At 39.5% G+C, this 288,358-nt stretch overlaps 4 protein-coding genes and 1 long non-coding RNA gene across 9 annotated transcripts; 1 reads left to right on the top strand and 4 right to left on the bottom strand.

Annotated features, from left to right (window-relative positions):
* Positions 1-68,442: 68,442 nt before the first annotated feature.
* tph2 (tryptophan hydroxylase 2) lies at positions 68,443-176,994 on the bottom strand. Its single transcript, XM_003221149.4, has 11 exons — positions 176,741-176,994; positions 163,084-163,236; positions 160,862-161,045; positions 160,654-160,754; positions 154,742-154,809; positions 140,880-141,076; positions 130,656-130,791; positions 121,130-121,256; positions 72,529-72,624; positions 69,914-70,047; positions 68,443-69,806 (listed from the first exon to the last, which is right to left on the bottom strand). Exons 1-11 carry the CDS (start codon positions 176,843-176,845, stop codon positions 69,632-69,634), a joined length of 1,476 nt encoding a protein of 491 aa, XP_003221197.1. The 5' UTR covers positions 176,846-176,994; the 3' UTR covers positions 68,443-69,631.
* A 4,407-nt stretch (positions 176,995-181,401) lies between these two features.
* Positions 181,402-208,798, bottom strand: tbc1d15 (TBC1 domain family member 15). Its single transcript, XM_003221148.4, has 17 exons — positions 208,646-208,798; positions 204,035-204,133; positions 203,743-203,817; positions 200,842-200,980; positions 198,978-199,188; positions 196,872-196,965; positions 195,624-195,821; positions 195,383-195,511; positions 193,863-193,966; positions 193,457-193,551; positions 191,245-191,361; positions 189,290-189,390; positions 188,935-189,034; positions 188,264-188,361; positions 185,505-185,621; positions 184,680-184,766; positions 181,402-182,826 (listed from the first exon to the last, which is right to left on the bottom strand). Exons 1-17 carry the CDS (start codon positions 208,667-208,669, stop codon positions 182,623-182,625), a joined length of 1,992 nt encoding a protein of 663 aa, XP_003221196.2. The 5' UTR covers positions 208,670-208,798; the 3' UTR covers positions 181,402-182,622.
* On the top strand, positions 208,765-217,000 carry LOC134299535 (uncharacterized). Of its 2 annotated transcripts, none has more exons than XR_010006754.1 (2): positions 208,765-209,246; positions 211,486-217,000. It is a non-coding gene; the product is annotated as an uncharacterized LOC134299535 (long non-coding RNA). The 2 variants fall into 2 exon arrangements; XR_010006753.1 differs by having other exon boundaries at positions 211,463-217,000.
* A 405-nt stretch (positions 217,001-217,405) lies between these two features.
* On the bottom strand, positions 217,406-232,350 carry rab21 (RAB21, member RAS oncogene family). The gene is made up of 7 exons (XM_003221166.4): positions 231,807-232,350; positions 222,640-222,699; positions 222,386-222,493; positions 221,963-222,026; positions 221,041-221,095; positions 220,030-220,118; positions 217,406-219,209 (listed from the first exon to the last, which is right to left on the bottom strand). Exons 1-7 carry the CDS (start codon positions 231,996-231,998, stop codon positions 219,070-219,072), a joined length of 708 nt encoding a protein of 235 aa, XP_003221214.1. The 5' UTR covers positions 231,999-232,350; the 3' UTR covers positions 217,406-219,069.
* A 20,961-nt stretch (positions 232,351-253,311) lies between these two features.
* On the bottom strand, positions 253,312-286,774 carry tmem19 (transmembrane protein 19). Of its 4 annotated transcripts, none has more exons than XM_008110952.3 (7): positions 286,441-286,746; positions 269,007-269,160; positions 267,977-268,090; positions 265,311-265,448; positions 258,375-258,626; positions 256,989-257,198; positions 253,312-255,659 (listed from the first exon to the last, which is right to left on the bottom strand). In XM_008110952.3, exons 1-7 carry the CDS (start codon positions 286,537-286,539, stop codon positions 255,496-255,498), a joined length of 1,131 nt encoding a protein of 376 aa, XP_008109159.1. In that variant the 5' UTR covers positions 286,540-286,746; the 3' UTR covers positions 253,312-255,495. The 4 variants fall into 4 exon arrangements, with proteins under 4 accessions (XP_008109159.1, XP_003221195.1, XP_062838685.1 ...); XM_003221147.4 differs by lacking the exon at positions 286,441-286,746 and adding an exon at positions 276,305-276,440; XM_062982615.1 differs by lacking the exon at positions 286,441-286,746 and adding an exon at positions 272,637-272,659.
* Between the last annotated feature and the right edge of the window lie 1,584 nt (positions 286,775-288,358).

Here is a 288,358-nt window from a genome sequence, read left to right as displayed (position 1 = left end):
AAAATCAGGGAGAAAAGCAAATCTGTGTGGGGTTGTGATGGTAGATTATGTCATAGTCCCTGCTAATAACAACACATTGGAGTGTTAACTCCGTGATCCCTGGTACTACTGGAGGAACAGAAAGGAGGCTCTACTAAGGCCCCACTGCCAATAAATAGTACCAAAAAGGACATAGTTTCCAAACTTGCCATGTTTCATCACCACTGCTGCATTTCATGCTCTTGCATTTCAATCTGCAAGTGAAGGAAATTGCTGCTGCTTTTTCTTTTTCTTCTTCTTTTTTGCCAGCATCAGCTCTCATAATGTACAAAGCCCTTTTAATCAGAAAGTTCAAGAATAAAGCGGCTAAGGCAAACTTATCAAAGCAAAGGCACAGAGGTTTCAATTAATGGCACTTGGCATCATATGAATTGCTCAGTCTCTCAGACACATATTAGAAAGTATCTTCAAAAGAACTAGCCAAGAGTTTCATTTATATAGTTGTGTAATTATAGGCTTCACACTTATCTCCCCAAACCTTATTTCTTTCCCCTTCACAAAAGAAGGTTATAGAGCTTTTATTTTCAGCTATGCAACAGAGTTCATATCTCGAAGCTTATTTTTGACAGAATAAGAACCAGGGCGGACTCAGTAAACACTAGAAAGAAAGTGGTTTTCCAGTTCAACTCTCTTTCCACCACCTTCCCCGCCTTCATTTGGTCACAGTGAAATTACAAGATGTTTTGAATATATTGATTCAGAAGGCAGTAGATTATATAAACTTCTATCTTTCCCACCAGACAAAATAAGCCTCCTGCTGTCTCTTGCAAATGTAAATCTTAAAACATCCCTTTTTATTAAAAAGAAATGATCTTGTTTCAAAGCAAGCAGACACAGGAGCCTAAATTAATCTATGTGAGAGGGAAAAATGCTCCAAGTGGTTAGTCATTTCCCCCAGATGATTGTGGACAATTTGCAGTATACATTAAGTTGTATACATATTTATTGCAGTTGTGTAATTGAACTTTCATGATATTATATGCCAGTACGAGAGATAGGAACAGGTTTTCTGATTTTGTAAGGCCTCCACTAAAGCATAGTATGTTCTAGTGTCAAATCACAAGGAAAGAACGGACGTGTGCAAGTTGGTTTCCATGCAGTGAATAAAACTGCAGAATGTATTTACAAGAGAGAATGAAGGCATGTCTCGTAGGGGCTTTGTGCCCATATTTCCTCAACTAATGAACAAATATTGCAGATTTGTTGTAGGCTGAGGTGCTTCGTGTTTGATGCATCCTGAAGTACTGGAAATAGAAACTACCATTTTAGAAATGATAGATGTTCCCTTCCAAATTCCAATCATATCTGTTCTTAGTTACAGCAATTTCCACTTTAAAATAGAAAGAAGAAGAAGAAGCAGTAGTGGGGTTTCGACACATATCATTTTTAAGACTCAGAATAAAGACTTGGACAAAAGCCAGGCACTTGAATTGTAGAGAGAACCATTCCAAGAATATCTTTTATAGTTATCACCTTTCACATGTCACCAAGATCTATTAAGTCTCTCGAGTACTTTTTACCATCGAAAAAACATTTTTATTATCTGTATTTATCCAGCATTTTAATACTTCTTTCACCTTTTTTCTGCAGTATTACTTAATGTATTCTTTTGCATGAATCCCAACCATTGCAGCACATGGTTCTGAACTATTTTGGCTTAATATCTGTTTCTTCCACTGCTGGCTCAAATCTCTTGGGCTGACATGGAGACCTATAATGGACATGTTTTACACCAGCTAACATTTCATACATGAGGGAAGCCCATACACCCCCTTCTTCTCTTAGAGAAACAGACAGAGTTTTCCTCAGAGCCAAAATGAATCAGCGGGCTGCTTCTCCCTTATTCTTCATGCTGGTCAGCGTGTCAGTAGTTGACATTTTTCTACAGCTAGAAACCTAGTCATAATGTTTTATTAAGATAAAGCACTGTAAGTATGAGGTTAAGGGAACAAATCTTTTTACTATGTTCTCTAGTGTGGTTTACTGCTTTATAAGTCTGCTTATCAGTTAACTTCTGTTCCTATTAAGGAAATAGCTTCTCCCTAAGGACCAAACTGTATGTCTGATGTTAAATGCATGCTTGAAATTCATGTGAATGAATCCTCCATTCCAAAATAACAGATGGGAAATCAGGATTGAGTCCATCTCATGTGGGGATGGAATTTAATCTTTCCCTCCCTTCCATCATGTTTTCAATAAAAATCGCCAAAACTACTCTTAACCTTCCTCCCTTATGAACATATATTTTACAGCCTTTTTCAGAAGACCAGTTATATGTCCCATCACCAAGAGAAAAGGAAAGAAGACAAGCACTCTTCTATGACACCATCTCATTTGTGGACCTTCTTCAACCCATCTTTGCTTGGCTTTGGGCTGGTAATAAACTCCTTTATGAAAATCAGCATGCTGTAATGATTTAGTCTTGGACTATACCTGGGGAGGGTTCTGTTGTTGTGTACTGACTTATGGTGAACCTACCATGGGATTTTCTGGGTCTGAGAGTATCCAAGTTCCCATGGCCAAGTGGGAAATCAATAATCAACCTGGGGTCCACAGATGCTTTTGGCCTTCAACTCCCAGAAATCCTAACAGCTGGAAAACTGGCTGGGTTTTCTGGGAGTTATAGGCCAAAAACATCTGGGGACCCCAGGTTGAGAACTACTTATCTACAGAGTCATAGGACCTTATCTCACATATGTTTTCCCCCATTTTCTCTCCATTTTTGCATGCTGGCAAAGCAGAGTCCACGGAGGCCAGCCCATGACACATTGCCACTACCTGTGGCCACCCATGGGAATCCATCTTCCCAGCATGTGAAAATGGATAAGCTTCACTTCATCAAACTAGAGAAAAAATCTCTGCCTCCTGCAGAATTCTGCGGTTTGTAGTTTAGTGCGGCTGTTAAATATCAAAGCCCAGAATTCTGCAGGAGGCAGAAAACAGATTTTAAGTGGATTTTTTCTCTAGTGTGATGAGGCCTTTAAGAGACTGTTTCCAGGAGTTGAATGTTACCTGACTCCTGACTGAGGGGGGAGCAGGAAGAAGACCGGGAAAGGATGGACTTTGCAGGGGTAAGAAAACGATAATCATTAATGAGGAAGAAGAAACAAGCTAGGAGACCCTGCATCAATTTACTCTTTTTTTTACCCTGCTCCTCTTTGCTCCTTTCCCCTCTACTGAATGAGCACAAGCTAAATTTCCACTTTGAAAACAAGTTGCATCAACTGAAGTAAGCTGAAGACAAAGCTGAAAAGTGGGTGGAGGAGAAGAAACTGGGACATTTTCAAAATAGCTGGGAAAATGGGATGGCAGCAGACAAAATAGGAGTGTCTCTGCCAATCAAGACAGCTGGTAGGCATCCACCATCTTAAGCTCCTTGGAGAAAATGGTATATTATTCTGCCTTCTCCATATTTTCAAACACTATTATGTTTACAGTGTTATACAAGGTTAGAACCAACCACTTTCTTCCTGGACTGTTCCAGACTGAGAACATGAAGCACAGCTACTTTGCAATAGGCACTGCATTGAATGCCTTGGGAGAGAGGAACACACAGCAGTTGCATTATCTTCCTTGAGGGCATTTTGATGACTCCTGTTATCTCAAGCATGGATGTGTGTGGACTCTCAAAATCTTCCTTTCTGACTCACCTAAATTAAGAAATGTCAACTCCTGCAAGAGGACTCTGCCGGTTCCTTGGCATGATAAACATAGGCTTAAAAGAATATGCTGATTTCAGATTCTCTCACTGAGCAATCTTTTTTTTTTTTTTTTTAAATCATTTTGGAACAGCTTCTCATTTTAGCTGCTTGAGCTCTCCCATGGCCTGTTAGATCTACCAGTTTGTTCATTCCTACTTCGAGAATTCAAAACCAAGGGCCTTGACATCCACAATGTGCCAGAAGAAACTTCTTCAGAAGTAAGCCTGAAGATTACTTGGTGGGCTGCCAAAAGATAAGAAAATGGAAAAAAAATAACCAAATCAGTTGCCTCAAAGGGCCTGCTATTTATATATCATAAAATGCAAAGCATATAAAAACAGCATTAGAAGTTGGGTGCCCACAGGATTTTCAGGACTTCCTTTTTCTTGTTTTTTCCTCCTCCAAATCACTTCAGTGTATCTTTTGAGAGTCACCATTAATCATTTTGACATACTTTCTAGGCAATTTGCAGAACATCATCAGGTTTTTTATGATTTAGAAAACAGACACGAACAGTATGAAGACCTCTGCAGCATAATATGATGATTTGTTTATCAGTACCAAAGCAAACCAACCAACCAAAATTTAGAGGGAGGGAGATTGTTTGCCATTGGGTATCATAAAATGCCAAATGAGTTTCAGAGAGACATTAGTTCCTATCACAATTAATAATTTTCTCAATCAGGCTTTTGTGTTTGTGTTTGTCTTTGATAATATCACCGGATGAACCTGACGGTGTGGAAGGAGGGAATGCACAGGGACATGAAACAAAATTCTGGTAAATTTGAGGGGGGAAGAGTACAAATTAATTTCAAGAGCACAGAAGACTGATTCACCTGCTATATTCTGTCTGCACCTTCAGTTCTCATCAACTGTTGTCAATTAGTCCGTAGAATGTAATTACCAAATCAAAGTAGAAGTCTAATATGTCTAAGTTATTAAACTGGGTTGGTTATGCTTGGTGACTTCTTTTTGGTGACAGCTTAAGCTTTCCTTTATTAAATTGATTAACTAATTAAACGATGCTACAGCCATGTCAGATGGTATTTTGCATCTATTTTCTGCCAGTGACGAGATTTTCTTGTACTTTAATTTGATGACACTTGGTTTCCATTGCAATTAAGCACGTGTCAGATTTGCCCTGAGTTTATAGAAATGCCACAACTGTGCAGAAAAACTGGACATTTCTAATTCAAGGTAGGAGCATCAAGATAGGCTCATGTCCTGTAAGTTATGTTCTTTTATATCCTGTGTCACAGGCATAACATTTTATTTATTTATTTATTTATTTATTTACAACATTATTATCCTGCCTTTCTCACCAGTAGGGAATCAAGGCGGATTACAGGGTTGGCAAAATTCAATGCCCCAAAACAGAATTCAATAAAATCAAACAGCAATTGCATCAATTAAATACTTAATAAAAAACATTATACAAAATTTAAAACACATAAATACATCAGATTATTATTATTATTATTATTATTATTATTATTATTATTATTATTATTATTATATTCTTTAAGTTAATCTTGGAGCATGCTTATTTTAGGAAAATCAAAGCATGTTTAAATGACTGTGATAGTCATGATTTTAGTACTGTTCAGAATCAATAATTTATGAACAAAGAACTAGCTGTCCTGCTGAATGGCGTGCAGTTCTTTGTTTCATCTAACACTGATATTTCATTATAAATAACTGGCTATCTTCTCTAGCCACCATCTCCAATAATTGAGAGGTGGGAAAGCCATCTGTCAAGTGTCATGCTTTTCTTCCACATTTTCTCTACGGAAATAGTGTGAGAGTTTATCTTTTCCAGCACCAATCAGAAAAGGCAAAGTGTTCATCAGATAACTGTTTGTTTAAAGGCTCAATTGCTGCGTTAGTGAAGCATGTGCAAAACAATAATCCTTTGCATTTGCAATGGAAAATGCAACATCTCACAGACACAAGTAGCTAAGCAACATCACAGCATGGCCAAGATGGCAAAAGTTATTACCAAAAAGAATATATAAGGTAAAAGATGCTGCAGAAATTTGCTTTGCCTAGGTCTGCTGGGAAGTAAAAGATTCCACCCTCTTATTTCCCCATGTCCCCTGTTGAATTTTTTCACTTTGAACTCAGTTTACAGTAATTGAAATAAGCAGAGAATAAAGGGTGGGGGAAGAAAGAAAAGAGGGCATTTTATTTTTTAATTATTTTATTACATTTGTCACAATTATTTAAAAGTAACAAAAATAATGAAACATAAACTCTAAAAAAATTCCACAATATCCCACCCCATATTTTTTTTCCATTTATTGATACAACAATTCAATTAATAAACTTTTGCCATACAAGTCTTATCTCGATAGATATTATTCCAGAAGTCACTTTATACTTTCTTTAGATGTGTATCTCCCATTTCCCATACCCTCCTGCCCATTTCCCCCCTCCCTCCTTGAACAGCGATTCAAATGATGTCATTGCATCAGTTTAACCATGTGGAAAGCCTGGTTCAAAATGCTATATCTATCATCTCTGTCTGTTTTATTGGTTAGAATATACCATTTCCAATACCAGTCTTGTTTTGTATGACTATTTATATACTTTTTATTTTGATTAATGAAATCATTGATTATATATTCTGAGAGATAAGACCATCTTGCATTGCCTCTCCATCCTCTAGCTATCATAGCCTTTGTTGCGGCTATCATATATTTTAGGATTTCTGCCTCTATAGTGAGAGACATGACTCTGGCTTTATCCCACTTTAATTTTCCCCCCTGTTATTTCTTCTATTACATTTCTAATTTTACTGTAATAGTTCTGAATTTTTCTACAAACCCACCACATGTGGGAGAATGAAACTATTCCCCCACAGTTATGCCAACATTTGTTGGAAGTATTTCCCATTATATGAGCGAATTGAAATGGGGTTCTATACCAATTAGAGATTATTTTTCTTTGGGTTTCTTTTATCCTCATATGTTTAATTTTTTGAATGTTCTCAATCTAAGACCTAATTAAGTTCTTGCTAAAAGTTTTTTTTGTTTCCAGTTCTCTATAAGGGTGATTTTTGTGTTGTAAGATATGGTTATTAATTCTTTGTACAATAACCCAATAATTCCTTTAGCTTTTTCTACTTTCCTTTTAATTATTCTGTCTAGTGAGGTTTGTGCTACCTCTCTTCTTTTCATGGCTTGAGTCTACTGGACAGTCCTAACCATGCTATGCAGTTCCCTTGTCTACCTTTGTCTTTTATGTTGTCACAGTTTGTTATTTCTCCATTGGGTTCTATGAGGTCCCCAATCTTTTTGATACAATTTTCTTTCAGAGCCCTTATTAGGTTCCTGAATGTCTTGTCCTTATTTTCCAAGGTTTTGAATAGGAAAGTTTCATTTATTTATAATTTATTTTGCTATTTTTGCAGCTTAACAACATTGATAAGCAGGGGACAACCTTTAAGTTCTTTAAGTCTTTTTTGTCTATTCTCTCTCCCATACACATTCCCCTTTCCCAACTATTTGCTTCCTTTTCTATTTGTACCCATCTTTTTGACCCTTCCAGTTGAATTCTAATAACTCTGGCTAACTGACTTGCCTCATAGTTTATTCCCAAAGAATATAATTTATTCCCATCCCACAAACACAAAAAAATGAGACTTTTTAAAGCAGGTGACAATGGGATTGATCAAGACTTCTGCTGCAAACCAGGACAAAATGACCAAGACTTAGTTATATCTAAAAGGAAAACCTCCACTCAGCCTTACACAGGGATGTAAGAAGGCCTGTGTAAGGTTTCAAAAATGGCTGAACTATACCTGATATAAATGTATACATGTTTCAGTTCAATCAGAGATTTGGACTTAAACGTCACTATCAGTTTTGTTAGTTCAATAGCAACAATAGTGACCTACCTGGATAAGCAAACAGTGACCACTTAATACAACAGGCCAGTGAATCAGCTCCATGATGGCTAAACAATGCATAGAGCTGATCTGAGTTGCAATGGGCCAAAGCTGCTGAACATAGGCTTGAACAGCATTAACCAATAACAGTTTGCTCCAAATTCTCCCTCAGAATATAAACAGATTGGTCAGGTCTTAGAGACTTTATCCGAAAGGAAGGATATACACTAACAATTGACGTATCTGATGTGTGAGAAATTTTATTATTATTATTAAGATGGCAATAGAAATTATAGATAGACAATAGAAATTATCATGAATTGCAGATCCTCAGGGGCAATGGGAAGTCGTTTTTCTTTTTTCCCCTTTTAATTTTTTATAATAGAAATTATCATGAATTGCAGATCCTCAGAGGCAATGGAAAGTCGTTTTTCTTTTTTCCCCCTTTTAAAATTTTTTTCCTCTTCTCCTCTCTTCCTCTCTTCCAACATCTTTTACTTTCTTGCACCTTCATCTTACTATCCCTGCATGAAATGTTTTCATCGCTTTCACTGTATATGTTACTTAAAACACAATAAAATCATTTTTTAAAAATTCTGTTTACATGGCTTCCCCATGCTTGGGCAACCTGGCAACAGGAGATGGCACTCACTGTCTCCCTACCACCACTATTCTCATCACAGTGGCCGATGGCCGACAAGCATGACATGAGTTGTGCTGGTTGTATTTTGCCTGGAGCGATGCTGGCCAGAGTCACAGAGCAATTGGAGAAGTGGAGAGGAGCAGGTGATTTCTTTTCTCCCCCCCCCCACCTTTGTCAGTTTGGTGCCCAAACTGATGTCACTACAGGCAATGAGAGACTGGCATGGCCCATGTTGTGCCCGTTGGTCACTGTGACAAAGAGTACAGGGGAGGAGCAATAGGTGTACCATCCAACAGCGCTGAACTGATTTGGACTGAGTTGGGTGCTCTTGGATATGGATAGTCAAGCCTCTCTCCCACCTCAGCACTCTTTGGCAGAGAAGGTAAAGCTACAACTCCCAAGATTCTGTAGCATTGAGTTATGATAGTTAAACTGTGTAAAACTCTACATGCACTCTAAGAAGATCTTCATTTAACAATAGCTCTTTGCCAGACCTTACTTGGTACAGCCCATGTGCAAGATCATTGTTTCAGAATATTTCACGGGCAAATCTTTAGTGAAACTTTCAGGTTAGTCTTCTTGTCTAAGAACTGGCATCAGAATGCAGTGGTCATTTTTAGAAAACAAACAAACACAGTGTTTAAAAGATGATGTATATGCTTTAAATAGTATTTTCAGTAATCTTATCGGTGTGTTACACAATGTCCGGTTTGATGCAATACTAAGTATACATTTCTTAGAGGATCAGTCTTTAAGAATGAAAGAAATCCTGAGATGAGAGTAAATCCACTTGGCTTAAGTAGTAATTTTAGTCAAAGGAGAAATTAAGGTCATTTCCTAGAATAAAGAAAATGTACTAAATCTAGATGGAGTGATGGGACATCAGAAGAGCGAGTGATGCAAATAATCAGAATAAATCTAAAAATTCAAGATGCCAGCTGATGCTATATCTCACATGTGCTGTTGGGAGGCATAAAACTGAGACATATGATATGGATTCACCCAGAGATATATGTTGTACTCAGCTATGATATATCTTGTCTGTGGCAGGCTGTTGCAGGCTCAATAATTTGTGTCATCTTCAGAAAGAAGAACATCAGAGATCCACTGGTATGTGTTCATGGAGGATAGATAATCATCCTGGCACTCCTGGTCCCCCCCCCCCCTTGTACCCCTTCCTTCCTCAACTTTGCATTTGTTCCACAAGTTTAGGCACAGATAGTCTATCCATTTCCAGTCACTATAGTTTAAGGAAGGATATTGGCAAGCTGAAAATTATATCAAGGGTGACAACAAAGATGGTAATGGGCTTGGAAACTAGCCCGAGAAGGAACGGTTCAGGGAGCTGTGTATGTTCAGAACTATGTAGATTGGACAGAGAGCATTCTGATAGCCATCTTTACATATCTGAAGAACATTAATGTGAAGGAGGAAGTAATATCCTCCCCACCACCACCCCGGAGGTGGTGGGATCTGAACTGCTAGACTCAAATTACAAGAAAGGAGATTTTGATATGGAAGAACTTCTTGATGGCACAACAGTGAAATGACCCTTGGACCCCCCTCCAACTTTTCATTCCATTATTCCCGTTACATCTAGTTCTAGCTATCATAAAGGTGCCAGAAATGTCAGCTTTAATTTTACAAATTGAGGAGATTATAGCTGTGTACCAATCCAAACCAATACATTTCTACCACATACTTTTTTTAGTAAAACCATTTTGTTTTTGTCTTCTCTTCTTTATATTTCATCTCCAGATTTCCACATAGAGTTGCAGTTTCAAATATTTATCACATTCAGCATAATGATGCCAATTTTACATGTGTGCCATCAGATTATAAAGCATCAGGCCCAGTTTCTTGCTGCCTTTTACTCTCAGTCTATTATGCTTTGCCACATGCTTCTTACATTCTATTAAACTTGGATGTCTTTTCATCCAAAAGAGATTCTGAGTGAGTGAAAAACAAGAATTAATTGAATCCATGCTGTTGCCATCTCATAGCTCAGATGAGAGATGGGCACCTATAGTCATGCTGATGTAAACTAATAGCATAGCTGCAGTAAAGCAAAACAAAGCAGTGGAACACATACGAGCAGATGTCTACAAGAGAAATTATTCCCTGGTTTGTCATTACTGAACTGTCCACTTTCATGATGTCATTAGAGATCACAGGAGGGTTGTAAAAAAAGAAAAGTTGCAACCGGCACATCTGTTTTGGCAGCTTAGCTTCATGGGCAGAGCAGGTGGAAAATACTGTAACCACTGTTTGCACTCCACATGTGACTACAAAGCTTTCCAGAGATTAGAGGAGATAGGGGAAGCCTGAGGCACAATTTTAAAGACTCAATATTTTGTTTTAAACCTGTGTTGAAGAAATGCAGTGACCTTTAATGCTTGCTAATACTTGAATGTTAAAAAACCACTAGCAATTATGCTTTGGGAAGTGTAAAATTCTTTCCTCAACAAGGGTTATGCATATTGTTAACAAATCTAAAAAGGTTATTAACTCAATAGAATCTGTCCAGCATGTAAACTTTATTGCAGAATGCAGTTGTTTATTCCAGATTACCACCTTGCTTGTGCTCAAGAATCACAAATCATTCTTTGAAAGGTTTAGGATTATTTTTTTCAAGATTAGTCATGCTGATAAAAATGTATGAAAAGCATTAACTGGTGCCATAAAAACCTGTTCAATATGTGCACTTTGTTCAGATAATAGTCATTTGCCTAGATGTTTCTGACAACTACGAACTGCCTTTGGGTGATGCAAGCAAGTATTGGGAACCAGAAGCAAATAGTTCATTCTTTCTTTCCCAGTTTCTTTGAGTGTGGAGCTGATATTCACTTTGTCAAATAAATTGTCTTTAGCTTACACCAAGCCTAAAGATGAGAAACATAGGGTGAAATACATACCTAACAAGAATATAAGAGCTTGGACATGCTACACAAACCAGCCACATTTCTCATAACCTCTTTTTTACTGGGTCTTTATGGAAAATCACACTCTTACATGCATAAAAAGGGGAAATGCTGATAGCATCGAAATCTCACTCTTCAGGAAATAGGTCCTGCCATACTATCAGGGGAATCAGAAATGTGGGTTTTCTTTGACTCATTAATCCTCACTAGTATGGCCAGTACTAAAGTATGATGATTTTGGTAAGTCAACTACATCTGGAGGATCAGATTTTCCTGTCCCTATTCCAGGCCATTGTTCGCAAGGACAGCAATAGTTGGGCCACAGGCCTTCTGACTACAATACCTTTAAACTAGTTTTCTACTTCCCAAGTAACATACACTTCAGCTGCTTTTCGCTCCATAGAGGATATAATTGGGTATGTGTCTTTTCAACCATGAAGAAAAAAGCAGCTGGGGAATAGTAATTTGATGGTTAAATTGTTTTATTTATGTGGTCAAGTTAATATTGCTTGACCACATCTATCCCAGTTTTCTCTGTGAAATGTTGGAGAATATGTAATCTGATATGGGATAATAGCATGGTCTCAGAGTCGTCCTTAGGTATTTTAATGTAGTAGGCAAAGGTAATTTTTGCGCCCACCCCCGCGGTGCGGGGGGTGGTGCCGCGCAGCGCGGGGTTCATGGTGAGGCCAGGTTGCGCGGGCCGCATGGCAGCAAGGCCCAGGCCATGCTGGGAAGGTCCAGGCCATGCCAGGAAGGGCCAGGCCGCACCGGGAAGGGCCAGGCCACGTGGGAGGCATGGCCAGGCCACGCGGCCGGGCCATGCTGCATGGCGGCAAGGCCCAGGCAGCCAGGCCAGGGCAGGAAGGGCCAGACTGTGGTAGGAAAGGCAGTCAGGCCGCGGCGGGAAGGGCAGTCAGGCCGTGCGGGCCAGGAGGCATGGCCAGGCTGCATAGGTTGCATGGTGGGGGCAGGCCGTGCTTGTTTTCTGCTGCCCTACACAGAACAATGGCTTCAAACTACAGGAAAGGAGATTCTACCTGAACATCAGGAAGAACTTTCTCACGGTGAGAGCTCTTCGACAGTGGAACTCTCCAACTCTACTATTCTATGATTCTATGATTCTATGACAAGGCCCAGGCCGCGGCGGCAAGGCCCAGGCCATGGCAGGTAGGTCCGTCCTGAAGGTAAACGAGGTGGGGGGTGGCGCCACCCACCCGAGGGCCTCAATGGTGCCCCCAGGATGATGGTGCCACAGGCAAATGCCTAGATTGCCTGGTGGTTGGACTGCCTCTGCATGGTCTAGATCAGTGGTTTTCAACCTGTGGGCCCCCAGGTGTTTTGGCCTACAGCTCCCAGAAATCCCAGCCAGTTTACCAGCTGTTAAGATTTCTGGGAGTTGAAGGCCAAAACATCTGAGGACCCACAGGTTGAGAACCACTGGTCTAGATGAAAAAAAAGCTGTTAATGAGGTCATCTAGCAACTACAGCAGATTGCTCTCGCCTGAATTTTCAGGAAATTGCAACAGTTTGTGGGCATGACATTATCTTCTGGTCACATATGGGAAGCAAGCTGGGCTTAGCAGATTCCTTCTAGTTTCCTTCCCTTCTGATCCACTCTTTAAGCCTATCCTCCTAATGATCTTTCACAATGAAAAAAAGCAGGGAAAGTGGTAGGACTACAGATAACGACATCACTTTCTCATTGTTTAAGTGTTCCAAGTCTCCTGTTCTACTGCAAATCCACATGCTCTTCTTGACATTCTAAGTTGCCTATAACGACTTCTTCAGCTATGAATTCAGTGGGTTGTTTTTAAAAAAGGAAAGAGAGAGAACAGGTGGATACTGACATATGATGAATGTCAGATAACTTGAGATTAAGTCTGGCATTGACTATATCATTAGTAACTCTCTTGTCAGGAAGAAATCATTATCTGTGGGCTGTAACTAGACTGGCCAGTCATGTACTGTCGACAAGACAGTGTATAGATTTGCATAAAATTGGGATGTTCTGATTTGTATGCATAGCTGTGAATTTAGAAATAGGTACTACAACTCAAAGAGCAACACAATCCATGTTAGCACAGAGAAAAAACTGTGGCCTATGAACTTGTGTAGTCTACTATCCAGATGATCACTTGATCTTGTTGCAAATAAGTTTTTATTTTATTTTCAAAAAAGGAACAAAGTAACTCAAATAAACAATAAAAAGGGAAAAATAAGGGAATGATGGGGAACATCAAAGAATATAGTATGTAAGTTATGGAGACATGTTAGTTAAATAGTTCTACACATGAGTCTATTATATAGTCGAAGACGTGTGGGGGGGAAGTATCATTATACATATTCTTTGGTATAGGAAGAAAGTGAAGTAAAAGAAAAAAGTTCTGACTATAATATCTTTTCTAACAAGAATAACGGATTATCCTTAAAGATCTGTGTTGATTTCTTTTATCTTCTTATATTCTTCCTTCTTCTCTTATGGTCTAAATAAAGGATAAGAATTAGATAATTCTTCAGATGTTGTTGAGCTGTATTGCTCACCATTAACTTTGCTGACAATGACCAATGGGAACTGCAGTCCAAATGTCTTGCCCTTATTCTAAGTCCAATAGTTTGTCCTAACTTGCTTCAATCTATTAAATCAATAGAATTTGCACTACTATTCACTGACCATTCAGCAATTGAGTCAGTGGGTCTACTTTACTTGCAGCTATGTGAACATTTATTTTCAATGTGTCAGGGCTTGACAAAAGTGGTAGAGCCAGACTGTTTGGATCAAGTCAGTCTCTCTAAACCTTTCTTGGGTTTGAATTAATGCCTTAATTTCCAACAAATCAATGATGACCTTGCACAAAACTCTCTTTCAGAAGAGAAGCAATAATTAATATATACAATAGATTAAGTAATTAAAAAAATAGAGTGGATTGTTTTATCTTTTAGCTTCTTTTCTGATAGAAAAGTAGCCTATTTTATTTTTAGTAACTCTAAGTCTTCAACTTGGCTTTAAATTAAATTACCAACAAGGAGCGTTGTTTCATCTATGCCACCTGCAGAATATAAGTATAACTGAATCTTGCAATGAGGCTATTTTACTTTTTAATTATACAACTTGTCCTAGTTCATTAGCCATACACTATTGAGGTGTAACAAAGGTAAGTGATTCATTGCTGACACATGGCATTTCATCAGCAGTCATTAATTAGCAAGCGAACACTTGGACATAAATTGGTGAGGAACATCAGGAAATAGAACTTTAATCAGTTCTCTCCCTCTTCCATTCATAGAAGATGTTCTCAGCATCTAATGTCCCAAATGGACTCAATCTTCATCAGAATAATAAAAGACAAAGACCCATACTTTCAGCTGCTGTATATCAGCATAGTGCTATTGATTGTTCTTAAATTAAGCTGATATGTATACTTGAAAAAGAAACAGACTCTATAGAAATAAAGAAAAGAGACAAGCTGAGGTAAGTCTGGAGGAAAGTTAATCTGCCATATAGAATTCAGAGTTAAAAATGGAAAGTCATCATGTCTGACTTTCATTTTTAATTCCAGTTTTCACCTGGCAGACTATCCTTCTTAACTTTTATAAAGAAGGAAAATATGAAGCCATTTGTGGATTTTGAGAATTAATCTTTTTTTTAAAAAAACTTATTAGGTAGAATATATTCCTATATATTATGTAGAAATGAAAAGATTACTATTCTTTCATATAGCTATGTTTGGGCTGGAGAGTAGAAGACAATTTTAAACTTTATTTTCTGTTTATAGGTGAAGTGACCCAGATTAATAGGTGTTTTTTGTTGTATTTAGGTTGTCACTTTATTTAGTAGTATTAAAGTATTAATAGTTAGAAATTAAATAAACAGAACTAAACATCTACTATAAAGGTTTTTTTTTAGAAAGGGAAAGTCATCATGCCCATTATTTAACAAGTTTTCCCAGGTACCGTATATACTCAAGTACAAGCCGACCTGAATATAAGTCGAGGCACCTAATTTTACCACAATAAACTGGGAAAACTTACTGATTCGAGTATAAGATGAGGGTGGGAAATGCAGCAGCTACTGGTAAATTTCAAAAATATAAATATAAATATACCAATAAAATTACATTAATTGAAATATCAGTAGTTAAATGTTTTTGAATATTTACATAAAACTGTAATTTAAGATAATAATAATAATAATAATAATAATAATAATAATAAGACTTTAATAAGTTAAAACAGTCCAACTCTGATTACCTATATACTTGAACATAAGCTGACCCAAATATAAGCTGGCCAGGATTCTCACTAAAGTATAAATTGAGGAGGGCTTTTTCAGCCCTAAAAAGGCTGAAAACTCCGCTTATACTCAAGTATATATGGTACATTTTATCTTGAGCCCAATTTTATGGACTTTATCACACAAGGCTGGCAAACTGGGGTTGCAGCAGGACAACTGGGTTTGTTGCCGATCATTATCACACAATGTTGTGTGCATCCTGCTACCAATTTGCCTTCTCTATCATGATAACTCTCCTTTTGATTTAATGGATAAACCCCACCAACTTCAGTGCAACAAGTCCCTTTTGCTTATGTTCTGAAATGCCATAGGACATGAGTGGACATGATTCTCCTCCTCTTCCCCTCAATATTTCCAAGCAGACGGTTTTCTTATTTGATTTTTGTTCTTTTTAAAAAAAACATGTATGGTCATAATTGTGAAAAAATGTTAAAGACCAAGTGCATGTTGGATCACTTATAGGGCAGGAAAGAAAGGTAATAGAGGCTTTGTGGAAGACAGATTGTGGGAACAAAGATTTCTAGAGAGGTATGGTACTGAATGCTCAAAAACCAATATGTTTCTATTCCCTACATTGACACAATTGTGGAGTGACATCAGGCTTGTGTAATAAAGTCCTATGGACCACAGCTTTAAAATGTTAAAAGATCAAAATGATCATTAAAATTACTTTCCCCTACAAACCCCCCCCCCCCAAAAAAAAAGAATGAAATGAGTGGATGTGAAGGAAACAACAACAGCCAAAACTCAAGAGTCCATCTCTCGAGAACTCCGTACTTTGTTACCCCTTTCTGGTGGAGCTCCATAAAAGTTAAAATGCCTAATCATTTCTGCATATAAGGTGGTATTTCTACTTATTATATTTCAACAAAAAGAGAAGCTCATATAGTTGTAGGGTCTATTTTATTTGATTTCAGGAGGCCCTACATTATGAAAGAAAAGGACCCCTGCCTTAATTGTTCTTTCTGACAGCCCCTTGTTTCTAGGTAATTAATTCAAAAGTTGCCCACAACATTATCATCACTGTTTGCAGCTCCCCAAAGCTATTATCTCCATTTAGATTTCATGCAGACAGCTGTTTATTATTATCACAGTGGGCATCAATTGTGAGTTGCAGCACAGAAAACAAAGATCTAATGGGCAAGGCTGCACCATTTCCTCAAGCACAGAAATGCCTCTCTGGAGCAAAAATGGAAGTTATTGGTGGGGTCAAGCATGGCATCCAGTCAGCCATCCACTTCAGGACATAGTTCAGTTCCCTTGATTTCACTAAAGTCAAATGGCAGGTGTAAGTGCTGATGGAATTAAAGGTTCCTGTGAGGAAGCCTGAATAGCAGCCATTCTGGAGTTCATTGCATGAATTCTAGTACCATTCACAAAAGAGTAAAGAGGTGGAGAGGTGTATTAGAGCAAAGCCGTGGCTTACTGGAATTAAGAAAGAAAATGTAGCTTTGTTTCCTTTTCTTGCAGTGCCTGATGCCTTCATTTTATGCTTGCTTTCCCAGCTTTAAGCCTGATGTAACCTGTAAGTGGCAAGGGTTTAATTCTTCAATACCCAAGATCAATTTCATGCAAAGCCTATCACTGAATTCCCAGAATTAAATGAAACAAGTGTTTTCTCATCCGGCACAGTCCGGGAGGCATAACAAGCATCGATAAGGGAAGAGATCATTAGTTGTACTGCTAAAAAGCATAAGGACTATGATTGGCTCCCTAATTACTCACAAAGAAATAAACACCACTTGAGTCTGTCGACACCATAGCAACTCCATAATTAAAGTAGAATTCAGAATACACTTAAAGCCTGGTTTATACTCTGTGCATTGCAGAAATAGTGTGGCGTATCTCAAAACACCTAAGTTTCAATGTGTGGAATACTTACCCAATTGACTGGTGTGTCTAGATCAGGGATTTTCATAGCCTCAGGACCTGCTGGATCACAACTAATACTAACTAAGCCCCATGAAGCCAAAGTCAAAGGGACTTGGTTTTTTCAAATAAAGAAAGAGAGCTGCATGCTTTCTATGCAGGAATTAAAGAAAGGAGAAAGACAGAAGCAGCAATGCCAAAATAAATGTTGGGTGCATCTACACTGTACAATTCATGCAGTTTGACACTACTTTGACTGCTATGGCTCAATGCCATGGAGTGCTGGGGGTTATAGTTTTAGAATATATTTAGCCTTCTCTGTCAAACTGCAATGCCCAGGATTCCATAGCATTGAGCCATGGCATTTAATTGGCACCAAACTGCATTAATTGTACAGTGTAGATACTCTCATTGCCTGATAGCTGCCATATAGGCTGCTGGCAAAGAGGATAATCTAATCATCTGTTAATGAATGGAAAAGTTACAACCCCAATCCTGATTTATAAGGGATTGGAACAAAGGCAGAAAGATAGAAACATTGAACTTAGACTCTTGAAAGAGAATGAGAAAAGCAAAACTGAACATGTTAGGTGGAAGGCCTCTAGAAAGCTGAAATGGATTCTAAAGTGAATTTGTGCTTTGGAATGAAATGATAACATTGTTTTTTGTTTATCAACATTGAAGACATTGAACATTGAAGTTTCTTAGGCCCAGATAATGCCTCAGGCAGCAATATTGTATATCAATTTGGCTATCTGTGAACCACACTGAACCCAATTAGGTTCACTCCTGAGCAGACATTTATGATGTTGTGCTATGTACAGTATTTTAATGTCTTTAGCCTAACCTCACAGTTTATATGGGATGGAAAATCTTTGGGAATTAGAGAAAGCAAAATCTAGGCACATTTACAATTCTATTTCCAGATTCCAGGAAATCTTCATTTCTAGTGAAAATGTACATCTTGGAGATCTCTAAAGAAGGGATGGGGAGAGGATGGCTGTCAAGAAATTCCCATTATCCCTGACCATCAGCTATGATAGCTGGAGCTGGTGGATGCTAGAGTCAAGCATTATTAGAAGGGACATATACTCCCCAATCAATCATGTAAGAAAATGGCTAGGACATCAGGAAGAGAGACCATTGGCCACCAAACAAATCTGATTGTCAAATTCTTCTGTCTAAAAAGTTTTATACATGAATGATTTCTGAACTTCCCTCAACTGCCATCTGGCTGGGATTACACAGTGTTCCCACAGATATTTATGTTATTTATATCTACTTTAAAAGAATATTTATATACTTTGTTTCATTGGTTCTATTAAACAGGTCGTATTGGGAACAGATTTTCTATAAGCCGCCTACATATTTATTGGCCCTGTCCCAAGAAGCTAGTATCAGTTCCCCCTAGCCTCTTATTTAGTAGCTAGATTTTTATAAGCAATCGTACAATTGTACATGTGCTATAATTCATAGCCCTGTTTGGTCTTTTTTGCTTTGTCTTTTTAAATATTGCATTTTTTTCTCTTACTCAGGAGAAAAGAAAAACTTTCCTTTTGGAAATACCTACTTTTTACTTATTTATGCAGGCGCTATATTTTGATAGACTAATGGGGAGAAACCACATTTTTTCTAACTTTATTTATGGCCTGCTAATTTTTGGCAAATTATAGGTAGTAGTCAACAGTATAATAGTCTAATAAATTCTTCCCACTGGTGTTGCATATTCATTGAAAATATTTGAATAGTGTGATGTACTGGTTTAAGGATTAGACAAGCACTTCAGGTTCAAATATCTGCTCAGCCATAGAAACCCACTGGGTAGCCTTGGGCAAGGCACATACTCTCATAGGAAGGCAATGGCAAACCACCTCTGAATGAATTTACCATACATCAGATTTGAAGATATGTAACAACAGCAATAAGATTTGAGAATTAGAGAACAGAGGTCAATTTTAAGGATATAAATCCTGATCTAATAAATATCTCCACATATATAAAAGACTCTATTTTTTCTGTTTGTCTTTTCTCTTTACTGCAAGCTACCATGAAGCATCACTAATCAGTTTGCATCAAGTTGTAGGATTTCAGAAATGCTTATATGCAAAATTCTTAATGTTGGTTTAGATTCAGAGTTTTCATGATTTGAGGAGACCAATTGAAATCAATGGAAGTTTAAACTATTTTATTGAAAAAGAAATAGATCCACAGTGTCATCTACATCATCGAAACAGATATTAACTTTATGAAGGTTCTCCGGTTGTTTTGCAATAGATTATCAAGGACCTCTCACTTTTTCTTTAACAAACACAGCAAAACTGAAAAAGGGAGGATAGATTTTTGTGAATGGATGCACTGGAACTCAATTCTGGCCCTAAATACAAGTCAAGACACCCCCCTGAGACATCTTATTCCTTAATTTTGAGTCCCTTTTCTAGAACCATTACTTTTACAGGTCTTCAATTGACGGATTTTGAAATTCAAGGAAAAAAAAAACAGAAATCTGCATAGTTCTACCCTAATGAATATTTAAAAACAAGACAAAGTATGAACATAATTAAGAGTAATCAGTGCCTCGACTTCTAAAGACTGGTGTATTTCAATTTTTATTGTTGTTAACTGCCTTCAAGTTGACTTCAGCTTATGGTGACCCAATGAATGAGTGATCTCCTAGGATCCGTATCATCCATAGCCCTGCCCAGATTTTGTAGGCTCAGGGCCATAGCATCCTTGATTGAGTCTATCAATATGGCATGCAGTCTTCCTTTTTTCCTCCTGCCTAAGCAAGCATTATTGTCTTTCCTAGTAAGACCTGTCTTCTCACAATATGTCCAAAGTACAACTGTCTCACCTTAGTTGTCTTGACTTCCAAGCAGGGTTCTAGGATCCACTGAGTTGTCTTTTTAATAGTTCAAGGCAACAGTAGGACTCTTATCCAACACCTCATTTCAAATGGGTTGCTTTTCTTCCTATTAGCTTTCTTCACTGCCCAGCTTTTACAACCACACTGTTGCACTATAAACTTGAGGTCACCTTTTTTCACCCAGGACCACACCAGAGTCCAGTAGTATCTAACTACAGTAGTTTATTTACTATAGCATATACAAAAGGGGGGAAAGGAAATTCCAAAAAGCAGTAGAAAAGGTGCTATAAAATAGCAGTAGTCCATATATACAAAGTTCAATAGTCCATAAGCGCAAGGTACAGGAAATCCAGGAAATCAAAACCATAGGCATAAATACATAAGCATGAAAACAGTAGCATTTCCAAGGCAAAACTCCTATAGGAACATGGGCAAACACAGGAGACAAGATTCATGAGAATGAAAGTTGATCCAGGGACTTGATCCAATGGCAACATTATCTGCTCTGGAGACTCTAAGAAAACATCACTTGATTTAAACTCAGGCCCTACCAAGAAGCCATGAGGTCATCTCTTTGACACCTGGGTCTGGAAGACTTCTCACTGGGTTTCAATGACTGCTCACTGAGTCTTTCTGACCATCTAATTAATCTCTCCTGCACTCCCTCTGATATCACGGGTAAACTTATCTGTTGAAGTCCGATTCCCATAAGAAACAGAATCCCAAACATCCTCTGTAACTATTGGCCCTTCTTTCTGATCTAAGGCCTGCAATTCAGCTTAAGTTTCAGCCTTGTCACACACAGACTCAGTGAAAAAGCCATCACCCCCCTCATCCTCTAAGGTGGATTCCCCAGCATTCTGCTGCTCAACCTCAACGCATACATCGAAATGGAATGGCCCAGACAATCCTAGCTTTAAGACCCAGTGATATATCTTTGGTAGTACCTGAGTACATGCCAGGATTTTTGGAATACAAATTCCAAGTAACTCTTCAGTTCATGCAGGTGGATGTTCCACTGAAGAAGAAAAAATAGCTCAGGCCAATTATGTGATAGCTCCCTGTTGAGAACTGGAAAACACATTGGAAATACTTAGCAGGTGAAAAAAGAAGCAGCAACAAAGAAATAACCAGCTGTTTTCTGTCAACTACTGCTTCACTTGGATCAGCGGTTCTTTCTCACTAACAAATGTAAAGAGACAGCTCACAGGCAGGAAAAAGAGGGATTGTCAGAAAGCAGGGAAGGAGTGAGGAAACCAATAGGAAATCCCCCCTCCTTACTCCAGCTGCTACATAGCAAACAATATTTGGATTTCAAAGAGGAAGCCATGTTAATCTGTTCTTTATAGAAAGGAAAGTGGGGGAGTAGTTTTGCAACACCTTGAAGACTATTTATTCCATCATAAGCTTTTATGGGCTACCAAGCCATTTCTTCAGATGTAGGCTTGCACCTGAAGAAGTGGATTGAGGCCCATAAAAGTTTATACTGAAATAAACTGATTATAGATGCTACAGGAATACCTGTTTCTCTCCCCCCCCCCTTTTTTTTTTTAGCAAGCCTTTACAGAAAAGGGACATGCAAATTCCTCCCATGTTCCTACTTGATCTTATTAATTACAAACACTACAGATGTAAATCACATTTTTTAAAAACAAAAACAAAACTTAATTTTACACATGTAAATAAATGCCATCAAGTTGCTTGACTTATGGCGACCCCATGAGTTTAGCACAAGAGATTCTCAAAGGTATTTTTGACAGTTCCTTCCTCTGAAATATAGCCCACGGTACCTACCATTCACTGCCAGTGTCTCGTCCAACTACTAACCAGGACTGACCCTGCTTACCTTTCAAGATAGCAGGATATAATACCTTTAAGGTTTTTAGATATTCATAGAGTATTTGGTCTAATTGAGTCCTGCACTGGAACATTTTAAAGCTCAGACACAGATGAACCCAAAGTAACATTATATTTATTTTTCCTTACTCTGTTGACAGTGGAGTCTTTAAATAATTATATTATATTAAGTTAAAATTATTTATTTATTTCCAGAATTTATACCCCGCCCTTCTCACCCAGGGGGACTCAGGGCGGCTTACACAGTTGGCAACATTTAATGCCAAGAACATAATAATAAAACAAAAAACAGTACATATAATCAATTAATACTATAAAAATACATCATTAAAATACATTATAAAAATTAAAACATAAGTAAATTAGATCCATTTGTCTAAAAACCTCATGCTTCAGCCTTCAATCGGACCATGTCGACGTTATCATATTACTCGTTAAAAGCTTGTGCACACAGCCATGTTTTCACAGCCTTTCTGAAACCCAAAATATCCCTGAGGAAATATCATTTCATTGAAAGTGAAAGATTTGAAGGTTGAATCCTCTAGATTTACTGAACAGTACTTCAGTTAAAAATGATAGTAATAATTAACTAAAATATTTAAAATAGCTCATTAGTAGAAAGGATTTTTATAATGTTTTGTGCCATTCTTGAGACAGTTTTTATATACTTACAATTGTAAAAGCCCACTTTCATTACTACACAATTCTGAAAATTCATTTGTCATTAAACAAAAAAATTCTTTAGAGAGCCACAAAACAGTTTCAAGAAACCACCAACTAAAATAAAAGAATATATCTTTAAAAGAATTTCTATCTCCCTCCTGTGTGCCGACTCCAGAATTAGTCTTTAAATAATCATTAAAATGTAATTAAGGAGGTGGAATTTTCCTTTACACTCTGAAAAACTGTTTAAGATTTCACCCTGAAGAATAGTCTGGCTTAATTCTCAGTCCAGAAGACCATCTGTTTAAACACAGCAAACCAAGTGGAACGGGAGAGGGAAGGGGATTCAGTTCTCTTTATCCTCTGAATGTGATGGTTTTTCCCCCTCGTTGACATTTCTGGATTCTTAACAAGAAAAGGAAGAACTTAGACTACCCATGAGGAAACATTATTACCTAAAAACTGCAGAAATAGAAAATAGGATTGTGTGTAGCTAATTATTCTAGGGAGAATTAACATGGGTTTGAGCTCTACGACTCTTGACCATGGTTGGATTCCCCATTTGACCCATGACCTTGAGTAAATCTCACACTCTCAGTCCCAGAATACCCTATTCAGGGTCTTCCATGACTGGAAGATGCACAACAGCAACATAAACAAAAACAAATTATTCTAGATCAGATTTTCCCAAGGTGGATCTTCCAAATGTGTTGGATGACAGTCTCCATCACTTTCACCCACCATGGGCTGTGGTGATGGGCACTGGAGTTATAGTTTAACTCATCTGGAGACACCATCATAAGGAAGGATGTTCTAGTTGTTCCTATAATTGAACGTCTGTGCTGTGGCTTCCTGTTGTCTCCCTAACAAAAACAAATCAAGATGTTCTTACTTGTTCTTCTGTCACTTCACAGTGCTATACATCTGACAGGCAGCAGGACAAGCAATTCTCTCCGTGTTTCATTATTACAACTCAGACCAAATTCAGCACCCCGGTTGACAGTCCAGAGATTCAGGCGCTTGTAAACTGCAAGCATTACCTTTTCTGGTGATGATTTACCTTTGGGTGTACCACATTTGCATGGCTTAATGGTATTTGCTCACAACAATTGCTTGATTCAAACTTTGCTAGCAATGTCTATCAAGGTAGACAGATTTTCAAAACATCTATTATTCTGCTATGGCCTTTGGTGCTATTTGCAAAAGCTTTTTGGACTATGTAGACAGGCTATTAAAATGCTGCCTGATATAGGCATGTTCCAATGTGTCAGTGCAGTGAAGAAAGGAAATAATGACAGTGCCCCATCTCTGCTACATCTTGCTTTTATAGCAAGTTTGTGAAAATGCAAACTGGCCGATAGCTGAAGATTTTTCTACTACACATTGAGGTTGCAACAGCTGTTTGCAGTGCTGTGAAGCAAGCAGCTTAGTGAATACATTTAATGTCATGTTTTAATCCAAAATTAATAATTGTCAAAATCTAACATAAGCTTGTGTATGAGGTTTTCATCATGTCCTACTAACTGGTGACCAGCACGATATATACATAAGGCAATTAAGTGTTAGCCTGTCTGCTGTGCTCTGTTGTGCCAAACTTGCCCTATGATCTAGTGGAAAGCTGTTCCATTAGGGGTGTTTGTATAAAGTGACTGCACAAGTCGAAATGGCATTGGAGTGGCTTTTTATAAGGCACATGACACTTTCATAACCATTTTGCTAATATGAAAACTGTCATGTATCTCTTTAACTTCAGCCTGCCCAAACACTTCTTGCTCAGGACAATAGACAAATACAGCCAGCCTCTTATGGTTTCAGCATAAGAAGCACCTGTTGTCCCAAAATGCATTAAGGGTCCTTTTCACACTGCACATTTATAGCACTGAAATTCCACTCTAACTGCCATTTGTCCATCCTATCAAATTGTGGGATTTATAGGAGAGGTAGTTAAAAGTCTGAGCCAAAGAACCTTAACAAACTGAAAGTGGTGGCGCAGCGGGTTAAACCAGTGAGCTGCTGAACTTGCTGACTGAAAAGTTGGTGGACACCAACATTGGAGCGGCGTGAGCTTCCACTGTTAGCCCCAGCTTCTGCCAATCTAGCAGTCTGAAAACATGCAAATGTGAATAGATCAATAAGGTACCGCTCGGACGGGAAGGTGCTTCATACAGTAACGGTGCTCCATACAGTCATGCTGGCCACATGACCTTGGAGGTGTCTACACACAATGCCGGCTCTTCAGCTTAAAAATGGAGATGAGCACCAACTCCTAGAGTCTGACAGGACTAGACTTAATGTCAGGGGGAAACCTTTACTTTTACCTTAGCCCAGAGGTCCTCAAACTTTTTAAGCAGAGGGATGGTCCACAATCCTTCAGACTGTTGTGGGGCTGAATTATTGTTTGAAAAAAATACAAAAAAATTCCTATGAACACTGCATTGTAGTAGTTTGTAGTGCAAAAAAAAAAAAACCCCAACAACAATGAAAGAACAATACAATACTTAAAAATAAGAACAATTTTAACCAACATAATCCTATCAGGATTTAAATGGGAAGTATGGGCCTGCTTCTGGCCAATGAGATAGTCAAATTAATTAGGACTGTTGTTGTTGTGTGCCTTCAAGTCATTTCAGACTTTGGGAAAGCCTAAGTCTAAAACTGAGACCGAGGCCAGGTAAATGACCTTGGAAGACTGCATCCGGCCCACGGGCCTTAGTTTCGAGACCCCTGACTTAGCCATTCAGTTAAATTGGAATCATAACACAATTGTATATTTTGAAGGGTCATAAGTCTACTAAGATACTTACCTATCTGAGCCTACTTGCTGAAAAGCAGAGCTTTGGGAGGTTACATTTTTGGACCCTAAATCCCAAAATGCCCCTGTCAACATGTCTAATTCTGAAAACTATCAACCAAAAACTAACTCCTCCAACCTATGCCTAAAATATGTTTTGGGACTCCACCTTTGTGGTTCAGATGTTTGTATGTTTTTATATTCCATTTGAATAGAAACAGAGATATGTTATTTGCAGGATGGCTTGCTATTATTGTTGTATTCTCTCCAACTTTCTTGATCTGAGACAATCCTCTGTCATCCCACTTTTTCAGCTGCATTTAAAATTTCCTCCCACTTTCTCCCTTTGTCCTTACCTCAATTGCTGAAAAAGTAATTTGCACTCAATGAGTTCAGCAGGAGGCAATCAGTAGAAGGAAATGGAAAGGAGGAGGCAGATTATGGAAATGGCAAGCAGCTGCAACCTCTCTCTCCTAGCTTGTGTGGTCTTTAGTAGTCTTTGCCATCTTCACTATACTCTGATGTTGTTTGGCCACATGGTTCCTGTTTTTCATCTGCAAAATGTTGAAGCCTATGGGCATGTAAGGTCATCACTACAGCTACAAGTTCAGATGTCCCTGTTTTTGAGATCAAGATGGCAGGACCTGAAAGCAAGGCATAACTTTAGTAATTATTTGCAGCCATTCATGTTCAGCCAGCATTAGTTCACATCTAACAGTGCTATCCAACAACATGACCAACTCCCTGGGGAATAAGCTTTATCAAAGCCTCCCTCAACTCTCACATCAGCTGCCAAAATTCATCATAGCTATGGCAGCTATTGAAAATTTCATCCTTCAGGGCTTGAAATATCCAAGCAGCTTCTTCCAGTATTGTGAAATTTCCCTGTTACAGTCTCAGAATGCTTGAGATGCGTCTAAGATGCTGTGAATGATTACTTTTTGACAGTCATCAGTTGCTTCCACTGGAGTCAAGTAGGCAGCCTTTCTCCTAATTTGCAAAAATCCAGTCCTGCATCAGTGAAGTCTTCTTTACATCCTGGCATCTTACATTTGCAGTTCCTCCTAGCAACATTTTTTTATACTTTCACACTTATCCTAAATGAAAAGCATCTGTTGCCTTTGGACATTTTTTTTTTGTTAAACCAATGCTAGGTCCTTGTTATGCTCTGTTTCTGCTCTGAGACCATTTTTGTTGGATCAATGATGTTGTTTAATAAGGAAATGTGTGGTGATTTTAATTTTTGTGTGTGTTATAAGTGTTGTGAATTGAATTGCCTCGAGCAGAATGTCTGGGTAAATCTATAAATGGACTAAATCAGGGGTGGGAATTGTGAATCCCCCAGATGTTGTTAAACTGCAACTACCAATATTATTCACCTTAGGCATTGCTGGTTAGAGCTAATGGAAGTTGCATTGGAAGGGCAGCATGTTTCCTACCTCTGGCCTAAATCTATAGCTAATCCCAACTGGATCTCTAAATCCATAGAACTGCATGGTTAATGCTTCCAGGCTGAGGGCTCTACTTGTTCTCTCTTCTAAACCGATTATCTTTTTAACAAAGTAACTCTTTTAACACTAAAATTTTCTGCGCGATAGTGCAGGTACCCATGGCCATCCTCCCTGGTGGCAATGAAGAATATCTAACCTCAATCTGATTCCCTAAGTGGTCTTCAAGGACCTAAAGGTGGTCGACCTGAACCCTGTTTTGAAGCATCCTGAGGCAATCAACTGATATATAGCTACTGCACTTCACACCCAACTCTTCTCCCAGTCCCTGTAGCCTCCCATATCTGATATGCTGGGGGGAAAAATAGGACCCCTGTTTTTCTCAAATAGCAGGAAAATAGTGTGAGTTATCTAGCTAACCAGTAGCAGCAATATGGAGTGACAGCAGCAGCAACTGCATGTATGGGACTATATTGGAAGGTTTAATGAAATTCAGGAAAAGGAAGCTTAATGCTGCAACTTGTAAACCTTAACCTTTGGTTTTCAGGGTCTGTATTGTACTATTAAGCTTTTACAATTTGGCAGCTAAGTGACAAAAGGGATGTGTTTTCAGTGTCTGCCACTGCTTTAGGATGCAGAATGATCTAGCCTACCTGGATTAAGATACAACGATATTATATCTGTAGAAATGACTATATGTTAAAAGAAGATACTAGTCTGAATTGATGTTATTAGCAAAGCTGGTCCTTCTATTAGGCAAAGTGAGGTAGTTGACTAAAGCAGCAGAACTTTGAGTCTACTAGAAACAAGTCACATCTCTCTGAACTCATTGCCATTACTAAAAGAAGGAGATATCTCCAAGAAATCGTCAGGGACCATCATGCTACTAACCTTCTCCCATGATGTTTCTGTCAATCTGGGGAAGTTGCCAGCTGCTGTGACAACCTAAGACGAGAAAAACAATGGTAGCTGTGCAGTTGATCAAACATCTAGTAGCCCAAAGGAGGGAAAACTGATGCTGGAGCTAGAGAAAGGGCGGAGGCAGTCAAAGAATGGATAGCCTTGGAAGACTTCAACCTTGAAAAACTTCAACAGGAGTCAAGGGCAAAACGATAAAGAAAAGACAGCAATCCACCCAAGAGGCCAATTCCTGGGAATGAATAAGATGTAGGAAGACTGGACTTTTGGAGCTGTGTAATGTTTTGGGACCAATACAATTCTGCGGAATATAATTCTTGATTCTCTTTCAGTGATAAACCATGGGCATTGTGGTCTGCAAGGTTCCACTTCTCGTGAGGGTGAAAGAAGTTATAGTGGCATGGCTTATTCTGCATCCCCTAAGCTAGCATGCTTCCTGCAGATGTAACAGAAGAGGAGAAACAATTCAATTAGACCCTGTACAGGAAATGAAGGGTGAGGATTGTCTTGTCCTTTGTCACAAATAGCAAACTGGCTTGGGTCATTATGATAAACCAGCAAGCTGAACTGTCATTGCCTTGCGACTCACAAAATCTGGGAGGTACAAAGAACCCCCCCCCCCTTCACTGATGCTATTTTAGCAACAGCTATGAAGTATGTTAAGGTATACTGAAAACGGGGTGAGTTTTGCAAGTATCAGCACCAAGGTTGGAGTAAGGAAAAAAAACCTCATTATTGTGGTCATTAAGACCAGTAAGTTTGGGTCACACCCGGTGGGGTATAACTGAGTGTGCTTTGGGATACAAGGTGCTCTCTCCCTTGGGAGTTGGAGAAGCTATGGTCTCTGCATTTATGTGATACATACAAGGACTATATAAGTTTTGGTTACTCTGTAGGTTTTATTTTTAATGAAATGCCACAAGTTTATGTTTTTGACTCTGCTGAATAAATTTATGTTTCCTCTTTCATCTGTGTGAAGCTACTGTGTCTTTGATGCACTATATTCTGCATAAACCTCAACAAAGTTGACCATGTTAATTGCAATTAAAAGTTAAAGTCCTGTTCTTCATGGTGGTATTGTGGGTGTGTCTTCAAGCTATAATTGTTATAGACGGATGATTGGTCATTTTCTTCTTTCATTAAAAGGAGCTGCAATGGCGCAATGGGTTAAACCAGTGGTTCTCAACTTGTGGGTCCCCAGAAGTTTTGCCCTTCAACTCCCAGAAATGCTAACAAGCTAGTAAATTGGCTGGGATTTCTGGAAGTTTTGGCCAAAACACCTGGGGACCCACAGGTTGAGAACCAGTGGGTTAAACCCTTGTGCTGGCTGAACTGCTGACTTGAAGGTTGGTGGTTCGAATCCACAAGAAGGGGTGAGTTTCTGTCTGTCAGGCCTAGCTTCCCATGAGGGGACATGAGGGAAGCTCCCTGCAGGATGGTAACACATCCGGGCATCCCCCTGGGCAACGTCTTTGAAGATGGCCGATTCTCTCACACCAGAAGTGACTTGCCTCAATTCACTTCTGACACAATAAAAGTGTGTGTGTGTGTGTGTGTGTAACTGCCAACCTAGCAGTTCGAAAACATGCAAATGTGAGTAGATCAATAGGTACCGCTCCAGTGGGAAGGTAACGGAGTTCCATGCAGTCATGCCAGCCACATGACCTTGGAGGTGTCTACGGACAATGCCAGCTCTTCAGCTTAGAAATGGAGATGAGCACCAACCCCCAGAGTCGGACACAACTGGACTTAACGTCTCTATGTGTGCATAAAATCTTACCATCAGAGTTGGTAATGCAAGAAGTCTGGTACAGTACTTTTCAATAAGAAGTTGCCAAATGCAGGAAAAGCAGAAATATCCATGGTTAAAGAGAGCAAAGAGAGCATATAAATGTCTTAGCATCATAAACTACTGTTGATCGTGTCTTTCACAAGCAAGCAATAACTAAACAGAGGCCAGAAGGAGCTCAGGAAACACATTTGGAGCGCTCTTGCCCTGGAATTGCAGTTTCAACATTTTCTCTTCTCAATAATTTTCTAATTCCTCCACACTCTTACCAGCTGCTATTTATTTTATCTAAGATCTTCTTTGAATCGTGTTCTTCCTTTTGAATCACTGCCACCCTTCCCTTGACTAGTTCATATAGCCACAAAAGCAAAGTTCTTAAATTGCTTTCTGGTTCACTCAGGAATGATAGACTCTTCAGAAAAGTCCTTCGGTTAATTACTTGTTTTCTATGCAGTACAGAACACACATTTAACAAATCCCTGAGGCATCAAGTAGGAATGTATGAAAAAAATCTGTTGGCATGAAAGAACACCACTTGTGTAGCCAATTTTGCTACATTTCAGGTTGGGGGAGGAAACTATCTGTGATACGCTTTTCACATCCTTGGTTTCTTGTTTCCTTCTAAAGATGGAGCTCACCCCCCCCCCCCCCCGGTTTATCATCTAGTCTCCTACAACCACTATATGGAAAATATGTGCTGTTACATCTGAATGCTGTTTCACAATATATAACCCAAGAATTTCACACCAGCATATCAGTATGGGAATCAGCTTGTTCCCCCGCCCCCTCCAATCCCTATGGACATTCTCAGTATTAAATTGTCATCTGGCAAGGTGAATTCAGCAGGTATAGATAGAGAAGCATGAATAATTAACTACAACTGTGCTTGTTGTTAGTTTCTTTACACCAAATTTTTAGTTTAAAATGTGTGGCTTAACATGTGCATTTAAAGAGGATAAAAGCAGTTAAAAACAGTACATTAGAAAACAATACAACACACTCTTTAAAAACTTCAGTTCTAAAAAGGAATTTCAGAGGAAAAGGGAAGGGGAGATTTTCCCAGCTGACTTGGAGGATGATTGTTATTGTATTTATTTTTCTCTCCACAAGGATACCAAAGAAGTAGCCACTCCTGGCAGCCTAGGAAAAAAGTTTCACAGCCTAAGTTCCAAACAACCTAAACAAAGTTCCTACCCAGGTATCCCTGTTAAGGTAGTGGGGCTCAAAATTCAGGTTCTCATGAGTATCTCAGGGCCAGGCAGGCCCATATGGAAATACAGTCTATCAGATAGCCTGGACCTAAACTGCACTATGTAAGAGTTGATAGGTCATGCTCAGAGGTAGATGCAACCAGTGGACCTGTTGTTGGAGCAGGAGAGATGTTATCAGTCCCAGTTAACACACTCTTGGTACCACTTGAAATAGCGTTCTGAGTACTCTCCAAAGGCATCCATATGCTGCTCTGGCACCACGAGATGTAGAGCCAACTTTAAGAAATGGGGCTACAAAGTGGAGTCCACGACATGTGAATGTGGAGAAGAGCAAACCACAGACCACCTATTACAATGCAGCCTGAGCCCTGCCACATGCACAATGGAGGACCTTCTTATAGCAACACTAGAAGCACTCCAAATGGCCAGCTACTGTTCAAAGGACATTTAGTATAATGCCAAGCTTTTTAAAAACTTTGTGTTTTCAAATACATTACAACTTGTACCCTCGGTTTGCTTCTGACATGATAAATAAATAAAATACTGCATTAGTCCAAATGGATGCAACTAAGGTGCATGTCACTGTGATTTAGATCATGTATCTTCAGAAAAGGGATCTGTTGGATTCTTCTGCCATTCAAAAACTGTTTCTGTAAAGTATGATCCCCAAATCTGTGATTTTAACTAACTTAACAAAAAATGTAACCATACATTCAGCATATGCCCGAGTATCCTTATCCAACCTCATGCTCTTTACACAACCTCATCACAGGATGAATTGTTAGCGTCCTAGGGCACTTCCAGCATCACTTCGTTGCTCATCGCCACCATGGGAGCTTCCCCGTGTTCCACTTGGAACAACCAGGCTACTATGGGGACAAGCTGTGCAGCTATGCTTCCCAACATGTGATGGGAAAGTGTTGCTATCCACCTGTCTGGGCGTGGGGCGCCAGGATTGCCCCGCTGTCCCGCCTATTTACTGTGGAGGTTGGCAGATCAACACGGGGAACTTCATCAATGTGATGAGGTCCATATATGTGTGGAACTACAACCACCATCATTTACAGCTCACAGTCATGATCCAGAACAAATCCACAAATCGTCAAGGGATTTTTTAGACGTGTGGCTTTGTACCACAAAATTATCATTGCTGCACTGATATTCCATTGAGTTCCTTTCTTCCCTTTTCAATTAGAAGTTCAGAGATTATTGCTACTATTCAATAGTGGAATTTAGAAATATAACAAGTTATTTTGGGGAAATATTCTAAGTTTTTATTGCTCTGTATTACTTTAGAGTGAAAATTTACAAAGCTATTTCTATAACTACAAACACAACCTTTATCTTCCTGGAATATCAAATGGATGGTGAAGGATTATTGTCTGGATCTTGGAAGGATGAAGCAATGGAATAGTTTCAACAGCAAAGAGCAGGGCAATGTCCATTCCACCCCAATGTTATGGTTCTTTAGAATGGTAAGCCTATTTCTAGAGAAAGGGAGAATTAATTGCAAAAAATAGACATTTGCATTAACCTTTTGAGCAAATATGCTCTCAGATACTAAGCCAAGGAAAACGCGAATACATTTCTGTCTGGCAAATTGTGTGATCATGGCTCAGTTCTCACTGAAACTGTAAAGCCCTGTCTGGTCTATACCTCTACAAGTTGCACAAACAATTTCTTTCACATAGAGAATGACGCACTGTGAGATATTGCTCGCTTCCAGCCTAACCTTGTCCCTGACATGCTTTATGAGGGGGAAATGTGTAAAAATGTATAGAAGAACAATTGAGACACATACACTATTCGCAGTCTGAAATAGTACAGTACTGAATTCTTAGAGAGAATTTTAACTACCTCAGCAAACTACACCTTCTCTGAGTAGAGTGGCAAAAGGCAAGAGCTTAATTTATTCTGGGAGAACCCAAAAGATGCTTCACCCTTTACCCTCACTACTGCAGCACAACATCTGCCATGAATATCTGAGTAGGAAAATTATGGTGGCTGGGAATGGTTGACCCCCTGGAATGGCACTAACTATCTCGCTGGAATGATCCTCAACTTATGAATCATAAATCATAGCTAAATCCCCAGTTTTTGTTAGGGAATTCTCCCAAAATAGCAGAGCACCCAAAAATACAAACAGGATACTTAACTGAGCGGTCAGCTCACAGCAAGCAGCAATCTGCAAAATAATTTTGAGCTTAGCAGACAAAGATGTAGAGTTCAATCTTTAAAGTTACCAAAAAGGTTTATTTACAAATAAGAACTTCATTCCTTGATAGGAAATAATAGGGTCTAAGCTGCTCTCAAACTTCATAACTTCTAAGTTCCAAAACAAGAGGAAAACCTCCAAACACTCAGTCTCTTCAAACACACAGAGTAGAGAGAGGCCTGAATGTAAAGATGAAAAAGCAGAAGTCTTAAACAATTGTATGCAACTTGAAGAATATCCATTCCACACCACCAATCAGGATGGGAGCAGAAAGAGAGAGCGAGAACAAATAGATGCATTCCAACTGACATTCAGGAGTCATGGGAGAAGGGATTCCCTTAACCTATTCTAAAGCTAACTGTTCCTCATTGAGGACTGCAGACTTGAGCAGTGTGAGGTTGACTTACAACAGTTTTGACCTCAACATTTATGGGGTCGACTTTTACATGGGCATATATGGCATATATAAAATAGGTCAGATGCTTAAAAACTAATTTAGAAGCCCTCTTAACTAGAAAATAATTGTAAACCAGTGGTGTGTCTAGAAACCTCACACAATCCCCCAAGGCCTTTCTATGCTCCTCCTGACATTATCAGACCCCACAACCACCCACCACAAACAAAAAAGTGCTTTTCCTGCCAACCAAATGCAAGTTGCCACTTCTGGGAGAGTCCAAAAGCTGAAATTGACTTTTTAAATCGGTAACAGATTCTCACAGAAAGGAATACTCAAGCTACAGGTTCTTTAAAAAATAGGAGCGGACTTCCACTTACCTTCATTTGCATTTGCTATCTATCTGTCTGTGTGTCTATCTATCTATCAATTTGTCATTAATCTGACATCTATCTTTAGCAGCTTTGGTGCTCACAAAAAGTCTCAAGGGCACCAAAAAAAATCATCTTTAATATGCAACTTAACAGATAGATTGTCCTTAGTTTTGCATTTGGGGATTATGAAAACAGTGTTTGCATGATGTGTGGATCATACCATCCACCACGCACGCTGAGGTATTCTGAGGGCATCTGCTCCAACCAGCCAGAACTGAACTGTCCACCGTCACCCAAAGGACCTTTTAATCGGCTGCCCCACGACTGTGAAATGACCCGCCAGAAGAGCTCTGACAACTAGATCAGCTGTCAGAATTTAAAAACCATCTAAAAACCTATCTCTTCCAGCAGGCCCAGCCAGCCAGTTGAAAGTATGAATTTTAAACTTATGACCTGTGTTTTGGACTCTTTCCTGTGTGATTAATGTGTATTATATATGAATGCTTGATATGTATCTTTTATGGACTTGCATTTTAATATGCATGAAATTTTTATAGTATTTGTGAGTTTTAACTGTGCTGTGACCCGCCTCAAGCCATGGGGAGAGGAGGGTAAGAAATAAAAATTATTATTATTATTTGATACACAACAAGATGGGCACACAGCAAACAAGATTACCATGCTGGCTTTTGTAGTGCATCACAAGTCGGACACTTCCGAAGTGCCTAAGACTATGTGATGTATCAGTGAATGATGTGTGCAGATCCAAGTAGGGTGGCCTTTTGCAGCTGACATATGGTAATTTTGTCAGCGCCGATTGTTTTCAAGTGCTGGCCAAGGTCTTTAGGCACTGCACCCAGTGTGCCGATCATCACTGGGAGCACCTTTACTGGCATATGCCAGAGTCTTTGCAGTTCGATCTTTAGATCCTCATACTGTGCCAGCTTTTCCTCTTGCTTCTTATCAATTCTGTTGTCACCTGAGATTACAACATCAACGATCCACACTTTGTTTTTTAACACAATTGTGAGGTCAGGAGTATTGTGCTCCAAAACTCTGTCAGTCTGAATTCAGAAGTCCCAGAGTAGTTTGACGTGTTCATTTTCTGTAACTTTTTCAAACTTGTGCTCCCACCAGTTCTTTGTCACAGACAGATGGTATTTCTGGCACAAGTCCAATTATTATAATTATTATTATTGCAATTATTATTATAATTATTGAGACACACCTGAATAATTTAAGATATGATTAACAAATACATGGTAAATTTTTCAGAAACATTCTAATTCCAGCAATGACCTCCAAAGTAGTTTGCACCATGTTTAATGGTGGATTGTTCTAGGTCATAATCCTAACCATGTTTATATTTTGAGTAAGTTGCATTGAAACGCATAGAACTTACTGCTTAAATGAGAATGTTTAGAACCTTAGTCCAATAGTAATACAGAAAATGTCTTCATAAGCACGCCTTACTTTTGTTTTTCTTATAAATATGGATCATGACAGTTAAGGATTTGTCTAACAGAAAAATAACCTGATGAACCCATATGCATTGCTACTGCTTCTGGGAGACTGCTCCATCAATCTGTGATATGATGACCAAAAACCAATAATTGATATAAAATGCATGCAGGTCCAGCACAAACAAATAGTGTGGGGTAAATAAATGACCCTTGTGCTTAATAGCTTTGTGGATTTTGCCAATAGAAGTTATTTTATGGGAGGAAATATTTCCCTATCCCAGGGCTATAGACATTTTTATTTATCATGAGCTATCAGAAAAAGTCATACTTGCAGATTAGAGAAGGGTGAAATGTTATAATCTATATTCTCCCTGTACTATAGATACTTTCCTAATGAACCCACCAGACATGAGCAAATGGTCACTTGTGGATCTGCAGAAGTTGGGCAATATTTGATAGTTATGGGAATTTCTTTTGACTTTCATGTACCATGCAGGCTGCACCACCCTTTTCTTCCCCACTATCATCATGATGAAAAACATTCACACACACCTCCACTGCAAATTCCAAAAAACACTTTAAAGTGATACCTTCATGATGTCAATCAAAAGCTTCAAAATACATTATTCAAACTTTCATTGCACACAGGCTTCCAAAGATTGCATAATACACATTGTACCTTTCGGTTGGCCTAACGAACATATAATTACAATGTGTTTTGAGGATTTTGCTATGTTTTGTTGCATGGTCAACAAAGATAGATGTGCAAGGTAAGTAGCACCCTCAGAAGCCCTTCCACACAGCCATATAACCCAGAATATCAAGGCAGATAATCCACAACATCTGCTTTGAACTGGGTTATCTGACTCCATTTAATCCAATTCAATGTGAATCTCATACAGCTGTGTGGAAGGGGTCTCAGAGATGGACGATTAGCCATTTAAATCTAATTTGAGGGCTGGTTTAAGACATAAAGGACGTTCTGTTTAAAACCACAAAGTGATGAGATGTCATTTCCAGTTTCTAAAAATGTTTTTTTTTTCTAGTCTAAAATATGATGGTAGGAGATTACACTTGCAAGGTTTTGGGGGGAATACTTGAGTGGGGTGCTCCTATGTGATGACTTGGAAAAGGGTGAAATAATGCATACTCCCTTGGCAGACAAATGTGATATTAATGTAACATTGAATAACAAAGTTGTGTGATCATTTTTATTACATCAGCCATCCAGCCAAGTCAAAAATGTCTTTCATTTCAAAGACATTTTTCAAAGCTTGCATTGTCATAATATGGATGGCCTAGCAATCATTGTAAGGATATTTGGTATTTATACTAGCTGTATAGCCTTGCATTTTAATTTTCTGGAGGCATCCCATTCTCACTGCTGGATGAGTGGTTGACTGGAATTGGACCTTCAATCCTCTCAAAATGCTAGTGATTCAAACGTTTTGGCTAATGAAAAACTGGAGAAAGAGGCTGAGAAAAAGATTAAATCGGCTGATGTGAATGGTTGCTAACACTAAGGGGGAGAAAGCCTGCTCATATGGTGAGAACGTGAAAAGTTTGGCTGTTGCTAAAAAAATTATATTTTGTGGAACTCTAGCAGACATTTGTCTAAAACAGTTAATTCTCACCGATCAGTGCCCATTCTTCTGAAAAACTATGAGTGAAAGGATGTAATGTTGTAAATGCAAGGATGCCACGCCAAAGCCATCCTCCATCTGTCCATGGGAGCTCAGAGCAGAATGCCTCAATTTGCAGCAAGGTCACAATGTACCAAAGGAGAAAGACCACAAAACAGTGGAAATGGGGAAGGAAGCACCCCTGCCAAAAGAGAAATTTCCTACGAATAGTTGCCACAGGCTGCACACGCTTCAAGGCATATGGTAGTCAATATGGGTTAACTGACTAATGTCAGCTCTGCTTTCTGCTTGATAACCCCATAAGCAATTTTTACAGAACCTTGAGCTGCAATTACCGCAAGGAGATTTGAAAATCAAGCCAGCCTTGTCAATTAAATATCTACGAAAGTGGAAGCTCAATAGCCTCACCATATTTAGAAGCCCAAGGTGAGTGTAATAACTAATGAAATGCCTGTCATTACAAAGGATGGAGGGTGGGCGGAGATGCAGTTTGCTTATTATGTGAATCCCCTGGAAGGAGCTCCGGAAGCAAATGCCAGGTTTTGTTTCTCTAGAAATTCTCTATTTATTTTCCTTACACAGATCATAAAGGGGAAACTACTCGGGGCTATTCATGTCATTCTCACATGCAGAAATGTTTTCTGGGTGAATATGATATTTTCTGCATTTTAAAAAATATTTCTTGCATTTTGGAACTTCATTTGGTAACTATTTCAGAACAAAATAAATTTCATGTAAGAAAACCCCATTTATTTTGTGCATCATATAATATCTTTTATGTAAAAATGTTATTCACAAAGCTCTTAGCATTCTCTGCCCAAGAGTTCTGGTACCTCACCAAACTACAAATCCCAGGATTCCAAAACGGTGTCAATCAATATGCATTAATTTAACAGTACAGGTGCATCCTTAGTCGTGCTGTACTGTGACAGGCAGAACCCAGAAACTGGCAACCAAACAGATATTTCGGGTTTTTTGCAATAATATTTATTCTTCTCTTTAGGATAGGCCTATATCATAGACAATACAGGGTCTAATGGATACACTTTTTCTCTCCCATCCACCATCTTGGAGCCCCGGATGGCATGGTGGGTTAAACCACTGAGCTGCTGAAGTTGCTGACTGCAAGGTCGATGGTTTGAATCCGGGGAGTGGGGTGAGCTCCCACTGTTAGCCCCAGCTTCTGTCAACCTAGCTGTTCAAAAACATGCAAATGTGAGTAGATCAATAGGTACCGCTCCAGCAGAAAGGCAGCAGCGCTCCATGCAGTCATGCCGACCACATGACCTTGGAGGCATCTACAGACAACGCCAGCTCTTTGGCTTAGAAATGGAGATGAGCACCAACCCCCAGAGTCATACACAACTAGACTTAATGTGAACCTTTACCTTTACCACCATCTCATCCTGATGAAGGCAAACCCTTTTGGGATCCAAACATTTTCCGTCTTTCCTTCACTTTCTGCCTCCAAAAGAGAAGAGGAAGGAGAGGAAAGGGCAGGGAGGGGGCTTGGGGAGAACCTCCTCTTCCGGCCTACCCACCACACACTGGCCCACCATGCGGTCCCCCAGTTAGAAAGTTTGCCCATGCCTGGTCTAAAGTGAGAGGTTCATTTAAGCCTCAACAGAATGGTCATGCTAGTCCAGGTAACACATGAATAATCCAAGAATTGCAGGGACAAGGTCTCACTTAGTCTTGAAGCTGTTCCACAAGCAATATTCCAGGTAACTAAAGGCAAAAGAGAATGAGACAAGGAGTCATTAAACACAGCCATTCCAGTGGTTAAGAGTGCCAGGAAACAGGAATACCAAGAGCATAGCCTTTTGAAGTGGCTGAATGGTTTTGCATGAGGCTTCCCAGAAGCAGTTGAAAGATTTATAGGCAGCTGCCTCTGGATGCCACATGCTTGATGCATCATAGTCTTCTGTTACTTAAATTGCAAACTTGAGAGCAGGGACTGTTTTGTTATTGTTTTTCACTTGCAAAGCACCATGTAAAGTGACAGTGCAAATTAAATCAATCAATGTCATATTTAACAGACAGTTCTTCCACAGTTTTTCTTTATCTTTTCACTGGACTTCAAAGGATGGGGATGCCTCTTCATTATCTGTCAAGTCCTTCTTCAGCTGCTTTAGTCACCATCTTCTCAAATTTGGGGAGGTAGTCTTGTGGTACAATTCCAACTCCTCTGCCTTGATTTTCTTAATTCCAGAGGGTGGGTTATGGCAACAGGTTGTGGACAATCATGGAGCCTTCTCTTCTGTTAAGCAAGGCAATCCAAGGTGTGAACAGGATGAGGAAGATCATGGTGGATCTCTAAAGGTGTGTGTTATAGCATCATCATTGGTTCCCCTCAACTACAGCTCAGACACACCTGGACTTGATATTTATGCAGTAGTATTTCTAGGGCGCATCCAGACAGCTCTCAAAATGTGTGAGCTCACGCATTTTTATCTGAGGTGTCCAAATGATGCCTTGGGTAAAAGTGAATTAATTTGGCACAAAGCAGGAAAACCCTGCTTTGTGTCAAATTAATTTGATACGTGGAAAGACCCAGGTCTTTCAGAAGACCCAGTTCATTCCAACTTTGAACCCTGTGTGGATTGGGGCCAGGGATCATGTTGCATGACTTCCAGGCCCAATCCACACAGCTGTCTCAGAATTTCCAAGCTCCTGGAGCCCAGAAATCCAAAGGCAGCCCCACCACCTCACCAAAACCCCTTAAAAAGGCTTAAAAGGTAAACATTATTTAACCAGCTGCCGTTATCTTGCTGCCAGCCCTCTCCTGGCACATAGAAATGGTGTGCCAGGAGAAGGGGTGGAGAAGAGGAAAATCACTCCTCAACCCACTTATCCTGGCATGCCATTTCTACGCACCAGGAGAGGGCTGGAATCAGGGTACTGGTGGCCAGGTAAGTAATTTTTACTTTTTAAGGCTTTTCTGGTGTGTGTGTGTGTTGGGGGAGGGGGGGGGTTGGTGTCTGGATACCCCCCCCCCAGGAAAGCATGGGGTTTTTTTCTGGTGTGGGGACAGAAGTCCAGCCTGATGTTAGTTTTTCCCTTGTGAGGCAGTTCTAGTTGCATACACTTCCTTGATACTTAGCATGAAACTTAGAGGCAGCCAAGACAGTTTAATTGTTGGACAAAGTGAAACTGCTGCTTCAGACAACACTTTCCTTACTATTTCCCTCTGCTAGAGGATAGAGATAACTTGCTCCATACCTCCATATTTACATTGCTGCCTTCAGGTGTGACAAAGGATTTTGAGCACATTATTGGATTAAAGTAAAATTCACCTGCCAGCCCAGCCAGCTTCTGTTGGTAGCATGCAGGGAGGACAAAATCTTGTTTATTGCCTCAGGCTGTAAAATGTCTCAGTCTGTCCCTGATTTACCTAAACATCTTACAGCCATGACCTCATCATGACCAGCAGAATCTATGTTCTGGAGGTGTTTTTAATCTGGAAGTCCTGCCTGCTCCTTTCACCATCTGCACAACTGCAGCCTAGCCATATTACTGGAGCTAATTATGCACTAAATTATGGCTGCATGGGCAACCTCTTGCTACAGCTATACAGGCAGGGCAAGAAACACTCTGTATGCAGTGGAAGTTCCTGAGTCCCAAGGCTTCTCCTTTTCACCCAGCAGTACAAATGCAGTCAAATGATGCCCTGGTACACTGACTGGCCATGAGGATATACTTAGATGTTCCCCGACTACCATTGAGGAGCACTTTTGCATAAGATTCATCAAAGTCAAGATGCTGGCGCAATAGGAGTGCCAGTGTAAGCATTTAAGAGAATTCCAGACATTATCCCATTGTTCCTTACAACAAAACTGGGAGGTAGGCCAGTATATTTATTTTCACAATTATTATTATTATTGTATGAAACAGCAAACAAGATAGATATGCTGGATTTTGTATCACAAAATCACAAGTCGAACACTTCCCAAGTGTCTAAGACTGTGTGATGCGCAGATCCCAGTTAGGTGGCCTTTTGCAGTTGGCAGATCGTGATTTTGCCAATGTATATTGTTTCCAAATGTGCCGATCACTACCGGGACCACCTGTACTGGTTTCTGCCAGAGTCTTTGAAGTTCAATCTTGAGGTCCTGATAGCGGCTGAGTTTTTCCTGTTGTTTTTCATCAATGTGACTGTCACTTGGGATGGCAACATCAATGATCCAAACCTTTTTCTTTTCCACAACTGTGATGTCTGGTGTGTTGTGTTCCAGAACTTTGTCAGTCTGGATTCGGAAGTCCCACAGTATCTTTGCGTGCTCATTTTCCAATACTTTTGCAGGTTTGTGATCCCACCAGTTCTTTACTGCTGAGAGGTGGTACTTGAGGCATAAGTTCCAATGAATCATTTGGGCCACATAGTTGTGCCTCTGTTTGTAGTCTGTCTGTGCGATTTTCTTACAGCAGCTGAGGATATGATCAATGGAACAAAAGGTGATGATCTTGGTTAATTGTAGGCTTGGCTGTCAATAAAGAGGTTTAACAATTGCACATACTCTGAGCCTTTGTTTCTGTGGGCAGCAATCTCTCAGCTTCAAGTGAACCATATAACTAGGCAAGCCATTTTGGACTTATCTAGGCTAATATGAAAAGTCACCTATCTCTGCATATACACAAACAATGGAACTGGTTATCTGATTTGGGAAAAAGCCAGAGGGGTTTGCTCAGTTGTCTTGTTCTCGGGGGATGATCTTTGCCAGGTCATGGAGAGTTGACTGCCTCTGGGCTATGTCTTGATACATTTGCCACAGTTCATATATTTTATATACAATAAGATACAAGTTACACAGAAAGTCAAGAAAAATAGATGCAATTTGTTTAAGGGTTTAAGGGTTAGAAACTATAGAGTTTAGAGGTTTACAACTGCTGGTGGTTTGGTCTCAATCTTCTGATGCTTTGAACTTGCACAAGTCCAGAAAGGGCCTTTTTTTAAAAAAAGAAAAAAGAAAACTCACATATTTATGTCTGAGCTCTTTGTGAACAATAAATCTTCCGAGGGAATCGTGGCTCAATAACAGGATTACAGGGCTAAAAAATATGTATTCCAGCAGCCTCTGGCTGACTCTGACTTGGGTTGGAAGCAAACTTTCAAGGAAATGAAGGGAGAACAGAGTTTTGGGAGAAAGCAGCAGAGATCTGTCAGGGGGGTAACTAATGGCACTAACATCTAGGGGCTGGTGCCAAGGCTATGCAGAATGCCAGGGGCACTAGCAGCAGCTACTGTGGCACAGTCCCCTAGATACTTCTCTATGCTGAAGGTTTAAGGTAATATAACAAGCCTTTAAAAAGATGAGTACAGCCTAGAGACAGATCTGCAAGTATTGGTGAAGCGCCCTGGATAACCAAGAGCCAGAGTGAGATATCAATCATTGTTGTTCAATTGCAACCAAAGGTTGCTCTGGGATTGTTACATAAACTCACTCTGCTGGGAAAGCCCCGAAACAGCCTTGATGTAGTACTTAAATCTGTATAGTTGTGCTGCTGAGCTAGTAACCACAGAAGCCTGGTTAAAATGACCTGAATTACTGCATTTTGAAGGCAGTTCTTCTTACAGGTCACATTACAGATCGCTGCACCATTTTTTTGTTCTCCTGGCCAGTGAAACCTTCTATTTTTTTTAGTCACATGTTAGTGGAATTGCTGGGACTGAGAAGGGCTAGAGCAGAAGTTATTATTATATACATTTATTCAGTTATATCTTGTCCCTCCTTTTATAGGAGCCTTGAGTGATGATGTATCTACAGAAGAAGAAGAAAAAATCTACAGTTGAAAACACAAATGGCAAAAATGGAAAATGAAGAATTCTGAAAATCATAAAGTTGTGAATTACCATGGTCTGACAAAGTATGATTTTAAAATACAAAGAAACAACCAGAAACAAACCCTAAATAACCTAAAAACAATAAAAACTACAATTTTTACAAGAAAGAATTCAGAGCCATCCTTAAATGTTTTGCTCCCCAAAACACAGGATATTAATGTTTAAATGCATGTCTACAGCCAGTCAGGAGACTAGGGTTCAAATCCACACTCGGTCATGGAAACATATTGGATGACCTTGGGCATGTCACAGTCTCTTAGGGCCCATCCAGACAGTACCTTTATCCCAGGAGCTTCCGCAGCAAAATGGAGGGTGGCCAGATGCTGTTCCCTCAAAATGTGGGAGGAAGTGCTACAAATGGCAAAAAACACGAGATTTTCAGGGGCAGGAATATCCCAGTTCTGAGCCAAAAATCCACCTCTTTGAATGTCTATATATCTCTTCAATCGGAAAACATGGGATTTTTTATTTAGGTCTATTCCCGGATTTTAGATGTTTGTTCCTGTTTGATTGTGTAGTGCTGACTTGTATAGAAGTGGTCCTACATCATTAACTTTGTTTGTGTGGCAGAAACTTCATTAAACATGTGGATCACAAAGTTTCTCTGGCCAGGATAAAGTTGTCACCCTGTGGTCAATGTTGTACATCTTTTTCACAATAAGAACAATGAGGAACAGATATTTTAACCCAGGAAACTAAAAAGTGGCCTATTACTGCTGTTGCTCTCCCAGCACCTACTGCCCTATTCTGCACTAACAGTAGAATCGGGACTGAAGATAGCATAAGTACAGACATGGATCTACAGTGAGCACTTGGTATCTGCCGGATTTGGTTTCAGAACTTCCTTTTCATACCAAATTCTGTGGATGCTGGAGTCCCATTATATACAGTGATCACTATATACAGTGTCCCTTATATACAATGGCTGCAGCAGGATTTGATTTTTGGAATTATTTTCAACCTGTGGATGGCTGAATCTATGAATAGATAATCTATGAATAGATAATCTGTGGATTGGGAAGGCCAAATACATATTTCATTTTAAGCAGGCATGGGCAGACTTCAGCCCTCCAGGTGTTTTGGACTTCAATTCCCACAATTCCTAACAACTTGTAGGCTGTTATGAATTGTGGGAGTTCAAGTCCAAACCACCTGGATGGCCGAAGTTTGCCCATGACTGATTTAACGTCATGCATACCTACTTCATTTAAAGGCGAATGGTAGGAAAGACATTTTTCACCTCACCTTGTATAGAAAAGCAGCATGAACTTTTTGGTAAAAACATGGCTTGCCATTCCTGCTACTTTGTAGTGCCCTGGGCAATAGAGCAGCAGTAAGGAACTGCATCTAAAACAACCATTTGTTTCACTGACATCTAAAATAACCAAGGAGAACAAGGAAACATGAACAAGAATATAACAAAGCTAATAACAAAGGAGTAAATTTACTTCCAGGCCAACTAGTATACCATGTGAGCATAAGGAAAGTATTTTTTTTTCTTATTTCTAGCCAGTACCCATAATGCCCCTTAGAGCAGGCCCAAGACAATGGAGGCATTGTGGAGCAAGTTGGAGCAAAGAGTTAAAGCAAGCTCCCATGCTGATCCTAAATTTACCTTGGGCCTCCCATGCTAGCTATTTATGGTGGGTTGGTTTTTGTTTTTAATCAGCTGCCTGAGTCAAAATGATGTAACAAATAGTAGACCTAGGTTAACCCTAAAGCTAACTAAATACTCTTTCAGTATTAGCATTAAACTCCTCCATTGACAGATCTAGTAGGAAGATTAAGACTTTTTATGAGAAGAACATTTCCATAGTAAATATCTGATAAGGAAGCGTATGAAGATCTTCACTTGTTTGTATCAGAGCTAGGAAAGCTCTGACCCTCCAGATGTTGTTGAACTACAATTACCATCAGCTCTATAAAGCCCAGCCAATGGTTTGGCATGATAGGATTACTAATTTATCAACATCTGGAGAGGCCTTCCATCATTAGCTCACATTTTATTGTCTGATTCCTTATAATCTAAGTAATTAAATGCAGTCGATTTTATTCTGTAACAAGATAAGGACTAATATTTGCTCACTAGTGTTTCTCTTGTTTTTCCCCTAGATATCAAGTGTGTACATTCGATACCCTAGCAGATTTGACTACCCATGCTGTTACACTTTCAGACTTGCTCAGTGTTTGTAAGTAGCTCAGATAATCTTCTTCCATTCATCTGTTCATTTCAGAGCCAGACAGTGATTAATCAGACTAGCCATGCAAATATGACCTCTGGGAGGGTGTATATTTTGCTTAAAATCTTTCCTGTCACACTAAGCAGACAAATCCTTCTTGAAATGAGGGGCAGTGTATATCCTGAATCCCCACACACACCCCAAAAATGAGTGAGTCAAATGTTTCCTAAATTCCACCAGCCTGAGAAAAGCAAATTCACTTGCTTAAAGTCTTACAAGTTTAGAGTCTTTACAATCTTGTGAATATTTAAAAGTCTTATGAAGACTTTAAAATGACAGGCAATCCCATCACTTCTCGGTCCCAGAATGTATGGTACGGATTTGTGCCATGCTATACTTGCTTGGATCCTCTGATGCTAGCTTGCTCAAAAAGGTATTTTATTCATTTCTCTTCTCTGATTTGACCGCAATTGTAGTCCTAATTGAGCCGGGCCAGAAAACCATGGGAATTGGATAATATTTTCTATCTGGGTACGCAGAGAACTAAAACATAAGTTCTGTAAAAGCCCACAGACAGGTACATTTTGTAGTCTGCAGTAGTCTCGGTGCTGAATCTCAGCTCAATAAGAGCCCATCTGTGTAAGAAATATGTAAGTTCTAGCATATTGCAGAGTCCTCTGACTCCCTTTCTAAACAAGCAATGCCATCTATGAATCATGTCTCTTTTAGACTATTTTTAGCTATGTTTCCCATTCAGCCAACACTCCACATCCAAGCAGTGGCAGACTGGCCAAGGTATCAACTTACTCAGTGGCAAGTGCCCCTCCCCTTTAAACATTATAGCAGTGGTTCTCAACCTGGCATCCCCAGATGTTTTTGGCCAACAACTCCCAGAAATCCCAGCCAGTTTACCAGCTGTTAGGATTTCTGGGAGTTGATGGCCAAAAACATCTGGGGACCCCAGGTTGAGAATCACTGCATTAGACAATATGTTTAAAATGTAACTTAAAATGTAATAGAAGTTCCAACATTATTACTGTAGGCAACCAAAATGTATATAGTATTACTGTTTTATTAATTAAATTACCATATTTATCCTCCAATATCTATCCTCCAGATTACACCACTATTTTATGACCCTGTTCTTTGTGCTTTTTATTCTTATTCTTTTTCCTTTTCTCACCCCGAGTTTTAACTTAGTGTTCATGTGGCCCGCCCTTGTTTTTATTGTTCTTCTGATTTTGCGTTGTAATTTATATTATCATTTATTGTACTGTTCAATGTGTTATGATTTGTTGCTTTTTTAATATTCTGTCAAATTGTATTGTTCTGGGCATGGCCCCATGTAAGCCGCCCCGAGTCCCCGTTGGGGAGATGGTGGCGGGGTATAAATAAAGATTATTATTATTATTATTATTATTATTATTATTATTATTATTATATTTACTCAAGTATAATGCACCATTGAATGTAAAGTGCACCTCAAATGTGAAGGTGCACATTACTAAAAAATGAATTTCCCATCAAATGTAATGCAATCAGTGGTGCAGGCAAAGTGTACCAGGGGCCAGCCAGCATGAATGAGACCATTATGAAAGCCACACTCCTTGGTCACACTAAGGTTGGCAAACTTGCCAGCCTCATGTGGTTCCCAATTGACCTAATTGATGAGGCCTTCAAACATGAGGGGGAGGTTTTGGAGGCATCATGAATGAGGCTAGTTTGGAACAGTGCCACCTTGGGGTGGGCTGGGCGAGACACCCCGAGGGCTGACTGTGAGGCAGCCTTGGTCCAGAGAAAGGCAGTGAGGACGATGCTTGCTGTTCCTTTGACCAGAGAGGTCTGAAGGCTCTGCAGCTAAGTACCAGGAATGGCTGAGCTGCCAGCCAAGCACTCCTCCTCCTTCTCTGGGTGATACAGAGCCCTGAGGCCACTGCAGGGTCCCTCCAGGCCTATTCATGCAGGTGGGTTTATGTGTGCAATTGTAACACATCATCGAATCGAACACATACCTCAATTTTGGCAATGTAATTTAGCCAAGGTGAGTATTAGACTTGAGTGGGTGGCCCCCCTTTGTCTCCTGACAACCAATAATTTTAGACCCAATCCACCACTGCATCCAAGTAATCACTTCGTGCAATTTATTGCTATATTGCCCCATTGTAAACAAGCTAGGCATTATTATAAAATCAGTAAAGAGCTCAATCTATATTTTGGGATCACTTACAATGTGTCAGGTCGGGAAAGTATTTAAGAATTAATTTCTGAACCTTGGAATAATCCCACTTGTTGGAAAAGTTGGCAATCAAAACTGAAACTGCAGAGGTGATTTTCTGAGGCTGTGCTAAAGTGTGGTGCAATAGAGCCTCTTGGGATAACTGTTCAGTTCCCTTAAAAGCTTTGCACTGTCAACTCGCTTCTGTAATAGGGCCCTGGGCACATATCTGGCAGCCAACCAAGTGACCTCAAACTGAAAGCACTTTGTGACGCCCATTGACAAATTGAGTAAAGAAGGAAAGCATTAACATGTTGTATGGAAATTGAAAAATGGCTCCCTTCACACTCCCACATGTCCCCTTTGGATTGATATTGCCAGGGTCAATGCAGGTCTCTTGGCTTTGCAGCTGAGCCTGAACTGACCCTTTGTTTTTCATATTATTTGTTGAGCTTTATTGTGAAATTCTAGTGTCTATGTCTCTGTGTTTATTGTATTGTTGTATGGTTGTGCGTATATCCTTTTGTAAGGCAGATATCTTTTTTTCAGTTTATTATTTAAAACTAAAGTTATAAGAGTGCAACTCTCCCAATTTCTCTCCCTCCCTTATCTCAAACACCAAGAATATATATGTCTGTTTTTCATCTCCCTTAATGTCCAATCCATCCCTGTTTGCAAAACCAACAGATAGGCAGGTAATTGTACTATTGCACTGTAAAACACGAGGCTGAATATAAAACAGAACTCAGAAATTGAAACCTTGTCAGTTAGAGTGCTAGTGAATCATCATATGAAACAAATTGCTCATTTTTATGGTTTTTTTTTTTTTTTGGGTACAGTCCATTAGCTCCACAGCTAGAAAGAATCGCTCTTTTAACACTTAGCATCTTCCAATATTCATTTAGCATTTCCCTTCCTGCAAACACAGGGACATTTACATTACAGACTTAATGCACTCCTTTTCGACCAGGTTTTCATTTTTAACAGAACACAGGGGCGGGGGAGAGAGTGGGAAAAACACAAGTTGCTTTGTGAAATGGAGCATTATGAGTACAACAGTGTTTACATCATATTGTGAATACAGAATTTTTGCTCTCCTCGAATATTCCCTATTTTCGTTAACAAGGGGAAGCAAGAGAAGAAAAGCATTGCATTACACAAAATTTCATATCCAAGAAGGGGATGGAAAATGTCACCCATTCGGACTCTCCTGGGCTTTAACAGGATGACATGTGAAGGCTGAAAACACACTGACCTTACCACACAAATGGATTGAAATGTCAGCCAGTCCTTTAAAAACAATCCAGTCCGCCAGCTAGGATGAGACCATTTTGTTAGACAAGCTATTCTTATGAAGTTTTTGATACTGTTGGTATTTGTATAGTTTCCAGTGTATATTTGCTGCAAAATCTCTTCCATAATAGATTTATGTTTAACCAAGGTTTATAAAATTACTTGCTTTAAAAAAACTGAGGTTCTTGTTCTTGCAGGCTTTCAAGTTGACTCCTATCCTCAAGTTTTCTTGCCAAGATTTATTCTGAGTAGGTTTACCATTGTTTTCCTTCCAGAATGGGGGACTGTGACTTTGCCAAAGCCAGACAATGGGTTTCTGGAATTCCTTGTGCTCAGGGGGGGGGGGGGGGACAACCAAGTTCAAACCCTGATATCTAAGAATCCTAGGACCATGTCATATGCACTGCTGCAATTGCCATGAATTGCTGCGGATTGCAGTGATCTCAGTGGCATCTGCCCAGGGGGCATGGGGACCTATCACCCCACACCGTCCCAGCTTCCTTCCACCTCATCACATGAATGGTAAATACATCAAAAACATCTGGGCATCCCCTGGGCAACATCCTTGCAGATAGCCAATTCTCTTACACCAGAAGCAACTTGCAGTTTCTCAAGTTGCTCCCGACACACACAAAAAATCACATGGGGGAAGCCTCTTAAAGCTGGCTCAACCCATCTTTCCTTATGGAAAAACGAGGAGCCTCCCATCGTGTACTGCCGGCAAATTTTCAGTGGCGGCAGGGTTTTTGCAGCAGTTCAGCCATGGAGCCGCCCTGAAAGTACTTTTCTGGGGTGTGATGGAAGCCAACAGGCTCCATGGCTAAAATAGAAAAACGCTGTTGTCCTTGAATTTGGGCACATGTGAAGAGGTCCCTACTTCAGCATTCAAACCAACATACCATACTGATTCACAATTCCAGGGTACTTAATACCCTGTTTTCCCTAAAATAAGACATAACCATAAAATAAGCCGTGGCAGGATTTGCACAATATAAGCCATACCCCAAAAATAAGACATAGTGATAGGCATGGCTATGCAGCATACAAGGTCAGCTCCCCCTGTCAGGTCCCGCTCATTCTGTGCATGCTGGAAACTGAGACATAAAAGGAGACATAGAAAGTGAAAGTAAAAGTCTTCTCAGTGAAGTGAGCAGCAAGAGGCTCTGCTTTAGGTATTGTGGGTCCTAAAGGGAAAGAAGTAAAGTTGTGGCTGCCATTTTACTCAGCACTGTGGGTCTCTCTCACCCACCACAAACACCAGTAAAGCTGCTGCTCCCCAGCACTGACCAGCAATAGTCTGTGGGTCACTCTCACCCTACACAAACACCAGGAGATAGGGGGAAAGCTTCAGCAAGCAGTCCGCTACTGAACCCAGAGAGATCATCCCATAAATGCAGATTGTTCTACTATACTTACTAAAAAAATAAGGCATCTGTTTCAAAAAACCTTGCCTTAACAGCAGAGATACTCGACAAATCAGAAGAAGCTGCTGAACATGAAATCAATCAAACCTTCAGGATTAATTCCAATTGTGCATCAAAAACAAACTCCCCAGAGATATTATCATAACCTTGGTGAGAAAAAATGGTTAAGGAAACAATCTGCCAAGCACACCATGAATGCCCCTAAGAAAGGGAAAAAATATTTCTATATCTTAAATAATTTTGAAGCGTGTATTGTGGCATTGCAGGAGACCCACTCTCCAGGAAGGACCACAAGTACTTCATTAATAAGGAACTAGGATTGGAATTTATAGCTTCTGATATAAAAAAAGAAGGGAGTGCCCCTGTTCATAAAAGAAAATTCCCTACCAAAACAGACAAGGATGGTCGCTACCAATTAGTTAAAATAAAAATTGCAAATCAAGAACTTTAATTCATGAATCTTTATGCCCCTATCAGTGCCAGAGGGATTTCCCCAAAAAATGCATAAAGAAATTGCCCCAACTGGGTATACTGACATAGCCCTTCTTGAAGATTTTAACACAGTAGTAAACTACAAACTGAAAGTAAAAACTAACATGGGGGATTACAGCAAAGTGGCGAATTACCATCCAGTTTTTGGAGAATGGCAAAAAATACACTTAAGGATATATGGATGTTTCAAAATCTAAATGATAAGGATTATACATATTATTCTAAATGTCACCAATCCTATTTCAGAACAGACTTGATCTGGGCCTCCAGCAAAATTTACAACTGGATAAAAAAAAAAAACCCCTCTATGATTCACCCAACACTCATTTCAGACCTCGCCCTGATATCTCTGGAAATAAAATTAATACCAAGAAAATTTAGATGGAAACTAAATGAAAATCTATTAAGACAAGAAAATATTGCAGAAAAACGTAAAGACAATATTAGTGAATTTTGAAAAACTAATCTGACTCCAGGAATGTCACTAAGAACTATTTGGACACAATGAAGGTCTATATGAGGGGCATTTTCATCCTAACAAATTGTGAACTGAAAAAGAAGAGACAACATCACATAAATGAAATTCAAGACAAAATTAAAGATAAAGAAAACCAAATTAGATCTCTCCCAGCAAATACTATATTAATGCTAAAGATTTCCTACCAACTTGTCCATTAAGTAGTATATCACTGCAGTTATGTATATACAGATCTTAGTAGCCATAGCCTTGCAGGGGGGCATATAAGTTTGAGAAGGACTGACTGTTCATCTCACCAAGCTGTGTTTGTCATGAGAAGACCCATAAAGAGAAAAGGAAAGCCACATACACTGCCTTAAACTCCTTAAGGAAAGGCAGGATATGAATGTAATAAATAAACAAATAACATTAATGTATAAAGCAGCATCAATATTCATAGCAATTTGCAGCTTTGCAGAACAAACAAACAGAAAAGCATCCTTGCCATCGAGAAGTTTGTAATCTAATATTTGGCAACAAAAGGAATAAAATGGGAAAGGAAATTATCTCAAAAGATCAATGGGGGCAATATATTGGCTGGTATCCTGTTGGTGGCTGTAAACTCATTAATGATTGCATAGTTTAGAACTGAAGTGTTGCACAACATTCAAACTCACAAGAGGGGAGTGCTGTCATAGGTGTGTCCATGGGATCATTGTGGGTGCAGAGTAAGCAATATGCCCATTTCACTAGGGTCACAGTGTGAAATAATATATGATAGTGTGAGGAGGTAATGGTTCCCTACAGAGCCAAGGGCCAGTCCAAACCAAAGAGCAGTGGAAAGTCATGGGTGCCCAGTGCCTGGTGGGGAATATGTATCACCTTTCATGCTGTCCCTTTGTTTTAATCAAATCCTACATTGTGCAATAGGATATGTTATGCTGTGCCTCCTTTTGTGTTGGGATCCCCATTACACTTGTAGCATCTTGTGCAATGCCTCCATTATGCCCCTATTGTGCAAAAAAACATCTTGTGTGGGTCACTATTGCAAATCTTCACAATACTAAAATACGGTTGCATATTGTGAAGGTGATGTAGCTCTATTATCACAAAGTTACACATCACAGCCCATGTTCCCGGATCTTACCATAGTTATAATGATTTGTATATGTGAAATAGATTTTATGGTCAAATACTACTAGCAGAGTTGTTATTGGCCCTCACATCATTTCCAATGCAATAACCACAATGTTCACATCTTCAGCAAGCCATTGAGTAATGCATTGGGTTCTCGCATTCTAAGAAAACACAAAGCTTGTCATCATGTTTAGTGAAAAAAAATTAGCCTTGTCCACCAGATTTGTTCTCCTTACCTAATGGTGTAATGGAGCCAAGACCTTCCCTCATATCAGAGTGACTTGTTGCTGTTGCGCTTAAGTATAGTCCTCCCTTAATAGCTGGAAAGGAGATGGATTTCCCCAGCACCATAGTTGTGAACCAATACCATAGATAATGCAAAATATTTTGAGATCACTTAGACATGGGTAGGCAATAAAGATCCATTAGCTTTATCTGGACCTAGTGGAGAGAAAAATGCATGAATTACTTTGTTTAATAGAAGACAATAGAGATGCCTACAACTTTGAAATCTTCTTAAGGATATGGCTACAATGGCAATTAGGATGAGTAGGTGCAAACTAGTGTTTGCCCACTACACTTCTAGGGATAGACCTTAGACGGCAAATGCTGTATACATTTAACAGCACTCAATGGGTACTTCTGAGTGGAGACGTCATCTGCATTGTCAGAATGAAATGAACAAACATCACCGTGGCATGTGAATCATAAACATTTCAACTGGATTTGAATTAACTTTATTATTTAATATGCTTTAGTCTGTCATGCATTTAATTGTTCTAACTCCCTGCTGTGAAAATGCATTTTTAAACTGACCCAGTTGTTTTATGTCCCCTTTATGCTGCAGTTTTCATGATTTAATTGATTATGAGGTTTACTTTTATCTTAATCTTTTTTTGTTATATTTTTATATTTTTAATGTAGAAACTGCCTTGCTGTTCCAAAGTCAGGGTAGACATTTTCTAACATTAATTAAATGAAACCAGGTAAAATGTTGAAATGTGTCATTTTTTTCTTTGCTACCATACAGTATATCTAGCCTCCTATATGGGACAGTTTATACTTTCGGCAACTAAAGTCTTTAACGCCAAGATAGTTTCCCAGCTGCTGTATGCTTCCAGCATCTGGACTGGTGGTTTAACATCAAAGGGAGGACCATACTTAAGCGCAACTGCAACAAGTCACTCTGATATGAGGGAAGGTCTTTGAGGGCCCTTTTCCAGCTCCCCAGATGTGTACCATCCTTTGTCTTATTATTTGAATCCAGAGAAGCACCCCTCTCAATAAGAACCTGGTGGTGGGCACTTAAATACTGGCTCAAGATCAGAGTTTTTAGTTTAAGATCCAGTTTGATTTATCACTTAGCTCAGGATTAGTACATTAGCAGTTGGTTTAAGATCAGTTCTAAGAAAGCCTCCTCTATCGGCCTTTCCACATCCCACCTAACTCATCTGGGTTTTGTTGTGGTTCTGAAATCAATCAGATACTGTGGGACATTGCCTTTTGTGAGCTGCACTCTCGTTCTTATGTATCCTGCTCCCCTAGTGCCCTGTCCATACATTATGTTGGGCTTTTCCATGCAGCAAATTATCTAAAGAACTTGACAGTGGCCAAGCACAGTTTCCTTTTTTTACAAAGCATGGTGTAATGTGCTCCCATCTGTATGGGAGATTTGCATGTATCCCATATAATGAAAGACTCTGCCCATGCAACAAACAGGAAGTGGAATGCATCTACCACATTCTATTGTCATCCAGTTTTTACACAAATAATCAACCCTTCACTAAGAAACTTACCACCTAGTCCAGTGAAATTTTTACTTGGTGATGACCTCCCCCGCATGACCTTGGCGGTTGCCAAATTTCTTTCTGAGGCAGCCTGAATTAGAAAATTCCCAATTACAGACACAGGCTGAGACTGAGATAGTCTTTTACCTATGTTTTTAACCAACATGTTTTAAAGCAGTTTTTAACTCTTGTAAATTTTACCCATTTGTGTGATGTTAATCTCATTATTCTGCATGCCATGTACATCTATGGTGTAATAAGGGTCTTTGGACCATAATAAAATACTGATTGATTGATAGCCTCCTATATAGGGACAAAAACATTTCTTTGGGGGGGATGACTGAAACTAACTAGAAGCGCAGTTACTTGCCCCCTTTAAGTCCATTCCTCTAGTTCTGTTTCAGTCTGAAACATTTTCTAGCAAGACCAATTTGCCTTATTTAAAAGAAAATGTCCCATTATTTCAGAAAGGGTTTCTCTATTGTAGAGACCAGACTTTGACAAACAAGTTAGGGACCAGATGAAAATCTCCCTTCGTAACCAAAATTAAAGGGCAACGGCTACATTAAAAAACCCATTTCAAGCTCTTTTCAAATTTAATTAATTGACTTTCATAATAAAAGAGACAATAGAATATCTGCTGCCTTTGCAAAGCTGAGCTTTTCATCCGAAGCTCATGCCTGAATTGGTTCCATAGATAATGATCAATCAGATATAATTATCAGAAGGGAATTAATCCTAATTGATTCCCAGGAACAGATTCTGCTGTGCAGGCATATTCAAGGTGTTCTTAGTCTTAGACAGATTTACCAATAATTGGCCTCATTAGCTATTCATTGGAATCAGGGAATGGGGCAGACAAAAGAGCATTCACTAGTTTGCAAATGCTAAGGATGGATAATGCCACTGATTCATCAGCATGGTTCTGGGTCTCTGCTAATTAGCAAGAGTTAATAGAATCAAGCGACCACAAGAATGCCTCTCTAGAAAGAAGTCTGCCAGGCAATTCCACATGGTAAGTAGGAGCAGCATGTTCATTGGAGTTTACTGAAACAGAGGTAGGTGGGAAATAGATTGGGATCTTTACAGGGATCCCAATGTGCTCTGACATTCAATGATGTGAGTGTCAGGACAACACATCCTAAAATCATACTTTATTTATTTTGTGTCAAAAGCATTGCATAATAAATAAGTTTAAAAGTGATAAAATAAAGGAATCACAAACAGCTAAATACTTTTAGACCAAAAGTGGGCAACAGCAATTGCATTGCCCATAGCTTTAAACAACTCCTTCTCCGTGCATGAGGCAGGGCATTGTGGGCAAGCATACATATGAGGAGTTGTTTGTTCGGCTCCACAGTCACACAAGGTGGAGGATTCCTCCAGGCAGTGCCACCTTGCCAGGTTGTCTTTTGATCTGCCCATTCCACTTCTTAGTCTATTTAGGGATTTCCAAGTTGCCCATTCTTGATTTGCCCCTGGAGGAAGACCCTCATGGGGGGCCATCCAGTTGGGATTTCCTGGTTTAGCTTCCCAGAGGGACACCCTTGCTGTTGCTGGGGGAACATCAAGAAGAGTAGTGGTTCTCATGAAGCTCCTCCTTGACTTGAGTCTATTGGGAGGAGGCTGATAGTCATGCAGTGGGTGGCTTTCACAGTGTTCAACCTTATTTCTCTCACCGTTAGCACATCGCACATCGGGGTGGGGGGTGGGGGGTGGGGGGGCAATGCCAGCTAGCTTACTTAAATCATACTTAAAATCTTACTTAAATGAGGCTACTACAGGAAAAAAAGCTTTGTCTGAAAGAGTTTCTATGAGAGCTCCAGTTCTGGTACTAATAAAATAAATTCCAAGTAAAGCAGTAGCAATTCGTTCTTCTCTTCTATGTCTTCTGTCCTGAATCAGTTTTGTGCCTGACTCCAGTTCATGAACTGCAGGGTTAAAGTGAAAAAACAAGCTTTGTCCACATATATGTTTTACATGCAGGACAGAAACTGGGTAATTATTATGCATCTGAGCTGACATCCTAATAGTGACATATACAAGCCTAAATCCAGTTTATGCTTCCATATGCACGGGTTGTGTGGAATGTGGTATTCCCTTCCTCCACTTGAGATGCTCAAAAACCTCTCCTAGGAGCAAACATTGCATTGTGATAGAACAACCATTCCCCCGCTGGTGGAGTGGAAATCAATGAAGCATTTGGTTATGTTGCAATTCAAAATCAATGACATTGTCCTCTGAGACTTCTAAAGGATCCCCAGAAATATACCAGAAAAATATCCTTGGTATGTGTGTGTCTATGAAGAACAGCTCAATGCTCGCTGATCACCTTCCCTCCACTCTTCACCGGCAACAGAATGACCATAGGGACATATGGCAGTGCAACAATTAATCCTAGGAAGGTAACAGGGGAGTCATAGCAGAATTCCTCGTGCAGAACTCTATGCCACGAGTGTTAAGGTCCCTGAGAGCCCCATAGAAACACAGCCAATTTCTGCAAAAGTATATTGTTTTAATAGTACTTGTACACCTTTTAAAGAACAGTGGCTTGACATGTATGCTATAAAGTCTATGAAGGACAAATCAATTGCCATGCATTTGCTTTCATATATTTTCACTATTATTATTGCACCATTTGATCAGTGTGTCTATTTCTTTGTATTTTTGGTTGTCCTAGATTTTAAAAATGTACTAGTCAACCTATTTTTCTGCCATATGTGAAATTGCACATTGGTGAAAAACCACTTTAGACCTGATTTTTTAAATGTTTTGGGTAAACAGAGTTTCTCAGGACTTTTAGTTTACTATCATTAATTTGTTTTTTATTTTTAATTGGTACTAAAATACATATTACCACACCCTTTAAAATGTATTAATTGTGTAACGTCATCATATTAAAAATGCTTTAGTACAAACTAAATAAATGTTACATAAATAGTTTGGGGAGGGGGTCAAAATGGTATGTAATCATAGAAGCACAAACTCAAAGAAGATATTAGATTAACAGGAAATCGGTTGAATTGTGACTAATCCACAGGTCTGAAAATCTGCATAATCTGACTGCATATATATTTAATCTGTGAAGGAGCATTTAAATTTATAGTTCAGTATTTAAACACTGAGGCCTAGCCCAGTTGTTTTGCCACCTGGGAAAAAGAACAAAATGGGTTTGCATTTTCCATTCCACATAAAGAAATCAAACCAACTGACTGTGAATATTATTTCATCACTGAACAAAAGGATAGCAATATTCTCTGGGTTTGGGTGATGTTGGATGATGCAGTGTAGTTTCAAGGTCCCAAGACAAACAATGTAGCAAATACATTCCAGAAAAGGAGAGTGGCTGGAGTTTCAGGAGGAACAATTTAAAGAATGACTTCTGCTGTCCCTTAATATCTGCTGTTTGGAGTAGTCAATTCACTCTGACTAATGGAAGAGTTGTTGGGCCCACACTCAAGTATAAACATGAGAGGTGTTCCTACAAATAGGTCTCAAGTGATTAGTAGCAGACAGGCAAAAGAAAGTATTTTTTCCCACGGCCAGCATGGTTTTATCCCCTGGCAGCTTTCATGTCAAGGGAATGGCAATTCTGCACTGAGTTTTAGTCCAAACTTTAGAAGAGTTATATATGCACAGCAAGTTCAGCATCTTGGCTAGATCCTTCAAAGTTTGCAGATTTGCAGATTCATCACTCCATGGATCTAGAAGCTACTACTAATTTTGGATTGGGTCCTAAGAGAGTCAAGAAAACAATGGTCCATGAAAGCCATTATGGGATATTGGTCTTCCCTCTTTCTTGTTTTCAGTCAATGTTGGCTACCTCAAAAGGTTTCTGAGTACCAGATCCTTGAGTCAATAGAAGGAAGATGGTAGACAATGAAAAAAACTTGCTCCTCATAGACAACATACTGTAGAAAACAGAAGGCTGAACTAGTTCACCTTTTGATCTGATTCAGAATCTTTTCTTCTATTTTTCTCGAGGAAAGCAAGTGCTTTGTAAGCTGATCTCTTCCATTATTTTAGATTTTTTTTTTGAAAAAATGATTACTTTCCTCCTTGTATGACAAGTGAAAAAGCCGAAACGTTTTGTTTGGAGAAGCTGAACTTTTTCCCCCAAGGACAATGGGACTTTAATCAGGAGAAAATTCACAGCCTCACACTCAAGCCAAGTTAAATAAGTTACTTGGACCTTGTGAGGACTCATGGGCCTTGTAGTCCTGTTCCTAGTACTATTGTGACAGACGAAGAGGAAAACATGGGGTTTTCGCCGGTTCAGCAAGAGCCGGAGTCTCTTCACCTGCAGGATGTTGATATTTGCCCTCAAGAATTCAGCCAAACAGGCCTTGGGCAGAACTCCCCACCATTTCCCAGAAAAGTAGCTTATTCCAGAGAAAGGGGAGTCAGAGAGGCCCAACGGAGGAGTTTACGCTTAGCTGCCAAACATCAAGCTGATTAGGTCTGCTTCCCTTGGGAAATTCTAAGGAGTCACACATCTGGACAGAGTTGGGTTTCGTTTCCCGTTCTCTAGGGAAAGAGTTCTGTTGGCGGGAAAACGAGACCCAATATAGGTGTTTAGCGCGAGGGATTCTTTGCGGAGTCAATTGATCAGCTTGAGGAGAGAGATCGTGTGTGGACTTCGTGATCCCAGTTCCTTGCTTCCCGGATCAAGCTTCAAGCCTTGCCCTGTCTCACGGTTTTACCACGGACTCTGTTTCATGCTTCATGTTTGCCTCGTCTTCAGTCACGGATCCAGCCAAGAATCAAGTTTATTTCCAGCCTTGTTGTCAAGCTTCATTGGACTTTAAAGACTCTGTTATTTCCCCACACTATTGCTTGGCAAAGTGTGTGTTTCGGTCAAGTGGATTAAAACTTTGAACTCTAATATCTTATATTGGACAATACATTTCTGGACTATATTTGACCTCATCTGAAAGGTCTGCTTCTGAACTATATTCTTCGCTTGTTTTTATTGATTTTATATATTTCTTTAATAAAGATATTAGATAGAGACTGGCCTCTGTGTAAGGTTATTGGTGCTCTGCAGCCAGGGTCCTGACAGACCTGCAGTTTGTACTTAGACCTCAGAAAGCTGTTCTAGCAATGAAGGGAGTAGAATTGTTCAGCAGTAGCTGCTGGTCCTACAGTTGTCAAGCTTCTACAAGATAAATTTCCCTAATTCAGAAGTCTGAAATACTTTAAAACTCTACACGTGTGGCTGAAGTAGTGACATATTTGCTTTCTGGTGGTTCAAGGTACATAAGCTGTTTCATGCTCAAAAGTATTACAGATTTTGCATATAAAATTACCTTCAGAATATGTGTATACATTGTATATGAAATATAAATGAATTTTGTGTTTACACTTGGGTCCTAACTCTAAAATATCTCATTATATAATGCAAATATAGGTATTCTGAAGTAAAAAAAAAACCTGTAATTTAAACATCTCTGGTTCCAAGTGTTTTGGATCAAGGATACTCAATCTGTGCTAAGCCTCTGTGTAATACACCTGTTCTAGTTTTAAGCCTTCACACCTTTCATAAGGAAGCACTTGCTTCAAATTGTGATGTGTTTGAATCAACTCCACACACACTCATCACTGAAAGGACCCCCACCTCTCTTCTGGTGAGCCCTCTTTAGTTAATGTTATTGCTAGGAGTGAACCAAGCAGCAGCATCTGTCTTACTTAAACCTCCTCTCTTTAAATGTTTTAGTGTTAAAGGAGTTTGAATTTACTGACCACTATAGATGTTAAGGTCTATGTTGTTGTTGCTGCTGCTGTTTTACCTTCAAGTGATTTCTGACTTATGGAAACCCTAAGAAAACCCTATCGTGTAGTTTTCTTGGCAAGGTTTATTCAGAGGAGTTTTTGCCTTTGCTTTCCTATTGATATATAATTTGAGCTTTTCAAGAACCACAGGTTCAGGGTCTTGGCATGCCTAGGCTCCAAAGGATCAAGACAAACATGAGCGGGTTGAAGGCCAAAAGTGGATGTTGGAGAGTCAGCACTCTCAAATCACACATAAGGCAATGGATACAATACAGATACATTTATTACCCATTCAAAGTATAGGCTTTTTCCACTCTAAGCACCGATTGGTGCAAGTTAAGATCTGCATGCTGGTTGGTGGAGGTGCACCATCCAGTGCTGCAGCTGATTGGTTTTTTTGCCTGGCAAGAATTTTAATAAACTGTCATTGCTCAGTTTGAGCTTGTGGAAGTTTCTTGAATCTGCCTTCTTTGGGTGTTGGGAAAAAGAAATGTGGGTAGGATGTATGGTTGATGGGTGTTGATGGGTTTAATCCTGATCTGAAAATGGGCATGGACTACAGAAACAATGGGTGACACAATACCTTGATGGGTTCCCAGGGAGCAACTCCATAGCTTTCTGGCTAGCCAGGGATTAATTCATTTTTAAGTGGATGGGGTTATTGTTGGCCAGGAAGTATGATCAGCTAGGAGTAATGGGATTAGCTCTGTGTTCCACCCAATGAGTATTTATGCTACTGTGTATCTGGAGCAAAGGTCATCTTTGGATGTCAGACAGATTGTGCTTTTGGGGGAAAGGTCATCCATAGACATCAGCCAATGGAAGCCTTCATAGGACCATTCTTGGCTGTAGGTTTTGGGGACTTTAGGGAGTCCTGGGTTTTGATAACACTCTAGCACTGAGAGAATGTGACTGGCCAAAGGTCATCCATCTGAGCAGAGCTTTGAACCTTGTTCTCCAGGATTGTAGCCCAAAATTCAAATCACCACACTATGCTGGCTCTCTAAGAGGCAAGGCAACTATATATTGCTTGCACTGGAAGAATTAAAAATTCTAAAAACAGAAGTTCAACAAACAACCAGTGACTGAAATCCTCTTGGAATCTATGTCAGTGTAATTCCTGATTATGCTGGTAGTGTTGTACTATTTAGATAATTGAGTAAGGAGCTATCATATATCCCTCACACAAACCATTTATTTCATTCATCTACAGCACAATGCCACATGGCCACAGCTCTTCATGCATGACTGGAACAGACATCAGATTGTCCCTGAAATGTACTCTGTCTGTAGGGTTGGAAGCTACAAATACATGCCCACACTCCTTGTCCCTCATAGTCATTGCTTCCACATTCATTCACATAAGGATACGAACATAATTTCATCTCCCACTGGTGCTAAATATAATTTATTGTTACTGGTAGAAGAGTGAGACTGAGCATGTCTAGGCTTAGGAAGTAAAAGGAAACCACAGTAACTTTCCACTTCATCACATTCGTTAAATACTACTGAGCCACTCACTTAAGAAATGGCAACGTACTGTGTTCATCACATGATGTAAGCTTCAAGTGTAGGGTAGAGATATCTTGGGGTTAAAAACGCGTTGCAAAAGGTTATTGTTTCAGATGCTTTCTAAGCTGGTTGGCAAGTGACTTTTCTTGCAAATTATCCAGATAGAGATAGGCAAAATGGTCAATTCTGCCATGTGATGTTATTTGTCATTCTCAGATTTAAATGATACAATTAGACAAGTTGTGGGAGGAGTCAAATGCCCCTTTGAGAAAAAAACACCACCATTGCCTTTTGCTCATGGAGGAGGGAAAATCAGCAGTAGTGTTCCTTTCTGTCTCATGCACTTTCTGGAGACCTTCCTTCCTTCCTTCTTTCTGTGTGTTGTGTGTGCCATGTGTTACTTCCTCTCCTTCTTTCCCTTCTTTCTTCCATCATCCAACACAGGGAAAGAGAGAGGGGGGAGGCAGGGAGAGAGAGAGGAGGAGGATCATGGGAATGGTGGCAAAGGGAGAGCCCCCAAACACCTCCTTCCCTCCTCCATCTAACTAGAACTGAAAGTTCACTTTCCTTTTTATTAAGTATTTCATCTTGTATTTTGTAAGAGTATGTAATTTTTTTGAAATCTGTGTGTTAATGATTTCTTCAAATGAAAGACACCAATTTTAAGCTCTGTCACTGTGTTTGTTAATGCAAGTTGTTGTGTATCCTTCTGTCTCAAAACACCGCTATTCATTTTAAATTTCGCAAGGCTGTAAACATTGCCATCTTTTATGTTCATTACGCTCAGACCATTTACTCTTTGCAAGCAAAGCGTCTTCCTATATCACATACTTGGGAATCATCCATTCTGAGTTACGTAGTTAATAAATGAATCTGAGCCAGAAACCCAATTTCCAGAGCCTAAATCGCTATGGCTCCGTCAAACACCCTAGATAAATGTAACCTATTCCAAAAGTAACAAGAATGCAATTTGATAACTGTCAATAATTCCATTATTATGCCAAATGAGTTTGTCAACAAAAGGGTGGCTAGATGATTGGTCTTAATTTGAAAATAAAAACTTTGAAGAGATATTTGGAACTAAGTAATAAGGACTGGAGTCATCAAGACATAGACTGTCTCTACATTGTAGAGCTAATGCAACCACTGCCACGGCTCGAATCTCTGGAATCATGGGGGGTGTAGTTTGGTGATGCTCTGCACCCTTTAGCAGAGAAGGCTGAAGACTATAAAACTGCAGTTTCCATAATTCCATAGCATCGAGCCATGGCAGTTAAAATGGTGTCAAACTGCATTAATTCAATAGTGTAGATGCACCCATAGTATGATTTTTTTAAGTGAGGAAAAAATAAATAGTCTTGGTGGTGTTTGGTCCTATTGCTGATGGTTGGGAGAGTGGGTGAGGACTGCAAGAAATAACAATTTTACCATTCCTCCTTCTAGTCTTTTCCTGCTTCAATCCACCATATGCTTATGGTGATATGAGATATGGTGAGATATGGTGCTCTTGCCCCAAAGCACTTTATAACCATACCATTGCACTTTAGTTTAAATAGCCCCTCCATGCTATCCCCTCCACCAAATTGGTGGTCCATCTTATTTTATTGTATTGTTACTCATTTTATGCCTTAAATGAGTTTTTATGGATTGATGTATTGTTCTGTATAATGTCATTTTTATTGTGTTTTTACTCTTTGAAATGTTTTAATTGTTGTATTTTGGTTATTGTTTTCGGGCTGTGTCCCGTGTTAGCCGCCCCTAGTCCCTGCCGGGAGATGGTGGAGGGATAGAAAAATAAAATTACTTACTTACTTACTGATTCCTATTATATTGGTAAATACAATTTTAGAACCATGAATTAGCCAAAACAGTAGTTAGTCTTAAAAGCATGGAAATTAGCTATTTAGGTGTAGCCTACTTCTAACAGGCAGCAAATTCCCTTCATAATGGCCTGTTTCAGTGGAAATCTTAGCATCTTTTTAATATGTTGACTTCATTAGTCCTAAACTGTCTATGTGATTTCGGTAGCTGTTTTCTAATCCATATTAAGATTTGCTCCCCAACTATACATGATTAAAATGTGCTGTTTCATTAGATAAAAATATCTGTGGACACTTTTAGAATAGGTTGAAATAAATCCTGACATTATTACTATTGATGCAGATTTCTCTGTACAATGCCTCTAAAGGAGGAGAAGGCATTGTGAAAAGCTCATCTCAGTTGCTCTTAGAATAGAGAAGCAAGCTGCTTCACAATCAAGATTTGTATGCATTTGATTACCTAATGAAGTCAAGTTAGTTCTCTTATTTCTGTTTCAGCAGTTTTAGGTCACTGAAATAAATCCTGATGGCCTGCAATTGGATGGTGATGTGCTGCAAGACACTTGATAGACTCTGAGAGACTTGAGAGACTCACAATTTTTTACAAGGTTTGTAGCTTAATGGAGCCCCGCTGGAAGTAGTTGTATGTTGTGGGATGGCAGCCAGTGATCTCCATGGCAAAACTGAAGAGGAACTTCAGTATGCCACCAAATTTGGCCTATCTGATGAAGTCTTATGAGGTATGTGCCAGGATTTTTTGCAATGCCTCAGATGTGGAGGGGTATGCCTTAAGTGAAAGCTAATGTATAAGGGTACTTTCAGTGCAGACCTCACAACCCACACTGATTACACAATAAACTATACAAACAGGGACACTTTCTTCTACACAGTAAAACCAATGGTTTCTCCAGCTCCATGTTGCTTACACTAACTGATAGTAGGCCCCATCATTTTCAGATTGCAACTTTCCCAATGCTAGTGATGCCAGAGCCACTTGGCTGCATATGAGGTCCAGGAATTTCCATCCAGGAAGAGCATCTTTTCCCAGTATGCTTTGGCATAACTGATATTGCCTGAAGTGCTTGAAGCTGGTTCAGAGTGCAGCCAAGAATTGGTATTTGGTTCATCTCTGGTTCAGCTACTCATAGTATCTTGTATAAGTTGCTCAGGTTGCCAGTGTGTTTCTTTGGCCTAACGAAAGAATTGGTTTCAAGGTTTTTAATCTTAAATTGTTTGGGGTCAAGTTAATTGACAGATTTTCAACAATGGTAGTTTAATTGTACAGGGAGTCCCCGAGTTACAAATATTCAATTTACAAATGGCTCCTAGGACTTCATCACATTGAGCTGGAGAAAATGAGGGAAAGCGGGGAAAAGGATGGAGTTTCACGAGGTTCTGTCTTTAAAGAAGATGAAGAATTTACTCACTCCCATCACACTAAGATCACCTCCTCCAGTTTCTAACTCAACAATCCACTTAATTCTGATCACGTGGACAGGTGATGACTCCTCCCATTTCAAGGATTCCAGTACACTTTTTAAAACAGGCATCCTTTAAGACTCTTCCACTGAAACAGAAGCATCTTTCTTAAGGTCGCACTTTCCCTGGGATCATTTGCACTGAGATTTCCTCCCATTGTCCCTCCAGAATTTTATCTTCTTTAAAAAATCACCTAGATCATAGGAAATGGTTTTAACCTTACCTTTCCTCAAGTGTCTGCATTGGCAATCTGGGGAAATGGGAATTTTGACTCCTCCCACACACACATTGTTATCATTTTATTTACAAGCGGACAACAAAAGTGGGCAACAAGGATTAACATCACATGGGGAAATTGGTCATTTTGCCTGTCTCTGTGTGGAAAATTGAAAAAATAAGTTGATTGCCAACCAGCTTAGGAACTGTAAGAAAAACCAACACTTCAGAAATGGCAAAATACTTCACCCCCACAGCCCCCCACAGTTGCAGCTTGTGTCGTGTGAAGGGCGCCCATGGGTTGCCATTTCTTAAATGTGTAGAAATACTGATTTTATTGTGTGTGATGAAGTCCCTAGTTAAGAATGGGAATGAGATAACAGGAAGTGAGAGAAATCTAGCCCTCAAAAGGAAAATTCACTCATTCAGGGGTGTTAACTCTTCCCGATGCTATACAAAGCTTGTGTATGTGTGTGTGTGTGTGTGTGTGTGTGTGTGTGTGTGTATCTGGAGTTACACTTAAAAATGTACCTGTTCAGACTTACAAATTCAACTTAAGAACAAACCTACAGAACCTATCTTGTTCGTAACTTGGAGACTGCCTGTACTATCTTATCAGCAATGGAGAATGAGTATTTATTTATTTATTTATTTATTTACAGTATTTATATTCCACCCTTCTCACCCCGAAGGGGACTCAGGGCGGATCACATTATACACACATAGGGCAAACATTCAATGCCCATAAACACATCAAACAGAGACCGAGACAAACAGACACAGAGGCAAGTTAACCTTCTCCTGAGGGGATGTTCGATTCTGGCCACAGGGGGGAGCACCTGCTTCATCATCCACTCTGATGGCACTTCCTCATTCCAAGTCGTAAATTAGTTAAACTTGCCTCCCATTTTTATAAGTGGTACCTTATTTCCTACTTGATAGATGCAACTATCTTTCGGGTTGCTAGGTCAGCAACGAGCAGGGGCTATTTTTTATTTTTAATTGACGGGTGCTCACCCCGCCACGGGCTGGCCTCGAACTCATGACCTCATGGTCAGAGTGATTTATTGCAGCTGCTCAACAGCCTGCGCCACAGCCCGGCTCCAGTAAGAGTAGACCTTCTTACTGAACCATGTCTAGGAGCAGACAAAATAATGGGTATAAGGGAGAGTACATTTTCTACAGATGTTCAGTGTCTCTGAAATGTACTACCAACTGAGATCTTTTAAGTCCCAGTCTTGTTTACTTTTCATTATTGTCCTGAGATATGTTTTTCACTTTAAGTTTTCCTTTGATTTTGTATTATTTGAGAGCAATGTCTGTTTTGCTATTGTTCTTGGTTTATATGAATTCTGATGTACATGAATTGTATGTTTTTATTTATTTTGTAAGCTGCTATAAGAAGATTGTATAACCTAAAAGGCAGCCCAAAAATGTTAAATGAAAGAAGAAAGAAATTGGTTGCATTTCAAGTGACCATTAACAGAACAGCTTCTGTACATGATTTGGGCCTTGGCAGTCATCCCAGATGTTATCTTGATGATAATAACATTACCTTTGATTGCCCCAATAATTTTTGAGTCCCTTCTCTCTCTTCCCCCCCCCCCCCCCAGCTTTGTGCTTACATTTAGTGCAGGTTATAAATAGTTATTTTCTCTGCACAAGCATTTCCAGGAAATATCAATGTTCCCTTCTTGGAGATACAAACCACTGGAATATTACTTCTATTAGCATGGCTTGCCCATGCTTCATGAACTAAACCACAAGCACTGTGAGTTCCACCCTCTTTGGGTTAATTGTGAGAAATGAGAATGTTCCCCACTAAATAGAAACATGTTTTTTGCTTGTATGGAAATGAAGTGGCCAATGAACAAACATCAGTTAAAAACAATTAGATCCTGTGTATATATATATATATACACACTGCTGGCTAATGCGGCAAGACATGCAAAATGGCCTCGGAGACTTTGCAAGCAAGGGGAAGTGATGTAGCGGTTTCCACACTAATCTAGTTCTTCTCTGTAGTTGAGCACAGTTTGTGATTAATTTGTCACATTCAATCGCAAATTAAGATCTGACATTTCTGAAAGCTGTTTGTAATCAGAGCTGCCCTCTCTGAAAGAGTGCTTCTCTTTGTTTACAGCTAATCATACACAAACACAGAAAAAGAGAGTGCTATCATCAGTTATCTCTCTGGATTATGCCACGCATTTTAGAAGAGCTGCCAGACAATATGTTACATCTCTGCTGTTTAGCTGGGAGAAACCGTGTCTGATTAAACATCCCAATAAAACATAGCTTCTATTGATAATACTGCAAAATTTATTTTAATCTAACAATCAGGTCACAATGAGACTGATTTGACTAGCAGTAGATTTTTTCAGAATTCAACCTGGATGCACTCAATAGATAGTTAATTGTTTAGTACCTGACAACTCTTCAGGACAATGTATTTTTCAAAGCCCAAATTGACTTGAAGGTAATAACAATGAAGAGATTATATATAAATCCATATTTAATGTATGTATAGATATAGATATGTACAATGTGGATGCAGGAATGTGAACATACATATAACTATCCTTGCAACTGATTTCGAGTGAAGTTCTCATGAGAGGACTCCACATCTGAGGAATTAAACCAGAGGAAAGAGAGGATGTTATCTTAGCCACTTCCTCATTCTGGATGCAACTCTCTGTGTGGCTCCAAAGGACTAAAAAGGGTGAACATGGAAAATACTAGATGAAATGGTACAAAAAGAAAAAAATATTAATATCATTTTCACCTTCCCAGAAGAAGATTTTTTTTTGCCAACAGGATTCCTTCTTTTCAAGGAAGGAACACCTTGAACTAAACTTGAGCATATCTATATATCCATTGCAGATTGTTATGTGCCTTCAAATAACTTCTGACTTATGGTGACTCTATAAGATTCTTATCATAGTTTTCTTGGCAGGATTTGTTTAGAAGGGTTTTGCATTTGGTTCCATCTGTATCTGAGAAGGTATGACTTTCCCATGAACAGCCAATGGATTTCCATGGCTAAGTGAAGATCAGAACTTGGTCTCCAGGAGCCCTAGTCAAATCCTCAGACCACAATACCACACTGGATCCTTCCATTACTCAGGTTTCCCCTGACATTAAGTCCAGTCGTGTTCGACTCTGGGGGTTGGCACTCAACTCCATTTCTAAGACGAACAGCCGGCGTTGTCCGTAGACACCTCCAAGGTCATGTGGCCAGCATGACTGCATGGAACGCCGTTGCCATCCCACTAGTGCGGTACCTATTGATCTACTCACATTTGCATGTTTTCGAACTGCTAGGTTGGCAGAAGCTGGAGCTAACAGTGGTTGCTCAATCCGCTCCCCGGATTTGAACCTGCAACCTTTTGGTCTGGAAGTTCAGCAGCTCAGCGCTTTAATACGCTGCGCCACCAGGGGCTCCTCTGTATCTATATAGACCAAATAAAATGTATTTCAAAGCTCTGTAATAACTCAACCACTTTGAAATGTTTTCCCATTTTGCAGGTTATTGTTTGCATTCCCCAACAATCATTTGATGATAATATAACTTCACCATATTACATAAACTACCATTTAACGGAATCATAAGAAACATCCAGACATTAAAAATGCTGTTGGGGGAGGGATCACTCCCAATAAGCAGAAGCTATCTTCACTTACAAGAAAAATGGAAAAAAAATGGTGCTGTAGTGTTCCTCACAAGTTCTGGTGTAGTTGTAAAGGAGGAAATGTGTCACCCTTATGAAAGAAATGCTTTCTTATGTTTTGTTTTTGAAAAGCTACTTTTCAAGCAAAATAAAACCAATGCCCAGTAAAACTCTTTATATATCATGTTTACGAATGACACCAGAGTAATCTTATACATCAATGTACATCACTTGATTGCTCAACATTTGATGACTCACTGACTCAATTGCAAAGCATTGTAGTTGAGGTGATGCTGTGGTATTTGGCAAGTTCTTTGCATTCAGCTCGAGAATTAATAAGCTTGAATCAAGGAATTAATAAGCATGAATAAGCAGTCTATAAACTTGTGTGAATTGTTGATTGTATCAAAGAGTTGCTGGTTTATCTTCTTAATAGGAAGTTCTACTCTTTCGGAAGAACAAAATGAGAAGGGGTCCTGTTTCAAGCTGTTCCTGGAAATTCAACTATAGCCACATACAGTTTTGTCAACTGTGCAGAGCTAAAGATGAGTGACATGGTTTTACATGATATCCTAAAGATTAGGCCTTCTATATGCATGCTATAACTGTCCTCAAAACTCATCCTGAAATTACATCTGGTTGAGAATATGGCTTCTAATTTATTAATGATGGCAAAAGGGCACATTATATATGTGCAGAAAAGAATGCACAAACTTCCAGTTTGTTACCAGACATAATTTTAAGTTCTGATATGACCATTTGAAGACTAGATTGTATTTCCTGGAATACCTTGTTCTGCATAGATTTCTACAAAATGCTAAAATGATCAGACTTAGCCCTGCAGTAAGTGCTTCCAATACTTGAGGTCAAGTTGGCTGGCACAAAAAACCAGAACCTTGGAGATGATGTGCCAATTTTAAAGTAATCATTCCCATCTCATACTTGTTTAGTTAGTTTGCTGATTGTTTGATTATACTTTTTTGTATTAGTTATGTGTTTGTATTGATACGTGTATGTTTTATTGGTTTTATGAATTATCCTAAGGTCTTTTTGAAAGCAGGTGGCAACATAAAAGTGAATCCAACTGGTTGAGTAGGCTTATTAAATAAATTGTTGAGTTTTGGACCAATACGTAGTAAATCCAATTGATTCAATGGGTCTATGATGGCTCAGATTAGCAATAGGATTTAGGTCAGTATGTTCCATTTGTGAATTTGCATGTTTTTATCGATATATCTGAAGCTAATGTGTTGATAAATGGACAAACTAAACAAGTATGTTGGCCATGCAATAAAGACATAATTGACAGTATGCTAAGAAGGTAAGCACATCTCATCATAATGCTGGGATCATATGCCCAAGTATCTGTTCATTTTGCTTAAAGCATCACACACTGTGTTCAAGTCACTGCGAAGATCCTGGACAACATTTTCGATACTTCTAGTATCTTTCAGAATTTCTATGCTCTGGGTATAGGGATTGAAATACACAGAAAAGGGGCGGTTGATCGATTTTGCAAAGTCCCTGAAAGGAAAAGGGAAAAAAGAAAATTATCATTTTTGCACTCCCAGATAAGAAAAAAAAATGAGATTTGAGGTTGTTGTTTTTAAGGGTCACAGGAAAGAACTTGCCTCATCTTCTCTTTGGCTTCTTCAAAACTTTCTGAGACAAAGTAAGCTTCCTGGAAAGTTGTGATAAGGCATTCTTGCAAGCAGGTTGTCTTTGGATCAAACGTTTTCACATTAGCTTTATCAGACAGAGCATGCTGCAAAATATACCACATTAACTGTTAAATATAGTATGGAAGTTTCAAGTGTTTCTACGCACCCAGCTTCTCTAGCACAGTATGATCTCACACTGCTGTTAGTCTCTCACATTTTATCCAAAGTGCTCTTTCATTACGAATAGGATGAATCAATTGTTATCCAAAAACCTATTTGTCACTCTAAGATCTTCACCAGCCCCAATGATTACATTATTAAAAACCAACCAGACAAATTTCTGCTTATATGCAGAAGAGGCTTAACTCCTCAGACTTGAGGATGAAATTTATCAATGCATATTCCGACCACAATTACTGCTGTAGCTAAAATTACCCGTTTCTCTAAAGGTGTAGCAATAAATAGCCACACCAATATAGGTAAAGTTTCAGTCTCACCAATGTAGCCCACAAACTCTGTGCCATTTGTCTCATCATCAACATCACATAGTGACAATGCATTTCAGTCTAGCAGTAACATATATAACCTTGATGTTGGTAAAAAGAGTTGTCCTTCTACCAAGAATGTTCTAAACATATTCTGATAGGAAAGAACAACAAAAACTAATATACAGGCAGTCCCTGAGTTACAAACATTCAACTTACAAATGACTCATAGTTGTTACAAACGGAGGTGAAACAACAGGAAGTGAGCAAAATCTATTCCTTGGAAGGGAAGTTTCCTCCTAGAAGAGTTATCATGGGGGAAAGGTATCTCCACTGAAGCTTTATCACCAATCCTTGTTTCCACAACAAGCCATTTTTTTCAAAATCCAAGTATCACAGGGACAAAAAGTAAGGTGAAATCTTTTTAACAGGCATACAGGCCATACTACACCCGCCCCCCTCTGCTGTCGCCCGTGTTTTGGACCTTAATGTGATGAGGTCCTAAGTCAGGTGTATGTTCCAAATGGACAGAGTCAACTTATTGTGGAGAGTAAGGACAAGGTCATGGCCTTTACTTTGAGTTAAAGCACTGGAACTGATGTACTTATCTCATTCTGCTCCCAACCCCTTTCCTCAACACATTGCTATCTATTAAACTTGACTGGATCTGGTAAGCCTCCAAAGATTATCCGGGAGCACAGAAATGGACAGTGGTCTTTCAAATAACTTCCTCAAACATTATTTATAGTTTTAAAAATCAAAAACACTCTTTTGTACTGGGCTTGGAAATATACACAAACAATTCAGCTGATATAGAACACAATTCAGTAGTTTATTTTTATGTTATTTATGCATTGGCAATTTTGTATACATTGGTTGCTTTTCTATGCAGATTGTGTTGATGTTTTTAAGCATTTTGGTGCTTCTTTGTATTTGCACTTGCTTCTGTCTTATTGTATTTATTGTTTTAATTTGTATCATAAACTGCTCTGGGATTATATATATTATGAAATACAGTAAATACGGGTATCAAACAAATAAATAAACCAATCTAGAAGGGGCTAGGGAGTTGGTCTAAATTTGCTAGAAGGCACAATCAAATTTCCTTTTTAACATTAATACATTCACATTGAAGTACACAAAGTAAAATTGTCTGCTGTAAAGCTACTGCTACACTTTTCAAATGTGGCCTAGAAGCAGCTACATGTTTAGGAACTGACCTGATATCTTCAGAATGATGAACACCCAGCTAAAGTTGTAAAAATCATGGGGGGGGGGGGGGGTCCCAAATATATCCTACTCAACTCTGTTTATCTTGATTAATTTTCAGCCAATCCAACTTTTTTGTTGGATTTTAGTTTGTAGATGTATATCGGATTGGTACAGACCAGTCTTAACAAATTTGATTTGTGAATTAAAGTAATGCAATCCTACAGATGTTGATTTGAAAGTAAATTACACTAGGCTCACTGGAAGTAAATGAATCAAGGACTGAAACCTGAGAGAATATATTCAGATTTGTATCAGCACACAGAAGTCTTTTATATTTAATAACTATATATGAATCATATCATGAAAACTCTGTGATCAGTCTACCCTAAGGGTCACCATAAGTCAAAAATGACTTGAAGGCAAACAACAGCAAAAAAATAAATAAATACTGTTAACAGCTCAGATTCCAAGACTTGTTGCACTGACTATAATATTCTGATGTTTATGTAAGGTTACTGTCATTAAAAGGGCAAAAATCATGCATAGCTTAGAAATACTGTTTCAAATGAATATTATGCTGTTGTTTAAAACTAGAATTTTTCCTCATTCCAAATAGGCATCTGAATCCAATTCTGACATTCTTTTATTTCACATCTGTCCTCTGACAGGAAAGTATCCCCAAATTTATATGAAAATCTGTATGTATATATGTCTACACATTTATATACTGCCCTTCAGTGGAACAGTTCCCAAAGTAGTTTTTGGAAAGGTAAAATAACAATAACATCTCCATAAAATCACATACGAAATATGACCCCTTCTGCACAAAACAGAGCTCCTGCCCATAAATAATACCGGATTATGCATATTTCTTGCCTACAGTCATACCTTGAGCTCTCCAATGGAAGATAGAAGACCTGCTCCATAAGCTCGTAATTGTCCCTCTTGCTTGCAAAGGCCAAATTCAATGGTAAAAAAATAGCACTGTAAAAACGAGGAGGGAAGGAAATGTATAAATCTTATATGCCTACAAAGGTTCAAAACAACCATATCTTGGGCATTCACTTGTGTACACCCCTGCTTTGGGGGGTAAATAAGTAAATTCAATCAAATAAATCTACAGTGCTTTAAATGAAATTTTCTTAAAGAAAAACAGTAAAACCAAGAATACTGTATTTCCTTCAGTTACTTCATATATTTATATAGGAAAAGCAACCTCTAGAATCCCATGATTCAAAAAAAAAGTATGCATAGTTAAAACAAACACACACATCTATATACTCACAGTTCAACCAACCAACAGAGATGCCACTGATAGCACCTAAAGCAGGAACCTCCTAATACCATATATCAGCCAGTTCAAGCTGTCATTGAGATCATACATAAAGTAAAATGAGGAAGGAATCATTATTAGGAACAATAAAATAGCAGAGCACCTTTGTAGGAGAGTTTGAGTATACATGCTCCTGTCTTTAATGCTTTTACTATACTTTGTAATTTTTATCCTGTACAAGTGTTTCTAGCCACTCGTATGTATTCCCTGTAGGTCCACTCCATCGTTGATACTGACACATTGAATTTATTTACTTGAAGAACGTGTTACAATGGAAAATTGACTACTCTAGGTTTTCCATACCTTCATAACCACCACCTGAGGAAGACTATACAGTCGAAACCAGTCGTGGATGGTGACAAACCTTGGATTTGTTTAAAACATTGGATTTTTTAAAAAAGGATTCACTAGCTTGGATGTTTAGATTTGGACTCACAATTAGTGATTTATACAGTCCTCCATGTGAAACATGAACTCTGGTTGTCATTGGACTCACAAACTCTTAATATAGAGTTCTGCTTTCTATGAATGTATGTGTGTTGGTAACACATTGATTATATTTTGGTTTAGAGACATTTTTTAAAGCATTTAGTATATTTTGAATCTCTATCATCCTTGGCTGTACATTGAATGTTCTATGAAAACAGCATATATAGAAATTACTGTCTCATAGTTTATATTATTGGATTACATTTCCGGTTATAGTGGCCTCTTACCTTTGTAATCCAACTAAAGCTTGCAGCTTCATAGTAATACCTAAGGTCAAACTCTTCCTTTAGTGCGTCAGTATCTTGAAGACATTCGTTATAAAGTTATGTGCACTTGTTCAAGTTGGATTTTAAATGGCCACAATTAATAGGAAGGAACACTTGCAGTTGCTGAACTACTTCCCTATGTCTTGTAAACCTTTTCTGAAGCAAAAAAAAAAAAGTCCAGAAATGACTTAGCCTATAATATTCCATTGGGGTTGGTGAAGTTGCCTGGATGTTGCTTTTACAACTCTGCCTTGAACAGATGCAAGGAATCCTAACTTCTCCACCTATAGACTCCACCGTTTCTCTCGCTTTTTCAAAGATCTCCTGAAATTCTTTCACAAATTATGTGTGCATCTCCCTGGGTTTTTCTGAGAGACTGTTAACATGTTGCACGCTACAGAAAATATCCACATCTATTCTTTATAATGTTTTGTTAAGCTGAAGGAATGATGACAGAAGCTTACTTAGGATGTGTATGGTAACTACAAATTCAGTATTCAGAACAGCTAAAAGAAGGTATCCAGCTTGGGAAGTAGGTTCACTGTTGTAGAGAGATTCTCTTTTAGTTCTTCAAGTGTTCTCAGCACCACCCTGTACAGTTCAACAAAACGTAAAACCGCATCATGTCACACACACACACACCAAAAATTGGAATATCTAAAAATCATAATCTATGACCCACACATTTTATTACATTTTTAGAAACTACATTAAAATACCTTTAATCTGGTACCTAGATATTCAAAGAATACTTGATAGTTTATAAGGAATTAATTTGTGCTTGCTTTAAAAGTTTATACTTTATTATAGCTGTTATATACCTGGAAACATAATACATTGTATTGAAACTAAATTTTTCTTATGGAGTTTAATTTGGGGAGTCCAGTTCTGATGTCAGTTTCAGTGGATTATGTCATCTTCATGTCAAAAATGTTGATTAAAAATGTGTGATGTCAAAACTTGGTTGCTTCCACTATGGTGGCTATAGCTGCTATTTCAATGTAAATTGGCAGAAAGCTAGTTTTCACAATGATTGTGTGAATAAGTTATCAAAATTTGGTTGAGATAGTGCTTGCAGTTCTGGAGGAACTCTAATTTTTGCTTTTCATAGACATAGCATGGGGATGTGGTTGACCAGTTAAAATTCAAGAGTAGACTAGGCTTTTTTAAACCTAAAATTTTTCAGGGAAGTGGTTGAACCTGTAATACCTCCCCCCACAAACCCACCCCCACCCTTGGCTATGTGCTTGTCTGCACAACAGACATTTCCAGTTTTTAGGTGTGACTGTAAAAACTGGACAATGAAGAAAGTTGTGAGGAATAGAATTTTCACCCACAATCTAGAACAATGTTTCTCAACCTGGGGCACCCAGATGTTTTTGGCCTACAACTCCCAAAAATCCTGGCCAGTTTACCACTAATCTAGAACATCATTTCAGAAACCGCCGCCTGTTGAGACTGATAATTTGTTTTCAGGCATTTTTACATTTTGAGGAATTACTGCAGCTATGGAAATAAGCATTTATGTTCACTGTCTACTTGCATTTGAGACCTGGAGACTGGAGAATTCATGAGAAAAGATACTAGAATGTCTTCTAGAAGACCGTATTGAAAGGAAATCCACATATCTGAATTTGCTTTATGTTCAAGGGCAATAAGGTAATTCTCTAATTCAGTGACTTGAATATAGATTAGTTCATTAAACAAATAATAAAAAAGAGAAATCAGAAAACTTGTATAAAGAAAACATAACAATGTACTGTGATTACTACCACTAGGTAGTTCTGAAGCTGCTTTCTTTGCACTTGATTTTAACCATATTCTGTGACTTCTCAAGACAATATTTGAGTTGAAAAAAAGCTTACAGTAGCCAAGCTGAATTTTGGAGTTTTTGTCTTTGAATAGCTGACCTTTGTGACTTATTTGAAATGGCTTTTGATGCTCTCCTCTATTTCAAAAATAATTTGCCATGTGGCCATGACAGCTGCTGCTGGAAGAAAAGAAGTTACACTAATTTCATAACTCCCAGTGGATCTTTCTCTGCCATGGATGGTTTCTGAGGTTATATGATTGTTTGTCTTACTCTGGACATGATAATCCAATGGATTGTGTTCCTGGTTTACTGTGGATTATTAGTGTAAAATGTTTCGTGCTTTCACATTAAGCAGACTATAAACACAGTCAAGGAAATTAATTAACACAAAAGTGCTATGTGGCTCCGTAGCCATTGTATTAATTCCTGTTCTCTCTGGGGTTGGGAGCAGCCAGGGGATACAGTCAAATATTTAGTGGTGTTGCTATGTGTTTCCTCTCTGTGTTAGCTCTGGAACCTGCCTATTTCAGCCAAGGCAATGAGAAGATTTCTGAGTTAAAGCTAGTCTTCTGCCTTCTGAAATGGAGTCCAGTCATCAATTCTACCACCTGTTATGCATTTCAAGGCATTTACATTACAGCTGCATACAGGCCAGGGCTTCATTTCATCTTTTATCTCCAATTTGAGTATGAGTTTAGTTTCTGATTTCATAAACCACATTTGTCCCAATGTTTGGAATGTTATGTTTATTCCCCCACTGCATACCTTGCCCAATATTTTCAGGAACCAAAAGCTAATACCCTTTTCCGGCATTTTGTTTGGTGCTAACAAAAATATTGATCAAATGTGGATATTGTTTTGGTCAAACAGAGATCTTTTCAGTCTTCCCCAAATCAGGGCAAAAGCCATGACTATGATCAGTAACGTAAGCCAGGTTAGCTGAGCTATACAGAGAGATGTTACCTTAACCAACGTACTCTGTGTGCCAGCATCATTCCTTCAGACTCCCTTCTGCTGCCTATCCATGGAGAAGAGAGGGAGAGACGGGAGCAAGAAATAAAAAGGAGGGAAGGAAAGAAGAGAAGGGAAAGAGGGAAAGGTATTACCGTGTTTTCCCGAAAATAAGACAGTGTCTTATATTAATTTTTGCTCCCAAAGATGTGCTAGGTCTTATATTCAGGGGCTGTCTTATTTTTACATGAAGAAGAATTCACATTTATTGTTGAACAAAAAAATGAACATTTATTATATACTGTAGTGTACAGTAGTTGTCATCACAAACCAACATAACCAGACAGACTGTGAATCCTATAAAGAATTTCTTGTTACTACCATTATTTCCATGTACAACTGGTATGTACATTTACCAATCCTGCATGCTCTGGTGTTCTGTTCCTTGGGCATGCTTCCAAACAAATCCTCTACTAGGTCTTATTTTCCAAGGATGTCTTATTTTCAGGGAAACAGGGTAGAGGAGGGAAAGAAAAAGAATGGTGAACGCAGGGGGAAGCAGTCCTTTTGATATCCAGGAAACACTGGATACTCTAGTTGTATGTAATGAGATCTGAGCATCTCTGGATCTTGATATCCGCAGGACATATTGAAACTAAGTTCCAGCAAATATGAATGGTCCACTGTAAATATGTAAAATCACCTATAATGGACAACTGCTGGCCTATAGCAAGTCCTGGCTGGGATTATTTTTCTCTCCCTTCACTAGAAGGGAGCATGCTGAGGGCAGGAAAGCAAAAATCACCTATAATGGAAAACTGCTGGGATTAGTGCACTTAATTGGATTCATTCCATCATCATGTGGGAAGACACATGCAAAAAGTAAACTTCAATATTAAATCATAGCAGGCTATATGCTGTGAGTATATGTGTAGATAAATGAAAACATAAAATGCCAGATGGATTCCAGGTATTTGTATCTAACAGGTTCTAACGTTTATGAATATAATATAGTTAGGAAAACCCTACAAACAAAGAAGGGGGAGAAAGAGGATTATCACAATACATTTGCAACATATGGTGGCTAAGGCTACTAGATACTGCTTAGCTCCAAATGCTTTTGTTGGGGCACAGAATGGAGTATCTCGTCCAATGCTGCCACCTTCAGCTCTGTAGTTTTCAATACATTCACTTTAACCTTTGCAAAATATTCAGTTGGCTACAGCTGTTGATATCCCTGCCTTAAAGAATAATTTGTGCAATAAATCACACTGATTAAGAAAAGATCAGGATTCACATTTTAAATACAATCAGCCCCTCTCCAGACATTGCCTCCCTTAATTTCCTTAACTAACAAACTAATTTTTATTATTTCCTGTTAAGCCTTTTTATGTTTTTAAACTATTCTTAAATTAAATGGGAGTAATTAAAAGCATTTTTCAAACCAATACAATTATTAAAGAAACATTTCTCTTTCTAAGATTCTCTCCTTTCATGACGCCTAGGACAAACTAACAAAAGAAATGAAAAGCAAGTTTCAATTTATAGAAATTTCTAGATACAATGTTCTCTTTGTATACTGTGTGCACAAATGTTTGCTTCTGTTTCATGATTTGCACAAACACAGCTGGTGCAGATGTGCATCACAAGGTTCATATGGCGCCTACTGAACTTGACAAATGCTCATGACTACAACTGTTATATCTGTTCTTGAACGCTTTTGATATCATGCACATGGACACAGACACACACATTATTGAATAGGCAATAGCTTTTTCTAAGCATGTGCATAGCTCCTTGAAATGACAGTTACTCATTTGCAAAGACATCTGGAATTTGGGCCAATGGAAATTGTCCCATTAATATCAGCAGGAATGAAAGGACGCCCTAGAAAGCTACAACCGGCAGGGAGTTTGTTCTACTGGACCATTAAATTGGAGCCTCCTGTGGAACAACATGCAGGGCCAGCAGAACCACAGCCAATAAAAAAAAACAGAGTTTCTAACTTTTCCTCTGCAGTTTTTTTGATTGAGTCAGAAAACATTTGCCAAAAGGCATCTTTATGCTCTCAAATGAATATGGAGGAAGTATGATATGGTAATTTAAAAAATTATAAACAGTAATGGAGGTCCCATGCATGACAATAATCCTTACATCTGGATATCAACATGGGATATTTCATTTCCCAGTTTAGAGGAAACACATGGGTCTTAATTTGGAAGTTAATGGGTTAATGAGCTTGTGTTCTAAATGGTGGATATTTGGATACAAAAACATAACAACTAAGGAAGTAACATATTCTGCCTGAGATATAAACACTTAGTGTGACTGCATATATAAGAATATGAAAAATTTATAATTATTCAAAGCATTGAGGAAAAAATAGCAAGTTATCAGCTTTCATTTCCAGATGTTTCAGGGATTCCTAGTTCTAACACAAAACTGTGGCAATTCCCCCTCATTTTGCAATCTCTTGATTCTTCATATAAACTTCACCAATTTTGCTTTTCCCATTGTATTTATCCACTCCTTCTCACAGAGGTCCTCTCTGTACCAATTCTGATTAGCCAGTGCATAGAAGTATGGAAAGGAAAGGCTAGCAACATTGTTCTTTATGCTGAACAAGGTGGGATGGTTTAATAATGTGACAGTGTGAGCAGGGTTTGGCATGACATTTTAGATACTTGAGACAAAGAAAAAGATGGCAGCAAGCGTCATTCTACATAGAAACTTACTTCAGCTCTGGCTACAGAGCATACCTCATCCATCATGGGTTTTTGTTGTAGGAACAAGTATGGACCTCGTCACATTGATGGTTTCTCCTGCCGCTCACCAGAATTGCTCCACTGCCCCATGGATGCCCCCACTTTCTCCCAGCTTGAGTGGCTTGTGATGAGGTCCTATGTGGCACACATTCCTGTTCTTCATAACTTTCATCCCATCTTTTTCTTCCTTCCTTCCTTCCTTCCTTCCTTCCTTCCTTCCTTCCTTCCTTCCTTCCTTCCCTCCTTCCCTTTCTCCCGTCCTTTTTAACTCCACCTTCCTTTCATACATAATACTTGTACTCCTTCCTTTCTTTCCTTTTTCCCCTTCCCCACTTTCCTTCAGGACTTTCTCCCTTCCTGCTTTCATTCACTCGTCTCTCCCCTCTCTTTATTTTCCCTTTCTTTCACCACCTTTCCTTCCCCCCCCCTCCACCTTCTCATTCCATTTCTGAGTGTGATGTCTCATGGGCCATGTAGTCCCGTTCCTAGTACTATTGTGGCAGACGAAGAGGAAAACTTTGGTTTCCCACCGATTCAGCCAGAATCGGAGCCCCTGCACCTGCAGGATGTTTGCCCTCAAGAAGTCAGCCAAACAAGCCTTGGGCAGAATTCTCCCCTGTTCTCTCGCCGGGATAATTATAATCGAGATAGAGGCGCTAGGGAGGCGACTCGCCGAAGCGCCAGAATCGCTGCCAGACAATTAGCTGATTAAGCCTGTTTCCCTTGGGAAATCTTAAGGAGTCATGCATCTGGACACAGTTTGGGTTTAACTTCTTGTTCCCCAGGGAAAGTGTTCCTTGGCGGGAAAACAAGATCCTATATAGCTGTTTTCCGCAAGGGGATCCTTGCGGAGTCAATTCGTCAGCTTCAGGAGTGAGATCGTGTGTGGACTACGCAACTCCAGTTCCTTGTTTCCAGGACCTTGTTCTTGTTCCAAGCCTGCCTTGTTCCTCGGACCTCGCCACGGACCTTGTTCTCGCTTCTTGCTTCTTGTTGCCTCGAATCAAGTCTTGTTTGCCAAGAATCTAGTTTGTTTCTCAGCCTTGTTGTCAAGCTCCATTGGACCAAAGGACCTTGTCATTTCCCCACACTTTGCTTGGCAAGGTGTGTGTTTCGGTTATTAGATTATAACTTTGGACTCTAATATCACATATTGGACATTGCTTTTCTGGACTATATTTGACCTTTCCTGAAAGGTCTACTTCTGAACTTTATTCTTCACTTGTTTTTATTGACTTTATATATTCCTTTAATAAAGATATTAGATAGATTCTGGCCTCTGCGCATGGTTATTGGTGCTCCGTAGCCTGGGTCTTGACACTGAGTGATCCAGTACGTACTTATTCTTTTTGGAGAGGCCAACCCCAAAGGGGTGGATTTTTTAGTTGAAAACATGACAGTATTTACAGACTTCATCAGACAGGCAGGAGAAAGTGGGGGGAAGCGTTGGGACGAGTACCTGCCTTATCCCGTTACTACCAACAAGATCCATCTTTGGGCCAGCCATCCCATTTCCTTTCTACCATCTTCTTCCCGCTCTCCCCACCCACACATACACACACACTTTCTTGAATCAATTTACCCAACTCCTGAAAATGAAGTTTTCTGTCCCTTTTATCATGTTGGCAAGACAGAGGAAAATTTCCATGTGATGAAGTCCTAAGTTGGGTAGTGAAGGGCATGTGTGCCAAGTTTGATCCAGATCCATCACACCATTTAGGAGCCTGTCTGGATCAAACATACATACATTATACTTTGACTTAAATGTATATAGTAAGACTACAGCATACACAGATTTTGGTATCATAGGGCAGGTAGGTTCCCAGAATAAAACCCCATCATTTTTTGGTCTATATCACAAATTTTAAAGAAATTAGGAATATACTGAAACCATAATCAAGATAAATTATGTAGCATAGTAAAATGTAAAAGTCACATAACAATACAAATCAAAGCAAGCACATTCAGGAGTAATTAAAGTAATCGATAATCTGTGTTGTTCCCGTAAACCTGTCTAGATCTTTCAGTTGTTAATGCAAAGGAAGAAACTGTGTCCACAAATCTATACTGCTTTGCCTATAAAAATGTTGTTTGTTTATTTTGTAGATTAGACCATGAATCAAAATGCTTGGGCAGTTGAGGGGAAAATTGCCTCTGACCTCTTCATGAAATGACCAATCCATGAGATAATGAAGAATTTACGCACAAAATAAACAGGAATATTTGGAGAAGAGGAACATTTATGTGAGAACTTCCTGAGATAGCTGATTATGGTATATTAAAGCCTGTCTTTCTGATAAAACCAAAAGGTTACTTTATATTTAAATTGTAATCTGGCAAACCAACCAACAAACCACTAAACAAAGAAAGCTCTCTCTGTTTTAGTCTGTTTGAATTGGATCTTTGCTATCTTATGGCAATAGTGTGAAATAAAGCTGTATGACAGTCAAAATGATCAGTCAGATGAATTGTTTTCTGTAGCAACTTTCTTCAAATACATTCAGTAATGCCAATATACTCTCAAAGGGACTATCATGCCTAAAAACCTGTGACAATGTCATGCCCACATGCACTTTTTTATAGAGGGGAGATAACATGGCCTTCAAAGTCCATATTGTAATGCCCTTGAGCTAAATACAGTGTTCTCTGACAGCTGAAATTCAACTTCTTTCCCTTCTTTTTTCAGCACTGAGGACTATCTGAAATTCATTTCCAGTTTTTGGGGGGCAGGGTGTGCATGAAGACTGCAGTGGAGGGGAAAATGTCTTCCCCTTCTTGGTTCTAATAGACTCTACAATTTCCTCAACAAAGTCCCTGCATTCGATACTGCCTCTCATTAGATCAACTGAAGGGAGAGGAATATGGATGTCAGCACTGTAGATACATGGATCAGGCAAGATGTTACAATAAGGAAGTGTGGGTGGAAGTAAGACAACCTGACTTAATGTTGAAGTCAGAGTATCCCCTGAAATGGAATTAGAAAGGAGATTTCAGACTGGAGTGGTAGATGGTTATAGGTTTCACTTGGAGTATCTCTTAGGAATGCTTGGGGCCAAAAAAACCAAAAAGCTTAATTCTCTTGTTTTCTGAAAATGCAGATCTACCTTCATTCTGGGTGTATCTGGCTTCTTTATTGTTGGGGAAACAGACAAACTCAACAGATGTCTCAACTGCCCCCCAGCAGTGGATAATGCTGCCTAGTGTCTACTTTAACTTTGATTGACTTTTTGTTTGTTTTTGCCTAGTCTATCTTAAAAATCATTTCCAGAGTTATCAATACACACATACCTTGGAACTTTATTTATTCTTACAATTTGCTTTTTGTGTAGCCTCAAGAGTTTTGCCCTAAAAAATGTTCCATATTTTCTCCAAGATCAATCTGTTATCATCATGGCATTATGCATATGCCTGCCTTTCCCAAAAGTACAACAATACATTTCCAATATTCTTAGTAGTTTAAAGTAATATTACACTCAATCTCGATAGCTGAACGTGGCTAGCAAGAGCATATGTTCAAGACTATAGTCTTTAAGGTTTGTTTTATTTTTATATTGAATGGTATATAGATTATAGCCAGGGTTTTAAAAGTTAATTAACCAGGATATCTGTTGTTTACATTATCATTAAAAGGAAGTAATCCCTATCAAATCCTTCTATGGTGCACACAGTAATGAGTACAAGGTTCTTTATTTATGTTTATTCATTGAATACATGGGGGGACAGTGGGGTTTCCTAGGCTTTGCTATTATGTTTAGCCATATCCCCAGTCAGACATTCATGATACAGTGTGTTCTGCATACATAGAGAAGAGACCCTAATTGAACTGCATCCCACCATGAATGAAGAAAGTCTTCAGGTACCACATCTGCAAAGTTCATTTGAGTATGTTGCAAAATTCCATTAAATCCACATTAGAAATTGTCAAAATTCTATCCTATTGGTGTGGCTCCACTGACTGAATTGTCTTTCATCCAACATAAACTTATAGAACAATGGTTCTCAACCTGTGGGTCCCCAGATGTTTTGGCCTTCAACTCCCAGAAATCCTAATGGCTGGTAAACTGGCTGGGATTTCTGGGAGCTGTAGGCCAAAATACCTGGGGACCCACAGATTGAGAACCACTGTTACAGAAAGATAATAGAGTCAGGGTGATTTGGGTTGAAATACCCATTCTCATATTGCATTCCCATTCTATTTTTCAGATCTTGTTTTAGAAGGGACTGCAACAAGAAGAGGGATTGTTGAAAATTTCCTTTATCCTCATTCTGAAAACAAAAACTCCAACTTGCCCAAAGACCATTCCATCAGTGGAATAATATTATTTGAGTAAAACACTTAAATTGTAACACCTGACACATGTATCCCTCCCTTTCTCTTAGTATTTCATATGAAATTCTAAATAACAGCCATCCATTCACAAGGTGAACTGATAAAAAAAAATTGACAGGACAAAGAGGCCTAATTCCATGCACAAATCATACATTGTTCGCTTTTTTATTTTAGATTCACTGAAAACAGAAACTTGGTTCCTAAATCATAATAATAAACACATAACAAATGGAGCTGTTTTCAGAATACCCTTTCATTCAAGCATTTCGTGAAAATTACTACTTTAAAATGCATTTTGGCTCAGAGTGCAGCTACTCCTTTTATGACTCCCCAAACATGTCTCTTTTTCTCTCTAATAGCACTGTTTTTCTCTCCATTCTCCCTCTACTTTGCACTTAGGGCTTTTGCTAGCACACACTGCTTAGAACAATCTATTTATACACAGAACAGCGGGCAAGTCTTGCACTGCTGCGTTGTCCTTTATAAGCAGAAGCAACAAGGTTTACTTTTCAATATGAGCACAACACACTGGTTTCAAGTAGGGTTTCATAGGAACACATCTGTCTGTCTATTTAGAGCTGTATATATAGTGGCAAATCTGTTCACAGTTCCATAAGGCAAAGTTAAGATGCCTTCAAATGAAATTATAGGCAGATGATTGAAAAGTTAACATAACTGAAATCACAATACTAACAGAACAGAAAGAATGCATACATTTTCTTCTCAAGTGGGTGCATTGTTGTTTTTGTTGTGTGCCTTCAACATGTTTCCGTCTTAAGGTGGCTCTAGGTGAACCTATCATTGGGTTTCCTTGGCAGTGTTTGTTCAGATGAGGCTTGTCTGAGAGTATGACTTGCCCAAGGGCACCCACTGAGTTTCCCTGGACTAGAGGGCAGAAAAGCACTGCTCCCTAGAATAGTTCAGTGCTTAAGCAACTACATCATGCTGTCTCTTGCAAAGATACATTAGTATCCCTCAATGTATTATCCTCCAGATGTGTTCAACTAGAGCAGTGGTTCTCAACCTGTGGGTCCCCAGATGTTTTGGCCTTCAACTCCTAACAGCTGGTAAATTGTCTGGGATTTCTGAGAGTTGTAAGACAAAACACCTGGGGACTCGCAGGTTGAGAACCACTGAACTAGAGGCCCATCAACGAATGTTATCTGGGGATGTGTGGCATTGTAGTGCAATACAACTGGAGAACTCCATATTGGGGAGATCTGGGAGGCACCATCGTTCAATCTAATGTAGCTGTTGTAAGTTTGTTTGCACAAAAAAATGTTCAGACATCTAATTCTGTGGGGTTTGGGTTCACAGCTATCAAACTCAGGTTGGACTGTCAGGACACCCAGGGCCACTCACAGAAGAATGAATAGGAATAGAGCTAAAGCACAACATTTTCTGAAGGAAGAAAGTAACATAGATCACCCTCTAAAGAAGCCCTCCTTCCACATAAAACCACTCTATCTAGAGTCTAAAATCACATAACCACACCACTGATTATCTTTTGTTCCTTGTCAATGAAGCATAATGAAATAATAGACTAGAAAATAGACTGCTAAATGTAATGGAGAATAACTTGATTGGAAAATCACGACAAGTAATGGTGTCATCTATCTTGTTTATTGGACTCCCATGACCTGATGTTAGTTTCTCATGAGACATAAAAATATGAGTTCTCTGCTTAATAAGTTTGCTTAATAATTGGCTGCATCAAAAAATGCAAGTACCAAATAGCTCTTAGAAAACATGATTCCATTGTTATGTTCTTATTGCCTAAGTTGCTAAGTCTAATGTCCTTTGTACTTGGAATACACTTGATTAAATTAATGAAACTTGTTATTACAATTAAAGGCTCATCTAGAAGGGACTAAATTTTCTGGAACCACTGAGTGCTTTTTGTTATTTCTACCTGCATATTCAAGTTATTTCTTGAAATATCTTGATGTTTATTTCATTCTTCCCTTCCTTGGATTTTTCCTCCCACTGATGACATGTCACATCTGCACTCAGGCAATGTTTCAGAAATTGATTTCCATCTATTTCCACTCAGTCTTTTAAAATTATTATTCAGGAGTTATTGTCAACATGTTGAAGTACTTCCAGCAATAGCACACAGCATTAGGATTGTTTTATTTGATACCCTTCCTCTTCACCTCACTTGATCTCTGTTCAATCTGGGTCCTAGAAACAATTACTGTGCTTTGTCGGCATTAACCATGATAGCTGGTTCTGGTATAGCACAAACACACAACCAGAATGAGGTACACTTCATTTTGAAAAACATTAGGTTAATTTAAACCAACCTTTCAGTGGTTCTACCCTAGTAGGACTAATGTTGGAGTTACCCTACTGTTTGTTACACACATAACCACACAGCACCTACTTGGCTCTGTATTATCCAACTATGACTTTTCTTCCATAATATTTGCTTAGAAGAAAGCTTGATTAATTAGAAGTGGTTTTTAAATTTGCTTACATTTAGCTAAAAACAAGCTAAAGATGAATTTTCAAAAACAATGGGCTTTGGAGTAGGGATTCCAGGCCCATCCTCATCATATTGATCTATTAAATGTTCTTTTTTGTGTGTCAGGAGTGACTTGAGAAACTTAAATGCTCTGAAGATATTTAATAGGCATTCAGCCCTAATAAGATGGGCTTCAGGCCATTGGAAAGTGGAATTCCCAAAACCAAACATCTTTCAAGAGTGGATTTCTCCTCGCAGAGAATGGGAATTCCTCCATTTACCACACACTATTAGAGATCAACCTACTCAGCAGGTTCTCCAGACCCTCTTCAACAGGGTCTCCAGACTCAGCAGGGTCTCCAAGCACAGCTCTTTCAGGATTTAGGACGCTACCTTCCACCTCTACTATTCCACCCTACACACCAACATTGGGATCCATCAATTGACTTTATATAGGTTGTGTATCTCTTATCCTAAATGCTTGGGACCAGAGGTGTTTTGAAGTTGTTTTTTCAGCTTTTTCAATATCTGTATTTGCATATACATACATTAAGAGATGTCATAGAGATATGACCTAAGACTAAACATGAAATTGTATTATGTTTCATGTACAGGCAGTCTCCAAGTTACATAATCGGTTCTTTAGGTTTGTTCTTAAGTAGATTTGTTTATAAGTCAGAACAGGTACATTTTTTCAGTGTAACTCCAGCCAAAATATATATTTCTTAGCTTTGGATAGCATAGGAAAGGGTGAACACACCAGTGGTGTTTGTTTTCTGTCTGTGACCCTGTTCAGAAGACTTCACCTCACTTTCTGTGAGAATTGGATTTTGAAAAAATGTGGATTGTTGTGGAAACAAGGATTGGTGACAAAGCTTCAGTGGAGACACTTTTTTACCATGATAAATCTTTCAGGAGCAAATTTTCCTTCTTAGGGAAAGATTTCTCTCACTTCCTGTTGTCTCACCCTGTTTGTAACTATGAGTCATTTGTAAGTCAGATGTTTGTAACTCGGAAACTGCCTGTACACCTTTTTTACAGAACCTGGAGGTAACTTTAATACCATATATTTAATAATGTTGGGAATTAAACAAAATTTGCATCCACTAAACTACCAGAAAGCAAAGGTGTAACTATCTCGGCCACCCATGTATGTATACATTTTTGTATTTTGGAGAATTTCAATTTCTAGAATTCCAGATAAGGGATGCTCAACCTGTATTGACTAGAAACTGAAAGATCACTTTTGTATAGTAGCAAAACTGGAGGTGGGACTGCCATAAAATATTATCACTCTCACTTATCTGTATGCATTTTTATATGCTTTTGAATATCAGGATTAAAAAAAAATAGACTGTAGGAAAGGGGATAACTATATTCTTTCTGCTATGCTTTTTAACAAAACATTCCTTTGGGTAACTAAATAGTCTGTATTACTGCTGCAGCAGCATTGTTTTGTGGTGACTCAGCTAAAGAATAATCCAATGCCCAACACTATTTCTCAGGCAATCACTCCAGTCCTAGTTTTATTAAAAGGAATGGCCAGTGTCTGATTGTAATGGTTGCTGAAACCTTTCTGCATGCAAAAGATTACATAATTTGGAGTCTCACCTCCATTCAGATGCAATAATGAAATAAATTCTATGTTCTTGACAGGATGAGGAGGTTTACAACAGCTTTGCCCATTGTTTAAAGCAGTCTGATATACTTAGTTCTTAAAATGATACAATGGAATCCATGGCTCATTCTGCTAAAGGAAGCTAAATGAATACATGTTCTGAAATATAATACTACACATTCATTTCGAATAAACTATAAATAACTGATTCGTAGGCTGCTGGTATATATATCTGCACTCTAAAAAAAAAATGTTGAATCAGTGCTAGGAAGGTGTGGGATCAAATACTAAATTGGCCAACAACTCACTGGGTGAACTTGAATATGTTACTCTCAACTCATCTACCTCACAGCATTACACTTAGGAGGAGGAGAAACCAAGTGTTTTGAAAGAAAGTTGGGTTACATCTGCAGCAAGATATACATATATGTTGCTGTTGTTATCAGTCTTATTATTAATTTCCCACCTGTCACTATGGACCAAGGCATGGAATAACAACAGATTAAACTGCAAAGATTGGAGATATAACCCTAGTGAGAAAACACATGTGAGTTAAAAGAGCATATAAAACCAATACATATTAAAAACCAATACAAACTCATAATTTAAAAATCATCTGGATAGACTTGCAAGAATGTTCCATAATCTGGGGGTGGTTGAAAAAGTCCTATCTACTCGCAAAATATAGAGATCTCTCTTTCTTTTTTTAAGAGGAACAGTTAGCATTTAATAGAGGAAGAGTTTGTTTAAATGAGTTGTTTACACATAGTGAACAAGTCCGGGTGGGATTTGTTGACTGCTTTCTTGCCGTTTATATATTCAGTATTGCTTGTCACCTACACATCTACATTGAGAAGAAGAGAGGGAACTGCTAATACTATGAGACCAATGGACAACAGCAAGTGGAAGATTGCAGAAATGAAAAATGACTAGCAGAAAGGTTAAACAGCTCCCTCTTCCCTGCTTTACCCAGCATGGACACACCAGTGGCTGCTTTACATTAAAATAACCCCTTGCTGGGCAAAACAATCATAGACCAATGTACTAAGCTCTCCTGGGCAAACGCAGCAGACCACCCCAATGCTGATATTCAGAAGCTTTTGTAAGTCCTGCTTTCAGTCTGTTACCATTTGTTTCTTATCTATGGCAGGTTCAAAAGATTTGAAATTTAATGTTATTAATTTATCCTGGCATCCCAAAGAAAGAACAATATGCCATGAAAACAACTCTCCTTCCAATTGACATTAAAAAGTGTGTCACATTCATTTATATTCAAAGTTCTCTGGAGTAGCTTAAGTGAACATTTGTTCATTTCTCTTTCAAGCTGTTGCTCTAGTTTTGGCTGTCTAAAATAGTTCACACTTTATCTCTAGGGAAGCAGCATCAGCCTTTTGACATCCTTTCCAAGCTTCCCCGAGAAAGGGATCCTCTGAATGCCAAGCAACAAAATATAAGCAGAGTAAACATATATCATCCCTGTCCTCCCACACCCTTCTCCAGTGATGTTGCCTTCCATAAAATCACTGAAACATCATTTCCCTTCACAGTGGATGGGCTAGATTCAGTCAACTGGCATAAGACTTTGCTGTGCTCTATCAGATCTGAGAAATATGAGCTGTCATTATTGTTGAGGGCAACAAAAAATACCCTAAGAAAAAAATCAACGAAAATGAATACATTAAAAAAGCTAGAGCTGTGGTTCACCAATGTCTCCTTTGTAGTTCAATTTGTAGAAGTCATGCATGACTGTCTCTTGAAATACATGTCTGACATAGGAAGAATCACTGTCATTCTGAACATTTTGGACCACAGTTCCCATAATTCTTTACCACTGGTCATCGATGTTCAATGTTTAGAAGTTCAAAATTTCCCCACCCGGGAAGCAAATATAAAAAAATGTCCAAAGAAATAGTGATGTTAGTCTTTTTCAACATTCAAAGGCATCTAAGACTAATAGAGAAGACATTTCTAGCATGAGCTTTCATGAGTGAAGTCAACTTCATCAGGTTCTTGTGGACTCTGCCCACAAAAGCTTATGCTAGAGACTTCTTCTGCCCAGTTAGTCTTAAATATGCTGCTGGATCCTTAATATTTTTTAAACATTATGATGGTAGGGGGTTAGGGTTAGGGTTAGGGTTAGGGGCCGGGCTGTGGCGCAGGCTGTTGAGCAACCAGCTGCAACAAATCACTCTGACCAAGAGGTCATGAGTTCGAGGCCAGCTCGGAGCCCCGTGTTTGTCTTGTCTTTGTTCTATGTTAAGGCATTGAATGTTTGCCTTATATGTGTAATGTGATCCGCCCTGAGTCCCCTTCGGGGTGAGAAGGGCAGAATATAAATACTGTAAATAAATAAAATAAAATAAATAGGGGGTATTGCTGTATTGTAGATAGCTCTCTCCTGTATGTAACAATGGCCATCAACAAAGAGCTATACCCAAGATGTTGATGCATCATGTTTCAACAGCTCTTGTAGGTAACAAGGGAGAACCACTGAACCCTACCCTATACTTATGCAGCATTTAGCCCAAGCCTAATTAATGCACAATGATGAGAGTGTGCTGAAGACATTGCAAAGCTCTAGTTCAAGATATTAATACCATCACTCTTCCTGCAGGAGGAAAAGAGAGAGGGGAATTGTAAACTCCTATAATCAATGCAACCACTTGCTCTTGTTCATGATGACTACTTGGGATTGGACAGTCCGTAATATTCTTTTCAGAGAAATTCCCAAATTAAAACAAAATAATACAATCTGGGTGCTTCCTCCCTTCTCATTTTACAATGTATGCAATGCATTACAGTACTTCATAATGAGCCTCTATACATGTATCTATCCTTTGCATCCAGAATTTAATGAGAAACACATCTCCTTTTCCTTTGATGTTGAATACTTATTACTTTCCTCCTCCCCTACTCCACCAATTAATATTCTACTGCATTGGCATGGTAAGTCCCATCTAAGGCAGACTTATTAAATCAATTGTTGAATGGTGAGTAGACAAATCCCATGGATTCACTGGGGACGTTCTGGTGGAAGGTATAACTGTAGAATTCAGGCTGTTATATTGTAAGCTTTTCACTGTAGAACTCTCTCTTCACAGAGCGTCATAGTCATTGATGGCTCAATGTAAACGCTAATACACTCTAAAGGCTAAGTGGTGTTTGCAAAATGTAAAGGAAAAAGAAAAGACAAACCCTATTCACAACAAATGTTCGCATGTTGAATCAACATATGAGCAGGGCCAGGCACACTAGCTCAGGTCCCTCACATGGATACCATATGTACTCCACCCTCATGCCTGCACATTCAGACATATGCCTACATTGACAAAAATCCTTTTTTAGATAGCAGTGGATACATAAATGAGTTCTTTATATTGGACCCATGATCTCATGAGGTTCTAGACAGCATGAATGAATGCCTTCATGTTGACAATAATACAAAGTCTTCCTCAACGCACAGCAGTGAATGTACTGGCATCAATAATGGGCAACCCAACATGTATGATGTAAAAGTGAAACTACTCAACTTCATAAATGTATTCAACATGCAAACACATGTTGTAAATAGCACTAGATTGCCAGTGTTCACTTTTTCTATTAATATAGTATTACTTTAATGTGAACTTTTTGTATTCCACTGGGACATGATGCCCCATTTTCTGGATATGAGGTCATAGATGGAGAAAAATAGCCCTCCAATTTGTCCTCTGAGCTAGTTCTGCAACTTTGACAGGTCTAGCACAAGAGGATCCCCTTTTGATGGCATTTATTCAGCCTAAAGTTATGTGCTAGTTTTAGTTCAAAAACTAGTTTTATTTCATAACTCTGCTAGGGCTTTTCACTCAAAAGCCCTAGCAGAACCACAATTTCACCTGCATTGTCGAAGATGATGAAGCAAGTTAGGGCTCTTTAACTAGACCGGCTTTGCTCACTAAAGGCATGCCTAGTAACCAGGCATGTAAGAGATGTATTGCTGATACCCTTCAGCCTACTTGACAAAGTTATCCAAGATGCTTGATGGTGAGCTGCTGGAGCTTAACATCTTTGCTTTGGTTGAGTGTGACTTATAGGAAACCTGGCCTCTGCATTGCTTGGCTGCATCTTTCTAGAGGAAAAGTGGGAGATAAGTCTTCAAGTGCTCAGTGGAAATCTATTTTATTTTTTATTTTGAGAAAACTCAACACCTTTCAGTTTTTGTATATATTTCAATGTCCTTCCCCAGAAGCAATATGAAATCAAACCACAGAAAGTTCTGGAGCTGAAAATCTCATTCTGTTTGCTGGCCCGAATATTGTTTCTTTCTGGTCCCACAAAGCGAACAAATTTTCAGCACTCCTTTGCCATAGATTTAAAGTGCAGGAGATAGTACAAGGAACAACCAAGAGAATTTCCCCCCTTTCTTTTTACTTTAAAATCAATAAGAGAAATACATTCGTATCAGAAAAAACACACTGAAATGGGGAAAAGAGGGGGAGAAGTAAATTTAAAGCTCTTATGAGCAAACATCACTTTTACAAATCTATTAGATGGACCAAAAAGCACCAGAGTCTTCAAAGGCAAGGGAAACACATTTCAAAAATATTTAAGATATGTTTTGCTGTGGACACAAAACTCTTCATGGATATTCAGAGTCTGTAATAAATGTGGTATCCGTGAGAAGGAAGAGCTTTGCCACTAGGAAATAAATGTGCTTGGACACAACTAGAGCATTTCAAATGAAACCCAACAAAAAAGTATTTCCAAGAGTATTGAAGGAACTAGCGGAAGTTATTTCAGAACCACTGGCAATCATCTTCGAGAGTTCTTGGAGAACAGGAGAAGTCCCAGCAGATTGGAGGAGGGCGAATGTGGTCCCTATCTTCAAGAAGGGAAAAAAGAACGACCCAAACAATTACCGTCCGGTCAGCCTCACATCAATACCAGGCAAGATTCTGGAAAAGATCATTAAGGAAGTGGTCTGCAAACACTTAGAAACAAATGCGGTCATTGCTAATAGTCAACACGGATTTACCAAAAACAAGTCATGCCAGACTAATCTGATCTCTTTTTTCGATAGAGTTACGAGTTGGGTCGATACAGGGAATGCCGTGGATGTAGCATATCTAGATTTCAGTAAGGCCTTCGACAAAGTCCCCCACGACCTTCTGGCAAACAAACTAGTAAAATGTGGGCTAGACAAAACTACGGTTAGGTGGATCTGTAATTGGCTAAGCGAACGAACCCAAAGGGTGCTCACCAATGCGTCGTCTTCATCATGGAAAGAAGTGACAAGTGGAGTGCCGCAGGGCTCCGTCCTGGGCCCGGTTCTGTTCAACATCTTTATTAACGACTTAGACGAAGGGTTAGAAGGCACGATCATCAAGTTTGCAGATGACACCAAACTCGGAGGGATAGCTAACACTCCAGAAGACAGGAGCAGAATTCAAAACGATCTTGACAGACTAGAGAGATGGGCCGAAACTAACAAAATGAAGTTCAACAGGGACAAATGCAAGATACTTCACTTCGGCAGAAAAAATGGAAATCAAAGATACAGAATGGGGGACGCCTGGCTTGACAGCAGTGTGTGCGAAAAAGATCTTGGAGTCCTCGTGGACAACAAGTTAAACATGAGCCTACAATGTGATGCGGCAGCTAAAAAAGCCAATGTGATTTTGGCCTGCATCAATAGGGGAATAACGTCTAGATCCAGGGAAGTCATGCTCCCCCTCTATTCTGCCTTGGTCAGACCACACCTGGAATACTGTGTCCAGTTTTGGGCACCGCAGATGAAGGGAGATGCTGACAAGCTGGAAAGCGTCCAGAGGAGGGCAACAAAAATGATTAAGGGTCTGGAGAACAAGCCCTATGAGGAGAGGCTTAAAGAGCTGGGCATGTTTAGCCTGCAGAAGAGAAGGCTGAGAGGAGACATGATAGCCATGTACAAATATGTGAGGGGAAGTCATAGGGAGGAGGGAGCAAGCTTATTTTCTGCTGCCCTGCAGACTAGGACACGGAACAATGGCTTCAAACTACAGGAAAGGAGATTCCACCTGAACATCAGGAAGAACTTCCTCACTGTGAGGGCTGTTCGGCAGTGGAACTCTCTCCCCCGGACTGTGGTGGAGGCTCCTTCTTTGGAGGCTTTTAAGCAGAGGCTGGATGGCCATCTGTCGGGGGTGCTTTGAATGCGATTTCCTGCTTCTTAGCGGGGGGTTGGACTAGATGGCCCTTGAGGTCTCTTCCAACTCTACTATTCTATGATTCTATGAAAAAAGAAATGTTAATGTTTTAAATTATCTCTCACACATATATGCATGAACACAAACCATTTCCAAGAATAATGTCTTTTCTTAACCTGCGGGAAAGGGTTCTTGTTGGGGCATTTTTTAAACCTGATCAGAATTGAGTAGGACCATAAGAGTTCAGGTAAAATTGTTTTTCAGAATATTCAGGTTTTCAGGCTCTAATTTCACTAATCCAAATATAGTATTTGTCAGTGATGGCATATAAGCTAAGATAGCAATAGTGTAATTATTTAATACTCAGAAGTAAGCCTCACTTAGTTCAACAGGACTGTCTCCACACTTAAGTTCATATTTTAAGGTCTTTAATTTAGGACCTCATCATGTTGAGGTTCAAAACATGGCGAATCCATGGTACAACAGGGAAACTGTCATCCTGCACCCTGCATCGCCCGTATTGCTGCTTTCCCCATTATATGGGGGAAAGTGTTGCCACCCGGCTTCTCCCCACATTGGCCCTGTTCTAAGTAATGAGAACACAGGAAGCCTTCTGTGTTCTCTAGGCTCCATTATAGGACACTTCTAACATGGAACCAGGATGGAGCTCCACCAATAGTAGCCCTATGTCAGTGGTTCTCAATCTGTGGGTCCCCAGATATTTTGGCCTAGAACTCCCAGAAATCCCAGCCAGTTTACCAGCTGATAGGGTTTCTGGGAGTTGAAGGCCAAAACACCTGGGGACCCACAGGTTGAGAACTACTGCCCTATGTCATTGATGGGCTCCAGCGGCCTCCGTCCTGGAAGCACCCTAGGACAGAGCAAGAAATTAATCCAATTAGGCTCTGAGAGATCATTCTTTCCAGAGTATCAGATACACCACTGACTCATTGTAAAGGTTAATGGTATTTATAGACTGCAGAAAAGGAGGAAATCACAAAAGTGTGCGCAGGACTGCAGCTTAAGTGGATTTTATTGCATCTCAAAGGGAAAAGTCAAATCTCTTAATTTAGAATTCAGAAGTGATACTTTAAGTAAACATGCCAACAATAAGAATACATGAAATAACAGACTTAACAGGATAAGAGAAATAATGCTAAAATCACATAAGATCAGAAGTAGTCTTAAGGTATGTTGTTAATTTTTGCTCTCATTTTATTAAATCTACCTTTCCTCAACCGGTAATTCTTATATTCTTTTTGTTGGAATTCAATATTGGTAGATTAGTCCTCCAACCTTTTGTGTAAAAATAAACAGATAGCTTTAAAATTATTTTTTAACTAGCATTAGTTCTGAAATCATGTCCCCTGCCCCACAATTCAATCCAGAATCTTGATATGGTAATAGCTGATAGCAGATACAATATACAACAGCCATGTCCATGTGGCTGTTCATGAAGTTACACACAAAAGAATCACAGGATCTGCAGCCTGCATCACCTGACACTGGGTCATAAATAGTGAATTCATTAAAAAATTTAGTTGGTCTCATGAGACCTAATTTAGCTGCTAACAAGGAGAAAACACCTTGCCGGTAGTTAGACCTGCCTTTTATGGCCCTGTTTCTGCAAATACATCCACACACAATGTGTCAGCAATATGAACAATAGAGCAACTGTGGTCTTTGAACATTTTAACAATAAACAAGTAAAGGTAGATACTTAGCAAGGCTGATTCCAAGAGCCTGAGCTTTGTAAAAAAAATTACAGGGATTAGTTTTGTGTTTTTTTTTTAATGTAATGGTAAAACCCACCTACAATCTGCTTTAATGGCCTTACTTTTTGTTCAGATTAGCATCTTTTAAAGAGGCCTTGTTTCAGAGAAAAACATTGGGTTCAACTAGATTACTTGTGAATAGAATTTATGAAAGAGAGCATGCAACTGTTATTGATTGTACTTCCTGGCACATACATACATACATACACACACACACACACAGCCAATGGTAGGAGCCCCCAGTGGTGCAGTGGATTAAACCCTTCTGCTGGCAGACTGATGACTTGAAGGTTGAGTTGCTGACCTGAAGGTTGCTGGTTCGAATCCAACCTAGGGAGAGCACAGATGGACTCCCTCTATCAGCTCCAGCTCCATACGGAGACATGAAAGAGGCCTCCCTCAAGGGTGGTAAAAACAAAAACATCCAGCCGTCCCCTGGGCAACGTCCTTCCAGACGGCCAATTCTCTCACACCAGAAATGACTTGCAGTTTCTCGCTCTTGACACGAAATTTAAAAAAACAGCCAATGGTGGATGAAAGAAGATTTGTCAGATGTCATCCACCCATATGCTTCAGTGGGGAGTTTCTATTTGATTGGATCCCTTTTACAAAGAAAAGTAGCCCAGAATTTAGCCTTGTGTTGCTTTGGCCAAAACATGTGTATCATTTGAACAAGATGGAAGATAGCATCAAGGTGGCCATCAGAGAATGGATCAGAGATCGAGGAAAGAAAGATTATTGCAAGACAGAGCTTCAAGTAGTACATACAAATAGCACTATAGATTTGGAAGTATAATGTTTCTGCTAGGTATAGCAAACCTCTCTGCTTGTAAAGTTAATGCATGTAAAGTTAATTATCTTTTGTGAAGTGTCTTTGGAGGGCCTTTTTCTAAAAGGCAGAATTCAAGGTACAAATTCTTTGAAAGGATCACAGTTTTAAGAGTCGTACTCCTGGGATACTTGTTGCTATCACCCCCTTTCTTTCATTGATGACAATATGCAATGCAGGACTGGCATTAGGTTTATGGAGTGTAGCAACTCCAGATAAAGTCAGCTGCTCCCCGCCCTTTCTTGTTGATGTGTGCCTTCAAATTGTATCAGAACTATGGTGGGGGCTGGGCTGTGGCGCAGCTGGTTAGTAGCCATCTGCAATAAATCATTACTGACTGAGAGGTCATGAGTTCGAAGCCCGGTTCGGATTGAGTTCCTGACCATTAAATAGCCATTAAATAGCCCCCGCTCATTGTTTACTTGGGCAACCCAAAAGACAGTTGCATCTGTCAAGTAGGAAATTTAGGGACTGCTTATGCAGGGAGGCTAATTTAACTAATTTTCTCACCATAAAAATGTCCAGCAGCGTGTGTGCCATAAGATGAGGAAGTACTCCATCAAGGACTCAGCGTCACAGTGGATGATGAAGCAGCAGCTCCTCCTGTGGCCAGTTCAAGCATATCTTCATGAAACCAGAAGGAATGTTAAATAGCCTCTGTGTCTCTGTCTGTGTGTGTCGTATGTCTAATGGCATTGAATGTTTGCCATGTATATGTGCATTGTGATCTGATCCGAGTCCCCTTTGGGGTGAGAAGGGCAGAATATAAATACTGTAAATAAATAAATAAATGGTGAACCTATCAAAGGGTATTCTTGACAAAAATTGCACCAATGGGGTTTGCCTTTTTTTTCATCTGTGGCTGACAGTATTATATGCCCAAGGTCACTAAGTGGGTTTTTGTGGCTGGGTGGAGATTCAGACCCTCATCTCCAGAGGCATAATTCAATGCTCAAACAACCATACCATGCTGGCTCTCACCTGACCCCACTTTCATCTGCTAGTGCCAATGCATAGATTACTGATGGCAAGGTCACGGGTGCCCAAGAAAGGGGCACCTACATGCAGGAGGGCCACACAAAAACTGCATGCCTTTCCATCAGCAGAAGCCAATGGAGGAGTAATGTCAAATTAGCTCCTCCAGGCATTAATAGTGGGCTCTAACTTACTTTTGAAGAAAAAAGAACTCTTATATATCAAGGCACAAGTTTGCTCACTGCATGATACATCAAAGGAAAAAAGTCATGGAAGCTGGGAAGAGGAGAGATGGTGGATTTGGATGCTCTTGCTAATTATATTACTAAAATAATCCTCCCCCAAACTGAAGAACATGTAGTCTGATTCAAAGTCTTTTTTTCCGAACAGAATTTAGTTTTGCTAGGGTGTTTTTCAGTGGTGAAGACATATATGAAAAACATGTGCTATAAATATAGATTTGACTGGTGACTCACCATTGCATTACCAGTCAGAAGTCTGTAAATATGTCATACAAGAACTGAACAACTAAAATAAAAGCACATTATATGTATTTTAGCACAAAGCTTACACAGTTCATACTAGCTTCCCTAACTCTTGTCCTATCCAATGGTATCACAATCTAGATGTCATTAATTTTGGGGGAAATTACAGATAAACTTTGAAATGCTTAATAGGTTAGGAGGGTTTGTTAGTGACAATGCTAACTTCAGCACTTGAGCTTCACAGAAGTGCTGCGGAGGCACAACAGAAACTAGGACAGGGTGTTGGATTGGACAGGCTAATGAAGTACTTAAACTCTCAGAAACAAACAAGCAAATCCCCTGCAGGAAAGAATCAGTTCAATATCTAGGTGGGAGGCATTGAATTGAGGTTATAGAGCATCCGTACATTAGGAAAGGATCATGCACAGAAGCTATGGTGAAGTTCAGTTTGAGATGCTAGATATAGTCATGGAATAATCTCAAGAGAAATAACATTTTAGTTCTCTAGCTTTGAGCAATGTTTTCACTGCAAAAAGTCCTACCAGCAATCCAGACAGCTATGATTTTGCATAAATTCCATCAATATTATAGCTTTCATCATGGCCTTGGGTGGTTTTTTCTTCCTTGCAGGTCTTTGCTTCCAGGTCAAATAATATCAAGGACTTCTTAACCTGACCATTCTTTTTTCACCTGCATGTTTTTGAGATGACCCAAATTGAATTACATTCATATCACCCTGGAGAAACCTGGTCTGGTTTCTGCTCAGTACTTAGACAGGAGATCACAAGGGGATATCAGGGATTTCTAGATAGGACTAGGAAAGAGTCCTGCTTTAAATCTTAGAGACCTGCTACTGATCAGTGTTGGACTAGACTAGATGGATCAATGTAAAGTAGGATCCATAATTCTTATGTTTCTTTCCACACCTGTTAAAATGAAAAATGCCTGTTCAGAATAACCATGACCAAAACCCATTCTTATCCTAGAAGCAACGCTTCCATAGATATGACAATGCATTACTGGCTTTGAGAATGTGGGAGTAGAAATGTAAATATGCACATGAGCAGACAAACACCTAGAAATCACTAAAACAGTTATTCTAGTTATTGGTTCATGGACAAAACACACCCAAGATGATCTGCTGACCAAATTGAAAAAAAGATGTTGCCTATCTTTCTAGTCCACATACAGAAGCTAACTGAACTGGCAGCTGCATTTGGCTTCAACACTGGCAAATGAAGCTTTTGAGATGTGTGTGTATAAGAGAGACAGGTCAGTAGTGAGTCAGTGATGCAATTGTTTGAGCATTGGACTATGACTCTGCTGAGCAAGGTTTGAATCCCTGCTCAGCCATGGAAACCCATTGGGTGACCTTGAGCAAATCATATACTCTTTTGGGGGAAAGTAGAGGTAAGTCCTCTCTGAACAAATCTTGACAAGAAAGCTAGCCAATAGGGTGGCTTTAGGGTTGCCATAGAAATGACTTGAAGGTAAACAAATAACACTTATGGGAGTCCTACACTCCAACAATGGGAAACATCTACCTGGAATGTCCATATTAAATGATCAGGAAGCTGCCATAGCTGTTTCCCAGAGGCTACTACCAGGATTGTTGCTTCATTGAGTCTGGTGGTAGACCTGGTTATGATCACCAGATCAAGGGGGGGGGGGGGGGGGAGTCCCACAGACTTCCAATTTCTTCTCAAGATCATTACTATTCATTACATGCAGAAACCAAACTAAAGTTTCAACTCAGCAGCACATTTGGCTTTAATAAGGTATAGTTTGCTGTAAGGAGATCATATATTATGGTAACATAGTTATGCAGTTTTCTACCAGCTTTACACCACACACAGACACACACACACCTTTTTTCTACTTCTAGAACAAAACAATAAATAATACAAGACTGTGTTTTGCATTCATTTATATGTGCATAGTTTCATATTATAATGCTGCTAAATGTAAATGAAAATAATATTTGTTTCAGAGGGAATTGAAGACAACAGCAGAATTCCCATTTGGTTCTACGATGGGAAAGCTGGGTTTATAAAAATTCCATTAAGCTGTTCTGACAAAGAGATCATATCACACAGCCCATTATAAAAATTCAAATATTATATTGCATTATCCTTCCCTGGTGTCCTTTAATGCTAAGATGCTAAAACTTCCACACTGTCTCACCAATTAATTAAGCCCTACCCAAGACATATCGTCAAGCATATTATATCCAATTTTTATTCATTCAGCTACCCAGACAAATAAAAGCACTCAGCGTCATGCAGAGAGAATCAGGTAACTCAAATTTAATTTGACCATTCACAGTGGACAGTGATTAAAACAATCTCCTTTAATATGCAGCAACATGGAATACTAAGAAGGGCCTATTTTGCACTGAGTAGAAAACAGCTGAAAAGAAGCAAATGTGCTTCATTGCTTCCTAGGAGATCTGAATGCTCACAGCTTTATTACTAGAAGGTGAGAGGATGCTGAAGAGGTAAATTATGTCTCTTGTTAGTCCTATCTCTTGTCATGATTTTTCAAGTTTTTGAGTACTAGTATTGGATGTTGGAGAAGGACCACAGCTCAGCAGCAGAACACATGTTTTGCGTACACTAACCACCTCAGCAGACGTGGCTTGGAAAGCATCCTAGGATACTTCCTTGCCAGTCCAACAATGGATGGCCACACTGACCATCCCACAATATTGCTGGACTTCTGGTGAGGCCCCACCCACAAGTAGAATGGAAGCGTCATATAACGCTTCCTTCCCCAACACAGGAGCCTGCCCGTGTTGTGCTGGTTCCAGTGGAGCCAGCACAGATCCTCACCATTCGGGCAACACTTCCCACGTGTGATTGGGGAAACGTCGCTGCGAGGGAGCGGCGTGCAGGATGATAGATTTGCTCCACTGCCTTCTTTTTTTCGGCGAATGTCAAAAGTCTAAAACTCACTTCCTGGCATGACTGGGTAGTATGAAGAAATACCCTGCCTGAAACCCTGGACAGCTGCTAGCAGTCAAAGTAGACACTGTTGAGCTAAATGAAACATTTACCTGGCCAAAAGCTGCCACACAAAATCCTGTTTGTCAATCAATTGTTATCTAGTTGCTGTCCTGTTCTTTAACTCCAAGTAGCAAGAGAGTACACATTCCTAAGGAAATACAATGTCTCCCTTTTCAACCGAATAATTAGATATAGGTTAGAAATCAAAGCCTGCACGTTTTATGCCAGGGATTCTGAAAAAGATTGAGACACATCACATTTCCATGTAAACGCTGTTAAAATTAAAGGTCTCCTGGGATGCTTCCACCTAGTTTAAACAATTCCTGCTTTAAAAGCTACTTTTAGCATTAGGTTGCTTTATAAAGACCTTCCTGCAAACTTTATTAAAGAAAAAGGAAATAGGGTTCTCATGCAAGTGGAAAAAGTTACAGTGATCTTAATTAATAATGGAAAATGAATCCAAAACATGATATAGGTGGGGAATCTGAAAATTATTTTACATATAGGAGGTATCTCAGAATGGCCACTATGCAGTCTTCGGCCACTATGCAGTCTTCGGTTGTTGCTAGATCAGCTACTAGAAAAGGTAGTGTCTCAGCTATAGTTGGGGCACCTTTTATCTGCTATAGCAGCTATGTCCTCTCCTGGTGGTTAGGAGCCTAGACACAAACATCCAGCCTGTTGCAACCTCTAGGACAGATATGCATAATAGGATTCATGCTGAGATCCCTTTGACAACAGTTCACTGGAACTCTCTCCCCAAGAAGATTAGATTAGCTCCTTCACTGCCCATCTTCCATTGGGAACTGAAAACATGGATTTTCCAAAGTGCTTTTCAGTAAAACGGCCACCAGATGTGAAAATTGTACGGTACCTTCTTATTGCTCCCCACTCCATATGTCCTAGCACTTTATTGGAACTTTAGTTCGTCCCCTCCTGCCCTGATTTTACTTATGGACCCTTCAGAGTCCTTGCAGTATTCACTTCTTATTATATGTGTATCGATGCTGAGTTTTAAGGTATTTATTTAATGTGCATATTTTATTGCTGTATTGTGCTAACTACTGGTTTAAATCACTGTTTTTACGATGTTACATTGTTATGATGGGCATTTCCCTGTTGTAAGCTGCCCCGAGTCCCTTCGGGGAGATGGTGGCAGGATACAAGAATAAAATTATTATATTATTATTCATCAATTGTAGGTGTTACAGGGTTCCAGAGCCCACTTTTTAACAAGCCGAGGAAAGATTCTCTACTCAAGTCAAGGGGCTGGTTTTGCCCTTTAAAAAGTAGAGCTGAAAAACATCTGAAGTTTTAAGCTGGGATGAGCGGTGCCCTTCTAATGTTTTTGAAGTACAGTTACCATAGTTCCTCACAATTAACTTACTAACAGGATTGTTGTTGTTATGTGCCTTCAAGTAATTTCTGATTATCATGGGAGTTTCTGGAGTCAAGAGTGTATAAGTTGCCCAAGATCACCCAGTGGGTTTCCGTGGCTGAGTGGGGGATCAAACCCTGGTCTCTAGAGTCATAGTCAACTGTCAAATCACTCCACCCTGCTGGATCTCTAATTTTACCCATTTTTAGCATAAAAGCAAAACAGATGCCCAAATCCTAATTAGATCTAAGAAGACTTGGGTTGTCTTAGAAGTGTCTCCCCAGCAACAGGTAAGCAAAATGATGAGCATTTTCATATGGTGGCTCTGGAACTCCTTTTTCTACTGTAGCCCTATAAGGCTTAAAGAGCTGGGTATATGTAACTCTTATACCTTCTCCCTATCTGTCTGGCTAGAAGTTAGAATGGCAACTATTTAGCTTTGAGGGCAAGTTTATTTATTTACGGTATTTATATTCCGCCCTTCTCACCCTGAAGGGGACTCAGGGCGGATCACATTATATACATATAGGGCAAACATTCAATGCCCATATACACATAGAACCAAGACAGAGGCAAAGGCAATTTAACCTTCTCCTGAGGGGATGTTCGATTCTGGTCACAGGGGGGAGCAGCTGCTTCATCATCCACTGTGATGGCACTTCCTCATTCCAAAGTTGTAAATTAGTTAAATTTGCCTCCCCACTTTATAAGTTGTGTCTTATTTCCTACTTGATAGATGCAACTATCCTTCGGGTTGCTAGGTCAGCAACGAGCAGGGGCTATTTTTTATTTTTTAATTGACGGGTGCTCACCCCGCCACGGGCTGGCCTCGAACTCATGGCCTCATGGTCACAGTGATTTATTGCAGCTGCTCACCAGCCTACGCCACAGCCCGGCCCCAGTTGTCCTTTGCAGAGTTTATTTCAAAACTCAGGTTCCTATTTGAAAGAAAGTAGGATATTCAGGGAAAGTGAGAAATAAGAAAAACTTTTGGGGAAGATATTTTAGAAATGTTTCTCCCTGTATAACTATCCACCATCAGTAATCACGATTGGCGGGCAAGGGCCCGAGTGAATAATGAGTCCCTCACAGCTTCATAATGAAGCCCTAAGCAGCCAATTATTCTGAGGATGGTAACAGAAAGGAGCACGACATTACGTGCAATGGGCCCTCATGTCCCACAATTAGCTTCAAGAGTAAGAATATCAAGAATACATTTTAGAACATTTGGCCCTGGCGATTATTGTGATGGACTCCGCTTCTAGAGCCATGCTGCCTGGTGCTTCTGTGAGCAGGAGCCATAGTATTATAGACTCTTGGATCTGGAAGTGGCTGAGAAAGCCATATCTAATCCAACCTCCAGCCATGCAAGAATATACAACTAAAGCACTCCTGATAGAGTCCCACAATCCAATCTCCATTTAAACATCTCCAAATAAGGGAAGCCCATCAGGTTCAGAGGGCATCTTTTCCCCTGTCAAAAACCTGTTATAGTAAATAAGTTCTTTGCAATGTTTACATGGAATCTCTTTTCCTGTCATTCAGATCCACTGATTTGGGTTCTCCAAAGCAGCAGAAAGCAAGCTTGCTACATTTTCTCCATGGCATCCCACCTCTCAATTATTTCTTTTTTAAAGCTAAACCTACCCAGCTCCCTACATTGCACATCATAAAGCTAGGTTACAAGAGCTTTCATCATCTTCGTTGTCTAAAAAACATTTCCACACAGCTGTATAAAATCCAAATTGAACTGGATTATATGGCAGTGGGAGCTCACATAATCCAGTTCAAAGCAGATATTGTGGATTATTTGCCTTGATATTCTGGGTTATATGGCTGTGTGAAAGGGCAGTGAGTGGTCAATGTTCTCCCACTATAGCCAACATTTACTAGACAATCTAAAGCTGAGATTCCTAGGTAAGCTTTAGAAAGCTGAATCCTTTGATGCTTTTTATTAGTAGGTTGTAGTCAGTCACGGTTGATTTTCTGCAAAAAAAATTTTTTAAAGTGTGTGATTTCATTGTGACAGTAATTCAGTTTGTCAGTTAAACCTGGTTTGCTAAACATTTCACTCAAGAATTATAAGGTAAAGGTTTTCGTGTCCAACTCAAAGCCGAAGAGCCGGCGTTGTCTGTAGACATCTCCAAGGTCATGTGGCCAGCATGATTGCATTGGAACACTGTTACCTTCCCACCGGAGCACTACCTATTGATCTACTCACATTTGCATGTTTTTGAACTGCTAGGTTGGCAGAAGCTGGGGCTAACAGCAGGAGCTCACCCCACTCCCCAGATTTGAACTGCCAACCTTTCAGTCTGCAAGTTCAGCAGCTCAGTGGTTTAATCCGCTGTGCCATTGGGGACTTAGTCAAGAAGTATAGTCTGTTTTTAAAAGGTATGACTTATGCAGTTTTTAAGATTTATGCCCATAGTAATTATACACTTATATCTTGTAAAGGTTATAAACGAATGCATTTCTGGCAATCTGAGGCAAAACAGCAACTATACTTTCATCTAGTCTTTTAAGAAAGCTTATGAGTGAATTCTCATCCCTACTGAATTGTGCTAATCAGGTCAGAATTCCACCCACACAGACTGCATCACTAATTTGATTTTTCCTCTCCATGTAACAATGAAAAACAAGATAACACCTATATTATAATATAGAAAAGCAACTATAGGCACTATGACTTATGTTATTTAACTAATCTCTTGAAGACTACAGAACTTATCAAGCTGTTTCATAAGGATTTTTCTTCCCTCCTCCTCCTCTCCTTTCTCTCTCTCTGATGCCACCCCCTTCCTCCTACTCTGGCAGATCACAGATTCACAGCATGAGCGATTGAACTTCAGCTGAGGACCGTGATTGCCTATTCTGCAATTTCTTAATGATGATGATGTTTCCTCCTGAAAATAGCAGACATAATGAGCATGCAAATGCTTTGTCAGGCTCACATTATTCTCTTATTAACTTGAATATCAAAATCTATTACATTTTTGTGCCAGAAAGTTGACATGCTGGGTAATGCTCATTATATGAGTCCTTCGAAAACATCACCATAAAACATCCAGGATGCGCTTGTTATATACTTCGGAATTTCTCAGTTCTTTTCTTTCTACATCTCTCTGGTTTTAGGATTGGTGAGAAGAGCAAACTGCTGCTACAAGGTTGTTATTTAGTAAGTTTTAATGTAAAGACAAATAATAACACCTAATGCTTTTGGCAGTGTTTTTGGCTCCCTTTAGATGCCTGGGAGACCAGTGCTCACTTCTTCACTCAGCCATTGAAATCCATTGGGTGACCATGAGCAAGTCACACACTCTCAGCCTCAAGGGAAGGCAATGACAAACAAATTCTCTTTTTATAGGATTTGGATGCCATACTATTGTGTTCTGTAGAGCTGGTTGTCCCTTTACAGAACCACCATGGTGTAGTGTTGGACCAGAACTAGAACTCTGAAAGGCCAAGGTTCATATCCATAGTTGGCTATTGTGACACTGGACAAGTTACAAACCCTCATCCTCAGAGAAAGGCAATAGTAAATTTGAACAAATCTTGCCAAGAAAAAGTCTATAGTAAGTTTGGTTAGGGTTAACATTCTTGGAAATGGTTTAGGGCCACACAACAAGAACATAGAATTTCTGTACATGTGTGCTTAAAAATTGATTATTTAATTCTGGATTCATATAATGAAATGAGGTGATAAACGGGAGAAATATACAGCACAATCCTAAAAGGTTAAAGTTTTTCCTCTGACAATTAGTGTAGTCATGTCTAACTCTGGCTGTTGGTGATCATCTCAATTTCTAAGCCGAAGAACCGGCATTGTCCGTAGACACCTCCAAGGTCCTGTGACCAGCTTTACTGCATGGAGTTCAGTTACCTTCCTGACAAAGCAGTACCTATTGATCTACTCACATTTACATGTTTTCAAATAGCTGGGGCTAACAGCAGAAGCTGGGGCTAACAGCGGGAGCTCACCCCACTCTCCTAATTCGAACTGCCAACCTTTTGATCAGCAATTTCAGCAGCTCAGCGATTTAACCTGCTGTGCCACCTGTGCTTGTTCACTCAAAATACATTCCAATGTTCAGTGAAGCATGTTCCCAGGTGTTTGTGCCTAGAAATATTGCCTAAGGAAACTACCACATTTGATTTTTCTAAGTTAGAACATTTGGGGGGGTTGATTAGGAAAAGGAGATGAGCAGCATGTTCCTGAAATAAAATCATTTGAACTCGCTTCATTATCAACAAGAATAGCTCAAGACCCATAGAGCCCTCAGAATGAATGACAGATGGCATTCCATTCCAAAATCAAAGACTTTGTACCAAAGAATGGCCACATTATTTTAGCAGCAGAGGCCAAAAATAGCACAAGTCCATGATCCTGGTAGTAAAAAAAATACAAGAGTAAACAAATAACCATTTGCTGCCCTTTCAGGAATATGAAAAATCAGTTACCTGAGGCTCACTCTGTCTAATTGTAAGACAAACCATACAAACATCCTGTGTTACTAGTCTTCTAGAACTACCATATATACTGGTGTATAAATCACCTTCATGTATAAATCAAGGGCAGCAAATGGGAGTCAGTTCTTCTTTTAGATTCTCCCAGGACAAACTAAGCTTATGCTTTAGATCACTGTACTCAGAGATGGATCCATTAAAAAAAAATAAGAGTTAAGGTATAATACTTACATTGATCCATGGATAAGCTGACCCAGGTTTTTGGGGATCAAATTAATTAAAACTTCTACAGCTATACATGAGTATATACAATATACAGGACTTGTAGGATTATATGAAGTTACCAAAATGAAGCTATTAGAGGGCAAGAAACAACAATGACTCAAAATAGCAATGGCTGAGTATTCATTACATAGTTTATCTGCAAAGTCACAAAGAAAAATGCTTTCCATGTAGGCTGTGCTAGTTACTCCTTCAGACTTTTAAACCCTGCACATTTCAGCTTTCTGTTATCAGACCACATGTTGATTGATTGTAGGTTAGCAGGTGAAATAAAGGACAGAGCTCATACTCCTTAAAAGCAGTGGTTCCCAAACTTTGAATTTCCAGGTGTTTTGGACTTCTGTTTTCAGAAGGTCCAGCCAATTTAACCATCGGGAATTCTGGAAGTTGACGTCAAAATTTGGCAATCACTGCTTTAAAGGAGTCAATGACAGAATGACATTTAGCCTAGCCCTTTATTTCAGTGATGAATGTGTTATTGTTGCTGTGTGTCTTCAAATCATTTCCAACTTATGGTGATCCTAAAGAAACCTATCATGTTTTCTTGGCAAGAATTGTTCAGAAGGAGGTTGTCTTTGCCTTTCTCTGAGGCAGAGAGAATCTGACTTGCCCAAGATCACCCAGCGGGTAATCATGGCAGGATTTGAACCCTGGTCTCCAAAATCCTAGTCTGGAGAGTCATAGAACCATCACATGCAAGATCTCCCTGTTTCCACATACTTCTAAAAAATTATAGATGAAGCAACACTAATTCCATCATACAACACAAGGGGACCTCCGTCTCTCACCCATGCTGCTTCATCTGTGAACTGTCTCTGAAGTGTAGGGTAACTGAGGGAACTGGAGCTGGTTTGAAAGTATCTTCTGAGCTTCCAGTGCACATGGAAACAGGAGAAAGCAGGGGAAAACACTTGGGATGGGATCTGTCAAATTTGCCTGTGTTGATTTGCTTCAGTGATGTGGAGCAATGCGCATTCCTATGGGCAATCTCCTACCGAGCATTCACACTCCATTTCTTTCTCAAAATCTGTCTTAAGAACAAAGTCTCCTGTCTCCTTGAGAGTAAAGGGATTGGGAGGGGAAAGCAAAGGAACCCATGGAGAGAAATGGTGTCTGTCTTAAGAACAATGCCTCCTGTCTCCTCTAAACAGATGGTTGAATCAGGAGGAGCCGATCCTTTATGATGGAAGTAAATTCTCTGTCTTCTTTAAAGATGGAACATGCAAAGAAGATTATTCCACACTCTAATAATAATATTTATTTATTTATACCCCGCTCTATCTCTCCAATGAGACTATTTTTATTTTCCCCACTCCCCCCCAGCTCCGTCTGATGAAGTTCTTAGTCCAATACTCAAACCACTAAACAATTCTGCTGAACATCTAATATTTTCTTATAAGAATAAATATCTCCCTTCTCCCAGTCTTCAACCAAGGGAGTTCCAGAAATTAATTAATTATAAGAAAATAATGAATAATTGCTGAAGATAGGATCCCACTGGTTGCCCTTGGGCAAGTCATATTCTCTCAACATCAGAGGATAGCAAAGGCAAACCTCCCCAGAAAAAAAAAAGCTTGCCAAGACAACTGCATTATAGTTTGGAAATGCCTTGATGATAAGAAAAGTTACAACAACAAACATGGGATCGCATCGCACTTCTGTTTCTCTCTTCTTTAATTGAAATGGTAAAGTGATCGATGTTCTAATGAAAAAAAAAATGTCTCTGTTGTGCATGGGGTATAAGCAAGAAGCCAACAGAGAAAAAAAGAATTCAGGAGACCATTGGACACAGATTACTGAAGCCAATGCCTGTTCCATTGAGTTCTTTCATCTGCTCTTAACCAATTTTAACCCTTGCCTCTTCATGTGGCACGAAAGTATTTAGCAAAAGTGTAAATAGATTATGGAAATGAGATATACATAATGTGTGAATGTGTGTATGATATATTAAAAACAGTTTAATTCTCTAGATTAATCAATGACACTATATTTCAACTGCTAGTTTAGCATTGTAGCTAGATGTCAGGGGTACTTTGTGCTTTTTCTACATAGCAGGAGATCAGACTAGATGGCCCGTGTGATCTCTTCCAACTCTATTATTCTATGGTTCTATGATTCTATGAACTACTGTTTATAATGGGTAGAGGATTCTGAGATTTGTAATCCAAAGATTACAGGCTCGTCCTATGAAAGTAAAATTCTCCACTCTTTCTTGGTGAATATAAGCACGGACTGCAATATGTAACAGATAAAAAGAAAGGCAGACTTGTAATACCTCTATTACCAGGCTAAATATTACAGGCCAATACATACATTTCTGAACACTCAACCTGCTGTGGATTGTTTTCGTTTATTCTGAATATAATCAGTATTTGGTTGATTTAAAAGCCAAGGCCATGGTCATTCTTTGGATTTAAGAAGCATTAGAAATAAGTATTTGTCTGTCAATGTGCTATTAGAGTTTAAAGTATTCCTCGGCAATTGCAGTTTGTAAAATAACAGGCTGGATTGCTAATGTACACTAGGGTAAATGTATTTCCATTTCTCATTTTCAGAATTGTAATGCAGAAAAGTCAGACAAATTGATGCCCATTTCCAACCTTTATCATTTTCACATAGATTCATGCATAACCCTGTTCAGGGCCAAGGTATTATATGCAAGCAAATTGGATTGGCACATGAATCTCCCTTCAAACTTGGCAATTAGATCTCCAAAGTTGCCACACCTAAGGCAGCAAAACTAGTTGCAAGGTGCCAAGACTGGATATATGGACTGATCAAGCCATCCCTCCAACAGAAGGGAACAACTGTGAAATTCAGGAAGAACAACTATAGTTGTTCTCAACCTGTGGGTCCCCAGGAGTTTTGGCCTACAACTCACAGACATCCCAGTCAGTTTAGCAGCTGTTAGGATTTCTGGGAGTTAAAGGCCAAAACATATGGGCATCCACAGGTTGAGAACCACTGAACTAGACGATTGACACATGTGCCATCCACTTTCTGCTGCCTGAGGTGGTTCCTTCACTCACCTGGACGTGCAGCCAGCACTGAGCTCCCTATCTTCTATTTCCATTTCAAACTGTAAATTTTAAAGCAAGAAACACACATTGAAGATCCCTAATTTCAATTTTGTTTCTTTAAAAATATATGAGAGCTAGCATTGTTTAGTGGTTTGAGTGTTGGACTATAACGACCAAGGATGAAATCCTTGCTCAGTCATGGAAACCCATGAGGTGACCTTGGGAAGGTCACAACTCCCAGCCTTAAGAAGAAGGCAATGGCCAGGCCTCACTGTAGAGACCTTGCCAAGATGACCTAATATGGTCCCCATATGTCAGAAATTATTTGAAGATGCACAACAATAACAATGTGTTGTCAAAGGCTTTCATGGCCAGGATCACAGGGTTGTTGTATGTTTTCCAGGCTGTATGGCCATGTTCCAAAAGTATTCTCTCCTGACGTTTCACCCACATCTATGGCAGGCATCCTCAGAGGTTGTGAGGACAACAATAACATCTGGAATTGTGCCGTCCGCCGGACAATAAAAAGCTATAAAACTGAAACGTGCTGTCCTTTATCCGGGCGAACTGCAAATCCCTATAAGCTGTCCTATAGATATTGAACGACTGAGTCTGGATAACTTCAAAAAAGGATGTTTATTCATACAAGGTTGTAAACCTGGCACAGATCTTAAAGTTGCAGAAAATGAAACAAATTTCCATAGGTTTTAGTTGCAGAATTATCCCTGGTTCCAGAAGGCAAAAGTGATTATAAAACCACTATACCCTAATCACGCTGCCTATATTAGAAGGAGAAACTCTTTCCTTCCCTATCTTTACAGCAAAGATTAGTTCTAGAAGCGATGGAATAACTCTGCTCCTCTAACTAGATTTCCTATTCCAGATCAATATAATTCAATACTTATCTAATTTGGATAGGCTTAGATTGGCCTGGTTTTGAGGATGATTTGTCCCAGTTAGCCTTGCACAGCTCCAGCACGTTGGAAGACTATAGCCAGAATGAAGCTCCAAAATGGAAACTAGACCCTGGTAAAAAGGGCGGTCCTAAGATGTTGCATTCTTTGACCAATCACTGCAAAGAAAACTGCAGCCAGCTCTTGCAGATTCCAAGCCATTTTTCCTAGGCTTTTGCAGCCAGAGGCTCAAACAAAATGTAAAGGAGGGAAAACAAACAAACGACCAATAGGTAAGGCAAACCATCGTCCTGGGGGACGGAACACTCCCCGCTAAATTCCCAGGATGTGGGAATTTACCAATCAAAAACATACAAACACCTTTGTATACACAACAATAAAACAGTATAAAACTTACACACTTTGGACAAGCAACACGAGGTCACTAATTGGTCTGTCCAGGACAGACATTTTGTCCTTACTATGAGTCTTTACTTGAACTTTTCTAACCTTACCGTCAGGGCAAGGAAAGGTCTTTAGTATAATGCCCATAGGCCAGGCATAGCGGGGCAAGTCTTTGTCCTTTGGCAACACAAGGTTTCCCACCTTGGCATTGTCCTTTGGGTTTGCCAGAGTCTTCTGGTTGGAAGCTGGCTTAAGTATTCGGCCTTCCACCTCTTCCAGAAGTGGTTGGCTAAGGTCTGCACATGCAAAATTGGTGCCACAGTCCGACCAAATTAACTTAATTGGCCCTCTGAGGGCTATGAACCTTTTCAATGCATTTATGAATGATGAAGTGTCCATTCCCTCTGCAACCTCTATATGGACAGCTCGTACTGACAAACAAGTAAGCAAAACCGCACATCTTTTGTTATTTACAACACCACCCCTGGTTTTCCTAGTGACAACCTCCCAAGGACCAAACACATCGATTCCCACATGGGAAAAGGGGGGGTCTGTCAAAGTCCTGTCCTGAGGTAACTCAGCCATCAGCTGACTCTGAGTCGCCGACATTTGACACACTTAAAAATAACACTGCTGACCAAACTTTTAGCATTTACCACCCACAGGCCTTCATTTCTAAGGGTCGCCTCAGTCAGAGTTCTACCTTGATGATGGATTTTCTCATGGTAATGCCGAACGAGCAGCAATGCAGTGTGACTATTAGGGGGTATGATGATGGGGTTTTTTATGCACGCCTTGAGTTTAGCTTTGGCTAACCTTCCTCCAACTCTCAAAATACCCTCCTTGTCTAAAAATGGGTTTAACTCATTTAGAAGACTTTGATTAGGGATGTTGAGCCCTTGCTCTAGCCTAGCTATTTCCTGCTTGAAAGCAGATCTCTGTACTGACTTGAATATGACGCTCTTAGCCTTTATCATATCCTGGACCTGTAAAGGCTCACTATCTTTGCAAGCTAAACGATGTATAAGCCTAGCAACTGCTCTAAGAAGACTGTGCCACTCCGAAAAACGTTCAAAACGGTGTGGTTCCAGGCAAGATCTTTGGCCCATCTTGATTTCTGTGGTTGATTTGCAGGCTTTCACCTCTGCACTTCGTGAGACTTGAGCATTCATAATGTCCGAAAACCTTTGCTCATCTTTCGAGAGCGCTGTGGCTTCGTCTCTCTCAGAGACTTTGAAGATGGAGGAATACTCTGGAGTTATTGCTTGGCAGTAGACTGAGATGTGACTTAGGCAACTGCGCACAAGTGTAGGACGTCCACCTTTAAGCACCTGTGCTTGATTGGAGTCCAACGACGATGGTGGGTGCATCTTGTTTATGCACACTGGGCCTGTAACTGTCCAGCCTAGTGGTAGCAGCTGAGCAATGGGCGCCCCTGGAGGTCCCTTAACTTGGTCGTTCACATAGAACAAGTTCGGACAGTCCGCACCAAGCAAAAGGGCAATGTCCACATCTGGCTGAAAGGCTGGTATGGCATTCTTTAACCGTCGCAAATGTGGATGAGCCTCCACAACTTCTCTAGTTACAATTTGTTTTTTGTTCCGAGGGATGGAGGAACACTCAATCAGGTCTGGCAACTTGAACTGTCTCTTCTGGTCGCAAGAGGAGACAACAAAGCCAGATGCTATGCGACCCTGCAACTTCTTTTTTCCTGCACATGTAGTCATGGTGTAATCGACCATCTTGGTTTTAAGGTCAAACATGCGGAAGAACTCTGGAGTAGCTAGGGAGGCATCGCTCTGTGAATCTAGGGCCACATAGAGTCTCTTTTTAAGCCAAGGGCTCTTGGATGGATATACATCCGCTAGGCAGATAGGATGACAGACTCTGAACTGGTGCGAGTCAGAGCATAGTTCTGTGCAGGCGACTGCTGAAACCTCCACCTGCATCTCTGGTACGGCTGGCTTGTCGGTGTCTTCGACTGCTGACTTTTCTTTTGGTGAAGCGTTCTCTTTGGGGTGGGAGATGATATTGGAGTTGTGCATTGCGGTGCAATGCTTGAGGCTGTTGCATTTCTCACACTTGATGTTTTCTTTGCAGTTGGATGCAAAGTGTGGAGTTGCTCCACAGCATCTAAAGCAGATTCCCTGCTTTTGAACTAGCTGTTGCCTTTCTTTGTATGTCTTTCTACTAAACTCCCTGCAGTTGGCCAAGCTGTGAGGCTTTTGGTGAATAGGGCAAAGCAACTCTTTTACCTCCGACCTGGGTTCGTCAGTCTTGTGTTGAGTTTCGACTGCCTTTACGCTGACAGGTCTATTGGCCTCTCTAGGTGGTTTCTTGTCCACTTCAGGTGCCTTCTCTGGCTGGGTCCCTTGGTATAAGGTGGGGAGGCCCGTCTGTGGATCATTCCTTTCTCTGGCTGCCCTGGTGATGAACTGGACCAAATGAGAAAATGGAGGGTATGCCTGGGAGTGGGCCTCCTTGTAGTTGAAGACCTCCTGTCCCCAGCGTTCTTGCAAAGTGAAGGGCAGCTTGGTCAAGATCTGCCTCTGGGACAGGTGCTGATCGAGGCACTTCAAACCGGGCAGTTCTGGATTCTCCTTGGCCGACTCTAATTCCGCAAGGAGATCGCTGAGGTCCCACAAGAGTTTGAAGTCTTTGAGTTTTAAAGCTGGGAACCTTTGGAGCTTGTCCATAAGAGATGCTTCAATCTCTGTGCTGGCCCCATACCTCTGCTGCAACCTGGCCCAGGCCTTTTCCAGGGCTTTGTCGTGATCGGCTACGTGGGCTGCGTAGATCTTCTTAACTTGTGAGGATGAGGCTGGGCCCAACCATGCAGCCAGAAGAGTCAGTTCTTCCTCAGGCAATAGCTTTAAGTCTCTGATTGCTCTCTGGAAGGTGGCCTTCCAGAGAAGAAATTCCTCAGGCTTGTCCGAAAACTTTTCGACACCCTTGTCCTTAAGATCTCTTCTGGGGCTTCTGATGATGGAGACAAGCTGGGACTCTGGCGTCGAAGGGAACAATTGAGGAGTTTGCTGTTGTGGAGTGGACTCCCACCGTGTACCTTGCGTCAACCTTTGGCCTCTTGGAGGGATGACATCGACCACTGACGAATCGATGGTTCCCTGTGCAGCTGTCTGTAGGGGCCAACTAGCGCTCGGCCTTGAGGCCCTGATTGACTGACCTAGGGTTTTAGCAGGAGGCACAGGTAGCTCGAGCAAGGGTGAGCTCCCCGCTATGACGCTCTGCTCTGCAGGAAACTCAAAAGTGACTTTGGGGCCCTGCTCTGGGTAAGGAGAGAAGTCTCCCTGTTCCTCATCCGAAAACTGGCTGTACATGCTGCCAAGGTGCGCAAACACTTTGGCAGAAGGGTCCTGTATTGGTAACTGGCTTACATTTTCTTCTGTGAGTGGCTCAATTAGGGCCTTGGCCAAAGTCTCAGCCCTTACCCTTTTGGCTGCGGCATCCATCTTTATTCTAAGCATCTCTATACGAGCCTGTTCTATTTGCATTTCGCTTTGTCTACGGGCCTGTTCCATTTGCATTTCGCTTTGTCTACGGGCCTGTTCTATTTGCAGTCGTTGCTCTTCTTCTTTAAAGGGAAGGGTGAGATCAGCTGCCTTAGCATCAGCCTCCGCCCCCGCTACCTTGCTCTTTAGCTCCAGACGTGCAGCCTCCTTAATGTGCAAGGCAGCTAGGGAAGAGATGGCACTCCCAGCAGCAGAAGACTTGCTAGAGTGGCTGTGTTTAGACGATGCACGCTCCCTTAGTTTAGATACCTGGCTAGAGCGGTTGGACTTAAGACTAAGTGCCACAGCAGGTGATTTTAAAAGATTGGTCTCATGGCTGCATAAGGAAGCTAGGATTGCCCTCACCTTATTTTCTTTCTCATTAGTGTCAGCTAAAACACTCCCTATTTCTAACTCTGAATCCTTGGCGTTAATGCGCTCGAGGACCTGGACTATCTTAGACACTAAACCCCTCCAAAGACCGAAGGCTTCTTCGAGGTCTGTCTGTAATATGGCTGGCACCCTTGTGATACCCAAGCTCTCTATTCTGTCCATTAATGTTACAATTCGCTCCCATGCCGAACCTAACCTCACATGGAGGAGCTCCTTTTCGTCTATTAGATGGGCTAGCATTTTGGCTGAAGGGTGCTTTATCCTTTGGGGCCTTTCATTCCTACTTTCAGCCTCAGAAGGAGGTACGCCATCTGTATCATCTTGAAATTGCATAGACATTATGTATTCTTAATAGCAAGTAAATTTACAACAAAGGCAAATGCAATATACCTGCAAGTAAATTTACAATAAAAGCAAATTCAATATATAATACAATTCACAGCACTTAACCATAGCAATATATATCACTAAGTAACTATACTTTACAAAGATTGTGACCTTTGGCGCCAGACTTTGGTGGGCAAGCTGCAAAATGTCAACTGACAGCAACTTGCCACTTGATACCTCCCTTGCCCGAGTGACGTAAACTGCCAAAATGGCGACTTCGCCAAATTTTCAAGCACCTCGTGCTCTGCGGCTCGAGGCCTGCCGCCGAAGGAGCACCGAGGCTGGCTTTGGAAAGGAGGAGAGAAGAGACGCCTCCTCCCCGCTGTGAAGGGAGGTCACCACCGCAGGTCGATGAAGCAGGTCACCACCGCAGGACGATGAGGGAGGTCACCACCGCAGGACGATGAGGCAGGTCACCACCGCAGGACGATGAGGCAGGTCACCACCGCAGGACGATGAGGCAGGTCACCACCGCAGGACGATAAGGCAGGTCACCACCGCCAGGCGACTGTCCCGGCCGAGTGCTTCTGGACTCACCACCTCCAGGACCTACTGCTGGGTTTTGCACAGCCGTGCAATTGCCGAAACAGCCGCAGGGCTACGCGCACACACGCGAGCTGAAGAGCAGGATACTGCAGAGGCTGAAGGAATGGAGCCCCACTCTCTCACTTGCCTTTCGGCCTGGCAGCAAGCTTTCACTGCAACAGACCAACAAAATCAAAGTCTCTATGGCCGTGCAAGCTAGCTGAAGCGGAAAAACCGCTGATCTACCTCAAAACTGTGCCGTCCGCCGGACAATAAAAAGCTATAAAACTGAAACGTGCTGTCCTTTATCCGGGCGAACTGCAAATCCCTATAAGCTGTCCTATAGATATTGAACGACTGAGTCTGGATAACTTCAAAAAAGGATGTTTATTCATACAAGGTTGTAAACCTGGCACAGATCTTAAAGTTGCAGAAAATGAAACAAATTTCCATAGGTTTTAGTTGCAGAATTATCCCTGGTTCCAGAAGGCAAAAGTGATTATAAAACCACTATACCCTAATCACGCTGCCTATATTAGAAGGAGAAACTCTTTCCTTCCCTATCTTTACAGCAAAGATTAGTTCTAGAAGCGATGGAATAACTCTGCTCCTCTAACTAGATTTCCTATTCCAGATCAATATAATTCAATACTTATCTAATTTGGATAGGCTTAGATTGGCCTGGTTTTGAGGATGATTTGTCCCAGTTAGCCTTGCACAGCTCCAGCACGTTGGAAGACTATAGCCAGAATGAAGCTCCAAAATGGAAACTAGACCCTGGTAAAAAGGGCGGTCCTAAGATGTTGCATTCTTTGACCAATCACTGCAAAGAAAACTGCAGCCAGCTCTTGCAGATTCCAAGCCATTTTTCCTAGGCTTTTGCAGCCAGAGGCTCAAACAAAATGTAAAGGAGGGAAAACAAACAAACGACCAATAGGTAAGGCAAACCATCGTCCTGGGGGACGGAACAGGAATACTGAGCCCAATTGTGGGCATCATTGTTTAAAAAGAATACTAACAAGCTCAAGCATATCCAAAAGGGGACAATCAAGAATATTAACGGTCTGGAAACTAAGTCCAGTGAGATATGGTTTAGTGAGCAAAGGATGCTATTGTTTACCCTTGAGAAGACTGAAATTTAACACAATGCCTGTCTAAATATCTGAAGGGATGGCATTTAGAAAATGGAGCAAATGTGTCTTTTGCTGCTCCAGAGACTAGAAAACAAACCAACAGATTCAAATTGAAAAGGAACAAAATCAGCTAAACATTAGGAAGAACCTTTGATAGCAAGAGCTGTTTCACAGTGAACAGATCACCTTGAGAAGTGGTAAACCTGTCATCCTTGCGGGTTGTGAGAGCCAGTTGGGTGTAGTGGTTTGAGTGTTGCATTTCAACTCTGGAGACCAGAGTTAATCCTCATTTGGCCAGGAACTCGTTTGATGACTTAGGAAAGTCACGCTCTCTCAACCTCAGGGAAAGACTATTGCAAGCCCCCATAGAAAACATCCTGCTAAGAAACCCCCATGGTAGTTTCACCTTGGAGTCACCAGAAATTGGAAATTACTTTAAAACAACAAAACCGAGCTTGTGAATAGGCATCTTTTCAAGAATAAGGTAACTGCGTATTCCTGCATGGCAAGAGTACTCCGTTCTAGATGGCCTCTGTGGCCCCTTCCTACTTTAAGATTCTATAATTCTAAAATGTTTGAAGAAAGATTAATATGAAAGGCTAAGAAAAATATTACCATAAAGCCGATATTTGAGCTTTTAAAAAAGCCCCAGAGTCATTAAAATGGTGATATAACCAAAAGAAAAGCTATTTAACTTTCCCTTAGTGGGTGAAAATGTTCAAAGATTTCCTCAGGTGCACAATTCCAGAGGCACATGTAAGCAAATATAAGCAGATAAAAATAGACAACATTTGCCATAGCATTTGCTTCTTTTATCATTCAGTCAAGGCCAAATCATTTATATTTATAAAAATGAGCTCCATAACTATTTGCAAAACTTCAATTTTCTCCATTTTCATAAGCAATTCACTCCTGTAGTTTTCTGCACACAGGCCAGTATTTTAAAAAAAAAGAAAAGAACAGAAATTGTTTAGCTTTCATTCCCTGGCACTAGATTAAAATGTCACAATAATTGTCACCAAGAAAGAGAGGAGGAGGCTGCCGTTTTTAATACATTAGAGACAGAGGTTGAAAAGCAGCTTCAAAGTAAAAGGAGAAGAAAAAAACTTGAAAGAGTTTAATGTAGCCAATTAGTGCCTGACAGCAATTTCTTTAATTGGAGAGATTTGTAGATAGTGCTGTAAAGAAAGAAGCAGAAAGAGGCTGATACATAAAATGCTGCCTTCTTAATTTCTGGGATAATGGACATTAATTTTTGACCCAAATACCAAGATGAACAAATACAAGAAGGAGGTTAAGCAAACCACCACTACATAAATATAAATTCACAGACTCTGACACTGCACTAAATAATATTGCTGGATATACATACAGTCGTGTGCAATAGATTTCCATCCATTTGTAAACATTTGTTGTCATGCAAAGCCTCATGGGCTGCTGTCCATAGGGCCAGGTATGTTATACACCCACTTAGAGAGGCTCTCCATTGCAAGCACTAAGCATTCTCCACTTCTTCAATGGAAAATTAGTGAGTTCTTACACATGTGAAGCTCTGGGAGTACATCAAAGCTGCTTATAATTGCCAAGGAATCAGCCGAAAGATCTAGGCTGGCATCCTATTAGTGATTTATGCAGGCATAAGTCTAACAGACACCTTTGTAAAAAAAAAAAAAAAAGACAATTGTAAAGGTCAAAGTTATCTTCCATCCTCATGTTATGGCCAACTGCTTTCAGAACTCCTGTTCCTTTAAAATGAAGTCCTGTCCTTCACTTCACCTGGACATCCTACAATCAATCAACATGGTCTGATAACGGGGAGATGAAATGTGCAGTGCCTTTAAAGGTTTCAAAAGCTTGGAGGAGTAGCTAGCACAGCCTACACAGTTAGCATTTCTCTTTGCGACTTTGCAGATAAAATATGTGTTGAATATGCAGAGTCAGTGCTATTTTGCATTACTATTGCTTCTTAACTTCTAACAGCTGTGGGTGAAGGAACTACATTTGATCCTGCAAGTCCTCTTTGAAAAACTTTACTGAATACTCATGTATAACTTTAGAAATATTAGATAAACACATGACCCTCCTCCAAAAAAACTGGGATGACTTATCTATGAGTTAATGTAAGTACTGCATATTAATTCTTATCAATAAAGAAACAACTCCCAGAAATGCTGTTTTACTTGTCGTATACAAACCACATGATCATTTCATGGCTGGTGGAAAGTAGGGGCAGAGTGACAGAGAAGTGTCTGACTATGTTCTTGTAGGTATAAGCACAATAATGACATTATTTTCTGGAACCCTCAGAGGATTTCTGGGAGATCGCAAATCATGCCTTGTTGCTGTGCATTCAGCTATACTACATACTAGCTACTATAAGAACATAATTGGATGTTTCTCTGCTACCCACAAACACACATTGACTGCAAACCAGTAATGGCAATGCAGGGGAAGCAATTGGGTAAAAGATGGAAGAGGAAATGGTTTATAATTCTACTTGGTGAATTTTTACGCAATGCCTTATTTTGTATCACAATATGTCCAAAATTCTACTTGATCATTTTTACATGGCACATATAGTAATTGCATATTGCCACAGTTTTTTTTCTACCTTGTTAGGTGCTTCTCAAAACCCATCTGGAAACTGACACTGTCAGGGCCTCATCACATTGAGGTCTTACTTGCAGGTGATAGTGGGGAAATTCATCATGAATCGCGGTGAATCCGGCATGCAGAACCCATTGCCCCACATCCTGCATTGCCCCTTACTTATCCCATGGAGGGGAAGCTTCCCCTCATTCTTCTTGATGGAACACAGGAAGCCTTATGATGGTTTCACCTCATTTCAGGCACCGAGCCCCACTGGAAGAAGATCTACATTGTGTGATGGGATCTGGCGGGCTCTGTGCCTGAAGTGAGTTGAAACTGTCATAGGATGGGCAATTTTGCCCATGTGATGAGATCATACGTGTTCGTGATCAAAACTTAGAAAAGTTATTTTTTTATTACAACTCACAGAATCCATAGCCAGCCAGCATGATCACTGGGTATGAAGGATTCTAGGGAAGGAAGTCCAAAGAATAACTTTTCTAAAGTCTTTCTAAACTTTCTATGTATAAAAAGATGTATTTCTATCCATAATGGTTAGAAGACAGGCAGGCTTAAAGAGAGAGGGTTATTTCTCATGCATGCTAGTAGCTTTCTATTCCAGGAATACATAAGGGGACACTCATGCAGACACAAACCACTACTCATTTTGGACAGAACTGCCCTGCTTTGATCTCCCACAGTATTGCAATAAATGATGAGATTTGTTCTTACAATTCATGCTACAGTATGCATGGGAGATTTTTTGCCTCTATTTCTACTGATAAAAACAACTCATTCCACTTACAGTGATGTTTGTAAAACCATATTGAGAGAAAGAGTCCAGAATTATTAGTTCACACTGTTCCAAATCTACAGCAAATGCAGATGTTGCTGAACCACAACTCCCAGCATTCCTCACGAACTAGGCTGGTTATGGCTGATGGAAGGTGCAATCCTGAAAAATCTGGAGAGCTACACAGTTCCAATATCTGTCCTAGAGAAGGCTATTTGAAAGATTGCTACTGTACTTTTTTGTAGAAACAGGCTTCTACTATAACCCCACACACTGGGGATAGCATGCATGCACTAGGATAAATCAATCACAGAAAAAATTGATCAGGGATCTGTTTGGTTAGGAGGTATTGGCAGCCTGATGTATACTGAAAAAAGCACTTCCTTTGTAGACATACAACAGATTTTTGAGGCTTAAGAAAAATGCATGCATTGAAATTTAGTGACTCACAGTGGCAAGTTTTTGGACATCTTCGTCAGATGCTCCCAGGGAGGCCAATCCAATCTCTTGGGAAAACTGGGCAAATTTAGGATCGGCAAGCAGAGGCACATGTCCCAGGAGTTCATGGCATGTATCGCTGACATGGAATTAAAATGCAAGGTTAGTACATGTGTACAAAAGGATTACTGGATACAGTGCATGCAAATATCTTCAGAGATCCTGAAATAGTTCAGTTTGCTTTCTTAAAGAACAACAACAAAGCTAATCTGGTTATCATCATGGTTTAAAAGCTTGATAAGAAAAATAAATCTTTGATAAACAACCAGAGAATAGTGAGTGCATGTATGCATATCTATGTATTTTTGATCTTCCCATATAGACACATATATTTAATCTTCTACAAAGTATTATTTTTCATCCAGATGACATAAACTTGGACAGAGACAATCTCAAAAAAGAAGAAAACAATTTCATGAACTCTAAGAACTTGTTGTTCATCATGTAGCCATGGGACTTTCCTCTCCTTTATGATTTTTAACTTCTTTGTCTGATGAAGAAGCCAGAGAAGCTTCAGAAGCTTGCCTGGTGCATTTTGTACATTTGATTGGCTAATAAAACTATCCCTGTTTTGTGGATTTGGTATTTTGCTTTATTCTGCTGCATGGCCAGCACAGCTAACCTTGAATATATTTCCTGAGTGTTTGAAGGCATACATATACTGTATATCCTTAGACCAGGTTCACCTGCAGTTTTTAAAACATCATGATCCCAGTTCCATTCTTGCTAGCCCATCCCCTGTCATCAAAACAGAAGAATTCAAAAGTGAATCCTTGCAATAATTGTATCAACCCATCTACTATTGTTCATTACAGCGCAGGCATGAATGGGAGGAAAATGCTATGCATGAAAGAGATAATAGAGTGGTTATGTAGCAAGCAGGAGTTTCCTGGTTTGCCTTTTCCTGTATTCGTTTTTTTTCTGACAATACAGCAACAGGCATGAAGAGATTATGAAAAGAGCTGAAGCCTTAAAGACTCAGCATCCCTTTTCAGTTCTCAGCTACAACCTTACACTTCATGAAAATGACCTCACTATTATGGATATGGTCAACCCCGTCGCTAGGTGAACATAATCCCAGTTTCCCTGCACTGTAAGTGACAGGTTCATGTTTCAAGATCCACCATGTAACAATATCCCCTTCTGTTCAGGATTAAGAATTCCTTTCAAAAACGTGTAAGAACATTGTTGAGGAACTGGATTACTTCATTTGATTGATTTTTGAACTTGACTTGCTATAGTAACCTTTCTCTTCAATAGCAGCAGAGCAATACTGAAAGCTGACTACTTTGGTGGCAGGACCAGTTCCTGGCATCTAAGAAAAGGTGCTACTTGTAAACGCCTATTACCACCACCCATGGGAGGCAAACTAGGCTAGAGAAAAGGGTGTGTCCACACTGAAGAATTAATGCAGTTTGACACCACTAGAACTCATTGAATTCTCCAATGCACTGGAAATTGCTTCTGCCAGATAGACTGTTTGGCGGCAGAGTGGGTAAAATAACAGGTGGAAGAACACACGGCCAGATGCGCAAAGTCTTGCACCCTTCTGCTACGTAGACTGGTTTGCTAGTTGGAAACAAGGAATTCTTAAAGGTGACAGAAAGACATAGATAAATCCTTTACAATTAGGATTTGTGCTATAGCATGTACATAGGGAAGCAAAACCAGACAATACCCCAGTCTGAGAGCTCCTCCACTGCATCTAAAATGTAGGCATCAGGGTATATATGTGTGTGATATTTTCCCCATATTGTTTCTTTTCTCCTATCATTCCAGTACTAGTTTTTATATTTGCTGACAGGGATGCCTCCCCCACCCCCCCAACATCCCAGGCATTTCCAATACAGGGCAGTGTGAATGGCATATATTTCTATGCCAGCAGTTCTCAGTGTGTGCTTCGTGGAGCCCTTGGGACTCTGTGCTTTCCTTCTCCTCCCCGCTCCAAGCTTTCCCTGCTCTTTTCTGCTCCTCCGCCTCCCTCACCTCCAAAAGCCTTCCCCCCTTCCTTGCCATTGAAGGCCTTTTCCCCCTCACCTTCCTCACCACCCAGATCCTTTTCCCCCTTGCCTTTCTTGCTTCCAAAACCCTCTTTCCCTCCACGACTCAGGGAGTGCTTTGATTGTGCTTTTCCTGCATGACAGAAGGCGGGTGGACTGCATGGCCTCTGGGGTTTTCCACTGAAATACTGTTAAGTTTGTGTTGGTTAAAATTTCATTTTAAATATTGTATTGTTATTCCTTTCTTTCTTTCTTTCTTTTTGCACTACAAACAATATATGTTCCGCATGCATAGGAATTTGTTCAATTTTTTTTCAATTAGTTCATACAAACACTTTCCATCCATTTGCCACTGGCCCAGCCCATCTGTCAAATTTTAAAACACAATACGAAAAAAAGTTTGCCCATGCTAGATATAAATGCGTTATATATAATATAATATATAATATATAAATATTTCTTGGAGCTCCATGAGAAACTTTTGCTTCAAAAAGGATTCAGTGGCTGAAAAAGTTTGAGAACCCCTGCTCTATGCATTGCTACAATTCTTTGTGCTGTGCTTTTGGGTAGTCCCATGGATGACCTTTCCATTTGAAGTTAGGTTTCATATCAGTATCTACAGGTCCTAGGTGGTACACAAAGATTAAAATGGCCTTTCTTATGTAATGTACTGTGTTTCTATTATGTAATTATGCAGCCTTTTTATTTTGATGTTTTAAATATAAAGGCCACAAAACTATATACTGGTTGAAACTCCCTTTTCTGAAAATCTGAAACTTTTTGCTATCAGCTGTCTATTTGTGCCTTTAAGGGAAAGAGAGCTAGTCATACATCCAGGAAAGTGAGGACAGTGATTCTGTGAACCTAGCCCTCGTTCACTATGTATATGCAAATATGTTGTTGTTATTTATTCGCTCAGTTGCTTCTGACCCTTCATGACCTCATGGACCAGCCCACACCGGAGATCCGTGTTGATCGTCACCACCCCAATTCCTTCAAGGTCAAGCCAGTCACTTCAGGGATACTGTCCATCCATCTTGCCCTTGGTTGGCCTCTCTTCCTTTTCCCTTCCATTTTCCCCAGCATCATTATCTTTTCCAAGCTTTCTTGTCTTCTCATGATGTGGCCAAAGTACTTCATCTTTACCTCTAATATCCTTCCCTCCAGTGAGCAGCCAGGCTTTATTTCCTGGACTATGGACTGGTTGGATCTTCTTGAGGTCCAAGCCACTCTCAGGATTTTCCTCCAACACCACAGTTCAAAAGTGTCTATCGTTCTTCACTAACCCTTTCTTATGCTCCAGCTCTTGCATCTATAGGTCACTATGAGAAATACTATTGCTTTAACTATGCAGACCTTCATTGCCAATGTGATGGCTCTACTTTTCACTATTTTATCAAGATTGGTCATTGCTCTCCACCCAAGAAGTAAACATCTTCTGATTTCCTGGCTGTGGTCTGCATCTGCAGTCATCTTCGTGCCTAGAAATATAAAGTCTGTCACTGCCTCCATGTTTTCTCCCTCTATTTGCCAGTTGTAAATCAGTCTGGTTGCCATAATCTTGGGTTTTTTTATGTTTAACTGCAACCCAGATTTTGCACTTTCTTCTTTCACCTTGGTTATATAGGTATTCCTAAATCAAAACATTGAAACACATCTGGTCCCTCACATTTTGGATAAGGGAGGCTCAACCTGTATTGGCTGAAACATTTGACATTCTTATTAATAGAATATATGTTGACACTTTCAGACAGGTCTGTGACTTGAACTGAGTGCTCTCTCCAGTTTTTATCTGTGGTGCAAACTTCAAAATGAGTTTCTCACTAACCAGCATTCCCTCATTATATTTTCTTTTTGTTCCTTCTTTTCAGAGTTATAAGACTGAAAAGCTATAGTCTAACACCCCAGTGTTATAACTATAAGAGAAAACATCTTTTTTTAAAAAGAAAGAAAATTAAAAAGATATAATGCGGGGGAGGGAACATCATTATTTTCTAGTTACCAGATGAAAGGGCCTCCCCCTTCTTTTTAGATATATTGTGCAAAAGTTGCAAATCCTGGTATCACTTTAGCACTATATTTATTTTTAAAAACCCTTTTAAAATAGAAAATTAGAATAGAAAATAGAAATGATATCCAAAGTTGGCAATGTGTATACTGAAGGAAGAGTATATAGGAGGAGATGTCGCATTCATGGCAGGGAAAGTGGAATTGGAAGAAAATCCACCCACGCGACAACTTAACCACACTTTAAGTGTGGTGGAAGTGTAATGCAAATCAAGGGTAGTAATTAAATTTACTACAACCTGAAAGAAACAAAAGCTGAAAAGCTGTTATGTGTAGGGCACAATGGGATGCAGGAGTAATAAAAATAATTTCAAGGTATGAAATTCTGAAACGCAATACTGTAACATTTATCAGAATGCTTGAGAAGTCTGAGAAGCCCATAGTTATATACATCAAGGAAGTTTCTTTTTTCTATGATCAAATGATGGGTGCATAATATTTTAAGATGGACTGGACCAGTATTCAGTAGTAGCACTCCCTGAAAGAAAGGATAGCTATGGCAATCCAGATGCTGAGGAGGAGAGGATGATCAGAGGAGGTCATTTGCTAACTTCTTGCATCTTTGCCTTCTACAGTGGTGCTCATTACTCCATCTTCCATACTAAATAATACCCTAAATTCCCTTGCTCTGTGCCCCAGGTAAACAATGGCTTGCATTTGATGTGTAGTCGAATGCATTTTAAAAGTCAAAATGCAATATACATGAAGCAAAAAAATTACCTAGTCTTAAAATGCAAATGGCAAATGCGGTGCAAACAAAAAAAAAATTAGCAGCAGTCCTTATACAAACCAGTGAGACAGCAGCCATTGTCAGAACAAGGTATTGGCTTCAAATGTAACTTCGGAATAATGCAGTCTCCAAATGTAATCCCCTGCCTGCTTGTTTTCAGAAAAGATGCCTTCCAAGCCATAGGGTTAGGGTTATATTGCACAAAGTGGCATTTGTGAGGCACTTTCTGCTACACAGATAAAAGCCAGATAGCTACATGCTCGAACAATCTTATTTAATAATTGATCAGCGATCACAGCAGGCCTAGACCTTTCCTTCGGAAAAAGATAGAGTTTGCTAACCTTTTATGATTTGTGAATGTCGAGCTTCCCTGAGATTTGATCGCCCTTCCTGTTGCTTTCTACCTTTAGCGACTGTATAGAAAAGAAGCCAAGGTATAAAGGGCAGGTACCTCACAGCTATCCCTTTCCCTCCCTCTGTGCAAGAATTTTTAAATCTTTTGCTGAGTTTTACAGACATTTCTCTCCTATAGGGAAAAACTATACCATTGTGGCTTGGACTCTGGAGATCAGTATTCAAATCCCAGTTCAGCCATAAAACCCATTGGGTGACATAGACTCTCTCAGCTGCAGAAAAAGACAACTGCCCCCATCTGAACAAACCTTGTCAAGAAGACCCTGTGATGGTTTAGCCTTAAGGTCGACATAAGTTGTAAACAACTTGAAAGAACCGAACAACAAAAGGGATGAAGGAATCCTGCAGCATCTTTGACAATATGCCAGACACCGAATAAACAGTGAAATCCCTGATGGCTCGGACATGCTACCCTAAAATTTTGGTTCATAATGGTAAAGCCTATATAGAAACATAGAATCATGGAGTTGGAAGAGACCCCAAAAGCCATCCAGTCCAATCCCATTCTGCCATATAGGAATACACAATCAAAGCACTCCCAACAGATATCCAGCCTTTGCTTAAAACCCCCAAACAAGGAGATTCTCTTACACTCTGAGACAGCATAGTCCACTGTCCAACAGCTACTACTATCAGGAAGTTTTTCTTAGTGTTTAAGTGGAATTTCCTTTCCTGCAGCTGGAATTCATTGCTCTGTGTCCTATTCTTTAGAGCGTCAGAAAGCAAGCTCGCACCCTCCACAACAGGGGTCCCCAAACTAAGGCCCGGGGGCCGGATGCAGCCCTCCAAAGTCATTTACCTGGCCCCCGCCTCAGTTTTATAATATAATATTTTATATCATTTTAAATAATATATTTTATATACATATAATATTGATAATAATATTATAATGTTATACAATATAATACTAATAATACCATATAATAATATTAATTATATGATATATTACATATAATATTACAGTATAGTGGTATAGTTCAATATAGTGAAATATAATGCCAATATTGTGCTATGCTAATAATATAATATATTGTATGTACATACAGCTGCTCTGAGTCCCCTTTGGGGTGAGAAGGGCAGGATATAAATGTAATAAATAAATGTAGTAAATGAATAAATAAATAATTTTAGACTTAGGCTCGCCCAAAGTCTGAAATGACTTGAAGACACACAACAACAACAATCCTAATTAACCTGACTATCTCATTGGCCAGAAGCAGGCCCACACTTCCCATTGAAATCCTGATAGGTTTATGTTGGTTACAATTGTTTTCATTTTAAAATATTGTATTGTTCTTTCATTGTTGTTGTTGTTGTTTTGCACTACAAATAAGACATGTGCAGTGTGCATAGGAATTTATTCGGGTTTTTTTCCAAATGATAATTTGGCCCCTCCACAGTCTGAAGGATTGTGGACCGTCCCTCTGCTTTAAAAGTTTGAGGACCCCTGCTCCACAATATGACCTTTCTAATATTTAACCATGGCAATCATGTTGATTCTCCTGGACTTTTCATCAGCTTTTGATATCATCAACCATGGTATCCTTCTGAGTCGCCTTCCTGGGATGCAGCTTGGAGACACTTTTCATCAGTGGCTCTGTTCCTTCCTTGGAGACCATACCCAGAAGTTAGTGCTGGGGATTCCTGTTTGACTCCTTGGCCACTGGTCTGTGGGGGTCCCTCAGGGCTCTATGTCCCCCCCCCCCATGCTGTTCAACATATACATGAAACCGCTGGGAGAGGTCATCTGGAGTTTTGGCATGTGATGCTATCTATATGCAGATGACACCCAGCACTGTTACTCTTTTCCACCTAATTCTAAGGAAGTCGTTCCTATGCTAAACCAGTGCCTGGCAGCTGTAATGGGCTGGATGAGGACAAACAAATCAAAGTTTAATCCAGACAAGACAGATGTGCTCCTGGTCAGTTGAAAGATATATCTGGGATTAGGGATTCAGTCTGTGTTAGATGGTTACACTTCCCCTAAAAATGCAGATTTGCAGTTTAGAGGTATTCCTGGATATCAGCAGTGACTAGGAGTGCTTTTGCACAGTTAAACTAGTGCACCAACTGCATCCATTCCTAGAGAAGTTGGATCTGGCCACAGTGGTACATACTTTGGTTACATCCCGGTTGGACTCCTGCAATGTACTCTATGTAGTGCTGCCTTTGAAAACTGCTCAGAAACTTCAGTGGCTTCAAAGAACAATAGTCACACTGCTAACTGGAACTGGCTACAGGGAGCAGATAATTCTCCTGTTGCAGCTCCACTGGCTGCCAACATGTTTCCAGGCACAATTCAAAGTGCTGGTTTTGACCTACAAAGTCTTATATGAATCCAGTCCAGATTATCTGAAGGACCGTATTTCTTTCTATGAACCTAGTAGCCATTTACAATCAACTGGGGAGGGCTTTCTCTCTGTTCCACCACCCACTCAAGCATATTTAGTGGGAAGAGGAGAGAGGGCCTTTACAGTGGCTGCTTCTAGACTGTAGAACTCCCTCCCGAGAGAAACCAACGACATTATCACACCAGGCTTTAAAGCAAGCAGCCCCACATTTCTGGTGCTTGTAGAATTCTGGGAAATGTAGTTTAGGGTGGGGCCTTTTGAATTCTCAACTACAGAGATCCTCACCTTCCCAAACTACATTTTCCAGAGTTCTGTATGCAGCAGAAATGTAGGGCTGATTTTTTAAATTCTTGTATTTGTTTTGTTTTAAATTGATCAAAGTGTGTGGCTGTTAGCCTCTTTGAGTCCCCTCAGGGAGAAAGGCGGGGTAGAAATAAAGTAAATAATAATATTATATATCCTCAGCCTTCTCTTTTCCAAGCTAAACATACCCAGCTCCCTAAGTTGCTTCTCCTAAGGCTTGACTTCCAAACCTTTGATCATTTTGGTTGCCCTTCTCTGGACAGTTTCCAGCTTGTCAATATCCTTCTTGAATTGTGGTGCCCAGAACTGGACACAGTATTCCAGGCAAGGTCTGACCAAGGCAGAATAGAGTGGGACTATGACTTCTTTTGATCTAGACCTTATATTCCTATTGATGCAGCCTAGAATTGCATTGGCTTTTTTAGCTACTGCATCACATTGTTGACTCATGTTTAGCTTGTGGTCTACAAAGACCCCTAAATCCCCTTCATATATAATATTTTCAAACCAGGTGTCACCAGGACCATAGCCAGAAAAAAATGGGGTGGTGTGGTGGGTGGTTGAAACTGCTTTTTAAGTGAATCATGAAGAGTAGTTCCATAATGCAAAATAATTTCAAAATCAGGCTTCGTCAATAAACTTGAGTGGACATTCAAGACAGATTAACTTCAGTGGACACTCATGGGGATTTAGTTAACCAGTTAAAATTCATGAGTAAACCAGGTTTTAAAAAAACCTGACATTTTTCAGAGAGGGGAACCCTAGCCCCCAGCTACAGCCCTGGGCGTCACCCAACCTTTATCTAATATACTATTAATAGAGTTTAGATTTATTCAAGAATTGGCTAAGGAGATTAAATCTTGAAGGCAATACATGACATGGTATTTTGTCATGGATAATAGGTTAAGTGTTTAGATGAAAAGTCCTGATGAACATCTTGATCACTATATGATGCCTTAATATTATGGAAGAAACTGAAGTGTCCAAATGTTGCTGTGTCTATGTTTTCCTTGAGGGGAATGTATAGTTTAAGCATTCCTTATTTGGAAATCCAAAATATTTCCAAATCCAAAATTGTCCATATGGACAGCTGAGATAATTACACTGGCTTTCTTATAGTTCAATATGTTTAATGCACAAAATTGTTAAAAAATTATACAGAATTACCTCCAGGCTATGTGTGGATGGTATATATAAAACACAAATGAATTACATGTTTAGATTTAGGTGACAAGATATCTTATTATATATTTATATACAAATCTAGATATTCCAAAAAATTGGTGACCAGAAGTTAATAAAGGTGACCCCAGCTGGAGTCCAGAATTAACTGACCCTCAATTCTTCAGTCAAAGATAGTGATTCTCAACCTTTGGTCCTCCAGGACTTCAACTCCTCCAGTTCCTAACAGCTGGTAAGCTGGCAGGAATTGCTGGGAGCTGAAGTCCAAAACTAACTGGAGGACCAAAGGTTGGGAACCACCGATCTAAAAGATAGGAAACCAGGTTTCAAAAGTCAAAGAGGAAGACCATGTATGTCACACTAAGTACCTTAGAAGAAAGGGAGCTTACAAAAACAAGAGCTAAATACAAAGTTTGACAAACAATACTCACGGTTCAGGAGTGTAGAGGGGGTCAGAGCCATGGCGTATGTACTGGGTACAGTGGAAAACCCGATAAGCAAGGCCTGCTAAGAAATCCCGAGGTGACAAATATCCAGCAACCGGTCTGACTGTAAAGCCAGACCTTTCTAAAATGGTAACGAGATCAGAGTTATTTAAGTATATATGCAGGTTAGTAGAAAATGTAAAGGATGATTGCCAGAATTTTTGTTTCAGAGGATCAGAATTATTCGAACCAAACATGCACTTCTGAGCACAACAAAACTAAGGGAATGAGAGAAAGCTGAAAAGTGCCAAGGTTACTGTACAAATATCAGAACCATCTTTCTGTTTTATGTACAGCATCAACCTAAAGGCATATTTTCAGGGTCAATGCAAATGTTGTACTTTTTACAAATGTGAACAAAGCATTTTATGTGTTATGCTCCCATAAGACTGTTAACATATGCACCCAGCAAAGTTATCTTGCTAGCTTTGTGTCTCATTCAGCTACTTTCAAAAACAACCTAGGTAGGCAGCAGTTTCATGCTAGATTTACACGTGGTGAGAAATACAGGTATGTGTCTATGGAAAGCACAGCCTGGGGTACTTCATAAAATCTAAAAGCAATTTTTGCAACGTTCAAATCATCACCAAGCAAGTCTAAAATATCATATTGGAATAGGGGTGGGTGGGTACTGAAATGGCAAATGGATTGTAATGTTTAGATCAATGAAAAGCTCAAGTCAATGTGCAGCAACTGTGAAAAATGCAAATTCTTTGTCGGGAATCATTAGGAAAATAATTCAAAGTGTAACTTCCAATTTCATACTGCCCATAAATAAATCTACAGCACTTTGAATAATGCAGTTGCTGCATTGTAGAACTGGGAAAGGTGCAAAAATGATTGCAAAAATGATCAAAGATCTAATGAACAAGATGCTCTTAGGTTTCCACCAAAATGTAAATAAGGAGAGACATGACAGAAGTTGTGAAATTATGCATTGTGGAAAGTTTGAAAATATTATTTTGGGAGGCACTATCCATGTCCCATAATAAGCAAGACCAGTGAATAGGAATATAGTCTTCTCTCTCACTCATAAGAAAATAATCTGCAGTCAACCCAAAAACACATGAATATAAAGAAGCATGGGAAGGACTATACATTTGTGCAGAGTATGGGAAGAAATTGATAAGGATTCCCTTATTGTCATCATGCTAAAGCCCAGTGTTACCCAATAAAGTTGAATGGTGACAGATTCAGGACAGTTAAGAATTCCTTCATTATACAATTTATAGCTGAACTGTGGCAATTGCTGCCACAAGAGGTAGTGAAGGCTGCCTTAACAGGGGAATTTGGACAGCTTTGATAGGGGAATAAGTCTCCAATCAGTTGAAGCAATGAATTCCCAGGAGATAGGCGAGAAAGCCTTTTTCTGCTATGCCCCCCCATATGTGGAATCTCTCTCCCTTAGAAGCCTAATTGGCACTGACAGCTTTCTTCCAGGATGAAGTTAAGACACCTGGTGGAATGGGAATTTATTAAAGTCTTGGGCTTTAAGTTACTTGTTAGTTACCAAAATATACATGGACATAGTTTCAATCTTTTCCGTTTTTATGCTGCTTTATCTTCTGACTAAAATATGACCCCCATATCCACAGGACCGGAATCACTGTTATTCATGGTTTCACATATCCAGTCAAAGTCTAAGAATGTGTCCTGTGACAATGTAGGGTTGCACTGTATTTGAAAACGATATCTCTCTGCAAGAGTTTTCTTGACTGTTAGGTTCCTCTGGAGTGCACTTTCTCTCACTTGCACCATGGTTGCCCATTTGGTAAGGACATGAAGAGGGGCTTTTCAATAGCTGCTCCTGAGATTGTCCCCCTCTCTGTTCTTCTTCTCCCAGCAGATATAGACATTTCTTGTGAGACAAACTTTTAGAGGTTAGCTCGTTGTGCTGAAGGATCTTTTTAATGTAGTAAGTGTGTACTGAACTTTTACTTGATTTTTTTAACAATGAGGATTTGGAGCATTTGGAAGGAAGGCCACAAAACCACCTGTGTTTTGGAGTTCACAGAGTGGTTGGCTTGCAGCTCTCTTAATCTTCCTAGATCCCAACACCCTAACTAGCAATTTTTTTTATCGTGTCATAAGTGACTTGAGAACATAGTGCAAGTCACTTCTGGTGTGAGAGAATTGGCCGTGTACAGAAACGTTGCCCAGGGGATGCCTGGATGTGTTACCATCCTGCTGGGAGGCTTCTGTCGTTTCCCCGCAAGCTAGAGCTGACAGACGGAAGCTCACCCTATCTTGCGGATTTGAACTGGCAACCTTCAGGTCAGCAACCCAACCTCCAGCTCCCACCAACTAGCAACTAGCAATGTCAACTAACAATGCCAGGAGAGGATGGTGATTGTAGTAGAACACCTGAAAAACCATACACCACCCATGGTTCAGGATGACAGTGGCCTGACAATCAAGATAGCAAGTTTAAGCTAAGTGTGTGTGTGTTTTTTCCCTCTACTTTTATTATAAATTTTTATGGACAAATGTACCAACTTCAGATGTACTCATCTTCCATTTGAAGGAGTAGTCCCTTCATCAGACATCTCTCTGCAGAGTTGTACCCAAATTCACAATGACTTTGAAGAGACAGCTCTTTTCCAACTTCTTTTTGTATCTTATTCATTACTGTTCACCCTAAAAGGATCTAAGCTTAATCACCTTCCAAAAAAAAATACGACCATTGTCTTTGAATTAAGATAATACTGTTGTACTGTTCTACTTTCAAGTAAAGAAAAAAAAGGGAATTGTACTCCAGTGCCATTCTTCAGGCCTGGGAGAACAATGCAGGGAGCACCTTTGAAAGATATGACCAGGCTCAAAGAGCAGTCAGCCAATTAACGTTAAGTGCTGGCAGCCATAAAGGCAGAATAAAGGAAGGAGTAGGAGTTGGGCAGGTCAGCCTTTCAGACCGTACACTGTATTTTATTTTCAATTGAAAAGTCTTCCGCAGGTTCTGATGATTATACTTTGCTGTGATTTTGCAGCACTTGTCATGGGGGTGAGGAGAGCATGGGAGGCAGGTCAATGTTAAACATTTTATGTTGTTAGAAATATAAGCACTCTGAATCACTGAAAATGGCAGCACTAATAACTTTCCCATGCCCACAAAGCAAAAGAAATCACTGGGGATGGGTGAAACAAGGAAGGATCCTGAATCATCAACTTGATTGGAGCTAAGAGATAAGTGGGGAGAAGGCTTGGCATCTGCTTCATCTTTCTTTGGCTAAAAACATGCCTCCACCAGAGTGCTTCCACAGCAGTTCTTGCAGACTGCAGTACATGCACCTTGAATGGAGTTTTTTTTCCCTCTAAGGACATTGAAGTTGCTATTCAGCCAGAAAAAAGATTCCCAAACAGAGCCTTTCAAAAATTAAAAAAGTCAAGGTGCTTCCTGCCTTTGGGTTGACACAGTACAAAAGATGTAACGCAAATGAGGAGGAAAGGGTAGGGTCAGAGGACAGAGACAAAGGAAAAACATACTGAAATGAATCAACCCACCTGCTGTCCCTGGAAGGTTATGTAAAGTTACCTGCTGGGAATGCTTTATCTAGAGATCCTGCATTAAGCATGAAGTGGAAGTCAATGGCCCATGATGGCCCTTTCAATTGTATGAGTCTATAAAGCTATGACTCCATGGATGCATCTTTGCTGTAGAATTAATGCTGTTTGACACTATTTTAACTGCCATGGCTCAGTGCTATGGAATAATGGGGATTTTGCAAGATCTCTGCCAAAAAGTGCTCGTGCCTCGCGACACTACAATTTCCATGATTCCATAGAACCGAGCCATGCTGATAAGCGTAGTGTCCAACATGGCTGTATTTACATTTACAGTGTAAATACAACCATGGGTGTATTTACATTGCAAATACACCCATGGTCTCTTAATGGAAACATACAAGATAGAATCATAGAATTATAGAGTTGGAAGAGACTGCATGGGCCATCCAGTCCAACCCCCTGCCAAGAAGCAGGAAATCGCATTCAAAGCACCCCCAACAGATGGCCATCCAGCCTCTGCTTTAAAGCCTCCAAAGAAGGAGCCTCCACCACACTCCAGGGCAGAGAGTTCCACTGCTGAACAGCTCTCACAGTAGTTTAAAGCCATTGTTAATAATAATAATAATAATAATAATAATAATAATAATAATAATAATAATAATCTTTATTTCTAGACTGCCCTGTCTCCCCAGAGGGACTCAGGGCGGTTAACATACTTATAAATGGCAAACATTCAATGCCACAATTTCTTCATTAATATTAAAAGTATAAAATGACAATAACATACACATTATAATAAGAATTCCACATTAGAAAAAACAATAAATTTAAACATGACAGTCAGTAAAAACTTTATTGCACAGACAAAATGTGTTATTATTATTATTATTATTATTATTATTATTATTATTTATTAAACCTTTCTGAGAAGACTTCCTAGAATTATAGAGTTGGAAGAGACCTTGTGGGCCACCCAGTCCAACCCCCTGCCAAGATGCAGGAAAATCACATTTAAAGCATCCCCAACAGACGGCCATCCAGCCTCTGTTTAAAAGCCTCCACCACACTCCAAGGCAGAGAGTTCCACTGCTGAACAGCTCTCAGTTAGGAAGCTCTTCCTAATGTTCAAGTGGAATCTCCTTTCCTGTAGTTTGAAGCCATTGTTCCACGTTCTAGTCTCCAGGGCAGCAGAAAACAAGCTTGCCCCCTCCTCCCTATGACTTCCTCTCACATGACCCTCATCATGTCTCCTCTCAGCCTTCTCTTCTGCAGGCTAAACATGCCCAGATCTTTAAGCCATCCCTCAAAGGCCTTGCTCTCCAGACCCTTGATCATTTTAGTTGCCCTCCACTGGACACATTCCAGCATGTCAACATCTCCCTTCAATTACAGTGCCCAGAATTGGAAACATTGTGGTTCCAGGTGTGGTCTGAGCAAACAGCTAGGATGGTGCAGTAAAAGAGTTCCCCAGCCTGGTACCCACCAAATCGGCTATGCTCAAAATCCCTCAGACATTTCAATATGCCTGAATGTACTAGGTTGAGGAAAGCTGGTTGTCTTATCCACTACACAATTAAAGTATTATGATTCTTCCTTAATGGCCATGGTAACAATCTATGGAATCCTACTCTGATACCAAAGGATTCCATAGAACACAACAGTGACAATTGAAGTGGAGAGACATAGTATTATTTTTGCATATTCTGAAAAAGCTCACATTAGTTAAACTACCATTGGGAAGACCCAGAGTTAAATCTCCATTGTGCCATACAGCTGACTGAGGGCCCTTGGAGCAATTGCACTCTCTCAGTTGAAGTAACCTTATGGACTTGTTATGATTTTTAAAAAGCAAAATGAAAGCAACCACTTACAAATCATTTGTTATGTATAATTAATTTCATTTTCCAATATCTAATGCATAATTCAAGTACATATGATTGTAACTCAAGGAGAAATAATTTTACTCCTTTGGCAATTGAATCAAATTTTAAGTTACTTATCTAGCTAAGAGGAACAGCAACAATTTAAAGCAGTGCAGATGGTGCCATACTACTAGCAGAAAGCAGCAATGACTTGGAATGATTGGTGAGGAAAGAGATGGAAGAAAGTGCAAATGCAGGGTTACATTTGAACATTTTAAAAAACGAATGGCCACAGATTATTTACATGACTTATGAGGACATAGAAATAGTCAGCCACTTTCTCAGTCATAAATCAAAATGGAGACTGTAGACAAGAAATCAGAATCACAACTTCTGGTGAGTATACCAGGGTTTTTAGTTTAGTTTTTAGTTTGTTTGTTTGTTTGCTATAATTCAGCTTTGCCCCACTTTAGACAAGTCAAAAGACACACTGAAATTTGCTGGAAACTCTGAAGAATCCTGGACTTAGCAGCAGTTTGGACAGACCATTCAGCTGGACTGGCCACGTTGTCTGAATGCCCAATCACTGTCTCCCAAAGCAGTTAGTATACTCCCAACTCAAGAACGGAAAACAGAATTTTGGCAGACAGGAAAAGAGATTTAAAGATGGGCTTAAAGCTAATATCAAAAACTGTGGCATAGACACTGAGAACTGGGAAAACCTGGCTCTTGAGCGCTCTAACTGGAGGTCAGCTGTGACCAGCAGTGCTGTGGAATTCGAAGAGGCACAAATGGAGGGCAAAAGGGAGAAATGTGCCAATAATGCACATTAGGCCAACCCTGACTGGGACTGCCTTCCACCTGGAAACAGATGCCCTCCCTGTGGAAGAACATGCGGGTCAGGAATAGGACTCCACAGTCACCTACGTACCCACCGCCCAAGACACTACACTTGGAGGACCATCATACTCAGACAAGGAAGGATCGCCTAAGAAGAAGAATCCAATTTTGCCCCACTTTAAATGAATTAAGAGACACACTAAAGTTTGCTGGAGAATCCTGGGCTTAGCAGCAGTTTGAACAGCTGAATCACATCGAGTTTGGCCCAGTCTCCTAACTAGACAGTCACTGCCAATATCATCCTTTCTCTATGCTGAAAAAATGGCTTCAGCCCCATATCACTGCCACTGCTACTGCTTCCAGCCAGCCACTGAGCTCTGTCCTGGGCGCCACAGTTCAGGAAACATATTGACAAGCTGGAACATGTCCAGAGGAAGGCAGCCAAAAAGTTAAAGGGTGTGGTAGTCAAGTCCTATGAGGAGCAACTTAGGAAGGTGGGTATGTTTAGCGTGAAGAGAAGGTTAAAAGGTGACATGATAGTAATATTTAAATATTTAAAAGGATATCATGTTGACATTAAAGCAAGCTTAGTTTCTGCTGATTAAAAAATTAGGACATGGAACAATAGATTCAAACTGCAAGAAAAAAAATTCCATCTGAAGGTTTGGGAGAATTTCCTGATGGTAAGAACTGTTCAACAGTGGAATTTGCAGCAATTGAAGTGAGTTGAAGAGAGAGAAACTGAGACATTTCAAAAGCAGCTGAGAAGGTGGGACAACACAGGATTAACAGGGACATAAGCAATCACCCCCAAGCCACACTAATAATCTGACACTCATGTTATCCCTGTCCATTCTGCTCAAGGTCTTGTATAATCCAGTACACAGAACCTTAAGCTAAAAGCCTTATTCCCAAGGACATATGAAATTCCTCTCTTGGGAAGAACAAAATAAATAAAAGGACAAGAGATATGGCAAAAACCTACAAAAGAGGGATACCGTGGCTGTCTAGCAGAAATGATCTGATTAATTTTTATTCAAATTGGTTCAGACAGTTAGAAGACACATTGTAATGGACACCTGTGCATAATTCCCACAGCGTGGCAAAAATATTATCCCAAAAGAAAAACTGTTGACATTCCAGGAGGGTGGTTACGATGCTTTGCTTTTTTGACACACAGAACTGGTCTGCTTATTTCTGTTTATTCAGTATAAAGAGTTGAGTATTCAGTATGTTTTTAAAATAAAAACTCATTATCTTAGCCTTGCTAAGGATGAAGCCAATCGGAGCCACTTTTGTGACACTTGGAAGCACTTTAGCCTTGTTATATGTAGAGTGTGAATGGTACGGGACAATTATTTTACATTTCCAAGGGAGATTAAAGTGGCCTATTAAACTGTTTTTCTATAATTACAAGATGTGCATTCAGACATAACATTTACTAAAAGCATCTGCATGCTAAATGAGAGGGATGCTGATGTGTGACGTCTGAGAGCCAAAGTCATCAACATGACACTGGTTCACAAGTTCAGCTGCAGTAGCTCTGAAATGGCTCAAATTTTAAAAAAAAATTAGCAGAAAGGAGTCGGTTGGTTTACTTAATCATTAATAAGCTAAAAATTCAATTGAGTTAGATTTACTTTGGAAGGAGAAAATTAACATTCACATTTTGGATAAATTGCTGTTTAAATTTAAATGGAATGGCTACACTAAGAGTGAAGCTGAAAGAGGAGATCTGTGGTTCTGTTTCCCCCATCCTTCTACGTTTTGAGCCACAGAGAGAAGGGGGGCTATCTGGATGTTTGAAAACCTAATTTCTCATCAAGCCGACCAAAAGGCTAGCTCTTGCTTTCCCTTTTTGCTTCCCTTACAATCATGTCTTCTTACTATCTACATATATGTCGTTCTTTAGTGTTTAGAGATATAAAGAATTTTCAAGGTTTTATTAATATGAATTCTATATTATTGTTACAAATTGAACAGTTTTCCATAACACAATTAATCCCACTGGAATTCCAAAAACCTGAGAGACCAAGAAAAAGCCAGAAACAGGTTTGCAAAAATCCAAGAAAAAAAACAGCTTGAATATATAACATTTATTTATTTATTTGGCAAGTTCTCTCATCTAATTCATCAATTGGCTGACTGAATTCTGGAATGATATTCATGATGAAATTTCAGCTTAACTCAATGACTTTAATTTTAAAATAATGTATTAAATATTTTAATAAATTTTAACTGTGAATTTTTTTAATACTGTTATGTTTAATTTTGTTTTAAGGTTTGCATATTTGTATATTTTAAATTGTGTGATAATACTTTTAATGTAAGCTGCTTTGAGTCTCCTTCAGGAAAGATAAAGCAGGGTATAAATAAACATAGGTAAAGGTAAAGGTTTTCCCGACATGAAGTCTAGTCGTGTCTGACTCTGGGAGTTGGTGCTCATCTCTATTTCTAAGTTGAAGAGCTGGCGTTGTCCATAGACACCTCCAAGGTCATGTAGCCAGCATGACTGCATGGAGTGCCATTACCTTCCTGCCAGAGCGGTACCTATTGATCTACTCACATTTACATGTTTTCGAACTGCTAGGTTGGCAGAAGCTGTGGCTAACAGTGGGAGCTCACCCCACTCCCCAGATTCAAACTGCCTACCAGATTAAAACTGCTGGAGCTGACAGCAGGAGCTCACTCCACTCCACTCAAACTGCCGACCTTTCAGTCAGCAAATTCAGCAGCTCAGTGGTTTAATCCACTGAGCCACCAGAGGCTCCTAAATAAACAACAACAACAACAATAATAATAATGCCCTTTTTCATACAATTAAATCCCCAATTTAACTGACTAACTTGTTTTAGCTTGTTAGTTCCTATCATCTGGCATGGTGGTAGACTACTTGAATTTGCCACAGTCAGGCCAATAACATTCTGTAGCAACCAGGATACTTTATGAAGCCGCAGCTCTCTTATTTTATCCCCCTGACTTTGTGGCTTTTGATGTCTTTTGGACAGAGAAAGGTTCCATGGGCATCAGATAACAAATGGGATCTTTGACTAAACAACCACTCACATGTATCAGGGTGCACACAATGATTCATGAACTTCATAAAGTCCCCAAGGTCATTTTTGTGGCCCCAGCAGTCAAAAATGGCATCCAAATGACTTTTAGGGCAGGAAGAAGTGACTTCTGGAAGTTAGTCATCATGAAATAAAATGGTAATGGTAACAGATTCCTAGTCAGGATACTTCTCTAGAAATTATTCTCCATGGCAAAGCTATGATAACTTCCAACAGAAGTCATTAATTTCAGTATGGTTCACTGTTTTCTTTTCATAGAATTATAGAGTTGGAAGAGACCTCATGGGCCATCCAGTCCAACCCCCTGCTAAGAAGCAGAAAAATCGCATTCAAAGCACCCCTGACAGATGGCCATCCAGCCTCTGTTTAAAAGCCTCCAAAGAAAGAGCCTTCGCCACACTCCAGGGCAGAGAGTTCCAGTGCCGAACAGCTCTCACTGTGAGGAAGTTCTTCCTAATGTTCAGGTGGAATCTTCTTTCCTGTAGTTTGAAGCCATTGTTCCGCATCCTAATCTCCAGGGCAGCAGAAAACTAGCCTGCTCACTCTTCTCGTGACTTCCCTTCGCATATTTATACATGGCCATCATATCTCCTCTCAGTCTTCTCTTCTGCAGGCTAAACATTACCTGTTTTCATGGTAAGTACATGATGCATGGGATCAAAATGTACATGCAAAAGGCTACATGAGATCCTGATGATACATGAACGCTCTCAGTGGCAGCAATGGGACCCCCACATGCCACTGGGCTCAGAGATGTTGCACAACAGTTTTATCCAAATTTTCCTAAAATCAGCATGCATTCTACTATCAGTGAAAATTATGTATGGACCAGGCTGTGATTGGACATGTTATCATACCTTACTCATTAGGAATCGAAGATTGATGTTTACCTTTAAGAAACACAGCAACATCCTCCAGTTGAGGGACATTATCCTCTCTGTAGCCACAATGCTTTGTCAGCAAAGGGAAGTTTTTCAAGTACTCTCGACATGCATGAGTCGGGTAGAGTTTGGTGAGTTCCCTGAACACAACGCCCCATGTTTTTATTTCTTCTGGGGTATAGTCCAATCTAGGAATTGGCTGGCCACTAAGAAGAAATTACAAAGAACACAATTTTTTTTAAAAAAACACATTCTGTTTATATCTCTTAATGCAGTGTACAAAACCCCCTCCTCAGTTCGCCAAACACAGGTATGCTTATCCTTACAAATCCAATTTCACACATCCATGCATTTATTGACTTCTCTAACATTCATTCATGACCAGGTCCTCCAATAATTTTTATATAGTCAGTAAGTTAAGAACTGAAGTTTTTTTTTTAACAAAGAAAGCAGAAAATGTCATCCAAGACTGCTGATTGGTGTTCAAATTTATCTCTCTGTGAATGAGACTCTCCTTTGTCTTAATCCAGTCAAGGAAACCACCAGACAAGAAGTCATATCAATAAGGCATAATTGAAAGTGACTTCAATAATTTTTATTCTTCAATAGGTTTAGGTAGTTATTGTTTTCTTCATTTGTATCATAAAAGCAAATGAATATTTCTGGACCTCTTTCTATATGTTTCATCCATGAACATCTTGAATTGGAGTTGAGATACTTGTCTGCACAGTCTCTATATTGGCTGCATCCACACTCTCACCACACTAATCTGATTTTAAAGGGAGCAGTGAAGGGGAGATTATCCTTCTTGATAAGTGTATAGGTTGCATAGCTAGGACATGAAGTGAAACAGTGATGATACTGATGCTTCCTAAGCAGATTATACCATCTTGAAGAGCTGGATTTGCAGGCACACTTAGGATTGCCAGAGTGAAATCTGAAGAGGAAATTTCAGCAGGTATAGGAGGCCCCTCCAATTTTATTTTTGACAACCCTACTGCAGTTTACACTACTAGGAATTTCAAAAACAGAAACTGTATTCAATGCCATGTCCTCTGCCAGCTCTGACAAATGAATGTTGCTATTGACCAATGCACATCCCCAGAATATTGCAATATTAAACCAATGGGCAAGGAGGAAAATTCACTTTCTACAGGTCATCAATTCATACACTGAATAAGAAGCTTTTGGTTCAGGTCATCCTTGCACATATAGAGCTTCCCGACTTCAGTTTAAGAAAAGCTGCTCTTTTTATTTCTAATTCCCTGTACAGTCTTTGTCTCACAGCTTCACATTTCTTCGAAGTGCCTGGACTTTGCTGTACAAGACAGACATCTCACAAGGGGAAAGATGAAGAGAAGAACCTACTCATGAAATTTTGCTGAACTTCATGATCTGAGAGAAGTACAGTTCAAAAAAGGGTCTGTTATATGAGTACTTCATATATGTTATTTATTTATTTATTTATTTATTTAAAACATTTATATTCTTCACTTCTCACCCCAAAGGGGACTCAGGAGCACAACATATATATGGCAAGCATTTCATGCTGGGATATAAAATAATTATAAGTATACTCAAACATTAAAACATTATACATTAAAATCAGTTATATCTACTTTAAAATCAGCTGTTTAAACCAACTCAGGACACCATGCTGGCTCCAGTCAGCGGAGTAGGTTTCCTATTATTGCCTCATTGCACTGCTCCAAAGGCTTGGTCCCACAGCCAGGTCTTTACCATCTTTCAAAAGGACAGGAGGGAGGGGGCTGATCTAATCTCTCCAGGGAGAGAGTCCCATAGCCGATAGCTGAGAAGGCCCTGTCTCTTGTCCCTGCCAATCACACCTGTGACAGTGGCAGGACTGGGAGCAGGGCCTCCCCGGAAGATTTTAATCTCCACGGTGGTTCATAGAGGGAGATGCATTTGGATAGGTAAACTGGGCCGGGGCAATTAAGGGCTTTATAGGCCAAAGCCACACTTTGAATTGTGCTCGGTAGCTAACTGGCAGCCAGTGGAGCTGACGTATCATGGGAGTTGTGTGCTCCCTGAAAGCCGCCCCAGTTATTAACCTGGCTGCCTCTCATTGGACTATTTGAAGCTTCCGAACAGTCTTCAATGGCAACCCCACATAGAGTTATCATACTTATTGCTGTGATCAATGAAATCAACTTCAAATCTAAGGTAACTCAAGACTGAAAACCAGTGTGGTGGAGTGGTTTCAGGGTTGGGCTAGTACTCCTGGACACGAGGGATCAAATCGCCTTAAGATAGGGAAACCCATTGGGTGACCTTGGACAAGTTGCATTCAGCCTTAGGGCAACAGTAAACCTCCTTAGAACAAATCTCGACAAGAACATCCTAACACAGAGTTTCTGTAAGTTTGAATTGACATGAAGGAATGCAACAACAAAGCCAATACTATTGGACTGGGACTATACAGCTGAAGATATTCCCAGGACTGAAGCAGAGCATCGGAGACACCCTCTCCTTCTCCAAGACAGGGGTGTTATTTTGGCACCATACTTTAAGCATTTATCTCCCCCCACTTTCTGGCAGTAAAACTAAACTAAATAACTAGTCCTTTGGTCTTTCATAAGATACAAAATCTGAAGCCTGAGGCAAACAATTCTGCCTAATGGTACAGCTGACCTCACCACATTCTGGGGTAAATTATTGGCCAGGGAACCCACTGTCTTTGATAGGATTCAATTTCTGCCTCTCTTTAGAACAAAAAGATTGACTGACAAGGTCTTGTTCAGTGGGGAAAACACAGAGAAAACATCTATTCTTCTTCCCTACTGGGAAGAACACTGTTGCAACAGCAAACTGGTTTGGGACTACACATAATCTAGCCCTGTTTATTAAACAGATTACAAAAGGCTGCTAGATTGGGAGTATGAGTATGTTTTGTGTAGAAGGATAGGGAGACTGTATTATTGCATCTTCTTGGCAATCGCTTTGAGAACTATACAGTTAGGATATACTCATCTAAACTGAAATAAATAATACCTTTTCTCCAGGGTGCAAGATTAAATTTATGCAAGCATTTTTATTATAATCAGAATTGACTTTCTTTTGGTTTATTATGCTATACAAATCCACATAATTGTTTATAGAGACTAATTGATGTATTATCTAATGACATAATAAACTACATGGAGACACCTAAACCTATTTTTGAGATCTCCATGCCCCCCAGCACCCCTTAAAATGCCCAAGGGGATATTTCTCCATGTATTACGGGGCCTTTTGGATTGCAATGTAATCAAAAGAATCCTCTTATTCCAATATGTGGTGACACTTCTAGGTCAATTCCTCAGCAAAATGACCCAGGAGAGGGACAAAAATGTGGTAAATACTTGCATTTAGGAACCAACTTTGATGAAAGCTTATGTTTACTTTTCTTGCATGTTTAGGGGCAGTTAGCAAATGTTATTGTCTTTTTCCATGTCTTTGTGTGTTTTGGTGTGATTGCTCTTTTGATCAATTTTGCATGGAACTTGGTATGGAATAAATAGGAAGAATTCTAAGTACAATTACTCGGACTTTTGTTTCACTCAGATCACAACCAAAATCATCAGCATTGAACTTAACAACCATGGATAAACTCCCTAGTAAAGGTAATGGTTTTCCCCTGATATTAGGTCCAATCGTGTCCTACTCTTGGGGTTGGTGCTCATCTCCATTTCTAAGCTGAAGAGCCAGCATTGTCCATAGACACCTCCAAGGTCATGTGGCCAGCATGATTGCATGGAGCACTGTTACCTTCCCGCCAGAGCAGTACCTATTGATCTACTCACATTTGCATGCTTTCGAACTGCTAGGTTGGCAGAAGCTGTGGCTAACAGTGGGAGCTCACCCCACTCCCCAGATTCAAACTGCCTACCTTTTGGTCAGCAAGTCCAGCAGCTCAGTGGTTTAGCTAGCTGCGCCACCGGGGGCTCTGTATAAGCTCCCTAGTTATACATAAAAGATGTTATGTGATGTTGTAATTGAAGTGTGGACCAAAGTTTGGCAGTATACTCTGAATTAGGAAACTGATGGGATGAGCTTGGATTAGTCATTCCCTCTCAGCTCTCAAGGGTTTACCATATGAATAAAGTGGAGGCATATGAGAAAGCCACATACGGTATACCATTTTGAGTTCACTGAAGGATTTTGGGCTACAAATAAATCATTTAGAGAAGAAAAACAAAGCAATATCTTAATAAAAACAGATGTTTTACAGAGGTCAAAATATGTTTCAGGGACATTTTAGAAGTCCTCTTTTGCTTTCCTTGAATGGAGCTTCTAATGCCTACAGTCTTAACACCTACTGGGACATCTGATGCTCGCTTCTATACCACCTACAGTCATTTCCATTTCAGGCACAAGAGAATGAGTTCATGAACTCCTTTTGAAGCAAGCCTAAAGGTGAATGCTCAAACATCACCTCTGTAGAATACATTCTACTCAGAAAGAATAGGGGCTCTGTTGTGATTTTCGATACTACTGTCAGTACTTTTCCAAAAGACATTTCCGCCTCGAGCAAACACTTTGATTGCTTGTACATTGAACTTATGGTAATGAAAGGGTTAAGTTAGAGATCAATATTGGATTGTTTACTTTCTTACCAGGGGTCAGGAAAGTGAGAAGTTACAACCCTGTGCAATGTTATTTCAGGCCTGTCTTCTGCACCACACTTGTGTGATGTTCAGTCATTGCTGTAGCCCATTTTTCATGCTTTCATTGGATCACTTTTGATCAGTGCCTTGGTTCTCAAGTGACACGGCTAGAATTGAAACCCTGAAGGTACTATTAGAAGCAGCTGAATGCTGGATAGTGACTTGTGATGCTCAGCCATTCCCGGATCTCAGCTTGGCCCTTCAAATCCCCAGATGTCTTTGGCCCCGTCTATGACATTTTTCATCAGCTTATTGGAAATGCAATTACAATCATAAAGCACTCTGAATACTAAAAACACGAAAAGAATAAGCTGACCAGGGAGTCCTAGGCCTCCTACTGTCAAGATGTGTGATGTCTGAATTATTAGTCCTCCCTATGTCTATCTCGTTTTTAAAGGCTTCTTTAAGCATGGATGTGTGCAGTAGATTTCTTAGATGCAAGAGCTGATATGAGATATTCCAATAATAAGCATCCCCCACGGAGACAGAATCATATGGAATTAATGTGCTTTGAAACTGTCTATTCAGCCTGGAAATTTTCATTAGGCACAATCATCTTCCTTTCCTTTCTCCGACCCTCTGCTAAGAACAAACAGCTGCATCAAGGTGGGGGGGGGGGGGGCTGAACGCTGGTGGCAAATCAGAATAGCAGTGAATGGACAGTAAATAGAAAGTCTTGAAAGACAGAGAACGCTTCCTGAATATTGCCACCAAAAGCTGATTGTAATTGTAATTGTTCTTCCTACGGCTTTCCCTGCATCTCCTCCCACCAATAGGCCCACCTGGGTTGTAGGCTTTGCATACTGTCCTTTTAAAAAAAAGAAAGATTGCACAGCTGGAATGTTCACAAACTTGAGAACCAAATGACAAAAGCATTTCAATCATCTGAAACTATGAAAGAGTTTGGGAAATGGCAATCATTGGGTGCGAGAAGTTCCTGTCCCCTAAAAGTAGTTTTCTATTCTTTCTGGACCAATAGCTTGGACACTGAAAAAACGGCAGCCTTTGTTTAACACCTAGCCTTATTTTTTATTGTGTTGTTGAAGAATTTCATGGCCAGAATCACAGGGTTGTTGTGAGTTTTCTGGTCTGCAGGACCATGTTCCAAACACATTTTCTCCTGACGTTTCACCCACATCTATGGCAGGCATCCTCAGGGGTTGTGAGGTATGAAGGAACTCTTGTATGTTGGAGGCAATTGTGAATGTTGTAATTAATCACCTTGATTAGCATTTAATGGCCTTGTAGCTCGAGCCCTGGCTAATTCCTGCCTGGAGGAATCCTTTGTTGGGAGGTGTTAGTTGGCCTTGATTGTGTCATGTCTGGAATTCTCCTGTCTTCTGAGCGTTGTTCTTTATTTATTGTCCTGATTTTAAAGTTTTTTAATACTGGCAGCCAGATTTTGTTCATTTTCATGGTTCCTTCTTTCTGTTGAAATTGCCCACATGCTTGTGGATTTCAGTGGCTTCTCTGGGCCCGGTTCTGTTCAACATCTTTATTAATGACTTAGACGAAGGGTTAGAAGGCACGATCATCAAGTTTGCAGACGACACAAAACTGGGAGGGATAGCCAACACTCCAGAAGAAAGGAGCAGAATTCAAAACGATCTTGACAGACTAGAGAGATGGGTCGAAACTAACAAAATGAAGTTCAACAGGGACAAATGCAGGATACTTCACTTCGGCAGAAAAAATGGAATGCAAAGATACAGAATGGGGGACGCCTGGCTAGACAGCAGTACATGTGAAAAAGATCTTGGAGTCCTTGTGGACAACAAGTTAAACATGAGCCAACAATGTGATGCGGCTGCTAAGAAAGCCAACGGGATTCTGGCCTGCATCAATAGGGGAATAGCATCTAGATCCAGGAAAGTCATGCTCCCCCTCTATTCTGCCTTGGTCAGACCACACCTGGAATACTGTGTCCAATTTTGGGCACCACAGTTGAAGGGAGATGTTGACAAGCTGGAAAGCGTCCAGAGGAGGGCAACTAAAATGATCAAAGGTCTGAAGAACAAGCCCTATGAGGAGCGGCTTAAAGAACTGGGCATGTTTAGCCTGCAGAAGAGAAGGCTGAGAGGAGACATGATAGCCATGTACAAATATGTGAGGGGAAGTCATAGGGAGGAGGGAGCAAGCTTGTTTTCTGCTGCCCTGCAGACTAGGACACGGAACAATGGCTTCAAACTACAGGAAAGGAGATTCCACCTGAACATCAGGAAGAACTTCCTCACTGTGAGGGCTGTTCGACAGTGGAACTCTCTGACCCGGAATGTGGTGGAGGCTCCTTCTTTGGAGGCTTTTAAACAGAGGCTGGATGGCCATCTGTCGGGGGTGCTTTGAATGCGATTTCCTGCTTCTTGGCAGGGGGTTGGACTGGATGGCCCATGAGGTCTCTTCCAACTCTACTATTCTATGATTCTAGTCTGACATGGTAGATGTTAGAGTGGTCCAGCATTTCTATGATCTCAAATAATATGCTGTGTCAAGGTTGCTCCATCAAGTGTTCTGCTATGGCTGACTTCTCTGGTTGGATTAGTCTGTAGTGCCTTTCATGTTCCTTGATTCGTGTTTGGGCATTTCTGCGTTTGGCGGGCCCTGTGTAGTCTTGTCCACAGCTGCATAGCATACAGTAGAGTCCTGCAAAGGTGAGAAGATCCCCCTTGCCCTTTGATCAATGTAGCATTTGTTGGATTTTCTTAGTGGGTCTGTAGACTACACAGAGAAGCCACTGAAATCCACAAGTATGCGGACAATTTCAACAGAAAGGAGGAAACCATGAAAATGAACAAAATCTGCCTACCAGTATTTTTTTAAAAAACTCTAAAATCAGGACAATAAATAAAGAGCAACATTCTGAAAACAGGGGAATTCCAGACATGAAACAATCAGGGCCAACTAATACATCCCAACAAAGGATTCCCCCAGGCAGGAATTAGCCAGGCCTTGAACTGCAAGGCTATTAATTGCTAATCAAGGTGATTAATTACAACATTCCCACATGCCTCCACCAGACGAGAGTTCTTTCTCCCACCATGGAACTTCCACAGATATATAAACCTCCCTTGCTTAGTTTCCAATATACCTCACAACTTCTGAGGATGTCTGTGGGTGAAACATCAGGAGAAAATTCATCTGGAACATGGCCATACAGCCCAGAAAACTTACAACAACCCACTTATTTTTCATTGCTGTTTATTTATTTTGCCTCCCATCCCACTTTTTGCTGGAGTAGAATAATACATTTTCTGCCATTTTTCAGTGATCTATACTTTAATTTGCAATCTTAAGCATGACAAGAGCCCTAAAGAATGGTCTCAAACTTCATTGGTAAGGGAAAGTGATTAGATCAGTCTTCCTCTACCTGATGCCCTCGGATGTGTTGAATTGCAACTCTCAGCATTCTCACACAGCACATTCATTGGAGAGCAGCAGGTTGAAGCAGGCTGGGTAAGTCAGGCAGATGGAAAGACCGATTAACCTAGAGCAGGGGTCCCCAAACTTTTTAAACAGGGAACCAGTTCACGATCCTTTGGACCGTTGGAGGGCCGAACTATAGTTGGCCACCGAGCAATAAATAATAATAATAACAACAACAACAACAACAACAATAAAAAAGAGGGTTGGAAGAGACCCTTTGGGCCATTGAGTCCAATCCCCCTCTGCCTTTGTGCACCAAAAGCACAAGCAAAGCACCCCTGACAGATGGCCACCCAGAATCAATGTTAATAATAATAATAATAATAATAATAATAATAATAATAAAGAGGGTTAGAAGAGACCCCTTGTGCCATTTAGTCCAACTCCCTTCTGCCTTTGTGCACCAAAAGCACTAGCAAAGTATCCCTGACAGATGGCCACCCAGACTCAATGTTAATAATAATAATAATAATAATAATAATAATAATAATAATAATAATAATAAAAAGAGGGTTGGAAGAGACCCCTTGAGCCATTTAGTCCAATCCCCTTCTGCCTTTGTGCACCAAAAGCACAAGCAAAGCACCCTGACAGATGGCCACCCAGCCTCAATGTTAATAATAATAATAATAATAATAATAATAATAATAATAATAATAATAATAATAATAATAATGGTTGTAAGAGAAGAAGGGACCCCTTGGGTAATTTATCCCAACCCCCTTCTGCCCTTGTGCTGTGGGGGCCGGATAAATGGCTTCGATGGGCCGCATCCGGCCCCCGGGCCTTAGTTTGGGGACCCCTGACCTAGAGCAACAAGATGTCCATTGCGCTGTCTAGAAATAGGTCAAATTATTCTGAAAAAGGTGATTCTGTTTGTCTTAATATAAACATATTAACAGCTAACATTAGTTTGTTTTCAAAGTGTAATGATATGGAAGAGTTTACATGTCCAGAATGCACCTTCTTTCCTACCAAATAGAGAAGTGTATTGAGATTAGAAGAAAAGATGCTGAAGACAAGAAATTTAAGACTGATCCTTAAGCATTAGACGCTGCTTCCTCTCAAATACCCAAAACTGTCAGCCTTAATGCAAAAGAAAAGTCTATAGAATCTATATAGTATGGATGGAGATTTCTTTTAGCATTTAATTCTGAGCTCACATTTGCATTATCCTGCATAATTTAAACAGATGTTACAAATCACCCAGCTCGAGACAATGCAATAATGTGTTCAATTATTGCACAGTTATTGCTAGCAATACCAATCTAAACGCATCCACTTAGCACTTTGTGAAACCCAACATCCATTGATAACCCAAGAAACATTCAGGCAATCAATCTTCCAATAACTGATCTGAATTGAAATGGACACACTAGAGGTTAAACTAGATAACACTTCTACCATGTGTTTTGCCAATATGCTCCGCCAAATGCTAAAAGATGTCTGCCATAAATATTCTGCTTTTTCTGTACTTGATTTTGTAACTGGTCATTTAAACATGGTAAACACTGACTTAATTAGCAAATAAGATTACTGAAACATGTGTATCTTGGAGGGAATCCCATGCAAAACGTGAACGTTTCTCAAGCAGGAAAACAAGACAATCAAAGGAAATACATATTTACCTTAATGTCTAATTTAACCCTGGGATATCCTTTCCTATTTTCTTATTTACATCCTCCATGAAATAACGCTCTCTAAGTAATTAATATAGTCTCAATTATTGTTGGTTTTGATGGTATGTTTCGAAATAAATTGTTAACTATAATTCAAAACTATTTAAAAGGCAAGGACAATCAGTAAGAGGGACCATGATTTATCTCTTCCAGATTATGGACTCTTAACACTATCAGTCAAAATATATTTGCCAGATATTTCATCTTTTATTTGTTAGTCGATGTTGGGAGATGGATGAAAAAAGGAGAATGATTGGGAAATATGGGAGAGTTGCAACAGATGTCATCTGAGACAACCATGTACATTTTTGTGAGTAATGCAAGGCGATTGTCCAATAAGACCTGGAAGTAGTGGTGTGCATTCGGCTAAAAGCTTGCCTCGTTTCGTTTCCGGCTTTCGTTGCAGGGCCCGACATTTTTAAAAATCCTCCCGAAATTGTTTTCGATTGTTTTGTTTCCGAGGTCCAAAAATTGGTCCATTATTTGGGGGGGGGGGCTTTCCACCCACTGGCTCTCCTTCCTGAGGTGTTCGGCTGCCTGGCAGGCACCGCACTTCTTCTCTTCCTCCTCCTCCCTCCCTCACTCACGCCCGCAATGCCCCACATTAACTCATGGGAGTCATGGCCAGGCAGCCCCATATCCAGACCTCAGCAAGCAAGAAGAAAGGAACAACTGCTCCCCCCCTCCTTTCAACTCGGTGGCGGAGAATGTGTGACTGTGCAGGCGCTCGGCTGCAGGCAGGCACTGAAAGGCACACACAAGCTTTCCAGGCCTGCCTGCACACCCCACACCACACAAACTCTCCCTGGAAAGAAAGTGTGTGTGTGTGGTGCGGCACAGGCAGGCCTGGAAAGCGCTCACTTGCCTCTCAGTGCCTGCCTGCAGCTGAGTGCCGACACAGTCACACACACACACACACACACACACGTGGTTCCTTCTGCCCTGATGCTAAGGTCTGGATGTGAGGCTGCCCAGCCATGACTCCTGTGAGTGAATACAGGGCATTGTGGGTGCGAAGGGGGGAAGGAGGGAGGAGGAGAAAGAGAAGAAGCGTGCACACATGAAATTTTGGTTCCACACGAAAGCAGGCTTTTATGTTGATCTGAGTTTTGTGTGGGGATGGGGGCTTTCTGTTTCTTTCTTCTGAATAAATGGAAGACACGAAAGACACAGAAAAAATGATACAAACTAATTTTGTGCACATCTCTACCTGGAAGCACTCTGAGAGAATGCCCTATTACTGTTGTTCAGGTGCTCCCAAATTAAACAATATTTTAGTGACCAGGCAAGCGCTCCACCATTAGAAAACCCACTTTTTAGACTTTAACATCTCCCAGAATCCCCTAGCTATCATGGCCATGGCTGGCTTTTTCAGTCCATAGCAGAAAACTATCTAACTACAGCTTCTAAAGATAGGTTTCTTCAATAAAGGTAGAGGGTTTTTTTACTCATTTGCATACATTAATTAAGCTAAATTGCACACTCATTTAAGCATTTCCTGTTTTCTTACTCTGGGTTTAAGAAAATTATCACAGCAGGGGAGAAAAAATAAACAAATAAAATGGTTCAGGCTGGTTGGAAACTAGTCAAGTACAACCTAAACCGAACAGAGATATGCAAAAGAAGTCTCGGTACAGGAACATTTTGGAGATCCATATCCATATAAAATGCTAATAGGACAGCAGTGATCTAGTGAGAGAGCAAAGCTGCTGCCTAGAGTCACAGGATACAAATTCTTTTCTTCTTCCCGAGCTGCATCCTTATTAGTTTTATATATACCAACAGCATAAAGGATTTTTATGGGCTTTTAAGCATGCTCTTCTCCTGCCAAGTTATCCCCTCTGCTGCTTAAAAGAAATGCTTTCATTCCTCCAGCACATATACATACACACTTAAGTAGTTCAGAAACCCAGAGAGGTAGACTAGACATCTGTACCCTCCCAAGAAGTGGGGTGATTTTTTTTAAGAGCATAACAGTGGAAAAGTACATAAAATTAGTGTGTGTCTTCTTTGGAGTGTGAAGAGTTTGGCCCATTAGAAATCAAATGAGAATGAGACTGGAATTAGCTTGACTTGGAAGCGTGTGTGACAAGAAAATTGCAAAACAGCAGGTATTTGCAGGTAGCGTTGGAAATTTACTAACTCCTGGGGATGGTAATGGATTCAAAATGTAGACTTGATTTCCAACAATATGGAATGAAAAAGGAAAGAAAGAAGGAAAATATAAGGTACTTGGAGCATTCCAAAGCGAAGGAATTTATTTTATTTGTTGTAGAATCACTAAAGATGCTGTTTTATATCCATCTACATAGGAGCTAGCTTCATTGCACTCAAGGAAATCAGTGGACATAAATATAATTGTCCTATGGGTCTGTAATCCTTATGCTAAATGTAGTCAACCTAGAGCCCTGTAACATTTGATCAAAGCCAAGGGTGGGGATCATGTGATCCACCAAATGTTGGACTACAACTCCCAGCATTCATTTCTCTCCCTTGGATGTGTTGGCTAAGGCTGTTAGAAGTTGCCATCCAACCACATCTAGAGAACTGCATGATTCTGATCCCGAGTCTAAATTTACTGTATGAGCTAATACTGAATAGCTGACATCTCTACGGACCTAATACTGGTAGAACAGCAAGTATATATCAATGGAAGTTTATGGCACCATGTTTTCACTGCCATTGATGATTGGCCACAGTGAAGGTGAGCAAGAATGGAACATGTTTACTCCAAATCCTAAATTCCCTCAGACCCACTAAGGCAGATATTTTGGCTTTCAACTCCCAGAAATTCTGGGATTTCTGGGAGTTGTAGGACAAAACACACCCACAGGTTGAGAACCACTGCACTAAGCCATCCATATCAGGGTGCATCCAGACAGCACCAAATTGTGTGTTTAATAGGTAGGACAGAAAAACCTTGGATCTGAGAACAGGTCCACACACAGACCTGTTGGTCCTGGGATTTGGGCCTGCAACACCTGGACTTGCTGCTTTGTTCTGGGATTTAGAAGCCCGCAAGATGGCCACTGTGGGACATCCACCGGAAACTCTGGTGACTTTTTAAAAAAATTAATGAGCTGGTGCGAATATGCGCATCATTTGTACGGGTTTTGTCCTGGGTTGTAAATGTCGATTCCTCATTGGTTCTATCATAAAAACCTGGTGAAAGCTGATTACAGGGCAAAAACTTTGTCATGTCAAGAGGGACATCGCCATCCACCCATTTATCAAAGTTTATCAAAGTTTGTGACACACAAACAAAGTTTTTGCACCAAAAGAACCACAGAAGCAAATCTGGAGATGTCTCCTTCATCACTTGGCACTCAAGGCTACTCATCATTCCTGCCTATCACTTCCATCCCAATATTACCTGCCAGTTACTTCAAGTACATGGCCACACCTGGTATCATTTACCCATTAATCTGTGCAAAGGGAGGAGAAAATGCCTTCCTTGTCCCTTTAAAAGTGACCTTCAATTATCTCCAGAGCCTGCAGGATGAGACAGTGGGTTAATCAATGATGAAGCAGGAGAAGTTGAAGTCGAGCACACTTATGAGCACACAACCTCTGCTTTTCCCTTCCTGAGGTTGAGACAACATGCCAAGATGCCATCAGTCTTCCTGCCACCTCTTTCCTAGAAGCAAATAAAGATGTCCTTTCCTGCAACCATACTTTGCTGCACAGGAGCAGGTACAGATCATGTGAATTGGTTTGGAGATACTCATAGTAACACAGCCATTTCCTTATTAATATTCTGTAAAATATATAATCCAACTCACTTATTCAGTACCACTTTACTGGCATCCAAAGTTGCTCATGTCTTGGCAGGAAATATATGTTATGTCATGGCAAGTAGAATAAGGCAGGGTCACAGTTGTAGAGGACATGCTTTTCTTGTTGAAACCCCCAGTGTCAACCCAGAATATCTTTGCCCAGACCTAGAAAAAGTTCTTTCTCTGAAACTCTGGAGAGACATTTCAGTACTAAAATGGGAAAATAAAGATTTGACTGAGCATAGGGTGGTAGCCTCCGTTCTACATATCAATCAACATCAGTTCCAGCCCTCATGTTCACCATAGCAATTTGACAGCTTGGTACTCACTATTTATAATTCATGGCAACATCTACAAAATATTTTCTTCTCTGCCGATAGACGTTGTCCTTAAATCCCTAAAGCAAAATAAAGAAAGCAAAATTAATTTATAACCAAAGGAAAGGAAACTAATAGAAGGGGGTGTTTAAAGCAATCATCACAGTGTTTTAAAATGCTTATTAATGTTCGAATGTATGCCACTATGGAGCTGTTAGTAGAAACAATAGAAGGATGTGGGTTTTTGGGTAGGAGGGAATCTTGTCTAAGACTGAAGTCTTTTAGTCAGTTACCCTAGGCGGTTGCTTGAATGGAACTAATCTACAGCAAGGAGCTTGCAGATTACAGCTCTAAAGTCTGATAAGAACGTTATTTCTAATGCATCTGGGCTTTCACACAGCAAGAAGGTTTTGGGTTTAGCTACAATGCCAGCTTCCAGTATCAAGTCTACCTGGTCTATTTACAGTTTTATCAGGAAGGTCAGACGGTCAGACCGCATCCAAAGATAGTTGTCATCTGAGGTAGAACAATAAACTATTTTCCCTTAACATATACATACAACAAATCAAGTGCATATGTCAAGCCAGGCATGTTACCAAAGCAAAAAATATCAATAATATATTTTCCCATTCCTTCAATCAAAAACATAAACAAGTTGCAGTGACTTACAATTTGCCACCTAAACTCTGTTGCCCAAGAGTCAAAGTAGGAGATGCATTTAGCACATTAACTGGTAAAAGTCATCTATCATAATATACTCTTTCCTCACCCACATATTTTACATTTAGGACCTCATCACATGACGGAAATTCAGCGTTCTAGGACACTTCTGCCTCAATTGATCCACAGATTCCCACCACCCATCACACAATGTAGCCTCACTTCTAGTGGGGCTCTATGAGTCAACTGGGGCAGGAGCATCATAGGATACTGTACCAATAACATGGGAGCCTCCCTGTGATCCATTAGGAACAACGGGGCTATCGTGGGGGAGGGGGGCCCACACATAGACATTTCCTACTGTGTGATGGGGAAGCATCAGCTAATGGTGAGGCAGGATGCTGGGGTTGCTCCGCTACCCCCCTCGATTTGCCACAGAAGCTGATGAATTAGAACACTAGACCTCATCAGTGTGATGAGGTTCATAGTATGATTTATTTTGCAAATACACATTGGATGGTATCTTAAATTGAAAATCTGATTGCTAAGGCAAGCATCTCTGAGAAAATACCATTGTGGAAGGGAAAATATGTTAACCAAAGGAAATGAACTTTCCCCTTAATCATGTGCTCTTCCAGATATTGTTGGATTGCATATTCCGGCAGGCCTGACCAACATGGCCATTAGTGAGGAATGCAGGAAGTTGCAGAACATCATCTGAAGAACTTCATGATTTCCACTCTTACCTTGATGCTGAGTTTTGCCTGAGCCGATCACTTCACTCTGCCTAAAGATACACAGAATCAGGAACTCCCTGTGGCCTATAGTAATCTCATTTATGATTGATTAATTTATTGAGACAATTCACATTCCATCTTTCAGGACCAAAATCTTTGCAAATAACACCCAAAGAGAATTTTAGAAGCATACACTACCAATATGTATCAGAGCGACCCAAAGCATAGTTAGTGATGGTGACTGGGAAAACAAGAGGCATAGGAATAATGGAGCTGAAGCTGGGATCTATGGTGACCTTTGCTTGTCTTATTCCACCTTTCTCACTTCTAGATGCTTTCCTAAAGGATAGTTGTTAAAAGATGGCCTGTAGAATCCATGGAGTCCAACACTATTTTAACTTACATGGCTCAGTGATGTGGAATCCAGGGAGTTACAGTTTGGCGAGGCAACAACATTCTTTGATAGAGAAGGCTGAAGACCTTGTTATAAAACTACAACTGCATTAATTCTATAGTATAGATTCATTTTCTGTGCTGCAGAGAGACAGAGGGTTATTTTAGCTGAAGCAGATTCCCAGTGTTTTCCTTGTTTGTTTTTCCCAGCCCCTCTCTCCTGTGCCTTTTGAATGTGTGTGTGAGTATGAGAGAAAGGGAAACAAACCAGAAAAACACCGGGAACCTGCTTCAGCTAAAATAACTTTCCAACTCTCTTGATTTCCTTGTTGTATTTCTATTCCTATTATAAGTGGAAGCAGCCACTGAATGATTTTAGGTCTTCAGCTCGAAAAGCAACTGAGCAACCCCTATGACCCTTTAGGTCAATAGATGGGATTAGTAACTGAATTTAAAACAAAGAGTTCATGCCACCATAACTACAAGGAAGGAAACTGTGTGCCTCCCCCTTGGGTTTTCTTGAGATTACCTTTGATACAATTTGGCCTCAAATCTTTAAGGTGAAAGGGTAGCAAGGGAGCATTAATTGAAGAAAGTGAACCAAAATGGTATAACCAACATTTTGCTTTTCTTTGTACCTCTAGGCTAAAAAGAAAAAGAGTTGAACAGCACTTTGACAGCACTGCAACTTTTATTTGAAAAAAGCAATGGCAGTTGACATTCTTGTGGTGAAAACAGTTTCCCATAGCTCACAATATGTATTATTCACATTGTAAATGTATTCTCTTTTTACAAAAAACACAGCAGCTTTTCTTATTTGGCCTCAGCTGAAACTAATGGTTTTAAGCTCCATTAATGTGTTCACCCAATAAATAGAAAGCAGGGCTGGAAAGCATATTCAAAACTATTTTTAAAAGGGTCAAAAACATGTTTTTTTGAGTGTCAAGAAAACGAATGGTAAGAAATTTCTGACTATGGAGACCAACAACATCTGGAAGGCTGTACATTCTGATAATGAATTGAGACAGAATGCTGATAATTCAGCCAATATCTTAGACCTTTGATCCCTGCCAGCCTGAGTAGTGGTAAGGGATGATGGGAGTGATAGTACATAGTTAAATTTGAATAGACAACAAGTTCCTAGGCCTGGATCAAAATCACCAAGTTTAAGACCCTTACCACACACACTTAAACCCCATTTCCGACGCTCTTTGCCGATTGGTGCCTACAGGTCCTATCAGATGATGCAATATCCATTCCGTAGACATTTGTGGGCAAAGAATCTGCTATGATTACAGCTTTAAAAATAGGAAACAATTGACTTTGCTCGTCTTTAATTCTGTCACGTGAGTCAGAAGTGGAGCTTTTTCTGTGGAATGGGTAGACCTGTCTGCAGAATATCAGTGATGTGTCGTTCGGGGCATGTTTTGGTGGCGGTCTTTTCATCCCACTCAATTCTCCTTTGCTGAAATGCCCTAGAGCACACTTTGAGTGACAGGCAGAGAAAGAACCTGAGTAAAGCCATACATATTTTCCACTTTCCCAGTATTATTATTATTGTTATTGTTATTGTTGTTGTTATTTTATTGTATTAGACTTTTCCATTATTATCTCCTTTTTGTAAAAAAAAAAAATAGAAATTTGTAATTTCACTGCTCCATAGGAACAAAAATATATGTTTATGTTTCTTTTTGGGACTGAGGCCACAAACTTGTGTGATTGTGCAAGATCTGCTCCCCAAAAAAGAAAGACAGTGACATAGGGGATCATTGGACAGATTGGGAGTAGTCATCCCTCAGCTGTGTGATAAGTCTGACACACATTCTTTTATTAGATACAGAAGGGAAAGAAATATGTGAGATGGAGTGAATACTCATCCAGACTTCTTCTAGCAATTTTAAACTATAGGTTGCCTGCTTAAAATGCATTTTCTGAGGTGTGCGTGATAAGGTTCTAAATGAAATGCTGAGGTTAATGCTGTGGGCGTGGGGGCAGATAATGGGGAGGCAGGTTAATGTCCTTAGTTTTGGATTCATGGTTTTTGGCAGTAGTAGTACACAAGCTTGCAGAGAGTATGAAATATGAGTTGAAGTAATGCTACAGTATTAAAAATAGGGGAAAGCACACACACACACACACACACACACACACACAACCTATGTGCCAGCTGCCTTCCTGCTGAGCTTGAAGTATGCTATGATTTCTGCTTCATAATTATCTCCCTGAGTGTGAGTAGTTTTGAAATGCTGTCGTCTTTCTCCACCCACTCCAATAGGAACATTTGTTTAATATCTATATTTCTTTGCAGGGAACATACAGCAGTGTGCACGATTACAAGTATTGAAGCAATTTTCAAAAGCAACCTTTCTATGCAAAGTGGCAAGGTTGGAGGAAGGAACAGTCCTTCCTAGATGCTCCAGTGTACCCCTTAAAGCAGATACCGCAGTCCACACAATTTCTGAAGTCTTTGCAGGCCCTATTCTGTCCAAACTGCATCTCTGGATGCAGTTTACAATGCAGAGACAAGCAGTCAGCCTGGGTCAGTCCAATTGGCCCACAAGAAACATAAGCAAAGTTGTCTGTTGACCCAGAAACAGAACTGGAAGAATGGATTGTTAAGGTTGCTGAGTTAGCCCAAATAGCAAAACCATCCTGGGTCCAAAAGGATAAACCAATGGAAGACTTTTGGAAAGATGAGAAACCATTCACAATTTTGAAGTGATAACTAATCTAGCAATGTAACAATTTAGTTATGATTAATAGTAATTTTAGGATAATTTAGTTGGCTTCCTAATGAAAGAATGTTTTCCTACTGTGTATCAGCTATATCATTATTATTATTATTATTATTATTATTATTATTATTATTATTATTATTATTATTCCTCTAAGTTTTTCCTCTTTTTAAGGGTTTTTTGAGTGCATATTCTTTTGTACATTAGATTGTTTATAAAATAATATCTCAAAAATTAAACCTTGATAAGTCACAAACTCTCGGCCTCATAGGGAAGCAAAGGCAACCACCCTCTATACTATTTCTGCTGCAGTAAAATGTTATCACAGCAAGGTAGCTTCGAGGATTGGTGTCTTTATATGAAAAATACACCAAAATATCACAGGTTTCAAAACAAATCCATATACCTCATCAGTGAAGATGGCTAGAGTTATCGACATGAGAGAATGGTTGCCAAATGACCTGTAGGAACTGGATATAATTAATAAATGCCTCTGATCCACATGCCAAAATCTGCCTGCTAATTCTGCTCCACATTGTATGCCTTTCCTTCAGCAATGAAGTGTTACCTCTCGATCTAAATTGATTGTTTCTGCCACAGGTTTTAGGTCTAAGTAGAGGATAATCTGAAGCATTCTTAGGATCACTGGATGTATTCCAACTACAAAAGTTTAGAACCTTAATGCCACTATAATGGTTATGGCTCCATTCTATGGAATCCAGGGATTTGTAGTTTGAAGATATATTTATTAGCCTCTATTACGGTGGTTCTCAACCTGTGGGTCTCCAGGTGTTTTGGCCTACAATTCCCAGAAATCCCAGCCAGTCTACCAGCTGTTAGGATTTCTGGGAGTTGAAGGTCAAAACATCTGGGGACCCACAAGTTGAGAACCACTGCTCTATCAGAAAGTTCTGCTGTTGTAGTTCAGAGAAGAGCACTAGGAAAGTCTAAGTACACTCCAAATTGCAAAATCCACAGATTCCATGGAATGAGTCACTTAAACTGCAATTGAATTGTTATAGTGATACAGTACGAATACACCTACTGTATTAATATGTGCCAAACACTTAAAAGCTTTAGAGAAAGCATTACACACCATATTTTCATTTTGCTGTTTTGTTTATTTTGATTTTTATTAGTATTGCTAACTGGCTAAGCCACTGTTTGTTTAGGACTCAGTGGACTAAACTTGTTAAATACTAAGGCCATTACAATTATAAAACTCATCATCATCATCATCATCATCATCATTTGTTGAAACAGCACCAGCATCCAACAAGTTCAGTTATTCTCCCTCTCTCTCCCTCTCCCTCCCCCTTCTCAATATTGGTTGATTCTTTGTGCAGATTTCATAGATCATGACTTGACCAACCTCACCTGACATTTCATGAACACTTACAGGGTGGTCTGCATCCAGTTCAGAGCCATACATTAAAACTCTTTGGGAGCATTTGTCTAATTCGGCAATCTTCCTGGGGAACCAAGGAACACAGTCAAGCTCTGGAGGAAACACAGAGTGATTGGAAGAATCAGATTGTCACTGTTTCTTCACAAAGCTTTTCTAATTTCAAAATGAAATGAAAGTAGAGGAGAGAAAACAATCTTGCCTTCCTCATCAGTCCAGATGTTTTCCGGAGGGTTCAGAGTGACAATGTTTGTTTCATACTTTAACAACTGAATAAGCTCGTTGAATTGTTTCTTGCTGCAGTCACAATCCACAAAGATTTCCACTTCTGAACTCCTTCTCTTTGATTTTCTTGATTCAATATGAACCATACTCACATGCTTTTCCTGAGCACAAAAGAAAAATTGATTCACCAACACACTAAATTCACTTAGGACAGCGGCAATAGTTTAATAGCTGTGTCAAAAACATAATGTGTTTTAATAACCATATAAAGGGATTTTTGCTCAATAGAATCCTGATCTGCATTAAATTAACTATTCATAATTTTCAATCCAATAAAACTACTGGAAAAATTATACATTGTAATTGATTCATTGCATTAGGAGGCAAACTATAAATATGATAATTAGAAGTGATTTGCAACCAGAATTTTCTATAAAATGGTTGTTCATTGTAATATTTCCACACACTCACATGCACACACATAATATATAGGCAGAATAGTTTAATGTTTAAGGAATGTATTTCAGCCACTCAATTCTGTAGAAAAATTAGATGGCGTGATAGCACAAAAACTGTGGGGAAGGTACATGCAACCCATGATCACCCTCAACTTAAAGCATTCTCGTCCCAGTCTATTTAGAGTAGGGATCCGCAAAATAAAGCCCGCGGGCTGGATATGGCCCTCCAAGGTCATTTACCTGGCCCCCACCCTCAGTTTTAGACTTAGGCTCGCGCAAAGTCTGAAATGACTTGAAGGCACACAACAACAACAATTCTAATTAACTTGACTATCTCATTGGCCAAAATCAGGCCCACACTTCCCATTAAAATCCTGATAGGTTTATGTTGGTTAAAATTGTTTTTATTGTTAAATATTGTATTGTTCTCTCATTGTTGTTGTTGTTGTTGTTTTGCACTACAAATAAGACATGTGCAGTGTGCATAGGAATTCTTTTGTATTTGTTTTCAAATGATAATTCGGCCGCTCAACAATCTGAAGGATTGTGGACCGGCCCACTGCTTAAAAAGTTTGAGGACCCCTGATTTAGAGTTGTACATCACCAAGACCTACTCTTTGAATAGAAACCAGAAACAAATTGCTGACCATTGAAGTGGAGAGGCACTGAGATCCAGCAATTTGAACACTCTAGGTAAAGGTATAGGTTTTCCCCTAACATTAAGTCTAGTCATGTCTGACTCAGGGGGGTTGGTGCTCATCTCCTTTTCTAAGCCGAAGAGCCGGCGCTGTCCGTAGACATCTCCAAGATCATGTGACCGGCATGACTGCGTGGAGCACCGTTACCTTCCCGCTGATCTACTCACATTTGCATGTTTTCACACTGCTAGCTTGGCAGAAGCTGGGGCTAACAGTGGGAGCTCACCTTGGTTCCCAGATTTGAACCAGCTACCTTTCAGTCAGCAAGTTCAGCAGCTCAGTGGTTTAACCCACTTCACCATCACAAGCATTCTATCAGTGGCCTTTTGAACAAATGTCTGATAATCTGGAAACTCTATATAGGCACTTGTATGGAACAGAGCAAATTCAGACTTGGCTAATTGGAATGTGCCTTATACAGAGAGGACTGAAGCCCACTCTAGTGTATTTTCTCTAGAAAAGACTGTAAATGGTCTGGCACATAAGCTGAAGCTAACAAAAGGTATCTATAGCTATCACAACTAACCTAGGCATCCAAGCATACCACTATGTCCACAGGTACTCCCAAAATTATAGCATTTCAGAACAAGTTGAATTCTTGACCACACATCACTTCAAACATCATTATTGTGTCAGCATCAAGGTCCAGGTGACCTGAAGGCACATGGTATGTTAATGTGCCTTCAACTCACCTGTCAATCAAGTCACCTGTCAAGTCACCTGTCATTAATTTCATAGGGTTTTCTTAGACAAGAAATACTCAGAGGTGTTTTACCAGTTCCTTCCTCTGAAATATAGCCTACAGCTCCTATATTTATTGATGGTCTCCCATCCAGGTACTAACCAGAGCTGGCCCCCTGCTGAGCTGCCAAGATCAGAAATGGTATTTACACCAAAATTTTATATTAATAGCAAGCAATCCATAAAAGGTCTCCAGATTTAATGAATGTGCATACATGTAGTTTTTATTTTTGTCTGCACATTATTGATGTTTTCTCCCAATCAATTACCTATGATACAAAATAAAAGTCAAGGCTGTTTACCTGGAAAAGTCTGAGAGCTTTTACCAAGCCACCAACTTCATTTTTCAAAGAAAACACCACCGCAGTCTTGCCACCTTCTGACGTTGATTCATACTTGCCTGCACCTTTATTACCCTTTTTGTCATCATTTTTACCAGAATTGGTTCTGTTTTGCTGAAAGAAAATAGATACAGAATGCAAGGACTTCAATGTACTGTAGACTACACATACGAGCAAGCACGCATCATTACATTTTCTTTTCAAGCAGACTATTCTTGTCTGATTTCAGCAAATAGGTACCTCCTTCAGGAGTGAAGTGTTCCCCTCTCCCACCTTCTTTTGAAAGCCGTCTTCAGAAGAAAAATTGCAGGTTGCAAGCCGGCATGAATGATTGTACTTAAGAAGATCAACAAAAGAACCTGACAGAATGTATCATCTGACTTACAACTTAGACTATTCTCACGCCGCAGGTTTTGGTTTTTCTTGTTACTGTTATGCAGCTTCAAATCAATTCAAGTTATGATGACCATGCCCTAGGATTTATTCATAGGAAATTTGCCATTGTCTTCTTCTTAGGCTGAGAAAGTGTGACTTGCGCAAGATCCTGGTCCTAGCCCAACACTCAGACCATTAACTGCTACATGCTTGCTTCTCAAGATGTGGCTCTACTGTCAATTAAAATCAGAATATTTAATTTTTTCCAGAACCGTTATGGTTTACTGCGTTCTAAATGATAGATTCCAGTGTGAGTCTCACCCAGAATGTCATATACAGTGTTCCCTCACTACTTTGCGGTTAACTTTTCACGGATTCGCTGTTTCGAGGTTTTTCAATAAACTCTAAAAGACTATTATAAATTATTAAAATTTACAATTTACAGCTTAAGGAAGGGAGGAAGGAGAAGTCAAAGGGAGAGAAAAGGAGCCCAAGTGGCAAAGGTAGGAGAAGGAGGCAATTGGAGGTTGATAAAGTCTTAAAATAGTGTATAACTTCTAAATTAATGTATATATATTAAAATAAATATAGTGTCCCTACTTCGCAGATTTTCACTTATTTTGTGTAGTCCTGGCACCTAACCCCAGTGATAAGTGAGGGAACACTATACCACAATTTCATGGATTGACATTTTTCCTTATATACAGTAGAATCTCACTTATCCAACACTCGCTTATCCAACGTTCTGGATTATCCAACGCAATTTTGTAGTCAATGTTTTCAATACATCGTGATATTTTGGTGCTAAATTCGTAAATACAGTAATTACTACGTAGCATTACCGCATACTGAACTACTTTTTCTGTCAAATTTGTTGTATAACATGATGTTTTGGTGCTTAATTTGTAAAATTATAACCTAATTTGATGTTTAATAGGCTTCTCCTTAATCTCTCCTTATTATCCAACATATTCGCTTATCCAACGTTCTGCTGGCCCGTTTATGTTGGATAAGTGAGACTCTACTGTATCAGTTCATACTTGGCCGGCCATTTACTGGATGGTAAACCTAGGGCACTCCCACTCAAGTCACAAGGAAAGGTAAAGGGGAAGGTTTCCCCTGATATTAAGTCCAGACATGTCCGACTCTGGGGGTTGGTGCTCATCTCCTTTTCTAAGCTGAAGAGACGGCGTTGTCTGTAGACTCCTCCAAGGTCATAACAGCATGGAGCTCCATTACCTTCCCGCCAGAGCAGTATCTATTGATCTACTCACATTTGCATGTTTTCAAACTGCTAGATTGGCAGAAGCTGGGGCCAATCTTTCAGTCAGAAAGTTCAGCAGCTCTGTGGTTTAACCTGCTGTGCCACCAGTGGCTCCAGACAAGTCACAAAGTAAGAGTAAAATCCTCAAGAATAGATTCCTTCCCAACCTCAGCCCCCCCCCCCCCTTTAAAGTATTTCTTATTTTAAAACTTAACATTAGACAAATTGCTCGATGATCCCTATTCCTCCTATGAAGCAGTCTATTATACTTTTTAGCTTGTATAGCCAAAAGGGAAATTGTAACGTTTGTTGAACAAAAACATGGTGCTTTGCTTGCGAATTCTTTGGAAGAACAAATATTGGTTTTTGAATTTTTTTGAAAAAATGATCTACCAGTAACTTGAACAGTGTGGACAACTTAGTGCTCTCACTTGTGATGGACTTTAACTCATGCAACTGTGTAACTCCTGGGAATTGTAAACCAATGAATCCAGACAGCACTAGTTTGGGAACAACTGAATTAGAAACAAGGCAGGGTTGCCCATCATAATAGACAGTGAAAACGAACACTGAACAGGACTGATGGTTGTAATTTATCTTCATCTCCACATTAGAGTTTTAAAAAGTTATTCCCAGAGTCCCTTGACAGCTTGACCACTGTTATTCTGGCTGCAGGATACTGGGAGAAAAAGCAAAAAAAAAAAAGTAACAAATCTATTCAGAAGCTTCAGAACTGTATGTGTTTATATTATATTTTTAAGTTAAAGGTAAAGGTTTTCCCTTGACATTAAGTCATAGAATCATAGAATTATAGAGTCTAGTTGTATCCGACTCTGAGGATTGGTGCTCTTCTCCATTTCTAAGCTGAAGAGCTGGAATTGTCTATAGATGTCTCCAGGGTCATATCGCCGGCATGACTACATGGAGTGCCATTACCTTCCCGCTGGAGCAGTATCTATTGATCTACTCACATTTGCATGTTTTCGAACTGCTAAGTTGGCAGAAACTGAAGCTAACAGTGAGAGCTCACCTTGCCGATGTTTTGGTCAGCAAGTTCAGCAGCTCAGCGGTTTAACCCTCTGCACCACTGGGGGCTTCATTATATTTTACAGAAGCAAAAAGAAATGAAATGTGCAAAAGGTTACATATTGAACTATTCCAGAGACATTCTTTGCAGAAATACTTCGAGAATGTCTGTTTGTTAGAAAACTGCCTATTCTATTAACCTGTGGACAGATTTCTGACCATTACTTTCAAAACTTACTCTAGTGAAGCACTCACAGATTAACCTTGCTGGAGCATTTTTCTACAAAAATAATACTGGGGGAAGTGTTGGAACAATCTCTCTTCAATGTGAAATTCTCTCCAGAGACATAACAGTTGGAAAAATCAATACATCACCTGTGTCACAATAATACAAAACTGTTGATGAAACCATCAACACTACATGCCCCTTCACTGGGACATTCAATTAAGTCTAAATGTTTAATGAAGAATTTCATTAAATCACATGGATGGACAGCTAAATTCATTTTCTGTTTTACCAATCAGTAAGAGGTAACTAGAATACAGGATACCAATTTATATAGAGGAGGCAAACAATAGAACACTTTCAGAAGTTGTTTACAATTTAATTCAGAACATAAAACTGAGACTGAAAGGATGACATTTGCAGCTACAAAAGTACCCAAAAGCTACCTAAAATGGAAATTGCAATGGCATGCAAAATGGCCAAAATACTCAGAAGGAAATGTTTATTAGAATTTTTTTGTTTTGTTTTTTATCGTGTCAGAAGCAAATTGAGAATATGTTGCAAGTCGCTTCTGGTGTGAGAGAATTGGCCGTCTACAGAGACACTACCCAGTGGATGCTCGGATGTGTTACCATCCTGTGGGAGGCTTCTCTCATGTCCCCACAGGGGACTCATCCTGTCTTGCGGATTCGAATTGCCGATCTTCAGGTCAGCAGTTCAGCCAATTTAACCCATTGTGCCATCACGGCTCCTTGTTTATTAGATGAGATCATAGAAACAATTACCTGTATACTTTAGTCTTATTTTTTATGTGAGTGGAACGCACAAATGTTAATTGTGATGCCTTATATTCATGAAATGTCTAACTTCTGGACACTATACAAAAATTATGCCATCCTTCTGAAAAGTCAACAGTCTCATAATGGAAGAACACAAAGGAATGGTCAGTGTACCCACCATGACCCGGGCTCAAGTCAAGTTGCTTTAACTTAACCTGGAAATAAACTGATAACCAGCATGGCCCTTGCAAAAGTGATGGAAGTTTGGAGCCTGATATACAGTGTTCCCTCACTTATCGCGGGGGTTATGTTCCAGGACTACCTGCGAAAAGTGAAAATCCACAAAGTAGGGATGCTATATTTGTGTTGTTTACAAGCACGCGCATGCGCACTCCTACTGATGCCTCCTTGTGAGGCGAAAACGAAGCTGTTTCAGCCTCCTTTTCTCTCCCTTTGGCTTCTCCTTCCTTCCTTCCTTAGGCTTCTCCTTAGGAAGGAAGGAGAAAGAGAAAGGAAGGAAAAATAATATTTTTATGGTTTGTTATATTCTTTGAGTGTTTATTGAAAAACTGCAAAACAGTGAATCCACAAAAAGCGAACCACGAAGTAGTGAGGAAACACTGTACTGGATATGGTAATCTAGACCAACACTTCCCAAGCTAGCTAATATGGGGACTGGCAATTTTTTGCCATGGGGACTGGCAATTTTTTTAAAAAGCCAGGAGTTTTGTTGTTAACCGCCATTCGGGTTATGATGAGAGGCCTCCCAGTCACACTAACCTCAGGTCCTGCACACTTAGGACTGTGGCTTCCTTGATTGAGTCTCACCATCTGGAATGCAGTCTTCCTCTTTTACTTGTTCTTTCCACCTTACCAAGCATCATCATATTTTCTAGTAAGTCATGTGTTCTCATGATATGGGGGAGAAAGATATAGCCAAAAATACAACAGTCTCAGTTTATTAATCTTGACTTCTAGGGAGAGTTCAGGCTTGATTTGCTTTAGAACCCATTTGTTTGTCTTCTTAGGAGTTCATGATAGCTGTAAAACTCTTCTCTAGCACCACATTTCAAATGAGTTAATATCTAATCAGTTTCTATCACTGTCCAGCTTTCATAACCATACAGAGAAATGGGAAATATGGTAGTATGGACAATCCTAACTTGAGTATTCAATAACATATCTTTCCGGTTCTTGTGTAGTCCATCTAACTCTGCCCTTCTACTCTTTTTCACATTACCACTAACTTTTGTCCCCATTTGCTACAACATTTCTCCCCCCCCCTCCCAAAAAAAAAAAAACCTCACAAGAGACCCACAACCAATGGCTCCAGGGATCACCACTTTGAGTAGCACTGCTCTAGACCAACTCATACGTCCAAGTCATTTCCAAGAACAATATTGCATGCTATGCAATATGCAACTTATGGACCGCAATTCCCTCCTCGTTTTTTGTAGTCCTTCCTATTTGCCATCAAAACCTAGCAGTGTGGCAATTGCATCCCCCCCCCACACACACACACACATTATACCTTTAAAATACACTTCAGTGGTATCCTTGGATGCTTTGTTAAGGATTTGACATCCCTCAAGGCTCACTGTCTTGTGTACACTCAATTTTAAGGGTGTGTTGTTGTGCAATAATGTTTTATTCTTTTCCTTACTTACCTTTATTCTTCACAGCCTCATTCATTACCATTGCTATTCCGTCTGCTCTTATTGCTCCTTCTGTCTGAAAGAGGCATGCTGCATGGCTATATAAATTTCAAAGTGTAGCTACTCTTCCATTGTGAAGAGAAAATATGCCTGAATTAGCACTCTCCAGAGCAAGTTGGTAGGAGTACTCAACACCATTTAGCTTGATGGCACTCAGTAGGCTATTTCTATTAAAGTCAATGAATTCCCATAATTGTATGAGACAACTAATATATGAAGTAGATTTTAAAAACCCGTAATATACTGAAGGCTACTCTTCACAATTGCTAATTGTTAGAGAATTACAAGACTAATCAAAGAATGAACGCAAATAAGATAAAATACTTAATCAAGGAGTTCTTAGGGCCACATCAACCTTGACAAATTTCCTAAACAATCTGAACAGAATGAGGGCAACATTTTCAAATAAAAACACCCCCTCAAATATTAAACAACTCACAAGAAAATTAAACAAACAAAAATCTATTCTGTATAAAAAATGTATACATCTGCTGGGGTTTGTTTCTATGACCCCCCATGGATATCAAAATCCATGGTTCTTCAAATCCCATTATATATAATAGTATGTTAAAAAGATTTTCTTTTTGATATGGAGGTGGATGGGATTATTTTCAAGCCATGGGTGGTTGACTCCATAGATACGAAGAGCCAACTATACATATTTTATGTAAAAAAAAATCAAAATACACATATCTTTAAAAAGATTGCATATATACAATGTCTGACGGCTGTGAGGCAATCAAACCGGGACCATTGATTGAAGCTGAATGATAGGAGAGTCAAGTCACATAAAAATAACTACTTCTTCATCTTACTTCCCAACTACAAGATGCTTTGATTGCTGCCAATTCAGTTGACTTTAAAAGGTGATTAGCTACAGTAATGGAGATTAGAGCTACCAAGGGCTTCTAACCAGGATAGCTATATATCATCTTCAGCAATAGAAGCTGGGTGCCTCTGTGAATCAATCACAGTGGAAAGCAAGGTGGAACATGCTTTTGTAATCATGTCTTGCTGACAGTCATCTCATAGACAACGTGTGAATGAAATGTAGGATAAATAGATTTTGATTTGATCTAGCAGGGCTCTTTTTATGTTCTTACATACAATTCTTTACAAAACCAGATTACAGCTAGAAAAAGGAAGATCCAAATGCTCATTCAACAGAATCATAGAGTTCCACAGGAAGAGACCACAGGGCCATCCAATCCAACCTTCAGCCACAAAGGAACACAGAAGAATTTCCGATAGATGGCCAGCCATTCTCTGTATAAAAACCTTCAGAGAAGGAGGCAGCATATTCCACCATTAGGATATTTTTCCTAATATTTAGGTGGAATCCCTTTTCCTGTAGTATGAATCCTTTGGCTTGTGTCTTAATCTCTGGAGGAGCAGAAACCATGTTTGTCTCTTCCTCGATATGACATCCTTTCAAATATTTAAATACGAATATCATGTCCCTCCTCAACCTTCTCTTCTTCAAGATAAATACACCCCATTCCCTAAACCAGTTCTCATATGGCTGAGCTTCTAGACCTTTTACCATTTTGGTCAGCTTCCTTTGGACATGTTCCAGCTTTTCAATATTCTTTTTGTGGTGCCCAGAATTGGACACAGTATTCCAAAAAAGGTCTGACTAAAGCAGAATTATATTCTGTTTCATTGCATGCCGCCATTTAAACAACCAATGTTTTCCCTCCATATACCTTTTCCTTCAATTATTTCATAAAAAGAACTGTCTGCTGCCTAGAAACAAGACCTTCTTGAAACACATTCCCCAGTGTTTTAATATTGTCTCAAATGGCTAACATCAAATGTTCTGTAGAGATCCAAGTAAAATCAGATAAATGTTACTGTATCGTGAAAGACAAAACCTCTGGAAACAACATAAAAATAGTTGGGAATCTGTTTGAAGATAATTATGGTTTCAGAGCATCTTGTGGGTTGTTTTTTTTTTTAAATGAGAGCTAGGTAAGTTTATGGATACTTAATGTCAACAGAGATTATTGATATTATATGGCTTTTTAATTGATATGCAACCAGATGTTGGCTATCCTATCACAAACAGTTGGAATGAAAAACAGTCTAAATCAGTGGTTCTCAACCTGTGGGCCCCCAGATGTTTTGGCCTTCAACATCCAGAAACCCTAACAGCTCGTAAACTGGCTGGGATTTCTAGGAGTTGTAGGCCAAAACACCTGGGGGCCCACAGGTTGAGAACCGCTGGTCTAAAGAGATGGGAAGAGACCAGTACTACTGATGTTTTGGCTTGTTACTGGACTGGTCCTGCTTCCTCTTTCTGCTTTTCAAGAAATGGGTACTAGAAAGGGGAAACTATGTCTTTTCAGCAGATCTGATGGTTGGTTGTCCTGCTTTCCTCTTGAACTCTCATTCAATTTTATAGTATTAGGTGGTTTTTATGTTTATACTCCTTCTCCTAACTTCTAAGGTGATAGGTCAAATTCCATCAATTTATTTTAAGAATATATATTTAAATTATCCACTTTGATCACCACCAATGCCCCACCCCTCAAACTTGACTAAAAAATAAATGATTCCATTTCAGCAGGAAACCCATCTAGAATTCATTGAGGCTTCCACATCTTCATCTGCTTGGAGAAAATAAAACCATTTGTCACATTTGCTAATATTTCCTATGCCTTTAATTTTGTTAAAGAAGCCAAACGAGGCTCCAGTTTGAATTAACCCTTTACCTCTTTTCTCCTCTGATATTTTCCTGATGGCAATCCTCCATCTTCCAGCTGTTACTTGTGCCAAATGGCAGGTGTCTGTTTGTGCATGCACCAGTTTCGCAGGACAATTTTAGTCAGGGGAGAATTAGAAACACTAGTGATGACTTCCATGTTAATGGAGCATGTTAGAGGAGCAGTATGCCCATACCAGGTTTTAGAAACCATCCACACTGCAGAATTATAGGAGTTTGATACCACTTTGATTGCCACAGCTCCATCTTATGGTATCCTTGGATTTGTAATTTGTGATGCCATTAGAGCTCTCTGAGATAGAAGGGTAAATATCTCTATAAACTGCAAATCCAAGAATGTCATAGCATTTCAATCATGGCAGTTAATGTGGTACCAACTGCTATATTTCTGGAGTGTGGACAGACACAGTCTCTGTGTGAACTTTTAAGCTGCTGTCCAAAGTGCTGAATCCTATTTTCTAAATAGATTCAGTACTTTGCACATTTTTGTTAAGAGTTCAAACTAAAACCCAGAGTGAATTTATTGCCTACTGACATGGGATAGAAATAGCTAAGTAGAAATAGCATGTTCATTTCTCCAGTACCCTGATACTGCTTTGGGACCTTGGAGTTGCTATTTTGTGAAACAGAAGGAAAGATACCAAGTGCTATCATGCAAGCAACGGGCAACTTGGAAGTCTCTGAACAGGCTCAGAAGTGGAGTGGGAAGATCAAAAGACAACCTGGCAAAATGGCACTACCTAGAAGAATCCTCCACTTTGTGTGACTGTGGAGCAGAACAGACAACTCCACATCTGTATGCTTGTCCGCAATGTCCTGCCTCAAGTACAGAGGAAGAATTGTTTGACGCTACAGACAATGTGGACACTGTTGCCCATTTTTGGACAAAAGATATTTAACCACTTGTGCTCTTTCTATTTTTATCAGTTTTATACTAATTTATGCAATGCTTTTAATATGAAATAAGTAAATAGATCATGCTAGCAGAACACTTTATCTGCTAATTTTATCCCTCCCTTTCAGAAGCAAGGCAGCTAATATTTCCCAGAAATGCATGGGTACCTGTTCCTGAACAAACCTTAAAAAGTTGCTTTTCTAAAACTGCTGCTCCCACAGTCCCGCAGCCAGCATGGACAGTAGGAATGTGGCGATCCTGACAGCTGTCATCCAAAAAAGGAACTTTTCCAAACTCTGTACTTAAGAAACAAGGAAAACTCTGAAGGCACCATTGCTGATTTTGTACAAAAGCTGTTGCTCTCTTGCTGAGTCCTAGAAATATGTTTGGAGTCCTAGAAGTAATCAGCAAGAACTTTGCACTGCTGTCAGCTGTTTCATGAATGAACACCAACCTGATTCAGCATGTGAGTCATCCTCAAAAGCACCAGAAGCACTGAATACACTTGCATATATAATCTACCGTTGTTGACAGTTACATGAGGGGAACATCAGTAGAAATACAATCTGATAGCGCCCCTCTTTTTTCTTAAAAACTTCTCCTTATTTGTGTTATCAATCCAGTCCTATGTAAACATATCAGAACTTTCCAGTGCTATATAACAAGGCTGTGATCTAAAACTCTTTTTATGAAGCAATCTACACCTGAATGCTTTTAATGCTGCCATTGTTTACAGTGGGCCCTCTATATGCCCTGGAGTTTGGTTCCAGGATCCCCCTGTAAATACCAAATCTGTGGATGCTCGCATCCCATTATATACAATGGGGTAGTAAAATGGGTTCCCTTATATAAAATGGATACAGAGTTTAGTTTGTGTGTGTTTTTAATTGTATTGTTCATTTAAATTAAGGGGAAAGTAGAAGAGCATGAATATTTCCTTCATCAATAAGTCTGTACAGCCTGTCCAGGAAGATCAAGTACTGGAAGCTTCCTTGCTCCCTTTCTCCCCCCCCCCCTTCCTTTTTTCCTTCGTAGAAATTAAAGTGTGAGTATTCATTGCAAGAGTAAGATTGTCTAAACCTTCTCCTCTGTGCCACATTTCAAGCATTTAAGACTGCAACTGAATTACTGTATTTTCTGGCATATAAGACTACTTTTTAACCCAGGAAAATCTTCTCAAAAGTTGGGGGTCGTCTTATACGCTGGGTGTTGTCTTATAGGGTGGGTGCTGAAACTTCCAAACTGGACTGGAGAATTTGCAGTCACCGCATATGGTGGGGGGAACTCAAAAACGGCCGTGGCCGCATCCCCGCCGTATGCAGTGACTGTATGAAAGCAGCAAGGGTGTCACTGTACAAGTACGCTAGAAGAAAATCCACTCACCAGGATTCATGGAAAGACATGACTTAATGCAATCCCAATGAGGAGGTGAGGGGACGCCTCATTGGGAAAGTGTAAGTGAAGGGCGGAGCAAGCTGCAGGCATCTGGGATGCCCGGGGTATGGAAAAACAAGATAGAGCAGCATTGTGCCCAGAAAAACACACCTCTTTCACCCGTCTGGCCTTCCCTTGTATCCTATTACCATACTTCCTTCTTTGCCTCTCAGAGCTCACTCCTGAAGACTTTAGGGAAGTGGCGCAGGTGCGCAGGTGCAAGATCTGAGAGGCAGAGAAGGAGGTATGGTAATAGGATACAAGGATGGGCCAGACGGGTGAAAGAGGCGTGTTTGCACTGCTGCTCTGATAGTCTTTTTATTTGGTGTGCATTGGAAGAGGGGTAGTCTTATATGGTGAGTATATCCCAAACTCTATATTTTAACTGGAAAAGTTGGGGTCATCTTATACGCCAGAAAATACGATATATATATATATTTATCGTACTTTTCAAACGTTCACTAATCAAAGCTCTCTGGGCCATGTAGAGTCTGTCGAAATCTAAAACATTTTAATTCATCCATATCCCAGTTTGATATTCCAAAGGGAAAGGGAAAAAATGAGCAACTGGGAGTAAAACATTTCAATGTATAAAAAACTGTGCATTTGTTTCAGATTCCTAAAACTTTTTGGTAAATTGTAGTTGTTGGGGGGTAAAAGCAACACACCTAGGGGGTTCAGAGATGAAGGACGATCTACCCATTTCAGCCCATGAAATCTGTGTCTATATTTGTGGCTTTGTCACTGATTCATGTAAAGTGAATGCCTTTTTGAATAGCTATTTGGCCTGAGATTTATGGTAGTCATTCATGGCAAAGGGATGAATAAAAATAAAATATGCTTTAAAATGTTAGAGAGAAGGGTGAGCGAATGAGCTATGTTGAACATATTGCTATCCTTATTAGGAGGCATACTATAACTACCAGAAATGCTGCAGATGCACGTCATTTGTCAAAAGTTTAATTTGAGGCATTAGAGTACTGAGAATCTTGCTGACCTCAAGCTCCCTGATCAAAATCTGAAATGACATTTCTAATTATTGTGAATATAATAATATCTCTCCTACAGGAAGAAAAGAAGAAAAGTTAGAAACTAAAAATGGTTTTGATGGGTGCATCTGTAGTCATATGAAATAACTAGGAGCCTCAGCATTAAATATGATGATCTATACATAAAAAATATCTAGCCAAATGGAAGTGGTCTTAGGGTGCATCTACACTGTAGAATCAATGCGGTTTGACACCACTTTAACTGCAATGGCTCAATGCCATGGAATCCTAGGATCTGTAGTCTGGCAAGGTACCGATGCTCTTTGGAAGAAAATGGTAAAGATCTTATAAAACTAAAACTCCCTTTATTCCATAGCATTGACCCATAGCAGTTAAACTGGGATCAAACTGTGTACAATATAGATGCACCCTCTGTGAGGAGCCACAGTGGTGCAATGGGTTAAAGAACCCTTGTGAACTGCTGACCTGAAGGTTGGATTGCTGACCTGAAGGTTGCTAGTTCGAATCCACAAGACGGGTTGAGCTTCCGTCTGTCAGCTCTAGCTTGCAGGGATATGAGATAAGCCTTCCAGTAACACATCCAGGCATCCCCTGGGCAACGTCTCTATAGACGGTCAATTCTCTCACACCAGAAATGACTTGCAGTATGTTCTCAAGTCACTTCTGACATGATTTTTAAAAAAACCTTTAGTGAGCATGACAATACAGATGGGGATGTCTACTCAGAAATGATTGACACAGTCTCTGTGTGTGGGTGTGGGTGTATATTACTAGGACTAGTATGCCAACAAAACATATCAATATAATAGCTTAATCAGATAGCAGCAAATACCAGCTTTCTTAAGCTGCACATTATTTTATCTCCTTCCAGTAAACACTGTGTCATATATCGAATTCCAGCTGATGTTTTTAACTTGTTGTACTTCATTATGTCAACCACATTTACAGTCATATATATTTATTTTTACTAGACAGTTTTGCATTCTAAACATATTAATCATTATCATTATCATTATTTGAAAAGCATGAAGGGAGGAATTTCATGAAAAGTGCGAGCACCTGTTAACTATATAATCAAAAAAGAGATTACTTTCATTAAAGTAATTTCTCCAAATAGATCTATTTACTAGAGAAATTGACTTTGATTTGATATCATATCATTTGATATCCACCAGTTTTTATGTTGACTGTCACAGTACATCTCAATAAGGATAGTTAATTCCCCTTCACCCAAATTAAAGTTTCTGTATTTGTTATTTCCTAAAACAGAATACTACTCTGAATATTTATCAAAGAAAATCTCACACGATCCTTTCCAGGGTTCAACTATTGCAGAAAAATACAATTAAAGGTTTGGTGTCACCCTAAAAACTTTAAAGAACTAAAGAATAGCCAGTTTTATTTGTTGTACACTTGTATAGACTATACCTTACTTGCATTTGCCAAACTGTATATAGTCCAGAAAAAAGGTAGGCCAAATAAAACTTGGCAAAGTACCACAAGACTCTTTGCTGTTGAGATTATTTCTAAGAAGATGTCTAGAAGATCACTGTCTCTACCCAAAAAGGCTGAAAAAGATTATACAATAAATAAATAAATGATGAAGTAGATGCTGTAAATCCCAAAAAGTATGAGCTCATGAGTAGAAATGTGGGTTGAATTCCATGCTGAGTCACATTCATAGTACAAAACTAAAAGTCAAAATATAGGGAGTACCAAAAGTCTCTGTACATCGTAAAAAATAAGAAACCCATATTATATTATATTGAATTGTATTATCTGTTGTATATAGGAGAGAAGACTTCATGTGTGTGTAGAATGAGCTGGTCAACATGTAGAGAATATTTTATAATGAATATTTTGTAAATAAAGATACATTTAGCTACAATTTTCCACTTTCCCTAAGCATGGCAACTTTTGGAAAACCCTGTACTCGTGAGACAGCTTCCTCCTCCCCAAAAACGCTTATCTTACAAATAAAATCCCACATGTACTTTGAGAAGAAAAATCCCACAAATAAAGTTAATCCATCACAACTTTTTCTTTCCACCCTTACACCAACCTGTCCCAATAAAGACTTCCTTTTTTGAAAAATGTACTCCAAAAAGTGGGAAGCAATCTTAAGACACGTTGTCTTTGTTCTCAATTGACCCAACCCTAGATACTTACAGTCAGGTTGCCATGTAGTGGATGCTCCAGGGGCACAGCGGAGTCCAGAGAAAGGCCCCGTCTTGCCCAGTATTTGCTGGAGAACATCATCATTGCGGGTTGCATTGTGCCCTGTGTAATTGTGTCTTTCCACCGCAGGGGGAATCAGGCGGCAGGGCCGTTTGGTGGAGAGCTATCCCTTATGCTGGTGCTGAATAAGGAGCAATCCAAATGCCTTTTCCCCTCCTCCCCGGGAAGGTTTTTATATATGCCTAGGAGAGAACTGATGAAAACCTGATTAGAGCAACCCTGGGGAAGCTGGCATTGTTATAGTGCCACACTGACACACACACACACACAGAGGTCTTGCTGTCTTCCAAATGCCTTGAAGCTCTTGGCGTCAATTCCTAGCAACTTGCTTTCTTTTTTTAACTGATTGCACACTTATCACAAGTTGATCAGCCTTTAAAAATAAAGTTGCCTGGTTTTTACAATGAATCTTTGCTGGTAAATGAAGTAGAGCAAACTGGGCAGAATTCCTTCTCTGGTCCTTTTGTTAACAAGCAATGAACGCACCGCTGTGAACATTTGGTTCTGAAGTCAAGGGAGAAAGTGTTTTATAAAAGGAACAAAGAGATCAATTTCTATTGTATTTGTTATTTTATTCTCCACTTCTCCATAGCTATACATTACTTTTCCCACCTCATCTTTCCCCCATATGCTTTTAGAAATAAATTGGGTGCAGTAACCAGCGTTCAAGTATTACTGGAGCTGTATCCACACTGTTACCAAAAGCCTGATGTGCCAAGTATTTGCTATGAATGATACCTTGAACAGTTAAATCAGAAAGCTGACTCTTTATAAAAGGAGGGGAAAATGTTGAGGTTAATCACCTGTCATTAATAGACAAATGAAAGCCATTTACTACTTAATGGAATCGGCCACTTCAAAAGTAAATACTAGTTACTATATGACATCTCATGCATCACGATTTGTACAAAAACTGCTATTCCATTATTTGTATAAGATGTAATGAAGTCCATATACATGTTTTTATGATGAATAAATGCTTTCCAAGAAATGACATTTCATGTAAAATGAGAAACCCATTAAAAAGAAGTCTGATTGCCTTTTTCATTTTGTTATCTGCCATCCAGGAGGCCCTCTTCAGATACACCCAGATGTCAGTTTCATAAAGCAATGAGATTAGGGGCACGGAGCAAGGTTCAAGTCTAAACATTCATACATTTGGTTCCCATAAAAAGCAGTCTCTTTACTGAGGATGCATCTACACTGTAGAATTAATGCAGTGTGATGCTGCTTTAACTGCTATGGCTTAATCCTATGGAATCCTGGAAGTTGTAGTCTGATGAGGCACCAGTACTCTTTGGCAGAAAAGGCAAACAACCCTCTAAAAATAAAGTTCCCATGATTCCATAGCATTCAGCCACAACAGTTAAAATGGGATCAAACTGCATTAAATCTACAGGTTAGATGCACCCTTAAATAATTAAAACTAATTATGTGACGAAAGTTCACAGAGCATGATAGAATTCTACACTGTATACGATTTGGTATTCCAAGTGTTACTAGGCACTAAAAAGAGAGATTGTTGCAAGAGTTCACGCAAGAAAGGAGGACTTTCTGGCAAAGATACACTGCTTCATCTTGAGAGAATGAATAAATGCAAAAATATACCAATCCTTTATCAATATTTCCTGCTGGAGGTATCCAAGCTTCCCACACTGAAGTACGAAGTCAAAACCTGAAGACTTAGGAACACCTTATATGTGATTCAAAAAGATGTCACACACATTATGCTAAAGAATAATATCTCTATTTAATCGTATCTCTTTAAGTTACCACATTGCATTTTTCTTGAGTATCATTATTATTCAAAGAGAAATATTAAAGGATTTAAATGTTTTATTGTGCTTCTTGCAAAAGATTTAAGAGCACTATCATCTGATAAAGCATGTATTGTATAAAATAGACTAAAGTTTGATAATCCAGATATTTATGAATTCTTACTGCCACCTCAATAACAGTTGACCAACACTTGCAGTACAAAACTGATCTCTATGAAGAATGAAGTGTAAATGGTATATCCTTTATAATACATACCTTTGTACACAGATGCTTCATGATACTAGTGCAATCAAAATGTGCAAGACTACCCCTACATTATTGCATAAGGAATTGTATAATGGTTCTATTTCATGTTTTTTAGTCCATACAACACCTAGAAAGGTTTTGTGAAGTCTTTGTGAAAATGTGTTGTCGAAGGCTTTCATGGCCGAAATCACAGGGTTGTTGTGTGTTTTCTGGGCTGTATGGCCATGTTCCAGAATTATTCTCTGCTTGAGAGAATACTTATGGAACATGGCCATACATCCCGGAAAACACACAACAACCCCGTCTTTATGAAATTTGGCACATTCATTACACAACCAATGGGACAAGCAACTTGGGTCCTGGTCGATTTCATCCTGACAGGTTGGTTTGGATGCAAAAGAGAACCAACTACACTGGGAAATTCTGCTTCTCAAGGAACTCCTTGAGCACTATTTACAGCATGCCTTTAGCTGTCAAATCAAGAGTTTAAACAGGGGTTCAGCCTGCTTGGTTTAGACAGCAGCAGATGATGCAGTTGCTTTTTAATTTGTTTTATATTCATCGGATACTACCTTACTGAGCCCAGACTAAACCCAGCATTGTGATGCAATACTGCGCTCATGCAAAACATTATCTTCCTTGTTCAGCAACAAATTGTGCTACTCAAGAATCAGCTCCGGTGAGTTTTTCAGGCCTCTACTGCCCCTTTTTGGGATACATAAGTTACTGCAGCAAAGATCCAGCAGCTGATTGAAAAGGACTTGGTTTCACAGCTTTACTGAAGTTTTTATAATGTAAGCATGTCAAGGCAAAGGAAGTGTTACAAGTAAACATGAACAAAATAATGGCCACAGGTGATTTACATAACTTCAAAATAGACAATGAGGACACTGAAATAGTTGCAAGATTTTCTCAATCCTTAATCAGAATGGGGACTGCAGTCAAGAAATCAGTAAAGGATCATGTAAAGATAGAATTATTTGTGCCATCATATTTTCAATTTCTAAGATAAACAGTGAAGATTAATTCATTTGAAATGTGGTGCTGGAGAATAATTGCACATTTATTGCTAAAAAGACAAATAAATCAGTTGTAGTACAAATCAGGCCTCAACACTCCCTAGAAACCAAGATGACTAAACTATACTATCATCATGACAGGACATGACAATAATGCTTGTTGAGTTGGAAATCAATAGGAAAAAGGAAAGACTGCACTCCAAGAGGGTAGATTCAGTCAAGGAAAGCATGGTCCCGAGCTTGTAGGACCTGAACAATTGTTGAGGATAGAGTGACTCTGAGGTTTCTCATTCCAGTCGCCACGAGTCGAAGTTTACTGCATGTCAATTAACAACAAATAATGTATGAAATACTCTTGTGATAGTATAGGGATGGGTATCCCCTCAAATAAGTATCAGGTATCCAAACTATGAAATAACATGCAGCTACCTTAAGGAAATATCTGCATTACAATTGTGCTTAAAACCTAATGAAAGTAATGTTCACAAGTTCCAAAGGAAGTTACTTCGTAAAGAAAATAAGAACTAAAATTTAACACTATTGCTATCGAAACCGTAACTGTTGACCCTTCTTCTAGTTCACTACAATAAAGCACAGGTACAAGGTAGTAATGAAAACTTATCTTCATTTAATGACGTCTTTAATATAAACACATTCTTCAAACCTAAAACTGAATTTATTTTGGAATCTTAACTCATATTTTTTAGCCAACAGACTAGAAAAATTATTAAATTCTAAGGCCATGTGCAAAACAGCGCAAAAGCCAAAGCTCTACGGGAGAACAAAAGGGCAAAGCAGTTCAAAAATTATTTCCTGCAAGCAGGAAATGAAAGCCTAGGGATGCCGGGCCTTGAAACCTTGCCATTTGCAGAATGGGTTTCTTTGTTATTAACTGATCAAAGATAAGCGCACTGGTGATATTAAAGCCAAGAGCTGCAGAGATTTCACCTTCTGATTTGTGTGTTCATAACTGGAGGTTTCATCAGTTCTCCCATATTAATGTAAGCACTTGCTTTTATCATCTGGAGTTACCAGGCCCAGATACCTATTTCCTTGTTAGTCACACTGCTTCCTCCCCCCCTCCCTCCAAATGCGTAGAAGAGAAAATTATTCCTTTTGAGATAGTGGGCATAATCACAATAGCTGAATGCCATTTCACATATTATTTTCTCTATTTGTGCCACCATTCCCTGGGCCACAGTTCTTTTCCCCTTTTTGCTATTACATGGATTAGCCTCCTGCTGTGAAAAATGGACTTGTAAAAACAACTAAACACATTCGTTTTTTATGTATTCAGGTTCATCTGAAATCCAGGAACGTTAAGTGCTTCAGTGGTGCTCATTTTGGTGTAAGAAACATCTCCCTTTTCCTCTATTATTTTACCCACCTATGAACTGCAATCTTCTCCCAGTGAAAGTGTTTAGGTACAAGAGAACTGGATTGCTCTTCATAACACAGCCACAATATGTATATATATCCCTGAACTCTGGTAACGTTATACTCTAATAGCTACGAGATTTTTTTCCAAGTATGCTTTAATACAAAATATTAGGTAAACTTTGCATTTTATTTAATATGTACAATGGTTCTCAAATAGAAACATATACATTGAATAGGTTATGTAATATTCCACATAACTGTAAAAAATTAATAATGCCATAGTGTAAGTATATATTTTCATGTGCAAGTAATTCATGGTTTAGGACAACAGGCACAATCTATCAAAAGATTATTCTGTGCTAGTTCTATCTTCAACCGTTTATTCAGAACTAAATGGAGGAACACTTCCAAGCTGATTATTTTGCATTTACTTTACCAGTTTTTTTTAAAGTTGATCAAGTAGTCTAATTTAAAGGCAATTTAAGTTGATTTATATTTATCAATTTCTATACTGTTCATCAAAGTGAAACATTATTAGTTAATCAGAAATACCACTGTTGTAAAATTCGATCAGGCAAAGAACCTGAAAAAAATTCACACGTATTTATCTTCATTTAGAAAAAAATACTTTCAAAAATAGCCAGGTTTGGAGCTATGTATTAAAATTTGATCAAAATTGCCTGAACAAACAGTCAAGTTTGTTTAGTCAAAAATAGATTTTTCCTTTAATACCGACAAGTATGAATATGTATCTAGTTTATACATACATATGTATAAGTGATGTTAATATGCAAAAATGTACAGTTCAACCATTCCTGGATTATGCAAAATTCTGCATCAGGGAACTGCACAAACAAAAATCCTCACTGCAAATCTACATTCAAGCACAAATACTTGGAAAGTGTTTCTGTAAACATTTCAGAAAGAACACAAGCCTTTCATTTACAAAGCACTGTATATGAAGTTAGCATCTTTTCACTTAAGAAGCAGTGGGGAGAGCTTTTCTAGCCTTAGGATATCCAAGAACCATCAGTGCTCAAGACTTTTCAAAGTAACAGTAATACAGATGCATTTATTTCCAAGCCATTCACATTCACCTGATTTCCATTCCATGAAGCAAAGACCAAAAAATACATTTGGCTACAAAAGTATTTAGGAATGTTACTGAAAAACCAAAAGGCTATTCCGGTAGAAGAAACTACAAAAATAATTAGCTTATGTTGTAAAGCTTTGATGCAAGAGTATTACAGTACACAATCTCCTTTCCAAATCTTTAAAGCTTAAATCAACCCCAAATGTTAAATATCCACCTGAAGTGCTTGAAAGAAACAAAAACAAAAAAAAAACCCAGCTGTGAAGCGTCTCTTTAAAAATTCACTCAAACAATCATCAATTGGTCGGCACTGTATGGATCACTTGTTCAATGCGCTCATTTGGCCCACTGACAACTGTAACAGGTATGTTGCTATTTGGATGCGCTGATGCAGGGCCACCAATTCCACCAGCGGCCTCCTCTTCCCCAGCGTCCGAATCCGGCGTTGTTACTGCACTGTCTTCTAATCCCAAAACTTCACAGACTGCTTGAGGCAATTCCTATGGAAAATAATACAACAGTAATGGCTTTTTCTTATTTGTCTTTAAAAGTAAAATTATTGATCCTGAAGGCACTGCCAATAACTACACACTTTGTGCCAAAACAAATCTTTTGTTAATTCTGAATGGAAATGTAGTTTTCAAGAAAAGAGGCTTACAAAAGGCTGAAAATTACTAGATGAATACAAACACTAAGGTACTCTATCTTCACTTTAACTTTCTTTATGGATCTAGATAGATTTGACTATTTCTGATGCTTCCATTAGTTTATGGCATGTATTGAATATAATCTAGTAAGATTCCAAAAAGAAATACATTTTGATCAAGGATACATGATCAAAGATCATCTGGCCCAAGCCTTAGTAGTGCATGAATCAAAAGATAAAGCCATCCCAAGCCATCAACGTTTATTTAAAGAGTTCCAACAAAGGAGAGCCTACACCTTCTGAGCAAATCTCTTCAGCTATTGAACAGTAATCTTCCTGTCAACTCTTTATGTCTGTGTTGTGCAAAAGGGCACTTGATTGATTGAAGCCAATGAAATTTTCGTCTGGAATGGAAAGGGAAGTGCATCCCCAAAAGCTGCCAAGCAGTAAAATACACCAACCAACAGTCCTGCTACTGACACAGAACTGCATAACATTTCCTAGATAAAGAAAATGCAGCATACCACTATAGCAGATGCTCTCGTGCATTTTGCTATTTTTAATTCCCAAGTATGCCTATACCATGCACTTTTCAAGTGGAAGTATTCAATAATATTTTTTATTTTTAAAAGCCTCCCAACCCCACCAACCTTCACGCAGACCACATATTTCCTCTATATCTTTATCCTTATCCATGAGCACAATTTTCTTAGTTTCTGTACAATATTTACATTGGCTTCGCCACTTTTTATCCATTCCATATAAACCATTAATTTGTCTTTAACTTCTCTTATTTTACCCTCCTGTGTATTGTCCCAAGTTAAACATGTATATCAGATTGAACCTAATCCAGTCTTCCATAGTCCATTTTTTTTCATTTTTCTAACTCCATGCTATCACTGCCTCTCCTGCTAAAATCATAATTTTAAACTATTCTTGTTCTTTTATGTTAATCTTATTGTTGCCTAATACTCCCATTAGCATCAAATCTATATTCACTTGAAGTTATATTTTGAATAGTTTTTCCATTTCTTCACTATTTTTTCCTAAAAGACTGTTACATTTGAACAGTCCCAACACATATGGGCATATAATCCTTTATTTAATCCACAGTGCCTCCAACATATTGGGCTTATCCCTGTTACTATATGGGGTACTAAGTTGGGGAAATATTCAAAGGCCAGCTGCCCACTTTATGCTCCAAACCAATGCATGCAACTCCAAATGTCCTGCATTCCATTACCCTGCATTTTTCCAGCTGATCAAACAAAGTGTTATGGTATAGTAGTCTTCAAGCTCTTAGTAAATATATTGGGCCTAAAGGTCACAAGAAGTGGCTTAAAGCAGCTCTTTTAGTTCTGACCTTAAAGCCCAAAGTGTGGGTAAGACAGAAAATCTCCACACTGCAGAATATTGCACCCAAACCACGGAAATTTAGCAGAGCTAGAACCAATCCCCGTTGCTTGAACTTTCTGGTACTAAGTATTTTAAAAGTATTAAATATGTCAAAATGACATTGGCAGCTGTCAGAGAAGCACACCGAGGCATCCCAATGATATTTAAACATTTCTTCACAAGTGGCATATCTTTACCATAACTAACCACTGTATCTTTTAAAGGATTAGATGCAATAATTATACAATTAGTTGAAAATATTCATGTTATTCCTGCATGCAAAGCCCATAATATATGCTTTACTTTTTTTACCTTGCAATTCATCATCTGCATAGAAATGGCTTCTGCTTTGCAAAGCACATCTTCCACATCCATTTTCATAGACAGTTCATTGATATGCTAATACAGAACAAAAATAATGTCAAAGTGCAGGAAAGAGGGAAGGATGTTATGCCAACTGCATTCCTTTCAGGAATATATAATTCTGGAGTCCTGGGAGGGCACCTAATACTAAAGGTTATGCTACCTTAGTTAATATACTTGCGTTATTAGGTCACAGCTAAGGATTGATATGTAAATTATGGCTGCTATCTGAATATGGAAAGCCTGAGACCAGTGGGTTCCACAGAATCTCCTATATCCTATCCTATCTCCTATACCCTATCATCACCAGCAAGCTACAGAGCTTAACTGACAAGAGCAGAACATATTCATTGATTTGGAATCAGAACAACATTTTCTAGCAAAATGTTCCTTGAATACTGTTTGCATGAACTGGAGGCTACTGGTATGAGTGACCTCCTCAATCCAAACTGTTATCCAACAGCTAAATCAATAGAACCACGAGCAACTTCCTACTTCACTTGTGAAAATGTTCTGGCTGCTCTATGATAAACACAAAACCATCTTCGGGTCTCTGAAAACCAAAACATTCAACTTGCACAGCTGCCTGAGAATTCTGCTTTGTCATACAGTTTTCCTCAAGGAGATAGGTGACTGCATTACTGATATCTGCTAATTCAAAGAAGGTGAGCATCTTACTTCTAAAAAGACTGTGAACTGGAGTATTATTAATTTTCAAGGACAAGATGAAAAGAAAGGAAATAATCTGGAAATAAGTTAATGTGCAACAGATACCTTCAGTATTTCATTAAAGCCATAATGTTTTTCCATTATTTGTTGTTTTTCAGATTCCAGGATAGCACAACAGATAAGAAGATGGAAGTTTTGACAAGGCAAGTCTGTCCACATCACCTAGCAAAATATTAAAAGATGCTGATGAATCAGGAACACTGATATTTTATCTTAAATAATATATTAGAATGTTAGCTACATAATTAGCCTAATAGTAACACTTATTTCAGCCTCACAATTATTTCTCTATTTGGCTGAAGCTGTGTTTTGCTTTAAAATCACTTTCCACTTTACTAACACAGGGCCTTCCAGATACTGTTGGACTGAAATTCCCATCAGCTATAGAAAAGCTTGGCCAATCATCAAAGACACAGGATTGACTGCAACAGCCTCTTGAACAGGTTTTGAAAGTTAACAAGCTTTTTAACGAAATGTAAGATCTGCTCAAGCAAAAAAAGTTTATTTTCATTACTCTAACATGAAGATAAAAACAATATGAAATGAAATATCAGTTCTGCTGTTTCAAAAGTCTATCAGACTGTGCCGCAGACAAGAATGCCCAGTGTTGATGAACATATATAGGCAGGTTTCAAGTTTTCCATGAGGCTCTTGCTATTACTGTACGTTCTTCCACTAGTTTACCTTTCCTAGTCAAAGTATACTGAAATGTAAAGTAATTACTTCACATTTTCAGACATGTTTGAAATCTGTATCAACAGAAGCAGCAATAGCAATGTAGAGATGTCTGAAATTATGTCCTCTCAGAAGGTAAGCACCAGTGTGGCTCTGGCTGATGCCCATTCCCAGGCAGTCTCCAGAGGAAAGATTGTTGGGTAATTTCAAAAAGGAAACAAAAGCATTTAAAAAGGTAAATCAGCAGAGCAGCAGTAGAAGCAATTTGGCAGATCAGAAGCTTCTTGAGCATCGAAGTAGAGCAAATGAGCTTTATACGTATGACATACAAGAACAAAATGGTGATAATTTCCATCAGGAGTCCTCTCAATAGATTGCTTATCTGAAGGAGGCCCCATAGCATTATTAGAGAATGATAGCAACATCTTCATTCTACCTCATTGCATTTTCCCTTGCCCCTCCTCTTGACATCTATTGTCATGGTCGCTTGCACAGAACACATCAAAGCGCACTCAGATGACCACACTAGTTATGTGACTATCTGAATGTAGAACTTGGCAGCATGTTCAATGACAGGGACAAGACCAAGAACATGGCCCCACTTCCTGGTATTAACATGATGCCTGTTTCACATAAGCAACCTTTGCAGAAGACAACAGTTCAAAGATTAAGATTCAATCCCATTTTTAAAAATATATATCCAGTAGAAACTACAGAATTTTGGCAGTTCCAGTATTCCTGCTCAATGTGATTAAGAATCAGTGACATCTTATCTGGTTTACATATTATACATGTGCCTGCTTTTCAGTGTCTCTTCTCTCTGCAAAATGCACTAAATTATAACTGGTTTGGGAAAATCAAATCTTTTGCAATATGTCCTTAAATTAAAATAAAGAAATGTGGTCTCCATAGACAAATGTCTTAGTTTTCATGTTATGGTGTTAAAATAGAAGCCCACAACTATGAAATAGCTATCCATTTAACACCTTTATTTTTCCTATAATTCAAACAGAGTATTTTTCCTTCATATAATTTGAATCAGTTTTTTCTTCATATAGATTTCTTCCTACTTACTATTTGGTTTGTTACCTTGTCCCTAAAAAAGGAAAGCCAATGGTTTTTGAAAGGAATGGCTATGTCATGACAGTCAAACATGCATTAGTTTAAATGTTAATGCTATACTCTGCAACATTAGAAATAAGTAGAAATAAATCTCAGCTTGGCATGTTGTTCAACTTCCACATCTTTTCACAACTTCAGACTGACAGTATCTATAATTTCCAAAGTCTCCAAAGAATGATCATTTTTCTGGAAATTTAATTACATGAGGTGAAAAAAATACTTGGCAAACTTTTCATTACAGATTTCATTAAAGGTTATAAATGTTTAGTGTTAGTGGCTCTAATTAAATCCTTATCTACACCGTTCATAAGCAAGGTATAGTACTTTTTCTATCTATAATTAATTTCTTGCTACAGATTTTTCTGAAGTCTCCGACAAGGAAAATAAAAGTGCTATGTCCTCATAGTATTTACCATCCAAAATGAGTATCAGACACTTCTGTGGATCCTCAACCACAAGTGGAAGTATATATCAACAGAAACCAGGAGCAGAAATCCACTCATCTTAAAAGTATAACAGAAGAAATGACTACTATAACAGAATGAATTGGGAACAGAAACTTAAATCTAGGACAAGTATGTGTCCTTCATCTTTTACAAGGAATTGAAAAGTAGAACAAAATACAAACTCTTCCTAGGGTGGTCTAATCAAATTGTTTTAAAAAACCAGTATGCTTGAAGCCATCAGCTAATGGGGTTTGAACTGCAGGGTGGATATCATCATGTTGCAGGTAATGAATGGCAAGAAAAGTCAGTGTAACAGCCCTAGAAGCTAAAACTCCTGTGTCATGGAAGATGAACATAGATAATGTGACCTTCTAAGTAAACATTCCTTGCCATTTGACTTAACAAATACTGGCATTTTTGAAGGTGATAAAGCAGTGGCATTCCCAAGTGACACTTATGCCAGCAGTAGACATAACAGAAATAAGTTTGGTTTAATCTAATTCACCATCGCTTTCCCAACAATTAAGATACTGAATTAAAAATTGAGAACCATTTTCTTACCTCCCATAAACGAAGAATATCTTGAAAATTAAATTCCCTTTTGAATCTTATTAGAAGCCACCGGAAGCAGAAATAAAGATAACCTGAATCTTGAGATTCTGGGGAAAATACACACAAACATTTTTCACTCAATGCTGATCAGGAATCAACTAGGGTTGCAGTGTTCATATAATAAATTTATTTTAACTACTTAACAAAAATATTCCAAAGACTGACATCATTAAGTGAGTTTAGTCTATAATTGATTTGGGGGAGCTTAGGCCTCAATATTCTAAAAGCACCAGATCCTGTCTGACCTTGGAAACTAAACAGAGTCAGCCCTGGTTAGTACTTAGATGGCAGACACGGCAGGTTATATTTCAGAGGAAGAAACTAGCACAGCCACCTCTGAACACTCATTGCCTAAGAAAACCCTATGAAATTCATAATTTACTATATTTTTACCCTACTCTATCTCGCCCCAAAGGGGACTAAGAGCGGATTACATGCAACTTGAAGGGACATGTACACAAACAGGAGATGGGGAAACAATACAGATATATAATTGGTTCTAATATATTGTCAAGCTCTATGAACATTATTACTATGTAATGAAAATTAATTAAGGTCTACAGGTCAGACGAATATGTATTAATGTGAGTGAGATGGGGGTGATTCAGTCTTATACTGACCCAAGTAACTGCAGAATCCACTGTCTAGCAACCGAAGTAAAGTACTCAGTTGAATTAGCTGTGTCTTCATGCCTTGCATTTGCTCTTCAAAATTTTGATGCTACATGGAAAACCAATGGTTATATTCTATATGAAGGCTACATGGAAAACCAGTTGTCCAATAGTTATATTCTATATGAAGGCTACCATGCAGTTATTAAACCAAAAATTGTAAACACATATTATCTACTTAGTCGCCTTCTAAAACTCTATAAAAGAAAGATTCCAAAAAAAGCTAACAAAGTTTAACTTTAAATATGCAAAGAAGACAGAAGAATAAATTAATATATTTAAGACTTAAGGTGAACATGTTTACCATTTGATCCATGTACAATGCAAAGCACCAAAATGCATCCACTTCATTCTCCATCACATATAGGATAGGTGAAAGCAAGTCACTCATCCCCTGAACATAGCCTTAAATAAAAAAAATGAGTAATGGTAAATGTCACTTGGAAGATTTTAAAAACACATGATTTAGTTTCTGCCTTCCTACAAGCCAAAACTTGAATTTAAGAGCAAACACTGCAGCATTTGTACCAGTAAGCATCCAAGCAATATAAATTTTCCATTGTTCTTCTATTATTTCAGGCAACAGGGGATAGCAAAATTCCAGGAAGATAATGTACATTACTGCAATTGTTAATGTACAATTAATTTAAATTCACTGATTCCATTACCTCTTTTACAAGTAGTATTGTTAGAAGATGCATTAGTTCTCACAAAAAAGATTTTTTTTTCTTATTCATAATCACGGCCTAAATATGTGGGAAACACTTGCTATCCCACATTATCACCAATTGTGAGCTTATTCAAACAAAAAAAAATCCCACAGTGAGTCTGGCACTGAATCAGAGATTAAGTTATCATTCTATCATTAAACTGCTTTTTAAAAATCCTGTTAGTCCTGATTATCCCAAGCATATCATATTAACTGACTGACACGTTTCTACTACAATGTCTGCTATGTACAAGCATCAGGAAAAGCTGGGCACTTAATTTTACATTCTTTTTTAAAAAGTAGTCTTTAGCATAGGAATTTATCCTCATCAACTGAAGGCTATTTTGCAAAATCTGGATATGATCTGTCAAAATATGTACAAATGGGTTACATATTATCAAACATCTTCCTCATGTTTTCAGAGGGAAATATATGTTTTTGATAAACTCAGTTTAGTACTTGGCTTTGTTTCATTTTTAAAGAATTTTGAACATATTATTCAGCATAACTAACAGGACATGAAATGCAGGGCTCTTGTAAGATTATGAACATATAAGACTAATACTCATGAGAAATTATGTGGTGGCTATTTGCTAAATGAACTAAAAGACCAAAAAGTTCATACAAAGCTAATACTATCCCATTTTATGTTTATAGGGACAAATTCAAGTGTGCCCAAAGCCAACTGTAGAACTGGATTGGGGACAATACTATGGAAATGGCAGGAACCACTTCCACGAGTGTCTACATATTCTAAAGCAGGGGTCCACAAACTAAGGCCTATGGGCCCTCCAAGGTCATTTACCTGGACCCCACTCTAAACTTTATATGAAGGGTCGTCCCTAGGTCATTTCAATCTTGAAGGCACGCAACAACAATCTGAATTAACGTAACTATCTTATCAATTCAAAGCAGGCCCACACTTCCTATTGAAATGCTTATTTATGCTGGTGAAAATTGTTCTTCATTTTAAATACTGTATTGTTCTTTCATGTTTTTTGCACAATAAATAAGATATGTGCAGTGCACATAGGAATTTGTTCAATTTTTTTTTTCAAACTATAGTCCAGCCCTGCAACAGTCTGGGGGACCGTGAACTGGCCCTGGGCTGAAAGGATCTGAGGACTTCTGCTCTAAACAGCTTAGCAGGGTCAGCCCTGGATAATATTTTGATGGGGGGCTATGAATGAATACCAGTTTCTGAAGGCTATTAATTCAGAAAGAGGCACTGGCATCTCTGGGTATTTATTGCCTAAGAAAACCCAGCCAACTTGAATAAGCCACATTAAAAAAAGAGGAGTGTAGGTAGACAAAGAGACTGCTATTGAGGTGCCAAAAATCCTGGCATTTATGAAGCTAGCTGTTACTATAAGTAAAATTCCTTCCTGATCCCGTCAACACACAAAATATGAACTCACACAAAGACATAAGCTGAATCAAAATGTGACACTAGAATTGAATTTTTAAGTCTAAATACATCAAGCTTTCTCCGAAGGCCAATTTCAAGATAAAACCTGAGACATTACATACATACAGAGAGTTCTACTTACCCAAGTCAAAGTCATACATACAATATGACATCAAAATGTCATGAAGTAAGATCAACCCAGGATTACCCTGGCCTTCATAAAACTTGTTTGTTCGATCTGTTCTGTTTACATCTTTCTCTGAGGAAAGAAACAGCACACAGATTTTTTGCATTTTCCAAACAGCTTCTGCTAAGCCTATATCTTAAAAATGCAGGATGCTCTTTAAGTTTCCACTTTCTCCAACACTGTGCTCAGAGCTTTGAAGTGTCTAGGAAGACAACTGAATTCTGAGGATGTCATTTAAAATGCATGAAAGAGGCTTTTAAGAGTATTTAAAAGAAAAATTCTTCCTGTCTAAAGTGATGATTTCTTATAAGCAGATTTTCAAACAGTTTCAAAATATTATACATTTTTTGTAGAAGCCTCATGATTAAAATGTAAAGCATTCTCACTGAATTAAAACATACTGGAGTATATTTCAGATACGTTAAATGTAAAATATCATTAAAATGTACTTGATATATAGTGCTACTTTACATTTAATGGTAAAAAGTTCATATGCAACCAAGCCCAAATCAAAGGGAATTCATTCAAGTTCTAATTGCTTGCTGTTACATGATATATTATTATTGGAAAATTCCATCTTTTCATGTTTCTTTAATTATTGCTAAACTCAATTTCTCTGCTTGATCTCCAACATACACTGTAATTATCAGTATCTGGATAAAATATATCATTTTTTATATATTTTGGAAAAAAGCTATGGGTAAACTAGGTTTTATTTTTATTGTGTTCCAGACTTTAATAAAAAGCAAAAAAAATCATTCTAGAGTTAGGACTTTAAATTTCAAAAGGAAGGACATGTATTTCTAAAACCACACTTAGCCACTTCTCTTGATTGTGGCTATATGTTTGCATCTCTACTTTGAAACTACAACATCAGAGGGAAGAAAAGCAGCTGGAGAGTGTAGATTTGGAGAAAGGCAGCAAGCTAAAAAAACAGTTAAATGCTCCCTCCTATTCTGTTCCTCTTTCATTACAAATCCCCGCTGCCTAATTTGTTCTGTACTTACGTCATATGCACATGCATATTGTATCTAGAGTTGCACCTTTGATTCAGCTTTTCAGTCTCACATCTCGCTCTTACATTTATTACAGCTGTTTTAAAATTCACTGCTAGTTGTAACATAGTTGCTAGTTGGAGCACAGACCAATGTGGTTTGTCTTAATTTTTGGATTATAGCAAGCTACTTAAAGCATATGATCGGAAACTGCAGAATCTTAAGTTAATGATAAATCAATTCAAATGTACTCTCAAACCTATCTCAGGAAGCAGCAAAACAAAATCATGCCTGCTACAAGGACAACAAACAAATTGCTGTACAGCTTATATGGGTTACAATGGGCACTGTTTGGATACAAACACACAAACAGAAACTGAATACTGCCTGGTGGAGCCATAGCTTCTGAACTGATATATGAAAATACAATTGAACATATTTTTAAAATAATGACTTCTAAAAATTCCAGAATTCAGAGAAAATGATATCTAATCTAATCTTATATAATAAAACAACCATTTACGGAGGCACACTGAAATAAACATACTTTGTACATGGTTTATAATGACAAGATTGTAAACTGGGAAGACATTGCACTATCTTTTTCTTTCATCTTTGTATATATTACTATTAATCTGTGTGAAAAGTCTTAAGAAAAGCTCAGTTCAATCAGATCAAAGGCCTATTTATTCCAACATTCTAGTCATGCATTGGACAACCAGCTGCACACAGGAAGTCTGCCAACATGCTGCAACTACACCTTTCATATATAAATATGCATCCTCTAATACGTCTAATCCCAGTTATGTCAGCCTGACAAGTAAACCATTAATGGCTCCATTCTCCATTAATTTATCACATTTCCTGTGAAAGTATCTGTGAGGGGAAAAAAATTAAGGTGGGTCAGATAGGCCAGGATTTAATTGCAGCAACTATTTCTGACAAACTGTTTTATTGTACTTTGGTCCAGATCAGTGGTGGGAACTATACAAATTCAAATGCTGGACTACAAGCCACCACATTTGGAAAACTAGGGTTACTGGGATCTAACCTAACCAACATCTGGAGGGTTGCATGATTCCTATCTATCATTCAATAACATCATCCAAAATTTGAACTTCTGAAAGTTTATCACCAATGAGTATCTAGCATTCTATGCTTCTTAAATTTACCAATAAGGCTTCTGTAGTCTCTCAGTCTAAAATTTCTTTTTTCTTGCTCTTCACTAACAGATTTCCACTGAAGCTTCATTCTGAAATATTCATCCCTAGGGGAAAAATATGAGAAGGCATGATAAAATTATCACAATTAGAAAAAGGTAGCAGCAAAAATGCTATTTCATATAGAATATTTCTACATTGCTACTTGATATTAATTTTAGTAGGAGACTTGTGCACATGTTGTATTATATGTATTTAAGTGGTGGAAGTGAAGACAGCCCTATTGGGGACACAACTGTGATGCACTCTTTGTCTTTAGCCTCCACTGATCTACTAAAATATAATAAAACAACCTAACAGTAGTCTTATGAATGTATGAAGCATAGCCACATTTTACAAGTTGTTAACAGATGCTTACGTTTTCCTTTTCTGTATATGTATTCTCTCTTCCTTTGTACTATGCCAAGGATAATAGCCCAAAAGAAATTTCCACACTTCCTTCCTCAAAGCATGGCAAAGTCCCTAAGGAAAAGAAATGAAAAAAGAATGAAGGCAGTATCAGGCACTTTGTATGTTATAACAACAACTTCAAGATGAAATGAATAAAATGCTTCTATAGTAGGGTTTTTTTTTTTTGTTACCTACTGGTGCTTTTACTGTATTTTCTGCTCTTGACTACACACAGAGGTGCAGGGAAGTGATGACAATTTTTTTCCTGTTGTCAGACTTCTTCCATCTCTTTTTAGAATACTAATTAAGATAAAGGCTTTTATTTGGGTCATCTTACCTAAATAGTTTCAGGCTTCATGAGTATTTCTTAATATGTGTTTTCCATATTATTTCACTTCTAGAATCCCCACACAGTGCTAAAGCATATCTTGTCTTATCAATATTTAGACTGCCAGTCTTCTGGAAAGATTATCCATTTTCTATTTTAACTGAAGTATTTAATTTAAGTATTACAACATTTAATAACATAATTTCAGAGCAACAGTTTTGAAAATGAACCAGAAGGTATTGTTTGGAATAAATCAGAGCTGTTATGTAGAAAGGTTACTCTTCCATATTACAACTATTCAGAAAGTAGCAAAAGTAGTCATGTGTGCTTTTTTCCTATAGCCACCTACAGATTTATGCAAAAATCTAAGCTTTTTTTCTGGAATTCTTGATATTTTTACTTTGTTCATATGTATCATGCTTCATTACATTTTTTCTCCACAAAGCTGCTCTTTCTACAAACAGTTCTGAAAGAAGAGGCATGGTTGGGTTTCACTTAAATCTTGTATTAACCTTGGCACACTATTAATTTCTTTACCAAAGATTATGTAGTTTAATTATGTAATCTGCTACACGTATTTCTGTGTATTTTTCACCCCAAGGGACAGTTGTTTCTATAGCTCTGCCAATCTCTGCAATCTCAATGCACTTCCCAACACAAAAAATTATTTTCAGAACATGAAGCATTCTTGTCGCTCAAGCTTTAAAGTCATTCATTATAGTGACACTTTTAGCCTAACAATGTGATATATACATGCTTATATATAAACATCTTCTTAACCATGGCTCATATTCAGAGATACAAATGCTTGCTATAGCAACTTTACAAAAATCCCATTTAATTTCCCATATTAACTGATTTTTTCCCATTTATCCTGAGGTGATATGATCAAACTTGATTTTTCAAATCTCTCATTCTCTGTAATCAAGCTCACACTTGATACCAATTTCAGTCTTGTTCAAGGGAAGATCAAGGGAAGAGTTAGCGGCCTAAAAGAACTTCAGTGGTTTATATTAACTGGTGGTACTTCTACTTACATGAATATTAACTTCATCCCAAATTCTGGAGTGCTGTCCAGTCTTTCTAAGTACTGTCACTTAGCCATAATCCTGACAATAAGGAATCAAGAACAAGTTCAAAGAGAATTCCTAAAATATTACCCCTCTGAATATCATTTGCTTCATAAAGTCAACATTTACGACTCTTCCTTCAGAATCCATGTTCTTAGTCCATTCTTCAACTGTCACTGGATGCCTTCTGAGAATTTCAGGTCGCTTTCCTAAATCAATCTAAAATATGTATTAAAAATATGTTACAATATTTCCGTGGAACTCATTAAGAATTAATTTAGATAAATAACTCATTTTCTAAACTTTCTAGAATTTAAGAACCAACACTTACTCGTGTAATGACTTCAAATCCTGGTTCCTCCTGTTGGTTTATTTTGAGTCCTGGAATAGCATCACTAATGAAGTCTGCCATTTCTGATGAAGGCCTCTGTTGAGTTGAGGAGTCATTTCCTCGTAAACTATCAAATATAAAGTGGGTCACTTTGGAGAATCCTCCCATGGTTGCTGTATATGGGTCCTTCTTCAGTTTCTGAAAAAAGCATGGAAGCAAATTTAAATAATGTTTTCAGTAAGTTTAAAAAAACTTAAAGTATTTTGGATACTATTTGTTGCATTAGATTTGATAGTAAACAATAATCCCTCAAAGTAAACACTATACAGTGTGTCCAAAAGGCTCCAGGAAATTAGCAAATACAATTCCACCAGAAAAGCTAACAGCCTTCATCATCAAAAGGGGATGGAAACGAAGGGAAAAAAACATTTTGAGGTTAGTGCACCTCATTCCAAGTTAACATAAACTCCATTGGGAGGAAATGTCGTCCTAAATTCACTACTCTTTATCTTCTCTGGATGTTTTCAATGACTTCTGTGAAACCAGGTCCTTCACTCAGGACAGACCCTGCCTGAGGATCTAGCCCACAGAAGTCTGGTTTGACAGGAAATAAAAATAGTCATATCTCTGCCCTCAGATCTACACAGAATGTAGTGAACATGAATGTGAAAACATCGAAATTCTATTATTCTCTACAAAAGGTATGGGCAACCTGTGATCCAAACAAGAAATGGTACGGACTGGCAGGAGCTGCTATCTAACACCTATAGAAGTACTTGTTGCCTTTATCCAGCAAGATCACAGTCACCATGAATTATAAAGTTGTAACCAGGGAAGGAAATCATGAGCTTCCACATTCCCTTTTGAGATTTCTAAAGGCCTCTGGAATTCCAAATTCCCCCCTCAAAAAAAAAGGAGGGGGGTTCTAACAAAGAAACATCTGCCAACAGAGCTGAAATACAAAGCAGGAAATACTCTTGTAAAATTATTTATGTGTATATATTTATATTTTAGATTTATGCTTTATCACTATATATGTGTTGTTAGTTTTGCAAATGTTAGGAAATTATGTTAAAAGTATGCATATTGTCATGCATGTACATGTATAGCTTGTTTTGTTTCATGTTCTTTCTGTTAAGTAACTGAATGAAAGTATATTCAAAGAAAGAAATGTGATTGCTTCCTAAAATTAGCCTTTTAATATCCTGAATGTAAAAATTAGTATAACAAATACAAAATCAAACAGACCTGTATTAAACCATACGTTGGTTCATCCAAAATATTTTCAAAGGACTGTGGAATACTCTGACAGTTCACAAGAATCCTTTTATCCTGTGGAGATCTGAGGATATGAAGAACAATCAATTTTCTTCTTACATCCTTTTTATTCTAGGCAATAAAACAGCGCAAGCATTAAATTTGGGGGAAAATACTGAAATAACGTAGGTACGATACTTTGAGAGGATGTATATATACCGTGGCCCCACTGTATCTGTGGGGGTTTGGTTCTGGGATCTTGCAGATACAAAAATACAGACAATCATGATTCATGTTATTAAAAAGCAATGATGGAAACCCATATGCTTCAGTGTGTCCACATTTATGTCACCATATTTAAGTCAGCTAAAGTCATGAATCCTGACTATGTGGAACCTGAGGGCCCTCCATGTACACTCAAACTAGTTAGAAAGTATTTGACTGGCACTTCTAGGGCTTTTTCAAGAAACTTGCTGTATAAATTCACTCCTCGTTGGTTTCTGAAACTATTTATTTTATTCACAGTCACCTGAAATATACCTACCATCTACTTTGTTATTAAAGCCTTAGATAAGACTTTTAATAAATGCTATCACTTTCCAATGCTGGCAAAATAGGATGCACTATCTGTGCCAGAGGATATGAAATTCAACAAGAGATTGTATCATAAAGTCAGAAGAGCTTGTATAATCAGTCCTGATGACATTGCTGTTAATAAACCAAAACTAGGCTTGCTAATGCCACACAGGAAACAAAGGATCTGCTGTGTGTCATGCTTTGCTAACCCATCAGAACAAAAAAAATACTTTTAGGATTCTTATATTTTAATTACACATGCCTTTGACAATAATAAGTTACGTGATTCCTAACGTGCTCAGAATGGTTATTAACAATATTGTTATCTTGTTACTCAGCATCATTAGGTGAAGTTTAGAGTCTTCCAGAATAATACATTTAAGAAAAAATGTTTACTCTCATCTTCTTCAAGCTATTAACTCAAAATAGACAAATCTGAGTTAACAATGCCTCTGATGAAAATGCTCCTTTTTACAAAGGCTATATTGCCTATACAGCTACCCCTTTTCCTCTTTGTCTTCTACCTAACTAGCTCTTTTTTTTTTTTTTTAGCAGTATCAGTATTCGGAGGATTGTGAAGATGAGCTGCTAGAGAAACAGTCTTTCTATGTCAGGCTGCAGCAGTATTCCAGCAGCAAACATTGTAATAAACTCTGGCTAATTCCATTACAGCTGTGGGCACTTGCCTAAAACAGTCAAGATAAACAGATAATCTCCAGAAAATCTTTCTAAGCAAGCCTGAACAACAAAACAGACAAAAATAAGTTTGCATTAACAACTACACTAGCATGTTTAAGAAGCATAGATTTATACATCTGGCTACCAAACTGAAAAATTTGGAAGATGGTTAAAGAAAAGAAATCCCTGAATGCATTTTAGAAGAACCCGCTTGCTTCATACTGCACATACATACTGTTAGTTCTGAATTAAAAAATGATAGAAACCTATCTTTTTTTATTCAGAACTTGCTATAGTTCTTTTTTTTGTTTTTGTTTTGTTTTGTTTGTTTTTTTGTAGAATAGGAATCTATCTGCGTTAAAGAAGCCATACCCAGGAACACATCTACTTTATTAACCAAGGTATACCGGTACTAGCAACTAAACAAACGTGATTACTTTCTGAGAAACTGAATGCTAACTAGAGAATGCCTGATTTTAAAAACAGTATAACACTGTTGCCCTCCCTCTTGGTCTTCAGAAAGGAAACAAAGACATGGCTGTGGGACCAAGCTTTTGGCCAGTGCAAGAAATAAATAGGAAGAACTTCCTCACTGTGAGGGCTGTTCGGCAGTGGAACTCTCTCCCCCAGACTGTGGTGGAGGCTCCTTCTTTGATAGCTTTTAAGCAGAGGCTGGATGGCCATCTGTCGGGGGTACTTTGAATGCGATTTCCTGCTTCTTAGCGGGGGTTGGACTAGATGGCCCATGAGGTCTCTTCCAACTCTACTATTCTATTATTCTATGATTCTATGACCAGTAGTAACACTAAAAGTAATATCAATATCTTTACTAAGGATACTTACTCATAAAGCACCAGATATTTTTTAATCAACTGAATCAATGTGCTGCTGTCTCCATGATGGAAGTGAAGAGCTGGGAGGACAACATCATCCTTTAAACAGAACACTAAATAAGACCATCCCATTCCTTCTTTACTTTGTTTAATAGATTTTAAATCTGTCAAAGTAAACAGGAAGGACCAATTGCTTTCTCCATTTGTACGAATAGTAGCATCTGAAACAGGATGAAAACAAAGAGTATTTAAGCTTGTTAAGATCATTTCACTACGCCAGAGAAAGCACCATTAAATATTTAACTATATCTACCCTACCATCGATTGTAAGATCTCACAATAGCATACAATAAAACATAAATAATTTAAAACAATTCCAGATTAAAACATTAAAATAATTTAAATAGCATAACAACATACTAAACAGATAGGCAAGCCAAAACAACAGAAAAGTCTAAAATAATTAAAACCATGCACATGTTCATAAAACAGGTAAATGTGCCCTAAATGCTTTATTACAAAGCCATATTTTAACTTGGAATCTAACAGAATCCAATGCCATTTTGGAAAATAAAAAACAGCACTCCTTTCAAATGCAGCTTCCATATAGTACAAAAAATACCAGAGATCACAGTAACAAAATAGAAAGGATTTCCCACCAGGACCAAGTATTCATCAGAGTTGGATTCTGCTGCAAATGGGTATCCACATCAAATAGAAACCCAAGTGTATGGTTTCTTCAAAATATTTATATAATTAGAGGTTATCTGTTTCATCCAGACTTCCTAAGAAAACTCTTAAACACCATACAATCAAGTTCTCTAGAACTACGTGGCACTACTGATGACACTTCTCCCCTAGTGGTCAAACAACTACATCATCTTCTGACATACATTACAACATCTTTTCACTCCTTTCTTGTCATAATAAACACATTTAATAAAAATTAATTATTTACTAATGTGATGAAGAACTGTCCTGCCGATCTAAACATGAGAAAGCAAAACAGTCTTCTGAAAACTCACTTTCTTGGTTCTCTTTTAAGGTGCTGTAGAATTAATGCAGTCTACATCACTTTAACTGCTGTGGCTCAATGACCTGGAACCCTGGAAGTTATAATTTTATACAGTATTTCACCTTCTCTGCCAAAGAGTTCTGGTTTTCCACCAAATTGCAAATCCCAGAATTCCATAGCATTGATCTATGATAAAATGTCAAACTGCACACATTCTATAGTGTAGATGCACCTTAAGTCTAATCATTTAATCCAATTCAGTAATACCCCTGCCACAAATACAATACTGAACAAGAAAATAAAAGACTGCTTTGTGGATATAGAACAGTGGTTACCAACCTCTCCAGGTGTTTTGGACTTCAATTCCCAGAAATCCCAGCCAGCTTACCACCTATTAGGAACTATGGGAGCTGAAGTCCAAAACACCTGGAGGCCCAAAGGTTGGGAACCACGAATATAGAGAATACTACTAAGAGGGGGAGATACAGCTGTCTTGTTACCAACAGAATGTTTTACAGCGGTTTAAAAAAACTCAGACATCCTTTAGCACAGTGGTTCTCAACTTGTGGCTCTCCAAATGTTTTGGCCTTCAACTCCCAGAAATCCTAACAGCTGGTGAACTGGCTGGGATTTCTGGGAGTTGAGGCCAAAACACCTGGGGACCCACAGATTGAGAGCCACTGCTTTAGCATCTATTTCCTCCAGTTCATCACTGCTCAGCAGACAGATGACCACTACCATCAAATGCAAGAACATGCAACATGTTTTTGTTTTATTGCACTGTTGAAGGATATCACTACACAAAGGATTCATTGTACCAGGCTAATCACAGCATTTATGGAATATTCTATTCATTTACCTCCATTTGAATGTGGTTTCTTTTTGTAAGAGACTGTGTTGACCATATCCCATTCTGCCTCATAACTGTTCATATGCTCTGGCCCTCGTGGAGTCTTCTCCTTAGGAGTCTGCACCCATTCAACAACTGAACTGGAATCCTAAATAAGATACCAAATAAAAAAATTTCATAGCTACAAGAAGTTTTCAGAACCCAACTGTACAGCAATCCTATTGAAAAAGCCCCACATGTGTCATTTCATAGTAACAAATATCCTAGAGGCACCAAATCCCATTTGATCATGAAAGATAAATAGGGTCAGTTGTGGTTAGATCCTGGTTAGAAGACCACCAGAATACACCATGAGTTTTCAGAGGAAGGAATAGCTAAAACCACTTCTGAATATCCCTTGCCTAAAAAAAAATATGGAAGTCAAGTGGTTGTTGCAAGTCCACAGATTAAATGAAGACACGTATACACATAGTATCAAATTAAAAATTATAGTGAACTGAGATGCTGTATTATTTGGAAAAATGAACCAGGAATTCTAGTTTTATATGGATTTAAATGGCCTTATTCAGAGTCTATTTGTGGACTCTATACAATAACCAGTGAACTAAATAAAGAAGAATGCACATAAGACTGAAATCTCTGTACATTTTTTTAAATGACTTGCAAAGATTTTATACATCATGACTTCAAATGTTTAACAACTCTGGATGTTTGACTTATTTCTACACCCAATAGACGAACAGCAAAACAAGTGCTACAAGAAGAAAAGTATTTCAAATACTGTTTTTACATATTGCAATTTGAAAACTCAACTGTACTAAAAATATAACCACAGTAACCACAGTGCTCACAGGGATAACCACCACTAGAGTTGTGATCCTGGTAAATACAGACAGTCCCCAGTTATGGACAAGAAGGATCAACACTCCTGTGGTGAGTTTTAGGTTTTTGTTGTTGTTGTCTGTGCCTCTGTTCAGAGGATTTCATCTTACTTTCTGTTCCTGTAATAATTAGATTTTGGAAAATATGGCTTGTTGTGGAAACAAGGACTGGTGAGAAAGCTTCAGTCAAGACATCTTTTCCCCATGATAACTCTTCTAGGAGTGAATTTCCTTCCTGGGGAGAGAGTTCTCACTTTCTGTGATCTCAACCTCGTTCTTAACTGTGAGTTATTTGTAAGTCAGATATTTGTAATGTGAGGACTGCTTGTACTGGTATACGTTTGTGCTTCTACATTGTACAGCACGAGTACAAAAAATCATACTGTGACTCCTATTTCAAAAATTATCAGTTGTTATCTGGCAGATTTGGAGACATGTCTCTGCAAGTCAATTTTTGATTAAAATGTTATGAACTCAATAATCCAGAAGCATGAGTCACCAACAAAATGTGGCTTCTGACTATAACTAAACAAAGGGCAGACAGGAGATCCAATGTTTATTTAATTATTTCTGCTTTTAGTGAGACTGACTGAGCAGCAAGCAAGAGTTCACTTATCATATACAGTGGGGGGGGGGAGTATTTAGTCAGGTACCAATTGTACAAGTTCTCCCACTTAAAAAGATGAGAGAGGCCTGTAATTGACACCATAGGTAGACCTCAACTATGAGAGACAACATGAGAAAATACATCCAGAAAATCACATTGTCTGATTTTTCACGAATTTATTTGCAAATTATGGTGGAAAATAAGTATTTGGTCCATAACAAAAGTTCATCTCAATACTTTGTTATATATCCTTTATTGGCAATGACAGAGGTCAAACATTTTCTGTAAGTCCTCACAAGGTTGGCACACACTGTTGCTGGTATGTTGGACCATTCCTCCATGCAGATTTCCTCAAGAGCAGTGATGTTTTGGGGCTGTCGCTGGGCAACATGGACTTTCAACTCCCTCCAAATGTTTTCTATAGGGTTGAGATCTGGAGACTGGCTAGGCCACTCCAGGACCTTGAAATGCTTCTTTCGAAGCCACTATGTTGCCCTGGCGGTGAGCTTGGGATCATTGTCATTCTGAAAGACTCAGCCACGTTTCATCTTCAGTGCCCTTGCTGATGGAAGGAGGTTTGCAGTCAAAATCTCATTATACATGGCCCCATTCAGTCTTTTATGTATACGGATAAGTTGCCCTGGTCCTTTTGCAGAGAAACAGCCCCAAAGTATGATGTTGCCACCACCATGCTTCACAGTAGGTATGGTGTTCTTCGGATGCAACTCAGCATTCTTTCCCCTCCAAACACGAGTTGTGATTCTACCAAACAGTTCTACTTTGGTTTCATCTGACCTTATGACATTCTCCCAATACTCTTCTAGATCATCCAAATGCTCTCTAGCAAACTTCAGTCGGCCCCAGACATGTACTGGCTTAAGCAGGGGGACACGTCTGGCACGGCAGGATCTGAGTCCTCAGAGTTTGTTATGTTGGTCCCAGCTCTCTGCAGGTCATTCACTAAGTCCCCCCATGTGGTTCTGGGATTTTTGCTAACCATTCTTGTGATTATTTTGACCCCACGGGGTGAGATCTTATGATGTCAATTACAGGCTTCTCTCATCTTTTTAAGTGGGAGAACTTGTACAATTGGTATCTGACTAAATACTTTTTTTCCCCACTGTATGAAAAACAAAGCTTCCTCCTAGATCTGGGTTTGTTTATCACTCAAATAAACCAAGTCATTCAGGTGTGTATACCAAGCATGTTATCAGAACAGAAAAGAATGTCATTCTGTCCATGAACAGACCAAAGATAGAGGGATCCAACACAAAATACTCAGACGATACAGTTAGATTTTTAAGGTAAATTACAATGTAATGACATTAATGATTTATCAGAACTGAGGGGATGTTTTATCTTGTTTTAAGGAGACATTAATTTTTTCAGCAACAACCACAAAAGACTGCTAGTTTGACATACCTTCCTTGCATACAGAATAGTAGAGGAATCTAGTGAATCATCCATTGGCCGCCAATCTACTACGACTTCAGTATCCTATGACAGAAATTCTACAATTATTCAAATGCATTCAAATATGACTAAATATGATCATTAACATTGTGATTTAGACTTTATTTTAGAAAGACAAACAAAACTATTCTTGCTAGACACTACCACCACTGTGGGTTAGAGAAAGAGACAGTACTGTAATTAAAACACAGAATATTTAAGCCCACTACAGAGAGACCATAAATATTAACATATTGGAGACCTTTTCAATGACTCGGAGTATCCCAGATAGTAAAGAATCCTGATCATCATTGTTTCCACTGGATGAGTGGATAAAAATGCCTTCTTGTTCATATACAACCTAAAAAAAGAGAATACAAAGCATTAAGGAAAGCTGCTTCAAAGAAGCATTCTTCCATTACTCTCAAATGTTTCTGGTAACAGAACTGATTGCTGTAATCCAACCTGAGCTCTTCAGATGTGATGAAAAGATATGCACCTGGAAGCACGAAACACAATCATGTTACAAACCAAAACAGCATTTCTGTTATAACAAATCATTAATTATGCCCACAGATTACTCCGGTTCTGTAGCTGCACCCTAAGAAAACAAAGTGAAATATGGTAGTCAATATATTGGTGTCCTCAAATATCAAGACCACAGTGAAGACCTCAGTCACATTGCAAAGATTTATAAAACTCCGAAGGTTCTGTCTAAAAAGAGGAACATCAGAGCTAGTATAGGTGTAGGGGGCCTAAGTAAGCAGCTGGAACTTGTTAGTTTACACTCACTTTGTGAAATGTTACAAAATTATGCAAATGGAGAAAAGTGGAAGTCAAACTTTTATTATTACTACTTGCTTTCCTTTAGCAGTAAAATTTACAGTAATGAAACAAAGTGAATCAGTGTGTAGAACAAAACACATTATAGACAGTCCCCAAGTTATGAACAAAATAGATTCTGTAGGTTTGTTAAGTTGAATCTGTATGTAAGTCGGAACAGATCCATTTTTAAGTGCAACTTCGGCCGCACACACACACACATTTTGAATAGCACAGGAAATGGTTAACACCTATGGTGTTTGTTTTGCTGCCTATGCCCATTCATATTTCACCTCACTTTCTGTCTCTCTGATCATTGGATTTTGGAAAATTTGGCTTGTTGTAGAAACAAGGATTGGTGAGAAAGGCACCTTTCCCCCACTATAACTCTTTCGGGAGTGGGAAAGATTTCTCTTCCGAGGGATAGATTTCTCTCACTCCCTGTTGTCTCAGACCCATTCTTAACTATGAGTAGTTTGTAACTCAGATGTTTGTAATTCAGGGACTGCCTGTACTTCACTGCAGGGTAACTGTCACATGGGTAGCTGTGTTAGTCTACAGCAGGAAAAATCAAATCATTTTGTAGCACCTTGAAAACAAACACATTTATTGTGCAATAGGTTTTCCTGGACTACACTTTATCTGGCAACTTTATCAGAAACATAAAATAAGCCAGTGTGTGAAAATTTTGTGATGTGACAGTTCATAACATATCTTCAAAAACAGTATTCCATCATTTTGAAAATCTTGAAAGGTCACTTTTTAAATGGTATTTAAAAGCTTATTAGTTCCATAACAGCGGCTCTGATTGCTTTTCATTTCAGAGACAGTATGCCAGTTCCTGAACAGTAAACAGCAGATGAAATATCTGGTCTGATGAATCCTTCTGGAACAGACCCTCTAATTTCATTTTTCTTTTTCTCACTTTCTATCACTGTCAAATCCACCAGCATTTTCCCAATTCTATCTGTTTTGATGAGGAACTTCACTAAAACCTCAATAAGCGCTGTTTCTTAAGACTGTTTCACTACATCTTGTCCTACGGTATGTGAAACTCTACAATGCAGTAGCTGGCTGCTAGTTAATATCTTAACAATCACACAGTAAATTAGTTATCTGTAGTAGTTTGGTCTATAACTCTGGTGACCAGGTTCAAAGCCCTAATCATCTTAGAAATCCACTGGTTTTAAGACAATTTGCACTCTCTCAGCCTCAGGGAGGAGTCCCCGGTAGCAAAATGGGTTAAACCCTTGTGCCAGCAGGACTGCTGACCGAAAGGTTGGCAGTTTAAATCCAAGGAGAGGGTTGAGCTCCCATCTGTCAACTCCAGCTTCTCATGCAGGGACATGAGAGAAGCCTCCCACAGGATAGTAAAACATCCAGGTGTCCCCTGGGCAATTGCAGACGGTCAATTCTCTCACAAAAGAAACAACTTGCAGTTTCTCAAGTCGTTCCTGACACAGAACAAAAAAAAACTTCCGGGAAAGGCTTATTTTTTTCTGAACGATTCTTGCCAATTGATTTAGGAACACATGCATGATGTGGCATTCTTAAAGAGGAAGTACTAATATTAATAAAAATTGCAAAAAAATCCCCATTATTTATGCTACCAGAAGGCATCAGAAGATGCTTCTTCCAAGCGAACCTTTTTTTTCATATGGAAGTCTGTTGTTGAAATAGAACCAAAAGTAATGAGTAAACTGTCTTCCTGGATTGCGGATAAACTAATACAGTGGGACCTCGGTTCCAGGGCAACAAATATCAAAATCCAACCCATTACAAAATGGTGTCCCTTCTATAGAATGGCAAGATTTGCTTTTTGGATTAAAGAGCCATGGATGATGGTATCTGTGAGTGCAGAATCTGTGGATATGGAGGGCCAACTGGAGGCCCCCTGTAGCCTTTTCTCAAATAAAGAAAACAACTTCAGGTCCTGTTGATTTTGATATTCAGAAAAAACTATGGAAAGATAAGAGGTTGTATAAAATGTTTGAGTGAGGTATAATGCATGAATGTATATAATTATAGCTGCAGATGAGACTGGAAGTCAACCTTTCTTTCTCTTTATTTTCCAAATTATGTTAATATAATGAAAACATGTAACTATGTCTCATGGGACACTCCCAAGTCTTACCCAAAAATCCAAAATGCCAACAAGTTCCGGTCCCAATTCAAAGTGCAGGTCATTACCTACAAAGCCCTACATAGTTCGGGTCCAACCTATCTTCACGGCCACATCTCCCCCTATAAGCCGGCACAGGCTCTAAGATCTGCTAAGGAGGGCCTTCCTCTCGGTCTCACCTCTGACTCAAGCGCTAGTGGGGACGAGGGAGAGGGCTTTCTCAGTGATGGCCCTTTGGCTTTAGAACGCCCTGTCTCCCCAGAGAAATTAGGCTAACCTCCACACTCCAATGTTTTTGGAAAATTCTGAAAACATGGCTCTTCAAGCAGGCCTTCTAACATGATTAAAACAGTTAATTCCTTACTCCTACACTTTATATGACCAAAACGGATATGGTTGTATTTTAATCTGCAGTTATCGCTGCATTTTACTGCATATGTCTATTTAAACTAGAAGAGGTTTTATGCCATTTTATATGTATTATTGGCTTTATGTAAAGTGAAAGTGTTGTGTGTTATATGTATTTTATTTTATTTTGTGTATTCTTGCACCACTACATGTTTGTAAACCACTCCGAATCCCTTTTGGGAGATGGTGGCAGGATATAAATAAAGATTTATTATTATTATTTATTAAAACTTTCTGAGAAGGCTTCCTAGAATTATAGAGTTGGAAGAGACCTTGTGGGCCACCCAGTCTAACCCCCTGCCAAGATGCAGGAAAATCACATTTAAAGCATCCCCAACAGACAGTCTCTGTTTAAAAGCCTCCACCACACTCCAAGGCAGAGAGTTCCACTGCTGAACAGCTCTCAGTTAGGAAGCTCTCCCTACTGTTCAAGTCGAATCTCCTTTCCTGTAGTTTGAAGCCATTGTTCCACATTCTAGTCTCCAGGGCAGCAGAAAACAAGCTTGCCCCCCCCTCCCTATGACTTCTTCTCACATGGCCCTCATCATGTCTCCTCTCAGCCTTCTCTTCTGCAAGCTAAACATGCCCAGATCTTTAAGCCATCCCTCAAAGGGCTTGCTCTCCAGACCCTTGATCACTTTAGTTGCCCTTCTATGGACACATTCCAGCTTGTCAACCTATCATTTTAACTGCAGTGCCCAGAATTGGACACAGTGTGATTCCAGGTGTGGTCTGACCAAGGCAGAATAGAGGGGTAGCATAACTTCCCTGGACCTAGATAGTATACTCCCATTTATGCAGGCCAAAATCCCGTTGGCTTTTTAAGCTGCCGCACGACATTGTTGGCTTCAGCGTCCACAAACTTTGTTTTGTGCACAACATTATCATAAACTGGCCTTCAAGCTATATGTATAATATGGTGTCTGTGAAACGTAACTGAATTTGGTGTTTAGAGTTGAGTCCCATCTCCAAAATATCTCAGGAGGGACATATATGTAAATACAGGTAGGCCCGCAATTCTAAACGAAATTATCCAAAATTCAAACCACTTCTAGGCCTGAGATAAAGGCTGTTCAAAGTGGGAGAGAGAAGCCTCTAAGCTAGGCATAGGCAAACTTGGGCCCTCCAGGTGTTTTGGACTTCAACTCCCACCGTACCTAACAGCCTCAGGCCCTTTCCTTTCCCCCCTCAACCGCTTAAGCGGAGAAAAGGAAGAGGCCTGAAGCTGTTAGAAACGGTGGGATCTGAAGTCCAAAACACCTGGAGGGCCCAAGTTTGCCTATGCCTGCTCCAGGACAGCCCTCTTGCCCCCTCAGTCCATGCAGCCAGCTGGTCAAAGGCCCCACGCTTTGCCATTTGAGTCAGGAACATGGAGTCCTCCCCGCCCCACTTTCACCCACTTCGCCTCGTCCCCACCCGGCATCCAAAGGGAAAGGCGGTGATGGGCCTCCTTCTTCCCCCGAGCCCTCGAAGGCGGCCGTGGGCCAAGCCAAAAGTTCCTCTTTCCCGCTTTCCTCTTACCTTTCCGCCCGCAGGGGCCGCCATCTTAGCTACGAGTGTTTATGATGACGTTGCGCTCCCTCACGTGCTCCTAGCCCGTTTCGACAACAACCACAAGCCGCTCCGCCCCGGCTTTTAGGCCTCGCGTGGCTCTGCGCATGCGTATCTGTACATAGTGCTGAGGGAGGGAGAAACGGAGTCTGCGCAGCGGGTAAAGACGGAAAGGGACGGAAATTGCCGAAGGCAGAGCAGGGAAAGTTTCAGAGGGCGCCAGGTTGCGCGGACCTAGACAAGTATTGAATAGGATTATTGCTTCTTATGGAGGGAGATGTTGACTTTCCCCACTCCAATAAGGCTTCGTCGGTGCTTCCCTCATCCGCTCACACATTATACTGTATATTTGTAAAACTATGATTCCTCTTTAAATGTTATGACTCCGCCCCAAAGTGTCCTGGGATTTGTAGTTTAGAGGCGCTGGAGCACTCTGGCTGAGCATTCAAAATGTCCCGCCCTAAACTAACATTCCCAGGATTCCATTCGATGGAGCCATCGTAATTAAAGGAGAAGCAAAGCGCTGTATTTGTGCAGTGTGACAAAGGCCTTGACTTAACCCAATGAAAAGGTATATATAAGGGCTATATGTCTAAAGGGGAGCCCTCGGTGGCGCAGTGGATTAAACTGTTGAGCTGCTGAACTTGTTGACCAAAAGGTCGAGGGTTCAAATTCGAGAAGCGGAGTGAGCTCCTGCTGTTAGCCCCAGCTTTTGCCAACCTAGCAATTAGAAAACATGCAAATGTGAGTAGATCAATAGGTACTGCTCCAGCAGGAAGATAACGGCACTTCATGCAGGCATGCATGCCGGCAACATGATATAGACAATGCCGGATGATATATATAAATATAAAGCATTAAAATTAAAAATCATAGAATATTAAAACATCACATTAATACCTTAAAACCACACAAATCCGAAGTCATAGTCCAGGGGCCATTCCAATTTTTTTAGCTTACTTCATTGCCACCTATTGCACTGCCTGTTCTCCAAAGGCTTGGTCCCATAGACAAGTTTTCAGTTTCTTCCTGAAGTTCAGGAGGGAGGGAGCTGATGTAATTTCACTGGGGAGGGAGTTCCACAGCTGAGGGGCCACCACTGAGAAGGCCCTGTCCCTCGTCCCTGCTAGTCGCACCTGTGAAGGAGGCGGGACCAAGAGCAGGGCCTCCCCAGAAGATCTTAACCTCTGTGATTTTGTATTCACCACATTCATAACATGGGACTTTAAAACTTAGAGATCAGTTTATGTTATCTTTATGAAGGGTGGTTGCTGACATTCAAATACATATGGGGCATGTCAAATTGGATAAAAGTTCATAGCTATGCTTTGCATGAAGAACAACTGTGAAGAGACATTTCCTTTTCCATTCCAACTATATTATAGGTTACTAGCTGTGCCCGGCCACGCGTTGCTGTGGCGAAGTATGGTGGTATGGGAAATAAAGTATTGAGGAATTGGTGGTAGTGAAGGTAAAGGATAAAGGTTTTCCCCTGACATTAAGCCCCCTTCTATGAGGCCCATTCTACACAGCTGGATAAAATGCACACTGAAGTGGATTATATGGCAGTGTGGAGTCAAGATAATCCAGTTCAAAGCAGATAATATAAGATTATAAATGGGTTATATAGCTGTGTGGAAGAGCCTTGAGTCTACACTGCCATATAATTCAGTTCAAATCAGATAATCTGTATTTTATAGGTAGTGTGGAAGAGGCCTAAGTGAGGCCTAACTCTGCCTGTCCCGGGGGTGAGTGGGTTGCTAGGAGACCAAGTAGGTGGAGCTTAGCCTTCTAACTGGCAGCAATTGGATGAAAGCAATTATTCCTCTCCCTCTAATTAGGACTTTATTTTTCTTTTCTTTTTGTTGTATGAACGTAGAGGCATGGATGAGGGGTTGTGCTGCCAAGTTTAGTGTTTCTGGGATGTGTAGTTTTGTTGTTTTGTCCTAGGCCGGAATTTCATTACCCTTTTATATATATAGATGACATGTTTAGCATTTGTAAAGATAATTTTTATACTTTTATATTAGAGTTTTACATTATAGTTTATATCTGTAATATGTCCCCCTGGGGGACAAGAGCGGTATATAAGTTAATTAATTAAATAAATAAATAAATAAATATTGGTGTGTTGCATATAATATGCACTGTATATTACAGATGTGCAACACATAGACAATATTTTGTAATGAATATTTTGTAACTAAAGGTACATTTAGTTACAACTTCCCATTTTCTCTAAGTATAGCGACTTTTGGGACACCTTGTATTTTCCTAGTTCCTTATTAAAGTACAGTTAATTTTCCATATTTGCAGTTTTAACTCCATTTGTTATTGATAGAGTCAGATCAGATCATCATTCAAACCGTTACTACCAGGCATGGGAGTTGAAGTCCAAAACACCTGAAGGGCCGAAGTTTGCCCTTGCCCATACCTGACCTAGATATTCCTAGAGAGATGTTCTTAAGAATTTTTTTAAGCTGTTTGTGATTTCTCCACGTTTGCAGATGTCCTGTGATCCTAACACCAGCGAATGTAGAGGTCTGATTAATAAGCGATTTATACACCTGTTGTTTGAAGCAGAAACTTCCTAGTTGATTTTTTTAAAATGTTTATCGTCTTACCTGGAGCTATTGCCCATGAAAAACAAATCAGAAAGGCATGGATTTAATTTAGCTGTGACTTGGGAGTGGGCTACTTTTCTGAAAAAAGAAGCAAAAGTTAACAGCTGTTTAAAAAAAGTTCATGTCTTTTGTGTTTCCTGTACTTTTGTATTTTTTTTAATAGAACTACATTGTGACTCCATACAGATATAGATACAGCCAGGAAATCAGAAGACGTCTACTTCTTGGGAGGAGAGCAATGGCCAACCTCGATAAAATAGTGAAAAGCTGAGACATCACACTGGCAATGAAGGTCCGCATAGTTAAAGCAATGGTATTCCCTGTAGTAACCTATGGATGCGAGAGCTGGACCATAAGGAAGGCTGAGCGAAGGAAGATAGATGCTTTTGAACTGTGGTGCTGGAGGAAAATCCTGAGAGTGCCTTGGACCACAAGAAGATCCAACCAGTCCATCCTCCAGGAAATAATGCCCAGCTGCTCACTGGAGGGAAGGATATTAGAGGCAAAGATGAAGTATTTTGGCCACATCATGAGGAGACAGGAAAGCTTGGAAAAGATAATGATGCTGGGGAAAACGGAAGGAAAAAGGAAGAGAGGCCGACTAAGGACGAAATGGATGGATGGTATCCTTGAAGTGACTGGCTTGGCCTTGAAGGAACTGGGGGCGACGACAGCCGACAGGGAACTCTGGCGTGGACTGCTCCATTAGGTCACAAAGAGTCGGAAATGACTGAGTGAAGAAGAAACAGATATCACACATTATATTCATTTTGGGGTTTGAAAGACAGCCCTGCAGTGTACAAAGTCTCATTTGGAAGCATGGTTTTAGACTCGTCATCTGTCATCATTCAGACTAAAGAAAGCAGAAAAATCACTTGTGTTTGGTTTATACATAGGATACATAGGCCAAAATGACATCCCTCAGACACCTTTCTATTCATTGAGACAGTTCAATTACAATGCACCAAGACTCCCTGCATAAAACAGTCTTTAAGAGAAGATAGAACAATGTGCTACATTCGCAGATATGCCCAAATTTCACAATACAAGTTCATTAGCAATGACTTGCTTTGTTCTGGTCTGTTAGCTTTCACTTTCGAGCTAATACAACTCAAATTTTGCTAATAGGTTTTTTTTTTAAGGTTTGAAAAAAATTGGTACCTTTTCTTCTGCAACTAATTTGCAGTGACCTAATAGGAAGTTTCTATAGTTGTGTATACTGTGCTGGATACAAATGTATTGTGCTATTAAGCACATGTGAATAGGCATCTTTTCCTGCAGCCGTCCATGGAAATCCAGCTTTCCATAGAAAGTGATGGCTCGGCTTACTTCCAGTGAACATCGGGCAGCTATAGTTCCCCCAAGCCTTGACAACATAACCTCCAAGGCTTTTTGGTAAATAATTTTCCTCTCATGTATTTCTTGCATTTCATTCCTTGTTCTTTTATTCCATCCAGGTGATGTAACATGTACCATTTCAACTATTTTTGTGGCTAGTTCTTCCACAAGATACTACTATACATTCATATTTACATGTTAGCTTATGTATACTGTACAGATAATTTCTTTCCCTTAACCCTTTTCTGAATGGCCATGATTCTGCATGAAATAAAGAAAGTTATCTTGGATCTTTTCATGATATTGTGAATCCCAGGAGGGTTCTTCTTAGAAACGATTTTTAAATGAGTCTGTAGGTTCTGCTCTGAATCACTAAAAAAAAAATAGGAAATAGATTATATCCCTGCTCAGAGCAACATTAATGTTCAACAGAATAACCGCAGAACTACAATCACTGCTGTTATACCATTCATAAATACGTATGCATCACAGATGTAGAAGATCTAGGTTCTCCGTGACATTGAAAAATAACTTTGAGCCGTTATCTCAGCACGACCTAGCTCATAAGTCTGTTGGGAGGAATAAAGCCATATACACTTCCTAGAATGTATTGGAGGAAAAGTATGGTAGACTATAAACATAACAAATTAAATAACTGGAAACCTCACTTTGTTATCTTTACTAGATTTTGTGGTTCATTTGTGGCTGCCACATTTAAGTGCAGTAAACAGCTACTACAGCTTAGTTAGAATTCCAAAATTCAAATTAATTGAAAATCTGAAATTGTTCAAATGGGTGGCTAAGATTGTGTCACCTTTGCTTCCTGATAGTTAAATATACCCAATCTTTGTTTCATGCACAAAATTATTAAAAATACACATTACCTTCAGGCTATGTTTATAAGGTGTAAATGAGACATCAATTTCACATCTAGACTTGGGTCCCATCTCCAAGATATGATTATATAAATATATGCAAATAGGAGTATCCTTAAAAAAATTAAAAACCAAAACACTTCTGGTCCCAAGCATTTTTGATAACTTATATTAAGAGTTCAACAAGCTGTATGCTCTGGCTAATAGAGGCTAAGGCCAATGCCATGTTATTTTGATCAAGGAGATCTCGTTTATAATTTTTATTTATAGTTATGTTTGGGCATGCCCAATAGTTCATACAAATTCACAGTAGATTTTCAAAGTCCAAAGATGGTAGAGTTTCATAAAAGTTAAAGTTAGAATGCATTGATGACAACCAGAAAGAAAATCAGGCAGCAAGAGAAATATCATCTTTATTATGACTTAACGGTTCTGGCCCAGCTTACTTGTCTGAATGTGTCTCCCGCTATGACCCACCATATAATTTAAGATCCTCAGGGGAAGGCCCTGCTCTCGGTCTCGCCAGTCTCATAGGTGTGGCTGGTGGGGACGAGAGACAGGGCCTTTTCAGTAGCGCCCCCCCCCCCCCCCTATGGAACACCCTCCCAAGTGAAGTCAGGCAGGCTTTCTCCTTTCCTTCCAAAAAAGAGTTAAGACTTGGCTGTGGGCCCAGGCTTTTGAACAATAATGGCAGCACCATCTGTAACATATGCTTCAGGATATAATTGACAAGACTCAGTTCATACTTGAAATGCACATAAATGTATATTTATATGTGTTTTATGAATGTTTTAAATGTAATTTAATTTTAAACTGAATTTGAATGTTACTATGATTGTTATATATGTGTTTTATACTGTAAGCCGCCCTGAGTCCCCTGTTGGGCGAGAAGGGTGGGGTAGAAATAGTGTAATAAATAAATGTACTGTGTGGTAAGAGGGCCTAAATACTCTAAATATTTAGCTAAGTATTGTTTGCAGGTGTATAAGCACTCTATAGGTCCCAGATTCTGTTTAATCAGCCCTGGTTAATACTTAGATGGGGGGCCCTCAAGGAATATCTGGTGCTATAGGCTTTCTTTCAGAGGAAGAAAATGATAAAATTATCACTAAGGATTTCTTGCCTAAGATGCCCCAATGAAATTTCTGTAAGTTTACCAAGACTTGAAGGTACATATTCAAACACATTGAGGTATTAAATTCACTCTTTTGGTTTCTTCAATTCTCTCCTCAGAATACACCAATCTTACTGGTGTCACATCAATAACATTACCTGACATAGCAATTCCTGTAATTAGTTTTAGTAAAAGCACACATTTCAACTGTTTTTATAAACATGCTATATGTACATAAGTATGTGTACATTTGTTCTAGCATTAAGACAGTAATTTTTAAGCAGGGTTGTTCTTCTTGTTCTGTTAGCTATTATCCACAGGTAAATGCATTGTGTTCACTTATTTTCTTTGATGTTCTTCAAAATACCGTACAACTTATAAGAGCACTGGAAAGACCAGATTGCTAAGCTCCATTGCAGGACAAGTTATTTGTCACTATATACTGTATTCCAAAATCCTCTGTTCTCCGTTTCCATTACTTACAATTGATAATGCAACAAGTAATAGGAAGAACACACAAATGACCATGAACTTTAGCAAGGTGCTCTCAACCAAAAGTAAAGAAGATCCTGGTCTGGATGTTTGGAGACAGATGAGCAGAATTACTACAGGCATATGGTAGGACAAAATAAATTCTAACCAAAGTGCCAAATCACAGGAAAGTTCTGTGAACAGTTCAAGATGTCAATCTTTCAGGGCTTAGAATCATGGAGTTGGAAGAAACCACAAGGAACATCCAAGCCCATCCCCATCATGAAGGAAAATACAATCAAAACACTCCCAACAGATAGCCATCCAGTCTTTGCATAAAAGCCTCCAGAGAAGGAGACTCCCCCATGTTCCAAGGCAGCATATTCCACTGCCAAACAGCTCTTACTGTCAGGAAGTTCTTCCTATTGTTTAGACGGTATCTTTTTCTGCAATTTAAATGCATTGCTCTGCATCCTTGTCTCTAGAGAAGCAGCCTAAGTCTCTAGAAATTGCATATCCGACACATGCTTTCAACAAGCTATTGCCATCATGCAAGTGTTGACTTACAAATTGCCCTTCCCTGACATCTGACTCTTTATGGTGAATTATGAATATGATCTTTATCCTGCTGTACTGTTTAATCCCTGATCCTGTATCAATTTCTGAGCCTAGAAAAGAGCACTGTTATGTAGTACCTGGAAAGGGAAATGGGAATAAAACAGGCAAGCAGAGCCTGCGATTGCAAACTTTGGAGTTCCTAGTGCTGAGTCTCCACAATCAAGTATTAGGAAAATCATAATGATTAATGTGATTAACAGCATGACTTATTAAGGAAAGATTTACAATGCTATTTTATAAATAGCTTTTTTAGAAGCAAGCCATGTTGTGCTAAATCTCAAATGACATGCATACATCAGGAATTCCCTTTCCCCTCCTCCTGCAGTTCTCTAGAGGATCTATTATCAGTGTCCCAGAACCTAAAGATCTTTCAGCAGATCTTTAGATCTCATACTAGCACCTTGCTAAAGCCCGTGGTCATTTGTGTGTTCTTCCTGTCATCTGTTCCATTATCGGTTTCTCTTAATGAGAACAATGTAAATGGGAAGTTTGAAATGTGGCATATTCCATATACATTACTTGAGGTATGAGGGAACTTCAATCGATCCGTGTTTCTGTTCTACTGTGTGGAAGGACGTTGTTGTATACAACCCACTGGCTTAAATGAGACATATTCAGGCAAAGTATACTAGAATTGCAGGTTTCATCCAACTGTTAGAAATTATGTAAGGACAGTGTTTCAGGGAAGTGAATTTCTATGCTTGCCAAGAATGTACAAAACAAAACCAACCTGCTGAGTCAGTTATCAAAAGCACCAACAACATTGTTGTTATATGGTGAAAGGTCTAAATCTCTGGCTTGTTAAAATGAGAGGGATGGCATATACATCTCTATAAATTCAGGTGTATTATTGTGCAGCAAGAAATCAACACATGCAAGAAGAGGCTACTATACTAGATGTGTTATATTCACACTATTGCCTGCATCATACATAGGCTTTATTTTTTAAAGACAATTGAGATGATCTGTTTGAGGCAGTGGTTCACAACCTTTGGGCCTCCAGGTGTTTTGGACTTCTGCTCCCACAATTCCTAACAGCTGGTAAGCTGGCTGGGATTTCTGGGAGTTGAAGTCCAAAACACCTGGAGACCCAAAGGTTGGGAACCACTGGTATAAGGAAATACTTTCATAAGGGTATAAGTACAATCCGCCAGAATATATATATTTGTACCAAATAGCCAGAAATTGTAACGAGTGCATTTGCCTATAGGTGGTTTCCTGGTTTATTTGTAAGATGCAAGTGAAATATTCAAGTGAATCAGTAAATGTTACCTTTGGAAAAGGATAGTGATTGCTTACCTCTTAAGCTTTATTATTATTTTATTTTTATTTTTTAAAAGGGCATTCTTCTCTTGTCCTACCAGTCACAAGAATGTTTGACATGAGTTGGAAAAACCAATTTTGAGTCATAAACATAGAATCATAGAGCTGGGAGGGACCACATAGGCCATCTAGTCCAACTCCCTGACATGCAAAAAAAGCACAGTCAAAGTGCATTTGACAGATGGCCATCCAACCTGTTTAAAAACCTTCAAGTAAGGAGCTTCCACCTCCCTCACTCCAAGTCAGTCATAGGAATAAAACAAAATTAATCCCCTTTCTTAAATCAATTTTGGATTAGTGAACCTATCTTCACTTGCAACTGTTCCAGCCAAAATTCATTACAGAAAAATTGTTGTTAAGTAGAAGATACTAAATATGAATATTTAATGAATATAGAGCAGCTTACAGCAGCACATGGTAGAAGTCACAGTAAATGAGCCACTTAAACAATATGTACTTTAACAGATAATCTAATTTACAATTTCAGTAAGGGTTAAGGTACAGAGTACAATGTACATATTAAATCATGGCCATGTGTGACAGTTTCTTCTCACAAACGTGATTTTAATATATCAACTTGGGCAGGATATTCAATGCATGCAGTGTATTCTAAAACTATTCTTAAAAGTTACTGTGTCAGGTTCTGAAAGGTGAAGTTAATGGATGTGTGTTGGATTCCCAGTGTAACAATTCTGATGTTCCAACATGAGTATCATTGCTCTACCACTTAAAATTCAAGCCACCGCATGTGACTTTAAAATCACACATGTCAGTTTCTAAAGGCTAAACTGTACTGGGCATTTTCTTCATCAACATATTTCTCACACAAAAACGTAAGTGATATTTCTATCAAGAAGTCAAAAATATTCTGCTCTAGCCTTGCCAAAATCAGTTTTGAGTTCACTTTCAACGTTTCTGTTCCTTCAAAAGATAAGACTTCCCTTTATACTTTGCTATACAAAACCATTTCAACTGAAAAACAAAGTAGATTGAAAACTAAGTTTATACAAGAGCCACAGGCAAGTTCTTACCAATTTTCAATTATCTCTCTTTTTTAAAACCCCTAATTGTAGTCAACTTATTGTCATCTCATTTTGGTTTTTTGACTGGGAAAAAAATCATTACACAAGGAAGAAAGGAGTGAAGACATCAAAAGTTTTATGAGCAGGTCTTGTTTAGTGATTATCAGATGGAAAAGGCCAAGTTCACGTGTCGTATAAGTTGCTGAAGCAACAGAGTATTTTAGGCATGTCAGACTTCCATTAGTTAGAAGTTTAGCAGCAGTTCACAGCACTCCAACTACATTTTTGGATCTAAAATGTTATAGACCAAACCTTGCCAGAAAAATACTCAATGTATGTAAACTTCAGAGCAAGCAAAAAATAGTCACCAACTAGCAAGAAGAAAAGTGTATAGTAGTTAATCAAACTTGTTATCTTTTCACCAACTGTTATTCACTTCACAATCACTGAAAAGACTAACATATATTTTTTTGCATCTGACTTGTAAAAGCAGATAAAATATTTAATATGTATTTTTACAATTTATTTTACCAGCATGGAATACAGGATGAATATATCAAAGTAGTCAGACAGTTATAGTTTGATGCCATCCCTGCAAAAATAGTATCCAGGTATCTGCTAATTAAAAAGAAATCAATTTGCGATTTTGAAGTGATACAGTTCAATCTACCACAAAATACAAAGGGCTGCAAAAAATGTCTCATTCCAATAGTGTATATAAGTTATTAAATAATGATCTTATTTAAAATATAAATGAAGCCATAAGTCTTTCCCACATGCAATATTATTCATTATTAAAGAAACATGTAAAAAGGCCATTGGTTTGCTTTGTTAACCACTGTAGAAAATGCCAATTCTCTGGTCACATACTTGACTAGTTTAGCACTTAATGGTACTGAATTGTTACAAATGATTTTAAATACTGTTAATTCCAATTCTTCACTGATAAAGAATGAGACTTGAATATGGCAGTCTTCACCAAGGGGCCAAAATGCACAGTCTTATGCAATTATCCAGATGAACAACAACCTCCGCTGCTCTGAACTGCTGGCTCATCATCAATTATCTGTACTCCACGCCTTGCAGCTCCTGACTGACTGGAACCATTGCCTCGTGCTCTCTCATCAACTTGTGCAGTTTCGATCATTCCTAAAATTTAAGAATATTACATTAGGTTCAGTCTAAACATGTTTGGAGATAAAAGCAACACGAAGTCACACAGGTCCTGCACAGGTCATTAGGAGATTTTTTTAAAGATTTTTCAAAATATATTCTAATGCTTTTTACTTGAAATTAGTCAGCAAAGTATTTTTAAAGTTAACTGTAAGTACTCAGAATAGCCCATACATGATACTTAATTGCAATACCACTGGAGATTGACCTCAGACATTCTATGTGCAGCTGCTAACTTTGTTAACAAAAGTAAATTATAAATTGATATAGTACAATGCATATAAATAGTGGAATAAATGGAACTGGTCATATATTTAGAACATCATTTTACTGCAGAGATCACAAGCCCCAAATGATTTAAGCAGCAGTTACTTGCCACCAGGTAAGTAGAAATAATCCTTAAGTTTTATTTGAGCTGACCGATAACCATGCATGCACATTAAATAATCATTACAAAAGGCTTGTGGACTCAGTAGGGAAGTTGTGAGAGTCACATCTGGATCAGAAGCTCCCTACATCAGATCTAGAATGAGAAAAGCAGCACATGCCTGTTTCCCTCCAAACGTTGCCAACAAAAATGGTTGGAGGCAACATGTGGTCCACATACAGCACTTTGTCCACTGTCAATCAAAATGTAATGAAAGATTACAGAACACAAGTTGTGCCATGCAGCCTTTCAAAAACTAGCATCATTTGCACTATGTTTAAACGTTATAGCCAGGAACCAGGTACCATTGTGTATCCAAATTTCTTAATTTTACATCATTAGCATAGCCAGCAAACAAAAAAACCTTACTTTTACACAGGTCAAGAAAGAGTTCTTCTATTCCTTTGTTCTGTTTGGCTGATGTGTGATAGTGTCTCGCCCCCACTGATTCTGCATATCTGTAAAAAAAAAAAAAAAAAGAGAGGGGAAATCCTTTAGTCTCTAACTGGAAAAGAACATTTTTTATTTTTTACACATATAATTTTGTGTTCCAATAATGCTCTAGCAAACACAAAATGTGGATCTTTTGGCAACTAGCATACAGAAGTGAAATATCTGTAAAATAGCAAATGATATGCTTGAAATTGCTGCTAATATTTTAATGTGTTAAATATATATGCAAGCTCTTCACTACCGAGACTCAATATGGCCAACAGTAAAATGCAAAAAAGAGATACATAAATATGAAACATAAACATAAGACAGATGAAAACAAACTAGCAGCATTCAGGTGAATAAATTACACCATATTTACATTAAGCATATGACATTGGCTTATGAGGCCAACACCTATCCATATCATGTCCTTCCTTACTTCAGATAAGTTCCAAAGGCTGAGTACAGCCCACATGTTACCAAAGAATATCAGTGCAAAAGGCAACTAGATGCAGAGCACTCAGTGTACATTAGAGAACAGTGTATCTTTGAGAGTACTCCACATTTTCATAATGGGGACAATCTGTGCACAAGGCAAGAATTCCCTGAGATGCTGGTCAAATGACGAAAGGAAACTGTAGTTATAAGGAATTCATAATAAACAGATGCCACAGCTAAACCACTGATAACTTAGACAATCCATACCAGATGTACACCATTAAAATAATATGCTTCATTAAAACCAGCAAAAAAAGAAACCCAAAGTAAAATAAAAGACAAAAAGATTAGATTAGAAGTTACTGTTGTTTGCTTTGAATGTTTTAATGATTTGTAATTTGAGGTGCATGCTGTGCAAGTCCACGCTGAACCACTGCAGTCTGCAGTACATCTAGATATGAGTTGAAATACTTTGAAAATAAGAGAAATGCACAAATTTAAACTTACGTTTCTGCTTCTTGAATGGAGACATGCCTTTCCTTGTCCAAGTCTATTTTGTTACCTGTCAGGAATTCAAACTTCCTTAGTGATTGAAATATTTTAAAAAATATGGTCCGCTTAACATCAATGGCCCATCTCCCAACTAATTCTACACCAGGAATATTTTAACTGCATTTTCTAGACCCATGTAACATTGTCTGGCCTGCTTCTACATACAATCAAGATTTATCCCAATGGCACTAGTTAGCCATTCAACCTCAAATTCCCAAAACCATTTAAGGAGCTTGTCATTAAGCAAAAACAACCTGTGACATTTCTGCAACCCACTCCCACTGAAAGTGAAAACAGCAAAGGCTATGATAGGCATCCTCCCCCTCTCTAAGCAATTCTTGCTACATCCTTACAATTAGGAAAAAACCTCTTCGAAATGTGTTTCCTTTTGCAATTATACAGGAAACTGTGGTGGTTACTAAAGTGCAACCAAGTTGTAACTAAGCGTAAAGAAATACTAGTCTGTCAGCAAGAAGTAACAGAAATATGTGTGGATAATTTATACAGGATTGAAACAAATTTCCATCAGTTACAATAGGAGCAACACTTAAGTACATCATAGCTAATTCATAGAGTAACTGTTTCAGTACTTTTTTCCCTTTCAGTTGGGGAATACACAGCTAAACGGACTTCTGTAATAGGGCTTCAGAAAGTTTGCAAAAACAGCTTTCACATTATCACTATTGCCATGTTATTTCCTATTTTTCATTTTTAAAGCAACCATCCATTATTTCTTTTTGGAACAATGTACACCCACACAAAATTTTTGAAATATCTTTAAAAGGAATACAAGATTAGAGGCATTTAAAACACAAATTAGCACTTAAGATAAACATGTCTCAGTCTCTTAATAAGGTATAAGAGTTTAAAAGCTTACCGACTATGCATAGACAAATTTCATTTCCCAACATTTTTCTTAATTCCTTGACCCAGTTTTTTACCTGCAAGGATGAGAAGACATTTTAATGGTTTTATTTCAATATTACTACAAGGAGCACTTCATTGCAAAAAGATTATTCTAACTGAATTATGTAATATTGAAACAAACAGGTAAAAGTATCGAACTCCTACATTAAGCCTAAAATCTAATATCCACTTACCTTAAATTAAGCCTCACTGAACAGACACGCATAGTATTGTAGTGCAATAGCATTTCAGCTAAACTCTGAAAACATTTTCTGAAATGAATGTATGGCACAACTGCAGCATAGCCACTTGCACTACTAAGTGACTAGTGATTAAAAATGCAGATTACTAGTAGAAAGCCCAAAACTTTCGTATGTAGAAAGGTTATACTTACCTTCTGAAAAGAGTCTTCATCTGTTATATCATACACTAAAATAGCTCCATTAGAGTCTCTGTAGTAAATGGGACCTAGTGCATGAAATCTCTCTTGCCCCGCTGTGTCCTGCACATAGCAAAGATACTTACATTAGTACTTTTTTAAATATTAAAAGCAAAAATCAATGCTATTTTGTTGCCTCTTATTGTTTTGATGTAGTAAAAGTATTTCTATTTTTATAGAAGCAACAAAGAAATCTGATCTACACATACCCATATCGCGAGGTTTACTCTTTTTCCTCCAATGTTTAGCTTCTTTGTTAGAAAAGATGCCTGCAAATGAAGAACACATGCATATTAAATATCTTTTAAGTCATATTGATTAATAAGTGTAGAATTGTTTAGAAATTTCATAGCTGCAAAAATGTATCATAAGATAGCAATAAATTTTTACTATGGTTTGGCCGTTGGACTAGAATTCAGAGAGACCTGGGTTCAAATCCCTGTTCAGCCATGGGACCACTGGGGGTGCATCTACATGCAGAATTAATGCAGCTGGACATGACTTCAACTACCATGGCTCAATGCTATGGAATCCTAGAAGTTATAGTTACAAGTTCTATAACCTTCTCTGCCAAAGAGCACTGGCTTGAAAGCACAGAACAAAAACAAAATTATAGAAAACATCTGAAATCCTAGAGATTTCTAAATTATATCCATACATTAAAGAAATCACCCCACATTTCAAAAAAAAACCTTATATACAGAAATGTCCCCTTTTTAATTAGTTTATAGAATATAAATATAAATATTAGTTTATAGAATAAGTATATATATATATACACACACACACACACATATATATATATAAAATGTAAGAATAAGTCACTACAACATCTATTATAGAACTCCAATATGCCGATGACAACGTAGTCTGTGCGCACTCAGAAGAAGACCTACAAAGCCACTCTGAACTCCTTTGCAGAAGCATACAAGAAGCTCGGCCTCTCATTGAACATCAAGAAAATCAAAGTACTCTTCCAACAGGCACCAGCTAACCCCTCTGCAATGCCAAGAATACAGCTTAATGGTGTAAAATTAGAAAACATTGACCATTTCCACTACCTTGGCAGCCACCTCTCCACAAAAGTCAACATTGACACTGAAAGACAACACCGCCTGAGCTCTGCGAGTGCAGCATTTTTCCGCATGCAGCAGAGAGTGTTTGATGACCAGGACATCCGTAGAGATACCAAGGTGCTTGTTTATAAAGCCATTGTCCTCCCAACCCTGCTCTACGCCTGCGAAACGTGGACGGTCTACAGACGTCACACTCAACTCCTGGAGCATTTCCATCAGCGTTGCCTCAGAAAAATCCTGCAAATCTCTTGGGAAGACAGGCGGACAAATGTCAGCGTGCTGGAAGACGCAAAGACCACCAGCACTGAAGCCATGCTCCTATGCCATCAACTCAGCTGGACCATGTATTTTTTCTCCATGATTATTGCAGAATGTCTTACTTCAATATTTTTTTTCTTGATTACAGTGTGCCTAGACTGCACTTAAACTTTATGTATATTGCTTTAATACTTTTATATACAACAAGAAATGCAAGATTAACAATCTGCTGCTGCAAAACAAGTACTGCAATGGAATCAGATTAAAAAGTGACATTTCTCTGCAAAAAGGAAATCTGCTATTATAAATGCTAATCATGCCAATCAACTGTGTTAACTGCCTTCATAACTGAAAGCAGCTGAGAGGGTCAACCCACACTTTACTTTTGTACTCAAGTACAGATATCCAGCTACAAACACACACACAACCAAATGTCAATTCTAAAGAGCACACATGCAATTTAACAGTTAAATTTAACTGCAATATTCACAGAATACTGAGAAAGGCAAGCTCAGGGAAAGATCCCTTTTTACTTTGACCTTCAGCACATGCATCTTAAAACAACATATGTGAAAACTGGAGGTGCATCTACACCAGTGGTTCTCAACCCATGGGTCCCCAAATGTTTTGGCCTTCAACTCCCAGAAATTCTAACAGCTGGTTAGCTGGCTGGGATTTCTGGGCGTTGTAGACTAAAACACCTGGGGACCCACAAGTTGAGAACCACTGATCTACGCCTTCTTAGTTACTCTATAAATGCATTGATGAAATTGTTTTAGTATTCACCCTAACTATAGGCTTTAGTATATGTTAACAGTAGGCTTCTCCTGCCTTTGCTTTTTCTGTCAGCCTTACAGATATTTGCATTACCCTCAAAGGCGTTGTCCTTGCAGTTTAGAATGGGGAGTCACTATAGTCTTCTTCAATCTACAATGTAGAATTAATGAATTTTAACACCTTTAACTGCCATGACTGGAAGTTGTAGTTTGGCAAGGTACCAGCACTCTTTGGCAGAGAAGGCTAAAGACATTGTAAAATGACATAGAATTGACCCATAGTAGTTTAAATTATCAAACTGCATTAATTCAGCAGTGTAGTTGTACCTTGAGATAAACATGTGAACACTGTGCATGGGTTAGTCATCAATTCAATTATAATGAATACTTGTTTTTAAAGAAAGGGAATTAACATTACTCCTTCAAAACAATGATTAATAATTACATTCACCACATACATAAACCTGTGGTTCCCAAACTTTTCTCTTATGCTGATCATCATGTTGTCCCTGAAATCATCTGTGGACCACCACATAAGCAAGCTATGCTAAACTGTTTCAAGAGAGCGGTTTACTGATAGGAAACTATCTTGCCTGGTACCTGCCACTATCAGTAAGAATGTTAGAATACAAATTGCACCTGCTGTTTATATTATTTCTTTATTTAATTGATACCCCATATTCCTTTTGTACGGGAGCCAAGACAGCTCAGTATATTTTCAGGGAAAAAGTGAAGAGCTCCACTTATTTAAACTCTTACCCAGTGGTTCTCAACCTGTGGGTCCCCAGGTGTTTTGGCCCACAACTCCCAGAAATCCCAGCCAGTTAACAGCTGTCAGGATTTCTGCGAGTTGAAGGCCAAAACATCTGGGGACCCACAGGTTGAGAACCACTGCTCTTACCTTTGTAACTGTAACTGGTTCACGCATTTCATTCCCACCCACAGAAAACCTATTTAATACTGCATTTCTTCAATTCTAAGACACACTTTTTCCATATATAAACACATCTAAAAATAAGATGTATCTTAGAATTGCAGGTGTATCTTATGTATTTTTATTGGTGATAGTGGTACTGAAATTACAGTGCATCTTACAATCAATGGTGTTTTACAATGGAAGAAATATGGTAAACGTAACAAGCTCTGCAGGCCTAACAGGGTGTTATTATCCAGAAGAGCATACAATAGACCCATTTACCCAGCCAGGGAAATGTCTTGTCACACCTGGCATTCATCTCAAAGCAGCATGAAAATTCATGGGCACATATTACTGTAGACTGGTTCCTCTTTGTTAGCTCAATATATAGAAATGAACTCTGGCAACTACATCTCTATATCAAGAACCCAAAAAGGTTATTTTACATCTTACAACTCCAAGTGACCATCCTGATGTAGAATTCTAGGATCTATAATCAAAAAAGCAGTTTCCTAACTTTCCCCCCTCAATCCTAGGGAACAAATACAGAAAAAGAGGACATATACTTGCAGCACTGTGTTAACAAGAGGTTTTACTTACCACAAGAGAGCAACAAATTGTAAGTTTACTCTGATACTTTCAGGACACTGCTTCAAATAACAGAAGGCCACACATTATAAGAAGTAAACTTCCAACATCCAACCACACTACCATCACCAGTTTGTCAGATCTTGTGAATGTCTTATGACTTCACAGTCTAAAATAATTTAGCTTTGATCGTATGTTAATTGCACCATAACTAAGTTACCACAAACAAATGGATCAATGTAGGAAGCAAACGTTTATGTATGAATGCACAATCATGTGAAACACTGCCCTTAGAATTACAGTGCAGAAAATCTACATGCCTATCTAGTAAAATGATTTTCAGAACCAGAATGCAGTAAGATGTAATAATAATAATATTTTATTTGTATCCCACCACCATCTCCCCTACTGGACTCGGAGTGGCTTACAATATTATAATGTTAAAGTGTATTACAATACACTTACTTGTGAGCATTAATTTTATTACTGATTCTACAATATATGCTCCTAAGTAAATTTCTGGTCCCAAAAAATATTTGTGACAGATTATTGGCAGGAACGGAAAAGAAAATTACTAGGTTCCTTTTTGCAGAGAGAAATACTGATTTTGCAACCTTCAGTACAGGCAGTGGGACAATGCACTTTTGCCACTTTCCTGCTAGACATTAAGGAGAAAATGTACAAAAAAAACAATGGATTTGTTTGAAAATATTCACAACAAAAATGAATATTTATGACAAAAGCAAACATTATTGGTGTACTTTTTATACTGGTGTGTTTTTATTTATGAATTTTATTGTTTGTATTTTACGTTCATGTGTTTTTACTTTGTTATACCCCACTTTGAGCCAACAGGAAAGGCAGGTAATAAAGAAAATGTATTATTATTACAATACATATGAAAGCATGGTTTAGGAAAAACATGTACTAGAATATGTAAGAATTTCCAAGTAAGAAGGGCGAAAGAATGTTCCACAATCCAACATGCAACTGGAACAGGATGAGAATACTGTTGGAATTCCAGGTAAAGCAATAACAACCTAACAGAATTCTGCACCACTAATCAGCAGTAGTAGATACTATATATTCTTCAATTAGACAAAACTTACTTTTGTTCAGAGATACACACAAACATTATTTTGGGACATGGAAAATACAATCCACGTACTTTGGAAATGTATGGTTTTCGAACAAAGCTATCATATGGCAATATATAATACTGCTCTATGTCAAGTAGAATACCTGGGACACCCAGATTCAAATTATCAGCCATTAAACTGAATGTCTATAAGGTTACAAAGGGTGGATGTGATCAAAAGGAGGAATGTATAAGCTTCTCTTCCTTATATATTGTACAAAAAGGGAGACTACAACAAGCCCCACTCTACTTTAATGCAGGCTTTTGAAAAATGTGACACCATCTGCATACTAGTGAAAAGGAACACAGACTAAGAGAAATATATAAAAAGGAGAGAAATGTTCTCTTTGCCAATCTTTTGCAATAAAAAGTGCTCACAGTATGCTTTCCCATGAGTAACATTTCTGGTACAAAGGATCAGAACTATTGCAATATACATCAAACAATTTTGCACATTCAAACTTAAACTTTCTAGCAACACTGATCAGGTTATGAAATGCAGCTGCCTCTTCAAAGAACAATTTTACTTTAATTGCTTGAGGTACCACAGGCCACACGTATATCAAGTAAACAATACAACCTGTCACTAAAAAGCTTATTGTTTTTCTTGAGGAAGATATGATTTTATTATCTGTCCAGGAATTTATCAGGCCTTGCCTCTTGCACTGTGCTAGGACTCCAATTTTTATAAACAAATGGTTCTGTGTTAATGTCCTTGAATGTATACAGTCATGCTAAACAAATCCACCTGTAGCATAATCATATGCAGAGTCATTTTCAATATACACTTGAAAATGCCAGCTCTCCATATAAAGCTTCTAAATTTCACAACATCCCCACCATGTCAGAATGCATTATAGCACAAGCACTAGAGCAACAAGAGTTTCAAATTACTTGCTTAAACAATGGAAACAGCATTCAGGTGAAAGACTGGTGTTAGAATGGTGATATGACACATCTGACAATCTCTTCATAGATAGTTGAAGCCCAGACAGGCACTTGTGAAAATAAATGTGTAATTTAATTTGCTAACTTGTATTGCAGAATTCTGGTATGATTGGATGCTAATATTAGATAAGAGTAAGGTAGAACATGTGAAGAAAATTCATCAAAAACCTTGCTTTTCTGCTCACAACATCTCTGAAACATGCAAAAGAAATTCCACCATAAACAAATAGATTTGTTAAGAGAATTGTACAACTAACATAACCCTCCTGCTCTTCTGCTCATTTTTGTTTACCATTGCATTCTTTCATGGCAAAATCACTGATGTTAAACAGTCACACCACTGCAGTTTCTCAATCCATTCCCATCTTTACACACACCTTACTGAAAGTTTTTAATCCTTAGCCAGAGAACTTCCCATCCATGTGTGAAAACCCTTGTGATGTGAAACGTGCATGATGTAACCTCTGCATTTCAAGTTGACCCAATAAAAGTATCACTGTTTGTGGATTTTTCTTCATGGCCAACACCCATCAATAGATAACGTTACCCTTGATTTATCCTTAAGAGTCTAATGCTACCAAATATTTACTAAAGAACCACTTTGTGCAAGACAGGGTAAAGAAGCAACAGTCTGGAAACTTTTACAAATTACAAAACAAAATACATGTTGAGTATTCTTATCTGAAAAGATTAGAACCAGAAGCCTTTTGGACTTCAGATTATGGAGTAATGAGCTATCTTTGAAATGAAATGAAAGTCTAAAAATCCAACATTTATTTACGTTTTAAAAGACATCTTATATGCATAGCCTGAATATAATTATATACAGAATAATCTCAATTAAGTTTCTGCATAAAACAAAGTTTGTGTATACTGAACCATTAGAAAAGGTTTTACTACCTCAGTCACAATGTAGGCAATTAAGGAGCATTTTGGATTTCTGGATAAGGCATATTTATTTACCATATTTATATCCCGCCTTTCTCTACCTCGAGGGGGACTCAACCTGCACTGTTTTTTCATCATTTGTAACTTTTAGAAACACAAAACTAGAGAGTACAGCTTTTCTAGTGAGGAAGTTTGATACTCTTGGAAGATAGAACTGGCAGAAAAATGAAACACAGGATTTTTTAGCCTCTGCATTCTGGATGCTTGAAAACAAAAATAACACACTGTAATATAACATAGTCTGTATACAAGTGATCCCAAGTAAGTGGATCCTTGGTCATTAACTGAATTTGTCTGTACTTTGCAAGTACTGAAAGTTATTAAAGCAATATACAGGTAGTCCCAAAGTTACAAAGAAGATAGGTCTTGTAGGTTCTTAAGTTAAATTTGTATGTAGGTTGAAACAAGTACATTTTAAAGTGTAACTCCAGCCATACACACACACACACATATATAAAAGCTTTGGGAAGGGTTAATGCCCCTGTGGTTTTTCTTTTGCTGTCTATGCTCTTGTTCAGAAGATTTCACCTTACTTTCTGTCCCTGTAACCATTGGATTGGATTTTGAAAAATGTGGCTTGTTGTGGAAACAAGAATTGATGCTACACTCTTTCCACATGGTAAAAGGGGTGAATTTCCCTTCCTCCAGGTAGATTTCTCTCACTTCCTGTTTTCTCATCCCCATTCTTAACTACGAGTTATTTGTAAGTCAGATGTTTGTAACTCAGGGACTATCTGCATAGGGTAACAAAAAAACCTGCCCTCCCCACTGCAATCTATAGGGACAATGCCTGTGAGAACAACGCAAATGTCTGTAAGCCTGACAGGAGAAGGCAAATTGTCCAAAGGAGGCCTATAGTTAAGAGTGTACCAAACAATTTTATAAATGCATTTGTAGAGTAACTAAGAAGACTGTCCTAGCACTTCGCATCACAAATTCAAGAAGGCAGTGCCTGTGCAGACATTACAAATGTCTGTAAAGCCAACAAGGAAAGCCTATAGCTAATGCATACTAAATCCTACAGTTTGCACATACAATTTTATAAATGCGTTTGTAGGATAACCAAGAAGACTATACTAAGTCTTCACATTTGAAACTCAAAAAGCAATGACTGGAAGAGCAATACAAATGCCTTTGAGCATGACAGCAGACAGTCACTGCCCAACGTAAGATGCATCTACACCAGACATGGGCAAAGTTTGGCCCTCCAGGTGTTTTGGATCAGCTCCCAGAAATCCCAGCTTTTACCGGCTGTTAGGAATTGTGGGTTTTGAAGTCCAAAACACATGGAGGGACAAAGTTTGCCCAAGCCTGAGTAATACAGTTTGACCCCCACTTTAGCTGCCATCCAATACTATGGAATCACGGGGAGCTTTAATTTTGCAAGGCATTTAGCGTCTCTCTATCAAAGTGCTGATGCCTCACCAAACTACAATTCCCAAGACCCCATAGCATAGTCATGGCAGTTAAAGTGGTGTCCAACTGCACTATTTCTTATAGATGCACCCAATAATAGCTGGGTTAGCCTGGAATATCGAGAAGCCCCTGGTGGCGCAATGGGTTAAACCCTTGTGCCGGCAGGACTGCTGACTGACAGGTAGGCACTTCAAATCTGGGAAGTGAGAGTGAGCTCCAGCTTCCCATGCAGGGATATGAGAGACGCCTACCACAAGGACAATAAAACGTCAAACATCTGGGCGTCCCCTGGGCAACAACATCCTTGCAGATGGCCAATTCTCTCACACCAGAAGCAACTTGCAGTTTCTCAAGTCACTCCTGTCATAAAAAGTCTGGAATATAAGTATGCCTTTGCCAATTAATCGTTGCTCTTTAAAGTCATCCAATTTAAAAGCTACGGCCTAGGCACAAGGCATGTCAAAACTACAACTTCCATAATTCCATTGCATTCTCCAAGTGGTGTACAGCTGCATTAATTCCACAATGTAAACGCACCCCAAGGAGGTTGCCCTTCCACACAGCCCTATATTTCAGAATATCAAGGCAAAAAATCCCACAATATCTGCTTTGAACTGGATTATCTGAGACCACACTCAGATAATGTGGGATTTTCTGCCTTGACATTCTGGGATATAGGGCTGTGTGGAAGGGCCCTGAGACTCCCTGTCCCAAATTCAGCAAGGCAGAACCCTCGAGGACAATACAAATGCCTCAGGGGACCATTCCACACAGCCATATAACCCAGATATCAAGGCAGATAACCCACAATATCTGCTTTGAACTGGATTATCCGCATCCACATGCCATATAATCCAGTTCAATGTGGATTTTAAACAGCTGTGTGGAAGGGGCCTAAAACCAACAAGAGACATCCTCCAACCACTTTAATTGCCACGGCTCAATTATCTGGAATCCTGGGAGTTCTAGTTTCACAAGGTCTTTAGCCTTCCCTACCTAAGAGGGCTGGTGTCTCAAACAAACTTCAACTCCCATGGTTCCATGGCAGTCCAAGTGGTGCCAGACTGCATGATCCCTACAGTGTGGGGTAGGCATAGGCAAATTTAGGCCCTCCAGGTGTTTTGGACTTCAACTCCCAGAATTTCTAACAGCTTCCGGCCCTTTCCTTTCCCCCCTCAGCCGCTTAAGCGGAAGACGGAAAGGAAGGGGCCTTAGGCTATTAGGAATCCTGGGAATTGAAGTCCAAAACACCTAGAGGGCCCAAGTTGGCCCATACCATACCTGGTGTGAAGACTTATCCTGAACGACCGACCTGGAGAGTGGTGATGTGCTTGTCGTTGAACTTGTTCTCGCAGTAGCGGAGCACCAGGGAGGTCTTCCCCACGCAGCCTTCCCCGAGCAGCACCACCTTGAAGGAGAAGCTCCTTCCGCCGGCGGCAGTAGCAGCAGCGCCGCCGCCGCCGCCTCCGACGCCAGAAGAGGCCGCCGCCGCAACCGTCGCCATCCGCAGCGAAGGGGCCGCCGCGGCCTCACATCAGCCGCAACTGACCGGAGGTCGCAGGGTGAGCGACGGAGCCACGAACACCACGGAAGCCCCAGGCCCTGAAGCGCCGAGAAAGGAAGGAAGCAAGGCCGCGAAAAGCAGAGAGGAGACTCTGAGGGGAAGGGAAGGAAAAAATAAACCGAAACACACTTCCCGACTCGGGGGGCGTCTGGCTGGGCCTCCCTCTAATGGCGTCGGCTTCTTCCTCCTACGTCATCAGGCGCGCGGTCACGCGACGCTGGCTGGGGTGGACGCTCCGCCCCCGAAAAAAGCAGAAGGAAGCGGAGGAGGAGCTTTTAAGACGGACCCAAGGGGGCGGGGCCAATCTCGTAGGCGTGGCTTCCATTTCCCCCTCTGCTCGCCCACTCCCTGCACTTCAAGAAGGTGAATGTCGAAATTGCCACGCCCCTCCCGCCCTCTTGGCCACGCCCCTTGAGCAAGCGTTGACATGGCCGCGTTGCTGAGATTTTTGAGCTATATGGCCATGTTCCAGAAACATTCTCTCCTGACGTTTCACCCACATCTATGGCACGCATCCTTAGAGGTTGTGAGGTCTGTTGGAAACTAGGCAAGGGAGGTTTATATATCTCTGGAAGTTCCAGGGTGGGAGAAAGAACTCTTGTCTGTTGGAGGCAAGTGTGAATGTTTCAATTGGCCACCTTGATTAACATAGAATAGTCTTGCAGCTTCAAGTCTGGCTGCTTCCTGCCTGGGGGGAATCCTTTGTTGGGAGGTGTTAGCTGGCCCTGATTGATTCCTGTCTGGAATTCCCCTGTCTTCTGAGTGTTTTTCTTTATTCACTGTCCTGATTTTAGAGTTTTTTTTTAATACTAGTAGCAAGATTTTTTTCATTTTCATGGTTTCCTCCTTTCTGTTGAAATTGTCCACGTGCTTGTGGATTTCAATGGCTTCTCTGTGTAGTCTGACATGGTGATTGTTTCTGCCTCATCACACTTGAGCATTTTCCCACTTCAATCCACTTCAATCCTCCTGCAGAATTGGAAGGTTTGTAGTTTAGGAAAGCCCAGGGCTTTTCTGGAGGAGCCCTTCAAAGGCCCCTCCCTAAACTACAAACTCCAGAATTCTACAGGAGGCAGTCACAGCATTTCTGTGAATTGAAGTGAAAAAATGCTCAAGTGTGATGAGGCAGTAAGAGTGGTCCAGCAAATAATATGCTGTGTCCAGGTTGATTTATAAAGTGTCCTGTTATGGCTGACTCCTATGGTTGAATTTGTCTGCAGTGCGCCCACCTGGAACATTCCACTGATATATAAACCCCACTTGTGTAGTTTCCAACAGAACTCACAACCACTGGGGATGCCTGCCATAGATTCAGGCAAAGCGTTTGGAAATAATGCTTCTGGAACATAGCCATATAGCCTGGAAAATTCACAGCAACCCAGTGATTCCACCCATGAAAGCCTTTGACAACACAGTGACATGTCCAAAGGTCGATGTGGAGATGCTGTCATTAACATCTTTGTGGGCACACGCTTAAGTGTTGCTTATTGTGCGAACAAGCGAATGAATAAATAAATGTGAAGGTTTCTTTTTTTTTGTTTTGTTTTCAGTAGTTTCCACAGAGACATGGTGTGCTTCTCTATGCTGTAGTACAATTAATGCAATTTGGCACAACATAAACTGTCATGAGTTACAACATTAACTGCCAACAGCTGCCGCTTTGAGTCTCCTTGGGAGAAAAAGGGGGGTTTAAATAAATATAATGATGACAACTCTGTTGAAGATAGCAGCCTTCTCAAGCCTCCTCAATCAATTTTGCCTGTGTCAGTTTATTTCCTGAAGTGTATGTCTTCTTTGGTTTGCAGTTTTCTTAGCTTTATGTACTTGAAGCAGTGGGAGGGGCTGCAGACCATGTGACTGGTTTAGTGAGTGTTTAGAATACAGTAGAGTCTCACTTATCCAACACTCGCTTATCCAACGTTCTGGATTATCCAACACATTTTTGTAGTCAATGTTTTCAATATGCTTATCCAACATTCCGCCGGCCCGTTTATGTTGGATAAGTGAGACTCTACTGTAGTTTAAAAAGGAATGACAGTTGAGGCTTGAATCTGTTAGAGTTCAGAAGCCAGTGTTAGGAGTTAAAAGACAGTTGAGGCTTGAGTCCCATGGAAATAGACTGTTATAAAAAGAGCTGTACAGAGCAATATAGTTTGAAGAGACTGTTAAAGACTATAAGTTAAAGATACAAACTGAAATGTTTTAAAGTTTAACCTGACAAGAAATTTACCTGTATATTTAAGTATAGTAGAGTCTCACTTATCCGACATAAACGGGCCGGCAGAACGTTGGATAAGCAAATATGTTGGATAATAAGGAGGGATTAAGGAAAAGCCTATTAAACATCAAATTACGTTATTTTACAAATTAAGCACCAAAACATCATGTTTTGCAACAAATTTGACAGAAAAAGCAGTTCAATACACAGCAATGTTATGTAGTAATTACTGTATTTACGAATTTAGCACCAATGTATTGAAAAGATTGACTACAAAAATATTGACTACTAAAAGGCTGACTGCGTTGGATAATCCATAACGTTGGATAAGCGAATGTTGGATAAGTGAGACTCTATGAGTAAAGTTATGAGTAAAACAAACATGTTATTTTAAAGAAGTCTACTTGAATCTTTGTCTGCAGAGAGTGTCGATTAGAAACTATATTTACGTGCCCAGTGATCTTCCATTACCCAGTAAACTCAAGGAACACTTCTGAAACTCTGCTACCCACTAGATCATGATCCTAATAGATCATACCCAATTAGGTTGTGATCCAATAGTGCTTCTATGCTGTAGAGCAGTTTCCAGTGGGGCTCCGTGGGCAAACTGGCACGACAGCATGGTGGCCCACCATTACACAAGTTGCCCCTTATTCTATAACAACAGGGCTTTGGAAGAATGACAACGCTTCCCCAGATGGGATGGAGACACATCAGCTGGTGGCTAGGGCACTGAGATTGCCCTGCTTCCGCCCTGCTTCATCACGGAGGCTGGTGAATCATGGCGCTAGACCTTATCTATGTGATAACATCCTTAGTAGACCACAAACAGAACAGTAGTGTGTTATGGGTGCTTAAAAAGGCAATGTGATTCTCAGCTACACAGGAGTATCGTGTCTAGATCAGTGGTTCTCAACCTGGGGTCCCCAGATGTTTTTGCCTACAACTCCCAAGAAATCCCAGCCAGTTTACCAGCTGTTAGGCTTTCTGGGAGTTGAAGGCCAAAAACATATAGGGATCCCAGGTTAAGAACCACTGATCTAGATCAAGGAAGTCATAGTCCCCCTCTATTCTGCTTTGGACAGCCCCCACCTGGAGTACTTTGGCCAGTTCTGGTCACTGCGATTCGAGGAGGATATTGACAATCTGCCAGACCTTTCTGTGGGTAAGAGGTGTTCAGCAGTGAAATATGCTGCTGTATCACAGTCCAGTGAGGTCTCCTTCTCTGGAGATTAATGGCCATCTCTTGGAAAGGCTTTGGTCTGCATGGCAGAATGGGGTTGACCCTAATGGAAACCAAGCAGCAGGCAGAAAAGGAAAATACATCGGAAGGCATCCATACAAGTGTCCTTCCTGCTTGTGGTCTCTTGCTACACTCAATGGATAGTGTTGTTTCAGATTTCAGGGGTCTTTCCCTGGCAAGCCATCTGTGATAGCTTCCAATTAAGACATGCAGAAATGAAGGCAGACTCAGCGATCACACTTATTGCTTCTGTGGCCAAAGAAGGACACCATGATATAATCCCAGATCTGACATACCTTCCATTTACAGATACAGTAGAGTCTCACTAATCCAAGCCTCGCTTATCCAAGCTTCTGGATTATCCAAGCCATTTTTGTAGTCAATGTTTTCAATATATCGTGATATTTTGGTGCTAAATTCGTAAATAGAGTAATTACAACATAACATTACTGCGTATTAAACTACTTTTTCTGTCAAATTTGTTGTACAACATGATGTTTTGGTGCTTAATTTGTAAAATCATAACCTATTTTGATGTTTAATAGGCTTTTCCTTAATCTCTCCTTATTATCCAAGATATTCGCTTATCCAAGCTTCTGCTAGCCCATTTAGCTTGGATAAGTGAGACTCTACTGTACCAACATTCAAAATAATAGACATGGTTCTGATGGGTGAAAATGGTGATCTGTGGTCTCATTGGTTTGATATGCATTCATTGCTGTCATATTTTACAGCTTGTGATTGGTGGATCTGTATGGCTGGAGTTTTAATAAGGTTTTTATTGGATAAAAACCTAAGACTGTTGCAGTGTTTGAGGTGTCCCCCTGCCCCCAATCTGTAAGCAGTGAGATTTCCAGGCAGGGAAATGGCTGTTATTTGGAGAGAATGGTGGTAGTGATTGCTATCCGATTGGAATGGTCCATTAGATGATGAGATTCCCTAGTCCCCTAGACAAAACAATAGAGAATGGGGCTGTCCTGGTAAGTTTGGATCACTTTGGGAAAGATTAATTATGCCCCTGTATGATCGGTTTGTCTGGTTTATTATATGCATTCCTATCTGAAATTTAGCCCAGTGGCTTGGCTGATAGTTGGATATATTAAGACCGTTGGACTCTAAAACAAGGTAAAATTTTAATTCCCTTAAATAAACACAAAATGTAAATCTCTCTGGTAAACAAAAACATAGAACAACAAACAACGAAAGTTGGGAAGCTCTGTTAGAAGTTTTGTTGGTGTTTAGAAACCCCTTTTAAAAAGTGATCGATTGCACAGTGGTTCAGCCCCCCCTTTGTATTTCACTTCTCTCTGTCTTTCTAGACAATTATAGTTTAGAAGAAATCAAACAAACACAAGAGTGAAAGATACAAAACAGTTCAAATGCATGCAAATGATTGGTAAACAACATTGATGAGTGTCCTGTCCTTCTTTGGTGACCTGTGCTTATTGTGTCTTGATGGGGAGAAAGTAAGTTATGTAGGCTTTCCCAGCTGAAGTCAAGCAGGGCTCTAGGAAGTCATCCTTCTGAACCCTATTTTCAGGGATCAGATGGAATGGGATGTCAACCATGCCTTTATCTTGCTTGTCCTCCTGATCGTATGGAAAGGCAGGCAATCCCATGCGCATGTGTGGCCAGCATGACTCTGACTGAAGAAATCTTGTGCCTATTTTCCCATGTGAAAGCGGGTGAAGCAGACTCTCTTGTAGGTTTGGTGGTGTGGAGGTGCTGGGCTTGGGGAGGCTGAGGCTCCCTTCTGGCCTGAGGCAGCTTTGGTAGGAAGGGTTGCTGTTCCTTCTTTCTTTTCTCCTTCTCCCAGACGGCTAGTAAACTCAAATGAGAGGTCACAGATTTCAAAGCGAGACCTTGAGGCAGTAGCCGGTGGGCCTTTGAAGTACAGTGTTCCCTCACTTGTTGTGGGGGTTAGGTTCCAGGACCACCCGCAATAAGTGAAAATCTGTGAAGTAGGGACACTATTTTAATATTTATACATTATTTTAGTAGTTATACACTATTTTAAGTCTTTATCAACCAATCATGTGTTGATAAATCGCCTCCTTCTCCTCCTGTTGCCGCTTGGGCTCCTTTTCTCTCCCTTTGGCTTCTCCTTCCTCCCTTCCTTAAGCTGTAAATTGTAATTTTTTATGATTTATAATAGTCTTTTAGAGTTTATTGAAAAACCGCGAAACAGCGAATCTGTAAAAAGTGAACTGTGAAGTAGTGAGGGAACATTGTAGTCCCCTCTTCTTCTGCTCCTCCATGGGTTTTTTCCCCCCCTTCATCACCGCCAGTGAAGGCAAAAGGATGAGGGGCAAAAGTGATACTTCTACTGCTGCTGCCCTTCTCTCCTTCTCCCACTGGCACTGGATGTCTCCCAAATTGAGGTTTGCTTGGACAGCTCTTTGGGGTGCCAGGTCCCACAAGCAGCAGCTGCACTGTTGCTGAAGGTGCTGTAAACTTCTGCCCAGCTTGAGGGGATGCATTTCCAGGTACATTTATTGTCAGGTTATGCTTTAAAACGTTTCAGTTTGTGTGTTTAACTTATAGTCTTTAACAGTCTCTTTAAAATAATATTGCTTTGTACAACTCTCTTTAATAATAGTGTCATGCCACGAGGAGGCAGAATATCACCTGCTGTCCTGTCTCTTTAAGATTCTAAAGGGGTGGAGCTTAGCCTTGGCTCCTGCCAGCCTGAAATGGCAGTTATTTTTTGTCAGTTAGATTTTGTCAGTTGATGAAGCACCGGAAGGAAGTGTAGGAAGCAAAAGAAGAACAGAAATTCACGTCAGTCGGAACTGTACCCAGATTAGATATAAAGCCATACACTACAACAATAGAGAAAGTCATGACAACATTGTATTAATCACCTCAAAGCTACAAAGAATCCAGTCATGACAAGACTTCATACTGTGTGGCAATATCTATCCAGAACTGCATAGACTTAAAGATTTCTTTCCTCAAAAGAGACTTCATAGTGGCAATAAGAGGAAAAGAGGCGCAGACTGGAAAGCAAGCCAGCTGCAACATATCAACAAATCACTCTGACCAAGAGGTCATGAGTTCGAGGCCAGCCCGGTGCCTGCGTCTTGTCTCTGTCTCTGTTCTGTGTCATGACATTGAATGTTTGCCTTTATGTGTGCAATGTGATCCGCCTGAGTCCCCTTCGGGGTGAGAAGGGCGGAATATAAATGCTGTAAATAATAATAATAATAATAATAATTTTGTCTACCGATAAAATATTTTGTTTTATCAAACACAGTGTCCGATCTGTCCTTTGTGCTATGGTTCCTTCCAGTTCATTTAGTTCAGCATGGAGGCAGAACAAATAGTCTACTTCCAAGAAAACACAAGCCTCAATTGACTTCTAACTTCTAACACTGGCATCTGTACTCAAACAGACTCAAGCCTCAACTGACTTTTAATTTCTAACACTGGCTTCTGCACTCAAGACTCAAGCCTCAACTGAATTTCTGCCATCCTTTTAAAACTGAACATTCTAAACAGTCATTGAACTAGTCACATGGTCTACAGCCCCTCCCACCAGTCTAAGCACATGGAGCTAAGAACAGTCCAAACCAAAGAAGACACGCACTTCAGGAAATAAACGGATACATTATAAACAGACAAACATCAAATAGAAGAGGCTGGAGAAGGTTGCTATCTCCAACAACCAGGTCCCACAAAGGGCGACGGCACTGTTGCTGAAGGTGCTGGGAACTTCTGCCCAGCTGAGGGGATGCGTTTCCAGAGGCTTGCTCCTTAAAGTTTGAATGAGAGGAGGTGGGTGCACCCCAATGAGGATCGGGGCCAACAGGAAGGGCGTCCTCCTATCTCCTGAGCTTTCCATAGCTTCCCTAATAATAATAATAATAATAATAATAATAATAATAATAATAATAATAATAAGTAAACCAATAATAATAATATTAAGATAAAGTCAGGAATAGAAATAAACCAATCTCAACTAGTACTAATAAATATATTCAGGAAAAGAAACCAATGAATAAAAATCTATATATATAAAAGAGTGATGGCATCAGGGCAGCGGACAAAACAACAAAACTACAGGCCCCCCAACCTCGAAATTAGACCACACAACCCTAGGTTGATACAAAAAAAGAAAAGAAAAATAAAGTCCTAATTAGAGGGAGAGGAATAATTGTTTTTATCCAATTGCTGCCAGTTAGAAGGCTAAGCTCCACCCACTTGGGTCTCCTAGCAACCGACTCAGCCCATGGGACAGGCAGAGTTAGACTTCACTTAGGCCTCTTCCACAGATTATCTAATTTGCACTGGATTATATGGCAGTGTAGACTCCACTTCCCTCCAACAGACAAAAAAAAACCAATCAGAAATATTGTATATTCACAAGCTTTACAAAATAATATCCCCTGAAGGTATACGGAAAGGTAACGGCACTCCATGCAGTCATGCCGGCCACAAGACCTTGGAGGAGTCTATGGACAACGCCAGCTCTTCGGCTTAGAAATGGAGATGAGCACCAACCCCCAGAGTCAGACACGACTGGACTTAATGTCAGGGGAAAACCTTTACCCTTTACCTTAACTACCACCAATTCCTCAATACTTTATTTCCCATACCACCATACTTCGCCACAGCAACGCGTGGCCGGGCACAGCTAGTAATATATATAGAAATAGTAGTAAAATTCTCAAAGGAAGAGGAACAAACCAATAAACCATTATAATAAAAAAAACTAACTACTAGCACTAATAAATACACTCAGGTGAAGAAGAAAGGAAATAATAATAATAATAAATACCTTAAAATACTATGCTAAATATCTTGAGAAAAACTTTATATAACTTTCTAGTAAATAGTACTAATAACTATAAAATAAACCTGAAATTTAGGGTAAAGAATAAGAAAATATAACAAATAATGAGAAAGACTAAGGAAGGCTTTGAATGAGGCAAAGAGTAAGGAAAGGACCAGGCAAAGGCTGAGCTCAGGGAAATGGTTGAAGAGACTGAAAGGCAGTAGCGTATCAGTTGCCAAGTGAAGGATTGTGATGTCAGAGGGAGACAATGTGATGTCAGATGATGGAAAGGAAGGGAGGGGCTTGCCTGAGGGGAGTCATTGTGATGTGTGATGGTGTTTGTGTTTTAAGAGAAATGACCCTGAGGAGGGGAATGAAGAGTGATAAAGATGATGATAATGATGACTGAGAAATGGGGGCCATGCTATGTGATTTCTTAAGAGAGAGGTTTCCATCTCTGACATCCTCTGAGGCTGAGAAAGTGTGAAATGGCTAAAACCTTCCATGGCAGGATTTTATATTTCAGCCAAATCCCTTTTTTTGGTTTCCCAAACTGATATTTTGCAAACATTCAAAGCCAATGGCATCAATGGAGGATGCAGATAGAAACACAGGACAAGTAGGACACCCCTTATTCAGAAATCTGAAATGATCCAACGTTCAAAATGGTCTGCATTGTTGGCTGAGAGAGTGACACCTTTGCTTCCTGGGGGTTTGTTTTACAGAGTTTTCTTCACCAGAGGTGTTCTCCCTTCTTGTTTTTTTTTAATCCATTGCTCCAGATTTCTAGAGGGGGATCCCAGAGACCACCCGGTCCATCCCTTGGACATCCATTGCTCTCTCAAAGAGAGTCATGGAGTTCTTCCTAAAGTTAAGGAAGAATTTTTTTTCTTGTCATTTGAATCCAGTACTCCAGTAAAGTTCAAATGATCCTAGAGTTGGAGGGGTCGGTATCTGAAGGATCATCCACCCCACCCCAATCTATTCTCAAACAGTCAAATTCTCTCTAAATTAAATACTGAAACCTTACAAATTATAGCCTTCTCTGTCTAAAAGTGTTGGTGCCTTGCCGGGCACATTAAATCCACATTGAACTGAATTATATGACAGTGTGGATTCAATAACCCAGTTCAAAGAAGATATTATGGATTATCTGCCTTGATAGTCTGTGTTATATGGTTGTGTCATCCCTAGGCTAATGGAAGTTGTGGGGGATATAGGAACATCCATAGAGCCATAATAGCCAATCTCGACTTAGAACTACCAACACCGGCTTTGCAATTAGTCTGTAATATTCTATACCCCACTGTTATATTACTTTGAATACATTTTGTTTTAATATTAAAGTATTCATCTTTTTGAGAGAAATTAACTGGTTAATGGATTGCATACAGTTAAGTTTATTCTAACTTTATACAGTTTTAATAATCAGTTCGAAAACAGTGGCCTTTGCTTGCTAACAGTGACTCTGCCTTTTGGAGCAATCTATCTGGCTTATATAAGGAACAAACAGGGCAATTATAAGTATGCCATCTATTTTAAATGGAATCCATTTATCACAAAGCCATTTTTAAATGTAAGAGCCAGGAACAGATTGCAGGGAATCCATTTTTAGGAATGACCTTTATACAATGTTTTTAGATGCATCCAGGTACACTGGATGCTGAAGATATGAATTGATTTGTATCATTGCTTTTTCAATGGTTTTAATGTGTTCTGAAAAGCAATCTCAAATTTTCCTGGTGGTGCTGCATATGGACAAATAAATGGAAGATCTAAAACATAGGGGTTCATTTGAAAGTTTTGTCCTTCTGTTACTTACTGAATGGCACACTACATTTTAGAATTAGTTTTTTTAAAGAAAAAAAACATTGGCTTTTATAAGAAGTACATAAGTAACATGCACATTTTGATACCTGTAATTTACATTTCCTTAATGACGTAATACAGTACAACACCATTATCCACAGATTTGAAAGCCAGTTTCATTTTTCCATGCCCCAAAACATATTCCCCCCCACCCCCACCCAAGAAAGTTTTGTGGACCTCTCTGGTCCTTTATAGGTTTCCAGCATAAGTATAGTCAGAATAGTAAAGATAAAGGTTTTCCACTGACATTAAGTCTAATCGTGTCCGACTTCTGGGGGTTGGTGCTCATCTCCATTTCTAAACCAAAGAGCCGGCATTGTCCGTAGACACCTCCAAGGTCATGTGGCTGGCATGACTGCATGGAGCACCATTGCCTTCCGGCCAGAGCAGTACCTATAGATCTACATACATTTGCATGTTTTCAAACTGCTAGGTTAGCAGAAGCTGTGGCTCACAGCGGGAGCTCACCTTGCTCCCCGATTCAAATCACTGACCTTTCAGTCAGCAAGTTCAGCAGCTCAGTGGTTTAACCAGCTGTGCTACCAAGAGCTTGTTATTATCCACAATTTCAGGTCTTCACAAGAGGTCTTGGATGTATCCCCTGCAAATATGTAAGTTGTATTTCCAATCTTTACTGCACATAATCATAGAGCTGGAAGATACTGCAAGAGCCATAGAGTCAAACTGCTGGCATGGTGATCCACACAACTACAGCATACCTGAGATAACTTCATTACAACCCCTATTTACATATTACCAATGAAAGACACTTCACCACCCTCTTGGGCAGCCCAAATTCATTTCCAATCTCTGTGCTTCTAGTAACTACAGTCATGGGACTTCATGATGCATCTGCATCAGCATCATGGACTTTGAGCTCCCTCTTCTTGGGAAGGAACAAAAAACAATTCTGGTTTTCAGAGTTTAGATCAATGGTTCTCAACCTGTGGGCCCCCAGATGTTTTGACCTTCAACTCCAGAAATCCTAACAGCTGGTAAACTGGCTGGGATTTCTGGGAGTTGTAGGGCAAAACACATGAGGACCCACAGGTTTAGATAATTATCTTTGCCTTTGTTATTCTGCAGTTTGAGTTTTAAAAAAAAAGATATATATTTCTGAAACTCCACTACTTCCTCATAGGACACATGTATGCAAAGTCAAAGTAGATTATTACTAACTTCTGCATTTCACATTCTCAAACCCAGAGTGATTTTATCAGAGGAAACATCTTCTAACTGACTGATCCTCAAATCACAAAACTAACACCATTGGAACAGACATTAGTGTGTGCATGTGTGTTCTCACATCTCAACAAATAATTTATCATGCTCATTCTGTTATTTGGGGAGAGAACTGTACATTTTATTTACTGTGTATAGCAGCAGCAGCAGCAACATTTCCAAGGTGGGAATTGCAACCCTGTTGAAGGGAATGAGCAACCAAGAACTGCAAATAAAGATGTTGCCGTGAATGGGGTAAAGTTGCAGTGAACTGTCAAAAGTAGGTTGGCTATGACATATATTGCCCTAAATTGCTTAAGAAATTTAAGCTGAGAGCTGCAGGGTAAGATTATGTTAGAGAATTTGGGACAGATAATTGCTTAGCTATTTGTGAAAGTAACTACTGTTTTTTCTGCATGGAGATGGGAGTCTTTGCAGAGAAAAGTAGGAAATAGAAATGTTTTCAAGCAGAAATTATTTGGCAAATTCCAGAAAACTGTGAACTAGGCTGAATGTTTCAAAAGCCTTGTGAATCACTGGATATAGATATACACATATACATTGAACTAAAAAAAATGTCAACACCATGCCTGCCAAAAATGGATGCCAAAGTAATATAGATGTACTTTGCAGTGGACCAGGTCTCTTTCCACTGGCTTCTGACGTAACCTTGCTCAGGTGTATGCCTTCCATGAATTCAAACTCACCCCAAAATCAAAGGGAAGGTTCGTCCTATAGCAATGTGCTTGGTGAATCTGGTCTCTAATAAAAACCAGACTCATCAATGTTGTGCATAGCTTGAAAAGCATGGATGAGGAGGTGCTGGTGGAAGAATCAGAAGTCAAGCTGGAGCCCAGCCCAGCCCAGCCCAGCTGCTCTCTCCGCCAAACTTTGAAGCAACACCAATGGAAGAAGTTGCTACTTCTCAGCCTCCAGGACAAGTGCAAGCAAGTTCATCTGGGCAGGTTGAGGAAGAGTTAACTGTTCCAGCTTTCATGGACCTGCAAAGAGAGAGGTATCAGTTGCACATGTCCTTGAAATTAGCTGAGAAGAGAGCCAGTAACAGGCAGCACCTGTGAATTTAGGATTTAAGAAACTGAAGACTGATACCTAATTGCTGGTAGCAATATCAGTTCTAGAAGCTACAACCTTGGACTCTTGCTATCTTATATTCCTGAACTCTGGGTTTACCTTGGACCTCAGCTTACAGATTCCAATTCAACCTTGGACTCTGGACACTCCAGTAATCCTATTATGACCCTAGAATTGACATTTTGCTTCCCTGTTGTGTTATCCTGCTAATGTCTACACCTCTGTCAAACTATCAGTTTGACCTTGGACTGTTGATTAACTTTCTGCTAGTATTTGAGGGCCAAGACTTCTGAAAGTAAAAGCCAATGGCATAGGTAAAGCTGTAAGGAGATGGGGCAGCACATCTTATGCCAATAGCTCTATCCCTTGCCCCCTCCTACTCCCTCTGTCTACCCTGGAGACCCACACGCCACCTGTCCCCCATTCTGTGTGTGTGTGTGTGTTCATACATCTATATATCACACCTCTATATTTAATTTAAATCATGACTTTTAAAGTTTCCATGCTCACTCTCTCATTGGGGGTTTGAGGAAATGGGATGGGGAGTTAGTAGGCAAGGTGGGTGGTGAAACTTACAGGAAAACAAGAAAAGCTACTGGTTGATAAGTGTAATGAATGCTGAGATAAAGAAGAAAAAAAACACAGATGCTACATTTGTGGGACCTAAAATAATATGATACAGTGAACATGTGAACTTGACCAAAATCCCCATCAAGGAGATTGAGGATTTTAACTGTTTATTTTTAATACCACTAATATTTAATTATATTTTAATTTTTGTATATTTTTCAGTCTTAGATTTGGTTTTACTGCAAGCCACATTGAGGGGGGGGGGTTGTAGAGAAAGAAAGTGGGATATAAACATAATACCTGTTGCACTTTCAAGACCAGTTTGAGTTCAGATTAAAATGATTAACTGTGATATTAGTAGGGTCAAATCAGAGCAAAATAATACTAACTGGAGCTAGGATTCAAACCTAGTTGAAGAGTGCATTTACACTGTAAAATTAATACCCTTGACACAACTTTAACTACTATGGCTAAATATTATGGAATCATGGGAGTTATAGTTTTACAAGGTTTTTAGTCTTCTCTACCAAAGTGTACTAGTGTCTCAACAAATTACACATCCCAGGATTCCATAGCATTAAGACATGACAATCAAACTGCATTAATTCTACAGTGTATGCATCCACTGTCTCCTCTGAGTAGTTGGCAGAGCGATGTTTATATACATACGCTAAAATAAAATCTTGAGAATTTAAACTGTGGGTTCCATTTTAGAAATTTTTTATCAGTACCTTTTCTGTCACACACATATTTATTTATTTATTTTATATACCGCTCTTCTCCCCCAGGGGGACCCAGAGTGGTCTTACACAATGGCAAGATTAATGCTACATATAATACAAAATATAGTAAAAACAAACAATCGTAAAAACACACTTAAAAAGCAATATTATATACATCTTGAAATAAGATGCTTTCTAGAATGTTTAATCTTTTGTGGAAATTAATTTTAATTTGTGAGAAATTAACATTTGTCTTTATCAAAAAGGAGATTGACCTTGTTTTGATCATAGTTTTCCTGAGCAATCAATTGTTAAATCCTACACATATAAATTACACGTACCACATGACTCGCAGTGGAGTAATGGGTTAAACCCTTGTGCCGGCTGAACTGCTGATCTGAAGGTTGGGTTGCTGACCTGAAGGTTGCTGGTTCAAATCCACGAGATGGGGTGAGCTCCCCTCTGTCAGCTCTCGCTTGCGAAGACATGAGAGAATCCTCCCATCTAACACATCCGGGCATCCCCTGGGTAATGTCTCTGTAGACTGCCAATTCTCTCACACCAGAAGCAATTTGCAGTATGTTCACAAGTCGCTTCTGACATGATAAAAAAAACCCCACATATCTCCTCAGAAATAACTTCATCGAACTTACTCTTTGTGAATAGAGGACTGAAACATTAATGCATTTAATGTACACACATTTCTGACAACAGACAAAAACCCTACACATTTAGGGCCTAGTTTACACCCTCATGCGGACAACTAAACAGCCTAGATAAGGTATTATGTAAAGGGGACACTTTTAAAAAATCTGCTGTGCTTTTGCGGGGGGGGGGGGGGCATTACATTGCATATACGTATTGGGCTTCCAACACCATGCCTTCCAGATATTACATGAAAAAACCTGTAGATGGCAGTCCCCTCTGAATTATTATGGCACATATGTCATTACACATTTAAAAATATTTGATGGAGCCCTAGACAAGGACTCAAATTGGTTCAGGCCTGTTACAGCAAAGCCAGCAATTCTTGCTTGGTTTGATGGAACAGGCCTATTTATAGCAATGCAATAAAATAATTGTCTCACTGGATCTTGTTTCCAGTGAACGATAGGGCTTAGATTAAAACATGTGAAATACAGTAGAGTCTCACTTATCCAACATAAACGGGCCGGTAGAATGTTGGATAAGTGAATATGTTGGATAATAAGGAGAGATTAAGAAAAAGCCTATTAAACATCAAAATAGGTTATGATTTTACAAATTAAGCACCAAAACATCATGTTATACAACAAATTTGACAGAAAAAGTAGTTCATTACACATTAATGCTATGTAGTAATTACTGTATTTATGAATTTAGCACCAAAATATCATGATATATTGAAAACATTGACTGAGTGTTGGATAAGGGAAACTCTACTGTAGTGATATCTCATTTCAGCATAAAATTCCATTATGGAATTCAGGAATTCGGAAAATTACTTTTTGAAAATCAGCCACAGAGGATTCCAAGAGCTGTTTCCAAAGAATGAAATAGTGTGGAATCTTCATTTTTCTTTTTTCGATTCAATAAGGGCAGACCTACAGTACATTAGTTTCCAAGTAGCAACTGATATCAGTTGGCTAGAACATCTGGTCCACGTTTTGTATGGCTTTAAGGAGACTTTCCAAAGTGCTGAACATGTTTTAGAAAGATACTTCAGCACCTTGGAATAACTCCTTTAAATTTTATTTTGATAATATGTGATTCATCAGTTGAAGAATCCTATTTTTTTGTCTTGTTTGGTGCTATTAACTCTTGAAAGGCAGTGATTCTGTTGGGTATAGAGATCTATAACATCAACTGCACCCTGATCTTTTCAGCTGGAGATGTCAGAAATAAAACCTGAGATCATCTTTGTTTTCTACCAATGACCTATACCTTCACCTATAAAGCTGCAAAGGAGAACATGTTTCCTTTACTTCAAATATACATCATAGAAATCTGTCTTTGTCTGAATCAGGCACAAAAGAAAGAAAATTAAGAATCTGACATCCTCTCTGCAAAGACATATAACACTGGATGGCATTCATTTACCCCTTCAGGTCTAGTTAGACTGTAAGTTCCAGGACTTCTAGTAACTGCTATTCTAGGCTTTTCTCCCTAGAGTTGCTGAGACTACAGCTGCTACTTCTTCCTCTTCATCGTGTCATCATCATCATCATCATCATCATCTTCATAATCATCTTATATAGTAGTTCCCTCATTCCAAGACACAGCCATGGCAGTTGGGATGGAGGAGGGCTTTTCATCTTCTTCTATACACAATGGAGTTATGCTTCTCTGTTGACTTGCTTCCAAATATCATACAGAGGATTTCCAACTGATATATGATAACAGATGAGAATATATGAAGCATATAGTCAGCAAAGACATTTGACTTAAATGGTTCACTTGTAGCTGTACGTGAATAAACCTCATATTCCATCAATTGTCAAAATTAAAGATAATCCTAGGCAAACCCCTTGCCAGTCAGCAAGGATTAATGCCAGTGCTGGCAAGGCTGATGAATCACATTGCTGCAACGAAATCTCACATGACACTTCAAGTAAGCATTACATTCATGAGAATAGGCACTGCATCAATACTTCCAAAAGTATCCGAATACTTCATAGATATAATCCTGAAGCTTGCTTGATTTAAATTATGACATCTGATGCAATAAAAAGATGGAATCATGGTCACTCTCAGCCAGTTTGTCCTTGGGAGTATTTGTACAATTTAAAAACATTTTAAAGATACTGAAACTTCTTTATTTCAAATATTCCTTCTCTGACTTCCTACTGCAAAATATTCAAGGCAGCTTACAATATAAATGTGCTTGGATTAACAGCAATAAAGTTTCAAGTAATAAATAAGCTGGATATGTTTTACCATTAATGAGCTACTACAACTCCAGCAAAAAAAAATGCAGAATAGCGTCTTGCTGGAAAATATGTTATCTTCTCAGGGATTTTTGTCATTTAGATGAAGTCATCAAGGGATATGGAATGAGGAGCCACCAATGAGCAGATGAGTGCTGACTCTACATATTTCTCCTTGAAGTTAATCTGTACAGATGCTGAACCCAGTGTCTTTAGCAAGTAATTGGCTGGATGAAAACCAGTAGCCTGGAGCTGAATTGAAACAAGATAGAATGGCTGTCTCAGCCTGACTAACCTTATAGGGTTGTTCTGTGAAATATATCCATGTCTAGCATCTTGAGCTAACTGCGGGACGTTTGTTTATGAAATATTACTGATAAACACAAGTGCACATTTAGTGAATCTTACCAATCTCTTTGGGCCTAATATCTCAGTATGCCTAGGACTGTACCTTGTGTCCACTTTGGAGCCTCATCTGACCCACAGCCACTGAGAATGATGCCAGCTATTTCAATTGTCACACACTAATTCACCCATATCGCATTACCTTGGAGTCTGTTACTTTGCAAAGCTAGAGATAAAATGTTGGAGATTTGCTTTTATACATGAAGGAAGGTAGGCTCTACTGTGTCATTTAATCTTCACTTTTGGAAAGCTGAGAGGACCTCAAAATGTAATTTCAAAACTGATTGTTGTTTCCAGCCCCATTCTTATTATTTTAAAACAAACACAAATATACAACTCTTACCAATAAGTATTTTAAAACTGAAAACTGCCACATTTTAACTTGGTGCTTCTGAAAGAATTAAAGTCAACTTTCACTAGCAGTATTTCCCAATGGTGTCATAAGAAAGGTGTATTTTGTTCTGTTCTGAAGACATGATTTTGAGAGTGATCTTTTCTGAGCAGCTGCCAAACTATGCTTAGATTTATTTTGCTGGAAAATCCAAGTCAGTAAGAACAAATTTCTTGCAGTTTTCAGGCTCAGTCACTGCTTCTTAAAAAGATTTTGGTTTCACAGCAGGAAAGGAGTTTGTACTAAAAGTGTTGCCAACAGACAAAGGCTCTCTGCTGTGATTTTATCAGTGTTTCACAGACGGGAAGGAGTAAATCCGTGGCCTTGGCAGAGGAAGGATAGAGAAAGAAGAGAACAGTTGGTGCTCCTTGGGAGAGTTCTTTGCCTTGGAGCTATCTCTGGCCTCCCTTTTCTCTTCTCAGTGTTTTGGGTGGGTGTTCTTTATTCTTTCAGAAGCTATAGCAGGTGTGCAGAGAAAACAGCATGAAAGCAAGGGAGGGAAGGAGAGAAAGTAATGAGCCAGACAGACACAAAACGTGTGAACTGGCTAGTGAAACCAAGTATGGAATAGTTCCTTTTTGACTGCAATTCCCAGATGGAGATGGCTCTACTGACTGAAGGATTATCAGGGTTGCCAGCTAAAAAAATAACTCTTCCAACTTCCATTCAACCCACCACATCAGCAGCCAAATATGATAGCTCGCCAATTTGCTCCTGCCTTAGCCAGACCATTCCAGATAGACAGCACAGACCTAAAACATACCAAGATTTTTCATTTAAAATGTATTAAGTATTAGCTGATTCTTTTTTGTGAGCTACTCCTGGAGAAAGGAGGCACATAGATAGAATGAATATATACAATAAATTTATCTCAGGTGGGCTGCCAAATTCAGCCTCTGCAGTCATCTGGATTAGTGAGAGTTTCTAACAGTGCATTATAAAATTTACAATATCTGTACATGAAGTTTTGGAAAGACATTGTAAAAATAGCATAATATACATGTAAAACTAAATCCTAATTCTTGGAAATGCCTGCATAGGAGTGGTGATCTTCTGTCAACCAGATATTTGGGACTAGAATTCCTGTAATTTGTTATTACTGACCATGTTGGCTGGGTATTCTGGGAGTTGGTTCAAAACAGAGAGCTCCATGTTCTCCACATCTGGCCAAATTATGTACCATCAGTATGTTTTCTCCACAAGAGGACTGACTGAGAGGTACAGCTGCCACTGAACTAGAAAGATCACTGTTCCTGAGCTGGCAGTTCTGATGCTGCCTACTCCAACCTCTACTCCACTTCTATATATTGTCTCCTTGAAGGGGGTATTTGTATTTCTTGTCTATGAATATTAGGTGGAATTAGTTCCTTCTATCCATGGAAAATTATTGATCCAATGGAAGAATCTCACTGGCAGAAGGGGGGAAGCAAGCAGTAATTTTCAAGTACTCTACTCTTCCCAGCAGCGTACTCCAGTAATCACTGTTTTAAAAATCACTTGTAAAAGTGAAATGTAAATTTAAATCTGATCAGATAAACCTGAAACCTCCCCCAAGGCCTTAGATTTTTTTGAGGGAGATTTTGCCTTTCCAAAAAGCACTGAGGAAAAGTATAGGTCTATCACATAGCAAACTGGACATTACAATGAGTTCCCTCCCATCGCACTTTTCTGTCCACCCATAATGTACAGGATGGGAACATATAGGCATATTTATGACATTTCTGGCACTGCTGGAACCCTATCTCAACAGCTCCAGACAGCATGCCCAATGTTAGGGGAAGATGGTAGTCGGGCAAAAACTGGAGGACCAAAGGCTGTCCAACATTGGTTTGCAACCTTTCCATTCACACAAGGGACATAAAGACACAACTACAAAGATGCCCTAGTTGGATAAAACTTGTACTATGTAGAGAGTGGGAACTTGAGACCAAAAAACCCACCCTTAAACTATTTTCTTTTGTTCAGACTTTTAACTTCTCTATGAAAGACTCATCTGCCTCTCTGCTTTAGAAAGCAAGCTGATTATCCGCATCCTCCGCCTCCACAGATTGTTCCATTTTGGCATAGCATGACTTCATACCAGCTGCAAACTTATTCCCATGTGGTCAGTTAAAAGAAACGATACCTAAGTAATTATGTGATTCTTCAAGGACATAGTGGCAATATACTGTATTACCTCAGTTAAAGATCTCAGCTGTGCCATATCAGAAGAGAAGTGTAAACTTGCCTTTTTTAAAACGATATCAAAGAAAATGCTGGCCATTTGACAGAAAATCAACCTTTTATCTTCTTTTCCTTATTTGGTTGCCGCTGAACATTAGATTACAACTTCTATCGCTTATATTCAGCAGGCCACTTCCCAGGCTGAAGATGGTGAATGTTATAGGATTATGGGGCAAGGAAGGCTAATCTACACCATCTTTCTTACCAAATGGATAGCAGAGCCTACCCACAGTGAAATAAATAAATTTAAAAAAGAAAACAAGCACACATGAGCCTGAGTTCAGACATACATTTTCCAGCTTTCCATACCAAGTGTAATAAAGTGATTATTTGAATTTTATTCCATTCTCAGAATAGCAGGATTGCAATTTCTAGAATGGATGATTACTTCTTTAATTATGCAGCAGCTGTAGTCTTGATCCAGCATAGGTAACTTGGTAATTGCATAGACATAATACGGAAGGCAGGGACATCTCTGCAAAACGAATAGGTTAGGTGAAATTTCGCCAGACTGGTTCTCAAGCAGTTTCTTGTGTAGTCATTTTCTTTTGAAGAGCAAAACTGTAGTGTCAGAGTAGTATTACTAGGAACAGTCAGTCTCAAAGCATTTTAAAGACAAGTTAAGGTGCCAAGAAATATAAACCTATATGCTCTTCCAAATATATTCTAGTAATTAGAGGGCAGAGGACAGTTCTTTCTTCTGTAGAACTACAGTATCCACAGCTGGCATAAAATAATGTAGATGTCTGTTGCAGCTGGAAGCAATGTCTGGCTTTCTCCTCTGATACTTCTCAAAATGTTACAGAAACCTGAAAAGCCAGTTTGACTGGAGAACATTGCAAGACTATAGAAAGTCAGTGTTATTATCTGCAGGCAATGATAGACAATTACACAACATGGTATGCCCATATCTTAGTTCCTCTTAAGACAGACATTTTTCAAAAAATGGGGGCACATCTGCTCTTTAATATGTACATCCTGGAGCTATATTTATTTGAATTCCTTTCTCACCTTCAGTTCAAGTTCATGTTCATGCCCTTGAATCAGTTGGTAGATTACACAGATTGATTGGTAACATATAATAAAAGTTGCCCATAGTTAACCCACACAGTTGTGTTTTCTTGTTATTTCACTGGTTGGAGAAAATTCCTCCCCACCCCGCAACATGAGGGCCGGCAAAGGCTTTGCTTCCTTCTGGTGAAATGAGAGAAAATAGTCCCCATCCGGGACTTGTGGGCGGGATCAGTAAAGTGTGCTCCCCATGCTTCTCTTTATCCCTTTTTCCAGAGCCACCCACCCGCATTTTAATAATGTAATTTATAAGGGTCACCGATGGGGCCGGGTAGGATTCCGCCCCCCCTCCCCCCCACGTACTAGGGAAGGTAACGGCGCTCCACGCAGTCATGCCAGCCACATGACCTTGGAGGCGTCTACGGACAACACCGACTCTTCGGCTTAGAAATGGACATGAACACCAACCCCCAGAGTTGGACAGGACTAGACTTAATTTCAGGGGGAAATCTTTACCTTTACGTATGTGTGAGCAATTTTCAAGGTCCCATTTCTCTAGAAATCAGTTCTGCTTGTTATAGTTGAACAATGAAAAGATATGGACATCATTTTGAAGTCAGATTTATTAGACAAAACTATTCAAGATCCCATTTGGATAAGAAATGCTATATATACTCAGTACACATAGGCATTACTCATTTATTATAAGGACATAGACATAAAAGAAAATATTCCAGTGTATTTATCTTGTATATAATGTAAAAGTTCCCTTTTAACATTTAATCTTTCAATCTTTATATACTCACCTTTATAACTTGCTTTTACCTTCACACTTTCTCTATCTCATCATGTGCTTTTAGAGACTACCCTCTGCCTGCACCTTTCCTGTTTCATCAGTTTCTTCTTGTCTCCTAAGCTCTTTCTTATTTCACATTTTCATTCTTTTCCCATCTTCTCAGGAGGAACCTACTTTTCAGACAAGCTATACTAGTTGCAATGAAAATATTGCTTTCGAATGTTTTATTCACTTTCTTCTATCAAGTGTAACAATATCCATACTACGCTTAAGAAACTTCCAGGGATTAGAGCATATAATTTTTGCTAAAAATGCTCTCCCATCTCCCTTTTACTGTGTTTATGCCTTCCAGGGCTATTTTGAGCCTAGGACAGGGCTTTCATAACCAGGAAATATATGGGGATGTTGATTTGTTTTTCTTCCTGTGTGGAAAAAGGCCTCTCTTAACCCTAGAATTGTCTGGAGGATGTGGAATTTTATCTTTCACACCCCAAAATCTTGGGGGTGCTGCTAAACATCAATAACAGCTGGGGATGATATACCGTCTATTGTCTGCACACTCCCCATGTTTTTTGAAATTTCTTTACTTTGAATGTCTCACACAAACCATGGGTCTGTCACATGGAATAATACATTTCAAGGCATTCAGTATGTTCCTGATGAAGATTAAAAAGTACTGTGCAATATACCTTTTCACCTTAGTAAAATGACTTGCACTGATTGACAAGTGGGATCTCTTAGAAAGAACTGCTTTTTGAAGATATAGACAGCATCCATACAAACTTCGACTTCAAAGCAAACTACGGACAAACCCTCTTTGCAGTCTCTGCTTCCTCAATACTGAATGCCATAATCGATGTGTTTGCATACTTGGTTTATAGAAAACCGCAGTCAAATCACAAATGTAAGATAACGGAATATAGAACTATTTGCAAACCAGATGAACGAAAAGTATAATAAAGCATTTTTACTGTGTCTGAAAGTAAGCTTACAGATATACAAGTGTACTACTTGAAGGTTTATTTCACAAAAGAACTCATATACTGCATTCACTTATATTGAAGTATTGTATAACTTTTAGTCCAAATCATCTTTGTTTCTTATGTAAACCCAGAAAAACACTTTTACATTGTAGAATTCATGTGATCAAGAAATACCTGTTTTTCTTGCAGACCAAAATGAATTTGCAACTCATCTTGACCATTAGTTTTTTAAAAACACCTCAGCAACTCTTTTCATAAACAACATAAATGTACTTGGAATGAACGCAAAGAATATTGTTTTAATATGGCCAGGATAAAACCATCAACTACAGGCACTGGCCAAAACAAATATTCTAAATATCAGATTTTAAATTAAATAAATTAAATATCTAAATTCTGGACACCAGTAATATTATTATAAGATTGCGTGGCACTGCTAACAATAGCACACATGCTTACAAGAGCCATTTTTCTGCCAATGTACTCCTCACAAAGAACCAAAAACCCTAAAATATTTCAATTTTATTCAACTGACACTTACTGTGTTTCCGCTTTCACCAAAACAGCAAAAGCAGACAAATTCCCAAAGTGTGCCTACCACATCCAACAAACATTTTAAAAGATTTGTAAAAGGTTAAGATCAATTGCTTTACTTCACGAATACAGCAGTACTCTGTCAGGAGTTAACCGTTTCCCCTAGTTTCTTATTTCCTCGCCTGCCAGACTGTGGGGAATGAGCTAAGACAAAATCATAACCGGCAAAGTAGTAATCACTCAAGCAAGAGCAGTACTCCAACACAAAAGAAGTGGCATCAAATCAGTACTCCTTCGTTCACTCCACTTTGCTTAGAATATCTGCAAACACCGCAGGAATAATTATCTGAGGACTCCTCATTCCTCCAGAAGTGTTGCAGGAAAAAGTCGAGCCCAGTGTTATAAAAGTGCCTTGTGAAAAACCTTGTAAATCACAGCTTCTTTGAATAAAACATATAGGAGTCAATACATCAACTTCAACCTCTTGGCCAAAATCCCCATGCTGCTCCAGGCAGCAACAAAGCAATGACTACAGAGGAGAAGAGATTCACTGCATTATTATCCAGGATAGGTTTTCCAGATATGTGCTTTGCGCTTTTGGTCGGATGGTTGACAACCATTCCTGTACGAGTGTCAAAACCTGTGAAAGGAAGAAAATAAAACTTTAAAATCAATTACTCAGGAAGTATATTTTCCACCAACAATGAAATATGATGTCATTAAGTATCTATATAAACTGAGAACTAGTGGAGCCAAGAAATTCATTTAATGCTGCAGTTCAATTTTGATCCTTTTCATCAACAGGCTGTAACTCCAGTTTTATGCAAAATTTAAGTTTGTATTCTTTATCCATTTATTTGGTAAAAAGTCCTATTGAACACAGTGAATCTAAAAATGTCTGACAAGGCCTTCTGCCACCAAAATGTTTTTCCTTTTGGGAGAATAAATAATAATATTTAGGGTGAGGAAAGAAGTTTATCCCTGCATGTCATGTTGACAGTCCTTCTGAACTCATTTCTCACTGTGAAAGTACACACAGTGCAAATATTGCAAAATGTCTTTAATAGCAGCAGTTATTAAAGTTCAGGAAGTTTATCTACTGAGAAGAGATCATGGCTGAACTCTGCACACCCCAGTTATATTCAAAATGGACTACTATAATGTGTTCTACTTGAGACAGCCTTTGAAAATGACTGAGAAATTTAAATTGGTACAGAATGCAACTGCTTAAATTAAATGGTCAGATTATATTACTTCAATTATATTAAATTAAATGGTCAGATTATATTACTTTCAACTGCACTGGTCTCAGATATGTCTGATGCAAGATTTCTAAACTGCTAAACGCTTTAGATCCAGATTATTTGAAGAACTATCCACAACCCTATGCAGCTGGTCATGATTTAATACGAAAAATTCAGAACTTTGAAAGTCCCGCACACTAGTTTATCAGTAACAGCAGTAAAATGATGGGTAACACAGACAGGACTACCAATGATGTTAAGCCTAGGAAATTAAAGAGAAATGAGAATGAGAAACTGGATGAGAGATTGTTTTCTAATCAAGGGATTACAATTTTGGGGACTCTTGCCTCTATCAGGTGATGGATTGCTCCTTCAGCCTACTTGAGAATAACTATTTAATTGCTTACGTTTCTATTTCTGTTGGCTAAACCAGATTATTTGCATAGCATTTTCCAGTCCTGTTTCAGATAATGAGAACTGTGTTACTGTGAACTGTGTTATTTCAACTATATTACTGCATCTAACCAGATATCTTTTCAACATTGCTTATTACCATTACCTAAATTCAACTTCAAATCTTTATGGTGCAAAAATGTAAGCCAAAATGCAAGGAATTCCAAAGGACCAGAAATACATAAATCCTTGAAGTTGTTGATAGCTTCAAATTTTAAGGAAGTTATAATATTTTATACAAAACTTTATTTTTTAAAGAAAACACTACTTACCACTGTATTGCATTGTTGCTCCTAAATAAGAATCAATGATAGAACCTAGTAAACCAGCGAGTCCACCAAACACAATAATGGGCCACTGTGGTGCAGAAATATCCAGGTCATTGACAAAAATTAACTGGGAGATGAAATAAGCCAAACCTACAAATGTGCCGCCAAGCAGACTGGAGATCAGGCCTATTAAACTAACACCGCCATTGGTACCTAAAACAAAGTTTTAAAATCCATCAGAACTGGCATATTAATAAGCATTTCAGAACATGCAATCAGCAGAACTGAAGGAAAATTAAATGTATATTCATCATATTTCAGCAACAAAGGAAAAAAATCTTCTTGTGCTGTAAAAAGAAGACAAATTAATTGCTTACCTTTCTGAAAACAGCAGAAGCAAACAAGAATCTCAATATTATTTACAAGTAAGATCTTTCTGTTTTAGTGCACTGTACTTCTTTTACTTTATGCTTTTAATGTTTTAAGTGGTTTTGATTTTAAGTTTAAATTTTTTTGTATGTTTTTCACTACAAGTTGCAAAAAAGGTTAGGCATCAATAAAGCAATTGACTGCAAGTTCTAAATATAATGTAGACATACTAATGAAATCTTTTCCTCTATCAGTGTCAAGGTGGATTTAGATCAGGCATAGACAAATTTTCGACCCTCCGGGTGTTTCAGACTTCAACTCCCACAACTCCTAACAGTCTACTGGCTGTTAGGAATTGTGGGAGTTGAAGTTCAAAACACCTGGAGGGCCGAAGTTTGCCCATGCCTGATTTATACCATTGGTTCAAACACTGGGATTCAGATGACTGAATGTCACAACTGTACATTGCTTAGTCATGTGCATTCGGGACTTACCTTGATCTGTTTCGTGTCCCAAAATCGGGAGGTCAGAAATTTCATTTTTGTTTTCTGGGCCGAAAGATCCATTTATTTTGGCCTATTATTGGGGGGGGGGAGAGACTTGACCCATAGGCCCAAAGTGCCCAGGTCTACAGATGCAGGCTTTGGGCCTATGCACCCGGGCATCGCAGGGTCTGCAACCGATTGGTGAGTAAGGTGCGCTCCTTACTCAGCACTGGGCTGTAGGACCTCAAGGCAATCAATCTGAAAAGCAGGCTTGGAGCTCCTGCTTGCCTTTCGTTTTGATTGCATTCTTGTTCCGGGGGGGGGGTGGTGTGTCTTTCCTTTTCGTGCCATCCAAATGGATGGTAAGAAACGGAAACAAGAATTGAACAAATGGAAAAAATACCATGCACATGACTAACATTGCCAAGGGAATGTGAGCTGCATTTAATGTTCATCTTCTCAGTATCTGAAATTACAGAAATGGGTTTAACAGGCTGTCTAACTTTGGCTGAGAAAATAAAAAGTTCAGTCTTACCTACTGGAACCTTTTTCCAGGTTGTGATCAGCCGGGGTTCCTGATTCATGACAGTGCCGATTTCTGAAGCCCATGTGTCTCCAGCGCAGCAGGCCAAAGCCCCCAAGAGGGACAGACACATCCAGGATGCAGTATACTGTTTAGAAAAGTCTACTGGAATTTCACCTGGTCCATTTTCAATCATGTACAGCAGAGCTAATTCTGCAGGTACACCACCATTGCAGAACACTTGCACCCAGTTTCTCTGTCCACCTATGTACAGAAAGGGAAATCAGAAGGTATAGATCCTAAGTAGTACCAACTGAAAACAAGTGGTAAAATAATCAAGGCTAGAATTAAAAACTGAAAATTAGTTCCACTTCTATCTATTGTTTTTTCTGGTGATCTTAAAGTGAAATATATTCCTCCTTTTGACTTGTTTTCTTCACAATAAAAACATGGGTTCTGTTGTGAAAGCTGACAAATAAGAAACTGATCCAAAGTCAAATAGTAAATTCTATGGCAGTGTGGAGACTAGGATCTCTCAGGTCTCAATCCAATACCATGTTAATTCTCAATTATGTATTTAAAATCATTGCTGCTTTTCATATTAATTAAAAGCAAAGACAATAACTAAGGACAGGTTGCTCACCTGTAACCATGTTTCTTCGAGTGTACTCTGTGAATTCACACTAATGGAGAAGCTGCGCCTGCGCAGGTTCCGACGGAAACTCTTCCAAGCTGAAGTTCAAATTTTGGCGGTAACCACGCCCCCCTTCCCAAGGGGCATATAAGGCAGCCCCAGGCGCGCGCTCCCCAGTTCCTACGCCGCCAAGGCAACGAGAAAGGGAGAGGTTTGCCAGAGGGGAAGGAAGGGCGGGTTTGTGTGAATTCACAGAGTACACTCGAAGAAACATGGTTACAGGTGAGCAACCTGTCCTTTTTCTTCGTGTACTCTGTGAATGCACACTAATGGAGACTGACACGCTAAGGTCCCGGATGGTGGGACAAGGCAAAACTCAACAATTTAGTGAATGTCCAAACACATATTTATTAGGACATAATGAGATAACAGTCTCAAGAGACCAGTGCAATCAATTGTCCGAAAGGACCAGTGCAATGCAAACATGAGCATAGTAGAAGAGGAAAACATAACATAGAAATTTTCCAATAAACATGGTAGAAAAAAACCATTCAATTGCATAGTGCATATAAACGCTCTCCCAGGGGGGAGAGGGACAGACACATCATATCCGCCTGGATCAATAAGGCGGTACCAGGTAATAGAGCAACTGCTCAACACAATCAGGGAGAACACATCCCTAGAGGTAGGTATGGGGAAAAAACGACCGGCCGAAAACTTGAAGGAGAGGTATAGAGAGTCACCTGCGGGTGAATATAAGGAGAAAAATGTTCGAGAGTCAGGAGAGGCAAGATGAGAGTACTGATCTTGCAAAGGCCGAGTCCTTTAAGGCTTTATTGTCCAGCCTGTAGTGAGAAACAAACGTAAGAGGGTTTGACCAGATAGCCGCTTTACATATGGAGTCAAGCGGAATACCCCTAAGGAAGGCGGTTGAAGCCGAGAGGCCCCTAGTCGACCTCGGGCGGATGGATGGAGGAGGAGGACGCTTGGCTAGTTCGTAGGCCAACTCAATGGCCTGAGCAATCCAGTGGGACAGTCTTTGGGAAGAGATGGGATTACCCAACTTGTCCTGGGCATAAGCGACAAAGAGTCTTTGTGTCTTACGGATGTCCTTGGTAAGGTCTCTGTAGAAGAGAAGTGCCCTTCGAACGTCGAGAAGGTGCAGTTTTTGTTCTAGAGGAGAGGAGGGGTTAGAGAAGAAAGCTGGTAGGACAATGTCTTGATTGAGGTGGAAAGCTGACACCACCTTAGGGAGAAAGGTAATGTCCGGGCGAAGAACAGCGCGGTCATGGTGAAAGCGTAGATAAGGCTCGTCGACCCTGAGAGCAGCAAGCTCGGATGGCCGTCGTGCCGACGTGATCGCCACTAGAAAGGCCAACTTCCAGGAGAGCAGACGGAGATCGGTCGAGGCAAGCGGTTCGAAGGGAGCAGAAGTGAGTTGAGAAAGTACAAGTTCGAGATTCCAGCCCGGCGTAGGTGGTAGCGACGGCGGGCAGATGTTATTGTAGCCTCGGAGAAAGGTTTTGATCAAGTGATGAGAAAAGAGAGATGGCTGACCGTGGCGTTGAAAAGACCAGGAAAGAGCTGCGAGATAAGCTTTAATAGAAGCGAGAGAGAGTTTCTTCTCGACGAGAGTCATGAAGAAGTCGAGGACCACCGATACCGAGGTCGGAAAGGTGTCGACGTTACGGGATCGAAGAAAAGCGTGAAAACGAGAGAGTTTATATGAATAAGCCTTGGTAGTAGACGGCTTATGGGCTGCCCGAAGGACGTCTTGCAGGCTCTGCGGAAGGGAGGCTAGGTAAGAATCCTCCATGCAGTGAGATGAAGGGAGGGGAGGTCCGGGTGAAGGATTTTGCCGTCCTCCCTTGAGAGAAGGTGCGGCGAGGGAGGCAGAGGGCGAAACGTTCCTCTGGAGAGACGAAGAAGGGCCGGATACCACGGTTGGCGGGGCCAGGCCGGAGCTATGAGAATCGCTGTGACCGAGATCGAGAGAAGTCTTTCGAGGACTTTCGGTATGAGAGGAATCGGTGGAAAAAGATAAAGCATCTCCGCCGACCAGTCCAGCAGAAAGGCATCCCCTAGACAGCCGGGGAAGGAGTTCGGGGGAAGTCTCGCCCCGTAGCGGGGTAGCTGAGCGTTGTGGGGAGACGCGAAGAGATCCAGAGTAGGGCATCCCCAGTGGAGGAACAGACCGTCGAGGATCTCGGGATCGAGCTTCCACTCGTGGGAGGAAGATGTCATCCTGCTGAGGGCATCTGCTAGGCCGTTTTGGGCGCCCGGCAGGTGGATTGCAGAGACCTGTATATCGTGGGCTATGCACCAAACCCAGAGACGGGAGGAGAGGAGCATCAGTTTCCTCGAACCCGTACCGCCCTGTTTGTTGATGTAGAATACTGCTACGAGGTTGTCCGATTGAATGAGAATGGACTTGTGACGGATGAGGCGGGAGAATGCTTTCAGGGCTTTGAGAATGGCGAGAAGCTCGAGAAAGTTTATGTGGTTGGCCCTCTCTGATGGGGACCAAAGATCTTGAACCGTTAGACCGTTCATGTGGGCTCCCCAAGCGTAAGTGGAGGAGTCCGTGGTTATGGTTAGCGACGGCGGGGCTGGATGAAATGGGAGGCCCCTGCACACGTTTTGGTGAGACGTCCACCAGGAGAGGGACTGGCGGACGAACATCGGTATCGACAGGTATCTGGAGTTGTGGTGGTAGGACGGCTTGAAAGTGTCTACAAACCACCTTTGTAGGACCCGAAGGCGCAGCCTGGCAAACGGGGTCGTGAGAACCGTGGAGGCCATGTGGCCCAGAAGGACTTGGATGGCACGGGCTCTGACTCTCCGGGCAGATCGACAAAGGGCGATGTGGTGGCGGAGAGCTAGGAATCTGTCGAACGGAAGTGAAACAGTCTCTGTGACGGAGTCGAAGAGGGCCCCGATGAACCGGATTCGGGTTGACGGGGAGAGATTTGATTTCTCGGAGTTGAGTTGGAGGCCGAGAGATTTTAGAAGACGCAGCGTGAAGGAAACGTGGTTTTCGAGAAGAACCGGATCGGGCCCGACGAGAAGCCAGTCGTCCAGATAAGGAAAGACCGTGATGCCATGTAGCCTTAGGTGGGCCGCTACGGCGGCGACGACCTTGGTAAAGACCCTCGGGGCCGTAACGAGCCCGAAGGGTAAAACGGTAAATTGGTAGGTTTGGTCGAGCACTTTGAAACAGAGGAAGCGTCTGTGCGTCTCCCGTATCGCCACGTGGAAGTAGGCGTCTCGTAAGTCTATGGAGGCAAAGTAGTCTCCCCGCTGCAGCATCGGGAGGATAGAGGCAATAGAGACCATCCTGAATTTGGAAGGGCGAATGAATATATTGAGGGCCCTTAAGTCCAGAATGGGGCGTAGCCCGCCTCCTCTCTTCGGGACTGTAAAGTATCTGGAGAAGAAACTTAAAGGGTCCAGTTCGGGAGGGGAGGGACGGATGGCGCCCTTGGCTAGTAACGCCTCGACTTCGGCCAGTATCTCTGGGGAAGGAGTTGAGTGGAGAATGCGACCTGTAGGTGGGAGGTCCGTGAATTCTAAGGCGTAGCCGTCTTGGACAATGCGAAGAACCCATGCATCTGAAGTAATAGAGTCCCAGTGATTGTAGAAGGGGGCTAGGCGGTCTGCAAAGGCGCCGGAGGGTCGAGGCAGCGTGGGCTCTGCATCGGTAACGGGCGAGGAGCTTTGGCAGGGGTTGGCGTCAGGTACGCCGGTTAGCCTGCGGAGGAGCGGGGGTGGTTCGACCGCGTTGCTTTTGCGGATGAGGTCCCCGACGAGGTTGGTGATGGGTTTGATTATTCGAGCCCGAAGGCCGCCTGAAAGAGTGGTGTCTGAAAGATTGCGGCGGGAAGCGGCGGGAGCGGTGCGGGAACCAGCGGGTGCGCTGAGGTTGCGGTTGGTCGCCACATTTAGACGCAAGAATTTTAAAGTCATGATTAGACTTGAGTTTGTCATCAGTACCGGAGTTAAATAGTCCGAGAGCGTCAAAGGGAAGGTCTTCAATGACCTGTCTGGAAGATGAGGAGAGGCCCGAAGACCTGAGCCAGGCGTGGCGGCGGATGGATATCGCGTGGGCAATCATCTTGCCCGCAGTATCACCTGTATGCTTCGCCATTTGTATTTGGTGGTGAGCAAGCGAGTCTGCTTCCTGTTGGAGGGTAGTGAGGACGGAGCGGTCTTCGTCCGACATCTTAGCGAAGAAGGGTTGTGCCTTCTCCCAGATAATCTGCTGGTAGGCACCCATGCAGGCTCCATAGTTCGCCATGCGGCAAAGCAAAAGGGCTCCGGAGTAAAGTTTTCGACCCACGGCGTCGAAGCGCTTCCCTTCTCTGTCGGCCGGAGTGTTCGACTGACGACCTGAGGATTGGGAGGCCTTAACGACCAGGGAGTTGGGGTCGGGGTGGTGTTTGAGCCATTCCAAGGTATCATCGTCGGTACGGTACCAAGTCTCGATCCTCTTCGAGGTCGGAGGAATGGAGGAAGGGGTTTTCCAGGAGGCCTGGATAACGTCCAACAGATAAGGCAGGAAAGGGAGTAACGTGGCCGGCGGAGCTTGGGCCTGCACCCTTTTGAAAACTGGATCAGACACTGCTTTGGAAGTCTGCTTGATCTCCAAACCCAGGGCGTCGGCCATTCTGACCATTTGATCAGAGAAAGCACGAATATTGTCAGTAGGAGAAGGCGGGTCCGCCTCATACGCGTCGTGGGGAGGAGAGAGGTCGAGACCGAGAGAGACCACCGAGGCCGAGAGGACAGAGTCTGGGCGGTCAACATCAACATCTTCCTCCTCAGCCCCTTGGGGGGACTGAGGGGGAGAAGAAAGCACAGTCTCGGGAGGAGGCATGGCCTCGCGGGAAGAGAGGGTTGGGAGCCGAGGATCCTTGGAGGCTGAGGCCTGAGCTGCTCGAGCCAGGCGAGCCGTTTGTCTGCCACGCTCCGGTGTCGAGGTGGGAGGGAAAAGCTGTTGGCGCGACGAGTGAGGCGGCGCAAGGGGCTCCGGCAACGGCACCCTGACCACCGTTTGGGTAGAGTGGTGGGGTGAGTCCTGCAGCTCCCCGTCAGACAGGGGGTGCAATGGAGATTGAGAAACATCTCTAGGCCTCTGTGCTGGCACAATTGGAGAGGATCTTCTCGAGGAGGTTGCCGAGGAAGATGGCTGGCCTCTCCTTGAGGAGGCCGAGGAAGAGGAGCGCTGAGTCAGCCGTTTCTTTGTCGGCGGTTGTTTGGATGCAACCCTCAAGGACTTGCCAGGTGTGGGAGGAACCACAGCTGAGTCAGATTGCGCTCGACGAGACTCCTCGTGAGCCCTCTTAAAGGCTATCTTGATAGCAGAGGAGGACGGAGGGGAGCCGATACGAGAACAGATCGAGGTCACCGAAGCCAAAGAGCTCGACGTCGAGGAAGGCCCCACCTTTCCGGAGCGGGTCGATACGGTAGCCGTCGTCACCGTACACGGTGGCTTGACCGGCTTAGCGGCTCTGGAGGTCTTGGACGCCCTGGACGAGACCGAGGAGGCTTTAGCTGACGGAGGCTTAGCTGGTGGCGCCGACATGGCTCTTAAGGCTGAAGACGACGACGTACCCGACGTCGACGGAGTCGGTTCTGGCGCGAGAGATTTTTCGTAAAGTGCCGCTCTAAGCCTAGCGGCTCTGTTCTTTCTGGCCTGAGCTGTGAGAGCTAGGCAGAAACGGCAGGTACTGACCACATGAGCCTCGCCAAGACAGAAGAGGCACTTGCCGTGGCCGTCCGAGTCAGGAATCTTAGCAGCACACTGCGTGCAACGCTTGAAGCGAGTAGTAGACATGCGAAGAGTCCGAAGTGAACCTTGCGGCGGAAAAAAAGGAACTGGGGAGCGCGCGCCTGGGGCTGCCTTATATGCCCCTTGGGAAGGGGGGCGTGGTTACCGCCAAAATTTGAACTTCAGCTTGGAAGAGTTTCCGTCGGAACCTGCGCAGGCGCAGCTTCTCCATTAGTGTGCATTCACAGAGTACACGAAGAAAAATTATTTGTTCACTGATTACTCAATATTTCATTTGGGTAATTTCTTGTAACCCAACAAAATGAAGATGGTGGCATAACACACTTCCCTAAGGTTACATGCAGAAATCTGCTTATTGGCAGAGAAAAGCTGACAAAATTAGCTTCTACCCACCCTGGCCTGCAATGGCTTTCTGGAGCCTAGTTTGCAGAGAAAGATTAATCTATTCATATCTTTTGACTTCCCTACAGTTACATCACAATTTTAGTTGTCAGCTATCTTCAAAATTAATTTTAAACTTTACCTTCTTTATATTCAGGGTCTATTTGCTTCTTTACTTCTCCTTTCCACTTGGTTAGTTTGGAGGAAGTGATGAAAAACATAAGCATGGCAGTGAAGAAGCTGTAATTTGCAACTGTAAGGATAAATCCAACTATTAAACCTGAGAAAGATGGGGAAATGACATGTTAGTACATGCAGTAATTGACTGGAAGGCAATCAAAATAGTGTGTATAAGAAAAATCCCTGAGGCAATATCACTTCTTTCCTCTCACAATTAATTTTTCTTTTTTATCAGAAAAATAAAATTAAAATAGTGAACACATGGGAGAAAAATATCTTATCTTTAAATTTCTGCAAACACTTAAAAAGAGCTAACCATTTTCTAAGTGAACAACAAAAACAATAAATATAATTAAATTATATTTGAAAAGCAGCAACATTTTTGTAAATGTAACGATTTATCAAATAACTTTGTTCACTTTTTTATCAGACTAAATTTTCAGTTCTTTCCTTTTCTTCTTCTTCTTTTTTCTTTCACATTTCTGCTATCTCCCTTCTTGCTAGTTCTGTCTTTGCCATAGTGGCATCTAGGACAACATGAATTTTCTATTATGAATTTTGCTGAGCCTCTACGCTAATATAAACACAGCTTTTTAACTGTTGTGATGCAATGGCAGTGCCCTTCGTAGTCAATCATTCCATTTCTTTTCCCAAGTTACGGACAAGATAGGTTCTGTAGGTTTGTTCTTAAGCTGAATTTATGTGTAAGTTGAAACAGGTAGATTTCTCATGTAACTCCAGGCAAGTATATATAAGCTTTTAGTTAACATCGCTATGGTGTTTCTTTTGCTGTCTGTGCCACTGTTCAAAAGATTTCACCTCAGTTTCTGCCCTTTGAAAATTGGATTTTGAAAAATTGTTATGGAAACAAGGATTGGTGATACAGCTTCAGTGGAGATACCTTTTCTTCGTGATAACTCTTAGAGGAGTAAATTTCCCTTTCTAGGGGGAGATTTCTCTCACTTTCTGTTGTCTCACCGTGAGTTGTTTGTATGTTGGGTGTTGTAACTTGGGGACTGCCTATACTTGGTGAGTGGGAGCCATTTGACAATCGTGTAGTAGGCAGACAAAAGGCTCCTGTGTCCATTACACAGTTGGGGAATCCAGCAATAACTACACTGGCATATACTTACCCTACCTGTAAACCTGCCCTATAGTTCTGTTTTAATTCTCATGCAGCTTTCATCTACAATAATTTTTTCTCCTGCCACAATAAATGTTAAATTTGTGCAGATTGCAACTTATATGTTGAAGGCCATCAAACATTTTGTTGAAAATGACAACCTTCTTCGAGCCTTCTCTAGTAATGTTTATCTATGATCCCGTTGCTTACTGTTTCCTGTATATATGTTCTGGTATGCAGCTTCCTTTATTGTTTCTGAGAAATTATAAAAGGGGTTGCAGATCACATGCTTTCTCTTTTTCTCTTCCCTTTGACTATATGACTTGTTGATAGCTGTTTTGTTATAAGACAGACGTCTTGGCCAGATGGCACAGAGAATTGTCTCAAACTGGACCGATAAGTTTTGTACATGTACATGCTGAACACATGAAGGTTGTGAGTAAACCAAATATGTTTTTTTTAATCAAACTCTACTTCATTTTTGTCTCTTAAGTGCAGAATATAAAGCAAGTTGTTTTATGGGAGGGTATATATTTTTGCACAGAAAAACACTTCTAAAGCTCTGCTGTTTTATCCATTGGCAAAATCTCTGCTTTCCTAACAGATCAGGTATAACAGGTTATTCAGTCTAACAACTGAAACAATTGCCTTGCATAATTATATCTGGTTGTATGCTACAAGACCATCACTGGCCCATGGCCCATGACTCTTGAGTAGTGCTGTTCTAGATCACGGCTTCTTAAACTGTGGCTCCTGACCCCAAATCAGGTCTCCTTGGCTCAATGTAAAAGTTTTCTGAACATTGCCCAGTAGCTATTTTAACCATTTACCCCAATATGTTGTGCAATGTTTATAGTGGATTCTGAGAAGATACTTCAGCTGTACTTCAAAAAAGGAAAATTTGCCTGTTTAGCAAGCCTTGCAAGTGCTAATTTGTTACCACTAAAAGTTTGATTTTATACCTGTTTTGTATACCTATATACCTGGGGTCACAAAAAATATATATTAGGCCAAAGCCAGCCCAAGTGGAAAAGTTTAACAAGCTCTGTTTTTGAATATGTCTCATCACCTTTCTATATTACAACTAACCTACTGACAGCATTAAGTTTGCTAACTGTGACCATGATCCTGTTGGCTAAAGTAAAATTGCATTAACAACATGAGATTGGGTGAGGGGATGAGAGAAAAACAATCAGGAGATAAACAGTTGAGAATCTAACACAACCACTTTCCTTAGTGACAGGGGAAAACCCTTCTTTGCTCTTCCCTGCAACTGTTATACTTCTGGCTAGAAAATGTCTACAACATTTTTTACTGAATCCTGCACTCTGTAACAATAATTATCATAAAGACCCTGTAGTATTTGCATACTAATTTAAAAATCAACCAAAAACATCAAAATAAAAAATCCTTTACGGTAAAATGTGCCACTGAAGGATGGATATGTATGCCATCAATATATTTTTAAAATATATGCAAAATCAAAATTGGGCTCAAAAGCATACCTCCTAATGCTCCTCCATGATCAAGACTCTTTTTCTTAAATCCTCTCGAAGCAATGGTTAATGGAATTAAGATTGAAAAAAGCCACCGCCATGGAGAAATAGGTCGTAAAGTACCTAAAGTGGTTTTTAAAAAAACAAAGAGCATTTGGTTTGTCATAAACAACCAGAAAAGTAAGATTCTTCTGTATTCCATAATGGTAGCATTGAACTCATGAGGCTTTTACTCATCTTACTCATTTCTTTATGCACATTACTGAATTAACTCTTCCCTTGGTCTGTTCTCTCGAACCTTACCAATAGTCTAGGATCAGGGCCATAGCCAGAAAAAAATTTCAGGAGGAGTTTGAACATTTCGGGGGCGGGGGGGTTGAACCCCTGACCCACCCGCCCCCCGGGTCCAGACCTGTCAATATCTGCTTGAGATAGTGCCTGGAGGGACTCTTAATGTTTTACGTCTCATAGATTTAGCATGGGGATTTGGTTAACCAGTTAAAATTCATGAGTAAACCAGTTTTTTTTTATAACCTGAAAAATTTCAGGGGGGGGGTTGAACCCCTACCCCCCCCCCCCTCACTACAGGCCTATCTAGGATCCACTGCAAACCCGAGTAAATGGCTCTTCTACTTGTGAACTTGGCTTTTGTGTTCATTGCCACAATGTCAGCATGTTTAATCATGCTCACAATCTCAGAATTCAAAGCAGATTTCACCATGACTGGCAAAGATTGAGTTGCTTGGCTTGCTGCCAAGATAAGGAAGATATTTTTCATCTTCCTGGTGAGAATGTATGCCTGGAGTAGAATTTATTTCATCACCGTACAAGCTAAACCTGTTCTGTGAAATTTTGGGAGCACTTATGTTATTATCAATATGCTCTAGGTTGTTTTCTTGGGGGTTGGAGAAAGATAAATATTCCAAAGGTTCATGTTCATGTACTACAATGGATAAGATTGGTAATATTCTAGGATCCAAGTTTAACAAACTATAGTACTTCAGTAAAAAAAAAAAACACCAACAATGTAAAGCATTACCATAATATGTACTTGCAGTCATGGATACAATCCAAAATGATAAGGAAATGCAAATCAGGACACTCAAGATGATAATATTGGTTATCATTTTGAAATAATTTTTGTTGAAGTCGTCCCATGAATAAAAGAGCATGGAAAATCCGAGGCCAATCACCTGTGTGAAGAAATAAGGATGCCACACTTTAACGAGAAACAGAATCTCATATCAAACATGGAACAAGCAAGACATATACCCAATGTCCAATATATAATCAGTAAACAGCCAACACAAACCATTTCACTAGTCCAAGTTGACTCTGATCGGTATGGTGGGTTTTTTTAACTTTCATAAAAATAAAGATAAGAAATCATTTTAGTAATCATGTCACTATTATTAAGCATCAGCAGATACTTCCCATGGAATATATTTATGCTCTTGCTATGAATGCATACATTTATATGTATAGGCTTATTTTTGTACATGCAGTTTGTACATGTTTTCTTTGTAATTGTTTATTTTGTAACTTCAGATGTCGGTCTTTGACCATTTGTAAAGTTTAACTATGCAATTTTAGTCAAAACTATTAGCAGCTATTCATTTTGTCTCATGTCTGCTGTATTCATGTGCAAATTAATTGACTGTATCTGATTTTTAGCCAAAACTGAGTGAATGGGTGAGAGGAAATGAACTCTTAAGCACATTTCATTCCATAGCTATACACTGAAAGATTCCTCGCAGCCTCCCTCCCCCCTTTCTAGTAGTACAACCAACCCAGGTGGAAAGGACTTGAATGCAAAACCACAGGAAAATTAAGAGGAATTTCAAATCTTCTCACCCCTTTGGGAAGGTGATTGTCATACAAGAAGGAAAAGAAGACAGCATGATAGTTTCGAGTTAACTATTACCCATGGGATTAAAGTGAAGATAGTTATTCTTTTTTTTTTTTACAAACAATGAATGTCATAAAAAAGAGAGTAGAAACCACATTACGGGGCATCCAAAGTCCACATGGGTGGCTGAAATAGTCACACCTTTGATGACACACAAAATTCGTTTCATGCCCAAGATTATTGAAACTATTGTATAAAATTACTTTCAGGCTATGGAATAACTATAAAGTATATATGAAACATAAACAAATTTCATATTTATATGTAGATCCCATCTCCAAGATACCTTATGATGTACATACCGTGTTTCCCCGAAAATAAGACCTCCCCAAAGAATAAGACCTAACAGGGGTTTGGGGGGATTGCCAAATATAAGGCCTCCCCTGAAAGTAAGACCTAGCAACTAAGGCTGCAGCAGAGTTCCATTGGGAAGCATGGCTGCAGGGCAGAAGCAGCACTCATTCATACACCGGAGGGAGGGAGGGAAAGTGCTTGCTTTCTGTGCCTCCCTCCCTCCCTGCCTTGCTTTGCCTGTCCCCCAGCCGAGGCTTGAAAAACCTTCCGTGGCTGCTGCTCCGCTGCCGTTTCTTCCTTCTCCGTCCTGGCCATGCTGGCCATGCTCTCTTCTTCCCAGAGGCTTCTGATTGGCTCCTGGAGCCAGGGCAAGGGAGGGTGGGAGGGAGGGAAGGAAGAGGGCTTTCGTCCTGCTGCTTTTGCTCCTTAAAGGTACAGGACGCATTGGGATTCTCCTCTCATCTTCCTATCCTATGCCATGAAACTGATTATTTTATACTATTATTCTATTGCCATATTATTATCATCATATTCTGTTACTATTATTATATCCCATTATTATATTATCCTATTAATATATTTTAAATCATTATATTATATTTTTCTATTATTATTATATCATTATATTATTATTCTATTATTATTCTATTATATTTTCATATTATTATATTATTATTCTGTTATTATTAAATTCCATTTTATATTACCCTATTAATATATTTTATATCATTATATTCTATACTATTATTCTATTATATTATCATATTATTATTTTATTATTATTAGCATATTCTGTTATTATTATTATATTCCATTTTATATTATCCTATTAATATATTTTATATCATTCTATTCCATTCTATTATTCTATTATATTATCCTATTATTATTATATTATTATGCTATTCTGTTATTATATCCCATTATTATATTATCTTATTAATACCATATTATTATCATTTTCTGTTATTATTATATCCTATATTATATTATCTCATTAATATATTGTATATCATTATATTATTATTATATTATCATATTATTATTATAGTATATTATATTATTCATCATTCATGACTACATTGAAACTAGAATAGAGAGAAATCAGCGTGGAAACCTTGTGAAACCTAAATTGCAAGAGGTACCATAGATTGTTGTACATGTAAATAATGGAAGTAACAAGAAATTCTTGATAGGATTCATAGTTTGTCTGGTTATGCTGGTTTGTGATGACAACTACTTTATAGTATATAATAAATGTTCATTTTGTTGTTCAACAATAAATGTGAGCTCTTCTTCATGGAAAAATAAGACATCCCCTGAAAATAAGACCTAGTGCATCCTTGGGAGCAAAAATTAATATAAGACCCTGTCTTATTTTCGGGGAAACAGGGTACATGCAAATAGAGTATGCCATTTTTTAAAAAAACACTTCTCATTCCAAGCATTTGAGACAAGAGATGATCAACTAGTGTTACGCAAAGGAAAAGAAAATATACAAATAGTCTAAAAGAACAAGATTGGTTCAGGAAATGGTCAGCCCTAATTGACAAAATAGATGGAGACGAAAGATACACCACCTTGAACCAGACGTTCCACACGGTTAAAATGATACAATAAAAATATAATGAATTGCTGTTCCAGGGGGGAGGGGGAACGGGGGAGGGTAAGGGTTGGGTGATACATTCCAAAGGATCGTTTAAAATGTCATTTAAGCATTAGTTACTTTTGGTATTATGTATATTGAAATAAGACATGCATCGCAAAAATGTTGTTAATTGTTGGAATGTATCAAATAAAAAAACGCTTTTGGGGGGGGGGGGATGAGTGTTACTTATTTCCTTTTGTTTTGCTCACCTGTCTTCTATATACAGTATATGCACTCTACCCTAGGCCAAAGGATAATACAGAAAAATAACACAATGGAATGGCAAACTTGGGCACTTATTCAAGAGCTGGTGCCTGGTCTCCACATCAAGAATAAAAATGTTCTTTACTATGATCAGATATATTGAAAAACACAAGATCATAAGGTTATAGCATTTATAACAAGGCTCAGTCTCTAATAACTAGAACCGCATTATTTACAAAATGCATTACCTCAAATAGGGTTTTTTAAAGGTTGGGAATAACAAGGAGCAATTAATAAGAAAGCATATCTGAATCCTATACCACTACTATTTTAAAAGCCAGTGTTTATATATGTGTGTGTGTATGTGTGTGTGTTTGTATATATAAATCACACAAACACATATAAATGCTGACTTTAAAAATAGAAAATAAGAGTGATATAGGACTCAGGTATGTGTGACAAGCAGCCTGTTCAAAAGGAATCCTTGCCCCTTTATCATGCTACAGTACAACACATATGTGCATTTAGAAACAACAGACGTAACCTATTCGCTTTAGAAATATTGCTTTTATCTGTATGCAGTCTCAATTGATTTCTCTAATAAAGCAAACTACCTGCAACAAAAAATCTTGGTCAGAATCACCATCAAGGGTAAAAGGCAGAGTTCACTGGCTGCTGCCTGAATGTTCTGGCATTACATATGCCCAGAAAATACTTTGACGCAGGCATTGCAAGGCATACATTGACACCACCATGGAGAACTCAAGATACTAGTTAAAACAAGACCGCCATGAATTGAAATAACATTGAGGCCAGTGGAACTACCCCAGTCTTTTTTTTTTTTACAGACTTCTGGGAACAATGCTTTTTGTGATACTGCTGAGGATATTTCTGATGCAGATTGTTGAGCAATTCTTAGAACATTGGTTCCCATGGTCCCCATTGTTGGTTGAGAATTACAGCAAATAGAGCAATTTACTCTGCAGACTAATTCAACCAGAGAAGTCAGCAACAGTCAGCTGGGTTGATGAACCAACCTGGACACAGCATATTATTTGAGAACACAGAAATGCTGCACCGCTCTAAGAACCACCATGTCAGACTGCACAGAGAAGCCATTGAAATCCACATGCAATCCTAGGAGCTGTAGTTTGACAAGGTCTTAAGCTTTCTTTGCCAAGGAATGCTGATGCCTCAGTAAACTACAAATCCCAAGATTCCATAACTCTGAGCCATGGCATCCCTCCCTGCCAAGAAACAGCTGAAGATGTACCCTTGCTCACTGGCTCACAAGGAGGAGGAATAGATGGTATTGGTAATACTAGCATTATACCTCTGATGGCACAGTGTGTTAAAGCGCTGAGCTGTTGAACTTGCGGATCAAAAGGTCCCAAGTTCAAATCCCAGGAGCAGAATGAGCACCCGCTGTTAGCCCCAGCTCCTGCCAACCTAGCAGTTCAAAAACATGCAAATGTGAGTACATCAATAGGTACTGCAGGAAGGTAACGCCGCTCCATGCAGTCATGCTGACCACATGACCTTGGAGATGTTTGTGGACAACGCCAGCTCTTCGGCTTAGAAATGGAGATGAGCGCCGACCCCCATAGTCGGTCACGACTGGACTTAATGTCAGGGGAAACGTTTACCTTCACTACCTCTGATTAATAGCTGCCATCCGTATCTGTGCCCTGTTCACCCCACCAGCTCTATAGACATCTTGAGAAATGATCAATCTATTTGCCCCCAAGCAACTGGGAAATTGATGCTTCTGTTTGATGTTTTGTATCATGTCTGATATAACAGGTTGTATTTTTCATTTAATTTTAGTTAAATCATAATTTGTTTTTATATGTTGAGTTGTCAATTTTTGTTATTATGGGTGTATTGTTATTATGTTCAGGCATTGAATGTTCAGGCCTTCTATGTTTGGAATCTGCCCTGAATCCCTTTTGGGAGATAGCGTAGAGTATAAATAAAGATTATTATTATTATTATTATTATTATTATTATTATTATTTAAAGAGATGTTAAAATGCATTAATTCGACAATGCTGACGTACTCTAAAAACTAGGGGAAAGAGAGCCATTTATGCCGCTTTGAACCTCACTTGGAAGAAAGCAGGATGCAAATGCAACCACATACAGGTTGAGTGTCTCTTAACTGGAAATCCAAAATGCTTCAAAATCTGGTGGCTGAGACAGTGACACCTTTGCTTTGTGACAGCTCAGTGTATACGATCTTGGATTTCATGCACGAAGATTACAAATATTGGGTGCCAAAATCAGATACAGTAGAGTCTCACTTATCCAACATAAACGGGCCGGCAGAGCATTGGATCAGCGAATATGTTGGATAATAAGGAGGGATTAAGGAAAAGCCGATTAAACATCAAGTTAGGTTATCATTATACAAATTAAGCACCAAAACATCATGTTATACAACAAATTTGACAGAAAAAGTAGTTCAATATGTAGTAATGCTATGTAGTAATTACTGTATTTACGAATTTAGCACCAAAATATCACAATATATTGAAAACATTGACTACAAAAGCATTGACTACTATGTTAGATAATCCAGAACATTGGATAAGCGAATGTTGGATAAGTGAGACTCTACTGCATAAGGTATGAAACATATGTGGGGTTTGCGTTTTGCCATGGGTCTCACCTCTCAAGATTGTGAAAGGCTTTCATGGGCAGAATCACTAGGCTGCTGTGAATTTTCCAGGCTGTAAGGCCATGTTGGATTTCCAAATATGATTTTACATAATTGGGGTGCTGTGAGTTTTCCGGGCTGTATAGCCATGTTCCAGAATGTCTTTCCTGACATTTCACCCGCATCTATGGCAGGCATCCTCAGAGGTTGTGAGGTAGCTCTCACAACCTCTCAGAATGCCTGCTTTAGATGCGGGAAAAATATCAGGAGATAATGCTACTGGAACATGGCCATACAGCCTGGAAAACTCACAGCAACCCAGTGATTCTGGCCATTAAAGCTTTCACCCGCATCTGCCGCAGGCATTGTCAGAGGTTGTGAGAGGTACCTCACAACCTCTGAGGATGCCTGCCATAGATGTGGGTGAAACATCAGGAGAGAATGCTTCTGGAACATGGCCACACAGCCCGGAAAACTCACAACACCCCAATTATGTATACTGTAATCATATTTGGAAATCCAAACCACCTCTGGTCCCATCTCCCCAGATATCTCACTTTGCATGTGCAAATACAGTAGAGTCTCGCTTATCCAACGTAAACGGGCCGGCAGAACATTGTATAAGCGAATATGTTGGATAATAAGGAGGCATTAAGGAAAAGCCTATTAAACATCAAATTAGGTTATGATTTTACAAATTAACCACCTAAACATCATGTTATACAACAAATTTGACAGAAAAAGTAGTTCAATACGCAGTAATGTTATGTAGTAATTACAGTAGAGTCTCACTTATCCAACACTCGCTTATCCAACGTTCTGGATTATCCAACGCATTTTTGTAGTCAATGTTTTCAGTATATCATGATATTTTGGTGCTAAATTTGTGAAAAACAGTAATTACTACATAGCATTACTGTGTATTGAACAACTTTTTCTGTCAAATTTGTTGTATAACATGATGTTTTGGTGCTTAATTTGTAAAATCATAACCTAATTTGATGTTTAATAGGCTTTTCCTTAATATCTCCTTATTATCCAACATATTCGCTTATCCAACGTTCTGCTGGCCCGTTTACGTTGGATAAGCGAGACTCTACTGTACTGTATTTACGAATTTAGCACCAAAATATCACAATGTACTGAAAACATTGACTACAAAAATGCGTTGGATAATCCAGAACGTTGGATAAGCGAGACTCTACTGTATTCCATACATAATTGGGGGTTCGGCAGGCCTTTCAGGTAAGAGAGACTCAACCTCTGCGTGCATCCACACTGTAGAGCGAATGCACTTTGACACCACTTTGTCATGGCTGAATGTTATTGAATCTAGGGAGTTGTAGTTTGGAGAGGGCTCCAGCCCTCTTGGGCAGAGAAGGCTAAAGACCTCGTAAAACTACAACTCCCATGATTCCATAGCGTTGAGCCATAGCAGTGAAAGTGGTGTCAAACTGCCTCCATTCATTCTACAGTGCAGCCTCTGAAGAAGAATGCCTGAGCGAAGGAGTCTTGCATCGCTGGGGAAGGGGTGGAAAACCCGTGTATCACGTTCACACGTGACGGAACCGATTGGGGAGGGAGAGACGCGTGTCGCGTTGGTGACTGTCGTCTTCTACCCACCAGAGAGGCGCCCAGGGCTGGACTCGGTCTTCCCGATTCGCCTGGCGAGGCGGGAGCGCCTCCATCACGCTCCCCATCCGAGCGCCGCCACCTCCGGCCCCATGAAAGGGAGGCGACATAGATCTATGAATCGGGAAGACGTGCTTAAGGATGTATCACTCACGAGTTCGCTTGAGGGGCCACATACACCGTCTCTCCCGTTTGGGGAGTTTGTCAGGTCCAGGACTCCTCTTATTTGGACCTTCCTTGCACAGAAGCCTAAGTCCCTCCCCAAACGATAGACCGCAGGATTCCATAAATTGTACTATCAGCACAGTGTCAAGTCTAAATTGGGCAATAAGGGTAAAGGCAAACAAAAAGTGTCATTTATTCCCCGCTCTATGGTGCATCGAACATTTCCTGTCTGCCCGGAACTGTAGAGCGCATGCGCGAAAGGTTCTTGCGTTGTGTTCCTATTCCAGAAGCATTCTCTCCTGACGTTTCGACCTCATCTGTGGAAGGCTTCCTCAGAAGTTGTGAGGTATATTGGAAACTAGGCAAGGGAGGTTTATATATCTCTGGAAGGTCCAGGGTGGGAGAAAGAACCCCTCTCGGTTTGAGTTAAGTGTGAATGTTGCAATTAATCACCTTGATGGCCTTTCAGTTTCAAGGTCTGTCTGCTTACTGCCTGGGGGAATCCTTTGTTGGGAGGTGTTAGCTGGCCCTGATGGTTTCCTGTCTGGAATTCCCCTGTTTTCAGTGTTTTTTTTCTTTATTTACTGTTCTGATTTTAGAATTTTTTAAAATACTGGTAGTCAGATTTTGTTCATTTTCATGGTTCCCTCCTTTCTGTTGAAACTGGCCACATGCCTGTGGACAATTTCCACAGAAAGGAGGGAACCATGAGAATGAACAAAATCTGGCTACCAGTATTTTTTTTAAAAAAAAACTCTAAAATCAGGACAGTAAATAAACAGTAACACTCAAATACCAAGGGAATTCCAGACAAGAAACAATCAGGGCCAGCTAACACCACCCAACAAATGATTCCCCCAGGCTTTGAAGCTGTAAGGCCATTTAATCAAGGTGGCTAATTGCAACATTCACACTTGCCTCAGATAGACAAAAGTTCTTTCTCCCACCCTAGACATTATTCCTCTGATATATAAATCTAACTTGCCTATTTTCCAACAGACCTCACAATTTCTGACGATGCCTGCCATATATGTGGGTGAAATGTCAGGAGAGAATGCTTCTGGAATAGGCCATACAGCCCAGAATTCACACAGATACATTTATTATTTATACCCCTGAATGGCTCTATAAAGTACTAGCTGTGCCCAGCCACGCATTGCTGTGGCGAAGTATGGTGGTATGGGAAATGCACACTGAAATGATTATATGGCAGTGTGGAGTCAAGATAATGCAGTTCAAAGCAGATAATATAAGATTATAAATGGGTAATATAGCTGTGTGGAAGGGCCTGGAGTCTACACTGCCATATAATCCAGTTCAAATTTAATAATCTGTAGTTTATAGGCAGTGTGGATGAGGCCTAAGTGAGGCCTAGCTGCCTGTCCCCTGGGCTGAGTAGGTTGCTAGGAGACCAAGTGGGCTGAACTTATTTATTTATTTACAGCATTTATATTCCGCCCTTCTCACTCCGAAGAGGACTCAGGGCGGATCACATTACACATATTAGGCAAACATTCAATGCCTTTTAACATAGAACAAAGACAAACAACAACATAGCTCTAAGCGGGCCTCGAACTTATGACCTCCTGGTCAGTGATCCATTGCAGTTAATTGCACTGGCTTGCTCTCCCGTCTGCGCCACAGCCCCGGGCCTTGTAATTGGCAGCAATTGGATAAAAACAATTACTCCTCTCTCTCTAATTAGGACTTTATTTTTCTTTTCTTTTTGTTGTATCAACCTAGAGCCGTGGATGATGGGTTGTGTTGTCAAATTTCCGAGGTTGGGGGGGCCTGTAGTTTTGTTGTTTTGACCGCTGCCCTGATGCCATCACTCTTTTATATATATAGACTAGCTGTGCCCGGCCACGCGTTGCTGTGGCGAAGTCTGGTGGTATGGGAAATAAAGTATTGAGAAATTGGTGGTAGTTAAGGTGAAGGGTAAAGGTTTTCCCCTGACATTAAGTCCAGTCAGGTCTGACTCTGGAGGTTGGTGCTCATCTCCATTTCTAAGCCGAAGAGCCGGCGTTGTCCGTAGACTCCTCTAAGGTCATGTGGGATGACTACATGGAACGGCGTTACCTTCCCGCCGGAGCAGTACCTATTGATGCACTCACATTTGCATGTTTTTGAACTTCTGGGTTGGCAGAAGCTGGAGCTAACAGTGGGGGCTCTCTCCACTCCCCCAATTCAAACCTGTGGCCTTTCAGTCCAGAAGTTCAGCAGCTCAGCGCTTTAACACGCTGTGCCATCAGGGGGTATTATTTCCTAAAGGTTGTGAATATACAATATTTCTGATTGGTTTTTTTTGTTTGTTGGAGGCAAGTATGAATGCTACAATTAGGAAAAATGATTAGGATGTAATGGCCTTGCAGCTTTAAAGCCTGGCTGTTTCCTCCCTGAGTGAATTTTTTGTTGGGAGGTGTTAGCTGGCCCTGATTGTTTCCTGTCTGGAATTCCCTTGTTTTCAGAGTGGTGTTGTTTGCGATATTTTATGTGCTTCTACTGTCTGTGGCCCTGAGAAAACAGGATTTGCCAGACTTTGATGGGAATACTTTGTTGGGAGGTGTTAGCTGGCCCCGATTGTTTCCTGTGTGGAATTCCCGTTTATTTACTGTCCTGGTTTTAGAGATTATATTGTTCTGCATTATTCTATCCCAGTAATTATTTCATATTAAAGAAGAATCTCACTTATCCAACATTCGCTTATACAATGTTCTGGATTATCCAACGCAGTCTGCCTTTTCATAATCAATGCTTTTGTAGTCAGTGTTTTAAATTCATTGTGATATTTTAGTGGTAAATTTGTAAATACAGTACAGTAGAGTCTCACTTATCCAACATAAACGGGCCGGCAGAACGTTGGATAAGCGAATATGTTGGATAATGAGGAATTAAGGATAACCCTATTAAACATCAAATTAAGTTATGATTTTACAAATTAAGCACCAAAACATCATGTTAGACAACAAATTTGTCAGAAAAAGTAGTTCAATACGCAGTAATGCTATATAGTAATTACTGTATTTATGAATTTAGCACCAAAATATCACGATATATTGAAAGCATTGACTACAAAAATGCGTTGGATAATCCAGAACGTTGGATAAGCGAGTGTTGGATAAGTGAGACTCTACTGTAAATACTACATAGCATTACTGCGCATAGAACTACTTTTTCTGTCAAATTTGTTGTATAATATGATGTTTTGGTGCTTAATTTGTATAACGATTACCTAATTTGATGTTTAATTGGCTTTTCCTGAATCTCTTCTTATTATCCAACATATTCACTTATCCTGCCGGCCTGTTTACGTTGGATAAGTGAGACTGTACTGTATATTTCTAATCTTATATTATCTGCTCAGAACTGGATTATATGAGGCCCCTTCTTCACAGCTGTATAAAATGCACACTGAAGTGGATTATATGGTAGTGCGGAGTCAAGACAATCCTGTGCAAAGCAGATAATATAAGATTATAAATGGGTTATATAGCTGTGTTGAAGGGCCTTGAGTCTACACTGCCATATAATCCAGTGCAAATTAGATAATCTGTGGAAGAAGTCTAAGTGAGGCCTAAATCTGCCTGTCCCCTAACTGAAACCTGGCTGTCCCTTGGTTGCTAGGCAACCAAGTGGGCAGAGATGAGCCCTCTAAACTGGCAGCAATTGGATAAAAAAAAATTATTGCTCTCCCTCTAATTAGGACTTTATTTTTCTTTTCTTTTTGTTGTATCAACCTTGAGGCGTGGATGATGGGTTGTGTTGTCAAATTTTGAGGTTGGGGGGCCTGTACTTTGTTTTGTGAGTCGCCGTGATGCCATCACTCTTTTATATATATAGATGATGGGATAAGAGGAAGAGTATGTAGGCTATCAAACCAGCTGCTGGCGTGCAATTTTGGATTTCATTTTATAAACAATGCTACTTGAAGCAATGATCTTTGGATCAGTGGGTGGTTCACTAGCCATTTAGCCCCTAGTTGGTTGAATTTTCAGAAAAGAAAGGAATAATTGCAGCCAATGGGCACAGATATGGTACCAGCCTTTGGTCCTTAAGGGAGAAATTGCCAGTCCCCTACATGAGATAGCCAGAGAAACACCAAAACAAAACACCCTTGGGACTGAGCTATTAAAAAGCAGAAACTTACATTAGAAGAAGGTTTCATATTACTGGAACCAGAGGCGTTAACCTTTCAAGATTCATTCTTTTCAACTACTCAGCAAAACTATCCAAGCTGGTATTTATTGCCCTTTTTCTAGTCCAGCATCTAAAGTAATACTCTCGTTGAGAAAACTAAAGGTGTATCCTATACACACATCCCTTGACTATGTACTGTTTAACATAAAGCTTCTTCAAAGAATGTCTGCGTAATACTGGAATATACAATTGCAGTCATGCGAAGAACGTTGAATTACCACAATTACGTTTGAGATAGCAACTTCAATCCTGCTACCTTGGTATGTAGAGTGCCCTCATTCTTCTCCGGTGATATAGTTAAAAAGTTTTCCCTAACAATATGTTGTCGAAGGCTTTAATTGCCGGAATCACAGGGTTGTTGTGTGTTTTCCGGACTGTATGGCCATGGTCTAGAAGCATTCTCTCCTGACGTTTCGCCCACATCTATGGCAGGCATCCTCAGAGGTTGTGAGTTATATTGGGGGGGGGGGGGGAATAAGCAAGGAAGGTTTATATATCTGTTTATATATCTTTCCCTAACAATCGCTTCCTTCATTCAAACAGAATTTGCGGCTATTAAAACAATTACCTGTCTGATGTGCAATCATGATGGGCTGCACACAGATAGGAGGCCATGTGACATATTAAGCATTTGACAAGTTTATGAAGCCTGAAATCAGTGTATGGATATCACTGGAAGCAAACTGTTTCTGGTTCAGCTTCCGGTTTAACAGAAATAGATATCACTCACCAGAATCTCCTGGCTAGTAATTTCATGTTTCAAAACTTTGCAGTCTAGTGGTATGATAATTTGTTATGTGTAAGAGGATTTTGGCCGCATCCTTTTGCCAAGTGTAAACTATGTTCCTACCCACACACTAGCTTAGATAGTCTATAAAACAAATTTTATTTATGCAGCAACAGCAGAATGCATGTGACTGCATGTTCAAAGAACTAGCAGATATGTAGCCTGTGAATCATACATTCCTGGCTCTTGTTAATCTTCGGTTATCAAAAAAACAAATGGGAAAAAAATTCTTTGAAGATCCAGACTGTCATAGCACCAGTCTGTCTCCCTGTCTCTTAGTGCAATGTTTTATTTAGAGATGACAGAGAAGGAACTGCCTATATATGTTTTCCTTGCCTAAAGCCTTGGTAGGGAGGTAAAAAATAGATCTAGGCTCTGCATAATATATATAGTAGTTCATCAGTGTTGTCCTATCTTATTTCTATCTACGAGTCTAGTTCCGGGATCTGAAAATATTCAATCACAATCAATCACGTCTTTAACAATAATGGCAGAGGCTGGTAGTATACTACAGTACATTGCTGTTCCACTTTCCCAGTAAAAAATGAAATATGCAGAAATGCTTAGTCTAGTGGTTCTCAACCTGTGGGTCCCCAGGTGTTTTGGCCTACAACTCCCAGAAATCCCAGTCAGTTTATCAGCTGTTAGGTTTTCTGGGAATTGAAGGCCAAAACATCTGGGGACCCACAGGTTGAGAACCACTGACTTAGTCCATCCCTTCCAAAGTTTTGAAGTGGCATCTAGAATTTCACTCTTCTCTTTTTCTTAATTCAAAGCTGCTGGCCTTAGTCAGATCCCTCCTGGTCATTTATTCAGTTCTTTACAAATTTTGGTCCTATAGGTGGTATGGACTTTAGCTCCCAGCAGACTTGCCACTTTGGCTAATTGTTAGAGATTCTAGCTAAAGTTCTAAACAGACTCTACAGACCTATTTTGTGGCTTCATTATCTTGGGGGCTGTCAAACATATACAAAGCATAATCATTTGGGAGCAATCACTCTGCTTCTCACATCTATACTTATTTAGAACATGTAGAAATCTTTCTCCACATCTGCTCAATGAGCAGAGTGCAATAGCACATGCATACACAAAATCCAAGGAGCCCCCGGTGGTGCAGCAGATTAAACCGTTGAGCTGCTGAACTTGCTGACTGAAAGGTCAGCAGTTCGAATCCGGAGAGCAGAGTGAGCTCTCGTTGTTAGCCCCAGCTTCTGCCAACCTGGCAGTTCGAAAACGTGCAAATGTGAGTAGATCAATAGGTAATGCTCCAACAGGAAGATAATGGTACTCCTTGCAGTCATGCTAGCCACATGACCTTGGAGGAGTCTATGGACAACGCTGTTCTTTGGGTTAGAAATGGAGATGAGTACCAACCCCCAGAGTCAGACATGACTAGACCTAATGTCAGGGGAAAACCTTTACTTTTACCTACACAAAGTCAATTGAGTTCAATGGTCCTTACTCCTTGATATGTAGTTCAATTAGGAGTGCACAACCTTTTTGAACTATGCATACATGTTTATTTGCACTATTTAAATGTGTTGCTGTTTTTATTGATCTGTTTGGCATTTAATTTTGCCAGTTGTTGTAAGCTGCCCTGAGTCCCCTCGGGTGAGAAGGGTGGGGTAGAAATGATGTAAATAAATAAATAAATATTCTCCATGCATACATGTTTCCTCATATACTTTTACCGATCCTTAGCTTATCTTGATACTGTTTCCCAACCATTATTGCTATTGTAAAACTGGCCACCAGAAGCTAGGAAACAGTTTATTTTTCACTACCCATTAAATTAGAGTTAACAAGTCTCATAAAATCAACTAAAGTCATAGGAAATGTGACCCTAGTGTGGGAACAATATTTTCCAAAATTCCTTTCAGGTAACGCACACCTCCTGAGAAAGCTGAGAGACCACACTTCAAATCTCAATGTCAGAAAACATACTGGCCATATTCTCTCATCCTCAGAGGAAGGAAATGGCAACATCTCTTGGAACAAATCTTGCCAAGTAAACTTCATGATAGGTTCACATCAAGATCCTCATACGTCAGGAACTATTTGAAGGCACACAACAACAATGCTTGCTCAACACTACAAAATAAAGTAATTCAGAACACAAGAGAGAAACTGGATTAAAAGTAATTTTTATATGACTACGGATCAAGCAAGTTAGGTAGCTTTAGCAAGGAGATACCAAAACAGTATATTATAGTGACAACAAAACAGCTAGTAAATGTGCATTAAGAGAATAAAGAAGCTATAGAAAGAGAAGAAAAGCTTCAACAAGGAAAAATCAGTACATCCTTTTGTAATGTTACATCTTTGATCTACAAATGCAAGTAAGTTTTAATGACGAGATTGTAATTTAGTCTGACAGGATTATTACTTTGCACAGATATATACTGACTTTATGAGAGCTAGTTTATAGTATAGTGGTTTGAGTATTTGAATAAGAAGCTGGGAGACCAGGGTTTGAATCACCGCTTGGCCATAGACACCCACTGGGTGACCTTGGGCAACTCACATTATCCCAGTCTCAGGGGGAGGCAAGGACAACATTTGCCAAGAAACCCCCTGATATGGTGACCTTGGGCAAACCTAAATCAGAAATGACTTGAAGGCACTCCAGTATAATATCAATAGTCTTTGTGGAGAAAAGCAGGGTATAAACAAAGATTATTATTATTATTATTATTATTATTATTATTATTATTATTATTATTATTATTTAATATCTCATCTAAACATGCATTCTGGAAGTTGTACTGTTTCTGAAGACACTTACTTCAAAGAAAGTGTGTAAGACTACAATCTGGGAAAACACAACAGACTATATCAGTGCAAACAATCAACTTAGTGTTTGAGATAGAAGTATTTACTAGTGTTTACATGTATTTTTGAATGCTTCTTCATTCCAATGAATTTAGCAATGTTCTAAATAAATATATCATATACAATAGTGCAGAGTAATATAGAAAATTAATCAACTCTAATTTACATTCTCATAGGGGCAGATATGAGGAAGTAAGCTATGTGATGTCTATGAGACACACGCCTGAATAAAACACAGGAGGCACATATTTCTGCATTACTATGCCTTTATAATAAATAAAAATAGGAATATAGCAAATATTGTGATCAAACTCATGACAATTCATGTACTTGCAACATGGTAATCAATGCAACCTTGGATATGTCAGAAGGAATGCCATGAAGTAAATTATGATGACAATTGCTTCTCTCTCAAAATTGGGACTCAAGATGACTAGGGTTTGCTGTTATGAATGGCTTAAATATCCTGAAAGCACCAGAACCTGTCTGATGTTGGAAGCTAAGCAGAATAAGTTCTGATTAATATTTGGATTTGAGACCTTTAATGAATATTAGGTGCTAGAGCATTGGTTCTCAACCTGTGATTCCCCAGATGTTTTGGCCTTCAACTCTCAGAAATCCTAACAGCTGGTAAACTGGCTGGAATTTCAGGGAATGTAGGCCAAAAACATCTGGAGATCCCAGGTTGAGAACCACTGTGCTAGAGGCTATATTAATGGCTGGATCTATACTACCCTATATCCCAAGATCTGATCCCAGATTATCTGCTTTGAACTGGATTATATGAGTCTACACTGCCAGATAATCTGGGATAAGCAGATAATCTGGGATCAGATCCTGTGATATAGGGCAATGTAGATGCAGCCAAAGAGGAAGGAAATGGCAAAACCACCTCTGAGTATTCCTTGCCTAAGACATTCCCATGAAATTCATGAGGCCACTGTAACCCAGCATGTGATTTCAAGGCAGATATGCAGACAGGATATGGCTCTAGTTATAATACTTTCTCCTGTACAGTTTCCTAATTGCTAGATTTAGAAGAATGCACAGATTATGCTTCCTCAAATCATTCTAACCATGAAAGCTAGAGATGCAGGCATTGATAACAGATAATTGTCCTCCTCATTTTCTCTCACATGACTGTTGTGAGAACAATTTAGGTTGGGAGATAATGGTTGCCTTAATCCTGATTTCATGGAAGGAGTCTATCTACAATCAGCCCCACTGCATTTGCTGGGATGGGTACATGAACCTCATGAAAATGAACAAATGCAAATAATTAAATTGGGTTTTTTTAACCTAAGAGAACTGCTTCTAGGAAATTCTAGGTTTTCTAGCATCATTCTACTGTCAACTTCTTCTGGAAACTGGCTACAGAATTGCATTTGAGGACTTGGAGATTCCTAGATAAATGTTCTTTCTAGAAACCTGGGGGAAGCTGATGAAAGCCACAATGGAAGACCTACAGATCATCACACTGAACATTTAAAATGAAATCCATGAATAATAAAACCTGCAAAAGTCAATACTATAAATGTGAGGGATAACTGTAAATCTCTATAGACTAACCCCATGCAGGCTTTTGTTTTCTTCTTAAGATAAGACAGGAAATTGAAATATATGCTTAAAATTGTATGATAATATAAACACTACCCTCTCAGGCTGCCAAGTATTGTTCTTAAATTCTACCATTTGGTCCAGTGTTTGAGCAATGCAAACACCCATGTAGAGCTTGCAAACAGATATAATTTGTGAAAGGAAAAGTAACTTAAAATAATGAACAAATGCTACTATATAAAACATGAATTTCAAAGAATTTACTCCATTAAAAGACAATTACTATGCAAAAGGGAGCCCTTTAAACTATATAGAATGTTATTTTTCATACAACATATATTTCACAGATTTGCATTGATTCTTCTCTGCAGTTTAAAAACTTAGCTATAAACTATGTTTGTTTAAAAACAAACAGCACAGAAATCAAAAGTTTCCATGAGACTGCAGTCTCTTGAAACTCCATGTAAGATACAAGAATTTTTTCCTTTGAAAAAATTAATAGGTGTCTGCTGTCTGTAAAAGATATCAGATTTACAGGTTAATTGTAACTAAATGTAAAATATCCTATGTTAAAATTTAAAAATCCTACCGTCCATATGCTTTTTGATGAGAGAATGTTGGAGTTCCATATGTTTTTCCCTTCCAAGTTATGGCTGCACCTGCAGAATCTCCACTTCCAATTAGGCATTTCTGGATTGTATTACTTTAAATGTTTCTTTAAAGTGAGAAAGTCTGCCAATGTCAGTCACTATCAACCAGCTTTTGAGTGGCTGAGTGCCTTTTTGGTAGATATGTTTGTTTAAGCAACGAGAAAATAATATGTGAGAGAGACTTTGGAAGCACAGCTGTAAAGCTAATGCAGATTACACCCCAATTACCCTCATCAAGCTACAGATTGCTTTGCCACTTTTCTCTGGCTGCTGTGCAAATTAATGCCTATTAAATTTAAAAAAAAACTAAGGTGCCAAAAAATAGCTGTTCTGAATCTGCAGGATTTCTGCAGTTCTTACCGGTGACAGTTAAAGGCAATAGAGGTTTCACATTGGGCGAGTATGCCCAATGGAAGTTTTCATATTTAAAGATACAGTGCCTGCATTTTAAAATACTGAAACAACCCAGCTACAAAATTTCCCAAAACCTTACAAACCCTGCCAAGGAAAATACACAGGCACCATAAGGGTGTGCATTTTTTTCCACAGGACAAAGAGCAAAAGAGTAAACCGTTCAAGGGGAAAGGGAAATAAAAATTACTGTATTTCTTCAATGCTAAGGTGCACTTTTCCCCATATAAAGATCTCTTTATATAACCTAGAATGCTTTCGATATGTATATGTGTATATATACTCACACACATATATAAAGCTTTTTTCAGTTGGTGTTACAGAAAGTAGTGTGCATCTTACAATCAATTGGCATCTTAGATTTGAATAAATATAGTATATCTTACCCAGTCTACTTTTACAACCTCGCCGTTTTAATCCATGTTTTTATTAGTTCTTGTCATTTGTTTTTATTGGCTAATGTTTAATTTTTTATAATTGTGCATGTCTCTTGTCTATTGTTGTGTTTTATATTGCTATTGTTTTTATTTGGGCTTGGCCCCATGTAAGCTGCCCTGAGTCCGCTTTGGGGAGATCGAGGCGAGGTATAAAAAATAAAGTTATTATTATCCTCCCCAAACCTGGGACTCAAGGCAGCACATGCAAAACAGATAGAGTAGAGCTACAAGTTCACATTACCAAACATATACAGATGTTAAAATATATGATCATCCCTCCAAATGTGCAGGTTTGACTTTTGTAGATTTGCTTATTCACTGATTTGATTAAAAATATTCTCTCAGTCTAGATTTCTGTCACCCCTTCCTGGTGGGGGTAGTGATGGCCAAATACCCATTCTTGGCTCTCCACTCTCCCCCCAAATATGGTAAAGGCCTTAGGACTGAGACACAAGGCTTTTCTGGAGCTCTTGTCATGTCAAAATGATACCAGGAGCTCTGGCAGAGAAATTCCCCCTCCCCTTTTCACAGCTCCTGGCGCATCATTTTGACACGCCAAGATCTCTAGAGAAATCATGTGCCTTGGTCCTGCCCCAGTATCTTATGCTTTGGAGTGAAATGGGGGAGAGTTGGGATGGCTGTGGGGACTGAACCCTGGAATCTCACATGGCGACCCCAAGGGGCGGTCCCAACAGGTTCGCATCTTTACAAATATTTAACCCAAAACAAACATGGATTTCCAAATGGTGCTGCATTAAACTGCATTAGAATAATAGAATTATGGAGTTGGAGGAGACCTCGTAGGCCATCCAGTCCAATCCCCTGCCAAGGAGCATTAATCTGGAGCACCATTTGGAGACCTTTGGCTAATGTGCCTCTACACCACATTATAGGGCAGTGTAGATGGGGCATAAGTGTGCCTCTATATTATCAATGCCACTTGAACTTCCATGGCTCAATGCGTTGGAATAATGGAATGTGGGGTTTGGTAAATAAACCAACCCTCTTT

This window comes from Anolis carolinensis, chromosome 5 (genome assembly GCF_035594765.1).
Source record: "Anolis carolinensis isolate JA03-04 chromosome 5, rAnoCar3.1.pri, whole genome shotgun sequence".
Classification (NCBI taxonomy): Eukaryota; Metazoa; Chordata; class Lepidosauria; order Squamata; family Dactyloidae; genus Anolis; species Anolis carolinensis.
The sequence above is the reverse complement of the archived record's forward strand: the minus strand, read 5'-3'. Positions and strand labels throughout refer to the sequence as shown.

Bases quoted from the DNA above. Each gene is read 5' to 3' on its own strand.
- tmem19 (XM_008110952.3), bottom strand. From the start codon at position 286,539: ATGCCTAATTGGAAGTGGAGATTCTGCAGGTGCAGCCATAACTTGGAA. The intron at 265,449-267,976 runs GTATGCTTTTGA...CATCTTTCTCAG, and splicing joins TCATGGAGGAGCATTAGGAG to GTTTAATAGTTGGATTTATC. The intron at 258,627-265,310 runs GTAAAGTTTAAA...TTCTGTACATAG, and splicing joins AGACCCTGAATATAAAGAAG to GTGGACAGAGAAACTGGGTG.
- tph2 (XM_003221149.4), bottom strand. From the start codon at position 176,845: ATGCAACCCGCAATGATGATGTTCTCCAGCAAATACTGGGCAAGACGG. The intron at 160,755-160,861 runs GCAAGATTGTTT...TGTTTCCTCCAG, and splicing joins CATCTGGACTGATGAGGAAG to AGCTTGACTGTGTTCCTTGG. The intron at 69,807-69,913 runs GCAAGTTCTTTC...TTTTCCTTTCAG, and splicing joins GAAGCCAAAGAGAAGATGAG to GGACTTTGCAAAATCGATCA.
- rab21 (XM_003221166.4), bottom strand. From the start codon at position 231,998: ATGGCGACGGTTGCGGCGGCGGCCTCTTCTGGCGTCGGAGGCGGCGGC. The intron at 222,700-231,806 runs GTCGGTCGTTCA...CTTCATTTGCAG, and splicing joins AGCACATCACCACTCTCCAG to GCATCTTTTCTAACAAAGAA. The intron at 220,119-221,040 runs GTAAGTTTAAAT...TTTTTTTTACAG, and splicing joins TCCATTCAAGAAGCAGAAAC to ATATGCAGAATCAGTGGGGG.
- tbc1d15 (XM_003221148.4), bottom strand. From the start codon at position 208,669: ATGGCGGCCCCTGCGGGCGGAAAG. The intron at 189,035-189,289 runs GTAAACATGTTC...TTTTCCATGTAG, and splicing joins CATTGTACATGGATCAAATG to CATCAAAATTTTGAAGAGCA. The intron at 188,362-188,934 runs GTCAGTATAAGA...TATTTTCCCCAG, and splicing joins TGGATTCTGCAGTTACTTGG to AATCTCAAGATTCAGGTTAT.